General features: G+C 45.8%; 3 protein-coding genes across 6 annotated transcripts; 1 reads left to right on the top strand and 2 right to left on the bottom strand.

Moving 5' to 3' along the window:
• The first annotated feature begins 2,861 nt into the window (after positions 1–2,861).
• LOC132836249 (breast cancer metastasis-suppressor 1 homolog) lies at positions 2,862–23,845 on the top strand. The gene is made up of 12 exons (XM_060855604.1): positions 2,862–3,344; positions 8,432–8,586; positions 10,253–10,343; positions 10,821–10,948; positions 11,553–11,632; positions 12,197–12,293; positions 12,843–12,935; positions 17,767–17,831; positions 19,010–19,049; positions 19,211–19,276; positions 20,896–21,022; positions 23,072–23,845. The coding sequence occupies exons 2-12, from the start codon at positions 8,436–8,438 to the stop codon at positions 23,187–23,189; spliced, it is 1,056 nt and encodes a 351-aa protein (XP_060711587.1). The 5' UTR covers positions 2,862–3,344; positions 8,432–8,435; the 3' UTR covers positions 23,190–23,845.
• On the bottom strand, positions 23,754–212,792 carry ltbp3 (latent transforming growth factor beta binding protein 3). 3 transcript variants are annotated; one of them, XM_060855602.1, is made up of 27 exons: positions 212,376–212,792; positions 120,819–121,106; positions 118,096–118,328; positions 111,192–111,294; positions 96,500–96,583; positions 93,279–93,401; positions 89,441–89,602; positions 86,400–86,591; positions 84,371–84,387; positions 79,488–79,557; positions 78,710–78,793; positions 69,378–69,503; positions 66,486–66,617; positions 66,228–66,350; positions 63,900–64,019; positions 62,541–62,663; positions 54,597–54,719; positions 53,157–53,279; positions 47,072–47,200; positions 45,249–45,416; positions 41,327–41,413; positions 36,391–36,519; positions 35,485–35,625; positions 33,677–33,832; positions 30,743–30,853; positions 29,177–29,296; positions 23,754–26,617 (listed from the first exon to the last, which is right to left on the bottom strand). In XM_060855602.1, exons 1-27 carry the CDS (start codon positions 212,623–212,625, stop codon positions 26,466–26,468), a joined length of 3,669 nt encoding a protein of 1,222 aa, XP_060711585.1. In that variant the 5' UTR covers positions 212,626–212,792; the 3' UTR covers positions 23,754–26,465. The 3 variants fall into 3 exon arrangements, with proteins under 3 accessions (XP_060711585.1, XP_060711584.1, XP_060711586.1); XM_060855601.1 differs by having other exon boundaries at positions 78,710–78,796; XM_060855603.1 differs by having other exon boundaries at positions 78,710–78,796; positions 120,873–121,106; positions 212,376–212,791.
• A 35,259-nt stretch (positions 212,793–248,051) lies between these two features.
• Positions 248,052–280,657, bottom strand: frmd8 (FERM domain containing 8). 2 transcript variants are annotated; one of them, XM_060855720.1, is made up of 11 exons: positions 280,528–280,657; positions 269,893–269,974; positions 268,960–269,127; positions 265,555–265,656; positions 263,411–263,469; positions 262,395–262,561; positions 260,641–260,859; positions 255,486–255,609; positions 254,761–254,910; positions 253,543–253,732; positions 248,052–248,228 (listed from the first exon to the last, which is right to left on the bottom strand). In XM_060855720.1, the coding sequence occupies exons 2-11, from the start codon at positions 269,972–269,974 to the stop codon at positions 248,110–248,112; spliced, it is 1,380 nt and encodes a 459-aa protein (XP_060711703.1). In that variant the 5' UTR covers positions 280,528–280,657; the 3' UTR covers positions 248,052–248,109. The 2 variants fall into 2 exon arrangements, with proteins under 2 accessions (XP_060711703.1, XP_060711704.1); XM_060855721.1 differs by lacking the exon at positions 280,528–280,657 and adding an exon at positions 270,098–270,195.
• Positions 280,658–288,358: the final 7,701 nt, after the last annotated feature.

Genomic DNA, 288,358 nt, shown 5'->3' on the forward strand with positions numbered 1-288,358 from the left:
GTCTCCAGTTCATGATAGGCCTTAGACCTCACAGTCTCTCGCTGAAATATTATCTTACTGTTAACTAAGCCCCAAAACATAAAAATATCTGCAGCAGTAAGTGGCAGGTCGAAACCCAAACCAATTTTCTTGCAAATTGTCGCATACCTGACATTGAGATCATGTTCATCAGAACTCAGCTTTGATGGTTTGGCCATGTGGTCCACATGTAGAACTTCCACATATCAAAAGGTGATATTCTTCAGTCAACATGATTATGGGAACCCATCTCATAGGATGTTCCAAACTCAAAAAGCAAGGCTTTTCGAAAGCTAATCTCATAAATTGTAAATTGAATACGATTTCTTGGGGAAAATGAGTTTGCACATCTGAATGGAGATGTCTCTGTCATCAAGTAATCTAACATTTGTGGAGAATTGAGTCAAATCCTTACAAGAACAACCAAACACATGGCAAAGTTACACCCTCAACACATCTCTCTCACAGTGACTCCACTTATAATATTTATGGTTGAATGTGCAAATGAAGATTTGTTTTAACGTCACATATGAGATGGCATCAATCTAGATAGTTTACAATTGAACACCTATCTATCCCAATGATAGGATAATCTATCAATGTCATCTCAGCATATTTTCTTACACACTTTTTTCCCTTTATAAAATAAGATGGAAGTGGTGAAAAAATTTGCAAGCTGATCAGTCTGCTGGATTGGATCATGTAAGTGGCCGTCAGGTGCAGAAGGACAGAAACTGACGTGGAGGTAGGGACACCACACTCGCCAGAAGATCACCACACTATGACCAACATTTTCCTCTTTAGTAAACGCCCCTCTATATTTGAAACAACCCTAATAAGACCTCTAGTCTTCTCTGGTGAAATGAAATGGATGTCTTGGAAGTTATCAAGGATGCTGCTAAGTTACATTGTGAGAAGCATATGTTTCACAGGCTTTTAAGTTGAACAGGTCTTTTGGATTCAATGTAATTCTTGTCAGCAGTCTTGTATAACTGTCCTTATACACCCACATCAGAAGGCATTTTGTCTGGTCGTGTAGTCTTATCTTTCTGCATTCACAGCACGATAACCATTAGGTAATTGAGCGATTAGAAGATTACTTTTCCAGTGGAAACATTGAAACCTGTTAGTGTGCAGACACAAAATCAAGTTCAAGTTCCCATAGCAGCAAAATATTTAAGGCTGTGATAAAGCACTAGAAAAGTTAGTTTGAGATCAATTTAATTGAAACCTTGCTGGTGTTTAAAGATTCCATCTATTTTATCAGTCAAAGTGGTAAGTGTGATCTTTTTTGTATTTTAATCCTTTATTTTTTTGTATTGGATCAGTTTTCACTGTCCCCTGCAGGCAACTTGCCTTCCAATTCAAATTGGAACCCTGCATGTCCTGGGGGTGGGGGGGGGGGGTAACATTCATCCCAAAATCACAAAGTTATAATAAAAACCACAATATCGTTATTCACATTTCCATTTGCAGCAGCTTTCTATACACAAATTGCCTACTATTACAACAGTGACTACATTTCAAAATAAAACAAAGAATGGTGGATGCTGGAGATCTGAAACAAAACAAAAACTGAAATTAATAGAGAAACACAGCAGGTCTGGCAGGACCTGTGGACAGAAAACAGAGTTGAAGTTTCCAGTACTGTGGACTCTTAAGGTCAACTCTGGTCTCTCTCCATGGATTTTGGCAGAACCTGCTGAGTTTCCCCAGTAATATCATCAAGAAACAAAAGCAGAAATTGCTGGAAAGGCTCAGCAAGTCTGGCAGTATCTGTGGAGAGAAATCAGATTTTTCTCCAGCAATTTCTGCTTTTGTTTCTGATTTCCAGCATCACATTCTTTCAGTTTTTATTTAATATCTTTAAGGCTTTAATCAGATTGTCCCCAACCCAACATCGATAGAAAACAGGCCTAGTTTTATAATCTCTGCTCATAATTTTAACCTCTGAAGTCAAGGTATCATTAGGCCCAATATATCATTCCAGAGGTGTGGTTTCTTCATATAGATTCACCAAGTCAGGCACTGCCAGGGACCCGAATTCGAGTTGACCTTCGGGCGACTGATTTGTGTGAAGTCTGCACCTTCTACCCTGTCTACGTGAGTTTCCTCCCACCCCTGCAGGTTAGGCGGTGTTGGCCGTACTAAATTGCCCCATTGTGTCGGCCAGGCAGACTCGCCATGGGAAAGGCAGGGCTATAGGGACGTGGGGAGGGGATGTGTCTGGGTGGGAGGGCTGATAGGGACCGAATAGCCTGTTAACACAAAATGCTGGAGATCGCAGTGATCAGGCAGCGTCAGAGCGATGAAGTGTCATTTCGACACGTTCCTGATGAAGGGCTTGTGCTCGAAACGTCGAATTCTCTATTCCTGAGATGCTGCCTAACCTGCTGTGCTTTGACCAGCAACACATTTGCAGCTCATTTCGACACGTTACCTTGCTCTCCTTTTCTCTCTCTTCCTATGGGTACTGCCTGACCCGCTATGATCTCCAGCATTTTTTTGTTTGTTTTCAGTACAAATTCCAGCATCTCCAGTCCAGTTGGGATTCGGAGTCCTCTCCAGCAACCAGCCTCCCTGCCGATAGATGGCAGTGGCTTCTCGGCCGAGGAGCGCTGGGGGTGGGGCGGGCACCAAAAGCGTAACATCTTGAGCCGAGGCCCCGCCTTATCCTCTCGCCCCGCCCCGCACACGGACACCGCTGAATAAAGACGGATCAGGTCGGCCCGCCTCCTTACCCAGTCCGACTCTCCGATTGGCCGGAATGGCCCGCCTACTTTCCCGGTCCGACCCTCCGATTGGTCAGAATGACCGTCCATCAATCAAGACCGTCCGTCGATCGGTTGGTCGACGGGCCTCCTCGGTCGACGCGTTTCCTGTTCTAAAAGTTCCTGCAAAGCTCCCAGAGAGAAAGAAACACAGCCTGTCCCCATCTGCTCTCCCCACCAAAACAAACAAAAAGCCCCGGACGCAGAACTAGATGAAATAAACACTTTTAAAACGTGCAAGTGAACCCAGCCCACAAGCGACGCACTACCCTGTCCCTCCGAACGCCACTGGGCGACTGGCGGCCGGGCGCCCGCGAGCGCGAGCCAACAGCCTCCTGGAACCTTCCAGAGGCCGGTGACCGTTACTCTTAAAGCGAGGCTGTATTGGCCGTTTTATTTTCAAAATAAATTTAAAAAATAAAACACGTTTACGGGGCCAAACAATTGTCAAGAAGAAAAAAAAGAACACTACATTTTCTCTTCACCATTTTTACCCCTTTCCCTGGTTAGAAACTGGACCCATTGAGGAGCCTGGCGCGGAGCGGGCTTGGAGCGGTGAGTGTCTTCTTTCACTTTCAAATTAGGTTTGATGTTTTTCCTTCAAAAAACTATGTAGTTAAGTGCATTTGAAATCCCCCTCCCCCCGTTTTCGGTTTTCAGGTAACTCATGTCGCGTTTATTTTGATGAAAACCAAAAGAACTGCGGATGCTGCAAATCGAGTTTACCTTGTTTTTGGTGCATACGCATCCAGTCGTTTTCAAATTTATTTTGTATTTCTTTCAGTTCGCTTTTTTAAAATCCGGAATTGCCATCCTTGTGTTCTTTTTTGAAAAAAAATTGAATAATTGCACCCTAAACTTAAAGCATCAGCTTTTTCTTTGGAAATGTGTTAATTCTTATTTTGAAAGTTTTGTGTGTTTATGTGATGTTTGTTTGCATGTATTTAGAAGTTTACTTGGCGTTATTTTGTTTTTAAACTTTCAAAATGTTGACATTTGATTTTACACAAGTTTTACGTTTAGAAAAGTCGTATATTTTAAGATAACAATATTGAATTTACTATTTATAAATTGTGTACATTTACCCTTTTCTTAACAATTTTTCAAAGTCTTGTTTCAGATTATTAAGAATTACTATGTTTGCAGCATGGTATCAGGCCATTCAGCCCATCGGGGACATGCCCATGTTTATTCCCTAAAAAAAGCCTTCTCTGCACCTTCACCTTGCCTCTAAAACACATTCTTCTTTCTCCCTCATCCAGCTCCCCCTTTAAATTAATCCATTATGTTTGCCTCAATCTCATCTCACCGTAGCAAATTTCACGTTCTCACCCCCCTCTGGGAACAGAAATTTCTCTTTCCTTCCCCTGCTGAGTTTACCAGTTTTATATGTTGATGTGATGGATATTTTATTTTTCAAACTTTACTTGAGTTCAAAATTTCACTTGGTGTTATTTTGCTTTGTTTTTAAATTTTAAAAATGTTTACATTTGATTTTACACACACTTTACATTTAGAAAAGTCATGTACTTTGAGATGACCAAATTGAATTTCCTGTTTGTAAACTGTGTATATTTTCAAATTACCTTCCAATTTTTAAAAAATCTTGCTTCAGATTATTAAGAATTACTGGGTCTGCAGCACGGCACTAGGCTGTTCAGCCCATTGGGGCCATAGCCATGTTTAATCCATAAAATAACCACCTTCACTCCTCCTTTATCTCACCCCCAAAACACATTTTTCTATTCCTTTCTCCCTTATCCAACCCCCCCCCCCCCCCAAACTTTAAATTCATCCACGGGGGCGGTAAGGTGGCACAGTGGTTAGCATTGCTGCTTCACAGCACTCCCACAGTCCAAAGATGTGCAGGTCAGGTGAATTGGCCCTGGTAAATTGCCAATAGTGTTAGGTGCATTCGTCAGAAGGAAATGGGCCTAGGTGGGTTACTCTTCGGAGGGTTGGTGTGGACTGGTTGGGCCGAAGGTTTCCATAATGTAGGTAATCTAATCTAATCACTATATTTGCCTCAACCACATCTTGCGGTAGCAAATTTTACATTCTCATCACACTCTCGATGAAAAGGCTTCTCCTTCTCCTTGTTGAACTTACTAGTGACTATTTTGCCTTGATCAACCCTGATTCTGGTCTCACCTGCAACTGAAAACACATGGATGAAGCCTTTCCAAATCCTAAGCACCTCATTGAGGTTGTCCCTCAGGCTTGCTCCTCATTTCCTGATGGGCATAGTTCCTCCATTCTGGTATAATTGTAAAATATTTAATTTTCCAATCAACTTTGAAATATACATTATGTTCAGAATTTTTCCCTTTAAAACATATTGAAAAAGCAGATGTACATCCCTGAATCAGCTCCTGTCATTCTACAAAATTTCATAGGTGCACGAATAGGAATAGTTTGAAGGATATGGGCCAGGATCAGGCAAGTGGGATTGGTTTAGTTTGGGATTATGTTTGCCATGGACAGATTGGACCAAAGAGTCTGTTTCCGTGCTGTTTGACTCTAAGCATTTTTATAATGCAAGTTAGGCATTTAAAATTAATTTATCTTTTCCCATTTAAAATTCCAGTTTTTTTCTTTTAAAGTAGTTTGATTTTACATGCATTACAAGCGTTTTACTCTGCTCTTATGAAGGGCTTATGCTCGAAACGTCGAATTCTCTATTCCTGAGATGCTGCCTAACCTGCTGTGCTTTGACCAGCAACACATTTGCAGCTGTGATCTCCAGCATCTGCAGACCTCATTTTTTACTCGTTTTACTCTGCTCTTACAGGAAGCATTTGGCCCATTGTGCATCTACTGGGTCTCTAAGACTAATGCACCCAGTGCTGCTCCTTTACCTTCTGCTATAGCTTTGTTCATCCTTTTTGATTAATAATCATATTATCTCTTGAGAATAAACCTACCTCCACTACATGTTCAGGCAGTGTAGTCCAAATCTTTAACCACTTGCTGTGTGAAAAATGTCGTCTCCTGCTACTGTTTCATTTTTTGTTAGTTACCTCAAACTGTTCCTGATCCTTCCACTCATTGGGATCTTCAATTTAGGCTATTTAATTATAAATCCATTTAAATTCTCAGTTGAACTGGCATAAACTGCTTTCAATTTTACATCAGTTATTTTAATTCAGAATGTTTCCTTTCGTTAAACAAAATCATGTTACAGCTTTATAGCAAATATTGCTTTTAAACTGAGTCCTGACTTCTGACAATATGGAAGTTGTACAGGGATTTCAATATTCCGTAATGGTGCTTGGGTAAAGATTACAAGCTTAAGCTGTGAAGGACATCCTTCATATTGTATCTTCTGTTGGGACAGAAATTTGTAATTCACAATTCTTAATTCATAGCAGTGGAATTGTAACATTTGTAACAGGGGATAGGGTGGCATAATGGTAATGTCACTGAAGTAGTAAATTGGAAGGTCAGGGTTATGCTTTGCAGATATGGGTTCAGACCTTACTCAGGCAGTAATAATGATGACGAAACAATAAACAATTGTCATAAAAAGCTGCCTGATCCCCTGACGTTGTTTAGGGAGTGAAATCCACCATCCTTAACCAATTTGACCTTCTTGCAGCCTACACCAACAGCAATGTGGATAACTCCTAACACCTCTCTGAAATGGCCTAACTAACCATCTTTTAAAAGGTGAATAGGGAAGGATAACACATGCTGACCCTGCAAATGATGACTGCATCTCACTAAATAATAAAGTTATGCAGGTCTGACTATAGTTGTAAATTCTATACTTCCAAATGTGTGGATGTATTCCAATTCATTGCAAATTTAACATACCAGGACTGGAGGATACAGATCTGTCACTGCATGCACTGGCATACAGCACTGCTGGGTGCAGTATTTGGAAGCAGAGGACAAGTTACAGATGTGTTATTATATAACTGTATAATCATACTGGTTGGACTCAGACTGTCATTGTGAAGTTATTTTAACTGCTGCAAATGTGTTGCTGGTCAAAGCACAGCAGGTTAGGCAGCATCTCAGGAATAGAGAATTCGACGTTTCGAGCATAAGCCCTTCATCAGGAATAAGAGAGAGAGCCAAGCAGGCTCTCTCTCTTATTCCTGATGAAGGGCTTATGCTCGAAACGTCGAATTCTCTATTCCTGAGATGCTGCCTAACCTGCTGTGCTTTGACTAGCAACACATTTGCAGCTGTGATCTCCAGCATCTGCAGACCTCATTTTTTACTCGAAGTTATTTTAACTACCTATTTGGACATTTATGACATCTCTGGGGCAGATGGGACTTGAACCTGGACCTACTGGTCAAGGTCAGGAGTCACAGAACACCAGGTTATAGTCCAATAGGCTTATTTGAAATCACAAGCTTTTGGAGCACTACCCCTTTATCAGATGCACACTTCACCTGGTGAAGCGGCAGTGCTCCAAAAGCTTGAGATTTCAAATAAACCTGTTGGACTATAACTTGGCATCGTGTGATCTCTGACTTTGTCCACACTAATCCAACACCAGCACCTCCACAGTATTGGCCAGAGGTAGAGGCACTACCACTGTGCAACAAGATCCTTCTCTCATATTGTGTAAACCTAAGATTCAGTATTAGTGAGCATAGATTTGTTTTGTACAACTGTTGGTGCAAGTGCTTATGGATCCGTTCTGTGTGACTGGTGTAGAGTATTGATGGATGTTTGCTCTGTATAATGGGTATAGTGCTCAACGTTTGGGAGAAGATTCATCTTCTGGCAGCTGGGTGCAGATTCATCCTTGTATGATCTGGGGTCGTAATACTGGTGAATACAAGTCTGTCCCTGTGCAGCACTGGTTATGGTGGTTGGTGAAAATAGGCCTAGAGGGTGGAGATCATGGTGCTGGTGAATGCAGGTCTATTGCTGCATGACGGGGTATATGCTGCTGGTGAATACTAGTCTATCCCTGTGTTATGGGGTCACAGTATTGATGAGTGCAGCTCTGTTTCTGTACAATGGTAGGGTGCTGATGGTGCAGGTCCCTCACTGTATGAGGGGATCGCATTGCTTATGAGTGCAGGCCTGCCCTGTGTGATGGGGATCACATTCTGGTAGATACAGCTCTGTCTCATTACCATGAGGGTACGAACACAGTGCTGGTGAGTACAGGTCTATCCCTTTTTGTGTGTAGCTACATTTGACCTCTTCAGAAAACTCAGATCTTTGCAGAATTGAGAACTAAAATCCACTTAAGAATCTAATGATAATAACATTTTGAACCTCCATCTTATTGAGTACAGGTATAACAGATGTAGGCCTTTTGTATTGCAGGTGCACGTTTGTATTGTGTGACCTGGTGGGCACACATTTGTTCCAGTATGACTTTGGTGGTGGTGGGGTGGAGGAAAGTGCAGTGCTGATGGGCATGCACATGCCCAATATAACTGGGTTGGGAAGTCATGGTGCTGGTGTATACAAGTTGATCTCTATATTGTAAGTGGTTACAATGTAGGTGGGAACAGGTCTGTCATTGCATTATATTAGGTGCAGTATAGGTGGATACAGAGTGCCATTGTATATTGTTGGAGTATGTTTGTTTTCTATAGCTAATGCATGGATACAAATGTATTGATTTTATTTTGACCTTGCAATGATAATTGCACTTTATTTTGAAGGACAATGCCTGGGCAGCAGCCGCAGAAAGACAAAGAAAAGGAAGAGGAGAAGGCTGATGAGGAAATGGAGCAGGATTCTCCAGAGAATGAGGAGAGCTCGGATGAGGAGAGTGGCAGTACTTCTGCATCTGAGGAGGAGGGCGAAGACAGCTCAGGTTGGAAAAGGAGTCTGAATTCAGCCACTTTTTAAGTACCTTTATTTGAATGTGTGTGGGCGTACACATGTTCAAGATTTTGAATTTTACTACGTATTGTGGTTAGAGTCATAGAGATGTGCAGCATGGAAACAGACCCTTCAGTCCAACCCGTCCATGCCAACCAGACATCGCAACCCAATCTAGTCCCACCTGCCAGCACCCTGCCCATATCCCTCCAAACCCTTCTTATTCATATACCCATCCAAATGCCTCTTAAATGTTGCAATTGTACCAGCCTCCACCACATCCTCTGGCAGCTCATTCCATACACGTACCACCGCGTGAAAAAGTTGCCCCTTAGGTCTCTTTTATATCTTTCCCCTCTCACCCTAAACCTATGCCCTCTAGTTCTGGACTCCCCCACCCCAGGGAAAAGACTTTGTCTATTTACCCTATCCATGCCCCTTATAATTTTGTAAACCTCTAAAAGGTCACCTCTCTGCCTCTGACACTCCAGGGAAAACAGCCTCAGCCTGTTCAGCCTCTCCCTGTAGCTCAGATCCTCCAACCCTGGCAACATCCTTGTAAATCTTTTCTGAACCCTTTCAAGTTTCACAACATCTTTCTGATAGGAAGGAGACCAGAATTGCACGCAATATTCCAACAGTGGCCTAACCAATGTCCTGTATGGCCACAACATGACCTCCCAACTCCTGTGCTCAATACTCTGACCAATAAAGGAAAGCATACCAAACGCCTCCTTCAATATCCTATCTACCTGCAATTCCACTTTCAAGGAGCTATGAACCTGCACTGCAAGGTCTCTTTGTTCAGCAACAGTCCCTAGGACCTTACCATTATGTGTATAAATCCTGCTAAATAATGAACTATTATTGTTGAGGTTGCACAAATTCTGCATTCATACTATATGCTATTCTTTTAATTTACTCATTAATGAAAGGTTCAAATTCCAGATAATTTAATTCATTTAATGAAGCAGTTCAAAGTAAGAAGGGAATTGGATGGTCAGTAGTGGATATTTGAAGATAAAAGGGTAATTTGAATTGCAAGCTGTCACTAAAGGATATCAGAATGGACGCTGTAACCAGGCTGAAGAGACTTTTGGATGTGGTAGCATCTTTCCTACTGATAGAATTGTATGCCACCTTTTTTCTTTCACACTCCTCTCATAGTCAGAACATTGTGTTTGAGCTCCACTCCAGGGGATGAACAAATTTGTGTTGACATTCCAATGTTATACTGAGGGAATGCAGTTATTTCAGAAATTAGATGTTAAGCCAAGTCCCTGCTTTCCTGATATTAAAGTTCCATTGCTCCCTCAACCAAATCCATTCAAAACAGAATAACTGATGCTGCTGGCTCACAATTGGTGTAAATGTAACAGTAACTACATTAGTTCATTTTATGAAACATTTTGAGACTTTGAGAAGCTAGATACGTGAAGGAGAAAGGGATAGAGAGGTAGTGCCTGATATGGTATGATGAAGTGAGGCAGGAGAGACTCACATGGATAGCAAGCACTGACAAACCTTGATTCAGTTGTAAGGCACAAGTCTGTGCTGTAAATTCTGTGATTGCGGTAAGGTAATAAAATGAACAAATATGGGACTTTTAACTGGAGTTATTTGGATTGATCTGACCACATACATGTTCCTTTTTGCAGAAATGGACGATGAGGACTGTGAGCGGCGCCGCACAGCATGTCTGGATGAAATGTTGGATTTGGAGAAGCAGTTCACGGATCTGAAAGAACAGTATGCTGATAGCCTCTTTTGAATATATCTCTCCGGTATTCTTCTCTCCTGAAGGCGCTGCTTCCTACTAAGCATGGGCTTCACAATGCTGTCTTGCTCACCGCCCGCGGGACCATTCTTGACTTGAGGCAAGAGTGCAACTTGCGTGTGTAACAGTCACTGGATCACGATTTAAGATTGGAAAATCCCTTTAGATATCGGGTGTGGACAAAGTCAGACTGGGCTCTGATGCTGCCCACAGTTGAATAGCCACCCAGCACTATCTAAGTTCCCACGCAAAGACTGGCCATTTGGCTGAGGTACTGGAGGGTAGAACTCTCACCCACCAAGAGTCAGCATCTTTAGGAAAGGAGGGTGAAAACCAGCAGAGATACTTGCTACAGTTTGAAAATTTGGTTGGTAAAAGTTGGGCAGAGGATTTACTCTGAGAAGGTAAATAGAAAATGGAGGATAAAACTGGCAGCTTCTCTTTTGCAGACTGTACAAAGAGAGATTGAGTCAGGTTGAAGCCAAACTGGATGAGGTGATCGCAGGAAAAGCAACTGAGTACTTGGACCCCCTGGCTGTCCTGCAGAAGAACATGAAAATCAGAACGGAGGTGGCAGGTAATGTTTGCATCACTGACATAGCCAAGCTGTTGGACATGGCAGTCAGCAGCTGTGAAAAAGGGAGGGCATTTTAGAATTATGCTTAGTTGACAAATATTTATTTTAATATCTGTGGAGTCATGGTAGTGACAGATTGTGTAAGAGAGATTACAGAAGTATTCAGCACGGAACCATCTTGGAGCCAGAGTCTGTAACTGTACCGTAGCACTTGAAAACAATTGAATGATCACTGCAGAGAGACATGTATCCAACAATTGTGACAACAGGAAGTTTGTGTTTCTAATGTATAGATATGATGGGAAAGTTGTGTTTGGGAGAAGTGCAAAGGTGAAGAGTAGTGTAAGTATCACGCTGATTTCCACTGTGCCCTGAATTCAACCTATTCGCCAGTAACGCCCTGTAAATTGCAACTCCTTAAAGTGTGGACTGGAAGTTTTGCAGCATGTGGTGATGTTTATTTCAGGTGAAATGCTGCTGTTCAAGTTCGAGGAGGACTGGATGGTATGCAAGAGATTAGCTATGTCAGATACTGATTTGGTGTTATTGTACATGCTGAAATTATCGCTCATTGGTAAGTTTGTCCCAATTCTGCATCTGACAGGAGTATATAAAGATTTGTGTTTGGAAGTAATCAGAAACAGGTACGAGTGTGAACTGCAGGGAGCTCGACAACATCTGGAGGTAAGGACAGTCGGGAAAGTGGGACAACAAAACTGAATCCTCTAATATTTCATTCTAATTTTGCCTTGTGTTCATGAGAGCAGTTTGTCAAACTAATCCAAAATCTTGGGCACAGCTGAGAATTGCTTTGATAGTTTCTACTCTTCAATTGCCTTGCTATAAAACAGTTCCACAAGTGCTTACTACTATCTGGTACATAAGCACTTTGCATTTTTGATTTTTGTCATTCCTTTAACACCCAGGAAATTCTAACAAAGTGCTTTAGAGAAGCACAATGGGTCAGGACCATTGATTCAATGTACATGAACGTGAAGAAAGGACAGTTAAGCAAAGATTCAGTAATTTGTCAATGCCTGAAATCAACCCATTGCATCAGCTTGTCTTGACACCCACATATTTTCACATGTGATATGGGCCCTCCAAAACACATGCTTCATATAATATATTTGTTCATTTGAGGCATATGTTCAAATTTCTGTAAGCAGAAACATTTGGAGGTTGTTTGCAGACAGTTTGCCTCTTAAAGGCTAATTTCTCCCCATTCTGTTTTGGTTGTGGGTTCAGAGTGAGAAGCTGTTACTGTTCGATAACATGCGGAATGAGCTATTGGAGCGAATTCAGCGATTGGAGGAGGACAAGCAAAGTATAGACATAACCTCTGGTCAGTATTCCGCAGCTTATTACGTGAGTACCTCTAATACATGAATTTCCTAGTCTACATGAATTTCTACTGCTATCCTGAAGATGTTGGTAGTTGTTGGGATATGGTTTCCATGTCCACTGAGCACCCTCTGGTACCTCACACATGTGAGAAGACTGTGAAGCTGAACCCTAGGGACTGAATTCTGTGTAAGGTGGTAGAAACATTGTCACTTCAATCTTTGTCAGGTGAATTAGAGCTAATCTTGTGGAAGTAACTAAAATACTATCAGAAAGGGTGTTCTGAGTCACCAGTTCAGCTCCAAACTTTGGGGTAGAAATGCAAAGACGCAGACTTTTGACACATTAATGCAGCACTCTTAGAAACTGATATTAAGTTGAGGTTAAAATACAGAGCTAAAAGGGACACTTAATAGGTGGCAGAGCTGCAGGTTTCTACGACGAATGAGTGAAATGGGTTGAATGGCTGCTACCTTCGGCACTTACTGTTGAACATACTGAGCTGATTTAGATAATTGCATTCAATTTAATAATTTTCTTTCTTTGTCAGAATGGTGGAATGAGGAGGTCCGTGGGAAACGGAACAAGAAGAAATGTGACACCTTTAAACCAGAAAAAAAGAAGAAGGCAGCGACTGTGTCTGATATCCTTACGTTTTATTTTAATGCCTATTGTTTGGTTACAGCATGTTGCTACATAAGGATCATTTTATGATGTTTGATATATGTGCCAGAACCTTCCTGTCAATGAACATGGCTATAGGTTCAGGGTAGAGGTATGATTCCCTCTTGTGACCTATCCTCCCTGTGAATCTTGATACCATAAGATGTGTTGAGGCAAACACCATAGTGCCTTTAAAGGGAAACTAGATAAACAAGAGGAAGTAGTAATTAATGAGGTACAGAGAAGGCACAGCAGAATATGAAGGGTTTTTTTTGTGAAGCTTGAGCACCGGACTGTGGTCCAGTTGATTTGATTCTGTGTTGTACACTCCTATCTCATAGCATTGTTGTTATATTTTGGAAAATTCCTGTATGCTATCTTTCTTTCTTCTCCTCACCATTTCTCTCTCTTGACTTTTCAGTCCTCTTAGTTTACTTCTCTGCCAGGTATCTATCCAGCTCCATGTTGTTGTCCCTCTCCATTGTGTCCCTATAATCGATGCTGTTTTTTTCTCTATCCACTGCATAAAGTGGCTAATTCAAAACTTACTGTCCCCTCTAGCCACCTTCCTTACCATACAGTGAACTCTGCTGTGATTATATTGAACATATTAAGTATGAGTTTAATGCATGATACTAGTGTATTTTTACAGAGGCTCTACCCAGTCTCACCTAGAAAGTGTTACCATTTCATCTGGACAGTGAGGACAGATCAATTATTGGATAGCTTGGTATGAGAGGTACTCACGTGCCCAGGATTCAGAATTTAACCATGACTAAGACCATAGAGAAGTACGCTATTCAGCCCATTGAGTCTGCTTCACTATGCATTGAGGTTATGGCTGATCTGATATTCCTGAACTTCACTTTCCTGGGCCTTTACCCATAATCGTTGATTCCCTTACTAATTAAAAAAAATCCCTCTATCTCAGTCTTGAATATATTTAACAGCACAGTGTTGACAGCTTTGCATGGTAAAGAATTCCACAGATTCACTACCCTCTGAGAGATTCCTCCTCATCTCTGACTTAAATGTGCAACCCCTTATTCTGTAATTATATCCTCTGGAACTTGACTCTCCCTCAAGGGGTAATAACCTTCCTGCAACTACCTTGTTAAATCCTGTAAGAATCTTGTGCTGTATGTTTCAATAAGGTTGCCCCTCATTCTCCTAAATTCCAATGAATACAGGCTTAACCTACCAACCTCTCCTCATAAGACATTCCCTCTGGTATGTCTTATCAGTTATCAGTTTAGTGAACATTTTCTGGACTGCCTCCAGTGCCAGCGCATCTTTCTCTAGATAAGGGACCCAAAACTGTTCACAAAATTCCAGTTGTGGTCTGTATAGTTGTGTTAAATCCTCCCTAATTTTATATCCCTTACCCTTTGAAATAAAGTCCAGTATTTCACATGCCTTCCCCATTACTGCTGAGTTTGGATGCTAGCTTTTTATGATTCATGAACCAGGACCCAAATTCCTCTGTTCTGTTGCTTTCTGCAGTCTTTTTCCAGGAAAATAATAACCAGTTCCCTTGTTCTTTCTGCCAAAATACATAACCTCAAATTTTCCCACATTTTATTCTGTCTATGAAGTCTGTCCACTTGCTTAACCTTGTCTGCCCCGTTACAAACTCTTTCTGTCATCCTAATCACCTGCTGTCCCACCTATTTTTCCATGATCAGCCAACTTGTCACAGAATCATACGGCATGGAAACAGACCCTTCAGTCCAACCAGTCTGTGCCAAACATTATTCCAGACTAAACCAGTCCCATCTGCCTGCTCCTAGCCTGTATCTCTCGAACCCTTAGAATATTCATGTATTTATCTAAATGTCTTTTAAATGCTGTAATTGTGCCCACATCCTCACCTCTTCCTCCAGAAGTTCACCCACAAGTGAGCCACCCTCTGTGTAAAAAAGAAAATTGCCCCTTATGTTTTTAAAATCTCTCTCACCTTAAAAATGTGCTCCTGAGTGTTGATCCCCTCACCCTAGGAAAAGGCACCTATCATTAAGCCTATCTATACCATTCATGATTTTATCAACTTCCTACGCTTCAGTGAAAAAAGTTCCAGCCTATCTTTACACTCAGATCTTCCATACCCAGCAACATCCTGATAAAACTTTTCTGATCCCGCTCCAGCTTAAATTTCAATCCTAAAACAGGGTGATCAGAACTGGAGCTGAAAATGTGTTGCTGGTTAAAGCACAGCAGGTTAGGCAGCATCCAAGGAACAGGAAATTCGACGTTTCGGGCCAGAGCCCTTCATCAGGATGATGAAGGAGTCTGGCCCGAAACGTCGAATTTCCTGTTCCTTGGATGCTGCATAACCTGCTGTGCTTTAACCAGCAACACATTTTCAGCTCTAATCTCCAGCATCTGCAGACCTCACTTTTTACTGATCAGAACTGGACACTATTCCAGAAGAGGATGCACCATTGTCAAGTACAACCTCAACATGGCATCTCAATTCCTGTACTCAAAGGTCTGAATAATGAAGACAAATGTGCTAAATGCCTTTTTAACCATCCCATCTATATGTGAAGCAAACTTCAAAGAATTATGTGCCTGAACCCCTCGGTCCTTTTGCTCTACAACACTGCCCAAGGCCCTACCATTTCCTTTGGCACATGCATTTTCCTGATCTAAGTTGTTAATATATTTTATAAATAATTGTGACCTGAGCACTGATCCATGTGGCACTCCACTACTTAGATTTCCAACCACAAAATACCCTGCTTACCCCATCTCATGTCTATTAACTAGCCAGTCTTCTATTTATGCTAATATACTACCCCCAATGCTATGGGATCTTATCTTAAGTAGCCTATTAGCTGGTACTCTATGAAATTACTTTTAGATCCGCTATTTCCTCCTTTATCTCCTTAAAGAATTCTAGTAAATTTCTTGAGCATAATTTACCCTTCATAAAGCTATGCTGACAATTTTATTATATCGTGTATTTCTAAATTCGCTGCCATTTCATCCTTTATGTTTTCCCAGTGTCAGATGGTAAGCTGGCTGACCAGGAGTTACCTGTTTTTTTTTGTTTCACATTGTTAAACAAAAGTGTAACAGTTTTCCAATCCTCTGGGACTTTTCTAGAATTTAAGGATTCCTGGAAAATTACTTCCATTGCTATCTTTGTTGCTATTTCCTGTATGCAAGGCGCATCCAATCAGCTTCTGGGAACTTGGCAATCTTTAGCCCTGCTAGTTTTTTTTTTGTTTACTTGTGGGACATGACATTGCTGGCTGAACCAGCATTTATTGCCCATTCCTAGAAGCTTTTGAGAGGATAGTGGTGAACTGCCTTCTTGCACTGATGCAGTCCATTTGCTGTAGGTAGACTCTCATTTGCCACCACAGGGGGAAATTTCAGTACTTTGACCCAGTGACAGTGAATTCAGGATAAAAAGTCATCAACTTTTTATGCTGTTAGAATTGTTGTTCTCTTTGATGTTTATTCCAGTTGACACCTTCCATTCTTTTCACTCTGATTTGTTTCTCACTTCTGTTGCTCCAGTATCAAGGTGAAGGCTGTCGTTCTCCCTCCAAATTGCCTGATTCCCCCTTTCAAAACTCGATTAACTAGTTATTCATCAGAATGCTGATAGTAGAATGGCATAATAACTATTACTGTACATCTGATTCTTGTATAAGGTGAGTTTTAAGGTATTTCTGAGATGCAAGGTGCTGTAAAAATGTCCCTGTCGCTGATGAGTGATTTGGAAGGGAACTTGCAGGGGATAAGGTGCCTGTGTTCTGCTACCCTTGTCTTTCAGCTGGAAGTGGTTACGTATTTAGAAGATTCTGGAAGTGCTAGTTTCCCTCACACTCAAGCGATAGTTATTATATTTATTTCCTTCGATTAGTTTGTAATTTTGGAATGCTATTAGTATTTTTGTAAATACCGATGCAAAGTATTAATCAAATCCTCAGCCGTTTCCTGGTTTTGCATTATTATTTCTCTATGAACATTCTCTGCGAGGCCAATGTTCTTTGGCTTCCCGTTTTTTATATATCTAATGAAGCTCTTGCTGTGCATTGTGATACTAAATACTGATATTTATTTGCTTCAGATATTAGTTATGATGTCATTCTGGTATCAGAAGGCTGAAAATTCAAACTGCAGAACAGGACAATACTGAAGGAGCACTGCACTTTTGGATGTACTGCATTTCAGTTGAGGTGTTAAACTCTGTCTGATTTCTTGAGTGAATGTGACATTTAAGCGCTCTAGTGGCAGTAGTAATTGTTGTAGTGCAGTTAAAAAATGAAAATTTTCATTTTTTTAAACATTGAAGTACAAGACAACGCAAGTTAAGAGTCACATGTTTCCTAACAGATTTAAGTTGAAGCTAACAGACCACCAACTTTTTATGCTGTTAGAATTGTTGTTCTCTTTGATGTTTATTCCAGCTGACACCTTCCATTCTTTTCATTCTGATTTGTTCCTCACTTCTGTATCAAAGTGAATGCTATTAAGTCATCCTCCAAATTGATTGATTCCCCCCTTCCAAACCAGATTAATTAGATTATTTGCTAGAATGCCAATAGTAGAATGGCATAACAACTGTCACTGTACATCTGATTCTTGAATAAGAAGAAGCTTAAGATGTTTCTAACATGGAAAGCTGCTGTAAAAATTTCCACGGAGCTGGTGTTCTTGAGGGACAATTATGTCCCTTTAACAGGACAGCTATTCCCCTTTTTCTGAACGTAGTGAAGTATGGAATGGGAATTATAAGTAGCGTTGGCATTAAATGGTTAACATTCTCTAGTCTTAATTCCTTAACATCATTGCACGGCCATACATTGTCTACATGTTGCGAGACATTGATATCTTGGAGGACTGGACTGCCATTAAAAAGGTAAACTCTGCTGTGGATCACTGTACCTATATGTCAATTGTCTGCAATACTTTGGCACCCTCTCCACTCACTTCCCTTTCTCTGCAGTTGCTCCCATTTCCTTTTGCATGTTTCCTTTTCTGCTATGCTTTCAATTGCCTGGACTTTGTTATTTTACATTTCCTAGCTATCCCCAGCAGCTTTTTAATCTGTACGTTTTTCATTCCCTTCATGTTTCAAGTTTGCTGTACTCTCCCTGGCAACTTGCCTCATCCATTTTGTGCTTACCAAGTTTTGATGTCCTCACTTTCCCATCCCTCTCTAGTTCCTAGCCCTCTGTGCTCCTAAATCTTCGCATTCTCTGTTCCAGCCCAGGTCTTGAAGAGTTCTGCGTGATTTATGCGTTAAGTGGGCAGGACCAGGGTCTGTCTTTGTTTGGAGGGCGTGTGGTGTAGTTCAGCAGTGCGGGAGACTATACAGAATCACTGGGTGAGGTGGGTTTTACAAGACTGTTCCACTGATGGGGAGTCTCCCTTGCTATAACACCTGTTATGAATTTGATTCTGCCCTACCTGTGATGATCCAAATAGATTTCCAGCAATTGCTGCAAGATCATGAAATGTGCATATTCTTCACTGGTGTTGAGAGGAACTGGGACATTTTGGATTCCACTGTTGTCCCATTGCAGTTCCTGATCAGTTATCTCAGTGATGCTTTTTCCACATATACAGAGATGCTGAGTTTGCTATCCTGCTGCAGGATGTCGTGTAAAATCAACAATAAAGTTTACTGCGACTCGTTTGCCCTCTTCAAGTGGTATGGGATTCACATTTGCGAAGCACGTGACTAAGTGTGCTGACATTGCAATGCAGCAGAAATTGTAGTCCTAGTTTTGAAGTTGATAAGGTTTATTGGGAACTTTTACTGCCCCGATGAATTCCAGAAAAACCATGTCACCATTGTGTCTTTCTGTTCTCTCTTGCACCGAGCTAGACAACCTAATAAAGATACTTTTGTGCAATCAGTTTACTTGTGCGTTGCCAACTGCATTTTTATAGTTGGAGGTGTGTTTGACTGTGGGTGGGCCCATGTCTTGATGTTGCTGGTAGAAGCAGTTGAGGTTATGCATTGAGTAGCCTGCCAGTGTTGATGAGTGGAAAGATATGGCAGGTATATGATAAATCTTTATTTTCTTTTAGGCAAAAGCAGTTGTCTCCCAGCAAAAGAGAAAATCAGATGGTAAGTGAGGCAATTTCATTGGTCCTTGGCAAATATGTGCTGTAAGTCCTTCACAAAACTCAACATCAGAGACTGTGAAATTGGGAAAGTCCAAGCTTCTACAGGCTGCATAGAAGAAAGGTGACTATACATAAATCTCACTCTACTATTTCGTTCCCCAGGTACAGGTACTGAAGCAGCCCATGGTAAGAAGGCAAAGACCTCATCTCAAGTGCTAAATGACACAGGTGAGTAGAAATATTGGGCTTTTTCCTCAATCTTCACCTTGCACTTGCTTCTGTCTCCCTTTTCTTGTACTCAATGCTCTCCTTGCTCTTCAGACTACCTCTTTCCTCTCTTCTAGCATTATTTTTCTTTCCCCAGTCTCAAAGTACTCCTAAATAAGCATTCACATAGGGCAAAAGTCCCTTACGTCTGTATCTTTTTGAGTGGATTGATCCTGCCCTACTTAATTCCTCATTGCAAGGCCCAACCCTACCTTCTTTCTTGGTCCCACAACTCTTTTAGTCCAGTTAGCCCTGGCTGTGCCTATTTGTGTACAGTTCAGAATTGGATGTGACACTCCTGTGATGTTTTTGAGATGTGGTAAACATATTCCTTATTGCAAGTTGTAGTCATGTAGTCCAGAAAACATTTTGTTGCTTTCTTGATCCCATTGTTACCATCTCCTTCAGTGTTCTTGTGTCTTTTCCTGGGAACTTATTCCACAATTTTTTCCCCCCTAAAATAGAAATACTGTTGTGAAACCTGATTGGGCCCACCCTGTCTGACCTGTTTTCGTTTTCCCTGTCAAGCATCTCTCTTTTAAGATCGGCAATGTTGTGTGGAATTAAGGGCAGATTGTCTTCCTAATTTTCCATCATGCCAACCCTGTTGGTAATCCTGTTTAAAGTCTTTGAGAAGATTTGTAGCTCGGGTGCTCGTTATTGTGGTTCTGTTAGCTGAGCTGGGAGTTTTGTTGCAAACGTTTCGTTCCCTTTCTAGGTGACATCCTCAGTGCTTGGGAGCCTCCTGTGAAGCACTTCTGTGCTGATTCCTCCGACATTTATAGTGGTGTGTCTCTGCCGCTTCTGGTTGTCAGTTGCTGTTCGCTGCAGTGGCCGGTATATTGGGTCTAGGTCGATGAATTTGATCAACAAACACATCGACCTAGACCCAATATACCGGCTACTGCAGCGGACAGCAACTGACAACCGGAAGCGGCAGAGACACACCACTATAAATGCCGGAGGAATCAGCACAGAAGCGCTTCACAGGAAGCTCCCAAGCACTGAGGATGTCACCTAAAAAGGGGATGAAACGTTTGCAACAAAAACTCCCAGCTCAGCGAACAGAACCACAACATAATCCTGTGTCCATTTTGCAATGCTGGCATCATAGTGGACAACCTCCAAGTTAGCACAAACTTATTCTGTATTAGGGATCAGAGCTGAATGAGACTCAGTCTCTACTTAATGTCCGAAAAACAGAGGAGTCCTCTCTCCCTATCAATACTGCTCTCTGTGTGTCACAGTTAATACAAACTAGTTTTCAGAGTAGAGTTTGTGGTAATCTGTCAGTCATAATAAAAATCTTTCACAAAGATCTTTCACAGCTTAAGAGCATGCAGAAAGTGTGCCAAGGAATTTCTTGTCTGATTTCGAAATGCTGTCCTGTTAACAAATTGACAGATCCATAGCCAATGAACCAGACAGGCTGTAATGGTTACTAATGCATTGATATCTGGCTGTCATTCATTTTGCTTGGTAACTAAAATTAACCCTGTAGCAAAAATGAGAAAAGAGACTCTGAGGAAATACAGACAGAGAGGCAGAGAATAGAAGAATTTAGTCTGTTCTCTCCACAGCTCTACCTAAACAGGAAAAACATTTGTACTTGGCCAAGTGTGAAGATGGAAGATTATTCTATGAGGGAGACTGGTACAGCAAGGGGCAGAACATCATACTGGAGATAAAGGATGAAGCACCCTCACAGTAAGCACTTTTGCATTCTATATATGTTTGTTTTTCTCACCTTTCTTCTCATCCCTCACATTGAATATAAGGTTGCTTAATTCTACATGTGTGAAGGTGAACACTGTCAGCAAATGTATTCATGAGGAGAGGGAGCTGAGAGTGATCCTGTCCATACCCCTGACAGATTTCACCCATCACTAACCCAGAGCCCACTGAGGACAGGTGTAATGGAGATCAGCTAACTTGACACAAGTTTTGTTTCCACATTTGACACTGCAGTTCCCAGCTGCTTTGCTGAGACAGAAGAAGTCGTCTTCAGTAATCAAATATGTTATTTGGTGCTTTACGAATTTGCTTTTTGTCAGTATAAAACCAGTTTCGTCTCAGGGGATTGAATCTTAGTAGCAACACTTATGGCATTTTATCCACTGAATACACTTCTACATGCATTATTTACAGCACAGGTTGATGGGCCTTCAAGAGAACCAGATACTTGTGCTTTTGTTTCCTGGGTCTGAAAGTCCCAGCTTCGATAGCCCTGCAGTTGGATGCAACCCAACTGCAGGGCTATCATGTGAATTGTGGGTGAGGGAGAGGATAAGGGTGGACTGAGATCCACTCCATAGTGGCATTACCTGCTGACACTCCTTGTGCGCGTTGTGGTTCTGGAGGATTAATAACTGTTTTTGTAGAGCTGTAACCCACCATATGTGGCATTAACTAGAGGCCTTCCTGGCTGATATGAACCAAACCTGATAGGACAGTTCAGGTATTGGATTGGGTTGATGGAAGGTCTTCTGCCCCACTAGGGTTAGGGCATAGCCAACGCTTAGAGTCATAGAGATGTACAGCATGGAAACAGACCCTTCGGTCCAACCCATCCATGCCAACCAGACATCCCAACCCAATCCAGTCCCAAATGCCAGCACACGGCCCATATCCCTCCAAACCCTTCCTATTCATATACCTATCCAATGTTGCAATTGTACCAGCCTTCACCACATCTTCTGGCAGCTCATTCCATACACGCACCACCCTCTGCGTGTAAAAGTTGCCCCTGAGGTCTCTCTTATATCTTTCCCCTCTCACCCTAAACCTATGCACTCTAGTTCTGGACACTCCGACCCCAGGGAAAAGACTTTGTCTATTTATCCTATCCATGCCCCTCATAGTTTTGTAAACCTCTAAAAGGTCACCTCTCTGCCTCCGACGCTCCAGGGAAAACTGCCCCAGCCTGTTCAGCCTTTCCCTGTAGCTCAAATCCTCCAACCCTGGCAACATCCTTGTAAATCTTTTCTGAACTCTTTTCAAGTTTCACAATATCTTTCCGATAGGAAGGAGACCAGAATTGCACACAATATTCCAACAGTGGCCTAACCAATGTCCTGTACAGCCGCAACATGACCTCCCAACTGCTGTACTCAATACTCTGACCAATAAAGGAAAGCATACCAAACGCCTCCTTCACTATTCTATCTACCTGCGACTCCACTTTCAAGGTGCTATGAACCTGCACTCCAAGGTCTCTCTTTTTTTAAAGATTAGATTATCTATAGTGTGGAAACAGGCCCTTCGGCCCAACAAGTCCACACCGACCCTCCGAAGAGCAACCCACCCAGGTCCATTGTTCAGCAACACTCCCTAAGACCTTACCATTAAGTGTATAAGTCCTGCTAAGATTTGCTTTCCAAAATGCAGCACCTCACATTTATCTGAATTAAACTCCATCTGCCATTTCTCAGCCCATTGGCCCATCTGGTCCAGATCCTGTTGTAATCTGAGGTAACCCTCTTCGCTGTCCACTACACCTCCAATTTTGGTGTCACCTGCAAACTTACTAACTGTACCTCTTATGCCTGCATCCAAATCATTTATGTAAATGACAAAAAGTAGAGGACCCAGCACTGATCCTTGTGGCACTCCATTGGTCACAGGCCTCCAGTCTGAAAAACAACCCTCCACCACTTATGCTATATTTTGGGTATTGCATTCAGTCCTAAAGCCTGTTAACTGACCTGATCATCTTTGTTGAATCTTAATGACAAATGTAATTCTTTTCTCCATTAGTGCAACAATTACGGCTGTCAGCACAGGAGAGGTCTGGCTCCGCAGGTTAGATGGCAGCAAAACCAAATTGTATGTCAGCCAGCTTCAGAAAGGGAAATATTCTATCCACCAGGCATGACCTTTGACAGGAACCCTCTACCATCGAGGAAAAGCTTACACCTGCAAAAATCGATTATATAAAACGAAAAAGTACTTTTTGATAAGCAGCCTTCTACCTGGGGTATACGTGGAAGACTGGCACTAAGGAAACTCAGTGCACCTTCGTTATGGAGCTTGGCAAAATGATTGCCAAAGTTTAAAGACCATGAGCATCTAGAGGGAACAAAGTTTGGCAAAACAGCCAGCTTTGAGGAGGCTGGTTAAACAGAAGACCCACCCCCCAACATCCCATGCCTCCTTTCCAGATTGCTCACAAAATTCATGAGTGGTGAAACCAAGAGAAAATCTTAGCACTTTCTCTTATCTTTTCTTTTGGTGACCTACTCTGCACTAAGACTCAAATCTGTGCGTGGCATGAACTGCAGAGTAATTAAAATACTAGTTGGAGCCTGTATCCAAATGGTGCTTTATGAATTTGAGTTACATGGCAAAGCTCAACTGTGGATACTGCTTGCAATTGTACAGCACTTTTTAAAAACCGGACCGACTCTGAACTGGAGTCCTAAGCACTAAACCATGGAGATCGTGTAGAATAAAAAGTTTATTTCAAATCTGTTGAAGCTTTAAAAAATAAGACATCTATGAAAATAAATATTTGACACGAAGGCTGCTGTCAGTTCTTATTTCAGTTGAATTACCTCTCTTGAAGTGCACAGTCTCTTTTGCTATATATTCCCTCACTCTTCCAATGTTCCAGGCTAGGGATGGGGCAATCACCTAATATTCCTGTTTCCTGTCTCAGTCAGTGACTCCTGCTTAATATGTACAGATATCACTTGGGAATAGATGTGGCTATGGTGTCCTCACCATTGAATAGCCTGCAAAGATACACAGCAAATCACGTGAAGAATTGACTTGGGTGAGGCATGCACCTTTAAAACTGTCAGCAACTTCATAATGGGAGGTCAAAGAAAGGAAGTAATATTCCCTTGGTGCAGTGACAATCAGCACCACGGAGAGGGCATGGTGCAGATTAATTCTGCATCAAGAACTGCTGTAATTCTCAGCTGGTGTTCAGATCAGGATGTTCACAGCATGCGGAATCCAGTTGTCATAGATTGTAACCTGGGATCAGAGAAACTTCCTGTAGACTACTTGCACTGTTAATTCTGATGAGTTATCTAGACTTGACATTAACTTGCTTTCCATGGATGCTGCCTGACCTACTTTGATCTCCAGCATTTATTTGTTTTCAGTATGGATTCAAGTGACTGTAGTAATTTGTTCTTAAAACAGAAGCGACTTGGTACATTGGAATTGTGTACAGTTGGAGTAAGTGGAAAGGTCGATCCATATCTGTGTGGGAAAAGGGAATGGGGATGGTTTGGATTTATTCTGACTTTGACCAACATGGTTCATAATCATTGGCATTCTTTCAATTAGTTTAGATTACTTATAGTGTGGAAACAGGCCGTTCGGCCCAACAAGTCCACACTGACCCGCTGAAGCGCAACCCAGACCCATTCCCCTACATTTACCCCTTCACCTAACACTATGGGAAATTTAGCATGGCCAATTCACTTAACCTGCACATTTTTGGATTGTGGGAAGAAACCGGAGCATCCGGAGGAAACCTATTTAGGTGAGTTAGATAATAGTTTATGGTCCTGAAAGCTCAGACTCCTACTGGGATGCGGGGTTATAGCATCTGCAGATCTAAAAATACAAGGACTACGTGGGAAAGCTTTTCTCTTTTTATGGTAAAGATATATCTAAAAGGACGGTAGGAATTTCAAATCCATCCTTTCCAATGCAATAGATGTGTCAAAGTATTTTAAGAAAGGGAGCTTTCTCATTGAGTTTACTTTAATATCTTTTTCAGGCAGGGTATTAACAAGAGATAGATGAGTGAATAACTTTTCTTGCCTCCAGTATTTCTCTCTCCTTTGCACCTTTTTAATTACCTTCTTGATCTATGGATCCCCTTGAAACTCTTGGTTATTTTACTGTTGTGCCTTATCTTTGTCAAACAGTGCCGGCAACTGTCCAGAGAACTTTGGGGTAGACTCAATGGAGCATGCATGTGTGTGCACACAGCGCCTCCCTGTGTGATGTTACAATGCCGTATTCTTTGCCTTATCCTACTTTGTGTTCCTCTTAACTGTGCTTTAGACCATGCACTGGCACTGTAGGGAACAATTGAACTTGGCAGATGAAATCTTAAGTTGATGCTAAGTTTTGGGGTTAATTTTGTGTGAATCCCAATATACTTGGGAAGCTGAATGCCAAATGAAATAAAAAAAACTTGGCCTTGATTGAAGTGACTGGCCATTTTGCCAATTCTCTCAATTGTTCTAGGCACACATCATGTCTGATGGCTTTCTAAAGGATTCAGTTCACCCAGTGCCACTTCCTATAGCCCTGCAATTCTTTCCTTTTCAAATAATTATTCAGTTCTATCCTGAAGGCTTTAATTGAACCTTCACCACTGTGTATTCCAGTTCCTAATTGCACGTAAAGTTTTTTTTCTTATCACCTTTTGCCTGTCACATTAAATATGTACCCTCATGTTCCTGATCCTATCTCCAATGCAAACTGTTTTTCCCTTCAACTATGTCCAGACCTCTTACATCTACTAAACCTAAATTAATTTCTACTTTGCACGCCAAACTTTGTTGAGGAAGTGCCTTCTAGCTGCACATCAACTGGTTGGCTGGTAAGTTCATTTCTTTTTATTAATTATCTACATCACAGTTCAGTCTGAAGCGGTGGCTTCCAGGCAGATCCCACTCCAGCTCTACCATTCCAATAGCTGTTGGTACACTCAATATGGCAGTTGATGTAATTACATCTGCTGCCACATACTGAAGTTGCCAGGCTTGAATTCTCTTTCTGGTTGACGAGTGCCTGCATATTTAAATCTCCTCGAGATAATGATACATGTCACCACATTGAGTGTCCTGCAGTTCTTTGGTTTATCCTATAAACAATAGTGTCCATGTTTTCTATGTAGCCGCCATATTGAGTGTGTCAAATCCCACTTGTTTTTTTAGAAAACACAATCAATATAAAACACAAATTGGACAAATAAACTCCACGAACAGTGGGTATGAAATGGGATAACAGTAAAATTAGATGCCTTTCCCATTTTTTCAAAATATTAAATGGTGTTTCCAAAAATTAAAACAGATATTTTCAATGTTAATATTTGATAAGTATTTCCTTTTGAGGATTGGCAGGCCAAAATATGGACGACGAGGATAATCTTTTGTTGATGCGTTGCCCGCACTGCGGCCTAACTCATCTTCCGACGTATGCAGATGTTGTGGCGCCTCGTAGGCACGAAGCCCTGATAGCAAGCACACCGGTACGATCCGATGGTATTTACGCAACGTGCGTTCTTGCAGAGGAACCGCTTGCGATGTAGCTCACGACATTCGTTGATATCTAGCAGCCAAAGAGCAATTAAGTCAGTGACTAAGTGTCATGGACTACATTCTGTCAATGGTACTGTACAAACACTAAATAAATTCCCTCCAGCTGATAATCAATTAAAACCAAAGGCCAGTGGTCTTGTATACCCTGTTAGTGTAGGATTGGTGGAGTAGGAAGCCTTACTTTGACTGTCTAGGACTTGGTAAGTTATGGAGTATTCCAGTGTCATTTTCCATATCCAGAACTGCTTTGTTTACACGATTGAATGGTTACCGGGGTGATTTAGTGATGGGTAGAACAATGTGGTTTTAAATCCCACAAAATATTAGAAACGCTGGATGGGAAAATTAGACTCTGATCAGAATTTGAACAACTAGGACGTGTGGGGGTGCAGTTACGTGGTGGTGTGGGGGATTCATCTCAGAAAGACCCCTCTACTGCCTTGAAGGATTCCATGTGAAATGGTGTCCCAGGCTGTGTTAATCTAATCATACTTCGGGGCACTCTCGTCTGGAGTTGGCAATTTTTAAACATTATTGTGATGCACTCAAACATAAGCATTCGGAACAGGAGTAGGCCACTCGCCTCTTCAGGTCATTTAGTAGTATCAATGTTAATCTGATTTTAATCTCAATTTCACATTCCTACAACATCCAACCTTTCATCTCTTGATTACCAAGTGTCTGTATACCTCTGCCTTTAAAATATTCCAAGATTCTGCCTCTGCTGCATCTTGAGGAAGAGAGAGTCCCAAAGATTCTTATCTCTGTCTTTAAATGGGTGGCCCTCTGATTCTACATTCTACCATCCCTTTCCACATCAATTTTGCTCTCCTAAACTTGAAATAGTTGTAAGTTTGTCTAACCTTGTCTCACAAGATAACCTGCTCATTCCAGTTATTAGTCTAGTGGATTAAAGTTTGCAGGAACAGAGAGTAATAGATAACCTAACAATATTATTGTCTATTGGGAGGAGAATTAAGTACAAAAGTAGGGAGGTTATGCTTCAGTTTTACTGGGGCCTGATCTTGAGTATTATGACATAGTATTGGCCTCCTTATTTAAGAAAGAATGCAAATGTATTGGAAGCAATTCAGCGGTTTAGAAGACTAGTATCTGGAATGAAAACAGGAGTTACTGGAAAAGCTTAGTAAGTCTGGCAACATCTGTGCAGGGAAATACGTTAACATTTAGGGTCGTCAGAACTGGACCCGAAACGCTAACTCTGATTTCTCTTCACGGATGCTGCCAGACATGCTGAGTATTTCCAGCAACTTCTGCTTTTGTTTCCAATTTACAGCATCTGCCATTCTTTCGGTTTTTATTTATTTAGTATCTGGAATGGGTAGGTTGTCTTACGTGGAAAAGCTAGACAGGCTAGGCTCGTACCCTTGAGTTTAGAAGAGGAGGAGGTGATTTGATTGAAGCATGCAAGATGCTGAAGGGTTCTGATAAGGTGGATGTGGAGAGGATGTTTCACCTTGTGGGTTGCCTGATTTCTCCCATGATTTCTCCCATGATTTCTCCACACCAACCCCATTTTAAAGTAGAGATGGATGAGGAGAATTGTTTTTTCTGAAGATCGTGAATCTTCGAAACTTTCCTCCTTAAAAGAGCATGTAAGCAGAATCTATGAATATTTTTAAGACAGGTACGTAGATTATTGATAAAAGGGTGGGCAGAAATATGAAATCAAATCAGCCATGATCTTATTGAATAACCCATCAGCCTCAATGGGCCAAGTGACCTACTTCTCCCAATCCTGACATTTAGCAGGAGCTTTATTTTTTATCTCACATTGCTACCCCTTGTGCTGGGTTAGTTTAATAGAGCGGTGTATTATGCATTCAGGTATTTTAATAGTTTCACTTGATGCTTGAGTCTGAAAATCATGCTATATCCAGTGTAAGCTGAAAATGTGTTGCTGGAAAAGCGCAGCAGGTCAGGCAGCATCCAAGGAGCAGGAGAATTGACATTTCGGGCATGAGCCCTTCCTCAGGAATCCATTGTTGATCACGTCTGAGGGGATATTGCGGTCTTTGAAGAAGGAGGCCATCTGGGTTGTTCGGTATTGGAACTGGTCCTCCTGGGAGCAGATGCGGCGGAGACGAAGGAATTGGGAATATGGGATGGCATTTTTACAGGGGGCAGGGTGGGAGGAGGTGTAGGCTAGGTAGCTGTCAGAGTTGGTCGGTTTATAGTAAATGTCTGTGTTGATTCGGTCGCCCGAGATGGAAATGGAGAGGTCTCGGAAGGGGAGGCAGGAGTGTGAGACGGTCCATGTAAATTTGAGGTCGGAGTGGACGGTGTTGGTAAAGTGGATGAACTGTTCAACCTCCTCATGGGAGCAAGAGGCAGCGGCGATTCCTGAGGAAGGGCTCATGCCCGAAACGTCGATCCTCCTGCTCCTTGGATGCTGCCTGAGCTGCTGTGCTTTTCCAGCAACACATTTTCAGCTCTGATCTCCAGCATCTGCAGTCCTCACTTTCTCCTATATCCAGTGTAAACTTAGATAAAACTAGAAACGATCACCATTTTTACAAGTGTTGTTATGCATCCGTGTTATACAGACCTCTGCATTTCCCACTGCTGTCCAGCTGGAAGCCTTTATAGCATTCGCACCTGTTTCGTCCCCGGACACATCGTCCATGCCTGCAGGAACATTCCTCGGAGTCATCATCAGAACTGTTATCTGTAGAGGAAAATAAATCAGAGAAGCCCCACACAGCCATGGCTGTGGCTGAATGTCCTTTAGTGCCACAGATAATCAGTGGGAATCATATAAAATGACATTTTCCGAACTGCCGTTAGTTCTGAGGAAGGGTCACCCAACCCAAAATGTTAACTTTGATTTCTCTTCAGCAGTTCTACTAGCATCTTTGAACTTTTCCAGCAACTTCTGTTTTTGTTACTGGGAGTCATGGGGTTGGGGAGGGTGTTATTGAATGTTACAATGGAAGTTTCCCTTGGGAAGGAAGTTATCTGCATGCATCACTCTCCATCCCGGATCCTTAATGCTAAGGATGAGGACTGCTGGATAGAGAACGCCCCACTATGGGACTTTGCCAAGTGTGGAGGTGGAACTCCAAATGTGACCCAATGGCAAGTGAAGGCAAAGACATGCAGCAACAGGCCATTCAGGAAAGCAGTGTTCTGTCTAAGCTTTGCAGCCTAACAGTTACTCTGAGGGTTTCTGCACGTTGATCAGCGTGTTGGCATACGAGCTTCCAGTTTTGAAAGTTGCTGCCATATCTGGACCTTGGATATCCACACATTGGAATATTACAGGAAACCCCTTTGTGCTGACTGAAAGGACATAAAGGAACTTCCCAAGGTAGCTCAAGTCCCTGAGTGTACCTCAGGTTCCCCAATGTGAAATTCTATCCAAATGGAGTTGCGCTCAGACGGAAGCCCACTGGAAAATTAAGGACTGAAAGCTGTTTTAAGTCTCTGGGTGACTTTGGTATGTTCTGGACACAAATTGATTTTCACCCACTGAGTTCCTGCAGCATCATCCAGTCTGCTTCGCTACCACCCAGCACCTTCCCTAGGACTGGTCACGTCAGCCCGGGCCTGTCCACTTTTAAGAGCTCAGTAGCACATGAAGTCAGTGAGATATTGAAATCACTTCGACCCCATGAGAGTGATGGGGTGTTGGTACACTGGTAGAGCTAATTTGTTGGATGCTCTGCAGGGTTCACTGAAATTGGATCATTTAATTATGGGAGAAATGGAATGACTGAAGGATTGCAATGCATAGTCAGCCAGGTCTATAATAATTTTAGTGTATAACTTACTCCAGCCTTCAACTCCCTGAGATCTCTGCACTCTGATTCTGGCTACTTGAGCTTTCCTAACTTTCACCGCACTATTACTGGCCATGCCTTCAATTGCCTGGGTACTCATCCTTTAGAATACCCTCCCTAAACCTCTCTGCTTCTCTTTCCCCTCATTCTGTGATCCTTCTTAAAACCAACTCTGACCAAACTTTTGGTCAGCAGTTTTCATCCCTACACTTAGCTCGGATTCAAGTTCTGTTTGATCAAGTCCAGTGAGGCACTTTAAGAGGTTTTGCTATATTGATGGCGCTAGTTAAATGCGAGTTGTTTAATGCGATTGTAGAGGGGCAGAGACTCACCATCACTACTCTGTGAAACGTCCATCTGTTCATTCTGTCTCGGATCCACGCCTCGGCCTGGCCGCACATTCGGAACCCATCGTGTTATGTTGCACAGGTGAGAGAAGCTGGCTGCAAAGGACAAAAGCTGGTGTTAATGGAGTGAACAGCTCCCTTGAATAACCACTGAAAACCTTCCCCAATGTGTGTTGACTTCAGGTAGTTGGCAGGAGGTGGCTGATTAGTTCAGGGCCTGAATGAGTAGTGGGGACAGTTCCCAAAAACCAAGTCTGTGATTGGTCATCACAGGTTTATTTGGAAGCACTAGCTTTCAGAGCCCTGCTCCTTCATCAGGTGTTTGTGGAGCATAAGACACAGAATTTATCGCAAAGGATTACAATGTCATGCAACTGAAATGATACATTGAAAGTCTTTCATTTTTTGGAATGAGTTGCAGGTTTCAGATCATTAATATGTAAATCCCAGAACTTCTTTTAAGTCACCTTCTCAAGATAACTTCAGGTTTTATCACAAAAGATGGCGTCTCAGCTCAAAAATGCATTAAAGGTGTGAGGTTAGAGTGTCTATATCCCAGTCTTGAGTCAGACTGGTTCTACTTCCAAAGTGGAATTTACAAAATATTTCATGTATTGACTGCCTGAAAGTGTGCATTTTTTGAGCAAAATCAAATGTATCTGCAAATATAATTCTGCAAATACAAATCCACCCCATAGACTTGTGTTTGCACGTGCATGAAAGAGAGTGTGTTTGCATTTGTGAAAGCTTGGTAAAGTGTGTCTGTGTGTGTGAGATGGAGTATAAGCCTGTGAGAGGGTGGGTGGTTATGTATGTGTTGGGGGGAGGGTAGTTGTGTGTGTGTGTGTGTATGAGAGGATCTGCGTAAGTGTGTGAGTATATAAGAGCGTGTGTGTGAGACAGCATGTATAGTGTAGTGGGGTCACTTGTAGTGTGACATGAGCAAAAGGTTGAGGCCATCGTGGATACCAAACGTAGCTACCAGCCTCCGCTTAGCAACAACGCAAACTGGCCGAGCAAAGGCTGATAGTCAAGTTTGGTACCCATGAGGATAGCCTCAACTGGAACCTTAGGTTTATGTCATACCACAGGTGACCCCACTACACGATACACTCTTTTGTGCACACACACACACACTAACGTACTCATGCAGACCCTCTCTCATACAAATGCACTCTCTCAGACACATAACTCACACCCACGCACACTTTACAAAGCTTTCACACACGCAAACACACACTGTCTCAAGTGCACTCATATGCGCACACACACATTCAGTCACACTCTCTCCCGGATGAATTAGCATTGGCAGAATTATATTTGCAGATACATTCTATTTTGCTCAAAAATGCACAATCTGCAGGCAGTCAATCCATGAAATATTTTGTAAATTCCACTTTGAAAATAGAACTAGACTGACTTAAGATTGGGATACAGACAGACTCTGACCTCACAGTTTTAATGCATTGTTTGAGGGGAGGTGTCATCTTTTGTGATAAAACCTGAAGTTATTAGATTAGATTAGATTTACAGTGTGGAAACAGGCCCTTTGGCCCAACAAGTCCACACCGACCCGCCGAAGGGAAACCCACCCATACCCCTACATTTACCCCTTACCTAACATTATGGACAATTTAGCATGGCCAATTCACCTGACCCGCACATTTTTGGACTGTGGGAGGAAACCGGAGCACCCGGAGGAAACCCACGCTGACACGGGGAGAACGTGCAAACTCCACACAGTCAGTCGCCTGAGTCAGGAATTGAACCCGGGTCTCAGGCGCTGTGAGGCAGCAGTGCTAACCACTGTGCCACCGTGCCGCCCACTATCTTGAGAAGGTGACTTAAAAGAAGTTCTGGGATTTACATATTAATGAACTGAAACCTGCAACTCATTCCAAAAAATGTAAGACTTTCAATGTATCATTTCAGTTGCATGACATTGTAATCTTTTGCGATAAATTCTGCGTCTTATGGTCTTATGCTCCACAACCACCTGATGAAGGAGCAGGGCTCTGAAAGCTAGTGCTTCCAAATAAACCTGTTGGACTATATAACCTGGTGTTGCGTGATTTTTAAACTTTGTCTACCCTGGTCCAACATCGCTCCTCCGCATCATGGTGTGCGGGAAAGCCGATCCCCCTGTTAGATATCTATCTGATAAGGGTGGCGTGAAGAATCCCATACGGTGGCCCATCCCATAACTGTGTGCAAGTGTGGATAGGGGAGAACAGATACAAACCCCCTGTCTCATTGTTGAGTGAATGAAGCACTGGCAGAGACCTGCATTCCATCACTGCATGTAGAGGATGTACTGTCAGAGAGCCTCATCCAATCATTGCCTTAGGAGGAGATTTGAAAAGGAAGAGCCTGGTCCTAACACTGTGAGGGATTTTGCAGAGGAAAAGGCCAGTCTCATCACTATCTGTGCGAGGGATTGACACAGGAAAAGTCCACTCCCATCAATGTTGGTGTGACAGATGGGCAGAGGAAAAGTCCAGTTCCATCGCAGTCTAGGTGAGGGATGGGCAGAGGGAGAGGCCAGTCCAGTCGCTGTCGGGGCGAGGGATGGGCAGAGGGAGAGGCCAGTCCCGTCGCTGTCGGGGCGAGGGATGGGCAGAGGGAGAGGCCAGTTCCGTCGCTGTCGGGGCGAGGGATGGGCAGAGGGAGAGGCCAGTCCCGTCGCTGTCGGGGTGAGGGATGGGCAGAGGGAGAGGCCAGTCCCGTCGCTATCTGGGTGGCGGTGGGGGTTTGCAGACCCAGGATGCTGTTTTGACTGTTTTATCACAGTGTGCATGTTGATCTAGGAGGTATCTCAGACACAGAACCCTTCCCATCATTCCTGAAACTGACCCTTGAGCGAGGTCTAGGTGAGAGTCTGCTCCCATCAACAGGAAATGCGGTGTGCCCCCTTCTCACCTGACATTCTCATGGGGCACATGCGACAGTCCATGCCCCAGGCCTGCCCGTGCTGGCAGCAACACTCCGAGAAAGTGGTCTGGTACAGAGGTTGACTACATTTGTAATCCTTGCTGACATGCTTCCAGCAGAGGTCGCGGTCCGTGTCTGCCCTGTCTATAAGCGCGCGAGGCGATGAAGCAAAAAGGAAGAAGAGAGACCTGTTAATGTTTCTCTATTCAAACTCTTTCTCTCCCCACCCCCCCACCCCCTCCCCCCACCACCACTCCCCCATTCTGTCTTTACTGCATGAGGGCCCTCCTTTCCCTCCCAGCTGACACCTAGAATGCAAACACAGGAGAATAAGCATGTGGTTCCTGAGAAATATTGATTATGGGAGGGATGGAGGTAAGATGCTGTTGCAGAAAAGGAATTAATGATTTGACAGTCAAAAATCATTCAATTGTACAATTATTTTCTTGTTTTCCTCATTGAAAGAACATTTGGTAATTATACATTGGATGAGTGTGGGATTGGGATAATTGGCAACGGGATGTTTTATCTAGAGTTGATATGGAGGTGTCAGTGTTGCACGGGGGGTGGACAAAGTAAAAAATCACACAACACCAGGTTATAGTCCAACAGGTTTATGTGAATGTACAAACTTTAGGAGCGCTGCTCCTTTGTCAGCTAATGACATGACAAAGCAGCAGACTCCGAAAGCTTGTACTTTCAAATAAACCTGTTGGAGTATAACCTGGTGTTGTGTAATTTTTAACTTTAACTAGAGTTGACAAATGTGATCTCTTTGCCCCCTAACTACTCCAATTCAGCTACAACCTGTAAAGTGGATTGTGATAACTTAGCAGCATTATTTCTAGAATATTAATCGGGACACCTGACTAATGTTCTGGGAGAACTGGACTTCAAATCCCACCATGGCAGATGGTGGAATTTGAATTCAATACCAATCTGGAATTAAGAGTCTGAAACGGAGCTTGAAATCATTACGAATTGTCACAGAAAAACCTATCTGAAGCACGGTGGCTCAGTAGTTAGCACTGCTGCATCACAGCAGCTGGGACCCAGGTTTGATTCCAACCTTGGGTGACTGTGTGGAATTTGCACATCCTCCTTGTGTCTGTGTGGGGTTTCCTCCCTTAGTTCAAAGGTGTGCAGATGGGTTGGCCGTACTAAATTGCTCTATAGTGCCCAGGCATGTACAGGTTAGGGTGGATTGGCTGTGCTAAATTGCCCATAGCCTGGACATGTGGATTAGACATGGGAAATGCAGAGTTTTGGGGAGAGGGACGGTCAGTGCAGACTTGGTGGGCCAAATGGCATGATTCTACGATTCATGTCCTCTTTGGAAAGAAAAATGTTATCCTTCGTCTGGTCTGGCCTACATGTGACTCCTGACCCAAAGCAATATGGTTGACTTTTAACTGCCCTCTGAAATAGCCTGAGGGGAAGACACTCTGTTGTAACAATCACCACGTAGCCTGGAAAAGAAAAAACAGACGGACCACCTGCCAATGCCAAGGCATAGGAAACGCCCGTGCAATTTTGGAGGTCTACCTACAACACATGCGATGCAGCAGTTCAAGAAGGCAGCTCACCGATACCTGCTCAAGAGTGACTAGGGATGGGTGATACATGCTAGCCCAGCCAGCAATGCTCATGTCTCACAAAAAAGAAAAAAAAAAGTTATGTCCTCTGTATGAGCAAAGGTCAAAATAAGAGTTGGGGGTCATCTAATGAAAGCTCTAGGAAGACATCAGACCCCGAGTTGGCAACCCTACTGTTGGGTGGCTTCAGTCAGTACCTACCAATAAGGACCACAGGCTGCACACAACGCCTCTTCACCTTGTCAAAGGTCATTGGTGGAGGGCAGTGGCAGGTGAAGGACCCCTTGGTGTTGATGCATCTTCCGTTGGGGCAGCTCTGAACATCTTGGCACTCATCCACATCTGAGGGGGCACACAAAAGCCGTTCAGACAGGCAAGAAACAATTCCAATCCAACAGTCTAGGCATGACTCTCTCGCTGAGTGGGTAGTTTAGTGCCTTGCTTCTTCAACCAGAACCAGGCCAGAAATGGAAACCACACGACTAGTCATTTACTCTGGACATGTTAATTGGTTAATTGCATTCAGTTGACGTTTTCGAGATGTTTTGGAAAATAAATTCATTCATTAAGACCGAATTCCTGGATCTCTCTCTCATTCAGATGTAAAGTGCTCAGTGGTCTATTTGACTAATGTCCTAAGGATGAGACAATGTAAAGAAACCCCTGCTTCCTTCGAAAAGAGCACACATATTTGGGAATACTGTCTGTGCTACACCCTATTGTCTAACCCGTACAGGGTCTTCCCACTCCCATTTGTTTACACGATGATGGACTAATGGTTTAATCCAGTAACCCATGTATTGTTCTGGGTCACTTTCGAACCTAACTCTGGAAAATGGTGGAATTTGAATTCAATAATAGATCGGGAATTAAGTGTCTCGTGATGACCATGCAACTGGTGCCAATTGTTGGGGGAAAGAAGAAAGGAATTCCACTGTCTTTACCTGGTCAGGCCTACATGTGACCCTTGATGGACAGTTAGGGCTGGGCAATAAATTTGCCTATCCAGTGATGCCAACATTCCGTTAGTGAATTTAAAAACAGTTAATGAAAACAGGGTGCCATGGCAAGAAGTGATTACTGTGGGATTTCAGAATTCTTCCTCACCCAAACACTGAAACAGGGCCCCATCGTAGTAGAAGCCTTGCTTGCAGTAGCACTCGAAGCCAGGCTGGGTATTCATGCAGAATCCTTCCTTGCAGATCTCCTGGCCGAACAGCGTGCACTCGTCAATGTCTGGAGTTGGAAGCAATTGGAACATGATTAAGCTCTTGCTCTCTTAAGCCCGTCCCGATAGAGTACTCGAGGTGTCATAATGTTGAAGTGTGGAAAATGGGATTGGCGTAGAGAAGTCAGTGCAGACTCAATGGGCTGAAAGGTTAAAAAGACTAGATTTGTTTTCACTGGAAAGATGGCGCCTGACAGGAGACCTGATAGAAGTCTACAAAATTATGAGAGGTGTGTTTGGGGTGGATGGTCAGAGGCTTTTCCCCAGGGTAGATGTTTTAATTACAAGGGGGCACAGGTTCAAGGTGAGAAGGGGAAAGCTTATGCGAGATGAGTAAGGGAAGTTTTTCACAGAGAAAGTGGTAGGAGCCTGGAACACACTGTCAGTAGAGGTGGGGCAAGTAGGCACATTGGCAACAATGAAGAGGCATTTGGATGGTTACATGAATAGGGAGGAAATGCAAACAGACACACCAGATAGGGGCAGAAGGCTAAAATAGAATAGAATCCCTATAGTATGGAAACAGGCCATTTGGCCCAATAAGTCCACACCAACCCTCTGAAGAGTAACCCACCCCTTACCACTCAACATTTATCCCTGACTAATGTATCAAACCTACACATCCCTGAACACTATGGGCAATTTACCATAGCCAATTCACCTAACCTGCACATCATTGGATTGTGGGATGAAACCCACACAGACACGGGGAGAATGTGCAAACTCCCCATTGAACCAGGGTCCCTAGTGCTGTGAGGCAGCAATGCTAACCACTGAGCCACCGTGTTTTTTAGTTTAGTTAGGGCATGATGATCCACACAGGCTTGGAGAGCTGACGGGCCTGTTCCTGTGCCGTACTTCTATTTTGTTTTTTTGTAGTTGTGTTGTGTGTCTCTGGGACAGTTCCTGAGGGCAAGCATACACCAAGAGTGATAGGCCACAGGGTCAGAACAGCAGGGGGCTGACACAGAACTTCACCTTCGGTCCCAGTTTAGCAATCCCAGGTAAAGAAGCAAGTTGAAAACCCTGCCTCCCCCTCCCTACATACTGATCCCTATGAGAAAGGACTGTGAGCAATTCTCATCCCTTATATGTTGACATTGGAGGGCAGTCCACAGGAGGGTCACTAGGCTTAGTGAGGAGGGTTTGGGCTGTACTCATTGGAGTTTAGAGGAATGCAAGGTGTTACTGGAATGTACAAGATTTTTTAGGGGGCTTGACAGGGTACATGGGGACAGGATGAGAGTCGGAGGGCATAGTCTCAGAATAAGGGTGACCCATATTAGGCAGAAATGAGGAGGAATTTCTTCTGTCAGAGGGTAGTAAATCTTTGAAATTCCTAACCACGGAGAGCTATCAAGTCTGGGATGATTAAGCTGAGAACTGGGTTATGGGGAAAAGGCAGGAAAGTGGAGTTGAAAATAATTGGATCACCATGATCTCATTGAATGGCAGTGCAGACCTGAGGGGCTGAATGGCCTACTTTTGCTCCTATGTAGAGTCATAGAAGATTACAGCATGGAAACAGGCCCTTCAGCCCAACTTGTTCATGCCGCCCAGTTTTCACAATTAACCTAGTCCCATTTGCCTGTGTTTGGTCCATATCTCTTCATACCCATCCCATCCATGTACCTGTTGAAATTTTTTTTAAATGAAAACTTGTACTCACCTCCACTACCAGCCTGTTCCAGACACTCAACACCCTCTGTGTGAAAGAAATTGTTCCTTTGGACCCTTTTGTATCTCTCCCTTCTCACCTTAAACCCATGCCCTCTAGTTTTAGACCTTGGGGAAAAGATGTTGGGCTATCTACCTTATAAAGTCAGAGTTGTACAGCATGGAAACAGACTCTTTGGCCCAACTCGTGCATTCCAACTAGATATCCTAAGTTAATGTAGCCCCATTTGCCAGCGTTTGGTCCATATCCCTCTAAACCCTTCCTATTCATGTAGCCATCCAGATGGCGTGTTGTACCTGCCTCCAATACGTCTGCTGGCAGTTCATTCCATCCAGGTACCACCCTTTGCCTGAAAATCTATGCCTCTCATGATCCCTACAAGGTTGCCCCCTCAGTTTCCTACGCTCCGGGGAAAAAGTCCCAACTTCTCCTTATAACTCAAACCCTCCATTCCAGGTGGCATTCTAGTTAATCTTGTCTGCACTTTTTTCTAGTTTAATACTTTCTGTAGTAGGGTGTCCAGAACTGCATGCAGTCCTCCAAATGTGGCCTTACTCGTCCAATGGGTATTCATGAATGTCAAGTGAGGACTGGAACTGGATGTAAAATCCTTTGCAATCAAGCAGCCTGAAAATGTGTTGCTGGTTAAAGCGCAGCAGGTCAGGCAGCATCCAAGGAACAGGAAATTCGACGTTTCGGGCATAAGCCCTTCATCAGGAATCCTGATGAAGGGCTTATGCCCGAAACGTCGAATTTCCTGTTCCTTGGATGCTGCCTGACCTGCTGCGCTTTAACCAGCAACACATTTTCAGCTCTGATCTCCAGCATCTGCAGACCTCACTTTTTACTACAATCAAGCAGCCTACCCACATCAGAAGCATGCCCGAGAAGAGGTGGATAATGCCCAGGAAGTGGGCGCAGTATGGAATCAGTGTGGGATTGCAGGAAGGACAGGGCCAAAAACACTTAGATCAATTCAACTAGCAAACCAGATTAACATGCAGTTCAGATCCTCTTCAGTCGAGATTGGCTCTGATCTTACAAAATGGCAGAGTGTGCTCAAGAGGCAGAATGGCTTAACACTTAATTTGTAGATTCATGTACATATTCAACATGCTATGGTTGAAGGAAGATAGGAAGCCCAGTCTCTAAGTTTGCTGAAATTTAAGAAGACAATGTGTGTAGGGCTAAGTTCATGGTAGGTGTACTTCAGTGTGGGAAATCACAGTGTTTTCCACTTCAAACCCAAGAAAGGTAAGGGTGAAAAGGCAAAAGCTACGGACAGACAGAAAGATACGAGTATAGCACAACAACAAATCACACTTAAATAGCACCTTGTCCTTCATAGGAGCGAAAGCTGGACAGAATGGACAGAGCCCCACCCATGACTGAACGTTTGGCCATAGAAGCTTTGAGGAGATGTCTTCAAGGAGCAAAGGAGAGGTTTGGGGAGAGAATTCTGCAGAGTCTTGGTGGCCAAAGGTGTGACTGGAATGGTACAACACCAGAAATGGTGGCTCAGTAGTTAGCACTGCTGCCTCATGGTGCCATGGATCTGGGTTCGATTCCAGTCTCAGGTGACTGTGTGTGGAGTTTGCACATTCTCCCTATATCTGTATGGGTTTCCCCCTAGTGCTCTAGTTTCCTCCCACAGTCCAAAGACGCGCAGGTTTGGGTGGATTGGCCACGGGAAGTTGATCCAGAGTGTCCAGGGATGTGCAAGAGAGATGGATTGTCCATGGGAAATGCAGGGTTACAGGGATAGCGTGGGAAGGTGTCAGTTTGCGTAGGATACTCCTCTGGAGGGCAGGTGTGGTCTCGATGGGCTGAATGGCCTACTTCCACACTGCAGGGATTGGATAAAATCGGGAAATGTACAGGAGGCCTGAATTGGAGGGGGCTCAGGGATGTGGGAGGAAAGAGGTTACTGAGATAGGGAGTGGGAGGGGAAAGGGAGATTAGAGAGGGAGTTGAAACCAAGAAGGAGAATTTTTAAAACGGAGAGTTTATGGGGCCAGGAACCAATGTAGCTCAGTGAGCCTGGCGGGGTCAGGGACGGGTGAACAGGATTTGGCATGGGATAGGATGCAGGCAGTTCTGGATGGAATTCACAAAATTGTCAAAAAGCTAGAACTCTCTTCGCCCAAACAGAGCTGTTCAGGCCGGGGGGTTAAATGAATATTCCAGCCTGTTAAAGTGAGACTTGAATCCAGGCACTCTTGGACCTGAGATACTGCGGCACAACAGCCCCATGAAGAAATTGACCAACGCGCCACACTATTAGAGATTAAGTATTCACCAAAAACGGATATCCGAGCAATTTCATCAACAGATGCCAAAGAGAAAGACAACGGAACGAGGACATGCCGCAACCCAAAGGACTGGCCACACTACCATACATCAGGAGCATTTCCAAACTGACAGCCAGACTACTGCGACCACTAGGACTCATAACAGCACACAAACCAACAGCCACGCTCAGACAACAACTCACCAGGACAAAGGACCCGATACCCAACATGAGCAAAACCAATGTAGTGTACAAAATCCTATGCAAGGACTGCACGAAACATACATAGGACAAACAGGAAGACAGCTAACAACCGCATCCATGAACACCAACTAGCCATGAAACGACACGACCAGCTATCCTTAGTAGCCACACACTCAGATGAAAACAACATGAATTCGACTGGGACAACTCTACTATTATAGGGCAAGCCAAACAGAGAACAGCCAGGGAATTCCTAGAGGCATGGCACTCATCCACAGATTCTATCAACAAACACATCGACCTGGACCCAATGTACCGACCGCTGCAGCGGACAGCAATTGACAACCGGAAGCGGCAGAGACAAACCACTATAAATGTCAGAGGAAACAGCACAGAAGCGCTTCACAGAAGGCTCCCAAGCACTGAGGATGTCACCTAGAGAGGGGACGAAACGTTTGCAACAAAAACTCCCAGCTCGGCGAACAGAACCACAACAGATTGAAACTGTTGGAAGAAGGTTGAAAAGTAGAGTTAAGATAAGTGTGGTGGAAGTGAATGGCAGAACAGGCATAAGGAGGTGAATGGCTTCCTGTGCCTGAGGCAGCCTCTACAGGGAATCAAAGTGGAGGCTGACCGTACTCACCTCTGTATGATGGAAGCCCCACTCCAAACAGATTGTCGTCGGTCACCAGGAATCCCTCCCCGTCCGGACAGAGAGACTGAAATTCAGCTGAAAGGAGAGAAAATCGGGAATGAGTGGACAGATTATTAAAGAGCGCACAGACTGTAGTTTCTCTGAACCTGGAGAGGCAAGGCTCACAGAACATCAATCTGGAAAACATGGGCCTGAGCGAATATCCGTCAGCACAGGAAATAGGCAAATCTTTAAAGAGGCTTTTCAAAAGCGTAGGGGACTGTGCCTGTTATGGACCAGACGGTATCCTCTCAGAGTATTCTGAGAAGGTAGCCTAGAATCTACCTTTTTCTTAGTTTTGAAGGCAAATGTGAAGTCATAGAGATGTGCAACACAGAAACAGATCCTTCAGTCCAACTATTCCATGCCGGCCAGATATCCTAAATTAATCTAGTCCCATTTGTCAGCATTTGACCCTTCCTATTCAAGTACCCATCCAGATGCCTTTTAAATGTTGTAATTGTACCAGCCTCTATCACTTTCTCTGGCAGCTTGTTCCACACACGCGTGGAACATTTGCGTGAAAAAGTTGCCCCTTAAGTCCCTTTTAAATTTTGCCCTCTCTATGTAAACCTATACCCTCTAGTTTTGGATTCTCCTCCCCGGGGAAAACAGCTTGGCTATTCATCCTATCCATGCTCCCCATGATTTTATAATCCTCTATAAGTTCATCCCTCAACCTCCAACACACCAGGGAAAATTCAGCCTATTCAGCCTCTCTCCAACTCAAACCCTCCAACTTTGGCAACATGGTTGTAAATCTTTTCTGAACCCTTTCAAGTTTCACAACATCCTTCCTATAGCAGGGAGACCAGAATTGAACACAGTATTCCAAAAGTGACCTGACCAATATTCTGTACAGCCGCAACATGACCTCCCAACTCCAGTACTCAAGGCGCTGACCAATAAAGGAAAGCATACCAAATGCCGCCTTCACTATCCTATCTCCCTGCGAGTCCACTTTCAACCTGCACCTCAAGGTCTCTGTTCAGTAATACTCCCCAGGAGTATAAATACCACTATAAATACCGGAAGAAACATCAAAGCAGCGCTTCACAGGAGGCTCCAATAGCACTGATGATGTTCCCTAGCCAGGGAACGAAACGTTTGCAGCAAAAACTTCCAGCTCGGCAAACAGAACCACAACAACGGACACCCGAGCTACAAATCTTCAACCAGACTTTAAACTCCCCAGGACCTTACCATTAAGTATATAAGTCCTGCCCTGATTTGCCTTTCCAAAATGCAGCTCCTCGGCCCATTGGCTCATCTCATCAAAGTCTGATGTAACCGTCTTCACTGTCCACTACACTTCCAATTTTGGTGTCATCCGTAAACTTACTAACTATACCTCCAACGTTCACATCTAAATCATTTATATACAGAACAACCTTGATTATCAGAACGAGATGGGCGGGAAGTATTTTGTTCAGAAAACTGATTGTTCAGATATCGTTTTTACGGGACCTTGAGATCTTGTTCTGAGAACCCAAAATTCGGATAATAGATGTTCGGATAACCAAGTTTGTTCCGTAAATGATGAAAAGCGCCACGTTCCAAATGTGCTGCAACTGGTCAAACTACTCGACGTTAAGCAAAACATAATTTATTTAAATGCTGTAGTTAAAGTACAACCAAAGTGCCGAGCATAGCTGTACTGCATTTTTTGTTGTTTTTTGGTTTTTTTTGCTGTTATTTGGTGTTGCTTTGCACAGTGTTAGGGTTTGTTTTGTATTTGTAGGGTAAGTTAATAGTTAGGAGACAGTAGTATTGCAATTTGTGTTTTTCTTTTTATTATACTGATATTTGTTATTGATTGTATTTTTCAATAATTTTATATATTTGTAAAATTAAAAAAAATTTGCTAATATATATATTTACAAATAAAAAGTACAGCCTAAGAAAGAGGAGTTTAGAATAACGACTGTATTGGAAAACTTAACAGAATATTAGATATTACTAATTAACTGTTCCAGTATGCCAACATACAAATACACCCTTGACAATAAAGGGAAAATTCAGATACAGATTCTCATATTCAGTTCTCCAAACCAAGAGGAAAAATATGAGTAGATTCAGAGAGAGTAGCAGCCAAGAGACATTCACTGAAGCTTCCAACTCTATAGAGACCACAATAGCTTCTTATGGTACTGATAAAACTGAAACCCAGAAATCTAGATTTGTTGGAGCTGGCCACACCCATTCAGATTGTTAATCAAAACCCTCTAGTGGCCTTATTCTACTGGGATTATCTAGCCAGCTCAGTACCTCTTGTTCGATCTCTCTCTTAAAAGAAACCTGGATGAAGTAACCTCTTAAAGCTACAGCATTGTCACAAGCCAGAGATAAATCAAATTCAGCGAAAGTGTAAGATTCACATGGAGCTGAGGTCACCACCAGGTCAGCCATGGGATCTTACTGAAGGACTAAAATAATGCACTTGGAAATCAGAAATGGGCCATTTAAGGTTGAGATCAGGAAGTACTGTTTTCAGTCAAAGGGGTGGTTGAAATTGACAAGACTTGTCCACAAAAGGCCATCAGTTTGTACCACCCTACTGTGACACACCTCTGAGCCAAGAAGGACTTGAACTTGGATCTTCTGCCTCAGAGGTAGGGACACTACCACTGCCCCATGAAGGCACGTTCCCCATCCCACCCCCACAACAGATGGTGGGGATCAATCGAAAATGTCAAGATTGATAGACTTTTGTTGGGTAAGTATATTAAGAGATATGGAGTCTAGATGTGTAGATGAAGCTGAGATAAATGGATGAGGATATAGAAGGAATGGTTAGTAAGTTTGCGGACGACATCAAAATTAGTGGCATTGCAGACAGTGAAGAAGGTTTTCTAAGATTACAAAGGGACGTTGATCAAATGGGCTGAAAAATGGCAGGTGGAGTTCAATCTGGATAAATGTGAGGTATTGCATTTTGGTACAACAAACTGGGGCAGGACTTATACAGTTAATGAAAGGGCCTTGGGCAGTATTGTAGAACAGAGGGAACCTAGGGTTCTGTATATAACTTTTTGAAGTTTGCATCACATATAGACGGGGGGGGGACGTTAAGAAGTTGTTTAGCGCGTTTGCCCTCATTGCTCAGACGTTTGAGTATAGGTGCTGGGACATCATGCTGTGGTTATACAGAGTGTTGGTGAGGCCTCTTCTGGAGCACTGTGTCCAATTATAGTCTCCTCCCTTAAAATAGAGGCACATTGTGCTCATCTGAGGGGCAAACGGGGCCTCAGAATGATATCTCCTCTGAAAGACGGCAGTGCCAACAGTGCAGCCCTCCCTCAGCACTGGTCTCTTCTGAACCCTCTCCAGCTTAATAATATCCTTCCAGCTTCTTAAGATCAAGTCCCACTCCCAGATACCGGAGCACAAAACGCTGACTAAGTCATCAGGCGCTGGTGTTGAAGGAGGGCTGCACTGTTGGCAGTGCAGAGGAGATGACAATCTGCATCTCAGATGAGCACAAATGGTTCCTATTTTAAGAAAAACAGGGTAGCTCTCCTCCGTCAATAAGCAATGGTGCACAAACTCAGCTTGTTAGACTGTGTGTAAAATTGGTCGCCAAGTTTCCTGGCTGCCCTTCAAGAAGTCCGCGTCTGCTGTGGGATGCTCTGAAAAGTCAGAAGAAGTGCAATTCTTTCTTATGTCCTTATTAACCGAGTTGCAGAGGAAGGAGATTTGCCTAGTGCCCATGGCAGAGGTGGGATAGAGTGCCGATGAACAACTCCAACCCCATCTCCGGCTCTCTCTCTCCATCCAGCCAGAGCCTCACATGCAAAGAGTGGAAGAGCCTCACATTTGCTTATCCCGATGTTTGTTGGAACTAGATGAGAGAACACCCTGAATCTCTTACCTGTGCTGTGCACAGGGCAGGGATAGATCTCACAGTGGTCGCCCCAGCCTGCCCCTAGGGAGCAGCAGCACTCCTCCTTTGTGATGTTGGTTGCAAGGACGCTGTCGCAGAAGATCGTGTCGTCGAGGCTGAGGTAACACTCCTTCTTGTCTTCGGGCCTCTCGGGCTCTGTGGGTGGACACAGGAAACTCCAGATGTTAAAAAAAAAACACAATTAAGTACACCGCTAACTGACCTATTTTGTAACAATTCTGAACTACCTTCCCCCTTTCCGTAGGGCTAACTACTTCATAACATCCAATTTCAGCCAATTGTCCTGCAAAATCCCCCCAAACTGAAACTGTTTTCCTGAGGATGTTTACCCTAATCCCCCAAAAAATCCAGAATCTTCTACCTGAAGTTATAATGCTCTGAAAAATTTACTTAGCATGCTCATAGATTCCTGATGAAGGGCTTTTGCCTGAAACATTGATTTCCCTGCTCTTCGGTTGCTACACGACCTGCTGTGCTTTTCCAGCACCACTCTGACCTATGCTCACAGATCTCCCAGTGTAAATAAATTCCCATTAGTCTTCAAAACTATCTATCTCAAACATCACCATGGATACAAAAAATACTTACAAATTAATCATTAAACCCCTTAAGGCACAGAGAAAACTCATGTACCACTAGTTATAGAGTCATAGAGTACAACACGGAAACAGATCCTTCAATGCAACCCATCCGACTAGATATCCTGGATAAATCTAGTCCCATTTGCCAGCATTTGGACCATATTCCTTTAAACATTCCCTATTCATAATCCCATCCAGATATCTTTTAAATGTTGTAATTGTACCAGCCTCCACCACTTCCTCTGGTAGCTCATTCCATACACACACCACCCTCTGCATGAAAATGTTGCCCCTCAGGTCCTTTTAAATTTTTCTCCTCTCACCTTAAACCTACGCCCTCTAGTTTTGGACTCCCCCACCCCAAGGAAAAGACTTTGTCTATTCACCCTATCCACGCCCCCTCATGATTTTATAAACCTCTGTAAGGTCACGCCTCAGCCTCTGACGCTCCAGGGAAAACAGCCCCAGCCCATTCAGCCTCTCCCGATAGCTCAAACCCTCCAACCCTGGCAACATCCTTGTACATCTTTTCTGCACGTTTTCAAGTTTCACAACATCCTTCCAATTGCAGGGAGACCTGAACTGAACACAGTTAGTGTCCTAACCAATATCCTATACAGCTGCAACATGACCTCCCAACTCCTATACTCAATGCGCTGATCAATAAAGTGTACCAAGTGCCCTCTTCACTATCCTATCTACCTCCAACTCCGCATTCAAGGAACTATGAACCTGCACTCCAAGGTTTGTTTGTTCAGCAACACTCCTAGGGACCTTCCAAATTCAAAACGTTAAGATTAGATTCTCTACAGTGTGGAAACAGGCCCAACCAGAGCACACTTACCCTCGAGGAGTAACCCACCCAGACCCAGTTCCCTCTGACTAATGCACCTAACACTACAGGCAATTTAACACGGCCAATCCACCTGACATGCACATCTTTGGATTGTGGGAGGAAACCAGAGCACCTGGAGGAAACCCACGCAGACACGGGGAGAATGTGCAAACTCCAAACAGACAGCTGCCTGAGGCTGGAATTGAACCCAGGTCCCTGGTGCTGTGAGGCAGCAGTGCTAACCACTGAGCTACTGTGCTGTCCTCAATTGAAAAATAAATGACATTGAAATATATATGAGTCACACTTACATCACACTTACTAATGCCTTTTCTCCCTTGACACGTTCAGTTGCCACCATTGTCCATACCTACCTTCGCAAGTGTATGTGTCCAGCGACAGGATGAAGCCAGTGTCACAAACGCAGGAGAATGAGCCCTCTGTGTTCTGACAGGCGCCGTTCGGCATGCATAGCGAGCGGTTCAAGGCACACTCATCGATATCTGTGTACATCAGAGTAACACTGAACTCAGGAGAAACATCATTGCCCAGAGCACAGTGAGAATGGTGAAATCAGTAACACAGGGAGACATGCCCCTAATGATTGGAATAAGGTCTGTTGCTAAATTCACAGATAGATTGGAAAGCAGGTTGTGAAGACAAGGATTTTGAATATAAACATAGATTAATCGAGTGAGTGTGTGTAAAATCTGGCAGGTGGAGCATAATGTGGGCAGATGGGTAAGGCACGGGAGAGATGTTTCCAGTTTTGGAAAAACCCAAATAGTGAGTGTTACAGTTTGGGATACATCAGAGCGACACATTGAAGTGTGATCGGGGTATATCAGAGAGAATTACAGTGAGGGATGTGGGGTATATCAGACAGAGTTACAGTGAGGGATGTGGGGTATATCAGAGTGTGTTACAGTGAGGGGTATGGGATATATCAGTGTGTTACAGTGAGGGATGTGGGGTATATCAGAGAGAATTACAGTGAGGGATGTGGGGTATATCAGAGAGTGTTACAGTGAGGGGTGTGGGGTATATCAGAGAGTGTTACAGTGAGGGGTGTGGGGTATATCAGAGAGAATTACAGTGAGGGATGTGGGGTATATCAGAGAGAATTACAGTGAGGGATGTGGGGTATATCAGAGAGTGTTACAGTGAGGGGTTTGGGGTATATCACACTTACACTGAGGTGCGTGGGGTGTCTCAGACAGAATTACAGTGAGGGGTGTGGGATATCTCAGAGAGAATTACAGTGAGGGGTGTGGGGTACATCGAGAGAGTTACAGTGAGGGGTGTGGGGTATACCAGAGAGAGTTACAGTGAGGGGTGTGGGGTATATCACAATGTTACAGTGAGCGGTGTGGGGCATATTAGAGAGTGTTACAGTGAGGGGTGTGGGGTATATCAGAGAGTGTTACAGTGAGGGGTGTGGGGTATATCGGAGAGTGTTACAGTGAGGGGTGTGGGTATGTCAGAGAGTGTTACAGTGAAGGGTGTGGGATACATCAGAGAGTGTTACTGTGAGGGGTGTTAGGGTATTATCAGAGAGAGTTACAGTGAGGGGTGTGGGGCATATTAGAGAGTATTACAGTGAAGGGTGTGGGGTATATCAGAGAGTGTTACAGTGAGGGGTGTGGGTATATCAGAGAGAGCTGCAGTGAGCGATGTGGGGTACATCAGAGACTGTTACAGTGAGGCGTGTGGGGTGTATCAGGGATTGTTACAGTGAGGGATGTGAGGTATATCGGAGAGTGTTACAGTGAGGGGTGTGGGGTATATCAGAGTGTGTTACAGTGAGGGGTGTGGGGTGTATCAGAGAGAGTTAAAGTGAAGGATGCAGTGTGTATCAGTGTGTTTACAGTGAGGACTGCGGAGTATAGTCATCGGGTCATGCAGCACAGAAACAGGCCATTCAGCCCACTATATCTATGCTGACCAACAAACTCCAAACTGCACTAATCCCAATTAACTGCACTTGGCCTGCAGCCTGCAATGCCATGTCACTTTAAGTCCTCGTCCAGATGCTTATTAAATGCTGTGGCAGTACCTGCCTCCACCACCTTCTCAGGCACTGTTTTCCATAGTTCTACCACCCCCCCTGGGTGAGGGCAATACACATCCTTCTGATAGTGTGGTGACCAGAACTGCACACAGTATTCCATCTGTGGCCTAACCAATGTTCTATAAAGTTGTAACAAGACTGCTCCTATACTCTACACCCTACCTAATGAAGGCAAGCATCCTATGTGCCTTCTTCACCACCCTGTCTACCTTTGCAGACACCTTCAGGGATCTATGGACATATCCCTTTGGTCCTCAGTACTCCCCAGGAACCTAACATTCATTGTGTAAATCCTTCCTTGACTAGACTTCCCGAAAATTCATCACCTCATTGTCAGGATTAAATTCCATTTGGGAGAAAGTGAGGACTGCAGATGCTGGAGATCAGAGTCGAGCGTGTGGTGCTGGGAAAGCACAGCTGGCCAGGCAGCATCAGAGGAGCAGCAGGGTTGACGTTTCAGGCATCCCTGATGAAGGGTTTATGCCTGAAACGTCGATGCTGCCTGACCTGCTGTGCTTTTCCAGCACCTCACCCTCGACTTAAATTCCAGCTGCCATTGCTCTGCCCAAGTTACCAGCTGATCAATATCAGACTGTAGCCTGAGACCATTGTCCTCACTAGCAACCACACCACCAGTTTATATCAGGCACCGTCACACCATGAGGCATGGGGTATATTGGAGAATGTTACAGTGAGGGGTATGGAGAATGTTAATGTGCTACAGTGAGGGTCGAGGGGTAGACAGAACATAGAACGTTACAGCACAGAACAGGCCCTTCGGCCCTCGGTGCTGCGCCGACCTGTGAAGTTAACCTGATGCCCATCTAGCCTACACCGTTCCATTACTATCCATATGTATGTCCAATGCCCATTTAAATGCCCTTACTGTCGGTGAGGCTACTACTGTCACAGGCAGGCCGTTCCACGCCCCAACTACTCTCTGAGTAAAGAAACTACTCCTGATATCTGTCCTGAATCTATCACCCCTCAATTTAAAGCTACAAGCACTCGTGTTAACCTTCACTATCTGAGGAAAAAGACTCTCAGTGTCCACACTATCTAACCCTCTGATTATCTTATATGTCTCGATTAAGTCACCTCTCAACCTCCTTGTCTCCAATGAAAACAGCCTCAGTTCCCTCAGCCTTTCCTCGTAAGACCTACCTTCCATACCAGACAACATCCTGGTAAATCTCCTCTGAACCCATTCCAAAGCTTCCACATTGCTTCCTATAACGTGGTGACCAGAACTGCACGCAATACTCCAGGTATGGCCTTACCGGTGTCTTGTACAGCTGAAGCATGACCTCATGGCTCCGAAATTGAATCCCCCTACTAATAAACGGCAACACACCATATGCCTTCTTAACAACCCTGTCAACCTGGGTGGAAACTTTCAGGGATTTATGCACCTGGACACCGAGGTCTCTCTGTTCATCTGCACTGCCAAGAATTTTACATTAGCCCAGTACTCTGCATTCCTGTTACTTCTTCTGAAGTGAACTACCTTACACCTGTCCGCATTAAACTCCATTTGCCACTTCTCTGCCCAGCTCTGCATCTTATCTATGTCCCTCTGTAACTCACAACATCTTTCGGCACTATCCACAACTCTGCCTACCTTAGTGTCTTCCGCAAATTTACCAAACCACCCTTCTACGCCCACATCCAGATCATTTATAAAAATGACAAACAGCAGTGGCCCCAAAACAGATCCTTGCGGCATACCACTGGTAACTGAGCCCCAGGATGAACATTTCCCACCAACCACCACCTTCTATCTTCTTTCAGTAGCCGATTTCTGATCCAATTCGTTAAATCACCTTCAGTCCCAAAACTCTATATTTTGTGTGATAGTCTACTGTGTGAAACCTTATTAAATGCCTTACTGAAGTCCATATACACTACATCAACTGCTTTATCTTCATCCACATGTTTTGTCACCTTCTCAAAGAACTCACTAAGATTAGTTAGGCATGCCCTACCCTTCACAAAACCATGTTGACTATCTCTAAGCAAATTATTCCTTTCCAGATGATTATAAATCCTATCTCTTATAACCATTTCCAACACCTTACCTTCCAACCAAAGTAAGGCTCACTGGCCTATAATTACCAGGGTTGTCTCGACTCCCCTTCTTAAACAAGGGAACATTTGCTATCCTCCAGTCTTTTGGCACAGTCTGTTGACAATGATGACATAAAAATCAAGGCCAAAGGCTCTTCAATATCCTCCCTGGCTTCCCAGAGAATCCAAGGATAAATCCTATCTGGCCCAGGGGTTTTATCTATTTTCAGATCTCCCAGAACCTCCTCATTGTCAACCGCAATCCCACCTAAGCTAGTAGCCTATATCTCTGTATTCTCACTAATATCGCCCTTTTCCAATGTGAATACTGATTAAAAGTATTCATTAAGCACTTGCCCTAGGTCCTCAGATTCACACACAACTTTCCACTGCTATCTTTGATTGGCCCTAATCCTACACTCGTCATTCTTTTATTCCTGATATACCTATAAAAGGCCTTAGGGTTTCCCTTGATCCTATCCGCCAACAACTTCTCATGTCCACTCCTGGCTCTTCTTTGACCTCTCTTTAGATCTTTTCTGGCTAACTTATAACTTGCAAGCCTCCTAACTGAGCCTTCACACCTCATACTCACATAAGCCTTCTTCTTCCTCTTGACAAGGGCTTCAACTTCTTTAGTAAACCATGGCTCCCTCTCTCGACAACTACCTCCCTGCCTGATAGATATATACTTATCAAGGACCTGCAGTAGCTGTTCCTTGAATAAGCTCCATATATCAAGTGTGTCCATCCCCTGCAGTTTTCTTCCCCATTCTATGTATCCTAAATCTTGCATAATCACATCATAATTGCCTTTCCCCCAGTTATACCTCTTTCCCTGCAATCTATACCAATCCTTGCCCATTGCTATTGTAAACATAACCGAATTGTGGTCACTATCGCCAAAGTGCTCACCTACCTCCAAATCTAATACCCAGCCAGGTTCATTCCCCAGTACCAAATCCAATATGGCATCGCCCCTTGTTGGCCTGCCTACATATTGTGTCAGAAAACTCTCCTGCAAACATTGAACAAAAACTGATCCATCTAAACTACTTGAACTATAGTATTCCCAGCCAATGTTGGGGAAGTTAAAGTTCCCCATTAACAACTACCCTGTCACTCTCGCTCCTATTGAGAATCATCTTTGCTATCTTTTCCTCTACATCCCTGCGACAATTCGGAGGCCTTTGCAAACTCCCAACGAGGTGACCTCTCTTTTCCTGTTTTTAACCTCAGCCCAAACTACTTTAGTGGATGAGTCCTCAATGTTATCTCAGCTGCTGTAATACTACCCTTGATTAACAATGCCACACCCCCACCCTTTTACCCTCTTCTCTGTTCTTACTGAAACATCTAAATGCCGGAATCTGCAACAACCATTCCTGTTCCTCCTCCAGCCATGTCTCTGAAATGGCCACAACACTGAAATCCCATATCAGTGTGTAATGGTAAGGACAGCTTATCAGATTGTCTTACGAAGACAGCAAACATAACCAAAAACCCCTCCCACCCTGGTTATAACCTCTGCCAACCACTTCCATCAGGCAGGAGGTACAAAAGCTTAAACACACCTACAATCAGATTCAAGAACAGCTTCTTCCCTGCTATTATTAGACTTTTGAATGGATCTCTCAACTATAATGTTGACCGTACTCTCTGTACACCTTCTCTGCAGCCATAACATGATATTCCCCACTCCGTTCTATCACCCTAATGCACTTTATATGGTTCGAATCATAGAATTTCTACAGTGTGGAAGCAGCCCATTCAGCCCACTGAGTCCACACTGACCCTCTCAAGAGCATCCCACTGACCCTATCCCATGGCTAACCCACCTAGCCTGCACACTATGGGGCAATTTAGCATGGCCAATCCCTAAACTGCACATCTTTGGACTATGGGAAGAAACCAGAGCACCCGAAGGAAATCCACGCAGACACAGGGAGAATGTGCAAACTCCATTCAGACAGTCACCCGAGGGTGGAATCGAACGCAGGTCCCTGGCGCTGTGAGGCAGCGGTGCTAACCACTGAGCCACCGTGCTGCCCCTTAGACTTCTGAATGGCCTTTTCAAACTTTAAAGCTAATGTTGATCTCGCTCTTTGTGCACTGTCTCGGCAACTGTATTCCTCGCTCTGTTCTATCATCCTGATACAATTTGTATGGTATGATATGTTTGTATTGCATGCAAAACAAAACTTTTCACTGTACAAGTGACAATAATAAATTTTTACAAAAGAGGGATATGGAGGCAGAAGTTCCGGGAACCCTTGGTAGCTCCTTGCTCACGTTGAACTGCTCTAGCCCTCAACTATTACCTTTACACCTTGTGTCATCAAACAGTTGGAAACCCAGGTGACACTGGCACGTGTAGGATCCTGGCATGTTGATACACTCTCCATTGTTGCAGACCCCTGCTACCTCCAAGCACTCGTTGATATCTGGGTGAGAGGGCAAAACATGAGAAATGAAAACCAAAAGAACTGCGGCTGCTGCAAAGCAGAAACAAACACAGAGATTGCTGGAAGAGCTCAGCGGGTCTGGCAGCCTGTGTGAAGAGAAGTCAGGGTTACTGTTTCGGGTCCAGTGACCCTTCCGGTCAGCAGAGATAGAGAAGAAATTGTTTATTCCCTGATTCCTGGCAGTGGACAGGAGGACAGGAAAGTATAAGCTTTTATTTGCAGAGATATAAGTTACAAGCTTCTAGTTGTTTCTGGTTATAGAAGCAAAATTGAACCCCACAGTTAATGCTCACCATAGAATCATACAGCACAGAAACAGACCCTTCGGTCCAACTAGTCCATACTAACCTCATTCCCAAACTCAACTAGTCCCACTTGCTGACATTTGGTCCATATCCCTCCAAACAAACAAGGAACAGGAACATAACAGCACAGAAACAGGGCCTTTGGCCCTCCAAGCCTGCACTGACACATTTTGCCCCGCCATATTAAAACTAAAACCGTTCCTATTCATGTACTCATCCAAATGTCTTTTAAACAGTGTAACTGTAGCTACATCCACCACTTCATGTGGAAGTTCATTCCACATGTGAACCCCTATCCTTGTAAAAAAAAAATTGCCCTTCTATCTTTTTTCAAATCTTTCTCCTCTCACCTTAGAAGTATGCCCCCTACCTTTGAACTTCCCCACCCTAGGGAAAAGGCCGTTGCTATTCACCATATCTATGCCCCTCATGATTTTATAAACCTCCATAAAAAAGATGCTTACAATTAAATTGTGATGAGGATTGGGGGAGGCTAACATAGAGGAAATTAGAATAATTGAATTCCTACAATTCAATTATATAGGCCACTCAGCCCATTGGGTCAGCACCAACCCTTCCACCCAGACCCCAACCCTGTCCTTGCAATGGATACCTATGGCTAACCCACCTAGTCTGCACATCCCAGGACAATTTAGCATAGCCAATTCACATAACCTGCACATCTTTGGACTGTGGGAGGAAACTAGAGCACTCGAAGGAAACCCACACAGACATGGGGAGAGCGTGCAAACCTCTATACAGACATTGCCTGAGGGTAAAATTGAACCCTGGTGCTGTGAGGCAGCAGTGCTAACCACTGAGCCACAGTACAGCCCAAAGTCAGCACACAATTCATGTACAAATTAACAATCTAACTTGCCACGCCTCTCCTACAGTCCAGGTACACTCTGCCCATCCATTTAATTCTGTCTCGTAGCCAGTGTGCACTTCACCCAGAAATTAAACAAAAACAGAGGTGGAGGCAAGTTACCTTCGCAGGAAGTCTGATGGTTAGTCAGGCGATAGCCAGGGCGACAGCGACATTGGAAGGACCCCTCTGTGTTCAAGCAGCGGCCATTGGCGCAGAGCTGCCCATCACTGCACTCATTAATGTCTAAAACAAGGTGAACAAAACAAATCAGGACTGGGATGGAGAATGAAAACAAAGTGGGAACAATGCTGGACACAGAGAGTGTCTGTTACTGGAAGGGAAAGGCCTCAGAGTGAAGCCAAATACAGGCCCCACATTGAGATGTTTGAGAGATTTACAGATGGAAGACTGGTGGGGTACTGCAAAAATAATCCCTGGTGGACTCTACATGTTCATCTTCCATATTGCCTTTGACAATCTGATTTGTCCAGTCAAGGTGAAGATCAAAGCAACCCATGATAATTCTAGTGCCCTTTTTATACACCTCCATTATTCCACACTTACACTTTGTGAGGAAACTCTTTGGCCTATAAGTGGCTACCACCTGTGACTCATTGACTTTGCTCTTCCTTATTTGTATCCAAAATATAAGACCATAAGATATAGGAGCAGATGTAGGTTAATCAGCAATCGGGTCTTCTCCATTTGATGAGATCATACGTGCTCTGTTAATCCTTAATTCTACTTTCTTGCCTTTTTCCCCATCCTAATACTATCCCATTCCGTTCTGACTTCATGTCACAATCTCCTACACCCATGTCACTACTCACCGCTGTACCAGTAGCATCCTTCATTAACTAAACCACCCTATCTCCTTTACCTTTTTGCCTATTCCTATAGTGCATCAAATATCCTTGAACATATCCAAACATATAAATAGAAAGCAGGAATCAGCAGCAGTGCTTCACCTGGAGGTCCACTGAAGATGCTACCGAGAAAGGTGGCGAAACGTCTGGAAATGAACCTTCCAGCGCAGCAAGCAAATCTACATCCAAAATATCCTTGAATATTGAGTTTCCCAGAATTGGTAACCCTTAAACCTCTGTAATAGCTACTATCAGGTATTCTTAATTTATTTCTGTTTGTACCATCTATCTTGGAACAAATGTGCGTGCTTACAGACAAAAGGGCATCTTTCTGTTTCTGCGTACTTTGGCTGTAATATCCGTTGCATTCCCCTGTGCTGTAACTAACTCCTTTTCCTGTCTAATTCTACGGGCTTGAGATCTAGTCACAACACAGTCAATAAATAATCCAAATGCTACATCAGTTTTTTTTACCTCCACTTATTTTTATGGCACCTACTGAGACTGAACCAGCAAGACCAGTTCCACAAATAAACTCAATTCCTTTTATAAGGGTTTGTTTCACTGTTCCTGCTACAACCTCTCGAAAGAGTGTTTGCTATGTCACTCTTTAGTCCAACTCTGCACAATAGGATTGATTTGTAATCTCCAAATATACCTCTAATTACTACAGTATATCCTCCTTCATGATCTCCCCCGGGAAAGATAGAGAATAACCAGTCAGCATTCGTGACTGACCTGCTCCAGTGTTTCTCAATACCTTTATTGGTGCATTTCCTTGAGATAAAGCACATGCAAACACTTCTCCTCTTGAAATAAAATATTCTGAACCACTAGCGATCTGACTCTCATGAACTGAGGAAGGATTTTCTTCACTGTCCTGAGAAATTTCTCCTTTTTCAGAAGATTATAACTAAATATGTTCTCTTTGTAAAACAGCGGCACGGTGGCAGAGTGGTTAGCACTGCTGCCTCACAGCGCCTGAGACCCGGGTTCAATTCCCGACTCAGGCGACTGTCTGTGTGGAGTTTGCACATTCTCCCCGCGTCTGCGTGGGTTTCCTCCAGGTGCTCCGGTTTCCTCCCACAGTCCAAAGATGTGCGGGTCAGGTGAATTGGCCGTGCTAAATTGCCCGTAGTGTTGGGTAAGGGGTAAATGTAGGGTTATGGGTGGGTTGCGCTTCGGCGGGTCGGTGTGGACTTGTTGGGCCAAAGGGCTTGTTTCCACACTGTAAGTAATCTAATCAAAGCTGCAATTTCAAAACCCATTTCCTTTCCCTGTGTCCTCTTTTCTGACGATTCCTTGAACTTTGCTGCAAATGAAACTGGTTGTCCCATCGAGCACCTAGCAATTGGCTTTGGTATGTCTGGTCTCATTGCAATGGAAACATTGCATTTTTTTTTTGTTTCTAGCCTTTTTGCTTGATTGACTTAAGCCCGTTTCTTTATTTACTAAAACTAGCACCTGTTCCACCTGCATGTTTTCTATTTGTTCAGTCTCCTTGTGTAATCCCAAATGATTACCTCCCTGCCTGTTACTGTCTGGGTTGAATATTGAAGGTTTCTGCATCTTAGATACTTGATGCTCAACTAAATAATGTTTAAGGTTTGCAGGAATGCTATTTCTGAATTATTCGATAGTTATGATAAGTGCTTGCTTCGAGTGGAATGGGGATCAAGCGTTTCGCAAAACAGGCAGATGAGGAACGGGTGACAAATATTTTTTTAAAACAGTTAATTATTCACAAGGATTCTAGGAAGGAGAGACACCAAACCAAGGAAATTAAGGATGGCATCAGTTGAAAGGACAAAGATTAGGAGTAACTCAGAGGATTGGGCAAGTTTCAAAACCAACAAAAGATGCTGATAAAAATGACCTGTGAGGGCAAATGAAGGAGTAATGTCAAAATGGACACCCAGAACTCCTTCATTAATACACACAGGGAGAGAGAGGTTTCAGTGAGCAGAGGCCCTTTGGAGAATGAGGTGCAGTACATAGCAATACAGAACCTGAAGATGGCAGAGGAGTTGAATGAATATTTTTCATCACAGTGGAAGACACTAATAACATTCCAAAAATACTAAATAATCAGGGGGCCAAAGTGGTACAGGAAATAACTGCAATTTATTTGATTTGCATTGATCCTGCTAAGCTATACGGCTGGGCAACCATTCAGAGGTCCAATGTATGTCAAGACATTAGCACCCAGTTGCGGAAGTCGTTGCTACACATCGATGTCCACACAGTGGGAACAAAAATTGCAGTGAGCATAGATGAATATCACGAGAGAAAACGTATCGTGGAAACTAAAAGGGCTAGAGGCTGATAAGCCCTGGTTGGGTTGCATCCTAGGATATTAATGGAAATACCCACCAAAATAGTGAACCTGCTGGTAGTAATGCCCCCATTCAATGCTGGGCAAATCCCTTAGGATTTGAAAATGCTAATGTAATGCTTCTATTGAAAAATGGGAGCAAGACAGAAAACACAGATAATTATAGGCCAGTTTGATTCACACCTTTCATGGGAAATGTTAGTATATATTATAAAAGATCCAAGAGCATTTATAAATACATAAAATAATCAAGCCGGATTAGCACAGCTTCATGAAGGGGGAATCATGCCTGACAAATGCATTAGAATTCTTTGAGGAGGCAACAAGTAGGATAGATAAAGGAGAACCAATGGATGCAATATATTGGATTTCCAAAAGGTGCTTGATAAGGTATTGTATTTTAAACTCACAGCTTATGGTGTTGGGGCTATTGTATAAGCATGGAAGGATCAGCTAACAAATAGAAGACAAGATTTGGGATAAGTGGGAGCATTGTCAGGATGGCAATCTGTAATTAGTATGGTGCCACATGGCTACATTTATTTGCTTTCTATTTACATTTGTGACTTGGATAAGGGAAATTAATGCAGCAAGTTTGCAGATGATACAAAAAATAGGTGAGAAGACAGTTGATGAGTCAATGGAAGGATGTAGATGGGTTAAGGGAGTGGGCAGGATCTTGGGAAAATGTGAGGTTAAGCACTCTGGCAGCAAGGATAGAGGAGTGAAGTGTTATTTAAATGGAGCAGGACTGCAGAAAGCTATAGCACATAAGGAGTTGGAAGTTCATGTGAGCCAGTCAGAAAAAAACTAGCATCCAAGTTCAGCAGGTCATAGGACAGACAAATGAATATTGGGCTTTATTTTAAAGAAAACAGCATATAAATAGGGAAATTATATAGAAGGCGCTATTTAGACAGATCTAAAATACCGCGAAGTTTTGGTCCTATTAACTAAGGTGGTAGTAGATGGAAAATATTCAACCAGGAGCTCAGTGACCAGTGGTGTTCTGCAGTGATCTGTTCTGGGACTTCTACTCTTTATGATTTTTATAAATCACTTGGATGAGGAAGTGGAAAGGGTGGGTTAGTAAGTTTGCTAATAACACAAAGGTTGGTGGATAGTGTAGAGGGCTGTTGTAGTTGCAACAGAACATTGACAGGATGCAGAGCTGGGCTGAGAGGTGGTAGATGGAGTTCAACTTGGAAAAGTGTGAAGTGATTCATTTTGAAAGGTCAAATTTGAATACGGATTACAGGGTTAAAGGCAGGATTCTGAGCAGTGTGGAGGAACAGAAGGATCTTGGGGTCCACATGCATAGATCCCTCAAAGTGTCCACCCAAGTTGATAGGGTTGTTAAGACGGAGTATGGTATGTTGGCTTTCATTAGCAGGGGGATTGAGTTTAAGAGCCTCAAGGTTATACTGCAGCTCTATAAAGCCCTGGTTAGACCACACTTGGAATATTGTGTTCAGTTCTGGTCGTCTCATGATATGGAGGATGTGTAAGTATTAGAGAGGGTGCAGAGGAGATTTACCAGGATGCTGTCTGGATTGGAGGGGCATGTCTGATGAAGAAAAGTTGAGCGAGTTAGGGCTTTTCTCACTAGAGCAACGAAGGAGGAGAGGTGACTTGTTAGAGGTGTACAAGATGATGAGAGACATAGATAAAGTGGATAGCCAGAGACTCTTTCCAAGGGTATAAATGGCTATCACGAGGGGACACAATTTTAAGATGATTGGTGGAAGGTTTGGGGAGATGGAGAGGTAGGTTCTTTAAACTGAGAGAGGTGGGTACATGGTATGCACTACCAGCAGTGGTAGTACAGTCAGATAAATTCAGGACATTTAAGCCAATCTTGGATAGGCACATGGATGATAGTAAAATGAAGGATATGTAGGTTAGTTTGATCGTAGTGTAGGATAAAAGGTTGGCACAACATTGAGGGCCGAAGGGCCTGTACAGTGCTGTACTGTTCTATGACCAGTGCTTGGGTCCCAGCTATTCACAATGTGCATTAACAGACTAAACGAGGGACGCAAAACTTTGTCCTGACGTTTGCTGATGCAGTGACTGTAACAAGGTCAGCCAGGTGGAGTTCCCTGACTGGGGCCGTTAACCCGGTTCAATCAGGGAGCCCTGGCTGACAAAGATCAACAGAAGCGTTGGGCGGCGGGGGGGGAAAACAGACATTGCTGGAAAAGCTCAGCCACTTCTGGCAGCATTTGTGAGAAGAAATCAGCATTTACATTTCGGGTCTGGTGACCCTTCCTCAGAAGAGCGTCAGAGGTTCTGTGCACTCTGTGAGCTGGTTCTTAGGAAGCCAGATCAGCATCAATGACAATGCACCTGAGGGTGACAGGATACTAGTTTCTGTGGAGTTATTTCAGCTGACCACACCAAACCCCAGGAGACTGAGAGTAGTTAGTTTGCGTGTAACGAGTATTCAAGGCAATTGAGACAGTTTGAAGTTAGTGGGTAAATGCAGTATTACATGGGTAAGGGTGAAGTTAGCTGCTGAAAATGTGATGCTGAAAAGCGCAGCAGGTCAGGCAGCACCCAAGGAGCAGGAGAGTTGACGTTTCGGGCATAAGCCTTTCTTCAGGAATGAGGAAAGTGTGTCCAGCAGGCTAAGATAAAAGGTAGGGAGGAGGGACTTGGGGGAGGGGCGATGGAGATGCGATAGGTGGAAGGAGGTCAAGGTGAGGGTGATAGGCCGGAGTGGGGTGGGGGCGGAGAGGTCAGGAAGAAGATTGCAGGTTAGGAGGGCGGTGCTGAGTTCGAGGGATTTGACTGAGACAAGGTGGTGGGAGGGGAAATGAGGAAACTGGAGAAATCTGAGTTCATCCCTTGTGGTTGGAGGGTTCCCAGGCGGAAGATGAGGCGCTCTTCCTCCAACCGTCGTGTTGTTATGGTCTGGCGAAGGAGGAGTCCAAGGACCTGCATGACCTTGGTGGAGTGGGAGGGGGAGTTAAAGTGTTGAGCCACGGGGTGGTTGGGTTGGTTGGTCCGGGTGTCCCAGAGGTGTTCTCTGAAACGTTCCGCAAGTATAGAGGAGGCCACATCGGGTGCAGCGGATGCAATAGATGATGTGTGTGGAGGTGCAGGTGAATTTGTGGTGGATATGGAAGGATCCCTTGGGGCCTTGGAGAGAAGTAAGGGAGGAGGTGTGGGCGCAAGTTTTGCATTTCTTGCGGTTGCAGGGGAAGGTGCCGGGAGTGGAGGTTGGGTTGGTGGGGGGTGTGGACCTGACGAGGGAGTCACGGAGGGAGTGGTCTTTTCGGAACGCTGGTAGGGGAGGGGAGGGAAATATATCCCTGGTGGTGGGGTCCGTTTGGTTATTCAATTTTGTGGGAAAAGCACATTGGCAGAGGATTACTTTAATGGTGATAGATTGAGAAACGTCGATGTTCACAAGGATCTGTGTCCTTGCACGTCAATCACTGAAAGCAAACACATCAGTGCAACAAGCTGTTAGGAAGGTACATGGCATGTTAATCTTAATTACAAGAAAATTTGGATACAGAAGCAAGGAACTCTTACTACAGGGCTTTGGTGATAGCATATCTGGAGTATTATATGCAGTTTTGGTCTCCTTAGCTAAGAAAAGGTAGACTTGCCATTGAGGGAATGCAAGTTCATTGAACTGAATCCTGAGATGGTAGGTTTGTAATACTGAGAGAGATTGACCCCAACATTGGACAGTAAAAACGTCTTGGCCGAAAGCAACAAATGCTGGAGATCACAGCGGGTCAGACAACCGCACTCTCCATGGACAGAGAGCAAGCCAATGTTTCGAACCTAGATGACTCTATATCAGAGCTGACGTGAAGTCTGGAGAGGACAACATCTATGCAATAGCGCAGGGAGGTGGAGTGCTGGGGAAGAGAGGATGCTGATAGTTCAGATGAAGTGATCGGAATATGAGGATGGCAGAACAATGATGTGTCTAACTGCCAGACTGGAGACAACACGCAGGGAGGGGAGAGAGAACATGGTGACAGAGAATGTAACAAGCAAAACTAAAAGAAATGGAAGGAATAGGTTAAAAATCTGAAGGTGTTGAAGTCCATATTGAGCCCAGAAGGTTGTAAAGAGCCTAGTTTAAAGATGAGATGTTGCTCCTCACTCTGCGCTGTGATTCGCTGGAGCATCGCAGAGGTCAGCCATATAAGAACATGAGCAGGATGCTGTGTTAAAATGGCCGGCTACGGGGTGTTGTGCAAAGTGGTCACCCAGTCCGTATTTGGTTTCTTCAACGTAGGGTAGGCCACACTGGGTGCAGCGAATGCAGTACACAAGATTGGAGGGAATCCAGGTGAAATGCTGCTTCACCTGGAAAGACTGTTTAGGCCCTTGGAGGGTGAGCAGGGAGGCAGTGAAAGGGCACTCATGGTGTAGGCCCCTTATGCAATTCTTGACCACATAAGGCAGTGGAGGCCTACGGGAACATAGAGGGAGCATGGCGCTGAAGTAGAGGATATTATTGAATGCTGGAACTGACCTGATGGGCCAAATGGACTACTCCTACTCCTATTTTCTACATTTCCAGACACACAGGTGCCACAGTGAGAGAGTTAATCAGAAATGAACACTACTGAGACTTAATATATTGTGAGGCAAACGCAGCAGGTCGCAATGTGAGGCCTGTTACTCAGAAAGAAAAGATAAGCCTCACAGAGGGGAATAAAACAAAAAAGTAGCAATGTTTATATTAATGGTTCATTTCAATGCATAAGACAAGTCAGACCAGTGTGTCTCATTTACTTTACTGGCTTTTCCTACATGGAGACCAGTTTGGAGATATACTCAGGCCCCACAGTGAGGCCTATTAGTGACGACAGCTCCGAAAGTTATAATTACCTTGGCAGCTCTTTCCATCAGGTGCAGGTTTAAATCCTTTGCTACAGGTACAGCTGTATGATCCCTTTGTGTTGACACACTTTCCGTTTAAGCAGAAGGATCGGTCAAGGCACTCATCAACATCTGTCATCGAGGAGAGACCAAGAGGATCAGTGACCGCACTGAACAGAAATAAAGGCAGCCAAGAAAAAGAAATGGACTGCGACATTCTGCCTGATCCGGGACATGCAAATGGAGCTTTACTCTGTGTCTAACCCCGTGCTGTCCCTCTCCCTGGGAGTATTTGATGGGGACAGTGTAGAGGCAGCTTTACTCTGTATCTAACCCCATGCTGTCCCTGTCCTGGGCAGTGTTTGATGGGGGACAGTGTAGAGGGAGCTTTACTCTGTGTCTAACCCCGTGCTGTCCCTGTCCTGGGGAGTGTTTGATGGGGACAGTGTAGAGGCAGCTTTACTCTGTATCTAACCCTGTGCTGTCCCTGTCCTGAGAGTGTTTGATGGGGACAGTGTAGAGGGAGCTTTACTCTGTATCTAACCCCGTGCTGTCCCTGTCCTGGGGAGTGTTTGATGGCGACAGTGTAGAGGGTGCTTTACTCTGTATCTAACCCCGTGCTGTCCCTGTCCTGGGGAGTGTTTGATGGGGGACAGTGTAGAGAAAGCTTTACTTTGTATCTAACCCTGTGCTGTCCCTGTCCTGGGGAGTGTTTGATGGGGACAGTGTAGAGGGAGCTTTACTCTGTATCTAACCCCGTGCTGTCCCTGTCCTGGGGAGTGTTTGATAGGGGCAGTGTAGTGGGAGCTTTACTCTGTATCTAACCCCATGCTGTCCCTGTCCTGGGGAGTGTTTGATGGGGGACAGTGTAGAGGGAGCTTTACTCTGTATCTAACCCCGTGCTGTCCCTGTCCTGGGGAGTGTTTGATGGCGACAGTGTAGAGAGAGCTTTACTCTGTATCTAACCCCGAGCTGTCCCTGTCCTGGGGAGTGTTTGATGGGGACTGTGTAGAGGGAGCTTTACTCTGTACCTAACCCTGTGCTTTCCTCTCCTTGGAATGTTTGACCATGTAAAGGGAGCTTTACTTTCTGTTTAAAGGTGTAGAGGGAGATTTATTTTCTGTTTAAAAGTGTAAAGAGAGCTTTACGCTACACCTAGCCCATCTTGTGTGAGAATGGTTCAGTAGCCAGTGTGAAAGTGGGATTCCCTTAATCCTAAAACCATCCTGTGGTTCTGAACCGTCCCCACCCACTGAAAAGACACCCCCCCGTCACCTCACCCAAGTGAGTTTCCCTTGCCTCACGTTAATGAATCCACCTCCACCTCCATCTCTTCATTGATTGGTCACTGGAGGGGCCGGTACTCACCATAACACTCTCCAGCCTGACTCCGGTATCCCTCTGGACAGGGAACGCACTCATACGTTCCAGGTTTATTCTTGCATTTGCCCCGTGGACAGGTATTCGGGTTGTTGCATTCATTAATATCTAGGATAAAGATCAGACCATAAGATCATAAGACATAGGAGTGGATGTAAGGCCATTTGGCCCAACGAGTCCACTCCGCCATTCAATCATGGCTGATGGGCATTTCAACTCCACTTACCCGCATTCTCCCCGTAGCCCTTAATTCCTTGTGACATTAAGAATTCATCAATCTCTGCCTTGAAGACATTTAGCGTCCCGGCCTCCACTGCACACTGCGGCAATGAATTTCACAGGCCCACCACTCTCTGGCTGAAGAAATGTCTCCGCATTTCTGTTCTGAATTTACCCCCTCTAATTCTCAGGCTGTGCCCACGGGTCCTAGTCTCCTCGCCTAACGGAAACAATTTCCTAGCGTCCACCCTTTCTAAGCCATGTATTATCTCGTAAGTTTCTATTAGATCTCCCCATAATCTTCTAAACTCCAATGAATACAATCCTAGGAACCTCAGCCGTTCCTCGTATGTTAGACCTACCATTCCAGGGATCATCCGTGTGAATCTCCGCTGGACACGCTCCAGTGCCAGTATGTCCTTCCTGAGGTGTGGGGATCAAAACTGGACACAGTACTCCAAATGGGGCCTAACCAGAGCTTTATACCAGAGCTCAGAGAATGTAGAACAGTACAGCACAGGAACGGGCCCTCTGACCCACGGTGTTGTGCCGAACATGACACCAAATTAAATTAGTCCCTCTGCCGGACCTTGGTCCTTATCCCTCCATCCCTTGCATGTTTATCTAAATGTCCCTTAAACGTCTCTATCGTATCTGCCTCCACCACCATGTCCAGCATGCGTTCCAGACTCCTACCACTCTCTGTATAAAAAACTTGCCCCTCACACCCTCTTTAACCTTCCTCCCCCACATAAATGCATGCTCCCTAGTTTTAGACATTTCAACTCTGGGGGAGAACAATCCTGACCGTCAACATTATTGATGCATCTCATAATTTGATAGCCTTCTATCAAGTCTCCCCCCAGCCTCTGCCGCTCCAGAGAAAACAACCTGAGTTTTTCCAGCCTCTCCTTACAGCTCCTACCCTCTGATCCAGGCAACATCCTGGTAAACCTCTTCTGCACTCTCTCCAAAACCTCCATATCCTTCCTGGAATGTGGAGACCAGAATTGAACACAATACTCTAAGTGCAGCCTCACCAAAGTCTTTGACAATTTGGAATCAGTCAGACACAAGCAAAACACTGAAATTTTTGAAAGAACCTCAATCCCATATGGAACAGGCAAGTTAATTCCTCATCCGTTTACTCACAGTGCTTTCATGAAATCTGACACTGAGTAACACAAACCCTATAATGACTTGGTGTTGGACTGGGGTGAACAAAGTTAAAAATCACCCAACACCAGGTTATAATCCAACAGGTTTATTTGGAAGCACAAGCTTTTGAGGCGCTGTCTCTTCATGACTATAACCTGGTGTTATGTGATTGTTAACAAACTCTATAATAGCAGACATGACTGAATCATTCTCTTGAACATCACCCCCCTCCTCACTGTGGGTACTATGCACTTACACTGTCATTTATTCATTTCCGGATAGGTCATCCATCTCTAATTGACCTTGAACTAAGCAGATTGGTAGACAATTGCAGAGGGCAGTTCAGTCAACCACATCGCTGTGGGGTCTGGTGTAGGCCACGTTAGGTAAGTACGGCAGATTTCCCTCCTTCAGCACATCAGTGAACCCAGAAGGTTTTGTGATTGCCATCCCAGAGACTAGATTTTAATTCCAGAATTTAATTAATTGAGTGTAAATATTGACCGAAATCATTAGCCTGGGACTGTGGTCCTCAAGTCCAGTGACACTATCACTGTGCCAGAGTCTCCCTCAAAAGAAATCCATTCATGGATACATCATCCATTCCTGAAGTGAGTTTACTAATAACCACTGTGTTCGGCTCATGTACAGGCACTGGCGGGGTGTGTGTAATGTACTCTTTTTTGTACAGGCGCCTGACAGTAGGTGTGTGCAGTGAACTATACATGTACAGGCGCCTGACAGTGGGTGTGTGTGTGTGTAGTGTACTGTACATGTTCAGGCGCCTGACAGTGGGTGTGTGCAGTGTACTGTACATGTACAGGCACCTGACAGTGGGTGTGTGCAGTGCACTATACATGTACAGGTGCTGACAGTAGGTGTATGTTATGTATTGAAGGGAGTTGGAGGTGAGTTGGGTAAGGTTGCAGCTAGTGTTACCTTCGCAGGCTGTCTGATGGCTGACTGGGCGATACCCGGATTGGCAGTGACAGTAGAAAGAGCCTTCGGTGTTCAGACATCGTCCGTTGGTGCATAAGCGACTGTCCGCACACTCGTTGACATCTGAAACAGAGCGAGAGGAGTCAACAGGCTGATGGGAACACATGCTGGGTGAGAATGGTGCCGGGTGCACATCCTGGAGGTGGCCATGTGCTGCGGGGGCGCCGCTTAGCGATAATGCTTGCCGGAGTAACTCACCGACACAGATGCTGCCCTCCGGGAGTTCCTGTAACTGGTAACCTCGGTAACAGCGGCAGCTGTAGGTCCCAACGTAGTTGATGCACTCGCCTTTTCTGGCCCCACAGGGATTGTCCTCACACTCGTTCACATCTGGATGGGAAAGCACAGCAACTTTGCATTTACGCGGTGCCTTCAACTTTGCATTTATGTAGTGAGGTATCCAAGACCCCAGACACATCTTCCAGGTGAAGCAGCAATCCCTCTGCACTTCCCCCCCATCTAGTCTACCACATTTGGGAAGATGATAACAGGCAAGAACACCTACGTTCTGTCTCCAAAAATGACCCAGAGTTTCCAGTTACCTGCCACTTCAATACACCACCCTATTCCCTGGCCAACATCTCTGTCCCTGTCTAGTGAAGCTGGAAGAACAGCATACAGTCAAACAGACACAGAGTCATACAGCATGGAAACAGTCAAACAGCATACAGTCAAACAGTCACAGGATCATACAGATTGGAAACAGTCACAGGGTCGTACAGCATGGAAACAGTCAAACAGTCACAGGGTCATACAGCATGGAAACAGTCAAACAGCATACAGTCAAACAGTCACAGGATCATACAGCATGGAAACAGTCAAACAGCATACAGTCAAACAGTCACAGGATCATACAGATTGGAAACAGTCACAGAGTCATACAGCATGGAAACAGTCAAACAGCATACAGTCAAACAGTCACAGAGTCATACAGCATGGAAATAGTCAAACAGTCACAGGATCATATAGCATGGAAACAGTCAAACAACATACAGTCAAACAGTCACAGGATCATACAGCATGGATAGAGTCAAACAGTCACAGGATCAAACATCATGGAAACAGTCAAACAACATACAGTCAAACAGTCACAGGATCATACATCATGGAAACAGTCAAACAACATACAGTCAAACAGTCACAGGATCATACAGCATGGGAACAGTCAAACAGTCACAGGATCATACAGCATGGAAACAGTCAAACAGCATACAGTCAAACAGTCACAGGATCATATAGCATGGAAACAGTCAAACAGCATACAGTCAAACAGTCACAGAGTCATACAGCATGGAAACAGTCAAACAGTCACAGGATCATACAGCATGGAAACAGTCAAACAGCATACAGTCAAACAGTCACAGAGTCATACAGCATGGAAACAGTCAAACAGTCACAGGGTCATACAGCATGGAAACAGTCAAACAGTCACAGGGTCATACAGCATGGAAACAGTCAAACAGTCACAGGATCATACAGCATGGTAACAGTCAAACAGTCACAGGGTCATACAGCATGGAAACAGTCAAACAGCATACAGTCAAACAGTCACAGAGTCATACAGCATGGAAACAGTCAAACAACATACAGTCAAACAGTCACAGGATCATACAGCACGGAAACAGTCAAACAGCATACAGTCAAACAGTCACAGGGTCATACAGCATGGAAACAGTCCAACAGCATATAGTCAAACAGTCACAGGATCATACAGCATGGAAACAGTCAAACAGTCACAGGATCATACAGCATGGAAACAGTCAAACAGCATACAGTCAAACAGTCACAGGATCATACATCATGGAAACAGTCAAACAACATACAGTCAAACAGTCACAGGATCATACAGCATGGAATCAGTCAAACAGCATACAGTCAAACAGTCACAGGATCATACAGCATGGAAACAGTCAAACAACATACAGTCAAACAGTCACAGGATCATACAGCATGGAAACAGTCAAACAGTCACAGGATCATACAGCATGGAAACAGTCAAACAGCATACAGTCAAACAGTCACAGAGTCATACAGCATGGAAACAGTCAAACAGTCACAGGGTCATACAGCATGGAAACAGTCAAACAGTCACAGGGTCATACAGCATGGAAACAGTCAAACAGTCACAGGATCATACAGCATGGTAACAGTCAAACAGTCACAGGGTCATACAGCATGGAAACAGTCAAACAGCATACAGTCAAACAGTCACAGAGTCATACAGCATGGAAACAGTCAAACAACATACAGTCAAACAGTCACAGGATCATACAGCACGGAAACAGTCAAACAGCATACAGTCAAACAGTCACAGGGTCATACAGCATGGAAACAGTCCAACAGCATATAGTCAAACAGTCACAGGATCATACAGCATGGAAACAGTCAAACAGTCACAGGATCATACAGCATGGAAACAGTCAAACAGCATACAGTCAAACAGTCACAGGATCATACATCATGGAAACAGTCAAACAACATACAGTCAAACAGTCACAGGATCATACAGCATGGAATCAGTCAAACAGCATACAGTCAAACAGTCACAGGATCATACAGCATGGAAACAGTCAAACAACATACAGTCAAACAGTCACAGGATCATACAGCATGGAAACAGTCAAACAGTCACAGGGTCATACAGCATGGAAACAGTCAAACAGCATACAGTCAAACAGTCACAGGGTCATACAGCATGGAAACAGTCAAACAGCATACAGTCAAACAGTCACAGAGTCATATAGCATGGAAACTGACCCTCCGAAGCACAGGTAGAGACCTCATTCCCCGTGCCTCGACACCATCATGAACCCTCTGGGGAACCCCCGAGTTTACAATCTCAAAGCCGGCTGAGCGGAGGAGGAGGTGTGGGGGAGGGGTGAGTTCTCTCTGGGCCAATATTAGCCATTCAAACAATGTCGCTGAAGACAGACTGATCTCAACATTTGCCCTTTGAGCGGCAGATTGCCATGTGCACAGAAAATGGCTCTCTCCTTCACTGTGCCAGCTGGCTGCATTCCGAGAGAGCACTCAGCAGCTGAGCTTGTGAAAGCCTCCACACAAACACAGGTCAGTCGAGCAGCCTCTTACCCACACAGTGTTTGATATGGGTATGAAGCTGGTAGCCAGTGTGGCAGACGCAGGTGTACCCAGATGGGTCATAGACACACACTCCATGCCCGCAGATCCCCTGATCCACTTTACACGTGTCCATTTCTGAAAGGCAAGAGGAGAGAACGTGACAAAAATGAGACTAACACAAACAAAAATGTAATCAACTATCAGCAAAGCTCTGCAGTTTAACTGATTGCTTACGTGCTGGTGCCCTGTTCGATTTCTGCACTCTTTTGGGTTTAGATTAGATTCCCTACAGTATGGCAACAATCCCTTTGGGCCAACCAGTCCACACCAACCCTCCAAAGAGTGACCCACCCAGACCCATTCCCTTTATTGTACCCCTGACTAATGCACCTATCATAGGGGCAATTTAGCACGGCCAATTCACCCTAACCTGCACATCGGTGGATTGTGGGATGGAAACCCCACACAGACACGGGGATAACGTGCAAACTCCACACAGACAGTCACCTGAGGTGGGAATCGGACCCGGGTCCCTGGTACGGTGAGGCAGCAGGGCTAACCCACTGAACCATCCTGGGTTTAGGCAAATTCATTTGCAAACACACACCCCTGCCATTCCCATCACTCCACCAGCAGCCTCTGCAGTGACACTCCTTTGGATGCACGGCTCCTTCAGTCTCTGGAATTCCTTCTCTAAATCTCTGTGCCTCTCTCTACTCCTTGAAACCAATCCCTCCACCTGAGCATTTGGCTACCTAATGTGGAAATCAGGCGCAGCGGTAGGCCATTCGGCCCTTTAAGTCTGCTCCAATACCATCATCCAACTCAGTTCCTGTTCCTGCTTTCTCCCCCTCCCTTGAGCCCCAAGAACTAGATCCAACTCCTTCTTGGAAACATTCAATGTTTTTGGCCCCAATCCCTTTCTGTGACAGAGAATCCCACAGGCTCCCCCACTCTCTGGGGGAAGACATTTCTCCCTGTCTCAGTCCAAAATGGCTCACCCTGCCTCCTTGGCCTGTTCTGGTCTGGGCTCGCCCATCATCTTTGTTCATTCAGTCCCCGGACGAGGGTGTCACTGGGTAAGGGTAGCATTTAATGTCCATCCCTAATTGTCCTGAAGTCAGTTAAGAGTTAACCACGTTGCTGGGGGTCTGGTGTCACAGGTAGACCTGACCGGTTAAGGATGGCAGTTCCCCTCCCCCTAAAGGATCATTGGTGAACCCACATGGGTTCACATTAATCAACAATTAATTCACGGTCATCATTAGACTCTTAATTCCAGATTTATTTATTGATTTCACTGTCTGCAATAGTGGGATTTGAACCTAGGCCCCCAGAACATTACCTGGGGTTCTGGATTGACAGTCGAGAGTGTGTTGCTGGAAAAGCACAGCAGGTCAGGCAGCATGCGAGGAGCAGGAGAATAAACGTTTCGGGCCAGAGCTCTTCATCAGGAATACCGATGAAGGGCTCTGGCCCGAAACGTCAATTCTCCTGCTCCTCGGATGCTGCCTGACCTGCTGTGCTTTTCCAGCACCACTCTCTGGACTCTGATCTCCAGCACCTGCAGTCCTCACTTCCCGCTCTGGATTAACAGTCCAGCAATAATATCACAAGGACACAACATTGCTTGGGGTCAAATTTTGTCTGATTTACCCTCCAAATGAAATGCTTCACTGAATCAGAGACAAAATACAAATCCAACTTGCTGTTGTTGTGGGTGGCAGTCGTTATTATTTGGTTCTTGTCAGTCTGGAATTCTCACCTCCTGGTTTCTATTCCATTCAGTGGGACTGAAACTCCACCAACACGGGTCAGAGGTGACTCAGACACTAGAGGCAAGGGAAGGGTTTTCCAGAAATCCATTCAGACACCCCAGGGTGAATCTGGCTGTTCATTGAACAGAGCTGAAAATGTGTTGCTGGGAAAGCGCAGCAGGTCAGGCAGCATCCAAGGAGCAGGAGAATCGACGTTTCGGGCATGAGCCCTTCTTCAGGAATGAGGAGGATGTGCCAAGCAGGCTAAGATAAAAGGTAGGGAGGAGGGACTTGGGGGAGGGGCGTTGGAAATGCGATAGGTGGAAGGAGGTTAAGGTGAGGGTGATAGGCCGGAGTGGGGTGGGGGCGGAGAGGTCAGGAAGAAGATTGCAGGTTAGGAAGGTGGTGCTGAGTTCGAGGGATTTGACTGAGACAAGGTGAGGGGAGGGGAAATGAGGAAACTGGAGAAATCTAGGTTCATCCCTTGTGGTTGGAGGGTTCCTAGGCGGAAGATGAGGCGCTCTTCCTCCAGCCGTCGTGTTGCCATGGTCTGGCGATGGAGGACTCCAAGGACCTGCATGTCCTTGGTGGAGTGGGAGTGGGAATTGAAGTGTTGAGCCACGGGGCGGTTGGGTTGGTTGGTCCGGGTGTCCCAGAGGTGTTCTCCGAAACGTTCTGCTAGTAGGACTCATAGAGTGAGTCTCAGCCTGTGTACCTTTCTGGGCAATCTCATTGAGGTCAATGAGACGATGGAAGTTCTGCGATCCAGGGTGCTGGGTCCACTGCCTTGTTGTCGTTTGCAAAAATGATTTGGATGTGAATAGAGGAGGAATGGTTAGTGAGTTTGCAGATGGCACTAACATTGGTGCAATGGACAGTGAAGGAGGTTACCTCAGAGTAACAATGGGACCTTGATCAGATGGAGTTTAATTTAGATAAATGTGAGGCATTGCATTTTGGTAAAGGCACATCAGGGCAATACATTAATGGTAGGAGTATTTCTGAACAAAGAGCATGGGGTGCAGGTTCGTAGTTCTTTGAATGTAGAGTCGCAGTTGGACTGGACTGTGAAGAAGGTGTTTGGTATGCTTGCCTTCATTGGTCAGTGCATTGAGTGCAGGAGTTGGGAGGTCATGTTGTGGCTGCACAGGACATTGGTTAGGCTACTTTTGGAATACCACGTTCAATTCTGGTCTCCCTGCTATAGGAAGGATGTTGTTAAACTTGAAAAGGTGCAGAAAAGATTTACAAGAATGTTGCCCTGGTTGGACGGTTTGAGCTACAGGGAGAGGCTGAATAGGCTGGGGCTATTTTCCCTGGAGCATTAGAGGCTGAGGAGTGGCCTCATAGAAGTTTATAAAATCATGGGGGGCATGGATAGGTTCAAAGTCTTTTCCCCAGGATAGGGGAGTCCAAAACTAGAGGGCACAAGTTTAGGGTGAGAGAGGAATGATGTAAAAGGGACCTAAGGGGCAACTTTTTCACACAGAGGGGTGTGCATGTGTGGAATGAGCTGCCAGAGGAAGTGTTGGAGGCTGGTACAATGACAACACTTAAGAGGCATCTGGAATAGGAAGCGTTTAAAGGGAGATGGGCCAAATGCTGGCAAATGGGAGTAGATTAATTTAGGATATCTGGTCAGCATGCTCGAGATGGACCGAAGGGTTTGCTTCTGTGTTGTACATTTCTGACTCAAATATACGCACTCTTCGCTCTGACCACCAGATGGCAATGATGCACACAATACGAAGTGCAGCCACTCGATCACAATCCCCATTTGTAATCAGAGGTCTCTGTGATTCAGAGTTGAACATTGAACGTCCCTTTGTTGGAGCAAAACAAGTGAGGTCATAATCCCTTCATTCATGGGAAGGAGCTGGAGCACAAGCCCTGAACCAGTGAGAACAGATCCCGAAGCCACACTCACTGATTGTAACATGGCCCAGTAACTAAGCTACGTGACTCCTGTCTTGTCCATTAGATTCCGTGGGTCACCGTCCCATACTTGGCTCAGAATTCAAACCAGCCTTCGGCTTTCTTCACTGTAACAGAGCAGGGTCAGAGGTGACCTGCCAGAATAATGAGAGGTACAGATCGAGTTGATGGTAATTGCCTTTTCCCCGGAATGGGGGATTTCAAAACTTGCAGGGCACAGTTTTAAGGTGAGAGGAAAGAGATTTAAAAAAGACGCGAGGCGAAATTCTTTATACAGAGAGTGGCTCGTGTGTGGAATGTCCACCAGAGGAAGTGGTGGACGCGGATAGTTACAATGTTTAAAAGACATTTGGATAAGGACATGAATAGGAAAGGGTTTGGAGGGATATGGATCAGGAGCAGGCAGGTGGGACTAGTTTATTTTGGGATTACGGTTGGTATGGACTGGTTGGATCAAAGGGTTTGTTTCTGCCATCCTTACCTGGTCTGGCCTACACGTGACTCCAGACCCAATTGCATTGTGATTGACTCTTAGCTGCCCTCCAGGCCATAAGTACTAGCCTAGTCTGTGATGTTCACAGCCCATGAATTAATTTATACATGAAAAGACAGAGGGAGAATATAATGATTGGACCCAGAGGGATCTCAGTGACTATGAGATCCTAGATTGGGGTTGTTAATCTGGGTCTATCAGATATAAAATGAAATTTCGGGGGTTAAAAAAAAGAAAAAAAAAAGAAATGAAAGAAAAATAAACCAAGATAAGAAAAAAAAATGGATATTTCAGAGTCACTTCACTTCAGGACACTGACTTAGCTGACTGATCACACTGTGCTCAAATAAAAAAAGGGTGACTTGTTGACGGGATACTGACCCCTGTGCAGTTATTTCAGAGAATAAATGCTTTCTTTTTGCTACAATGGAACTTATCTGGATTCCACCTGAACTGGAAAATGTCAAAGAAAATCTCTACCTCTTCCACGGGTTTATGGTATATTATTTCAGAATTTGGATTGTAAAGTGAAAGAGAATGGATTTTGGTTTTCCAGTTCTGTGAAGGTCTAAGTTTGTTTTAAGAGTTGAAAAGTCATTAATTGAATTTACTTTGTTTCCAATTAGATTAGATTACTTACAGTGTGGAAACAGGCCCTTCGGCCCAACAAGTCCACACCGACCCGCCGAAGCGCAACCCACCCATACCCCTACATCTACCCCTTACCTAACACTACGGGCAATTTAGCATGGCCAATTCACCTGACCTGCACATCTTTGGACTGTGGGAGGAAACCGGAGCACCCGGAGGAAACCCACGCAGACACGGGGAGAACGTGCAAACTCCACACAGTCGCCTGAGTCGGGAATTGAACCCGGGTCTCAGGCGCTGTGAGGCAGCAGTGCTAACCACTGTGCCACCCTGCCACCCACAATGTTTCGCTAGAAGCGTTTGGGATGACACTGCAGCCTCACATCGCCAGGGACTCGGGTTCGAATCCACCCTCAGGCGACTGTCGGTGTGGAGTTTGCATGTTCTCCCTGTGCCTGTGTGGGGTTTCCTCTGGGTGCTCCGGTTTCACCCCACAGTCCAAAGATGTGCAGGTTAGGGTGGATTGGCTGTGCTAAATTGTCCCATAGTGCCCAGGGATGTGCAGGTTAGGGTGGATTGGACATGCTAAGTTGTCCCATAGTGTCCAGGGACGTGCAGGTTAGGATGGATTGGCCGTGCTAAATTGTCTCATAGTGCCTCGGGATGTGCAGGTTAGGATGGATTGGCCGTGCTAAATTGTCCCATAATGCCCAGGGATGTGCAGGTTAGGGTGGATTGGCCGTGTTAAATTGCCTCATAGTGCCCAGGGATATGCAGGTTAGGGTGGGTTGGCTTTGCTAAATTGATCCATAGTGCCCAGGGATGTGCAGGTTAGGATGGATTGGCCGTGCTAAATTGTCCCATAGTGTCCAGGGATTCGTAGGTTAGGGTGGGTTGGCTGTGCTAAATTGTCCCATAGTGCCCAGGGATGTGCAGGTTAGGGTGGGTTGGCCGTGCTAAATTGTCCCATAGTGCCCAGGGATGTGCAGGTTAGGGTGGGGTGGCCGTGCTAAATTGTCCCATAGTGCCCAGGGATGTGTAGGTTACGAGGATTAGCCATGGGAAATGCAGAGTGATAGGGGGATGTGGGGATTCTATGATTCCTGTGATGTCAGCTAAATGACTAGCAAGATACTGTTGTAGAAAAGTGGGCCCTAGAGGTTCAGGTACATAAGGCTTTGAAGTTTGCATCACAAATAGACGGTTAAAAAGCCGTTTAGCACGCTTGACTTCATTGCTCAGAGTATAGGAGTTGGGATTTTATGTTGAGGATGTACAGGACGTTGGTGAGGCCTCTTTTGGAGTACTGTGTCCAGTTCTGGTCACCCTTTCCTGGGAAGGATGTTAATAAGCTGGAGAGGGTTCAGAAGAGATTTCCCAGGATGTTGCCAGGAATGGAGGGTTTGGATTATAAGGGGAGGCTGGGACTTTTTTTACTGGAGCGTAGGAGGTTGAGGGGTGACCTTAAAGACGTTTATAAAATCATGAGAGGAATATATAAGGTGAATAGCAGGTGTCTTTTCCCTAGAGTGGAGAGGGGAGAGGAATCAAGACTAGGGAGCATATTTTTAAGGTGAGAGGAGAAAGATGTGAAAAAATCATGAGGGGCAATGTTCTTACAGAGTGTGTAATGAATTTCTAGAGGAAGTGGTGAATGTGGGTACAGCTCCAACATTTAGGTAAGTTCATGAATAGGAAAGGTTTAGAGCGATATGGGCCAGGAGCAGGCAGGTGGGATTGGTGTAGTTTGAGATTACGGTTGGCATGGACTGGTTGGGCCGAAGAGTCTGTGTCCATGCTATACGGCTCTATAATTCTATACCTGAGCAGATAATTGCTAAAATATTAGCTCATTTATCTTTTACGACAACCATACAGGGGAAGGATCCAGGTGCAGGGTCATACAGAGAGAAGAGGCCCATAGCAGCAGAGGAACTGGCCCTAGCTGATTCCAAGCATCTTCCAAACACATAACAGCTACCACCAAGAAGGACATAGGCAGCAAACGCATGAATACTTCACTCCCTGCAAATTCCCTGACAAGACACTCACCATCTTGACTTGGAGCTCCATCACCATTCCTCCACTATCATCAAATCAAAAATCTTGGAGCTCTTTTCATGCCGACATTATGGGTGTCCCTACCTCCTGCAGGATTGCAGTGGTTCAAGGGGGCAGCTCAAAATCGCCTTCTCTAGGGTTATCAGGGCTGGGTGATAAATATTGGCCTGGCCAGCAACGCCCCCTACCCCACAAACAAATAATGAGAGTGAGGAGAAAGCAGAAGGACGAGGTGGTGTCAGAGAGGAAAACGTGATACAAGGCTGTTGACAACACGAAGTTAAGGAACCCAAGTTCAGCAATAAGTGAGCTAGGTCAGCACTTAAGATCTTAAGGTCCTTAGAATGAGACATGAACAGAAGAAAATAACATTGGGTAAAAGCATGGGCATTTGACAAAAGGAGATTGGTAACAGCCATGCCAACCAGGCAAGACCCCCTCAAAATATTTTAAGAAGGTAGCCTAGACCCTAACTTTCTCTTGTTTTGAAGGCAAATGTAAAGTGTCACCATGACTGGTCAAACTATTCGATGTTAAGCAAAACACAATTTACTTAAACACTGTAGTTAAAATACAACCAAAGAAAGGGGAACTTAAAATAACAACTGTAGTCACTTCTTCTATAATGCGATGGGTACGTTCTCGTGCAACCCTGCATTATAGATAAATCACGCTTTAGAAACAGCGCTTAAAGTGTTGGTGATATAATCGCGTTACAGCCAATACATGTTTTATAAGTTCACACAGTAGAAAAACCACCCCCAACTCATCAACCGTGTTGGTTAAATGAGCGTCATAATGGAATGACCTGTATTGGGAAACTTAACAGAATAATAGATACAGTAACTAATACTAATTAACTGTTCCACTATAGTAACATCCCATTAACACACCCCTTGGCAAAAAAAGGAAAATTCAGACACAGAATCTCACATGTAGTTCTCCAATCCAGGTGGGAAAAACATCAAGAGAAGGTTCAGAGGGTGAGGCAGCCTGGAGAAATTCACTGAAGCTTCTCGCTCTGTTGACACCCAATAGCTTCTGCTTAAAGCTAAACCTAAAACCTAAAACAAACCGAGAGAGCTGGCCACATCCAGGCTACTCCTATTGTGCCAACTTTTAAAAAAAACCTAAAGGTCAGACAAGTTGTTTACGTTGTTATAGACATCTCAGTAACTCTGCCTTACAACCTCTCTTCAAAAAAACCAAGACAAAGTAACCTCTTGAAAGTCTGACCAAGAGATTTTAGCGTGGACTTCACTGAGGACTGAGTTACTGTTAGGACATTCTTGGGACAAAGGAGTTCACTCTTTCTTTCTTTCTTTGTGTTGTGATTGTTCCATTACTTTTTATCTCCGATAATGTAGCCTGTGATTTTCTTTTGAGTATTATGTTCTTTTGCTAACTGTACATTGGCAGTCTCCTGCAAATGTGATCCGTGACTGCCCTCCACAGGAAACAAGAAGGATAATTAAAACTTATCTCTCAGGCCAAATCTCTCTCTGACCTGTCCTGTGTTACCATCAGGAGGATCATACCCAACTGCTGCATTTTTCAGGTTTCAGCCTCTCAATTTAAATTTATTAAGAAACAAGATTGTACAGAAGGTAAGGCAAATGGTAAATCCTCTATATTTCTGTGCTTTATTATGGAATATAGGAAACTAGTGCAGGAGAAGGCTATTCATCCTCATGCCTGTTCCACCATTCCACTTCACCATGACCTGGTGGATCATCTATCTCAAAGCGACGTTCCTGCATTACCCCTCCACCAAACCGGAGATATTTTTAAGAGTGGAGAGTAACTGAACTTGAGGATAGGGGATTTTCAGACTGCAGCTTTGCGAGACTTAAGTGGGGAACGCGGTGTTAGGGAATAAACAGAGCGAACACAAAATGGAACTTGGTAGGGGTTACCTGGGGCAACTGAACTTTGGATGACCTTGGGGAATGGTATCAGGACACTAGCACTAACCAGGATATTTCCACAGAAAATATTGTAATAGTTGAAGTCACTGTAATTGTAGAATCCCTACAGTGTGGAAGCAGGCCACCTGGACACCTGCTCTCCAAAGAGAATCCCAACCAGACCCACACACCTACCCAATCCTTGCACTTCCCATGGCTAACTCACCTAGCCTGCATACACGGATCAAGCTAGCATGGCCAGTCCACCCTAAACCACACATCCTTGAACTGTGGGAGGAAACCAGAGCTCTCAGAGAAAACCCACGCAGATCTGGGAAGAGTGTGCAAACTCCACACGGATAATTGCCCAAGGGTGGGATCGAACCCGGATCCCTGGTGCTGGGAGGCCGCAATGCTAACCACTGAGCCACCATACTGCCCACATCACTGGCAACATTTTGATTTGTAATGACGAGGCCCCATCCTGAAGAAGATCCTTTTGCCTGCTCTGAGCTGTTGTACTATTTGAGAGGGATCCCAAGGCGAACATGCCCTACCCCAAACCGAACAAGATTTAGCAAGGAAAGGGTTACTTACCGATGACCTGGGAAGGGCCAAACTCCATGGGCTGAGGTGGGGCAGGTACCTTAATTGCAGGGGTCGTAGGTCGTGTTTCCAATTCTACTGGGAAGGTAGAAAGCAAAACAAAAGGTTGAACTGTGTGGTGCTGGAATAGAGTCACATCTCAACTATCACAGAGAGGCAAGAGAAGCAGTTTCATTCCCATTCTTTCATCTTCAAGCCAGCTTGGACTAATCAGAATAAATTCTCATCTCCCCTTTGGTTCTATCAGCTAGAACAGTGTAGAGGGAGCTTTACTCTGTGTCTAACCTCGTGTTGTCCCTGTCCTGGGATTGTTTGATGGGGGACAGTGTAGAGGGAGCTTTACTCTGTGTCTAACCCTGTGCTGTCCCTGTCCTGGGGAGTGTTTGATGGGGGACCGTGTAGAGGGAGCTTTACTTTGTATCTGACCCCGTGCTGTCCCTGTCCTGGGAGTGTTTGATGGGGAACAGTGTAGAGTGAGCTTCACTCTGTATCTAACCCTGTGCTGTCCCTGTCCTGGAAGTGTTTGATGTGGAACAGTATAGAGAGAGGTTTATTTTGTATTTAACCCCATGCTGTCCCTGTCCTGAAAGTATTCAATGGGATATTGTATTACACTGGCTGACATAGTTCACTCAGCATCGAGTGCAACTTGTACCTAAAACTGCCCAGGTTTCAGTAGCATTGAGTACTGCCTTTGCTCATGAGACCACCATCTGACCAACATCAAGGGGCCAGTCTATCCCCTCAGCAATAAACAGTCAATACTCACCCGGAAACCTTGATGCAAAGGGGATAAAACTGGCGGAGAATGCTTCCTCTCTCAGACTGAAAGTGGGTAACTGCTCGATAAAAAGAGAGAGAACTAATCTTTATAAAATCAGCACAAGTTAGTACCCAGCATGCATTAGTGGATCATGTGAGTTGCTGTCTTCTGATTGGCCTTATTTCCAGTCCATCCTTCCTGCAAACATTGTTTCTATGGATACAGTGAAACCCACTCAATGTGGAGGTTGATGAATAATCACAGTACCACAGTGTTGTCACGGTACAGAACAAGGCCATTCAGCTCAACATTTCTGCACTGGCTCACTGACCATTTTGTATGGATCTCCCTGAAAACCTGAGTCATGATTTCACAGTTGTAGAGTCATGGAGATGTACAACACAGAAACAGACCCTTTGGTCCAACTCACCCATGCCAACCAAATTCATCTCGTCCCATTTGCCAGTACTTAGTCCATATTCCTCTAAACCCTTCCTATTCTTATATCCAATCAGATGCCTTTTAAATGTTGTCATTGTACCAGCCTCCACCACTTCCTCTGGCAGCTCATTCCATTCACGCACCACCCTCTGCATAAAAACTTTGCCTCTTAGGTCCCTTTTAAATCGTTCCCCTCTCACCTTAAACCTATGCCCTCTAGTTTTGGACTCCTCTACCCTGGGGAAAAGACCTTGTGTATTTAATCAGTCCATCGTCCCTCATGATTTTATAAATCTCTATAAGATCACTCCTCAGCCTCCAATGCTCCAGGCAGACTGAGGGGAAACTTGATCGAAGTTAAATACATGCCCCTTAGTTTCAAACATTTCAACTCTGGGTAAAAGATTCTGACCATCAACCCTATCTATGTACCTCATAATTTTATAGACTTCTACCAAGCTTCTCCTCAGCCTCCACTCTCCAGAGAAAATGACCTTTTTCTAGCCTCTCCACTTTCTTTGTACACAATCCCAATGGACTAAAATGCCTTCCCATTCACTCCCATTATACACAATCCCAATGGACCCAAACCCCTTCCCATTCACTCCCATTGTACACAACCCCAATGGACCCAAACCCCTTCCCATTCACTCCCATTGTACACAATCCCAATGGACCCAAACCCCTTCCCATTCACTCCCATTGTACACAACCCCAATGGACCCAAACCCCTTCCCATTCACTCCCATTGTACACAATCCCAATGGACCCAAACCCCTTCCCGTTCCCTCCCATTGTACACAATCCCCAATGGACCCAAACCCCTTCCCATTCACTCCCATTGTACACAATCCCAATGGACCCAAACCCCTTCCCATTCACTCCCATTGTACACAATCCCAATGGACCCAAACCCCTTCCCATTCACTCCCATTATACACAACCCCAATGGACCCAAACTCCTCCTCATTCACTCTCATTATACACAATCCCAATGGTCCCAAACCCCTTCCCATTCACTCCCATTGTACACAATCCCAATGGACCCAAACCCCTTCCCATTCACTCCCATTGTACACAATCCCAATGGACCCAAACCCCTTCCCGTTCCCTCCCATTGTACACAATCCCCAATGGACCCAAACCCCTTCCCATTCACTCCCATTGTACACAATCCCAATGGACCCAAACCACTTCCCATTCACTCCCATTGTACACAATCCCAATGGACCCAAACCCCTTCCCGTTCCCTCCCATTGTACACAATCCCAATGGACCCAAACCCCTTCCCATTCACTCCCATTGTACACAATCCCAATGGACCCAAACCCCTTCCCATTCACTCCCATTGTATACAATCCCAATGGATCTAAACTCCTCCCCATTCACTCCCATTGTACACAATCCCAATGGACCCAAACCCCTTCCCATTCACTCCCATTGTACACAATCCCAATGGACCCAAACCCCTTCCCATTCACTCCCATTGTATACAATCCCAGTGGATCTAAACTCCTCCCCATTCACTCCCATTGTACACAATCCCAATGGACCCAAAACCCTTTCCCATTCATTCCCACTGTATGCAATCCCAATGGTCCCAAACCCCTTCCCATTCACTCCCACTGTACACAATCCCAATGGATCCAAAAGCCTTCCCATTCATTCCCATTGCACACAATCCCAATGGACCCAAACCCCTCCCCATTCACTCTCATTGTACACAATCCCATTGGACCCAAACCTTTTCCCATTCACTCCCATTGTACACAATCCCAATGGACCAAAGCCCTTTCCCATTCATTCCCATTGTACACAATTCCATTGGACCCAAACACCTTCCCATTCACTCCCATTGTACATAATTCTAATGGACCAAAACCCTTTCCCATTCACTCCCATTGTACACAATCCCAATGGACCCAAACCCCTTCTCATTCACTCCCATTGTACACAATTCCAATGGACCAAAGCCCTTCCCATTCATTCCCATTGTGCACAATTCCATTGGACCCAAACACCTTCCCATTCACTCCCATTGTACATAATTCTAATGGACCAAAACCCTTTCCCATTCACTCCAGTTGCTGCTAGGATTGGGGTTAGAGAGTCAGAGTCAGAGAGGTGTACAGCATGGAAACTGACCCTTCAGTCCAACTCGTCCATACCAGGTTGATGCTGAATCCGAATGGACTAAATTCCTTCCATTTTGGTTTGGCTTGGAATGATTTAAAGTGGGGATAATCTGTGCTTGCAGCTCCTGGGATCCCAGTCTCATGTTGATGGCTCTTATTGCTAACCAGCTCCCTGAAACACCTCAGGATGACAGTCACCTCTGACCTTTCCCCCCTCCTTGCTCCAGAACCTCTCCCCAGCACGCCTCACACCAAACCAGTGATGGAGAGGAGGAGGGTGTTCAAACCCTCGCTCTCCGTGGTGCTGAACGGTCCAGCATTACCCAGGATTTGGACTCTTCACATTCAATCTTTCCTTCCTAACCATTGCCAGCTACTTTCATGGATTCTTATCACTTTGCCAAGGAACCCCTGTTGCTGTATGAGCACCTGTTCACTGCACTGGCATCAGATCTGAGCTCACTCAATGTTCTGCTGACTGTATCCTCACTCACACCAAGCCTCATTCAAATATCACTCTTCCCTCCTCCACCAACTTCACCCAAGCCTCAAGTTTCAGATTCACATTCTTGTTTTCAATTTCCTCCTTGGCTACACCCCCTCCCTATCTCTGTCACCTCCTCCACCCCTACACCCCTCTCCGTATCTCTGTAACCCCCTCCAGCCCCTACACCCCTCTCCCTATCTCTGTCACCTCCTCCACCCCTACACCCCTCTCCGTATCTCTGTAACCCCCTCCAGCCCCTACACCCCTCTCCCTATCTCTGTCACCTCCACCAGCCCCTACACCCCTCTCCCTATCTCTGTCACCTCCACCAGCCCCTACACCCCTCTCCCTATCTCTGTAACCCCCTCCAGCCCCCTACACCCCGTCTCGATCTCTGTCACCTCCTCCAGTCCCTACACCCCCCGCCATCTCTGTAACCCCCTCCAGCCCCTACACCCCTCTCCCTATCTCTGTAACCTCCTCCACCCTACACCCCTCTCCCTATCTCTGTAACCCCCTCCAGCTCATACACACCTCCCCATCTCTGTAACCTCCCTCCAGCCCCTACACACCCTCCCTGTCTCTGTAACCCCCTCCAGCCCCCTACAACACGTCCTGATCTCTGTCACCTCCTCCAGTCCCTACACCCCCCGCCATCTCTGTAACCCCTCCAGCCCCTACACCCCTCTCCGTATCTCTGTAACCCCCTCCAGCCCCCTACACCCCTCTCCGTATCTCTGTAACCCCCTCCAGCCCCTACACCCTCTCCCTATCTCTGTAACCCCCTCCAGCCCCCTACAACCAGTCCCGATCTCTGTCACCTCCTCCAGTCCCTACACCCCCCGCCATCTCTGTAACCCCCTCCAGCCCCTACACCCCTCTCCGTATCTCTGTAACCCCCTCCAGCCCCCTACACCCCGTCCCGATCTCTGTCATCTCCTCCAGTCCCTACACCCCCCGCCATCTCTGTAACCCCCTCCAGCCCCCTACACCCCTCTCCGTATCTCTGTAACCCCCTCCAGCCCCCTACACCCGCTCCCGATCTCTGTCACCTCGTCCAGCCCCTACTACCCCACCCATCTCTGTCACCTTTTCCCACCCTTACAACCCTTGCTATCTTTGAATCCTTCTCTTGCTCCTATAGGCCTCTGAGATTTCTGTTCTCCTCCCAAATCTGGCCTCTTGCTACTGGTACCCCTCCATTTCCCAACTTTGGGAGCTGTGCCTTCAGGCGCCTGTGCCCTACGCCCTGGAATTACCACATAAATCCCTCGGCCCTGCCATCCTTTTCAGATGCTCCTTCAAACCAACCTTCTGGTCCAAGTCTTCACACTACTTTGTATGTCATGCTTATCAAAGGGGTTATATAAATTCAAGTTGTCGTTGTTGTTCAACCCTCAGACAATGAGAAGTGGGAGGACAGATAAAGAAGAAATGCAAGAGAGAGAAAGGAACAGGAAATGAGAGAAGGAAAGGCAAAGGGAATATGGGAATGGTAGAGGAAAGGATAGATGGAATGAGAAAGTGAGGGAAAAGAGGGACCTGAAGACTAGAGAGAGAATGAAAGATTGAGAGAGAAAAAGGATGAGAGAGAAAGAGATTTCTAAAGCGAGATCCAGGCCTCAGGCTGGTACAAGGCTGATGAAAAGTGACTTCTTGCTTCAGTTTCCATGGTGACCTGACTATCATGTTTGGAACCGAGGTTCATGTCATGTTCATGAATTTCTGAATCCAACTCTTGATCCTTCACTGATTTACTGTCCCGACTGCAAGCAAGTGAACACAGAGGCAAGTAACAGGGAATATTTCACAAACTTCCTACTCACCATCGCAACTGTGGAAGCTACAAGAGGAAGAAGAGAGACACTGTTACTACAGATTAAAGACTGGCACTGTTACTACAGTCAATAGACAGGCACAGTTACTACAGGCTAAAGACAGACACAGTTACTATAGACTAAAGCCAGATACAATTATTACAGGCTAAACACAGGCATAGTTACTACAGGCTAAAGGATAGATGCAATTACTACAGGTTAAAGACAGATGCAGTTACTGCAGTTAAGAGACAGGCATGGTTACTACAGGTTACATACAGGCAGAGTTACTACAGGCTAAAGCCAGGTGCAGTTACTACAGGCTAAATACAGGTGCAGTTACTACAGGCTAAAGACAGACTGCAGTTCCTGCAGTTAAAGACAGCCACAGTAACTACAGGCTAAAGACAGATGCAGTTACTACAGCTGAAGACAGATACATTCACTGCAGATTAGAGCCAGACACAGTTATTACAGACTAAAGAGAGACACAGTTACTACAGTTAAAAACAGGCACAGTTACGACAGGTTAAATACAGGCATTGTTACTACAGGCTAAAGACAAATAGTTACCACAGGTTAAAGAGAGACACAGTTACTACATGCTAAAGACAGACATGGTTACTGCAGAATAAAGACAGGCACAATTACACAGGCTAAAGACAGGTGCACCTACTACAGAATAAAGACAGGCACCGTTATTACAGGCCAACAACAGATGCAGTTACTACAGGCTAGATTCAGGCACAGTTACTACAGGTTGGATACAAGTAGAGTTACCTCAATCTAGGTTAAAGTACTACATTTTAATAATTACTACAGGCAAGAGACAGGCTCAGTTCTTATAGTGCTATCACTGGGCATGCGGAATCACAGATACATCAGCCTGTCCTACTGCTGGGTGTGTGAGGGTACCATAGATACAGTCGGTTGTCCCATCACGGTGTACATATGAAGCACAGACACTCCTAGCCTGTCTTGTCCTGGTGTGCTCCTGAGAGCAGCCAGTGAACAGGAGGTCACAGCCCTTTGTGGTGAGTAACTAACTTAGAGTGAGATGCAGTTACCTTTCAGGTACATACCATGCCCTTGGTGTATCCATTCTGGAAGAACACTCACTCAACACCGCAAACTTATCTCACATTGGAACTTAAGGTGAGGCACAGATAGGGGAACTTAGATCCCATCTCACGTTCCTGAATTAAATCTAACTTCACAACCTGCCTGGATTGATATCTGAGATGTCCACTATTGCTGCTACACTGAGCCGAGACACATGGAATCCTGGCAGTGTAGAAGCAGGCCATTCAGCCCATCAGGTCCACACCAACCCTCCAAAGAGTATCCCACCCCAGAACCAGATCCCTACACTCCTCCTATAACCCTGCATTTCCCATGGTTAGTCTGGACACCATGGGGTGACTTAGCATGGCCAATCCACCCTAATCTGCAACTCTTTGGACTGTGGGAGGAAACCCACACAGACATCAGGAGAAGGTGCAAACTCCACACAGACAGTCACCCGAGGCTGGAATTGAACCTGGGACCCTGGCGCTGTGAGGCAGCAGTGCTAACCACTGAGCCACCAGAGATGAAGCTCCAGAGATAGATTAGTCAGTGTAGTCATGGGGTCATACAATATGGAAACAGACTCTTCGGTCCAACCAGTCCGTGCTAACCATGATCCCAAACTAAACTAGTCCCACCTGCCTGCTCCTGGCCCACATCCCTCCAAACCCTTTCCCATTCATGCCTTATCCAAATGTCTTTTAAATGTTGTAACTGTCCCCATATCCACCACTTCCTCGCGAACCACCCTCTGCATAAAAGAATTGCCTCTTATGTCTTTTTTAAATCTCCCATTTCTCACCTTAAAAATGTGCCCCATCTTAAGATGTTCCCAACTTCCTAAGAGAAAGACAACTAACATTAACCCGATCTATACCCCTCATGGTTCTATAAGGTCGCCTATCGACCTCCTACGCTCTATTGCAGAGGAAAGCTCTCACCCAGCAATACAACCACAGCGCTTACGAACCCTCGATGTTATCCTTGGGATCTGCCTCAGGTGTGGCCGCGGGAGGCATAGTGACCGGCACTTGGACAATCCGGGCCTTGCCGTCAGGATCGATACGGAGCAGGATATTGCTGCCAGGCGGGATGCTGATCTTCTGGTGGGAGCTGGAGAAATGGTAACCCATTCCGGCCGGGCACGTCTCCTGGAATTCCGCTTAAACAGACAAGACGAGACAAGGGTAAGGATTCGCGAGGGTGGCAGATATCGAAACAGACGCTGGTCCAATCCAGGGCCTGTTCCGCGGAAAATGGCAGAAAGGACATTGGGATGTTTTGGGAGTGGTTGGAGCCGACGCCACTGCAAGGGAAACTTAAATAACCATTTGAAGGGTGAGGTACAGAGAGGAAGTGGAAATAGTTTCATGGTCATATCAAGTGACTCCTCACCTGTGAATTGTAGAAAGCTCCTTTAGCTCCCTTTGAGCTTTTGAATATTTCAATTTAAAGTAAATCAACAGCTCAGTTTTATGCCTTAAACAATATAAAGGCTAGATTCTTACGCAACGGTTGCTGCAAGCTGCTAAGTAAAACGTGATACAGTTATGAGCTAAAATATGGATACAAAGATTAAACGTACGTACGGATATTGGAATGAAAGCGAGATCAACTTGATATGACTGCAGCTCTGACTCTCTCTTCCCAAGGTGAATAGGTTGAAAATCCCACTAATCCCACACCCTTCCTGGGATCGGTAGTGGGGTTAGTTTGAGATTGATACAGGGCTATGGGGAGGCAGTGGGGTTAGTTTGTGGATTGGTACAGGGCTATGGGGAGAAAGTGGGGCAGTGAGGTTAGCTTGGGATTGATACAGAGCTATGGGGAGAGAGTGGGGCAGTGGGATTAGTTTGTGGATTGGTACAGGGCTATGGGGAGAGAGTGGGGCAGTGGGATTAGTTTGGGGATTGGTACAGGGCTATGGGGAGAGAGTGGGGCAGTGGGATTAGTTTGTGGATTGGTACAGGGCTATGGGGAGAGAGTGGGGCAGTGGGATTAGTTTGGGGATTGGTACAGGGCTATGGGGAGAGAGTGGGGCAGTGGGGTTAGTTTGAGGATTGGTACAGGGCTATGGGGAGAAAATGGGGCAGTGAGGTTAGTTTATGGATTGGTACAGGGCTATGGGGAGAGAGCGGGGCAGTGGGATTAGTTTTGGGATTGGTACAGGGCTATGGGGAGAGAGCGGGGCAGTGGGATTAGTTTTGGGATTGGTACAGGGCTATGGGGAGAGAGCGGGGCAGTGGGATTAGTTTATGGATTGGTACAGGGCGTTTAGAAAAGAGTGGGGCAGTGGGGTAAGTTTGTGGATTGATACAGTGCTTTGGGGAGAGAGTGGGGTAATGGGATTAGTTTGGGGATTGATACAGGGCTATGGGGAGAGAGTGGGGTAATGGGATTTGTTTGGGGATTGATACAGGGCTATGGGGAGAGAGTGGGGCAGTGGGGTTAGTTTGCAGATTGATACAAGGCTATGGGGGTGAACCACAGACAGTACTCCAGGTTGGGTTTCACCAGTGTTCTATACAACTTTCCTCCTGTCTCTACTCCCCTTGTGATAACAGCAAACAGACCATTTGCTCTCCAAACTGCTCGCTGCAGATGAGGTGTAATCATCCTGGAGGTGAGGTGTATTTTCTTCACAGGGTTAGGAATCTGAGGAATTCTCTGTCCAAGATGGTAGTTGCTGAATATATTCAATATTGAGATCACCAGGGAATCTAGTCACATGGGATAGGGAAATGAAGAGGCATTGAAGTTCAGCTTTACTTGTATACTTACTGAATGGAACAGGAGCAGACTGGATGGGCCGAATGTTCCACCCCTGCGCTTATTCCTTTATTTGACTTTGTTTATCCATTGGATGGGGTATCGCCAGCGTTTGTTGCTGACCCCCTAATTGCCCCTTAAATGGAGTGGCTCAGTGGGCCATTTTGGAGACCAGGCAACATCTAACCACATTACCATGTGGTCTGGAGTCACAAGACTAGGAAAGGGCTGCAGATTTCCTTCACTAAAGTACAGGCTGTACAGGACATTGGTGAGGCTACGTGTGCAATACGGCATTCAATTCTGGTGCCCGTGCTGTAGAAGAGACGATGTGAAACTTGAAAGGATTCCAAAAAGACTTACAAGGATGTTGCCAGGGTTGGAGGGTTTGAGTTATCAGGAGAGGACTGAATAGGCTGAGGCTATTTTCCCTGGAGCGTCAGAGGCTGAGGGGTGACCTTATAGAGGTTTATAAAATCATGAGGGACATGGATAGGGTGAATAGCCAAGGTTTTTTCCCTAGGGTGGGCGAGTCCAAAACTAGTGGGCATAGGTTTAAGGTGAGAGGGGAAAGATTTAAAAGGGACGCTTTTTTCATGCAGAGAATGGTGCATGTATGATATGAGCTGCTGGAAAAAGTGTTGGAGGCTGGTACAATGACAACATTTAAAAGGCATCTGGATGGGGACATGAATAGCAAGGGTTTAGAATGATATGGACCAAGTACTGGCAAATAGAACTAGATTAATTTTGGATCTCTGGTCAGCATGGGTGAATTGGACCGATGGAACCATGCGATACATCCCGAAGTGAACCAGATGGGTTTTAACAATGATTAACCTTATTAAATTGAAATCTCGCCATGACCCTTGGCGAGATTCAACCCCATGCTTCCTTAAACATTACTGAGCTTCTGGATTAACAGTCCAGTGAAATTAGCATTCTGTTACCATTTCCCACCAACAAGGTCAACACTTACCCCGAGCCTATCCACCAAGCTATTTGGACATTATCACATTGCTGTGTTTGGGAGCTCGTTGTACACAAATTGGCTGCTGTCTTCCCTACATGACAACACTGGCGCTATTTCTGAAAGGATGGAGCACTTTGGGAGGGCACACTGTGTGGTCAATGGCATTGTGTAAAGGTGAGACCCTGTTTATTCATTGGGACTGAGGTTAATTCTGTCAGACATTCGCCGTTTGCTGGGTCCAGGGGAATAGGCCTAGGCTTATCACTTACCAGCTCCAGGGTTAGGGCAGGGGTCACAGCTAGAACCCCAAGCCTTGCCCACCGTGCAGCAACAGAGCTGTTTGGTCAGCTCCCCTCGCAGAGGGTAGGTACAGCCCTCATCAGCATTGACCAGGAGGTAACATGGTCCCTTCTCAGCAGGCTTCTCCATCACTATATCAGAGAGTGAAAGAGGGTTTCCTGAGTCACACGCAGATTCAAAACCTGCAAATATATCCCATACCACCCGTCACACCATACAATATACCCAACATTACCCAACACTCTGATTAATATATCCCACATCCCCCGACACTCTAATATATCCCACATCCCCGACACTGTGATTAATATATCCCACACTCCCTACAGTGTAATATATCCCACATCCCCTGACACTCTGACTAATATATCCCACATCCCCCGACACTCTGGTTAATATATCCCACATTCCCGACACTGTGATTAGTATATCCCACACTCCCTACAGTGTAATATATCCCACATCCCCTGACACTCTCTAATATATCCCACATCCCCCGACACTCTGGTTAATATATCCCACATTCCCGACACTGTGATTAATATATCCCACACTCCCTACAGTGTAATATATCCCACATCCCCCGACACTCTATAATATAACCCACACTCCCTACAGTGTAATATATCCCACATTCCCTGACACCCTATAAAATATCCCACACTCCCTACAGTGTAATACATCCCACATCCCCCGACTCTCTATAATATATCCCACATCCCCGACACCCTATAATATATCCCACACACCCTACAGTGTAATATATCGCACACGCCTGACACTCTATAATATATCCTACACTCCCTACAGTGTTATATATCCCACATCCCCCGACACTCTACAATATATCCCACACTCCCGACACTCTGATTAATATATCCCATATCCCCAACATTCTGATTAATATATCCCACACTCCCAACACTCTATAATATATCCCACACTCCCTACAGTGTAATATATCCCACATTCCCTGACACTATAATATATCACACACTCTCTACAGTGTAATATATCCCACATCCCCGACACTCTATAATATATCACACACTCTCTACAGTGTAATATATCCCACATCCCCCGACACTCTATAATATATCCTACACTCCCTACAGTGTAATATATCCCACATTCCCTGACACTCTATAATATATCCTACACTCCCTACAGTGTAATATATCCCACATTCCCTGACACTCTATAATATATCCTACACTCCCTACAGTGTAATATATCCCACATCCCCCAACACTCTATAATATATCCTACACTCCCTACAGTGTAATATATCCCACATTCCCTGACACTCTATAATATATCCTACACTCCCTACAGTATAATACATCCCACATCCCCTGACACTCTATAATATATCCTACACTCCCTACAGTATAATACATCCCACATCCCCTGACACTCTATAATATATCCCACACTCCCTACAGTGTAATATATCCCACACGCCCGACACTCTATATCACACACACTCTGCAGTGTAATATATCCCACATCTCCCGACACTCTAATATATCCCACACTCCCTACAGTGTAATATATCCCACACGCCCGACACTCTATAATATATCACACACTCTCTACAGTGTAATATATCCCACATCCCCGACACTCTATAAGATAACCCACACTCCCTACAGTGTAATATATCCCACATGCCCGACACTCTATAAGATATCCCACACTCCCTACAGTGTAATATATCCCACATCCCCCGACACTCTATAATATATCCCACACTCCCGACACTCTGATTAATATATCCCACATCCGCCGACACTCTAATATATCCCACACTCCCTACAGTGTAATATATCCCACATGCCCGACACTCTATAAGATAACCCACACTCCCTACAGTGTAATATATCCCACATGCCCGACACTCTATAAGATAACCCACACTCCCTACAGTGTAATATATCCCACATGCCCGACACTCTATAATATATCCCACACTCCCTACAGTGTAATATATCCCACATTCCCCGACACTATAATATATCCCACACTCTCTACAGTGTAATATATCCCACATCCCCCGACACTCTACAATATATCCCACACTCCCTACAGTGTACTATATCGCACATCCCCCGAACTCTTATAATATATCCCACACTCCCAACACTCTATAATATATCCCACATCCCTTGACACTCTATAATATAACCCACACTCCCGACAATATAATAGCTCCCACATCCCCCGACACTCTATAATATATCCCACCCTCCCTACTGTGTAATATATCCCACATCCCCCGACACTCTATAATATATCGCACCCTCCCTACAGTGTAATATATCCCACATCCCCTGACACTCTAATATATCCCACACTCCCTACAATGTAATATATCCCACACGCCCGACACTCTATAATATATCCCACACTCCCTACAGTGTGATATATCCCACACGCCCGACAATGTATAATATATCCCACATTCCCTACAATGTAATATATCCCACATCCCCCGACACTCTATAATATATCCCACCCTCCCTACTGTGTAATATATCCCACATCCCCCGACACTCTATAATATATCGCACCCTCCCTACAGTGTAATATATCCCACATCCCCGACACTCTACAATATATCCCACACTCCCTACAATGTAATATATCCCACATCCCCCGATTCTATAATATAACCCACACTCCCTACAGTAAAATATATCCCACACGCCCGACACTCCGTAACAAATTGTATACCTCCTACACTCTGTAATATATCGCCCATCCCCAATACACTGTAATGTATCCCATACTCCCGACATTCTAATTTATCTCACACCCACCAACACTCCATAATATACTCACACCTCTCACTGTAACACACTCTGACCTACCCCACTCCCCTCACTGTGACACTCTCTGATATAGCGCACACCCCTCACTGTAACACTCTCTGATATACCCCACACCCGCCACTGTAACACTCTCTGATATAGCGCACACCCCTCACTACAAAGCTCTCTGATATACCGCACATCCCTCACTGTAACACACTCTGATATACCCCACACACTTCACTGTAACACTCTCTGATATACCCCACACCCTTCACTGCAACACCCTCTGATATATCCCACACCCCTCACTGTAACACTTTCTGATACACCCCACACTCCTCACTGTAACACTCTCTGGTATACTGCACACCCATCACTTAACACTGTCTGATATACACCACACCCCTCACTGTAACATTCTCTGATATACCCCACACCCCTCACTGTGACACTCTCTGATATACCCCACACCCCTCACTGTAACATTCTCTGATATAACCCGCAACCCTCACTGTGACACTCTCTGATATACCCCACAAACCTCACTGTAACACTCTCTGGTATATCCCGCACCCCTCACTGTAACACTCTCAGATATACCCCACACCCCTCACTGTAACACTCTCTGATATACTGCACACCTGTCAGAGTAACACTCTCTGATATACCCTACATCCCTCACTGTAACACTCTTTGTTATATCCCACACCCCTCACTGTGACACTCTCTGGTATACCCACACCCCTCACTGTAACACCCTCTGATATACTGCAGTTTATAATTCTACGCTTTCAAACAATCTGGTGCAGTAGCCCAGTGTGCTTTCTCTTCCATTGTCCCTGTGATGTGGCCAATGGTTATCTCCTACCCCACTGCAGTTCTGATCAGTAATCCTGGAACACACCAGCCCCTGAAGCAGAATCTGTCTGCTGTGATGTCCCTCACCTTGGGGGAAAGTGTATTCCCTCGCCCTGAGCCCTGGCCCTCTTACCGATACAGTGCGTCCGCGATGGACCCATCATGAAGCCAGGCTTACAAGCACAACGGAAGCTCCCCTGTGTGTTGAGACACTCTGCATTCTGGCAGACTCCCTGGATCAAGCACTCGTTGATATCTGGAAGGGAGGGGGAGAGACAGGCTTACAAAACAGAATGAGCAACAGAGGAAGATACGGGGAAGGGAAGTGGAGAAAACAGCGAGTGAGAGGGTTGGCACTGCTGCCTCTCAGTGCCAGAGACCAGGGTTCGATTCCATCCTCGAGTGACTGTCTATGTGGAGTTTGCATATTCACTCCGCATCTGTGTGGGGTTCTCACTGGGTGCTCCGATTTCCTCTCACAGTCCAGGGATGTGCAGGTTAGGGTGGATTGGCTGTGCTAAATTATCCCATAATGCCCGGAGATGTGCAGGTTAGGGTCGTTGGCCATGCTAAATTGTCCCATAATGCCCAGGGATGTGCAGGTTAGGGTGGATTGGCTATGCTAAACTTTCCCTTAGTGCCCAGGGATGTGCAGGTTAAGGTGGATTGGCCGTGCTAAATTGTCCCATAGTGCCCAGGAATGTGCAGGTTAGGATGGATTGGCCGTGCTAAATTGTCCCATAGTGTCCAGGGATGTGCAGGTTAGGGTGAGTTGGCCGTGCTAAATTGTCCCATAGTGTTCAGAGATGTGCAGGTTAGGGTGGATTGGCCGTGCTAAATTGTCCCATAGTGCCCAGGGATGTGCAGGTTCGGGTGGATTGGCCGTGCTAAATTGTCCCACAGAGTCCAGGGATGTGCAGGTTAGGTTGGATTGGCCGTGCTAAATTGTCCCATAGTGCCCAGGGATGTGCAGGTTAGGGTGGGTTGGCCGTGCTAAATTGTCCCATAGTGCCCAGGGATGTGCAGGTTAGGGTGGATTGGCCGTGCTAAATTGTCCCATAGTGTCCAGGGATGTGCAGGTTAGGGTGGGTTGGCCGTGCTAAATTGTCCCATAGTGCCCAGGGATGTGCAGGTTAGGGTGGGTTGGCCGTGCTAAATTGTCCCATAGTGCCCAGGGATGTGCAGGTTAGGGTGGGTTGGCCGTGCTAAATTGTCCCATAGTGCCCAGGGATGTGCAGACTCGGTGGGTTAGCCGCGGGAAAATTATCTCACGGGATGTGGGCAGCACTAGCCAAGGCAGAATTCGTTGCCCTTCGCTGTTGGCCCAGTGGGCAGGTAAACGGCAATCCTGTTGCTGCAGGGTCTGGAATCCCATGTAATCCAGAGCAGGATCAGGACTGCACATTTCCTTCCCTGAAGGGCACATGTGTGGTTTTTTTTTAACAGCAATCGACGATAATTTCATGGTCACCTCTCACGCTAACAGGGACAACTCCAGCGGAGTTGCTAATGGGGCGAAGACTCCACACTAGGTTAAATCTGATCATCCTAGACCGGTGGGGGTGGGAGGGCTTTCAGAAATGCCAAAGCCAGACACAAGGCTCCTCGAAGCAGAGGAGGCAGTTTACGTCAGGGGACAAAGTTTGGTGTCGAAATGATTTCACCGACACTGAACGCACTTTCAAATCCACATGGATTAACTGCATGTAAATTCCATTGGCCGATGTAGTGGGATTCAAACCCACATCAGCACAGACCTCTGGATTAATAGTCAACTGATAGTCCCTACATTCAGCTGTTGCGTTTCGAGTGCAGTGGCAGATGTACAGTAACTGGGATAGCAGCTGCTTATTGTCCAGTTCCCAATTTATTCATTTCTGTGGGATGTGAGTGTCCCTGTCTGGGCCCAGCATTTAGTACCTCTGACTCTAGTTGCCCCCTTGAGATAGTGGGGATGAGCTGCCATCTTGAACCACTGCTGTGGGTTGACCCACAATGTCGTTAGGGAGGGAGTTCCAGGATTTTGAACCTGCTGCGCTAAAGGAACAGCCGACATCTTTCCCAAGTTGGAATGGTGAGTGGCTCAGAGGGGAACTTGCAGAGGGTGATGCGCCCTTGTCCTTCTAGATGGAAGTGGTCATGGGTTTGAAGATCTTTGGTGAATTTCCGCAGTGCATCTTGTAGATGGGACACACTGCTGCTAATAAGCGTTGATGGTGGGGGGGAGTGTGGATGTGGTGTCAATCAAGTGGGGGGCTGCTTTGTCCCTCGATGGTTTGAGCTTCTTGAGGGTTGTTGGAGCAGCCCCCCCACCCCATCCAGGGCAAGTAGGGAGTATTCCCTTGCACTCCTGACTTGTGCCTTGTAGATAGGTCAGAAGGTGAGTTACTTGCCGCAGTATTCCTAACCTCTGACCTGCTCTTGTTGCCACTGTGTTTATGTGGCGGGTCTCGTTGAGTTTCTGGTCAATGATAGCTCCCCTGGATGTCCAAATTAGCCCCAAAAACTGAACCTACGTCTTTCTCAGATGTCTTCAAATAACGCAGAACATAGAACAATACAGCACAGAACAGGCCCTTCGGCCCTGTGAACTATTCTCAGCTCGCCCCCCTATACTATCCCAAAATCATCCATGTGCTTATCTAAGGATTGTTTAAATCTCCCTAATGTGGCTGAGTTAACTACATTGGCAGGTAGGGCATTCCATGCCCTTACCACTCTCTGAGTAAAGAACCTGCCTCTGACATCTATCTTAAATCTATCACCCCTCAATTTGTAGTTATGCTCCATCGTACACGCTGACGTCATCTTCCTAAGAAAAAGACTTTCACTGTCTACCCTATCTAATCCGCTGATCATCTTCTATGTCTCTATCAAATCCCCTCCTAGCCTTTAGATTAGATTACTTACAGTGTGGAAACAGGCCCTTCGGCCCAACAAGTCCACACCGATCCTCCAAAGCGCATACCACCCATACATTTACCCCTTTACCTAACACGACGGGCAATTTATCCTGGCCAATTCACCTGACCCGCACATCTTTTGTGACTGTGGGAGGAAACCGGAGCACCCAGAGGAAACCCACGCAGAGAACGAGCAAACTCCACACAGTCAGTTGCCTGAGTCGGGAATTGAACCCGGGTCTCCGGCGCTGTGAGGCAGCAGTGCTAACCACTGTGCCACCGTGCCACCTTCTTCTTTCCCATGAGAAAATTTCCAGCAGGAGAGGATTTCAGAGGGTTAATGTTTTGAGTCTGATAAAACTCTTCTAGTTCTCTCTCCTCGCCAACGCTGCCAGAGCTGGCGAGTTCCGCTGGCACTTTCTGTTCTGTTTTTAATGTGAAGTCTGCTTACCTTGGCAGTGTGTGCTGTTGAGTCTCTTGTAGCCTTGGGGGCATTCCACCCCACTGCTGATGCCAGTTTTTGGGTCAGCCAAGTCTAACAGGGGGAGAAAAATAAGGCAGGTTTAATTGTGCGCTAACAACTAGGAGCCTGAAGTTTGCCTCGCTCCCTGCAGCCAAATCTATCACGCAAACTTAGGAAATGGCATCAGTTCTGGTCACCCAGTTGCAGGAAGGAAATTATCAAGCCGGAGAGGGTTCGGAACAGATTTACCAGGATGTTGCCGGCTACGGAAGGTTTGAGTTATAAAGAAAGGCTGGAGTGTAGGATGTTGAAGGTGACCTTTATAGAGGTTTATAAAATTATGAGGGGGATAGATAGAGTGAATCACAGGTGTCTTTTCCCCAGGATGGGGGCATTCAAGACTAGGGGGCATATTTTTAAGGTGAGAGATTTAAAAGAGACACAAGGGGCAATCTTTTAACACGGGGGTGGTTCACGTGTGGAATGAACCTCCTGAAGAAGTGGAGGATTGTGGGGACAGTTACAACATTTGAAAGACGTTTGGGTGAGGACATGAACAGGAAAGAGTTTGGAGGGATATGGGTCAGGAGCAGGCAGGTCGGACTAGTTTAGCTTGGGATTGTGGTCAGCATGGACTGGTTGGACCGAAGGGTCTGCTTCCACGCTGAATGACCCTATCTCTAGGACGGCCACTCAGCCCCTCAAGCCTGTTCTACCATGCAATAAGTTCATGGCTGATCTGTTTGACTCTGTGTTTAAGTTTCAGACTTCCAGAGGACTGAGTATCTTGCTTTGATAGTCCCGCTCCGCAAATCCTTTTGGTGCTTTACTGTAAACGCAAAAAGCCCGTCACTTTCATAGATTCCCTTACAGTGTGGAAGCAGGCCATTCGGCCCATTGAGTCCGCATTGACCCTCTGAACAGCATCCCACACAAACCCATCCCCCTATCCTGTCCCTGTAACTCTGCATCCCTGGAAACTATGGGCAATTTAGCATGCCCAATCCAGATAATCTGCGCATCTCTGCTCTGTGGGAGGATACCCACTCAGGTATGAGGAGACTGGCTCTGGTAGACAGCTGCTCTGCCTCTGCCTTAAAACCTCTGCTTAAACAAAAAACAGAACAAACTAACTTGTTAAAACCATAATACTGTTACATGCTGGCTGTTCTATTTGACAAGGCTAGCCTCGATAGAAAGACCGTTGTAAAGACTGGGTCTTCTTACTTTGGTGGTTTTTAAACTTGTGGACTGAAATTAGGAAGAACTATTTTAAAACCAGCACCTTTAAAGGATTGCTGTACGTTTTGAAAAGCAAGTAACCTGACGTTGTGTAAACTGTTGATTGAACAAGCAATAGTCGAAGTTTTTGTCTGGACCTGAGGGATTTGTATGGATGTTGCTCTCATTGGCAACAAGGAATCAATTGGTCTATGGACTAGTGACCAGTATATTGATGAGGAAGACCTTTTGCCTGTCAACAACCGAGTGATTGGTTCTCAGGTAATTGAACAGCTTGGGGATGGGAACAAGATACAGGGAGAGACGATTTATTCACCACCAGCCCAGGAGATGTGTCTATACACCATAGTCAAAGTCCCAAGTTAAGCCTGAAAAATAAAACAGGTTATCTTTCCCTCAACAGGTATTACAAGCTGTGACTCTTAACTGATGCTTTTTTTCTTAATGTTTTGTTTCCTTTCTGGGCTACTGAAATTGCATGTGAATTTGCCCTTTGCCAAGATTAGTAAGTTTGCAGACAATACAAGGATCAGTGGAGTTGTGGATAGCATGGCAGGTTGTCAAAGGATACTAGGAGAAAGTGAGGACCGCAGATGCTGGAGATCAGAGTCGAAAAGTGTGGCGCTGGAAAAGCACAGCAGGTCAGGCAGCATCCAAGGTGCAGGAGAATCAACGTTTCGGCCACTGTTATGCCTGAAAGGTCAACTCTCCTGCTCCTCGGATGCTGCCTGACCTGCTGTGCTTTTCCAGCACCACACTTTTCAATGACAGCTGTCAAAGGATACTGTGGAATATAGATTAGTTGCAGATATGACAGAGAACTGGCAGGTGGAACTTAAACCGGGTAAGTGTGAGGTACTGCACTTTGGGAGATCAAATGTTAAGGGAAAGCATATAGTTAATGGCAGGACCCTGAACAGCAGCGATGTACAGAGGCTCTTGGGATACAAGTCCATCACTTCCTGAAAGTGGCCACGCAAGCAGAAAGAGGATTTAAGAAGGCGTATGGCTTGCTTGCTTTTATTGGGAAATTGAGTACGAGAGTCAGGATATCATGTTGCAGCTTTATCAGACTTTGGTTCAGCCACACTTATGGAGTATTGTGTTCAATTCTGGTCACCATATTACAGGATGAATGTGGAGGCTTTGGAGAGGGTGCAGAAGAGGTTTACCAGGATGCTGCTTGGATTAGAGTGTAGGAGCTGTAAGGAGAGGCTGGAAAAATTCAGGTTGTTTTCTCTGGAGGCTGAGAGGAGACTTGATGGAAGGCTATAAAATTATGAGATGCTTCGATAGGGGTGATGGTCAGAATCTTTTCCCCAGAGTTGAAATGCCTAGTTCCTAACTTCCTCTGAGGTTTTGCTTATGACAGTGTCCAGGTTGGACATGACGTTGCTGTTGCCAATGTAGGGTTGGGAAAATGGGGGAGAATTGGTGAGACTGATCCTCGCATCCCTTTCACTGCCTCACCTGTTTACAAAAGGTATCAAGCATTAACTGCTCAAAGGGTCTGGGCAGGTGAGGACCACGCGTGAGTGCAGACAGAACCAAGGTCTGACATTTCCCAGTGAGGTCAACAATAGCAAATTCTACCTCCGTTGGCAGGCAAACACGGGACTGCCTTTAGCACTGACAGAGGCCGTGCGTAGAACTGTGGGCCCAGCCTTACGGGTGACCAAAAAAGTAAAAACATCCGTTGGAGCCAATTAAACTGAAGGATGTTACTGCTGGAAATGGCAGGAGTCAATGGGCCGTGAAAATAGCCTTTGCAATGACTCCTGTCCAAACCTCTCAGTTCCCAAATTCAGGCTCCCACCCACTCACTCTGGCTCCGACAGAGTTATTCTGTTATTCCAACCCAAGATGCTCTCTCCCATTTGCTTCTTTGCCTTAGGCAGAAAGTTAATGCTGTTTTCATAGCTGGGACCAACAGACCCCAGGCTCAGACTGTGGCCTGTCACCAGTCCAACAATGGTACTGAGTTTAGGGCTCTCCCCTACGTTTCCGCTCCTCACCTCCACTCCCATTCCAGAAAATCGGACACAAATCCGAATTGACATTCCCGCTGCTAGGACTGAGGGAGCACCACGCTCCTGGAGGGTCTGTGCTGAGGGAGCATCACACTGTGGGAGGGTCAGTGCTGAGGGAGTGCCGCACTGTCGGAGTGTCAGTACTGAGGGAGTGCCGCACTGTCGGAGGATCAATGCTGAGGGAGCACCGCACTGTTGGAGGGTCAGTGCTGAGGGAGCACCACACTGTGGGAGGGTCAGTGCTGAGGAAGCACACTATCGGAGGCTCAGTGCTGAGGGAGCACCGCATTGTGGGAGGGTCAGCACTGAGGGAGTGTCACACTGTCAGAGGGCTAGCGCTGAGGGAGTGTGGCACTGTCAGAGGTTGGCGCTGAGAGAGCACTGCACTGTGGGAGGGTCAGCGCTAAGGGAGTGGTCACTGTCGGAGGGTCAGTGCTGATGTAGCGGACACTGTCGGAGGGTCAGCGCCGAGGGAGTGCCACACTGTGGGAGGTTCAGCACTGAGGGAGTGCCGCACTGTTAGAGGGACAATGCTGAGGGAGTATCACCCTGTTGGAGGGTCGGTGCTGAGGAAATAGGCACTATTGGAGCTGATACTGGGACATCACCACAAAGAAAATATCTCTTTGTGTGTCTTGCCCAGAATCTTGAGCCAGAGTCTCCTGGGCCCTGCACTGTGAGTTAATGGGAAAGGATTTTCCGATGTCCACCTCTCCTGAACTTCATGTTACGTTAGGCCTGGTGAAGGCCTTCCTCCGTTGGCCATGTTGGATTGGAACAATTGGCCTGACCTGGATGTGTTTTCTTATGTCCACTGCTGCATTGCCTCCGGGCCCTAATCACTTTTAACACTCATATCAAATTGCTATGGCAACCCAGTTACTGGTTAGCTTTGGAATTCACCCCATGGCGATATGCAACCTCCCCACCCTCACGTTTGCCAGCTCTGTGCATGTGCCAATTGGGAGAGGTCTGTGGGTCCACATTGAACAAACCTATTCACCCCTCTCAATGCTATTGCTGCTCTCCTACTCCCATTCCCCACCCTGATATCCTTTCATAGCTTTGAACTAAACTGGGCATTTTCCAACAACACCTGTAAATGGGATGTTGTTGGACCACACTCGGAACACTATTCACAGTCCTGACGGTCATCTCTTCCAATAAAATATATCTTCTCTTTCCTGTGTGTCTACGTGTGTTTTTGTGTGTGTGTGCGTGCCTGTGTCCCTGTGTGTCTACATATGTCTGTGATGTTTCTGTGTATGTCTGTATCTGTGCCTACGTCTGTGTATCTGTGTGTATGTCTGTGAACCTCTGTGTGTATGTGTATCTGAGTGTGCATGTGTGTATATCTTTGAGTCTGTGTGTGTGTGTGTGTGTGTGTCTGTGTCTGTGTGAGTATCTATGTGTATGTATGTTTGTGTGTTTCTGTATGTGTGTGCCTGTGTCCCTGTGTGTCTATATATGTCTATGTATCTGTGTGTATGTCTGTGAGCCTCTGTGTGCATGTGTATCTGTGAGTGTGCGTATGTGTATATCTTTGAGTCTGTGTGTCTGTGAGTCTATGTGTGCGTCTGTGTGTGTCTGTCCAAACCCAACTTTAACAAAAATAATGGAGTTAAATAAAAGGAGAGCTCAGGGAAACGAGATGTTAAAACTATTGTTACAGATTGAGGATAATAACTCCACCAACTTTGTATTTGGTGAGGCCTGCAGGAAAGGCCTATCCCCAGGAAGTAAAGGTTTTATCTCCTGCTGTTGGCTTTATAGAGTATACAGTCAAACTGCATGGAAACAGACCCTTCCATGGCCAGCCCCCTCCTCACTGAGGATCTGTCACCTGTTCACAGAGGGATGATTAAACATTGATGAGGAACCAGAGTTGACATCTCTCCCTCACTCTGGGACTCTGGTCAGCTCAAACATCTCATTCAGGAGGCCATGGCTGACCCTAAACTGAGATTGCTACACTCTGTCTTGAACGGCAAAACGGTTTCCCGATCCCACAAGCGGGGGAGACTTCAGGGTTTGGGTGGCAGGGAAACAGCACAGGGTGTGGGGGACACAGGAAGAGGGAAAGTCACATTTGGACTCAGTGCCCCCAGGCTGGAGAAATCAAATGGGGGTATTCTGCCCAAGGTAGACCCCCTGTATCTCTCTATCTTGGTTGCAGCGCTCCCTGCAACTAGGCTGTGCGGCCTAGTGAATCGAATGACCCTTTGGCCCACGCTGGATGGGAGGAAGCGGGGAGCCACTGGCAAGAAGAGTCCAGGTCGGGAAGCGAAAGGCAACGCTGACAGGGGGGAAAGGTTAACTTGATCCAGCCACACACGCCTGTCTCTCTTCAGTTCTCTCTTGAGCCCGCTCTGCCATCGATCTAGGCCACACCCAGTCAGGCTCAGCATCACTGGAAAACAAACTTAACAGCTTAAATATCTCTCTCTCTCTCCCTTTTCATTCTCTCTCTCCCTAATGACTTGGCTCTGTTCGGTTCGAATGCTGTGAAAAAACAATTTCTCCTTTCCTGACAACGACTCAAAGGGCCTTTTGTCTGGGCTGCAGGCAGCTGCTTTCCAACACTTTCCAACGTTGTTGTCTCTCTCTCTCTCTCGCCTCCTCCCACACCGAGCCCCCTCTGTCCCCCTTCCTGCCCCTGAGAGAGGCAAAGACCTCTCACTTGTTGGTGCTCCAAATGGCCTGGTTCCAACAGCGAGTGATCTCCAAGGGAGGGTAAATGCTGGGTTAAACGTTGAGTAGCGGGGGGGGGGGTATGAGGACAGTGCACAGCTCTTGCCCTTGCCTACCTCCCCCCCCCCCCAAATAGGGGTGCGGATTATGGCGGGCTGGGCTCAGGAATCCCGCACATCTCAGGAGCATCAATCTGGGCCCTGGACAGACTGGTGTCCCTCTCTGCACGCAATGCACTTCCACAGAAACGGTGGGGAGATTGCTACGCAGTCTTAATTTTTTTCCCTCCCTGTTGTCTCCGAGTTTGGCATGGATTCTGCAGACTTTGTACTGAAGGAATCTGTCGAATTTATTTAATTGTTGTTTTTGGCAAAGGGCCTTGATATTTCATGGCGAGCAAACCGTCCAGGAATTTTTAACCATCACACTCCCCGAGACACTCCATGCGGAGCAGTGTAACACTCTCTGATATACCCCACACCCCTCACTGTAACACTCTCTGATATACCCCATACCCCTCACTGTAACACTCTCAGACACCCCACACCCCTCACTGTCATAATCTCTGATATACCCCACACCCCTCACTGTAACACTCTCTGATATACCCCACACCCCTCACTGTAACACTCTCTGATATACCCCACACCCCTCACTGTAACACTCTCTGATATACCCCATACCCCTCACTGTAACACTCTGAGACACCCCACACCCCTCACTGTCATAATCTCTGATATACCCCACACCCCTCACTGTAACACTCTCTGATATACCCCACACCCCTCACTGTAACACTCTCTGATATACCCCATACCCCTCACTGTAACACTCTCTGATATACCCCACTCCCCTCACTGTAACACTCTGAGACACCCCACACCCCTCACTGTAACAATCTCTGATATACCCCATACCCCTCACTGTAACACTCTCTGATATACCCCACACCCCTCACTGTAACACTCTCTGATATACCCTATACCCCTCACTGTAACACTCTGAGACACCCCACACCCTCACTGTAACACTCTGAGACACCCCATACCCCTCACTGTAACACTCTCTGATATACCCCATACCCCTCACTGTAACACTCTGAGACACCCCACACCCTCACTGTAACACTCTGAGACACCCCATACCCCTCACTGTAACACTCTCTGATATACCCCATACCCCTCAATGTCACACTCTCTGATATACCCCACACCCCTCACTGTAACACTCTCTGATATACCCCACACCCCTCACTGTAACACTCTCTGATATACCCCACACCCCTCACAGTAACACTCTCTGATATACCCCACACCCCTCACTGTAACACTCTCTGATATACCCCACACCCCTCACTGTAACACTCTCTGATATACCCCACACCCCTCACAGTAACACTCTCTGATATACCCCACACCCCTCACTGTAACACTCTCTGATATACCCCACACCCCTCACTGTAACACTCTCTGATATACCCCACACCCCTCACTGTAACACTCTCTAATATACCCCAAGCCCTTCACTGTAGCATTCTCTGATATACCCACACCCCTCACTGTTACACTCTCTGATATACCCCACACCCCTCACTGTAACACTCTCTGATATACCCCACACTCCTCACTGTCACACTCTGAGACCCCCACACCCCTCACTGTAACACTCTCTAATATACCCCAAACCCCTCATTGTAACACTCTCTGATATACCCTATACCCCTCACTGTAACACTCTCTAATATACCCCACACTCCTCACTGTAACACACTCTGATATTCCTCACATCCCTCACTGAAACACTCTGATACACCCCGCACCCTTGAGTGTTATACTCTGATATACCCCACCCCCCACACACTGTAACACTTTCTGAAATACCCCGCACCCCTCACGGTAACACTCTCTAATATACCCCAAACCCTTCACTGTAGCATTTTCTGATATACGCCGTACACCTCACCATAACACACTCTGATATACCTTGCAGCCCTCACTGTAACACTCTCTGATGTACCCCTCACTGTTCCACTCTCTGATATACCCCATACCCCTCACTGTAACACTCTCTGATATACCCCACACCCCTCACTGTCACACTCTGAGACCCCCACACCCCTCACTGTCACACTGAGACCCCCACACCCCTCACTGTAACACTCTCTGATATACCCCATACCCCTCACTGTTACACTCTCTAATATACCCCAAACCCCTCACTGTAACACTCTCTGATATACCCACACACCCCTCACTGTAACACTCTCTGATATACCCCTCACCCCTCACTGCAACACGCTCTGATATACTGCACACCCCTCACTGCAACACTCTGACATACCCCACACCCCTCACTGCAATACTCTGATATACCCCACACCCCTCACTGTAACACTCTCTGACATACCCACATCCCTTACTGTAACACGCTCTGATATACCCCACACCCCTCACTGTAACATTCTCCAATATACCCCACACGCCTCGCTGTAACACTCTGAGACACCCCACACCCCTCACTGTCATAATCTCTGATATACCCCACACCCCTCACTGTAACATTCTCTGATATACCCCACACGCCTCGCTGTCACACTCTCTGATATACCCCACACCCCTTACCATAATACTCTCTCATATAACCTACACCCCTCACTGTAACACTCTCTGATATACCCCGCACCCCTCCCTGTAACACTCTCTGATATACCCCACACCCCTCACTATAACACTCTATGAGATATCCCACACTCCTCACTGTAACACTCTCAGATATACCCCACCCCCCATCACTATAACAATCTCAGATATACCCCACACTGTAACACTCTCTGATATACTCTGCACCCCTCACTTTAATACACCCTGATAAACCCCACACCACTCACCGTAACACTCTCAGATATACCCCACACTCCTCACTGTAACACTCTCAGATATACCCCACGCCCCTCACTGTAACACTCTCTGAAAGTGAACCTGAGTGTTCTATAAAAGAGGTGGCAATTGTGACAGGTGGGATAGGTTGACACCAGGGTGGGTCCTGATGCCTAGGGAGGGGACATGAAGATGACACGATGACCAGAAGTAATGATAAGTCAGCAGGGGCAGTTCACAGGGGGAACACGATAACCACAATAATGGAGCTACTGAGACACTGCGCATGTCATCAATTAATGGCATAGCTATTGTACATGAAGCCTGGTTGTCAAGTCCTCGTCACCCACAGCCTGTGTCCTTCCATCAATTTGATTGAACATCTTAACAACGGCAAGTAAAACTGGTGGAGGCCCCAGCTGGTTCGAGAAACCTGGCTGTGTTTTAGCTCATTGCTCGGACACAGTGTACATCAGGTATTCAGAGAAAGGAATGCCTTTTCACAGAGGAGCCACAGGAATGTGTTTGGCATCCGGGCTGACCCAAGGATGCCAGGAACCAGCACGTGGTGAAAGGCTAAGGCATTCCTGTGGGCGCCCGTGCACAGTTTCCCCTCAGGATCGTGATGTTGCATGTCACCATCGGCCAAGCCAGAATGGTCAAACACTGACATTTCACAGTCACCTCGCAATGAATGGATTTACCTCTCACTCTCTCTCTCTCTCTCTCTCCTCCTCTGTCATTCCCAAGCCCCATCCAATTCCTTCTCATTTCGCAGAATCCCCAAACTATCCATTTCTACTGTGCAGCCAACCTGGACAAAACTGCTGCACCCATCAAAATACGATCGGGGTGACCTCAGTGAAGACTTCCCCTCCCCTTACAGCAGCCAACTCACTCAAAGCACCGTGGTTAATGTTTTCGAGACCAACGTTCGGCAAACTCTCACATATTTGTAAGGGGTCCACAGCACAGGATAAGGCCCTTCAGCCCATCAAGTCTACCCCAGTCAAAGACAACCACCTCACTTTTCTAAACCTGGAACTCCCTCCCCAGTGGCATCGTGGGTCCACTCACAGCAGGTGGACTGCAGTGGTTCAAGGAGGCAGCTTACCCCCACCTTCTCAAGGGGACAACCACGGACGGGCAATAAATGCTGACCCAGCCAGCGACACCCAAATCCCACAAACGGTTAAATCTTTTAAAAATTTCCCAGCGCTTGGCTCATAGCCTTGGCTTCACAAATGATCACCTAAATCTCTCTTCAATGTATATGAATAGAAAGCGTTTAGAGGGATAAGGGCCAAGTGCTGGCAAATGGGACTAGATTAATTTAGGATATCTGGTCGGCATGGACGAGTTGAACCGAAGGGTTTGTTTCCATGCTGTACATCTCTATGGCTCCATGTGATGAGGAGTCTCCCTCACCCTCACAGGTAATGAGTTCCAGATTCCCACCCTCTGGGTGAAACCGTTTTTCCCTGCTTCCCCTCTCAACCTCCCGCCTCTTCCCTTGGCACCGCCCCCCCCCCCCCAACCCTCCCCCCAATCATCGATCCCTCTCCCAAGGGGAAAGGTTTCTTCCTGATTACTCTCTCAGTGCCCCTCATCACTTTATATCTCTCAATCATGCTCCAAGTAAAACAACTCCAGTCCATCCAATCTCTAGAACTCTCCAGCTCGGGTCACGTCCTGGTAAATCTCCCTCTCATTGCAGTCCCACCCTCTTTTTTTGGATACGAGAACTGCACACAATGCAACGGAGTAAATACCTTGCTTAAACGAGAGGAAAGAAATATTTCCATACTATCACATTGTATCTCTGATATAATGCCATCTGCAGCTTCAATAGCACCGCCCTGCTGACCAGTAAGTCATTACTCCTTCACTCATGCTCTAAGTCAAAACCCTAGCAGTTAAAATTTATAAGATTACAAAGGGATCTGGATCAAATGAGTCAATGGACTGAAAAATGGAAGATGGAGTTCAACCTGGATAAATGCAATTTGGTATAACAAACAGGGGCAGAGCTTATACAATTAATGGAACGGCAATAGACAATAGACAATAGGGCCTTGGGTAGTGTTGTAGAACAGAGGGACCTAGGGATGCAGGTACATAATTCTTTGAAGTTTTCGTCATAGAAAGACAAGTGGTTAAAAAGGCTTCTGGTACACTTGCCTTCATTGTTCAGACCAGGAGTTGGGGCGTAAATTGAGGTTGTACATGACATAGGTGAGGTCTCTTCTAGAGTATTGTGTCCAGTTCTGGCCGCCCAGTTATAGGAATGATCTTATTAAGCTGGAGAGGTTTCAGGAGAGATTTAGCAGGATATTGCTGGGTATTCAAGCTTTCAGTTATAAAGAAATGCTGGATAGACTGGCATTTCTCTCACCGGAGAGTAGGAGGTTGACAAGCAAGCTGATAGAAGTTTATAAAATAATGAGAGGTGTGGATTGAGTTGACGGTAGGATGGGGGATTCCTTAGGATGGGGGAATTTCAAGACTAGGGAGCATATTTTCAAGGTGAGGGGAGAAACATTTAAAAAAGACATGAGGGGCAAATTTCCTGAAGAAGTGGTAGATGCGGTTACAATGTTTAAAAGACATTTGGATTAAGGACATGAATAGGAAAGGGTTTGGAGGGATATGGGCCAGGAGCAGGCAGGCGGGACTAGATTAATTTAGGGTGTCTGGTCAGTATGGACGAATTGGACCGAAAGGTCTGCTTCCATGCTATACATCTCTACAGCTCTCACAATGTAAATGGGATTGTTGCATGTTTATCAGGAGCCCTGAGAAATGGTACCTTCAAGCAGTTTATTAAACAGGAAAGCTGCACTAACACCAGTCAGATGGGACAGCTCCTGCTGCCTTCTGACGTGGATGCCGGACAATCCCATATCAAAGAAGAGAAAGGGAGTTCTCCAGGGTGTCCTGCAACCAAGATGGATCTGTCTGACCCAAGATCAGGCAAGTAGGAACATCTGTCCATGAGTTCCACTTGTGGGTTCTGGCTGTGCACCGTGGTGCTTCCTACAATATGACAGCGGTAGCACTTTCAAGACTCCTTCTCTCAAAAGCGCTTTGGGATGTCCTTGCGTTCCAAATGGCGCTACATAAATGCAAATCTTGCCTTCCTTTATGAATTGGCCGGGGGATTCACAACTTAGACAACCTTTGTATTCCTTCACCTGCATACCTGACCTGACACGCGGAAAGTTCTCCAAATCGAATCGGTGGTTTTAGTTCAGCACAAGTTCCACCTCCCCTCACCACCAAGGATCTCAGTGAGACAGGCCAGTTCTGTGACAGGAATGAAGGGCTCCTGCCTGAAACGTCGATTTTCCTGTCCCCCCCAGATGCTGCCTGACCTGCTGCGCTTTTCCAGCACCGCTCTGAACTTGTCTCTGATCTCTAGCATCTGCAGTCCTCACTTTCGCTCAGTTCTGTGACAGCCAAGGGGCACGTGTGGCTGGAGTTACTGCTCGCGTTTAATTGTCTGAAACCAGGACTCCCTGCCAGTCAAGCTTGGGTAACAGAAGCCAAGATGTAAGGAGCCATGGCTTTTTGGGGATTACCCAAGGTAACGATGGCATTACCAACAATTCCAGAGAGGGGTAGGCACTGCTAAGTCACACTAGTATGCCCTAGGTGCTTTACAGAAGACAAACATTTCTGACATTGAGTCACATAACAAGGAAGAGAGAATTGGAGTTGGAGTTGGAATTAGCCTTTATTGTTTCGTGCACTCAAATGAGTGCAGTGAAAAGTTTGCAATGTCGCCTCTAGTACCATCTTGGATACAGGGTACCTAGGTACAGGTAGTTCTTCTATAATGTTGTTCCCCTCTTGTTATAGAAAATCGCGCAACTGAAGTAATGGGGCCTAAATGCCAGGCTGTTACAAGCGCAATTTTCCAATGTAACTGTCGTATTCCCGGCTTCTTGTGGAGTGGAGTTTATACAGAATCTGCCTCTCTGCCATTAAACTCCATGAAACTTCCAGAAGTTGGGCAGGAATGGCTAAAGGGATGGGATGCTCTGAAGGGCCAGGAGATTTGACGGGACTCGGGTTTCAGAGAGATTGAGGCTCTCAGAAACTCCCCCTGCCCTTCAAACGGAGACTGGGTGAACGTGGATCAGGCAGAACTTGGGGATGGAGTGGAGTGGGGAGAGATGAAGGGGCTGGACACGGCTGCATTTGCACCTTCTTTCGCTCCCTATCTCTCTCTCTCTCTCTTCTCGCTCCTCAGTCCCTATGCCTCCCAACTCTGTGCATGATCCCAATAAGCATTCCAGCAAATACGTTCCAATGTTCGCTTCCCCTACTTTAGTTGCAGACAGAAGCAATAAAAAACAAATGCACACACACAGACGGCAACCTGTTGCAATGGATAAGCCAGCAGAATAAATCTCATCTGGCTGGTAATACAGGGGATGGAATCGCACAACAGCGAAAAGGAGTTCACCTTATAATAAAAATGGTGAGCTAACATAACAGGTTAAAAATCACATGATACCAAGATATAGTCAAACAGGTTTATTTGGAAGCACTAGCTTTCAGACCGCTGCTCCTTCATCAGGTGGTTGTGATGAAGGAGCGAAGCTCCGAAAGCTAATGCTTCCAAGTAAACCTCCTGGACTATAACCTGGTGTTGTGTGATTTTTAACTTTGGCCACCCCAGTCCAACACCAGCATCTCCAAATCATAGCATAACCAGGAGATTTAGAATATCCTCAGTAAAAAAATGGGTGAGCAATTCACAAATCGCATTTACGAAATGCATGTTACAGGAGAACTACCTGTATAGATACTTTAAGCATTTGTTATAGAATTGAAAGAGTGACAGAAGTAGCTTAGCACAGGAATGCAAAGTCTTAAAAAATTCTCAAATTAAAGGCCTTTTCACTTGAGTCTGTGTCCACCATGTTTCAGGGGCTGAGGGGGGGCTTGGTGGGAGGCCTATGCTTGGAAGTGTCCAGCCTCAGACCCTGGGCAGCTGAATGCATCGGAATAAGTGATGGAAACCGGGGAAAGCTGAAGGAATTAACACTGGAACACACACGCAGTCAGATGCAAAATCTCAGGAGCAAATGTAGGCGCTGCACCAAGCAAACCGGTTACCTCGGGAGCAGTGGATAGACTGTCCAACCCCAAAAGGCTGAACTGGTTACAGCTTAATAACAGTGGTCCCAGTGCAGAGAGGGGATAGTCCACGCTGATGTCATAACCACTCCCTTCCCCCCCAAACAGCCACACACTCACACACACATGTACGCGCACACACACACATGCATGCATACACATATAAGGTTGTGGGGTGAATTTGTACTTGCAGAATTACATTTTACTTTGCTCAAAAACTGCACAAATCCATGTATGATTCTGTAAATCCGTTTTTTAGATTAGAATCATCCTGACCATTGTGGCACAGACAGCCTCACACAGGGAAGCTCACACCTTCAATACATTACGTGGGCCGACATGACACCAATTGTTAAAGTTCACTTGAGAATGTAACTTTTACAAAAGTTTTACGATTTACATAGGAAATAATTGAAACCACACAATCATTCTAAAAGATGAGAGACTTAACAAACAATCCTGCTCTTTTTAAATATGTCATTTCAGTTACTGTAAACCTTTGCTATAAATTCTGTGTCTTATGATCTTACTCTCCACAACCACCTGATGAAGGAGCAGTGGTCCAAAAGTTAGTGTTTCCAAATAAAGCTGTTGGACTATAACCTGGTGTTGTGAGATTTTTTTAACTCTGTACAGCCCAGTCCAACCCCGGCATCTCCAACTCATGATCTGATGGGACAGCAATGTACTCACGGTGCTGGTGACGACACTTGTTGCAGTTACTGAACCCCCAAGATGCTCCAACACTTCCACAACAATCTTCCTCTTTGGTCAGACCCGGCAGTGGCTTACTGCACTGTGTGAATAAAGAACAAAAACACAGAGACGGATTGTTAAAGCACACCGCTCCCCAGTGAGCAGGCACCTCGGGGCGGAGCTTTCCATTTATAAATTATAAAAACTACGAGGCGAAGGGTATTCTGATGGAAACAATAGTCAAAGGGTGTGTAAAGTGACACTCTCACCGCTCCCCCGACACACAGCCACTCTCCCTCCCTGCACCCACTATAGAACATAGAACATAGAAAAATACAGCGCAGTACAGGCCCTTCGGCCCTCGATGTTGCGCCGATCCAAGCCCACCTAACCTACACTAGCCCACTATCCTCCATATGCCTATCCAATGCCCGTTTAAATGCCCATAAAGAGGGAGAGTCCACCACTGCTACTGGCAGGGCATTCCATGAACTCACAACTCCCTGAGTGAAGAATCTACCCCGAACATCTGTCCTATACCTACCACCCCTTAATTTAAAGCTATGCCCCCTTGTAATATCTGACTCCATACGTGGAAAAAGGTTCTCATGGTCAACCCTATCTAAACCCCTATCATCTCGTACACCTCTATCAAGTCACCCCTAAACCTTCTTTTCTCCAATGAAAACAGCCCCAAGTGCCTCAGCCTTTCCTCATACGATCTTCCTACCATACCGGGCAACATCCTGGTAAACCTCCTCTGCACCCGTTCCAGTGTCTCCACATCCTTCCTATAGTATGGCAACCAAAACTGCACACAATACTCCAGATGCGGCCGCACCAGAGTCTTATACAATCTCTTCACCAACCCCAACCCTTACCCCACACCCACCCCATATTGCCCTGTAGGGCCCAGGGATGTGCAGACTGGGTAGACCAGCCGTGGGAAATGCAGGGTCCCAAGGAAGGGGGTGGGATCTGGTTGGAATGCTCTTCAGAGGGTCGGTGCGGAATGGATGGGCCAAATAGCCCACTTCCACAACATAGGGGGTTCTATGGACAGTTCAGTTGCAGAGCCAGGTCTCCCAACCTAGACCTGCGCCGTGTTCAGCATCCAAACCACCACTCCCCCACCCCACTCCGCCCCGCACCCGGTAACCCATTCCTGGATGTATCGCTACCTGGTAAGGCAACTGTACCATTCAAGATCGGAGACGGTTACAGAGAGCGGTGAACTCGGCCTGGACAATCACAAAGGCCAACCTCCCATCTATAGATTCCATCTACCAGGCCCGCTGTCAGGGAAAGGCTGCCAGCATTCTCAAAGATCCATCCCACCCTGGCAATGTTTTTCTACCATTGGGGAGAAGGTACAGAAGCCTGAACACACGCACCAGCTGGTTTTGAAATAGTTTCTACCCTACTGTTGTTCAAATACTGAATGGACTCACAAACTCTTAACATTCATCTATACTTGTGTTTTTTTTTGTTTTTGCTACTGTTTACCTGTTACTTACTATCTATGCTACTTAACTCTGAGATCTGCCTGTATTGCTCACAAGACAAAACTTTTCACTGTGCCTCGGTACACATGACAATCAATTTAATTCAATTCAACTTGCATGAGGAGTCAGGCACCATTTGCCTGAGTGACGCTAAGCTGGCGAGGGGCAAAATCCATCCAGCCTGGTCATTTGTTTTTTTGGCCGCAGGGCATACCAACTTCACCAAGGTCCCACCCCACCCCAGACCAGGAGAGGGTCTTGCAAGTGCACACGTTTGCTCACAAAATGCGGGCGCCGCTCGAATTCAGTTGCATGCCCCTAATTGTACACGGGAAGGTGGTGGCCAGCTGCAGCTCGGAGCAGGAAGAGTGGTGGTTGGGAGGGGAGCAAGGAGCGCAGGGCGGGGGTGTAGGGAGTGCCATTCAGGGGAGGGAGTCACAGAATTCAGACCCAGTGACAGCAAAGGGAAGGCCTTTACATACTCAAGTCAGGATGGTGTATGGCTCCGAGGGGAGGTGGTGTTCCTGTATATCCGTTGTCCTTTGCCCCAAGAGGGGATTTTGCAGACCGAAGGTGAGCTATGGGATCCTGCCCCCTTTGAGTTGGGGTGGTATTTGTTACAAGTCCAGACCCATAGTGTTCAAGTTAAGATGTGAATTACGTTAAACTGAGGTGAAATGGAGTGAGTTGAATCTGAAGTTGTTCGATGAAATAAGAGGGAAATGTTGCAACAAATGAATGTTTTATACTGAGGATTGGCACCCAGAGCATAAAATAAAGAAGGGCTTGTTCGTTTAAATTCTGAGTTGACTCCCAGTCACACATGGGAAGGCGATCTGGGGAAAAGGTTTGAGTGCTCCTTTTTGGAGTACAGCACAGAACAGACCTTTCAATCCACACCACCGAGAGATCCTAAATTAATCCAGTCCCATTTGCCAGTATTTGGCCTACATCCCTCTATTCATGTACCCATCCAGATGCCTTCTTAAACGTTGTAATTGCACCAGTCTCCACCATTTCATTCCAAACACACACCACTCTCTGCGTGAAAAAGTTGCCCCTCAGGTCCCTTTTAAATCATTCCCCTCTCACCTTAAACCTATACCCTCTGATTTTGGACTCCCTTACCCTGGGGAAATGACCTTGACAATTCACCCTGTGCCCCCTCTAAAGGTCACCCCTCAGCCTCTGACACTCCTGGGAAAGTAGCCCAACTCTATTCAGTCTCTCCCTGTAGCTCAAACCCCCCGACATCCTTGTATATCTTTTCTGAACCAAGATTTCCTTTATTTTTACTCTCCATTCTCTTTGAAATAACAGTCATCATTCCATTTGCCTTCTTTAATAACTACTGAACTTGCATGCTAACATTTCTTTTTGATTATTTATGCATGAGAGTCCCAAATTGTGGCTTTCTGCAGTCTTTCTCTGTTTTATGAAAATCCAGCTCTCCAGCTGTTCTTGCCAAAGTGCACAACCTCATATTTTTCCACACTGTATTCCATCTGCCCACTCGCTTCACTGGTCTAAATCCCACTGCAGGCTCTTTGTGTTATCCTCAGACCTTGTCCTCCCTCCTATTTTGTAATCTCAGCAAGAGCACATTCACTTTTCTCATCTGCATTCCCTCTTCCACCATCGTTTCAATGAATTAAAAATATCAGGAATCTGACACATACCTCAGATGATCAATTGGAAACTGGACAAGCACACAAAGCAGTAAGGAACAGAGAGATAAGTTTGTTTTTCATGGGAGCCAGGGACAGCTAGCCATTTGGATACAAGATTGGCTTGAAGGTAAGAGAGAGAGAGGGTGGTGGGGGAGGATTGCTTTTTGGACTGGGGGGCCTGTGACCAGTAGTGTGCTGCAAAGATCGGTGATGGGTCCACTGCTTTTCGTCATTAATGTAAATCGTTTGGATGTGAATATAGGAAGTATGGTTAGTAAGTTTGCAGATGACACCAACATTGGAGGTGTAGTCTACAGCGAAGAAGGTTATCTCTGAATACAACAGGATCTTGGTCAGATGAGCCGAGGAGTGGCAGGTGGGGTTTAATTTACATAAATGTGAGGTGCTGCATTTTGGAAAGGCAAATCAGAGCAGGATTTATACACTTAATGGTAAAGTCCTGGGGAGTGTTGCTGAACAAAAAAGATCTTGTGGAGTGAAGGGTCATACTTCCTTGAAGGTGGAGTCACAGGTAAACAGGATAGCACAGAAGGTGAAAATGTGTTGCTGGAAAAGCGCAGCAGGTCAGGCAGCATCCAAAGAGCAGGAGAATCGACGTTTCGGGCATGAGCCCTTCTTCAAGAATGCTTATGCCCGAAACATCGATTCTCCTGCTCCTTGGATGCTGCCTGACCTGCTGTGCTTTTCCAGCAACACATTTTCAGCTCTGATCTCCAGCATCTGCAGTCCTCACTTTCTCCTAGCACAGAAGGTGTTTGGTATACTTGCCTTTATTGGTCAGTGCACTGACTATAGGAGTTGGGAGATCATATTGTGGCTGTACAGGACATTGGATAGGCCATTTTTGGAATACTGCATTCAGTTCTTGTCTTCCTGCTGTCAGAAAGATGTTGTTAAACTTGAAAGGGTGCAGAAAAATATTTACAAGGATGCTGCCAGGGTTAGAGAGTTTGAGGTATGGGAAAAGGTTAAGACCATAAGACATAGGAGTGGAAGTAAGGCCATTCGGCCCATCGAGTCCACTCCGCCATTCAATCATGGCTGATGGGCATTTCAACTCCACTTACTTTGGGGCGGCACGGTGGTACAGTGGTTAGCACTGCTGCCTCACAGCGCCAGAGACCTGGGTTCAATTCCCGACTCAGGCGACTGACTGTGTGGAGTTTGCACGTTCTCCCTGTGTCTGCGTGGGTTTCCTCTGGGTGCTCCGGTTTCCTCCCACAGTCCAAAAATGTGCGGGTCAGGTGAATTGGCCAATCTAAATTGCCCGTAGTGTTAGGTAAGGGGTAAATGTAGGGGAATGGGTGGGTTTCGCTTCGGCGGGTCGGTGTGGACTTGTTGGGCCGAAGGGCCTGTTTCCACACTGTAAGTAATCTAATCTCATACCCACATTCTCCCCTTAGCCCTTAGTTCCTTGTGACATCAAGAATTTATCAATATCTGCCTTGAAGACATTTAGCGTCCTGGCCTCCACTGCACTCTGCGGCAATGAATTCCACAGGCCCACCACTCTCTGGCTGAAGAAATGTCTCCGCATTTCTGTTCTGAATTTACCCCTTCTAATTCTAAGGCTGTATCCACGGGTCCTAGTCTCCTCGCCTGGGACTATTTTCCCTGGAGTGTCGGAGGCTGAGAGGTAACCTTTTGGAGGTTTATAAAATCATGAGAGACATGGATTGGGTGAATAGCTAAGGTCTTTTTCCCAGAGTAGGGGTGGACAAGACTGGAGGGCATTGGATTAAGGCTAGAGAAAAGGGACCTGAGGGGCAACTTTTTCACGCAGAGGGTAGCGTGTGTATGAAATGAGCTGCCAGAGAAACTGGTGGAGGCCGGTACGATTAAAACATTTAAAAGGCATCTGGATAGGTACATGAAAAGGAAAGATTTAGAGGGATATGGGCCAAATGCTGGCAAGTGTGACCAGATTAATTTAGGATATCTGGTCGGCATGGACGAGTTGGACTGAAGGGTCTCATTCCATGCTGTAAAACTCTATGAACCTACAGGTTGGCTGAGTGAGATGTGGTTTGTATAGAGTGCACTGAGCAGATGGGCTGAATGGCCTGCAGTTTCGAGGATCGGAAACCGATGCTGGGTGAGGAGGTTCTAATGAATCCCAACATTCAGTGTGACTCAGGCCGGCACAGGAAGGAGCTGAGCCAGATACCCAGGAAGGGCACCAGCATTGGTGGGAACACACTCCGGAAGCAATGAACCCTATTCCAGAGAGGAAGGGATGAGAGATGGTCTCAGATCATGACCGTAACCCACCAGCACATTGAAAATACTCACACGGTGCAACCGGAGGAGCCATTTCGGCAAAACGAAATGGAAATTTAGAACATTCCAACAGCAAGTGTCCTCACTGTTGAGGAGCTGGGTGGTAACAGATGTATGGTTTTGAATGACACGCCTAGCATTTAACTGAGGCAGTCCCTGACATGCCTCAGTGGTGTGCGCGCACTCACCTCTGACTCAGCGAATTGTGGGTTCGAATCACACGCAATTCCCTCACAGGCGTCACTGGCTAGGCCACCATTTGTTGCCCATCCCCAGTTGCCCAGAGGACAGCTGAGGGTCAACCACGTCGCTTTGTGGGTCTGGGAGCAATGGAGGAACTGTGGGGGAGGGGTGGGGAGCAAGTTGATCTCGAGGCTGAGATTCTGTGAGATTGGGAATGTGCTCCCTGGAAAAGTGGGCATGGGCTGATCCCGCCAAGGGTTTTGGAAGGGTTGGAGTTCACCAAGGGTGTGTGTTTGTGAGTGTAGGGTTTTGGAAGGATTGGAGTTCACCAAGGGTGTGTGTGTGTGTGTGTGTGTGTGTGTGTGTGTGTGTGTGTGTGTGTGTGTGTGTGTGTGTGTGTGTGTGTAGGGTTTTGGAAGGGTTGGAGTTCACCAAGGGTGTGTGTTTGTGTGTGTGTGTGTGCGTGCGCACGTGCGCGTTGTGTTTGTATTTGTGTGTGTTTGTGTGTCTGTGTGCGTTTGTGTGTGTGAAAGTGTTTGTGTCTGTGTGTGTGTGTATGGGAACTCTGTGGACAGTGGGTAGTCTGTTAACTGGAAGTCATAGTCCTAATATTTCTGTGTTGGTTATGTCAAGCTAAAAACAGCAAAGAAATAAATTATCTCAACATAGGAACGCCAGATTTAGGCCATTCTGCCCCAATAAGTCTGGTTGTGGCCTCAATTACACTTTGTCATAACCTAGGGCCCCTGATGTAACCTCCCTCCTGTCACCACCAGCAGCTGATGGTGCGGCCATCTGCAGGTCACTGGCTCAACTGAGTGTTTAAAAACCTGTTAATTAGCTTAGCAACATCCAGGACAAAGCAACCCTATTGGATGGCGCCAACATCCACCCCCTCCACCACTGATTCTCAGTTGCAGCAGTGTGTGCCCTCTGCAAGATGCGCTCATCAAGGCTCCTTTAACAGCAAACTCTGGCCACTCCCATCTAGAAGGGCAGCAGACAAACGGGAACACCAGCCCCCTGAAAGTTCCCTTCCGAGCCACTCACCATCCTGACTTGGAAACATATCGGCCGTTCCTTCACTGTTGCAGGGTCGGAAACCCTGGAACTCCCTCCCTACAGCCAAACCCATTTACAACTAACACACCCAGGGCTATGGCAGTACGTGGGCCTGAGAGCCATCCATTGGTGACCACTGACCGCGCCGATTCCCATGAGAAGGAAAGGAGTGCCACTCACCATCTTCGGCAAGGTTTCCTGAAAGCAGCGGCCCAGTTTCTTCTGTGAGGTGGGGAGGGTCCTGGGCGGGTAATGGTTGACCTTCTGCACGGGTTGGTGGTGGACCAGGATTGGCTGGTGCAGTAGGTTCTTCTGCTCCCCCAGGTAGCTGCCCAGGCTGGAGACCCCGTGGATCTGCACCGTGGCTTCCGCAGGATGCCTGACGTGCAGATTTATGACAGGCTGAGGCTGTGCTGGAAGAGCGAGAGACACCATCATCAGTTATTGCCTTGGGGGGAGACGGGGAAATTAAAATAGTGACGTTTCGCTCTGGTCACATTGGTGAGGCCACCCAAGCTTGGGGCACTTTGCGTCTTCTTATTGAAGGAGGACTGTCTGGGTAAGGAATCCGTACGCTGTAGGTAGAGGCTGTTCAGCCCATTGAGTCTGCACGAGCCCTCCATCGGATATCTCACCTCAATAATTAGACGTTAACCATGGCTCATCTGCCTGCACTTCCCTGGACGGGACAGGGTAACTTTTAGCACGGTCATTGCACCTAACCTGCACATTTTTGACCCGTGAGAGGGAACTGGAGCACCCAGAGGGCACAGACATGAGGACAATGTGTAAACTCTGCACAGATAGTAGCCTGAGGGTGGAATTGAACCCAAGTCCCTGATGTGGTGATGCAGCACAGTGCTAACCAGTGAGCCACGGTTCTCTTGAATTTCCAACTGAATTTATTAGCCTGTATTATATTGTCAGCGCTCCAGTAATCAATTAACGAATCAGTTAGGGAGGTGATGGCCCTAGTATTGTCACTAGACTGTTAATCCAGAGACCGAGGTAATTAGCTGGGTTCAAATCCTGCCATGACAGATGGTGAAGTTTGAGTTCAATTTTAAAAATCTGGATTTAAATGTCTACTGATGACCATGAAACAGATCTGGCAGCATCTGTGAAGAGAAATCAGAGTTAATGTTTCAGGTTCTGGTGACCCTTCCTCAGAACTGGAGAAGGGTCACCAGACCCAATCATTCACTCTGATTTCCCTTCACAGATGCTGCCAAGCCTGCTGAGCTTTTCCAGAAATGTCTGTTTTACAGTATCTGCAGTTTAGATTAGATTACTTACTGTGTGGAAACAGGCCCTTTGGCCCAACAAGTCCACACCGATCCGCAACCCACCCATACATTTTCCCCGTTCACCTAATACTACGGGCAATTTAGCATGGCCAATTCACCTAAGCTGCACATCTTTGGACTGTGGGAGGAAACCGGAGCACACCCACGCAGACACGGGGAGAATGTGCAAACCCCACACAGTCAGTCGCCTGAGGCGGGAATTGAACCCGGGTCTCTGGCGCTGTGAGACAGCAGTGCTAACCACTGAGCCACCGTGCTGCCCACTTTTGGATTTTAACCAATGAAACCATTGCTGATTATTGGAAAAGCCCATCTGGGTCACTAATGTCCTTTAGGGAAGGAAACTGCCACCTTTACCTTGTCTGGCCTACATGTGATTCCAGACCCACAGCGATGTGGCTGACTTTTAACTGTGTATTGGGCAACTAGGGACAGGGCTATAAATGCTGGCCTAGCCAGTGATGTCCACATCCTGTGAGTGAATAAATGTATAAAAATGGTCACATAAGATGGATAAAAAAAAAATTTAAGAGCTACTTTGGATGGTATAGTGGCTCAGTGGTTAGCACTGCTGCCTCCTAGCGCCAGGGACCTGGGTTTGATTCCAGCATCAAACGACTGTCTGTGTGGAGTTTGTACATTCTCCCCGTGGGTTTCCTCCGGGTGCTCTGGTTTCCTCCCACAGTCCAAAAATGTTTAGGTTAGGGTGAGTTGGCCATGGGAAATTGCCCCGTTGTGTCCAGGGATGTACAGGCCAGGTAGGTTAGCCACAGGAAATGCAGTGGTACAGGAAAAGGGTGGGGGTGCTGGGTCTGGTTGGGATGTCCTTTGGAGGACTGGTGCAGAGTTGATGGACCGTATGGCCTCTTTATGCACTGTAGGGATTCTATGATAGCTGTCCAATGGCTCCTTCACCTGTATGCATGAATTTCTAGACAAGGAAAGGACAGAGGTCCGCCCACTCTGCTTTCTATCTACCTTGCCATCACATGGTACAACAATAATGGAGCTGTTGACAATGAATGAGTCAAGAGACAATGAGAGTGAGGAGAGCTCCAGCGGTGCATGGCTTTGAGAACTAAGCTACAATCCCCTTCTGAAGTTACAGGTTTGGGTGGGATGCTCTTCAGAGGGTTGGTACAGACACAATGGGCTGAATGACCTCTTTCTGCACTGTTGGGATTGTACCCGTATGGGTTTCTGCTGGGTGCTCCAGTTTCCTCCCACAGTCCAAAGATGTGCAGCTTAGGGTGGATTGGCCGTGCTAAATTGCCCCATTGTGTCCAAGGATGGACAGGCCATGTGAGTTAGCCATGGGAAATGGAGGATCACAGGGAAGGGATTGGTGGCTGGTTGTGGGTGAGATGTTCTTCGATGGGCCGAATGGCCTCTTTCCGCACTGTCGGGATTCTATGAGAGATTCGCTCGATCATTTCACTGACAGAGTTGGGATCTCGCTCCGTGTGCTGACCTGAGGAAACCTTTGAGTACAATGTTTTTGCAACATCGCTTCACGTGGGTCGACCCACTGAAGCCTGACCTGACGGAATACTGCGGACCCTTTCCGCAGGTGAGGAGAGAAAGAGAGTCCGATACCTTCCGGTCTGTGCTGAGGTCCTCCGGAACTCACGATTCCGTAGCTGTACTTACCCGGGGAATGGTCCCCGGGACCCTGCGAGTCCGGGGTGAGCTGGAGGGTGAAGACCGAATGTTTGTAGGCTTCGGAGACCTTGTCCGGGAGCTGCTCGCCTGCCTGCGGCTGGTGAGGCTGCCCCTGCCCGCTGACCGCAATCTGGCAGAACTTGCCGGTGAAGTTGGACGGGCAGTGGCATCGATTCCTGGAGCTGCATTGCCCTCCGTTCATGCAGGGGAGCGGGCACACCACTGGAAATTCAACAGAAGAAAGAACAATTAGCCCTGCGATAACAAAATCTGATCCTTCTGTTCCTTAATGGCAGACCTCCGTTCTCTGCAGTAAAAGTGAAGAGCTACTTGGAGAAAGTCTAAGAATTAGCTTTTGGGGATGATAGCTAGACTGAGAGGGGGCTCCTTTCTCCAGACTAGGGAAGGCCACAGCCTGAAAGATTTTGTTGTATTTCAAACGGGCACGGTCAGATAGACCAAGGAAGATGTGGGCCAGACCCAAACTTGAATAACATAGTGCAGTGCTATAATCACTGGATTAACAATTCAGGCCAATGTTATGGGTATGTGGGTTCAAATTCTAACCGGAGCACCCGGAGGAAACCCACGCAGACATGGGGAGAATATGCAAACTCCACACAGTCAGTCACCTGAGTTGGGAATTGAACCCAGGTGTCTGGCGCTGTGAGGCAGCAGTGCTAACCACTGTGCCACTGTGCCGCCCACATGTTGTAAGAGAGCACCCATCTGGTTCATACCCCTGTCGTGAAGGTGTTCTGCTGTGACTACGTGGGACTCGAGACGCACAGTAATGAAGTTGACTCTTAACCAACTCAGCAATAACAGTAACACAGTTACATCAGTTGTACACAATAGCCCCTGAGAAAAAGGTTGAGGAGATAGAGATACATAATCAGGTCAAGACCAGGACAAAGGAAATTTTGTCCTGTTAGGAACTCTCTAACGTTGCAGAATAAGCAACTTTCACAATGATGAAAATACAATCACAGTACAGATACACAGAGGGGAATCTACACTCTGAGTGGAGTTAGATGTTAGACAGCGAGTGACCCTTACCCTGCTGAATAAACACTGAGTCTGTACATTACACAGCGAGTAACCCTTGCCCTGTTGAATAAATACTGACTCTGGACATTTAAACAGTGACTGACCTTTATCCTTCTCAATAAACACTGACACTGTACGTTTATACAGCGAGTGACCCTGACCCTGCTGAATAAACACTGACTCTGTACAGTTACACAGTGAGTGACCCTTAACCTGCTGAATAAACACTGACTGTGAACAGTTACACAGCAAATGACCCTTACCGTGCTGAATAAACACTGACTGCGTACGGTTACACAGTGAGTGACCCTTACTCTGCTCGATAAACACTGACTCTGTACGGTTACACAGCGAGTGACCCTTACCCTGCTCAATAAACACTGACTCTGTACAGTTACACAGTGAGTGACCCTTAACCTGCTGAATAAACTCTGACTGCGTACAGTTACACAGTGAGTGACCCTAACCCTGCTGAATAAACACTGACTCTGTACGGTTACACAGTGAGTGACCCTTACCCTGCTGAATAAACACTGACTCTGTACAGTTACACAGTGAGTGACCCTTACCCTGCTGTATAAACACTGACTCTGTACAGTTACACAGTGAGTGACCTTTAACCTGCTGAATAAACACTTACTGTGTACAGTTACACAGCAAATGACCCTTACCCTGCTGAATAAACACTGACTGTGTACAGTTACACAGCGAGTGACCCTTACCCTGCTGAATAAACACTGACTCTGTACAGTTACACAGTGAGTGACCCTTAACCTGCTGAATAAACACTGACTCTGTACAGTTACACAGTGACTGACCCTTACCCTGCTGAATAAACACTGACTCTGTATGTTTATACAGTAAGTGACCCTTACCCTGCTGAATAAACACTGACAGTGTACAGTTACACAGTGAGTGACCCTTACCCTGCTGAATAAACACTGACTCTGTACAGTTACACAGTGAGTGACCCTTAACCTGCTGAATAAACACTGACTCTGTACAGTTACACAGTGACTGACCCTTAACCTGCTGAATAAACACTGACTGCGTACGGTTACACAGTGAGTGACCCTTACCCTGCTCGATAAACACTGACTCTGTACAGTTACACAGCGAGTGACCCTTACCCTGCTGAATAAACACTGACTCTGTACAGTTACACAGTGAGTGACCCTTAACCTGCTGAATAAACACTGACTCTGTACAGTTACACAGTGAGTGACCCTTACCCTGCTGTATAAACACTGACTCTGTACAGTTACACAGTGAGTGACCTTTAACCTGCTGAATAAACACTTACTGTGTACAGTTACACAGTGAGTGACCCTTAACCTGCTGAATAAACACTGACTGTGTACAGTTACACAGTGAGTGACCCTTACCCTGCTGAATAAACACTGACTCTGTATGTTTATACAGTAAGTGACCCTTACCCTGCTGTATAAACACTGACTCTGTACAGTTACACAGTGAGTGACCCTTAACCTGCTGAATAAACACTGACAGTGCACGGTTACACAGTGAGCGACCCTTACCCTGCTGAATAAACACTGACTCTGTACAGTTACACAGTGAGTGACCCTTACCCTGCTGAATAAACACTGACTCTGTACGGTTACACAGTGAGTGACCCTAACCCTGCTGAATAAACACTGACTCTGTATGTGACTTTGTGTCACAAGTAGACAGGGTGGTTAAGAAGGTGTTTGGCACGCTCGCCTTCATTCCTCAGACCATGACATACACATATTTGGGCGTCATGTTGTGATTGTACAGGACAATGTTGAGGCCACTTGTGGAATATGGCATACTGCTCTGATTGGCCTGCTATAGGAAGGATATTATTAAATTGGAATGGGGGCAAAATTGATTGATAAGGATGTTACCAGGACTGGAGGGGTTGAGTTATAAGGAGAGGCTGGATAGGCTGGGACCTTTTTCACCAGAGCATAGGAGGTTGAGGAATAACCTTACAGAGGTTGAGAAAATCATAAGTAGCATGGATAAGATGAATAGCAAAGGTCTTTTCTCGAGAGTAGGGGTGTTCAATATTAGAGGATGTAAGTTTGAGGTGAGAGGACAAAGATTTAAAAGAGACCTGAGTGTGTGGAATGAGCTGTCAGAGGAAGTGGTAGATGCAGATACAGTTACAACGTTTAAAAGACATTTGGACAGGAACACAAATAGGAAGGGTTCAGAGGAATATGGGTCAAATGCTGGCAAATGGGACTCGTTCAGTTAGAGAAACCTTGTCAGCATTGACGAGATGGGCCGTCAGGTCTGTTTCCATGCTGTATAACTCTATAAGAAATACTCCATATCTAACCATGTGCTTACCTGACCAGGGAATATTTGATGGCAACAGTGTAGAGGGAGCTTTACTCTGTATCTAACCCCGTGCTGTCCCTGTCCTGGGAGTGTTTGATAGGGGACAGTGTAGAGGGAGCTTTACTCTGTATCTAACCCCGTGCTGTCCCTGTCCTGGGAGTGTTTGATAGGGGACAATGTAGAGGGAGCTTTACTCTGTATCTAACCCCATGCTGTCCCTGTCCTGGGAGTGTTTGATAGGGGACAGTGTAGAGGGAGCTTTACTCTGTATCTAACCCCATGCTGTCCCTGTTCTGGGGAGTGTTTGATGGGGGACAGTGTAGAGGGAGCTTTACTCTTTTTCTAACCCCGTGCTGTCCCTATCCTGGGAGTGTTTGATGGAGGACAGTGTAGAGGTTGCTTTACTCTTTATCTAACCACATGCTGTCCCTGTCCTGGGAGTGTTTGATGGGGGACAGTGTAGAGGGAGCTTTACTCTGTATCTCACCCCATGCTGTCCCTGTCCTGGGAGTGTTTGATGGGGGACAGTGCAGAGGCAGCTTTACTCTGTATATAACCCCGTGCTGTCCCTGTCCTGGGGAGTGTTTGATGGAGGACAGTGTAGAGGAAGTTTTACTCTGTGTGTCTAACCTCATGCTGCCCAGAGAGTGTTTGATACCTTGCCCACGAAACGGGAAGCATTTTAGACTGAGCACTGACCTCCTTCGTGACAAATCGTACAGAGTCAGGTAGCAGTCCTGCTCCCCAGTACAAGCTGCTGCTAGCTTTGAGCAGCTGTGGCCGCTTGTGGTCTGGATCCAGAATGTTTGCGGTAATTGGAAAACATTTGTAACAAGAGCTCCTCCAGTCAGAGATGTAATCCAAGGAAGGATTCCAATGAACCAGATCATTCTTTGTCCAGCGTCTTCAATCTGTCTTGCTGATCCGGATCCAACCCTGAAGCCTCTGATCCTGATCCAAGAACAAGCTGATCTGCACTTTTTCAAGTATTTGAGTCTGAGAATGTGGGAGGGTACGTTTTTCATTTTCCATTCCTTTATTCTCCAGATGGGGGTGTCACTGTGAAGGTCAGTGTTTGTAGCACGTTGTATTGAGAGCTTATACCTCTCCCCGCTTATTATGAGCTGTTGCAGTCAATGTTCCATCAGTGCTGTCAATCTATGGCGGTTCCAGATTTCACCTTCCCTCCCACCCCCCCCCACCCCCACTCCCCAATGATGACTGAATGCCAACATCACAGGATGGTTTGGGTGCGGAAGGAGGTCAGTGCATCAGTACCAGCCCCTCAAATGAGCAACGCACCCCAGCGCCAATTTCCTGTATTCTCACCCATCTTTTCATTTTCAAAATGGCTGCCAACACCATCTTGAATGCCTCCCAGATGTTCACCACGACCCCTGTCTCCATGGGAACAGTTTCTCCGCTGCCTACCCTGTCCCTACCTCTTGTAGAATCTCCTATATAGCAGGCCATTCAGCCCATCACCGGGGCTCTGAAGAGCATCCCACTCAGACCCACACTATCCCACTAACCGTGCATTCCCCATGGTTAACTCACCAAACCCGCACATCCCTGGACACTACGGGGCAATTTAGCATGGCCAATCCACCTGAACCTACACACCTTTGGACTATGGGAGGAAACCAGAGCACCCGGAGAAAATCCACGCAGACACAGGAAGAATGTGCAAACTCGACACAGACAACCGCCCAAGGGTGGTATCAAGCCTAGGTCCCTGGCGCTGTGAGGCAGCAGTGCTGACCACTGAACCACCGTGACACCCAAAGTAGCTCTTAAGTATATTTTTTTAAATCCATCCTTAGCCTCACTTTTAAAACAAGAAGCATCAAAGGTTTCCCAGTTGTACTAGGCATTTGGATCAAAGTCTAAGGGGTCATGTAGGATCCTATACCTATTCCTGGGGCAGCTGTCACCCTCAGGCAACCTGCTCTAGGGGTTAGAGGTTGCGGGTTTAGAATGTGCTGTTGAAGGTGCCTCGGCAAGTTGCTGCAGTGCACCATGGGAATTGTGGGCAGTCCATCATCAGTCAGCCATTTCAAGAGCAACCTCTTTCACCTTCGCTCTGAATTAATATCCATTCTATTAAGGATCACTTGTTTCTTTTTGTCAAATCCATTCACAGGATGTGGGTGTCATTGACCAGTCCAGCATATATTACTCATCCTTAGTTACCCAGAGGGCAGTTAAGAGCCAACCACATTACTATAGGTCTGGAGTCACAGGTAGGCCAGACCAAGTATAGGGTTCCCTTCCATAAAGGAAGTTAGTGAACCAGATAATGGGCTTTTTCTGACAATTGCCAATGGTTTCATGGTCACCATTAGAACCTTCATTCCAGATTTTCATTGAATTCAAATCCACCATCTGTCATGGCGGGATTTGAACCCAGGCCCCAAACACATTTACCTCGGTCTCTGGATTTACCCAAAATGAAGACCTGTGGTTGCTGGAAACCTGAGGCAAAAACAGAAAGTGCTGGAGAAACTCAGCAGGTCTGGCAGCAGCTATGGAGAGAGAAAGCTGAGTTAGTGTTTCAAGTCCAGTGACCCTTCTTCAGAAATGTTCCAGATGTCAAATGTTGACCGCTTTCTCTCCACGGATACTGCTAGACCTGCTGAGTTTCTCCAACAAATTTCTGTTTTCCGTCTCTGAATTAATAGTCTGGTTGTAATACCACGAGACTACTGTTTCCCCTTGTAGGTAGGTAGCTAAGTCTTTAAAGTGAAGGTGTTGTCCGATTAGGATGAATCACACAACACAGAAACACACCCTTCGGTCCAACCAGTCCATACCGACCATGATCCCAAACTAAACTGGTCCCACCTGCCTGCTCCTGGCCCGCATCCCGCCAAACATTTCTTATTCATGAACTTATCTCAATGTTTTTTAAATGTTGTAACTGTACCTGCACCCACCACCTCCTCTGGAAGTTCATTTCTAGACATGAACCACTCTCTGAGTGAAAATTGCACCCCATGTCTTTTTAACGTCTTTCTCCTCTCGCCTTAAAAATGTGCCCCTTAGTCTTCCAACCCCCCCTGCTGTAAGGAAATAACACCTGCCATTCATCTTATCTATATCTCTCAGGATTTTATAAACCTCTAACAGGTCACCCCTCAACCTCCTACGCTCCAGTGAAAAAAGTCCCAGCCTATCCAGCCTCTCCTCATAACTCAAACCCTTCATTTCTGGCAACATCCTGGTAAACCTCTTCAGAACCCTCTCCAACTTAATAATATCCTTCCTATAACAGGGCGACTAAATTCCAGAAGAGGCCTCACCAATGTCCTGTGCGTCCTCACCATGATGTCCCAGCTCCTACACTCAAAAGCTCTGAGCAATGAAGGTAAGCGTGCTGAACACCTTCTTAATCATCCTGTCTGTAGAGATGCAAACTTCAAAGAATTATGTACCTGAACCTCTAGGTTCTACAACACTACCCAAGGCCCTGTTTTTAACTGTATAAGTCTTGTGTTTGTTTCTGTGTTGAAAAATGCAAGTGTGAATGAAGGGACATGTTGTGTACTAATGAGAAGGCAGCAGAGTTTGGGATCAGGCCAAGTTAATGTAAGGTGAGAGTCATAGGATACCAGAATAGTTCAATTTAAAAGGAACAAAGACATGAATGGGTGTTCCAACAACAGAGGAGCTGAGGTAGGGTTAGAGTGAGGTGGAAATAGGCTGGAGAAGGAACTGGGGGGTTGTTAGTTGAAAACAGCCCTTAATTGGCGTCTGTTTTCATTTTGAGAAACCTCAAGGCTGGCGGTCCCAGAAATCCAGTTGGTTCGTAGGCCTAAAAAGGCAGCATTTGCAGCAAGTCAGCCATGTTGTCGCAGGCTAACGAGGCCTCCAAGAAAAAGCGATAAGGGGAAATTAGACAAATCATTACATCCTGAAAAGTGCTCTTTCAGAGACTGCACTCCGGAAGGTTCCTTGGAGACCAGGGTCTAATTAGACCTCTGCGGCAGAAAATCTCTGACCGAAACAAAGCCATTTTCCTGTTACAGAAGTTAGCTATAAAAAAAAATGAGGCCTACCGAGATTCCTTTCAGTCACCCACAAAAGCGCTCACTGATCCAGGCAATGTCAAAGATCAGGCTTTCGGGAAAAACACAGGCCAAGTTTTTTTTTAATATACTATTAAGCACTTTCACTGTGAGGAAGTACTTAATTGACAGGAAGCAAGGGTAACTGAAAGACACACAGAGTACTTAAAGCTCTTTGTAGCACAAATTAAAATCCATAATTTTCTGGCATTGGGACGAGGAGCAAATCTGTGCCTCAGAAAGAGTGCCTTTGAAATGAAGAACTCACGTCCCAAAATAACAAAAGGGTAAATCAAACCCATTGACATCTCATAGCTACAAAGCAGAATGGTGAGGGAGGGGATCAATTAGGCCTGGATTCACTTGCTTAGAAGGATGAGATCTGATTATAATGCACCAATTTCTAATGGGGCTGGACAATTCGACGCAAGGAGGATGCTTCCCCTGAGTCATAGATTAGATTCCCTACAGTATGGAAACAGGCACCTTGGCACAACAAGTCCACACCGATCCTCCAAAGAGTAACCCACCCAGACCCATTCCCCCCACCCCATATACACCCCTGACTAATGCACCTAAAACTATGGGACAATTTTGCACAACCAATCCACCCTAACCTGCACATCCCTGGGCACTATGGGACAATTTAGCATGGCCAATCCACCCTAACCTGCACATCCCTGGGCACTATGGGACAATTTAGCACGGCCAACCCACCCTAACCTGCACATTCCTCAGCACTATGGGACAATTTAGCACGGCCAATCCACCCTAACCTGCACATCCCTGGACACTATGGGACAATTTGCCAAGGCCAATCCACCCTAACCTGCACATCCCTGGGCACTATGGGACAATTTAGCACGGCCAACCCACCCTAACCTGCACATCCCTGGGCACTATGGGACAATTTTGCACAACCAATCCACCCTAACCTGCACATCCCTGGGCACTATGGGACAATTTAGCACAGCCAATCCACCCTAACGTGCACATCCCTGGGCACTATGGGACAATTTAGCATGGCCAATCCACCCTAACCTGCACATCCCTGGGCACTATGGGACAATTTAGCACGGCCAATCCACCCTAACCTGCACATCCCTGGGCACTATGGGACAATTTAGCACAGCCAATCCACCCTAACCTGCACATCCCTGGACACTATGGGACAATTTAGCACGGCCAATCCACCCTAACCTGCACATCCCTCAGCACTATGGGACAATTTAGCACGGCCAATCCACCCTAACCTGCACATCCCTGGGCACTATGGGACAATTTAGCACGGCCAATCCACCCTAACCTGCACATCCCTCAGCACTATGGGACAATTTAGCACGGCCAATCCACCCTAACCTGCATGTCTTTGGATTGTGGGAGGAAACTGGAACACCCGGAGGAAACCCACGCAGATACAGGGAGAAACTCCACACAGATAGTTGCCCAAGGGTGGAAACAAACCCAGGCCCCTGGTGCTATGAGGCAGCAGTGCTAACCACTGAGCCACTGTGCCACCATGAATTATTTTATTTATAGATCAGGGGAGATACAGCAAGAAATGTTTTGTTGCCACAATCTGGCACCATTTTGAAATACGTAAAGATTAAAAAGGAAGTACTGAAATAGAATTCATCTTCACTGGGCCGAGACCCAAACACAGCTCCAGGGCTCCTGCAAGGTGGCTCTCAAGGAGTCATGGATTCAAAAAACACAGAAACAGACCCTTCGGTCCAACCAGTCCATGCTGACTATAATCCTCGACTAAACCAGTCCCGCCTGCCTGCTCCTGGCCCATTTCCCTCCAAACCCTTTCCTATTCATGGACTTATCCAAATGTCTTTTAAACGTTGAAGTCTATCCGCATCCAGTAGTTCCTCAGGAAATTCATTCCGCACACCCTCTCTGTGAAAAAAGTTAAGCATTATTTCATAGAATAAGCAGAAAAATAAAGGAATAAGGTAAGCATCAAAAGGGACAACTTTTTCATCCAGAGGGTGGTGTGTGTATGGAATGAGCTGCCAGAGGAAATGGTGGAGGCTGGTACAACGATAACATTTAAAAGGCACCTGGATGAGTACATGGTTAGGAAGAGTTTAGAGGGATATGGGCCAAACTGCAAGCAAATAGGACTAGTTCCATTTAGGAATCTTGGTCAGCATGAATGAGTTGGGCCAAAGGGCCTGTTTCCATGCTGTATGACTCTAAGGGCTTCCCACAGCCAGACTGTGCAACCACTCACTGAAAGCGGACATCCCCAATAACACATCTCCAACTCTCCTCTTCTGAGCTGAATACAGATATAGAGAGGCGATGCTTCAGTTACATAAGAAGACAACATCCAGAGTACAGTAATGGTCTCCATGTTGAATGGAGAATGTATATGTTGGAGACATTCAAAAAAGGTTGGCCAAACTACTACCCAGAACGGATGGTTGGGTAGCCTTCTGAGGAAGCATTGGACAGGCCTGGCTTGTCATGGCATGACATTAGTGAACCAGAGTGGTTTTCCCCAACAATCAAATCATCAATGGATTCTTAATTCTAGAGTTTTTTTGCTAAATTCAATTCAAATTCCACTATCTGCTGTGGTGGGATTTGAACCCGGGTGCCCGGGCATTATCTGGGTCTCTGCGTTAATCGGCCAGCAATAATACCAGGAGAAAGTGAGGACTGCAGATGGTGGAGATCAGAGCTGAGAATGTGTTGCTGGAAAAGCGCAGCAGGTCAGGCAGCATCCAAGGAGCAGGAGAATCTATGACTCAGGGGAAGCATCCTCCTTGCGTCAAATTGTCCAGTCCCATCATGCCCGAAACATCGATTCTCCTGCTCCTTGGATGCTGCCTGACCTGCTGCACTTTTCTAGCAACACATTTTCAGCAATAATACCACTAAGCCACTGCCTTCTCATATAACAAACATCAGAGGTTCAGCCATTGAGCTATGTCTTAATTCCAGAAAGTTCCAATAACGTTGTCACAAATGGACCCATTTGTGGATTGCCTTCTTAAGAGACACCATGTGCCTAGGTTGACCTAGTTTTAATCCTGAATGAGCAAGGTGCTATCTGGACAGTCGATCCAAATTTCCAAATTTAATGTAGACTGTGTCCAACTGAGATTTTGTCGGCCATTTTATTTTCTAATACGCTGAGGCCCTCCTTCCTTTTGCACTCTGTTCCCAGACCGAGAGAAGCGCCCATACCTTCTTTACCTTTTATTTTGAAAGTAGCAGGCCGCTACTTCCACGTTATTTTGTCACTAGATCAAAAGATTAGTGTTTCCGATTCCTGGAAACAGGACCCAACCACATTCCAGATGGCCAACCATGAAAGAGATTATATTTTGGGAGAGCCGGGAGCTCTGCTAGATACATATGTGGTCGAAAAGTGGCAACAAAATGATTTAACAACATTTCTGACGCAGCTGTAAATTTCTAAACCTTCTGTGTTGAGGCCATCTGGATTCAATAAATACAATAACTGGAGCCAAATAAAATAAACAAGGTTGTGAAACATTATTTGGTATTTTGTAGGATCCTTGACAGTGACTGAAAGGGCCATTGATGGCTCTGATGACCATCATTCGGGTGGTATCTTGGGGATTTGGCATGATGCACACGCACAGAGAATTAAAATTTCATGTCGGTCATACCAGCTGATGAAGGGTACGCCGAGATGCACCCTCCGCGTTGGCCACACGGCCTGGCATGAGGTTTCCCTCCAACTGGAGGGTTTTGTCAGATGTGGCAATGCTGATGTCATCTCCCATAACATAAGAAACCTGGCATAAACCGCATGGTATTGAAGGGTCCAACAGACATTTATTACAGTAACTACAGTGCGCAAAGCTCCCATCCCTCAGGTACATAGGTGCCAGGCTCATATAAGCTTCATGTTTACAGCAGACAAACATCCTTCCAGTGCAGTGTCATGCTTCAAGTGATCCAGAGGTATGTGTGAGTGTGAGAGAGAAGGTGTGTGGGTGTGAGAGTGAGCGTGTATGTGTCAGTGCGAGCTTGTGTGTGTCAGTGTGAGTGTGTGTTTGAGACTGTGTTTGGGTGAGAGTATGTGCGTTTCTGGGTGAGTGTGTGTGGATGTGTGAGAGAGTGGGTGCAAGTTTGTGAGTGTATGAGTATGTGAACGTGTGTGTGTGTAAATGTGTGTGTTTCTGGGTGAGCGTGTGTCAATGTATGACAGAGAGTGTGTGTGTAGAAGTTTGTGTGAATGTATGAGTGTGCAAATATGTGTGTTTGTATGTGATCATTTGCATGTGTGTGTTTCTGGGTGAGTGTATGTGAGTGTGAATGATTGAGAGAGAGACTGTGTGTGCAAGTTTGTGTGAGTGTGTGAATGTATGTGATAATATGTGTGTTTCTGGGTGAGTGTATGAATTGTGAGAGAGACTGTGGAAGTTTGTGATAATAGTTGTGTGTGTGTGTGTGTGTGTGTGTGTGAATGTGTGTGTGTGTGTGTGTGAATGTGTGTGTGTGTGTGTGTGTGAATGTGCTTCTGGGTGAGTATAATCTGTGTGTGTGTGAATGTGTGAGAGAAGTTGTGTGTCCGAGTTTGTGCGAGTGTCTGATTTTTTTTAGATTAGATTACTTACAGTGTGGAAACAGGCCCTTCGGCCCAACAAGTCCACACCGACCCGTCGAAGCGCAACCCACCCGTACCCCTACATTTACCCCTACCTAACACTACGGGCAATTTAGCATGGCCAATTCACCTGACCCGCACATCTTTGGACTGTGGGAGGAAACCGGAGCGCCCGGAGGAAACCCACGCAGACACGGGGAGAACGTGCAAACTCCACACAGTCGCCTGAGTCGGGAATTGAACCCGGGTCTCAGGCGCTGTGAGGCAGCAGTGCTAACCACTGTGCCGCCCACTATTTTGTGAATCTATGTGTATGTGTGTGTGTGTTTGCGTGAATCTGAGTATGAAGGGTGCGCATATATGTGTGCAAGTGTGTGTGTGTGTGTGTGTGTGTGTGTGTGTGTGTATTAGTGTGAGGGTCTTGTGTGTGTAAGTGAACGTGAGAGTGTGCAAATGTGTGTGTGAGAGACATCACCCTCATGCAAAATCTCAACCACAACCCCCTTTTGAATTCAAACAGTCTTCCACTCCAGGAGAGGACAAAGTTAAAATCACTCAACACAAGGTTATAGTCCAACGGGTTTTTTTGGAAGCACTAGCTTTCGGAGTGCTGCTCCTCCATCTGATGACGGAGCAGCCCCCAAAAGCTAGTGCTTCCAAATAAACCTGTTGGACTATAACCTGGCGTTGTGGGATTTTTAACTTTGTTCAGCCCAGTCCAACACCAGCTCCTCCACCTCATGACATTCCTGGAGAGCTCAGGGGAAGGCGCTTCAGACAAACATTACCCCTTTTCATAGAAGTGATAATAAAACAAGCTCCCCACGGGTGGGCCTCAGTGAACCATTGTGAAGATGAACTGGGGTCATCCACGCTGGAGTCAGGGAGCAATTCTCAACCAACAACCATCGAAAAGAGATGCCCACGTTGTTGCAATTTGTTGGACGTTTGCTGTGTGCTGATTGGCTGCCTGTTTGCTACATCACAAGAGCAAATACTTCATTGGCTGCGACACTTTGGGTGCTAGCGAGGTGGCGAAAGGAACTGGGGAATTGGGACTTCACCTCGCTTTGCCCAGGGGGTGTGTGTGTGTGTGTGTGTGTGTGCGCGCGCGCGCGTGCGTGCGTGGTGGTGCCGATGGGGTTCCTGAGCATCCCTACCCCGGTATGATCCGGAAGATGGAGGAGCATGAATAGCTACGAGACTGGTTAACTGGGGCTCATTTGGCACCAGGAAGCGAAAGGAAACAGGAAATGGAAGAGATTATCAAGTCAGCTCGGGACCATTTTGATTCTAGTCCAACCAGTTCAGAGCAAAGATTACATTGGCAACTCTGTTGCAATTGGAGCCACTATCAAAGGCCCTCAGTTTTATCACGGAACACAGCACCTTCCGGAACGTTCCACCAACTCCTTTCTGCGCTGTTTACCTTTGACAGAATGTGAGTGACCCTCTGGGTTCAGAATGGATTCCACATATTCACACAGCAGAACCACATCAGGTTCCTGAGGGATGTCAGCTCAGCGAGTGAAGACCTACAGCAAGCAAAAGCTTTGGCCTCAATGTTTGCCGCAAATGTTTCCAGGGAGATACCGATCAGGAGCGGGCTTCAGGATTGAGCTTAAAGTTTGAGGATCCCACTGATGCAGTGAAGAACCAAATCATTGGATTAAAACTCTGAGCAGAGCCTTGGGATTGTAATTTGTACATTACATAGCGATGTGCTGGCTTTTAAAAGTAATATCATGTTGCATTTAGCCTTTCATTTGCCTCGCGTAACCTCCGTTCCAAACAGTTTGCATTCCACACTGCAAGGAGAGATCACAAATGTTTCTTAAAACATAATTCCAGCTCATTTAATGGTGGCGATGTAGAAGAAGCTTTATTCCATATCTAACCCCATCGCTGCTCCTGTCCTGGGAGTGTTTGATGGGGGGACAGTGTGGAAAGAGCTTTACTCTGTATCTAACCCCGTGCTGTCCCTGTCCTGGGGAGTGTTTGATGGGGACAGTGTAGAGGGAGCTTTACTCTATATCTAACCCAGTGCTGTCCCTGACCTGGAAGTGTTTGATGGGAACAGTGCAAAGGGAGCTTTACTCTGTATCTAACCCAGTGCTGTCTCTGACCTGGAAGTGTTTGATGGGGGACAGTGCAGAGTAAGCTTTACTCTGGAACATTTTCTTTCACAATTCAGTCACAAATCTCACCATAGTCCATACCACCTAGATCCTTAAAGGTTCTGATGCAAGTCTATAGGCTGTACACCTATATACAAGATGGCACAGTGGCTCAGTGGTTAGCACTGCTGCCTCACAGAGCTAGGGACCTGTGTTCGATCTGACCCTCGTGTGGAGCTTGCATGTTCTCCCCGTGTCTGCATGGGGTTCCTCTGGGTGCTCCGGTCTCCTCCCACAGTCCGAACATGTGAAGGTTAGGGTGGATTGGCCGTGCTAAATTGTCCCATAGTGCCCAGGGATGTGCAGGTTAGGGTGGATTGGCCGTGCTAAATTTCCCCGTAGTGTCCATTGATGTGCAGGTTAGGTGGATCAGCCATGGGGAAATGTAGGGTTATAGAGGGCTGGGTCAGGGTGGGGTGCTTTTCGAAGGGTCAATGATGGACTAAATGGTCTCTCTCTCTCTCTCTCTCTCACTGTAATTGGAACGATATCTCAAACTGGCCCTGACCCGAAAACATCGTCCTGGTCTCAGGAGCAGAAAGAATGAACTGTAGATGAAGCTTGGGACATATCACTCTGGCTGAAGTGAGAGCAGAGGCCTATGCCTTAAAGCATTGATCTATAGAAATGGCTTGCACAGGCATTGTCTGCACTTTGGTACTGAGATGACCGTAGCTGTGACGGTTCCTGTGCACCCAGCGCCATTTATCACGTCCTCCCCCCCAACTCCCCCACCATCACAGTTGCAGATGCTTAAGGAGCTAAGACCACACAACAATGGAGTCATGTGGGAATGCTGCAGGGACGGAAATGTCACCCTTCAGGTGAGGTCAAAGGTCAGCCGGTCACCTGCACGGAGAACAGGTCATTTTCCTGAGCAATCCTTCCTTGGTCAGTGCCCTACTATAAAGGTGGACCACCCGTGCATCTGAAAACTGTTCCCAGAACCACTCGTGTAGAATCACAGAAAGAGGCCATTCGGCCCGTGCCAGCTCATTCGAAGAGAGTAGGAGGGTAGTAGAGACCGGAAGCCTCATCTGTGCAAGCACTTGAAATGTTCTCTTATTTAAGACTGGAACATGGGATTGGTATCGATAGGCTAGCACAGAATCGATGGACCAAAGGGGTGTTTTCTGCACCAATGTGATTGTACTTTGTATGAGATTCCAGCTTATTCCAAATCTCCGTCAGCTCTGCAATTCTATTCAAGTCCAAAGATGAGTCATCTGGGATTCGAAATGTTAACTCTGCTTTCTCTCCACAGATGCTGCCAGACCTGCTGAGTTTTTCCTTTTAGCCCTCTCTGCTTTAAGAACTACAGCTCTAGTTTCTTCACGTTATCCCAGAACTGCAATCTTGTACCGTCACTGAATCCCCGACAGTGTGGAAACAGGCCATTCAGCCCAACAGGTCCACATCAACTCTCTGAGCAGCACCCATCCTTCTCTGTAACCCTGCACTTCCCATGGCTAACCCACACATCCCTGGACACTATATCACGGCCAATCCACCCTAACCTGCACACCTCTGGATTGCGTGAAGAATTCGGAGCACCCGGAGGAAACCTATGCAGACACGGGGAGAATGTGCAAACTCCACACAGACAGTCGAACCCGGGTCTCTGGTGCTGTGAGGCTGCAGTGCTAACCACTGAGCCACCGTGCCACCCCTATGAATGTTTGCATGTTATGCCCCTCTCTATGTACTTCTGTCAAACTCTGTACACAGTAGGTACTTGGAATGCGGGTGACACCTACTCAAGGTAAAAATCAGCATATGGTTTCTTTTTTAGTCATGAGGACACTGTTGTGTGAAACTTCAGAAAGATTTAATAGGCAGTGTTGTGACACACCTTCCTTAGGCATTGAGTGGGACTTAAACCGGAGTTTCTAACTTTGACATACGGACACTACCACCCCCCCCCCCCCCCTCCCAAGGCCATGTGGTCTCAAGCCTTACTCCCTGAGTTACCCGTCTGCTTTCTGCTCTGTGACTGCCTGTACACCCACCCGTGATCCAGCAGTCTCCCAGTGCGCAACAATGGATTGTCCACGAAGACTCTGATCAATGACCCAACAGGTTCCATAGAAGAATATAAGAACTAGGAGCAGGAGTAGGCCCTCTGGCCCTCTGAGCCTGTCCCACCATTCAATACGTTCATGACTCATCTTTTCATGGACCCAGCTCCACATACCCGCTCTCACTGTATCCCTTAATAGAACATAGGAACTAGGAGCAGGACATAGGAACTAGGAGCAGGGAATGGAAACAAAGGGAAACAAAGTACAAGGATAACGTTGGACATTACTTCTTTTCAAATTGATTCAAACACTGTCCCTCCTATTTCGTCTTTCTGAAGTGACACCAAGGTTAAGAGTTAGAATACAAGGGCAGCGATGTACTGCTGAGACTGTATAAGGCTCTGGTCAGAATGCATCTGGAATATTCTGAGCAGTTTTCGGCCCGGTGTCTAAGGAAGGAATGTTGTGGGAGGTCCAGGAAAAGATTGTGAGAATGATCCTGGGGTGAAGGCCTTGTCAAGTGAGGACTCTGAATCTGCATTTGGGTCTGTACGGAGTTTAGAAAGATGGGTGGGGGGAGGGGGTTATGGATCTGTTTGAAACTTACCGAATACTGAGAACTCTGGATAGAGTGGACGTGGGGAAGATGTTTCCACCAGTAGGAGAGTCTAGGACCCGAGGGCATAGCCTCAGAGTGAAGGAACTGAGATGAGGAGGAATTTCTTCAGCCGGCGTGGGGTGAATGTGTGGAACTCATTGCCACAGAGGGCTGTGGAGGCCAAGTCATTTAAGACAGAGATAGGTGGGTGCTTGATGGGTTCAAGGGTTACAGGTGAAGGCAGGAAATTGGGGTTGAGAAACACATCAACCATGATAGAGTGGTGGAGCAAACCTGGATGGGCCGCATGACCTAATTTTGCTCCTGTGGAATTTCTAGTTTGTTTGACCCCTCCAAGTGTTCAAACAGCCCAATTCTGCAGCCCCCTTTATACCTAGGTCCTGACCCAGCCCTGCCTAACTTTATTCTCCTCCGTTAAGAGGGCTCTCCCTACACATTTCTATCTTAACCAGGCCCGTCAAACTCGTTAATATTTCATTGAGCCAAACTCTCATTCCAACGAGAAGTTTTCAAACTCTCTTCACAACATAAGTCCCAGGAATGAGTTGTGAACTTTCTCTGAACCGCATCAAAAGCAACTGTACTCATTTCACATGTAAGGAGATCAAAGCTGTACACACTCTTTCAGATGTGGTCTCACCACGGCCCTGAACAGCTGCAGTGAAACCTTCCTACCTGTATATTCCATTCCCTTTGCAATAAACACCAACATTCCCATTCCATTCGCCTTCCTGGTCACTTATAGAGTCATTCAGCACGGAAACAGATCCTTCGATCCAAACATAATCCCAAACTAAACTCGACCCACCTGCCTGCTCCTGGCCCATGTACCTCCAAACCCTTTCCTATTCATGTCCTTATCCAAATGTCTTTGAAATGTCATAACTGTACCCGCATCCACCACTTCCTCTGCAGTTTGGGGGTGGCATGTTGGTTCAGTGGTTAGCACCGCTGCCTCACAGCGCCAGGGACCCGGGTTCCATTCCTGCCTCAGGCAATAGTCTGTGTGGAGTTTGCACATTATCCCCGTGTCTCCCACAATCCAAAGATGCCCAGGTTAGGTGAATTGGCTGTGCTAAATTGCCCACAGTGTTAGGTGGCTTACAGGGATAAATGTAGGCATCTGGGTGGGTTACTCTTCAGAGGGTCAGTGTGGACATGTTGGGCCAAAGGGCCTGTTTCCATACTGTAGGGAATCTAATCTAATCAGTTTCATTCCACACACGAACCAGTCCCTGTGCAAAAAAAAATTGCCCCTCACGTCTTTTTAAAATCTTTCTCCTCTCAACTTAAAAAATATGCCTTCTAGTCTTGAAATCCCCACTCTAGGGAAAAGACATCTGACATTCATCTTATCTGATTGTATAAACCTCTATAAGGTCACCCATGAACCTTCTACTCCTTCCCCCCAGGTAACGCTCTTCTACAACAACTTCCGTCAGGCAGAAGGCACTGATGTTTGAGCACTGGCACTAACAGGTTCAAATACAGCTTCTTCCTAATTGTTAGTGGATTAATGAATGGACTGTCTAACTTCAAATAACACTGATCTGTCTTTGCACACCTCCCATGCAGTATAGCCTGTCTGCCTCGCTCTGTCTAAGCACCCTATCATCTGTATGTCCTTGTTTGCTATGATCTGCTTGCAAAACAAAACTTTTCACTGTACTTAGGTACATGTGATTATAATTAATATAAGCAAATCAAATCAGTGAATTAGGTTCCAGCCTATCCAGCCTCTCCTTATAACTCAAACTCTCCATTCCTGGCAACATCCTGGTAAATCTCATCTGAACCCTCTCTAGTTTAATACTATCCTTCCTATAACAGGGAGACCAGAACTGGACACAATACTCTAGAAAAGACTTCAACATGTCCTGTACAACCTCAACAAGACGTCCCAACTCCTGTACTCAAAGGTCTGAGTATGCCAAACGCCTTCTTAACCACCCTATCGACATGTGACGGAAACTTCAAAAACCTTATGTATCTGAATCCCTGGGTCTCTCTGTTCTACAACACAGCCCAAGGCCTTACTTTTAATTGTATAAGTCTTCAATAGAATCCCTACAGAGTGGAAATAGGCCATTCGGCTCAACAAACGCACACCAACCTTCCGAACAGCATCCCACCCTATCCCTGTAATCCTGCATTCCCCCTGGCTAATGCACCTAGCCTACACATCCCTGGACGCTATAACATGGCCAATCCAGCTTAACCCACACACCTCTGGACTGTGGGAGGAAACATGGGGAGAATGTGCAAACACCACACAGCCGGTCGCCTGAGGGTGGGATCGAACCGAGGTCCCTGGCACTGTGAGGTAGTGGTGCTAACCACTGAACCACCATGCACCACCCTCTTTGTCATTGCTCGTTTTACCGAAATGCAAGTGTGGGTTAAGATGTCGTGTGCGGGACTCCCAGATCTTTCTGCATCGCCAGGAGAACTGCAACACCGCTCCATTTAAACAGTCACATTTCAACACGGCATAGTCACTAAGAAATCCACCAGGGGAACTCTCTTTACTCAGGGAGTAGCGAGAATGCAGAATTCTTTCACGGGTTATGGGCATTGCTGGCAAGATCAGCATTTGGCACCCACTGCTAACTGCCCTTGAACTGAGGGACTTACTTGCTAATTAAGAATCAATTAAGCGTCGCTGTGGGTCTGGAGAGACACGTGTACATCAGACCAAGTAAAGATGGCAGATTTCCCTGCCTAAAGGCTAGCAATGATCCAGAGAAATATTTACGACAATTGACAACAGTTGCTATGCAACACACCTCTCCTCAAACAAAAGGAGTGGAACGGAATCTTTAAAACTTTTTCAGGCAGGCACAGACGACTGAGGGGAACAAAGATTGTTGGGGAGATATGTAAGAATGTAGGGTTGAGGTTGAGGTCGTGATTTTATTGAATTCCAGGCTGGAAGGGCTTATTTTTGTTCAGCTAACTTTAAAAAAAAACAAAATTCCGGATTTATTCACTGAATTCAAATTTCACCGTCTGCCGTGACAGGAATTGAACTCAGTTCCTCGGAGCTCAGTCTCCTGCCAACGCCACTACATCACCAGCTCCCCATGAGGTGCAGAAGGAAATGTAGCTGTACTGATCGAATTAAATTGGAAACGATGAGAGGACAACTCAATGGAGCATAAACATAGGTTTCTATAAGATTCATATTTATGCTGCATGTTTTACATTGTTCTTCGATGTAATAATCTCTATTTCAGCTCTCCAGTTTCAGAGCTGCATTCAGAGCTGGAAGTTGACCAATTCCCATTTTGTTTCGATGAAAAAAGATAGTCAAATTTTGGCTTCAAGGTTTTAAATCTGGGGATTCGAACCATTATTTTCCACACAGCCTCCGAACCTCCTTGTAGCGTTTAACTATTGCTTGGATGGGCACAGTCTTATGGCAGGTTTAGGGCATGGTATGAGCCCAGGTGGTGAATGGAGGGTGTTGCACGTTGGACGGCAGTGAACATCACAACCAAAATGCTCCCTTTTACCCGTCAGCTCAGGGCTGGATAAGCTGGGGTCAGCTTCCCTGCAGTGTCAGAGGCTGAGGGGTGACCTTATACAGGTTTATACAATCATGGATAGGGTGAATAGCCATGGTCTTTTCCCCAGTGTAGGGGAGTCCAAAACTAGAGGGCATAGGTTTAAGGTAAGAGAGGAAAGTTTTAAAAAGGGACCTGAGTGGCAACATTTTCAGGCAGAGGGTAGTGCGTGTATGAAATGGTCTGCCAGAGTATGGAGTGGAGGTGGGTACAATTACAACATTTTAAAGGCATCAGGATGGGTGTAAGAATATGTAGGGTTTAGAGGGATATGAGCAAATGGGACGAGATTATTTGAGGATATCAGGTTAGCATGGATAAGTTGGACCAAAGGTTTGTTTCCATGCTGTATGACTCTATGAAGGCAGCTAACCCAGTGACAACATCAGAACTCCAAAGATGTGACAGATGATGCACTTTGGTCACTAGAACATTGAAAGGCGACACAGATTTAGGACTACAGTGCTATCACAGAATCATCGAAACCATATGGCATGGAAACAGGCCATTCGGCCCATTGAGTCCACACCAAACATTGAAGGGCGTCCCACCCGATAGCCCTGCATTGCCCACAGCCAATCCACCTAACCTGCACATCTTTGGACTGTGGGAGGAAAGCAGAGCACCCGGAGGAAACCCCATGCAGACATGGGGAGAATGTGCAGACTCCACACAGACAGATGCCCAAGTCTGGAATGAATTCTGGTCCCTGGCACTGTGAGGTAGCAGTGCTAACCACTGAGCCAGTGTGCTAATGCAGGAGCAGAGGGAGCTGGATGAACAGATACGTACACAGATCACCGAGGATGGTAGGATAGGTGGAGAGAGCAGCTAATAATGCACACAGCTTTATTAATAGGTGTATGGTGAGCAGGAAGGTGATGATGAATTTGTAAAAGACACTTGTTAGAACTCAGCTTTTCTTTTAATTTATTCACAAGTGAGAGCATCACTGCCAGTATTCATTACCCAGAGGACAGTAAAGAGTTGACCACATTGCTATCGTTCTGGGGTCATATGTAGGCCAGACCAGCTAAGGATGGCAGACTCGAGAGTGTGGTGCTGGAAAAGCACAGCAGGTCAGGCAGCATCTGAGGAGCAGGGCATAAGCCCTTAATCAGGAATGAGGTTTGTGGGTGGGGGCTGAGCGATAAATGGGAGGGGGGGTTGGGAGAACATAACTGGGAAAGCGATAGGTGGATGAAGGTGAGGGAGAAGGTGATAGATCAGAGGGGGGAGTGATGGACGGGTCTGGAGGGCGGTGCCGAGTTAGAGGCTTGGGACTTGGATAATGTGGTGAAGAGGGGAAATGAGGAAGTTGTTGAAATCCACATTGATCCTGTGTGGTTGCAGGGTCCCAAGGCGGAAGATGAGCCGTTCCTCCTCCAGGCGTCGGGTGGTAACGATTTGGCGGTGGAGGAGGCCCAGGACCTGCATGTCCTTGACAGAGTGGGAGGGGGAGTTGAAGTGTTGAGCCACGGGCCTGTGGGGTTGGTGGGTGCAGGTGTCCCAGAGTTGTTCTTTTTCCCAAGAGTGGCAGATTTCCTTCCCTAAAGAACATCAGTCATGGGTTTGCCCCTGACAATCCATTCCTGGTCGTCATTAGACAATGAATTCCAGATTTGTTTCGCTTGTAGAATTCAAGTTCCACCATCTGCCATAGCAGGGTTCAAATCCAGGTCCTCCAGAATGTGACCTATCGCTGGATTAATGGTCCTACAATAATACCACTGGGCCATTGCCTCGGCTGCAGGGCTGCATACAGTTGTGGGCACGATGTGAACACGTTGGACAGAGAGTACAGAAGCGATTCACAAGAACAGTTCCAGGGATGAGAGACTTCAGAGATTGAAGGGAGAGAAGAAGGCCGAGAGGGAGATTGGTTCGAGGTTTTCAACATCCTGAGTGAGCTGGGGAACAAAGAAATGTGCTTATAACAGAAAACAAAACAAGAGGGCATAGATTTGAAGTGTTGTGAAACAAGGATGATGTGAGAGAAAAAAAAACATTTTCACCCAGCAAGTATTTATAGAGTCATTGAATCCTCCAGCACAGAGACAGCCCCTTCAGCCCAAACTGGTTCATGCTGACCAAAATCTCCGTCCACGCTAACCCCATTTCCCTGCACTTGGCCCATAACCTTCTAAATCATTTCTATCAATGTATTTGTCCCATCGCCTTTTCAATGTTGTTAGTGTACCCGCCTCCACCACTTCCGCTGGCAGCTCATTCCATATGCGTACCACCTGAGTTGCCCCTCGGGTTCTCTTTTATTCTTTCCCCTCTCACCTTAAACTGATGCCCTCCAGTCCTCGATTCCCCGACCCTGGAAAAAAGACTGAGTGCATTCGCCCTATCAGTGCCTGTTATGATCTTATACACCTCCACAAGATCCCTCCCCTCAGTCTCCTACGCTCTAAAGAAAAAAGTCCTAGCTTGTCCAACTTCTCCCTATAACTATAGTGGGCGGCACGGTGGCACAGTGGTTAGCACTGCGGCCTCACAAGCGCCGGAGACCCAGGTTCAATTCCCGACTCAGGCGACTAACTGTGTGGAGTTTGCACATTCTCCCCGCGTCTGCGTGGGTTTCCTCCCACAGTCCGAAGATGTGCGGGTCAGGTGAATTGGCCATGCTAAATTGCACGTAGTGTTAGGTAAGGGGTAAATGTAGGGGTATGGGTGGGTTACGCTTTGGCGGGTCGGTGTGGACTTGTTGGGCCGAAGGGCCTGTTTCCACACTGTAGGTAATCTAATCTAATCTAACTCACACCCTTGAGTCCTGGCAACATCCTTGTAGGGTGGAGATTTGGTGGAGGCACGTTCAATTAAAGCATTCGAGAGGGGGCCAATGGTAGATTATTTGGACGGAAATGGGGTTGGGGGGAGGGGGAGGCAGGAGATTGACACGAGGGGATAGAACAGACACAAGCTCAATGGCACAGTAACTTACTAAGGAGAGTAAATTCAAATGAAGCAGAAATCTGACTGATTCCTGAAAATGGGTTAAATTTGTCCTCTGGTCCCCACCCGTTCTCCACCCCGTCCTCCCACAATGTATTTTCCTGCCAGACCCCAGGTACAATAACAGCCTGTGTATTAATCAGCTGCCCCGTGCCACTAACAGCAATGCCGTGTCGCAGTAGGTTCCAGGTAATTGGCACTGGCCTCCCCACTAGCAGCTCAGGACAAAAGCGGGTTCTGTGAGTCTTGGCAGTAAACCGCGGAGCAGGGGCAGGACTGAGGAGTCTTGTCGTTTTGTGACTGCAGGGTCAGTTCATTAACTCGAAATAATAAAAACGGAACATGAGCGTTTGGGAGCCAGAGGCAAGCAACATCTTCCAGATGTTACAAATAGGTCCCACAAGGTAGCAAACAATACCATAAATAAGGAGATCATAAAGGTTTTGCCAGCAATATTTTGGCCCTTGATCGAGGTTAACCCCTTCCCTGCTGAACGGACATCAACTGTAACATATCAAAACTTAGTGAATGGGCACAGGCAGAATGAGTAATCCTCACCCTGTTGACTGTGCAGTGACTAGGTCAGGTTACACAGAGAGAAACTGTGACCCTGAGTAAACTGTGACTCAGTACAGTTCCTGTGAGTCAGCCTCACTCCACTGAGTACGAGTCATGCACAGCATGAACTGGAATGTACTGCCTCAGGAGCTGGTGCAGGCAGGTTTAGAGGCACTTGGAAGGAATTTAGTGGTTATTTGAGAAAGACGGGCATGGGGAGAATCAGGAGAATGGGCGGCATGCTCAATTGGAGAGCTGGAGCATACACAGTGGTTTAGATTAAATTAGATTACTTACAGTGTGGAAACAGGCCCTTCAGCCCAACAAGACCACACCGACCCTCTGAAGAGCAACCCACCCAAACCCATTACCCTACATCTAACGCTACGAGCAATTTAGCATGGCCAATTCACGTAACCTGCGCATTTTTTTGTTGGACTGTGGGAGGAAACCAGAGCACCCGGAGGAAATCCACGCAGACACGGGGAGAATGTGCAAACTCCACACAGACAGTTGCCTGAGGTGGGAATTGAACCTGGGTCTCGGTTCTGTGAACGAATCCTTTAAGTTGCCGAATGTACAAGTACAACTTGCAGTTAGACTTTCCTTACCTAGCTGAGTAAGAAACAACTACATTGATACAGTAACTGCTTAGTTAAGTTCATACAGCACGGAAACAGACCCTTCGTCCAACCAGTCCGTGCCAAACATAATCCCAAACTAGTCCCACCTGCCTGCTCCTGGCCCATATCCCTCCAAACCCTTTCCTATTCATGAACTTATCCAAACGTTGTAAGTGTACCCATATCCACCATTTCCTCAGGAAGTTCATCCCACACATGGACCAGCCTCTGGGTAAAAGGTTTGCTCATCGTATCTTTTTAAAATCTCAATCCTCTCTCCTTATAAATGTGTCCTCTCGCCTTGAAGTCTCCAATCCAAGGGAAAAGACAACAACCATTAACTCTATCTGTACCCCTCATGATTTAATAAACTTCTATAAGGTCGCCTCTCAACCTCCTACGTTCCAGTGAGAGAAGTCCCAGCCTTTCTTTATAACTCAAACCTTCCACACCCGGCAACATCCCGGTAAATCTCTTCCGAACCCTCTCCAGCTTAATAGTATCCTTCCTACAACTGGATGACCAGAACTCGACACAGTACTCCAGAAGAGGCTTAAAGAAATGTACAGCATGGAAACAGACCCTTCGGTCCAACATGTCCATGCTGACCAGATATCCTAAATGAATCTGATTCCATTTGCCAGCACTTGGCCCATATCCCTTCCTATTCATGTACCCACCCAGATACCTTTTAAATGTTGCACCAGCCTCCACCACTTCCTCTGGCAGCTCATTCCATACATACACCACCCTCTGCATGAAAATGTTGACCCTTAGACTCTTTTATATCTTACTCCTCTCATCCCAAACCTATGCCCTCCAGTTTTGGACGCCACTACCTTGGGAAAAAGACCTTGTCTATTTACCCTACCCATGCCCTTCATGATTTTAGAAATCTGTATAAGCTCATCCCCTCAGCTTCCGATGCTCTAGGGAAAACAGGCCCAGCCTATTCAGCCTCTCCTTGTAGTTCAAACCCTCCAACCCCAGCAACATCCACGTAAATCTTTTCTGTACCTTTTCAAGTCTCACAACATCTTTCCTATAGCAGGGAGACCAGAATTGAATGCAATATTCCAAAGGTGGCCTAACCAATGTCCTGCACAGCTGCAACATGACATCCCAACTCCTATACTCAATGCACTGATCAATAAAAGCAAGCGTACCAAATGTCTTCTTTACTGCCCTGTCTATTGGAGACTCCACCTTCAAGGAGCTAGGAATCTACGGTCTCTCTGTTCAGCAACACTCCCAGGACCTTACCATTAAGTGTATAAGTCCTGCCTTGATTTGCCTTTCCAAAATACAGCACCTCGCATTTATCTAAATTAAACTCCACCAGCCATTCCTCTGTCCATTGGCCCATCTGATCAATGTCCCATGGTACTCTGAGGTAACCACCTTAAGTGTGCACCAATTATGGTGTCATCTGCAAAGTTACATTCACAAGCAAATCATTCGTATAAGTGATGAAAAGCAGTGTATCCTTGCGGTACATTGTTGGTCATGAGCCTCCTGTCCAAAACATACCCTTCTGCCACCACCCTCTGTATCCTACCGTCAAACCAAATAGTACTTGGTGAATAAGCAACAATTAAAATTCTACATTAGCAGTAACCATACCCTTACAGTGAGTGACCCTTACTTGGCTGAGTCGACCAGGAACTCTACAGGTTAAGACTGTGAGTAACCCTCAGCCAACTGCGCTTTATACTGCTACACAGGGAGTGACTGACCCTCCCTCTGAATAACCAGGGATTGTTAGCAAGCAATCCTTATCCCCTTCTGTTCAAGAGAAATAACGTGCCGGAGTTCAAATCAACAACATTGGAGGCGAAATGAAACGGGCACTCACATGTAGAGCCCTCAAACTGAGAGCAAGAACAGACTGAAACAGTATACTTTTGACCATTTCGCAACTATCACTGATCCGGAAACTAAGCTGGAGGGGAATGCTGTCAAAACTGGCAGACGTTACTCAAACAGGAGGAGTCATTAATTCTTTCGGAGAGCAAAGAAAGCTGCAACAGGATATTGATAAGAGTGGCAGATGGAGTTCAGTGTCAGTGAGTCTGAGGTGATGCATTTTTATATCATGACCGCAGTCATTATATTTCAAACAGAGAGGGAGTCATGGGGCTGTGAACAGCGTCTGTCTCACAGGAGAATAAAGGTTGATCAAGTGGGAACGAGAAACGCCAACAGTACTGTTGATTTATCTCAGAGGGTGTGGAGTTTAATCCACAGTCTTGTCCTTCCCTGGTTAAAGACGTTTCTCCTGAAGTCCTCAGTTTTATTTACATTTTTATAGCCCCTGGTTCTGGTCTACCCCACTACGACCCCATCAAAAGCTTTTCGTGATCTTGAAGGCCTTTATCAAGTCAATCCACAGTCTTCCCTTTTCTAAAAGCAGGACTGTAACTGAGAGCAGAAACATGGTTCTGAGCAACAGTCACTGGACCCAAAACGTTAACTTTGCTTTCTCTCTCTCTCTCTCCCCCAAAACCCTGCTGAGTTTCTCTAGTGATTTCCATTTTCGTTATGGAATTATTGAGAAGGCCATTCGGCCTATTGAGTATATCCCGCCATTCAACATGCTTGTGGCCGACCTCCATATCTGGTGTTGGAGGGGGTCCAGAGGAGGTTTACAAGGCACGGTGGCTCAGTGGTTAGTGCTGCTGTCTCACAGCACCAGGGACCTGGGTTCGATCCCACCCTAGGGTAACTGTCTGTGTGCAGTTTCCATGTTCTCCCCATGTCTGCGTGGGTTTCCTCCCACAGTCCAAAGATATGCAGGTTAGGGTGGATTGGCCATGGGAAATTGCCCGGTAGCGTCCAGGATGTGTAGGTTAGGAGGCTTAGCCATGGGATATGCAATATTACAGGGATAGGGTAAGGGGTTAAGTCTAGACAGGATGTCCTTTGGAGGGTTGGTGTGGACTCGATGGGCCGAATGGCCTGCTGACACACTGCAGGTATGCTATGACTCAGTGATCCCAGGGCCGAAGGTCTTGTCACATGAGGAATGGTTGAGGTTTCTACTCACTGGAATTAAGAAGGAATTGGGGGGGGATCTGATTGAAACTTACAGAATACTGAGAAGCCTGGCTGGGGTGGACGTGAAGAAGATGTTTTCACAAGTAGGAGAGACTAGGATCCGAGGGCACAGCCTCAGGCTGAAGAGGTGACAGAGCTGAGGAGGAATTTCTTCAGCCAGAAGGTGGTGAATCGGTGGAACACCTTTCTGCAGACAGCTGTGGAGGCCAAATCATTGGGTGTCTTTAAGACAGAGATAGGTTGGATCTTGATTACAGGAAGAAGACAAGAGAATGGGATTGAGAAACAGATCAGCCATAATTGAATGGTAGAACAAACTAGAAGGGTCAAATGGCCTAATTCTGCTCCTATATCTCACAGGGGAACTATTACTGATATCATTTCCTTCAGGACTCTCTCTCTCGCTCTTTTTTTTATCTCTTTCCTTTAATTGCAGCAGGTTTTTCATTTCCAGAAAGAATTGTGAGTCCAGATGTTGGGATTTCGCAACTCGTTAAATTAAGGGCGAATTACCCTGCCGAACAGCCACTAATTAGGAAGTGGGGTTGGCTGGGGGGCAGAGCTGAGCAGAGCTTTGGAGTCCCACACTGTGTGAGTTATTTACGCTGGCAGTAAAAGGCTGCCCTGCCCGAAACAAGATGGGTCTGAACTCTCCGTGTACGCTGTAAATCCCACGGCCGCTGGGATTACCAACTCCAGTGAAAAGGGGACCCTCCCGCTGCTAACCTCTCCCAACCTTTTAACATGGAAGGTAAAACCAGACATTGGCTGGGGGGGGGGGGGAAGTCGTGCTGATTGATTTTAAAGCAAGCCAGTATGGGCCAGTTGGACCAAAGGGTCTGTGATGGAATGTAATGGAGTAGCACTCCTACAGCCCGCAGAAACGAAGGACTCTGATTCCACTGTGCTTCCCAACCGGACTCTGTCTCTCCTCACACACCCTGCTCTGGCCTTGGCTCAAACTGAAGGTACCGGCCCTACCCTCAGCAGGTCAATGCCAAACCATGACTGACAGCAGTTATGGGGAGGTGATGGGGGCCTAAGGGCACTATCACTGGACTATTAATCCAAATAACATCTCAGGGACCTGAGTTTGAAACACCCCACCCCCAAGGCAAATGGTGGAATTTGAATCCAGTAAATATCTGGAATTAAGAATCTAATGATGGGCATGAATCCATTGTTGGAAAAACCCATCTGGTTCACTAACGGCCCTTTAGGGAAGGAAACTGCCATCCTAACCTGGTCAAACTGCCATCCTAACCTGGTCAAACTGCCATCCTAACCTGGTCTGCCCTGCATATGACTCCAGACCCACAGCAATGGGGTTGACTCTTATCCACCTCCTTGGGCAGTAAAAGCCGTTCTGGCCAGCGACACCCTCATCCTGTAAATGAACGAGAAATCCTTCCTGGCTGCTGTTGCCCAAGACACCAGGACAACCATATGTTAATGGCACACTGTTATCTCACACTGGGCACAAATTGCAATCCATGCCGACCATGATCCCCAAACTAAATTGATCCCAGCTGTCTGCTCCTGGAAATTATCCCTCTGAACCTTTCTTCAGCCAGAGAGTGGTGGGCCTGTGGAATTCATTACCACGGAGTGCAGTAGAGACTGGGACGTTAAATGTCTTCAAGGCTGAGATCGATAAATTCTTAATTTTGCAAGGAATTAAAGGCTACGGGGAAAGTGCGGGTAGGTGGTGTTGAAATGCCCATCAGCCATGATTGAATGACAGAATGGACTTGATGGGCCGAATGGCCTTACTTCCACTCCTATGTCTTATGTCTATTCATGTAGTTATCCAAGTGCCTTTTAAATGTTGTAACTGTACCCGCATTCACCACTTCCTCTGGAAGTTCAATCCACACACAAACCACCCTCTGTGTAAAAGGATTTGCCCCTTGTGTCTTTTTTAAAACTGTCTCCTTAAAAAAAGTGCCCCCATCCCCCAACCAAGAGGAAAGATACCTACCATGAACTCTATCTATACTCCTCATTATTTTATAAGCCACTGCACGGGCAACTCTCAACCCCCTGCGCTCCAGTGATAAAAGTCCCAGCCCTTCCATACCTGACAACATCCTGGTAAGTCTCTTTTGAACCCAGGGAGGAGTTTGCAGGGAACACTGGAGTCTGCAGAACATAGGGGTGTCCACAACACGTGGACTGAGGTGGGATTTGATTTAGATTAGATTACTTACAGTGTGGAAACAGGCCCTTCGGCCCAACAAGTCCACACCGACCCGCCACCCACCCATACCCCTACATTTACCCTTTTACCGAACACTACAATTTAGCATGGCCAATTCACCTGACCTGCAAATCTTTGGACTGTGGGAGGAAACCGGAGCACCCGGAGGAAACCCACGCAGACACGGGGAGAACGTGCAAACTCCACACAGTCAGTCGCCTGAGTCGGGAATTGAACCCGTGTCTCTGGCGCTGTGAGGCAGCAGTGCTAACCCACATGGATGGAGAGGCTACAGTGTTGGGTCATAGACCTGCTGTGCTCTGATCACTGGGGAGGTGCACACCGTAGCTAGAAGTGAGACCTCTGTTTCATGGAAAGCCGGGGTGCTGAGGTCAATTGTGATGCCCATTTCTGATATCTCCACCCCCGAGCCCCAGCCCTACGTGAGACCAGTAATAGATGCCTATCCCTATTGAACACAATTCCTTAAAGTTTGCTTTACTTGTGGAGAGGGTAGTTAAGAAGGCATCTTGCACGCTAGCTCAGTCCTTTGAGTATAGGAGTTGGGACATCATGTTGAGGTTGTACAGGACATTAGTGAGTACTGTGTCCAATTCTGGTCATCCTGTTACAGGAAGGATATCATTAAACTGGAGAGGGTTCAGAAGAGATTTACCAGGATGTTGCTGGGTGTGGAAGGTTTGAGTTATAAAGAAAAGCTTGGACTTTTATCACTGGAGCATAGGAAGTTGAGAGGTGACCTTGTAGAGGGTTATAAAATCATGAGGAGTATAGATAGAGTTAAAGATAGTTGTCTTTTACCTGGGATGGGGGATTTCAGGACAAGAGGGCACATTTTTCAGGGGAGAGGAGAAAGATTTAAAAAAGACATGAGGGGTGAATGTTTTACGCGGAGGGTGGTTCACATGTGGAATGAACGTCCTGAGGAAGTGGTGGATGTGGGTCCAATTATAACGTTTAAAAGACATTAGGGTAGGTAGATGAATGGGAAAGGTTTGGAGGGGTGTGGGCCAGGAGCAGGCAGGCGGGACAAAGTTAGTTTGGGATTGCGGTTGGCATGGACTGGTTGGACCAAAGGGTCTGTTTCCATGTTGTACGACTCTGTAAAACTTGAAACATTGACATCCCCCCCCCACCTGTCTCTCTCCTTCTCTCTCCCCACAGATGCTGCCAGGCCTGCTGAGTTTCTCCAGCATTCTCTGCGATGATCATGACCACGCTCTCGTTACAAAGGTGTCCTTCCGCCACTGCGCTATCTACGGGCGGTGCCTTGAACAGCATCAGGATCACGGGGGAGATAGTCCACTGGGGAAGGCTGCACTTCGAACTCTGCGCAGCCACAAGGCAGGAAACGTCTAACCTCAGAGTCTCGACAGACAGAGCCGCACCCTTCCACGGGGAGCTCCAGTTTCAGTCTATCACGCCTGTCTCATCTGCGATGACAAACTGCCTGCTAAGGGCAAAGGCTGCCTCACCAGTGGGCGAGGCCACTACACGCAGACCTGAGCCGGGTGCTGAAATTCTTTTGTAAAGCTGGGATGCTTGAATTCCTGAACAAATGATCAATGAATAATCGGTGACACGCCAAACGCCCATCACTCCTGGAGTTCAGACTGGCTATGGTTTTGCGAAGGAAGTCTCGCCCTGTTTAAGAGGGGAGCCACACGAGCTCGCAAGATTGCTATGAAGCGGAGGGAGGCCGCTTGGCCCCTCGTGCCTGTACTAGCTCTCTGTGTGTTTTGACTTTGTGCTAATATCTGGCTTTTTCTCTATTGCCCTGCCCATTGTTTCAACTTTAAATAAACATCCAATGCCTCAAATGAATACGCCCAAGCCACACATCCAGGCAATTCATTCCAAGCCCTGTACTAAAGGATTTTCCTCCCCTCACTTTTCATTAGCCTCTCCTACCAAACGCTTTAAATTGTGCCCCTCTGGTCCCCGACCCGCCTATGAAAATGCAGTTCCTCCCACCCACTCTGTGCAGGGTCTTTGTGAACCCTGTACCAGATCTCCCCTCAGCTTTTGCCTCTTTAGAGAAAACAGTCCCAGCTTCCCCAATCTATCCTCGTCAGTAGAGATTCTCGTCTCTGAAACTATTCTCGTAAGTCTCTCCTGTACTCTCTCCGATGCATTCACGTGAGTCCTGAAGTGTGGCTCCCCCCAGAAGCGTACACAATAGTTTTACACAGCAAACAAGATGGTGGCAGAGCAGGACACTGCAGCCTGAGCTTGTCAGCTCCACCCACTCTCCTTCTTCATTTTTTCTTCTCTTTGTCTTCCTCCTAGTGTTTTTTTTCTCCTTCTTCTCCTTCCTCTTTTCTTCCCGTTGACTCCCAGCCTTTGACGATGACTCCCAGCTTCCAGCGACATCCAATGAAGAGTGACAATCCCCGGCCTCCAGCGAGCAACAATCCCCGGCCTCAGGTGACAGACAATCCCCGACCTCAGGTGAGGCACAATCCCCGGCCTCAGGTGAGCAACAATCCCCGGCCTCAGGTGACAGACAATCCCGGCCTCAGGTGAGGGACAATCCCCGGCCTCAGGTGACAGACAATCCCTGGCCTCAGGTGAGAGACAATCCCCGTCTCAGGTGAGGGACAATCACTGGCCTCAGGTGAGGGACAATCACCGGCCTCAGGTGAGGCACAATCCCCGGCCTCAGGTGAGGCACAATCCCCGTCCTCAGGTGAGAGATAATTCCCATCCTCAGGTGAGAGATAATTCCCGGCCTCAGGAAAGGGACAATTCCCGGCCTCAGGTGGGAGACAATCCCCGGCCTCAGGTGAGAGACAATCCCCGTCCTCAGGTGAGGCACAATCCCCGTCCTCAGGTGAGCGACAATCCCCAGCCTCGGGTGAGCGACAATCCCCAGCCTCGGGTGAGCGACAATCCCCGGCCTCAGGTGAGCGACAATCCCCAGCCTCGGGTGAGCGACAATCCCCAGCCTCGGGTGAGCGACAATCCCCGGCCTCAGGTGAGCGACAATCCCTGGCCTCAGGTGAGGCACAATCCCCGTCCTCAGGTGAGGCACAATCCCCGGCCTCAGGTGAGCGACAATCCCTGGCCTCAGATGAGGGACAATCCCCAGCCTCGGGTGAGCGACAATCCCCGTCCTCAGGTGAGGGACAATCCCCAGCCTCAGGTGAGCGACAATCCCCGGCCTCAGGTGAGAGACATTCCCGGGCCTCAGGCGAGAGACATTCCCGGGCCTCAGGCGAGAGACATTCCCGGGCCTCAGGTGAGAGACATTCCCCGGCCTCAGGTGAGAGACATTCCCGGGCCTCAGGCGAGCGACAATCCCCAGCCTCAGGTGAGCAACAATCCCCGGCCTCAGGTGAGCGACAATCCCCGGCCTCAGGTGAGCGACAATCCCGGGCTTCAAGTGAGCAACAATGCCCGGCCTCTGATGACGACTCCCAGCCTGGAGCAGTGGCCTCCCACAGCAACCTCCTGGTGTGGCGTGTCGCCGATGCAGTAAGGAGCCAGGGCCCAGTGTGGATTGGAAGCAAGGTGCCAGCGTGGTCTGCTGTACTGAACTCTTTTCTGCAATCCTAGATATTTTATTTCTGTACCAAATCTTGTAATAAAAGAAGCTGTGCCAAGGCACTTTTGCATCTAAGTTGTTGCTGTAATTGGAGACGTATAAACTTTTTGCCTTACTAATTGAGTACTGTATATGTGACAATAAAGGCTATTCAATTCTATTTGATTCTATTTTGTACTCTAGCTGAGATCTGACCAGTGTCCTATGTAGGTTCATCTTGACCTCCCTGAACTCCATGTCCCTATTAATAAAGCCAAGAATGTTGTGTGCCTTACTAACTCCTCTCTCTCTCTGCCTGTACTGTCAGCTTTAATATAGTCAGGAACAGTCTCTATCTCTCGGACAGAAAGCCTGGGGTGAAGACCCATCAGTTCCAGAGAGGTGTCATAAAATGTTCTAACAGGTTAATTTAAAATATCCCCCATGAGTCTATCTACTCTATTAGAATGGAACCCTTTGTTTGACACCCTTTGAGGGAGCCGCACATTCAACACCTGAAAGACACATATTCTTAGCCTCAAAACCCCTGCTGGAGAGGGAGATCAGTCGATGGAGTATTTGTGATCCAAGATGGCAGTGCAGTAGAACACTTCAGTCAGAGCTTGTCTGCTACGCCCGTTCCTTTTCTCTCTCTCCTCTTTTTTTCCTCTTTCTTTCTCTTCTTCTCTCCCGGACTCCCAACAACTCCCGGACTCCGACGACTCCTGGCCTCAGCACAAACACAATGAGGGGTCCTCTCGGTCTGGTAGACTGGCCTCCCAGTCTGGCATAGAAGGCCCTCCCCCCTGGCCTGGCGTGGTGATTTCTAGGCCTGGCATGGCCTCAGCATGGACTCCCGGTCTTGAGGTGATTCCGAGAGCAATCCCCCAGGCCTCATGTGAAGCCTGACACGGTCTGCAGCCAAGGTCTGTGCAGCCTGGACTGGAAGGCCATTGCCCTGAACGTTCATTTCTGCAATGCTGGACTTTTTATTTCTCTGTTTGCTAAGATCTTGTAACTACAGAGACTGTACCTGAGTAGCTTTGTACCTCAGACAGTGCTGTAGGTGACGACGCGTAAGCTTTGAGGACATGGGACACTAAAGCTGATTCAATTCAATTCAAACAGCCAGGGAATTCCTAGAGGCATGGCACTCATCCACAAATTCTATCAACAAACACATCGACCTAGACCCAATATACTGGCCACTGCAGCGGACAGCAACTGACAACTGGAAGCGGCAGAGGCACACCACTATAAATGCCGGAGGATTCAGCACAGAAGCGCTTCACGGGAGGCTCCCAAGCACTGAGGATGTCACCTAGAAAGGGGACGAAACGTTTGCAACAAAAACTCCCAGCTCGGCGAACAGAACCACAACAACGAGCGCCCGAGCTACAAATCTTCTCCCAAACTTTGACCAGATAAATGTGTTGACCCAGAGAATGGTGAAAATGGGTACCTCATGCAAGAGGCACAGAATATAGATGCCATTAAGGAGAAACAAGACAACAAGTGGGAAAGAAATCGGAAGATAGGCTGTTGAAGTGATTTTGAAAGGGCCATGTGCAACTCAAGACCAGCACTGACTGGACTGAGCCAAATTTCTATGTAAAGGTGTGACAGGAGGTGGGGCATTATCAGGCATTTAGTGACTCGGTGTCTGCAGCACATTTTGATACTAACCAGAAATCAGGTTATACTAAATTTCAAGACTAAGGGGCACATTTGTTAGGCGAGAGGAGAGCGATTTAAACATTTTTACACTGTGGGCAACATTTTACACTGAGGGTGGTTCACCTGGAGAAAAGTGGTGGATGAAAGACATTTGGAAAAGGACATGAACAGGAAAGGGTTTGGAGGGATACGGGCCAGGAGCAGGCAGGTGGGACTTGTTTAGTTTGGGATTATATGCTGGTTAGGCCGAAGGGTCTGTTTCTGTGCTGTTTGACTCTATGACTATGATATTGTGTACTGTGACATGGTTCCTTCACGATATCAGAGTAAAAGGCACTCGAAGGTATAAGGGACCATGGTATGATTGAATTTTACATTCAGTTTCAAAATGGGCAGATTGGGTCTAGAACTAATATTTAAAGCTAAATATTTTTGTTTAGGTATGGGGTGGCCATTTATATAACATTTCGGTGTCTTTATCAAGTAAAAGTACTCGTGACAATAAATTCCTATTCCATTCCATTCTAAAAGCATGTAGGCAGCTGGAAGTAAGAGTTTAATGTGAGATGTGCCTTCAGTTCATTGAGGGACCTTCTCCCTCATTCCACCCACTGTGCTCGGTCTTTCTCACAGACAGTCGCCCCAATCCACTGACCAGACTGGTAATATTTAAGATACACCTTCCCAACACCCCCCCCCCCCCCCCCCCCACCTCTCCACCCCCCCCCTCCCCCACACCCTCTGCAGCCAAACCACGTTTCCTTTAGAACTGGGGAGGGAGGGTGTGTGCAGAGGGTGGGGGGTGGGGTTGTCTCGTGAAACCCAACTCCCAGCAGACATGCCTCACCAAGAATGCCGTCACTAACACCAAAAACAGGCCGTGCCCCAGCTTCGGACTGGAGGCGCTGGACAGATGCAAATATTTGCTGATTGCTAAGACACTCGATACTGTCAACTGATATTGCAAGAGAGCATGAATGAGATTCCATCCTCCAGCCAAAACAACTTCATTCTCCGCCCCACAAACACTCCTGCCCCAGCTTTCCTGAACTCTCACTGAGATACTGCTTCAACAGTGGATGGCCTTTCGTTATACTCAGACATGTTCACTTTACACACAGACATGTCCACCTTATACACAGACATGTTCACTTTATACACAGACATGTCCACCTTATACACAGACATGTTCACTTTATACACAGACGTGTCCACTTTATACACAGACATGCCCATCTTATACACAGACATGTCCACCTTATACACAGACATGTCCACATTATACACAGACGTGTTCACTTTATACACAGACATGTCCACGGTATACACAGATGTGCCCACTTTATACATAGACTGACCATTTTATATATAGACATATACAAAGGCTTTGACAAGGACATGTGTAGAAGAGGATTAAGCTGATGTACAAGGTTTATAGACTCGTGGAGTCTTACAGCACGGAGACACACCCAACCAGTCCATGTAAACATAATCCCAAACTAAACTCGTCCCACCTGCCTGCTCCTGGCCCATATCCCTCCAAAAACCCTTTCCTATTCATGTCCTTATCTGAACATCTTTTAAACGTTGTAACTGTACCCCATCCATCACTTCCTCTGGAAACTCATTCCACACACAAACCACCCTCTGTGTGAAGAAGTTGTCCCCTTTTTAAAATCTTTCTCCTCTCACCTTAAAAATATGCTCCCGGTCTTGAAATCCCCCACCAGAGGGAAAATACACCTGCCATTCACCTTATCTATGCCCCTTATGATTTTATAAACCTCTATAAGGTCACCCCTCAACTTCCTACGTTCTAGTGAGAAAAAGTCCAGCCTCTCCTCATGCCTTCCATTCCTGGCAACAACCTGGTAAATCTCTTTGGAACCCTCTCCAGCTTAATAATGTCTTGCTGAGCGCAAAGTACAGAAGCTAGGAAACTGCGCTGGTCTTTATACAACACTGTGCCAGCTCTCAGCACTGCATCCCTTACAGTGTAAGGATACCGAGGCTTTGGACAGGGACTTGGGTGGAAGTAGAGGAACTTTACTAGAATGGACTGCCTGTTGTTTCACCCATTCCTCAGTTCCAAGGTTGGGTCACGCGTGCGTAACTTCTCCAGTGGTTTACAGTTGCCTTCTGCAGGATGGAGTTGGGGGGCCAGGTCAGTGTGTCTCCCACTCTTACACCCTGCACATCATGCAGCCTAGAAAGATTGGCAGCTTCTGGTGGGTGTCAAACATCAGAGGTCAAAGGGTGAGGTCATTTAGGATATGCTATTCTGTAGTCAGCTTCATTCCAAATTGCATATTGCAAGCCTCCAACGTAATTGACCACTCGCTCACCTGATTATCCCTTAATTAAGGGATAACCATCATGTGTTCCCTAGTTCCAATTACTCCCTGCCCAAACTTTCTAGGTAACAACAGCTATGACTGTGTCACATGGCCTTGGTGTGAACAATGAAAGTCCTCAGTCATGTGAGAGAACTGGGCTTGTCCCCCTCAGAGGGGCCAAATAGCCTCCTTCGCTATTGTATGAGTCCATCTTGAACTAACTGGCCCTCGTCCACAGATGTCAACCTAGATGATGAGTCACCGATAAAGCCTAAGGTTATTTGAGGGCAGTTATTCTGGGATTTGCGTTATGAATCACTTGAAACCTACATCTCCATTCTAACTGATTAAAGATTTAACATCACGCATTCACATGAGTTGTATGACCCTTTGACCTTTTACTTATAAATTCTGTGTCTGATGTCTCCTCTCTCACCAGCACCTGAACAAGGAGCGGGAGGCTCTGAAAGTTTGTGATTTCAAATAAACCTGTTGCACTTTAACCTGGTGTCGCGTAATATTTGACCCTGCCCTACCCAGTCCAACATTGGCACTGTCACATCATAGATAATGAGTGGGGTGCACGGTGGCTCAGTGGTTAGCACTTGTGCCTCACAACGCCAGGGACCTGAGTTCAATTCCACCCACAGGTGACTGTCTGAGTGCAGTTTGCAAAATCTCCTCTTGGGGTTTCCTCCAGGTGCACTGGCTTTTCTCCCACAGTCCAAAGATATGCAGGTTAGGCTGACTGGCTATGCTAAATCGCCTCATAGTATGTCCAGGGATGTGTAGGTTAGGTGGATTAGCCATAGGAACTGCAGGGTTACAGGAATTGGATAGGGGCCTAGGTCTGGGTGGCATGATCTCTGAAGGCATGGTGCCTCCTGAATGGCCTCTCTCCGCACTGAGGGATTCTACAAGAGTTGGGCCAGCTACATAGTGGGGATGGGCAGCTCTAAGACTCTTCCTTGCCCCCAAAACCCCTTCTCCCAGGGTACTGAGGCCAACACGTCAACAACTACTGGACTGAAACCAACCAAATCCAGCGCAGACTGGAGACAGCACCTGGGAAATTTGGGTCTTTCAGAGATATCATTGTCAGTACAAATTAAGCGACAGGATTGAAGATTTCAACAAAGTTGTCAAATATTAATTCAATGCAACCCTCATACCGAAATTGTTGTAAGGAAGTGCAGGGAAAGGGATTAGCAATGAATTGGCTACTCTCAAAAACAGTCTTGTCAAATTACTGCATTGGAAGTCATGGACATTAAGGGAATCCGATCCAGAGAATGTACATTCCTCAGAGGCTTATTGTGACATTATGAATGAAACACCACACCTGACATGAGTAACACAATGCAAAGTCCCTGCATTGTGCAAGGTACAGAACCTCCCACCAGTGTTCAGGAATCACCAATGGGAGCCACTGTCTACAGGCAAGGGAGATGGGAAAGGAAGGCAGCTTTGTAGAGGGCTGCCGTGAAAATATTTCTGTTTGCAATGCATCAATTTTAAAATTTAGGATTTGAAATCCACACATGTAGGAGTTAGGATGCCATGTTGCAGCTGTACAGGACCTGCCTTGCTGTGTTCCCCCAGCCTCCTGTCCGTCCCTCCTGATGCTGCCTGCCTTGCTGTGTTCTTCCAGCATCCTGCCTGTCTCCCCTGATGCTGCCTGCCTTGCTGTGTTCCCCCAGCCTCCTGCCTGTCCCTCCTGATGCTGCCTGGCTTGCTGTGTTCCCCCAGCCTCCTGCCTGTCCCTCCTGATGCTGCCTGGCTTGCTGTGTTCCCCCAGCCTCCTGCCTGTCCCTCCTGATGCTGCCTGCCTTGCTGTGTTCCCCCAGCCTCCTGCCTGTCCCTCCTGATGCTGCCTGCCTTGCTGTGTTCTACCAGCCTGTTGCCTGTCTACTTTGGATTCCAGCATCTGCAGTTTTTTTTGTCTCAGGATATTTATTAGACCTTTGGAATGTTGCGTTCAAATCTGGTCTCTCTATTATAGGAGAGATGTTGTGAAACTTGAAAGGGTGCAGAAAAGATGTTGCCAGGTTTGGACGGATTGAACGAGAGGGGGAGGCTGTTTTTGCTGGAGAGTTGGAGGCTGAGGGGTGACCTTGTAAAATCATGAGGGGCAAGTATAGGGTGAATAGACAAGGTTTTTTCCCTGGGATAGAGGAGTCCAAAACTAGAGGGGCATAGGTTTAAGGTGAGAGGAGAAAGATTTAAAAAGGACCTAAGGTGCAATGTTTTCACGCAGAGGGTGGTGCATGTCTGGAATGAGCTGCCAGAGGAAGTGGTGGAGGCTGGTACAATTAGAGCACTTAAAAGGCATCTTGATAGGTATATGAATAGGAAGGGTTTAGAGGGATATGGGCCAAGTGCTGGCAAATAGATTTTTTTAGAATATCTGGTCAGCATGGACATGTTGGACTGAAGTGTCTGTTTCTATGCTATATGACTCTATGACTCTATGACATGACTTCACCCGTCTTTTCCTCGGTTATATGGCCCAGCATCACAACTCTCCAAGGTACGTCCATCAGAGATCTTTCGAGTCTTGCCTCCTCACCATCAATAATTTCAATCAATCCACCAGAGACACACTGTGCCTTGAGCCACCTGAGCCCCACGCCCTAGCATTCCCTCCCCAAACCTCTCCAATCTCTATCTCCGTTCAGATGTTCCTTAGAACCTACTGATTCAAACAAGTTTCTGTTGTCTGTCCTAAGCCCTGAACTGGGAGTGTTTGATGGGGGACAGTGTAGAGGGAGCTTTACTCTGTATCTAACCCCGCGCTGTTCCTGTCCTGGGATTGTTTGATGGGGGACAATGTAGAGAGAGCTTTACTCTATCCAACCCCATACTGTCCCTGTCCTGGGGAGTGTTTGATGGGGGACAATGCATAGGGAGCTTTACTCTGTATCTAATCCCCTGCTGTCCCTATCCTAGAAGTGTTTGATGGGAGACAGTGTAGAGAGAGGTTTACTCTGTATCTAACCCCGTGCTGTCCCTGTCCTGGGAGTGTTTGATGGGAGACAGTGCAGAGGGAGCTTTACTCTGTATCTAACCCCATGCTGTCCCTGTCCTGGGAGTGTTTGATGGGGGGACAGTGAAGAGGGAGCTTTACTCTGTCTCTAACCCCGTGCTGTCCCTGTCCTGGGAACATTTGATGGGGGGACAATGTAGAGATAGCTTTATTCTGTATCTAACCCTGTGCTGTCCCTGTCCTGGGAGTGTTTGATGGGGACAGTGTAGAGAAAGTTTTGCTTTGTACTTCACCTCATGCCATCCCTGTCCATCAGACAAAGCCCCTTGAGGGTGAGGGGGCGCTATATTCTAGAGATTGTAGGCCTATTCTAGTCAGTCTCGCTTAAACTATACAAACTGATTGAATCACAGAACGGGCTCGAGGGGGCAGACTGGCCCACGCCATTTTCTACGCCCCTGAGACAAACAGTCCACTGTAGCAGAAGTCACTGGATGTAACATTCGCGTGAGTACATTCTCCAGGCAATAGCTAACCACAAATTGCTCAAATAGTTGAGGTTGCAGTGCCCATTGAGACTGGCAAGCTGTCTTTGCCAACATGTTCACACTTGTAGCTCTCCCGCAGTGTTCTGCAGGAAGTGCATGCTGGGGTAGAATGCTGGAGCCTGTGGCCAGGGGTCAGGATAGGGTCAGCGGGGCTGGGGATATGCGTTGGCCTGTGGAAGAGAATCATTTTAATCAGACCCCATGCTCCACTCTCCACTCCCCCACGGACACATCCCCTTGATGTCTCCGCGGGCTGCAGCAGATTGCAGGGAACAGTTTTCCACACAAAAGTGCTGATTAAGTGGTTGCTTGCAACTTCCGATGCTCAGGGAGTGTTACAGCAGCTTGTGGAATGCATGATCAATGTAGAAATCACCAAAAATCCTCAGACAAACTCACAGCCACTTCCATTTAGAAGGACAAGGGCAGCAGATATATGGGAACACCATCCCTTGCAAAGTCCCCCTCCGAGCCACTCATCATTCCTGACTTGGGAAATATATCAGCTATTCCTTCAGTGTCGCTGGGTCAAAATCCTGGAACCTCCTCCCTTATGAATTTGTGGTTCTACGTGGACTGTAATGAGGCAACTCACCACCACCTTCTCAAGGGCTAACCAGGGACAGGCAATAGATACACAATGCCTACATCCCATGAAAACACTGGAGGCTGAGGGGTGACCTTATAGAGGTTTATAAAATCACGAGAGTCATAGATAAGGTGACTATCTTTTCCCGAGTTCAAAAACCAGAGGTCATAGGTTCAAGGTGAGAGGAGAAAGAGACCTAAGGGGCAACTTTTTCACTCAGAGGGTGGTGCGTGTATGAAATGAGCTGCCAGAGGAAGTGGTGGAGGCTGGTACAATGACAATATTTAAAAGGCAGCTGGATGGGGACATGAATAGGAAGGGTTTGGAGGGATGTGGGCCGAATGCTGGCAAATGGGACTGGTTTAGGTTGGGATATCTGGTCAGCAAGGACGAATTGGACTGAACGGTCTGTTTCCGTGTCGTATGACTCAGTGACTCTCTGAATGATTAAAAATAATCAAGCGCGATGCCAATTGTGAGTCCTCTAACCTATTTATCAAAAAATATTATTTTTAAATATAGCTTGGTGGCAGAGTGAGTCAGTTCGTGTTGACTCTGAATCAAAAGTCTTTTTGGGAGGTAGGGTGGGTCCTAATCTTATTCTAAGACTTGACACTTTCCATTCCTTGGGAAAGGAGTGCTGCACTGAGGAAGATAGGAAAACAAGAGAGTCATCAATGGTGTGCTGTGGCTGCTGTTTATTCTCAATCAATGTTGAAGTGAAATGGAAGTTGGAAGGACAGCCTTGTTATCACTAATAGCCCCCATTTGTAGCTCCTCATTCTCCTAAACTGACTGTTATCCACTCCTTTGTCTGTCCAACTGTTCTCTCTCTTTGGGGTAGTGCTTAACCCCTCCACCATCCTAATTTCTACTTTTTCCGAGCTACCATCAGCGCTGAGGACCTGAAACATTTAACTCTGATTTCTCTCCACAGACGCTGCCAGACCTGTTGAGCTTTGCTGGCAATTTCTGTTTTTGTCCAAAATGGAATGGATTACCCGGTCAGTTGCCCCAAATACAGCTGCAGCTCCAACAACACTCAAGGAGCTCGACACCTTCCAGGGACAAGGCTCGATTGGCACCACATCCGCAAGCATTCACTCCCTCCACACCCAACGCTCAGTAGCAGCAGTGTGTACCATCTGCAAGATGCACTGCAGAAATTCACCAAGGCTCCTTAGATGGTACCTTCTGAACCCACTTCCATCTAGACGGAGAAGGTCAGCGGATACATGGGAACACCGCCCCCCCCTGCGAGTTCACCTCCAGGCCACTCCCCTCATCCCGACTTGGGAAATATATCAACTGTTCCTCCAGTGTCGCTGGGTCAGATTCCTCCCTTACACATGAACAAGGAACAAGAGATAGCCATTCAGTCCACTGAGACTGCTCTGCTGTTCAACAAGACCATGGCTGAAACAGAGACAGCAAGTGCTGGAGAAACTCAGCAGGTCTGGCAGCATCTTTAGAGAGACAGAGAATCTCCAGAATTAGAGTTAGTCCGTTAGAATCTCTTTCCTACAGATGTTTGCTGAGCTTCTCCAGCACTTTTGGTTTTTATTTCAGATCTCCAGTTCTTGGTTTCTGATTTTAACTTTGATTCTGTTCTCCTGCACGTCCCCAGTAACCTTTCACCCCCCACCTCGGTGATGGCAGCACTGCCACCTTTTTCAGAGGCCACCGAGCATGAGCAACAAATCCCCTGAGCACATAAAGAAAGAAAACATTGCATCGTTCCTGGTGTGACCCTGCTGTGCACAAGTTCACATTCCCTAGGGGTCGGAATGGTGAGCGCCTGCAAAGGCGGGGGTGAGATCGTGCTGGGCGCTACAGAAATGCAAGTGCTTTGGTGTGTTTTAAAATATCGGTTGCTTTGTTAGTAGTTCTTTTAAATTCTTCCCTGCTTGAGTTAGATAAATAAATTACTACTTGTTGATTGTCGAGTGAATGAAAGAATTTCAGTGCATTTAACCACCTCCGTTTTATAACAGGTTATGCGGTGAGGTGCTCCTTTCGAGTATTTATGTTTTTAGCTCTTGGCGGGGTGAGGGTCATCTGGGATTTGAACCCAGGACCTCTCGCAATAGGTACTATGTTTCCATTTTACCGTTTGAACTGTCGACAAAATATTTGCTCACGCTGACGTATGAGCAATGCAAATTAAAAAAGAATAGAATTTTGCTGCAAAATGGACAGGGGCATGACGTTTACTGGCAGCCGCTAAGTCCCCTTCGGCGAGTGAACTGCACTGGACAAGCCTTCCCCCTCCTACTGACCACACCCCAAAGGCAGCCTGAAGGTGACAGGGTGCATTAACAAGGCACACTGCATGGCACTGTTCCCGGAGCCTCAGATTCCCCTGTGAGCAACGCGCAGGGGGTCTGTCACACATCTTCTTCTGGACGGTGCCTTTCCAAAGGAAACCTGGAGGAGAGGCAATGATTTTTGTCGAGGTTCGGCCCGAGCAGCTCCGAGACTTCTACGGACTGCTCCTCGGAGAGCGTCAACTCTTTTCTCCTTGAAACCTCCCAGAGTGAGGAGGTGACCCCGACCTAGAAGGGTCCAAGACCACGGGGGCTGAGGGACGCACTAAAGCTTAGAGCAGCTACTGCCAAGAGGTAGTGGGGAAAGACCACTGTCTGAGGTCTTTCTGCTGAAATGGGGGTCTACTCAGTTATCGGAACCTTCCGGTGCCTCAAATATATAATTTTGCACAAGGAAGGGGTGCCTTTGGCTTGTTTGGTTGGATTGTTTGTTCCTTCATATGCAGAACCAAATTGCTTTAGAAATTATGTATGCATATAAAGATATTTTTATTAATAAAGCATATTTTTGAAATTTAAAAAAATGTATGGGAGACCCTAGAGTGGGCCAAGGATGCAATATCAGGTGTCAGCTGGAGTTTAGTGGCCTTACGATGCCCTCCTTGGGTGAATATCCCTTTCGTTACCCATCCCCCTCTACTTCAATCCATTCCCAAATGCCTGCTTCACAACATGTCAAAGGATGGAGTGAGATTGTTTTAAAAACATTCCAAATAAGAAAGCATGTGTCTGCGTGGGTTTCCTCCGGGTGCTCCGGTTTCCTCCCACTGTCCAAAGATGTGTAGGTCAGGTGAATGCTAAATTGTCCATAGTGCTAGGTGCATTAGTCAGAGGGAAATGGGTCTGGGCGGGTTACTCTTCGAAGGGTCGGTGTGGACTGGTTGGGCCGAATGGCCTATTCCTGCACTGTAGGGAATCTAATCTCATCTAAACAAATGGAATATTGTTCTTCATTGTGAAAGGGATGGAGTTTAAAATCAGGGAGGTTATTGTGCAGCTGTATAGGGTGCTGGTGAGGCCATACTTGGAGTACTGTGTACAGGTTTGGTCTCCTTACTTGAGAAAGGATGGACTGGTCCTGGAGGGGGTGCAGAGGAGTTCACCAGGTTGGTTCTGGAAGGTTGACTTATGAGGAGAGATTGAGTCGACTGGGATTATACTCATTGGAATTCAGAAGAATGAGGGAGGGGAATCTTATAGAAACAAATAAAATGATGAACGGAGTGGATACGATACAAGCAGGGAGGTTGTTTCTACTGACACTAAAACCAGGGGGAATAGCCTGAAAGTAAGGGAAAGCAGAGGAGCTGAGGAGGAACGTCTTCATTCAAAATGTTGGGAATCTGTGGAATTCCCTGCCCAGTGAAGATTAACTTGTGGAATGCTTTTACGGCAAAGGTAGATGTTTGAACAGTGAAGGGAATTTAGGGTTATGGTGAGCAGGAGGGGAGGTGGAGCTGAGTCCATAATGAAGGGCTTATGCTCGAAACGTCGAATTCCCTATTCCTGAGATGCTGCCTAACCTGCTGTGCTTTAACCAGCAACACATTTTGAGCTGAGTCCATGAAAAGATGAGCCATGATCTTATTGAATGGCGAAGCAGGCTCGAGGGGCCGAGTGGCCTACTCCTGCTCCTACGTTCAAAGGCTTTTATTCCGGAGTGTATAAAAAGCTGCTTCGTTTTTCTGAATTCAGCCCTCGTTGGCCGTCCCTAATTGCCCCCTTGAACAGAGCGGCCATTTTCAGGAATGGTTAAGAATCGGCCACATTGCTGCAGGTCTGGAGTCACGTGTACACCAGGTTTGGGGATACATTTCCTGCCTTTATTACTGTTAAGTGTCTTTTTACGATCATTGATGACAGTTGTCACGGTCGATTAGCTTTCAATTCCACAGCTGACAGACGGGATTTGAGCTTGTGTGCCCTGGAACAGCCTACGCCTCCAAGTAATATTAACCCTGGGTTACATTAGGCTTGCAGTAAAATCCAATTCGCCTCCAGGCCACAGAACTGAACGTTAACAGGGCAAGCCCAATAAATCAGCAGGTTGTGGGTCTGAATTGCTCGGCATTCCTCCCAAACCCAGGGCAGTAATTTTAAAAATCATCACAACATGAAGTCATACAGACTAATCAGACACAAGATAAGACCCTCTGCTGCCAGCAATCATAGTCACTACGGCTAAAAATATCCCCATGTGATCATGAAACCTCTCTCTCTATCTCTCTGTCAACATTGTTGGGATAGTTCATTGTCATAAAATCCCTATGGTGTGGGGCAGGCCCATTGAGTCCACCCTGACCCTCTGCAGGACACTCCACACAGATCCACACTATCCTTGTAACCCAGCATTTCCCATGTCTAATCCACATGCACATTCCTGGACACTACGGGTAATTTAGCATGGTCAATCTACCCTAACCTGCACATCTCTTGGCACTATGGGACAATTTAGCACGGCCAATCCACCTCAACCTGCACATCTTTGGGCACTATGGGACAATTTAGCAAGGCCAATCCACCCTAACCTGCACATCTCTGGGCACTATGGACAATTTAGCATGGCCAATCCACCCTAACCTGCACATCCTGGACACTATGAGACAACTTAGCACAGCCAATCCACCCTAACCTGCACATCCCTGGACACTATGGGACAATTTAGCACGGCCAATCCACCCTAACCTGCACATCCCTGGGCACAATGGGACAATTTAGCATGGCCAATCCACCCTAACCTGCACATCCCTGGGCACTATGGAACAATTTAGCACGGCCAATCCACCCTAACCTGCACATCCCTGGGCACTATGGGACAATTTAGCACGGCCAATCCACCCTAACCTGCACATCCCTGGACACTATGGGACAATTTAGCACGTCCAATCCACCCTAACCTGCACATCCCTGGACACTATGGGACAATTTAGCACGGCCAATCCACCCTAACCTGCACATCCCTGGGCACTATGGGACAATTTAGCACGGCCAATCCACCCTAACCTGCACATCCCTGGGCACTATGGGACAATTTAGCACAGCCAGTCCACCCTAACCTGCACATCCCTGGGCACTATGGGACAATTTACCATGGCCAATCCAACCTAACCTGCACATCCCTGGGCACTATGGGACAATTTAGCATGGCCAATCCAACCTAACCTGCACTATGGGAAGAAACTGTGCACTTGGAGGAAGCCCCACACAGACACGGGGAGATTGGGCAAACTTCACACATACATTCACCCGAGCGTGGAATCGAACCCAAGTCCCTGGTGCTCTGAGGCAGCAGCGTTAACCACTAATCCACTGTGCTACTCCTAGATGTTGTCTGAAAGCTTCTGCTAAGCCAGGAACATGGTTACTGATGGACTGGGTGATGGTAATGGCTGGTGTCCCCCCAACATGATTCCGTAAGTGAGCAACACAATCATATTCCCTTGTTTCCCTGTGTGCAATGGGGGAAGCAGGTGGGGAAGGCCAAATGGACTCTTTCTGCGCCTTAATCACACGCTTCTCCATCCTGTTGCCTCTCACTCTTCTTCCTACTCTCCCTGCCAATCTGCGCTCTATCCCTTTCCGATCACCCACTGCTTCTTTCTCTCATAGTCATAGTGTCACTCAGAACAGCATGGAAACAGACCTTTCAGTCCAACCAGTCCGTGCCAACCATAATCCCAAACTAAACTACTCCCACCTGCCTGCTCCTGGCCCATATCCCTCCAAACCCTTTCCCATTCATGTCCTTATCCAAATGTCTTATAAACGTTGTAACTCTACCCACATTCAGCACTTCCTCTGGAAGTTCATTCCTCACTTGAATCACTCTGTGTAAAAATGTTGCCCCTCGTGTCTTTTATAATCTCTCTCCTCTCCCCTTAAAAATGGGCCCCCTGATCTTGACATCCCCCATCCTAGGGAAATGACAACTCCCACCGGCTCCATCTATAACCCTCATTACTTTATAAACCTTTATCAGGCTGCCTACATGCGCTCCATTTTCCGAACTTTATTCTACTCCTCTGAATTTTTTTGCCCCGAGATACTAGATACATGAGTTTTAGCAGGAGGGTTCATGTATGGGGAATACCTCATGGCCTCTCTCAATCCTTAATTTCAAGTTTAGCTTCAGAAAATTGGGTCCAAGGTATTAGCGGCGTGGCTACGTTGCACACAGAGTCATTATGGAACTCCAAAATGTCAGTAAAGTCATAAAAGATTCAAAGACCTGCACACCCACAGGCAAATTACATAGGCAGAGCCACAACCAACCAGATACACCCACAGACAGATACATGCAAATGGTCTCTCACACAGACACAGACAGACACAGACACTCAAGACACAGATACACACACAGACGCACACGCACACACACAAACACATAGACATACACACGTGCACACACAGGTAGACAGACACACACACACATCGACACGCACACACACAAACACACAGACACATACACACGCGCACACACAGACACACATGTGTGTGCGTGCACACACACACAGACAGACACAAGCACACACATACACAGACAGACAGACACACACACACACACACACACACACACACACATGCTAAGGAACACAGCAGGAAGCTGGTGGAATGGCAGTAATCTTATCAAGTTCACAATTGAGATGCTGACATTAATGGTTTGCCAGATATAGGATAAATCACAGCATGGCAGCTTTATATTCAACGAATAAACCTTCAGAGTAAAACCCTGTCTCGTGTTTAGAAGAATGAGGAGGCGAGGGGGATCTCAGAGAAACATGTAAAATCCTGATTGGACTGGATGGGCTAGATGCGGGAAGAATGTTCCTGATGTTGGGGATGTCCAGAACGAGGGGGGTCACAGCCGAGGAATAAGGGATAATCCTTCCAACTGAAATGAGGAAGAATTTCTTCACTCAGGGAGCTGTGAGCCTGTGGAATTCTCTCCCAGAGGAAGCTGTGGGGGCTGGTTTATTAGATATATTCAAGAGGGAGCTGGATGTGGCCCGTGCGGCCAAAGGGATCAAGGGGTGTGGAGAGAAAGCAGGAGTGGGATACTGAGATTGCATGATCAGCCATGATCATATTGAATGGTGGGGCAGGCTCAAACGGCCAACTCCTGCACCTATTTTCTACATTTAAAAGCCCATCTGGGTAACTGATGTCCTGTAGTGAAGGAAATCTGCCATCCTCACCTGGTCTGGTCTACATGTGACTCCCATAGCAATATGGCTGACCCTTAACTGCCCTCTGAAACAACTTGAGCAAGCCACACAGGGGCAATTATGGACAATGAAGAAAGGACATTTGTATGTACGCATGCAAGTCTACTTAGACACACGGCATTTGCACATCAATACTGAGTGAGAACATACACAATTGGAAGGTACTGAGCCATCAGTGTGTGCTAGCTGAATGATGTCAGGTCTCAACTTTCACTCAACAGTCAACACTTGATTGTGCAAGTTCGCTCACTCTTAACCCCACCTCGGGCATGTTTCCAAACGCATTTCCCAGCCTCAGGAGGACACCAGATGGGATCTCTCCTGCAGCTGTGCCGAATGGGAGTGGGATTCACAGTAACCAGAGACGTCACTGAGTCAGAACCTCAGTCAATCCATTAACCCACTCCTGGCCAAAACAACCATGAATTCGCATTAAAACACCAGGCAATTGAGGGGCGCTTGTTGCTATCATCAATTTTCCTCTCTCCATGTACCGCCCAGACCCTGACACACTCCCTCCCCCAACACCCCTGTAGAACACAGAACCAGGAGGAGGCCACTACAGATCCCTCATTCCTACTGTTGAATTATTTCATTCACACGATAAGGGCAGTGCTGGCTGGGCCAGCTTTTATTGCCCATCTCTAATTGCCCAGAGGGCAGTTTAAGAGTCAGCTATATTGCTGGGATCTGGAGTTACATGTACGCCAAACCAGGTGAGGATGGCCTAAAGGACATTAGCGAACCAGATTAGTTCTTCTGACAATGGATTTGTGGTCATCATTAGACTCTTAATTCCAGACTTTTACAGAATTCAAATTGCACCATCTGCCACAACAGGATTCAAATTCATGTCCCCAGAACATGTCTCTGGGTAGACAGTTCAGTATATTTTTATTCTACCTTGGCTCTGTTTAAGGCTCTTGATTAAAATGAATATCTAACCATCTTCGCTTTGAAGTTTTCAAACTCCTCAATCTCAAAAGCCTTTGTTAGGGGGATGGAATGTTCCAAACGTACAATAAGTCTTCACCTGACAAATCACGTCTTGATATCACTTCTTGGGTTGGGATATCTGGTTGGCATGGAAGGGTTGGACCAAAGGGTCTGTTTCCTAGCTGTACATCTCTATGACTCTAATTTTAAGATTATTACTCTCCCCATGGATTCCCATCCCCAGCAGAGCAAACATTTTCCCTCTAATCAGTGGCATCGAGTTAATTCTCTGGGAATACAGCTGATGGGATTTAAATTCAATTCATTAGATTCGGAATAGAAAGTAATCTCAGCAACAGTGACTGAGAAAATGATTACTTCTGTATTTGTTTGTGGAATGCAGGTGTTGCTGGAAAAGGTGGTGATGAGCTGTGTTCTTGAACCAATGTAATCCGTGTGGTGTATGGATTCCCACTATCCTGTTAGGAAACAAGGGGGTGAGGATTTTGACACTGCAGGAGCAACCAATGCATTAGCAAAATACCTGGGGGAGCTTTTGAGATTGGCTCAGTGGTTAGTACTGCTGCCTCACTGGGACTCGGGTTCGATTCCACCCTCGGGCAACTGTCTATGTGGAGTGTGCACGTTCTCCCTGTGTCTGTGTGAGTTCCCTCCAGGTGCTCCGGTCCTCCCCCACAGTCCAAAGATGTGCAGGTTAGGGTAGATTGACTGTGCTGAATTGCCCCCCTAGTGTAAAGGGATGTGCAGGCTTGGTGCATTAGGAATGGGAGTGTTTATAGGGTATGGGGGTGGGTCTGGGCAGGATGCTGATAGAAGAGTTGGCGTGGACTCAATGGGCTGAATGCCTCCTTTCACTGTCTAGGGATTTTAAGTTGGGATGGTGAGTGACTCAGAGGAGAGATTTCACCTGTCCCAACATACCTGCTGCTCTTGTCTATCTAGGTATGCAGATCACGTGTTTTGATTGTACCATCTGATTTACTAAATTCCTTGAAAGAAGGCAACCTATTATTCTTAGCCCACAGTGGTTGACTCTTTCTGAAATGGCCACTCAGTTCAAGGGGCAGTTAAGAACGCGCAACAAATGCTGGTGTTGCCAACGGCGCCCGCATACATCGAAAGAACGATGAAGGGAAAAAAGTCCTTTGATGATTCTCACATCTCAATGTATATCACACCTTAATCTCCGAGACTTGTGGGAACGTGGTCCGTATCTCAATGGGACCTGTCTACAATTTAACCCCATCAGTCCCAGTACCATTACAGTGAGGCTGAATGATCCTTCGCGTCTCAGACAGTGGCCATAGCACGGAGCCTTTGCTGAGGAGCGAACTGGGCACAGACATCCAACAGGAGGCAGCGGACTTCAATCACCAAGGGAATCTCAGATTCCCCACACAGATTACAGGCAATTCTAAATGTCTGTATCGTCATTTCATCTAGGGACAGTGAGATCAGAGAGTACCAGGGATCGTTCCTGGGGATCTGCAAGACCAGAAAGTACCAGGGATCAATCCTGGGATTCAGTGAGATCGGAATGTATGAGGGATTGATCCTGGGGATCTGTCAGATGAGAGTGTACCAGGGATCATTTTTGGGGATCTGTGAGATAAAGGTGTACCAGGGATCAATCCTGAGGATCAGTCAGATGGGAGTGTACCAGGGATCGATCCTGAGGATCATTCAGATGGGAATATACCAGGGATCAATCCTGGGGATCGGTCAGATGGGAGTGTACCAGGGATCGATCCTGAGGATCAGTCAGATGGGAATATACCAGGGATCAATCCTGGGGATCAGTCACATGAGAGTGTACCAGGGATCGATCCTGGGGATCTGTAAGATCGCAGAGTACCAGGCATCGATCCTGGGGATCAGTCACATGGGAATATACCAGGGATCGATTCTGGGGATCAGTCAGCTGGGAGTGTACCAGGAATCGATCCTGAGGATCAGTGAGATAGGAGTGTACCAGGGTTCGATCCTGGGGATCAGTGAGATAGAGGTGTACTAGGGATCGACCCTGAGGATCAGTCAGATGGGAGTGTACCAGGGATCGATCCTGGGGATCTGTGAGATAGGGGTGTGCCAGGGATCAATCCTGAGGATCAGTGAGATAGGGGTGTACCAGGGATCGATCGTGGGGATCAGAGAGATAGGGGTGTACCAGGAATCGATCCTGAGGATCAGTGAGATAGGGGTGTACCAGGGATCGATCGTGGGGATCAGTGAGATAGGGGTGCACCAGGGATCGATCCTGAGGATCAGTGAGATAGGGGTGTACCAGGGATCGATCGTGGGGATCAGTGAGATAGGGGTGCACCAGGGATCGATCCTGAGGATCAGTGAGATAGGGGTGTACCAGGGATCGATTGTGGGGATCAGTGAGATAGGGGTGTACCAGGGATCGATCCAGGGGATCAGTGAGATAGGGGTGTACCAGGGATCGATCCTGGGTTTCAGTGAGATCGCAGTGTACCAGGGATTGATCCTGGGGATCAGTGAGATCAGAGTGTACCAGAAATTGATCCTGGGATCACTCAGATTGGAGTATACTGGGGTTGATCCTGAGAATCAGTGAGATCAGAGTGTACCACAGGATCAGTGAGATAGGGGTGTACCAGGGATCCAAACTGGGGATCAGCGAGATCGGTGTGTGATGAACTACCATTTTGTCCTTATTCGTTCATGGAAGCTGGTGACAAGTCCAGCAGTTACTGACTACCTCCCACTGCCCTTTGAGGAGGCGCTGAGCTGACCCCTTGGCACACCCACAGTGACGTTAGGCAAGGAGTTCCAGGATCTTGACCCAGTGACAATGGAAGACCAACAGTATGTTTCCAAGTTTGGATGGTGCATGGTTTGGAGTGGAACCTGGGGATACCTCTGTTGCCCAGAGTTGCAACTGACACAATGGTCCAAAACCTTACACTGTATCATTCCCTGATATTTAATCATAGCTCAAAGAAACAAGAGGCCACAGATTTCTGCCAAGCACTCATCAGGACTGACACATGAGAAAAACCAGGAAGGAAACAGTCATTCATAAGCGAGCAAGAAAAGATGGTGGGGAAAGGTTGGAGTTAGAGGCATGGCACTCATCCACAGATTCAATCAATAAGCACATTGACCTGGACCCAATATACCGGCCACCGCAGCCGACAGCTGGAACTGACAACCGGAAGCGGCAGAGACAAACCACTATAAATGTTGGAGGAAACATCAAAGAAGCGCTTCACAGGAGGCTCCCAAGCACTGAGGATGTCACCTAGACAGGGGACGAAACGTCTGCAACACAAATTCCCAGCTCGGCGAACAGAACCACAACAACGAGCATCCGAGCTACAAATCTTCTCACAGACTTTGAACTGGTTACATATGTAGCAACTCTCATTGATTAGGGCACAGGAATGGAGTTGGGATTGGCTGATTCCACAGCGCTTTCTTCATTGAAGTGTTACAGCCAATCGGCCCGTGTTCATGCTCTTCAAGTGGACTTTGTTATTTCGTGACAACCTCCTGTCTCTTCCCCATGCCCTTGCCCGATATTTCCATCCAAAAAGACCATTCTCTTGTATATCTTAATTCCACTTGCCTCTACCACATCTCGATAAATATTCCTTTTGCTTAGAGTCCAGTTATGTGAGTCAATTGTACATATCGGCAGGGCACGGTGGTTCAGTGGTTAGCGCTACTGTCTCACAGCGCCAGGAACCAGGGTTCGATTCGACGTTTGGGTGACTACCGGTCTGGAGTTTGCAAGTTCTCCTCGTATCTGCATGGGGCTTCCTCCGGGTGCTCCTGTTTCCTCCCACACTCCAAAGATGTGGAGGTTAGGGTGGATTGGCCATATTAAATTGTCTCATAGTGTCCAAAGATGTGCAAGTTAGGGTGGATTGGCCATATTAAATTGTCCCATAGTGTCCAAAGATGTGCAAGTTAGGGTGGATTGGCCATATTAAATTGTCCCATAGTGTCCAAAGATGTGGAGGTTAGGGTGGATTGGCCATATTAAATTGTCCCATAGTGTCCAGGGATGTGCAGGTTAGGATGGATTGGCCATGCTAAATTGTCCCATAGTGCCCAGGGATGTGCAGGTTAGGGTGGATTGGCCATATTAAATTGTCCCATAGTGGCCAGGGATGTGCAGGTTAGGGTGGATTGGCTGTGCTAAATTGTCCCATAGTATCCAGGGATGTGCAGGTAAGGGTGGATTGGCCATATTAAATTTTCCCATAGTGTCCAGGGATGTGCAGGTTAGGATGGATTGGCAGTGCTAAATTGTCCCATAGTGCCCAGGGATGTGCAGGTTAGGGTGGATTGGCCATACTAAATTGTCCCATAGTGCCCAGGGATGTGCAAGTTAGGGTAGATTGGCCGTGCTAAATTGTCCCATAGTGTCCAGGGATGTGCAGGTTAGGGTGGATTGGCCATGCTAAATTGTCCCATAGTGCCCAGAGATGTGCAGGTTAGGGTGGATTGGCCATGGCAAATTGTCTTGTAGAGTCCAGGGATGTGTAGGTTAAGTGGATTAGGCATGGAAAATGCAGGGTTATGGGGATAGGGTAGGGGCTTGGGTCTGGGTGAGATGCTCTTTGGAGGTTGGTGCAGACTCAATGGGCCGAATGGCCTCTTTCTGCACTGCAGGGATTCTGTGATAGTTGTCCAATAGCCTCCTTCATCCGTACATATGAATTGTTGGAGGCAAAAAGGAGCAGAGAGTCACTCACTGTGCTTTCTACTGTACTGGCTGTCACACAGTGAACTGAGAAAGATTTAAAAAGGGCAATTTTTTCACAGGGGGTGGTGTGTGTGCAGAATGTGCTGCCAGAATAAATGGTGGATGCGGGTACGATTACAACATTTCAAAGACATGTGGATAGGTATATAAGCAGGAAATGTTTAGAGGGATTTGGCCAAATACAGGCAAATGGAACTAGTTTAGTTTGGGAAACTTTATCAGCATGGAGGTCATGAGTCATTGACGTGTACACAATGGAAACTGACCCTTTGGTCCAACTCATCCATGCCGACCAGATATCCTAAATTGATCCTGTCCCATTTGCCGGCATTTGGCCCCTATCCCTCTAAACCCTTTCTATCCATGTCCTCATCCAGGTGCCTTTAAATGCTGTCATTGTACCAACTTCCATCACTTCCTCTGGTTGCTTGTTCCATACACGCCCCACCCTCTGTGTGAAAAAGTTGCCCCTTAGTCACTTTTCATAGAAACTCTACATTGTAGGAGCAGGCCATTCGGCCTACTGAGACCCTCCGAAGAACATCCCACCCAGACCCACACCATCACATCCCTGTAACTCCAGATTTCCCACGTCTAATCCACCTAGCCTACACATTCCTGGACACCATGGGCAACCTAGCATGGCCAATGCACCTAACCTACACATCTTTGGACTGTGGGAGGAAACCCCATGCTGACATGAGGAGAATATGCAACCTCCACACAGACAGTTGCCTGCCCATGGTACTGACAGGTGACAGTGCTAACCACTGAGCCACCGTCTTTCCCCCTCTCATACGTTGGTCCAAAGTGTCTGTTTCCATGCAGTGTAACTCTATGTCTCTCCAAGAATGGAATTGTCAGTGACCAAAAAGTCACAAGAGGAGGGGCGTGGGGGAATCTGCAGAGGTGTGCGACTTTGGGAACCACAGGTTACAATGTTATGGGCTCCTCCTGAGTCTGCTACACTGCTCCACCACCTGTGATGAATTAGATTAGATTAGATTACTTACAATGTGGAAACAGGCCCTTCGGCCCAACAAGTCCACACCGACCCACCGAAGCGCAACCCACCCATACCCCTACATTTACCCCTTACCTAACACTTACGGGCAATTTAGCATGGCCAATTCACCTGACCCGCACATCTTTGGACTGTGGGAGGAAACCAGAGCACCCGGAGGAAACCCGCGCAGACACGGGGAGAACGTGCAAACTCCACACAGTCAGTCACCTGAGTCAGGAATTGAACCCGGGTCTCAGGCGCTGTGAGGCAGCAGTGCTAACCACTGTGCCACCGTGCCGCCCACAAATGAATTGAATATCATCTTCTGCAAGGAATCAATTGATGGTGTGGAGTCGCAATGGCTATTTTGCAACAACACCCTTTGTGGTCGAAATAAGAGGCAGCCCTTCCAGAGAGGAATGAAAAGTATGGGAATAAACTAATTCAATGGAGGTTATTTGTGTTGTGGATTGTGAGACTTTGCAATAGTACTAACAGGGTTATTCAAAGGCTGCACTTTAAGCTGCCTCCAAAACACACACTTCCACACTCTCACGTATATACACACACACACACGTGTACACACACACACAGATATACACACTCACACACATTCACACATACACACACATACGCGTGCGCGCACACACAAAACACATAAATACACATTCATACACAGCCACAGCTAGGCACACACACTCACACATGCACACACACACGCATACACACACTCATTCGTACACACTCACAATCACATACACACAGGCACACATGTGTGTGCGCATACACAACACATGCACACACACACACACACACACACACACACACAGCCACAGATCAACACATATACGCACAGTCACAAATAGATACACACACACTCACAAGTACACACCCACACACCTACATACACTCAAATACATGCACACTCACAGGTGCACACACACATACACTTTTACACATACACACACTCACACGTCCACTCACACACATGCATACACACACACACTCTCTCTCACACACAGACACAGGTACACAAGTTCAGCCAGTACTTAGAAAAAGCACTGCACGAGATGGCAAGGACACCCAGATTCCAGAGAAACACTTGGCCCTCTGCTTCCTAAGTGTGGCATCCTGCTGTGATCCCGGAGTTAGCTGTGCCGCCCCCACCCCCCCACTCTTGTTGAGCTGATGGGCAAGGCTTCTGATTGGCACAAGCCCCTCTGCCCACATCCGTCCCCACCCCTATCAGCTTTCAGCGCCAAAACAAAACAGACCCAGCACTGTACTCCACACTAGCCTTGACCCCAGTCAGGTTTCGGATCTCAACACTTGTAAGGGCACTGTGCATTCCACTAAATAAATGTTAGTAAATAAAAAAAAGCATTCATTGCGTGCCGAGCTTAAATATAGACTGCACTTTCTTCAGTACTGTCATGGGCCGTGTTGGACACTGTTCCTTCAATGCCGAGGTCTGGGACTAAAGCCAACTAGGACAACTCTCCTCTGTCTCCTCGTTGTTTGATAACGGATCCCCCAACCTTTCTATCACTTCCATTCAATGTTTTCAATATGAACCACACAGATCAACAACTATATCCCACCTGACACGTGTCACAGACAGTTTGGAAGCAGGCCATTCGGCCCATTGAGTCCACACTGACCCTCTGAAAACATCCCAACCAGGCCCAACACCCTACTCTATCCCTGCATTTCCCACAGTTAATCTACCTAGCCTGCACACCAACGGACACTAAGGGTAATCTAGCATGGCTGATCCACCCTAATCTGCACACCCTTTGGACTGTGGGAGGAAACCCATGCAGACACGGGGAGAATGTGAAAACTCCACACAGACAGTCGCCCGAGGGTGGAATCGAACCCTGACCCTGGTGCTGCGAGGCAGCAGTGCCAACCACTGAGCCATCGTACCACCAAACAACATCCCACTGATACAGCATCCACCCCAAAATGATCTGCAGGGATATCAGGATAATGCAGGACTCATTTAGCTGGCAGAGCTGAATGAATTGGAGGCCAGGCTTAACGGGCCAAATGGCCTCCTGCTTCATGCTTTCCAATACTCCAAGTAAAAGAGACCTTGGAATGCAGGTTCATAGCTCCTTGAAAGTAGAGTCACAGGTAGACAGGATAGTGAAGAAGGCTGAAAAATGTGTTGCTGGAAAAGCGCAGCAGGTCAGGCAGCATCCAAGGAGCAGGGGAATCGACATTTCGGGCATAAGCCCTTCTTCAGGAATGAGGAAGGTGTGCCAAGCAGGCTAAGATAAAAGGTAGGGAGGAGGGACTCGGGGGAGGGGCGTTGGGAATGCGATAGGTGGAAGGAGGTTAAGGTGAGGGTGATAGGCCAGAGAGGGGTTGGGGGCGGAGAGGTCGGGAAGAAGATTGCAGGTCAAGAAGGCGGTGCTGAGTCCGAGGTTGGGACTGAGATAAGGTGGGGGGAGGGGAAATTCCTTTATTGGTCAGAGCATGGAGTATTAGGAGTTAGGGGTCATGTTTCATCTGAACAGGACATTGGTGAGGCTACTTTTGGAATATTGCATGCACTTCTGGTCTCCTTCCTATCAGAAGGATGTTGTGAAACTTGAAAAAGTTCAGAAAAGATTTACAAGCATGTTGCCAGGGTTGGAGGGTTTGAGCTACAGGGAGAGGCTGAACAGGCTGAGGCTGTTTTCACTGGAGCATTAGAGGCTGAGGGCTGACCTTATAGAGGTTTATAAAATCATGAGGGGCATGGATAGAATAAATAGACAAAGTCTCTTCCCTGGGGATGGGGAGTCCAGAACTAGAGGGCATAAGTTTCAAGGGAGAGGGGAAAGATAAAACGGATCTAAAGGGAAACTTTTTCACACAGAAGGTGGTGCGTGTATGGAATGAGCTGCCAGAGGATATGGTGGAGGCTGGTACAATGACAACATTTAAAAGGCATCTGGATGGGTATATGAATAGGAAGGGTTTACAGGAATATGGGCCAAGTGCTGGCAAATGGGACTGCATTAGGTTAACATATCTGGTCGGCATGGACGAGTTGTACCGAAGGGTCTGTTTCCGTGCTGTACATCTCTATGACTCTATAATAATGACAGCATAAACCAAAAATGCTAGAAATTGCTCAGCAGGTCAGGTACTATCTGTGGAGACAGTAACAGAGCTAAAATTAGCAATTGTTGATCTGCCAAGTAGAACATACCTAACCAGCGCATGGTGTGGCAGTTCAGTGGTTAGCACTGCTGCCTCACAGTGCCAGGGACCCAGGTTTGATTCCAGCCTTGGGTGACTGTCTGTGTGGAGTTTGCACATTCTCCCCGTGTCTGCGTGGGTTTCCTCCGGGTGCTCTGGTTTCCTCCCACAGTCCAAAGATGCACAGGTTCAGGTGGCTTGGCCATGGGAAATTGCCCATAGTGCCCAGGGATGTACATGGGAGTTAGCCATGGGAAATGCAGGGTTACAGGGGTGAGTCTGGGTAGGATGCTCTTCAGAGGGTTGGTGTGGACTCAATGGGCCAAATGGTCTGCTTCCACGCGATATTCTATGTGCATTATCCATAATAACCCACCACTTTGGCATAAGTCATTTGACTTTTCCCAAGCATTTACAAGGAGTTGGTGGCATAGTGTTAAGGTTAGTAATCTGGTGATCTAGGCGAATACTCTGGGATCAGGTATGGAACCCTGCTGTGGTGTCTGAGTCAATTAATATATCTTAACAGTGAGGACCACCGTGCAATTGTCTGTTGCCATAAAAATCCATCTGATGCATTGGAGGGAAAGAAATGGGGCCTATAGGTAACTCCAGGCCCACAACAATGGGGCTGAATGCTTAACAGCCTTCTGAAAATGGTCCCTCAAGTAGGGAACGGGTCGTAAGACATAGGAGCAAAAAGTAGGCCATTTGGCCTATCGAGTCTACTCCGTCATTTGATCATGACTGATAAGTTTCTCAACTGCCGTCTCCCTGCAACCTCTGATCCCCTTGACAACCGAGAACCTATCTGTTTCTGTGTTTAATATACTCCAAAGCCTTTTATGGCAATGAATTTCATAGATTCACCATTTTCTGGCTGAAAAGGCTTCTCCTCATTTCTGTTCTAAAGGGTCTTCCCTTTGCTCTAAGACTGTGCCCTCGGGCCCTAGTCCACTCCTAATTCCCAATGTCCACTCTGTCCAGGCCATTCAATATTCTGTAAATTTCAATTAGATCCCCCCCTCATCCTTCTAAACTCCATCGAGTGTAGACCCAGAGTCTGCAAACATTCCTCACTTTCATTCCTGGGATCATTCGCACGAAATTTTTCTGGACTCGCTCCCGAGCCAATAAATCCTTCCTGAGGTGTGGGACCAAAATTGCTCACAGTACTCTGAGTGTGGTCTCACCAGAGCCTTTTAAAACCTCAGAAGTACATCCCTGCCTTTACATTCTAGTCCTCTCGAAATAAATGCCAACTTTGTATTTGATTAGAAACAGGCCATTTAGCCCAATCAGTCCACAACAGCCTCCTGAAGAGTAACCCACCCCACTACATTTACCCCAATTAATGGACCTAACACCGGGGGACAATTTAGCACGGCCAATTCACCGGATCTGCACATCTTTGAACTGTGGGAGGAAACCAGAGCGCTTGGATGAAACCCACACAGTCACAGGGAGAATGCGCAAACTCCATACAGACAGTGGCCCAAGGTGGGAATCGAACCCGGGTTACTGGCACTGTGAGGCTGTGGTGCTAACCATTGTGCCGCCCTTGACTATCAACCCGACCTGCAAGTTTACCTGAAGAGAAACCTGGACTAGGGCTCCCAAGTTCCCTTGCACTTCAGATTTCTGAACTTCCTCCCCAGTTAGAAAACAGTCGAAGTGCTGACCTTGCCGGTAACACCTACATCCCGTGAAAGAACAATAAACCTTTAATCCATCTCACAATGACTGATTGCTGAATGCTAACCAACACTTCTAAATTTGCAACCACGTAATTACCAGCTTTCACAGATGTTGAGTGCAACACACACCATCAGCACCAATCTTGACTCCTCAAATATGTCAACGCCTGTACAACCTTTTTAAAAATTCGCCTATGGCACTTGGGTGTAACCAGCAAGGCTAGAATTTAGTGCCCATCCCTAATTGCCCTTGAGAAGAGCCACCTTATTGACAAGTGGTAATCGGTGTTGTGAAGATACACCCACTGTACTATTAGGGAGGGAGTTCGAGGAATACTGGAACAACAGGGAGTCAAAACTTCCAAGTCAAGGTGGTGTTTGAGCTGGGAGGGAACCTACAGGTCCCCCATGTGCCCCACTAGTCAATCCCCCATTATCCTGGGGGGTTACCATTGACCAGAAACTGAACTGGACTAGCCACTGTGGCGACAACAGTAAGTCAGAAGCTGGGAATCCAGCAGTGAGTAACTCATCTCCTGACTCCCCAAAGCCTGTCCACCACCTATAAGGACCAGGGGGCATGGAATATCCCTCACTTGCCCTGGATGAGTGCAACAACACTCAAAATCATTCACGATAAAGCAGTTCCTGCTTGATTGGCACCACGTCCACAAGCATCCACTCCCTCCACCACCGACACTCAGTGGCAGCAATGTGTACTATTTTACAAGATGCACTGTGGAAATTCATCAAAGATCCTTAGAATGCACCTACCAGACCCACAACCACTTTCATCTAGAAGGAGAGTGGCAGCAGATACATGGGAACACCACCCCCTGTAAGTTCCCCTCCGAGCCACTCGCCTCCTGACTCGGAAATATATCGTCCATTCTTTCACTGTCGCAGGGTCAAAATCTTGGAATTCCCTCCCTAAGGACATCGTAGGTCAACCCACAGCAGATAGACTGCAGCAGTTCAAAAAGGCACCACCTTCTCAAGGGGCAACTAGGGACAAGCAATAAGCGCTGGGCCCAGCCAGCGATGCCCATAAGCGAATAAAGAAAATACAAACAGATAAACAAGATCTTGGAGAGGTATGGCTTGAAGTTCAACTCATCCAGGCAAGTGGAGACCACTCCATCGTACTCCTGACTTGTGCCAGGGGCGGAGATGAACTTCTGAGAGTCTGTGTGAACTTTCTGAATTGGATTGAATTGAATCGAATTGATTGTCACGTGTACCGAGGCACAGTGAAAAGCTTTGTCTTGCGAGCAGTACAGGCAGATCACAGAGTGAAATAGCATAGATAGTAAATAATAGGTCAACAGTTGCAAAAACAAAACCTCAGGTACAGGCAAATGCTAAGAGTTTGTGAGTCCATTCAGTATTCTAACAACAGTAGGCTAGAAACTATTACGAAACCAGCTGGTGCGTGTGTTCATGCTTTTGTACCTTATCCCCGATGGTAGAGGTTGTAGAAAAATATTGCCGGGTGGGATGGACCTTTGAAAATGCTGGCAGCCTTTCCTTGACAGCGGGGCCTGGTAGATGGATTCTATAGAGAGGACGTTGACCCTTGTGATTGTCCGGGCCGAGTTCCCCACTCTCTGGAACCGTCTCCGATCTTGAATGGTACAGTTGCCATACCAGGTAGTGATACATCCAGAAAGAATGTTCTCGATGGCGCACCTATAAAGGTTGGCAAGGGTATTCGCCGTCATGCCAAAGTTCCTCAGCTCCCTGAGAAAGGAGAGACATTGTTGGGCCTCTGTAATCAGTGCATCCACATGAAGAGAGCAAGAAAGCTTGTTGTGGATGACCACTCCCAAGAGCCTGACACTCTCCACTCATTCCACCTCTGTGTAGGGGGTCATGAGTAACAAGTCAATGAGAAAGTCAATAATGAGTCCCTTGGTTTTGCCGGCATTGAGAGTTGGGTTGTTCTCCGTGCACCATTTTTCCAGGTCTTCCACCTCCCATCTGTAGTCTGTTTTGTCACCATCTGAGATTCGACCGACTATGGTGGTGTCATCAGCAAACTTGTAAATGGCATCAGTCTGGTATTTGGCGACACAGTCATGGGTATACAGTGAGTACAGTAAGGGGGTTGAGTATGTAACCCTGGGGGGCTCCAGTGTTGAGTGTTAATGACAATGAAATATTGTCCCCAATCTTCACTGATTGTGGCCTGTGGGTCAGGAATCTGAGGATCCAGTTGCAGAGAGTGGGGCTTAGTCCGAGATCACTAAGTTTAGTAATCAGTCTCGAGGGGAAAATAGTGTTGAAGGTTGAACTGTAGTCAAGGAGTAGGATTCTTACATAGCTGTCCTCAGTGTCAAGATGTACTAGGGAGGAGTGAAGGGCAGGTGATATGGCATCTGATGTGGATCTGTTGGTCAGTGCTGTTTGGTTTAGGAACCAGGCCTCATAGCATTCCCTTAAAGCAAATCTGTATAATTTAAAGAAAACATGCAAACTATGGTCTGGAGTGAGCAACTCAGCTCCAAAGGCCTGATCTACCATTCAAAATGAGCATAGCTGATCTCACCTTAGCCTCAACGGCACATACCTGCCCTCTCTCCCTAACCCTACACTGTGGGAAGCAGGGTATTCAGTCCATTGAGTAAACACCAACCCTCCAAAGAGCATCCCAAACTGCTCTATCCCATAACCCTATGGTTAATCCACCTATCCTGCACATCCCTGGACACTGTGCGCAATTTAGCATGGCCAATCCACCCTAACCTGCATATCCCTGGGCACTATGGGGCAATTTAGCCCGGCCAATCCACCCTAACCTGCACATCATTGGAGGAAACCCACATGGACAACATGCAAACTCTACACAGACAGTCTCCTAAAGGTGGAATCGAACCTGGATCCTTGGTGCTGTGAGGCAGTGGTGCTAACCACTGAGCTACCATGCTGCCTAAATCCCTCACTAATTGAAAATCTATCTCCTCTTCAAATTCAGTCAGCGTTCCCATGACCACCTCACTCTGGAGGGGTGTGTGTAACTTTCACAGTTTCATCCCCCTTTGAGAGAAGTCATTCCTCCTCAGATTTGTTTTAAATCTGCTGGTCCCTTATCCCGAAACGATGACCTCTCATTCTCGATTTCCCCCACACGAGGCAACATCCTTTCTACCTCTACTTTGCCAATCCCTCTTTAGCATCTTAGATACATCCACTAGATCTCCTCTCGTTCTTCTGAATAGAGTCATACAGCACGGAAACAGACCCTTCGATCCAACCAGTCCATGCTGACCGTAATCCCAAACTAAACTAGTCCCACCTGCCTGCTCCTGGCTCTTATCCCTCCAAACCTTTCTTATTTGGGTGGCACAGTGGCTCAGTGGTTAGCACTGCTTCCTTATAGCACCAGGGTCCCAGGTTTGATTCCAGCCTCAGGTGACTGTCTCCGTGGAGTGTGCATGTTCTCCCCGTGTCTGTGCGGGTTTGCTCCGGTTTCCTCCCATAGTCCAAAGATGTGTAAGTTAGGGTGGATTGGCCGTGCTAAATTGTCCCATTGTGTTCGGGGATGTGTAGATTAGGTGCGTTAGTCAGGGGTAAATATAGGGAATGGGTTGGGTGGGTTACTTTTTGGAGAGTCAGTATGGACTTGTTGGACTGAAGGGCCTGCTTCCACATTATGGGGATTCTATGATTCTTGCACTTATCCAAATGTCCTCTGAACATTGTCACTGCACCTGCATCCACTACTTATTCAGCAAGTTCTGTCCACACATGAACCATCCCTCATGTCTTTTTTAAATCTCTCACCTCTCACCTTAAAAATGTGCAACTTAGTCTTGAACTCCCACATCCAAGGGAAAAGGCAACGAACATTAACTCTATCCGTACCCCTCATGATTTTATAAACTTCTGTAAGGTCACCTCTCAACCTTCTACACTCTAGTGAGAGAAGTCCCAGCCTTTATTTATAACTCAATCCTTCCATTCCTGGCAAATCTCTTCTAAACCCTCTCCAGTTTAACCATACCCTTCCAACAACTCAAACGAGTATAGGTCTCAGCTAATTGATTTGTACTTACAAACCCCTCACCTCTGGCAACTAGCTGGTGAACCTCCTCTGAACTGCTCTCCAGTGAGAGAGAGAACTTACACCCCAGCAGTCCATTCTTGAAGTGTTAGTACAAGCTTCGCCTAAGGACTCCACAAACCAGCACACGATGGCAGTCTGTCTAAATATTCTCACTGTATCCTGGGACCTGTATTTACACTCGCAAATTAAACACTGTTCCTACACGGACTGGAGCTATTTCTGATTCTGTGAGCACAGCACTCTTCAGGATTTAATTTCCTGTTTTTTTTTACATGGATATATAAACGTTCTGTTTACTCCTGCTGTGTACTTTCCCTCGCTGTTTGTATGTCGTTTGGGTCAAGTAAATTGCACACACTAAAGGCTTCCTGTCTTCGTAGGGTTTTTACGGCTCACCCACGCAAACAGCTCCTTGGAAAACAGATAAACATCGGAGTTCTTTGGTTACGCCAGGGATTTTCCAAAAGATGCTTGACCGTGCTCCGGGCAGTTCAGCAGGAACAATCGACTCCAAAGTGCGGGACCGGAGGTGCTCGTTTTCTGAAAGGTTACGGCCACTTTCTGATGAGCCGCAAGTAGGGCGACATGGTGGCTCAGTGGTTAGCACCACTGCCTCCCGGTGCCAGACACCTGGTTTCGATTCCACCCTCAGGTGACCTTCTGCCCATGTCTGTGCGGATTCCCTCCAGGTGGCCCTGTTTCCTCCCACATTCCAAAGATGTGCACTTAGGGTGGATTGGCCATGCTATAGTGTCCAGGGATGTGTGGGTTTATCATGAGAAATGCTGGATTACAGGGCTTGGGCTCGGGTGGTATGCACTTTGGGGGGGTTGGTGTTCACTCAATGGGCTGAAGGGCCTTTGCTCACACTCTAGGGGTTATATAAAGAGACTTTCACTCAAAAGTGTGAAATCTTCTGCCTAACAGCTGTGTGTTATCAGGAACAGCTGAGATGGTTAGAGTAGGCCAACAACCCATTGAGTCTCGATCTGATAACTCCATTTTCCCCCATAACTGATTCATTGAGCTAAGATGAGTTTATTCAGCCCATCCCACTTGCGCAGCTCCCACTTGGGGCTTTGAAGTGCACCTGTTTTCAAATCCCTGTCAAAACCATATTATACTCCCTGCCACATTTGCTACCCAGTAGATTCAGGAATGATGTCAAAGATTGGAGAGACCACATTTGGAGCACTGCTTGCAGTTCTGGTCGTCCGACTACAGAAAGAGTGCAGAAAAGATTTACTAGCATGTCACCTGGTACTGTCAGGATTCAATTATAAAGAGAGGCTGGGACTCTTTGCCCTGGAGCATAGGGGACTGAGGGGGTGACCTTATAGAGATCCATGAAATCATGAGAGAGGCACAGATAAGGTAGACAACAGACAGCTTTTCCCAATGGTAGGGGAGTCCAAAACTAAACAGCGCAGGTTTCAGTTGAGAGGGGAGAGCTACAAAAGGGTCCAGAGGGGCAATTTCTTTCACACAGAGGGTGGTGAGTGTCAGGCTGCTAGAGGTAGTGATGGAGGTGAGAACAATTTTGTTCTTTAAGAAGCATTTGGACAGGTACATGGATGGGATAAGTATGGAGGGATATGGACCAAAGGCAGGCAATTGAGATTAGTTTAAATTGTAAAAACTGGGTGTCGTGAGCAAGTCGAACTGAAGGACCTGTTTCCGTGCTGTAAACCTCTGTGATTGGAGAGATATATATCAAAATAACTTGCAGACTGCATCTTTCACTACAATAGGACACTAAAGAGATTCACCCTCAGCCTCCAGGGAGAATAGCCCCAGCCTATTCAGCCTCTCCCTACAGCTCAAACCTTTCAAGCCTGGCAACATCCTTGCAAATCTTTTCTGCACCCTTTCAAGTTTCACAACATCCTTCCGATCACAGGGAGGCCAGTATTGAACTCAGCATTTCAACATCTGTGGGAAGAAAGCAGATTGCACGGTCTTTCCATTGAAAGATTTTACTGCTTGAAAGATCATGACAGGAGGAAGGCTCAATGTCACAGTTTAAGCGAGTAACATTCCAAACAAGGAACACTGACATCGAGTCAAGCATGAGTGAGCAAGTGAAAAGCGAAAGAACTGCGGATGCTGTCAATCAGAAACGAAAACGGAAATTTCTGGAAAAGCTCAGCAGGTCTGGCAGCATCTGTGGAGAGACATCAGAGATAACATTTCAGGTCAAGTGAATCTTCCTCAGAACTGGAAATTGTAAATTAATCAGACTCAAATGCCCATGACATAAAGTTCACCGCACTCCCTCTATCCCATGCACATGTGTCCGACAAGAAGAGGGTTTATGCGGCTACAGGTAGGACTATCACGAGCTCTGGCCCACAGTATAAAGCTGTCCACAATCCTGCATAAAACACTATTTTTAAGGCGTACCATTATAGAGTCATAGAGTCATACAGCATGGAAACAGACCCTTCAATCCAACCAGTCCATGCCGAACATAACCCCAAACTAAACTAGTCCTTCCTGCATGCACCTGGCCCATATCCCTCCAAACTTTTCCTATTCATGTACTTATTCAAATGTCTTTTAAACATTGTAGTTGTACCCACATCCATTGCTTCCTCTGGAAGTTCATTCCACACGTGAACCACTCTCTGTGTAAAGAATGTGCCTCTCATGTCTTTTTTAAATCTTTCTCCACTCACCTTAAAAATGTGCCCCCCAGTCTTGAAATCTCCCATCCTCGTGAAACGATATCTGCCATTAACTCTATCTATACCCCTCATTATTTTATAAACTTCAATAAGGTCACCTCTCAACCTCCTATGCTCCAGTGAAAAAGATCCCAGCCTACCCTCATAACTCAAACCTTCAACACAACCCAGCAACATCCTGGTAAATTTCTTCTGAACCCTCTCTGCTTAGTAATATCCTTCCTATAACAGGGAGACCAGAACTGGACACAGCACTCCAGAAGAGGCCTCACCAATGTCCTGTACAACCCCAACATGACTTCCCAAGTCCAGAGATTGGACTAGGCATATAAACACTGTGGATGTGAAACAGGTCAAAGGTTGGAGATTCCACAGGGAGTAACTCACCTCCTCACCCACCTCAGCCCGTTCAGAGCTTGACACTGTCCAGGACAAAAGTCGGAGAAGTGTCACACTAACCACCACCTTCAACACTCACGGCACACCCACAGGAGTAGCTGCGAGGATCATCCAGAAGAAACACTGCAGCAATTCAGCAAGGCTCCTTCCAAAACCCTGACCATTGCTGTTTAGAGTGACAGGGGCAGCAGATCCACAAAAACACTGCCCCCTGCAGGTTCTTCTCTGAACCACTCATCAGCCTCATTTGGAACTTTATTGGTTTTCCTTCGCTGTATTTGAGACAAACTCCTGCAACTCCCTCCTGACAACATCATAGGTGTCCTACACCTGCAGAGCTTCAGGAAAGCAGCCCACCACAAACTTATTAAGGGAAATTAGAAATGAGCAGTAAATCTCGGCCCATACAGCCACAACCACATCCTATTGATTCCTCTACACCCAACTAGTGATTTATTTGATGGTGACAGTATTAAAAGAGCTGTACATTCAGATTAAAAGAGTAGAGGGAGCTATACACTGTATCTAATCCTGTGCTTCCCATGTCCTGGGAGTGTTTGATGGGGACAGTGTAGAGAATGCTTTACTTTTACATTAATTCCTGTTTAAAAGAGTAGATAGAGCTTAACTCTGTTTCCAATATGAAATGAACTGTCAGAGGCAGTGGTACAGGCAGGTACATTTACAACATTTAAAAGACATTTGTACAGTTACATGAATAAGAAAGAGTTAGAGAGATATGGGCCAAACTCAAGCAAATGGGGTTAGCTTAGTTTGGGAAAGCTGATCAACATGGACTAGTCGGGCCGAAGGGTGTGTTTCCGTGCTCTATAATGAATCTATAACGCTTCCGGGTGTTTGGTTCTCGGAGAGAGACATTTCTTCTCTACATCATCTTGCCAAATAAACAATCGCAGGGAGTGAGATATCTTTATGAGTGAGAGCTTTATGCAAAAAGAAATGTTACCCATGTCCTTTTCAACTTCAGTCTCAAATTGGTCAAGTTAAACACTTCGCAACTGAATGAACTGCAATTCTGAATTTCCCTCTTTTTTTTCAAAGTCTTACACTCCACAAGCATCATCTACTGTTTTTGAACCCTTGTTACTTCTCTCCTATTTCACCCAACACTGGAAATAATCTGAGTTACTTCCCTGAGTTTTGTACTTGGCTTCCTTAAATTTGTATTCGAGAAACCATGAACTATTGGCCTGGTGTAGGTAAGTCTCTGAGATCCCCGGATGTTTTACCAGCAAAAATCTGCATTTATTTAATGCCTCTAATGCAAAAAAAAACTAATGACACTTAGGAGACCATGGTGGCTCACTGGTTAGCACTGCTGCCTCCCAGCGCCAGGGATCTGGTTTCGATCCATCCTTGGGCAACTGTCTGTGGGGAGTTTGCATGTTCTCCCCATGTCTGTGTGGGTTTCCTCCGGGTGCTCCGTTCTCCTCCCACATGTGCAGATTAGGGTGGATTGGCTAAATGGCCACACAGTGTTCAGGGGATGTGCGGGCTAGGTGGGTTAGCCATCGGAAACACAGGGCAACAGGGAGTAGGTGGGATTGTCTTTGGAGAGTTGGTGTGGCTCCATTGGGCTAAATGGCCTGCTTCTACACTGTCGGGATTCTGTGATTCTTCAAAAGTGACACTGACTACAATGAAAACACAAGAACAGCTATCCCCAAATCTAAACTGTTCAGAGAAGTCAGCGACTTTAAGTAGAACAGAGTTGAGGAGAACCCAGAGAGTGGTGGTGCATGGAATGCTCTGCCCCAGAGGGCTGTGGAGGCCAAGTCTCTGGATACTTTCAACAAAGAGATGGATAGAGCTCTTAAAGATATTGGATTCATGGGTTATGGGAATGAGGCAGGAACAGGATACTGATTGTGGATGATCAGCCATGCTCATAATGAATGGTGGTGCTGGCTCGAGGGGCCGAACGGCCTACTCCTGCACCTATTGTCTATTGAAAGGTTGGAGCGATTTAATGAGGGAAGTCGCAAGATTACTGCCAAGGTACGGCTACCAATGGCGAAGTGATAGAAAGTCAGGGCATACTCGAGGCCGGAGGTGCAGGAATGCAGGGATCTTGAAAGGTCAGAGGTGTCGGAGTAGGAAATATTTGAAATGAAGTTTGAGAAACACAGCACTTTCTCTTTGTCCATTCTCATTCTGTCAGTGAGTTACAATAGGACAGACCACCGCGGGAAAGCTTTTAACTCAACCTCCTTCTTATCGCATTTGATTTAAAATCTATATCCACAAGACAGTGGCTAACTACATCTCAATAGTAATGGTGCCCCCCAAGGACAAGATATATAGTTAAAAGAAGGTGGAGATTATAGAACAAAGAGATCCAGGAGTATTAGTTCACAGCTCCTTGAGAGTGAAGCCACAGCTAGACAGGGTGGTGAAGAAGGCTTTCAACATGTCAGCTTTCATCACTCAGAGCACTGAGTTGGGACGCCTTGTTGCAGCTATACAAGACATTGGTGAGGCCACATCTGAAATACTGCCTGTAGTTCTGATTGCCCTACTAGAAAGGATATTGTGGTGCTGGAAAAACACAGCGGGTCAGGCAGCATCCAAGAAGCAGGAATATTCACGTTTCGGGCATATGCCCTGATGAAGGACTTATGCCCGAAATGTCAATTCTCCTGCTCCTCGGATGCTGCCTGGCCTGTTGTACTTTTCCAGCACCACACTCTCGACTCTGATCTCCAGTATCTGCAGTCCTCACTTTCTCCTAGAAAGGATGCTGTTAAACATCATAAAATAGTGCAGAAAGGATTTACTAGGATGCTACCTGCACTAGAAGATTTGAGTTGTCAGGAGAGGTTGGTACTTTTTTCCCGAGAGTGTAGGAGACTGTAGGGGTGATCTTATAGAGTTCTATAAAACCATGAGAGGGATAGAGAAGGTAGCTTTTCCCTATGGTAGGAGAATCTAAAACTAGAGGACACAGGCTTTAGGTGAAAGGGGAGAGACACAAAAGGGAGGCAATTATTTTCACACAGAGGGTGGTGAGTGTCTGGAACTGGGCTGCCAGAGGGTAGTGGTGGAGACGAGTACAATTTTGTCATTTAAGGATCACTTGGACATAGGTGGAATAGGTATGGACTGATGTGGACCAAACACAGGGCAAATAGGACTAGATTATTGGGAAAATTGGGCTGCACGGACAAGTTGGGCCAAAGGGTCTGTTTTCATGTTGTAAACCTCTATGACTGTGCCGGTATTACTGCGGCACGGTGGCACAGTGGTTAGCACTGCTGCCTCACAGCACCTGAGACCCGGGTTCAATTCCTGACTCAGGCGACTGACTGTGTGGAGTTTGCACGTTCTCCCCGTGTCTGCGTGGGTTTCCTCCGGGTGCTCCGGTTTCCTCCCACAGTCCAAAGATGTGCGGGTCAGGTGAATTGGCCATGCTAAATTGCCCGTAGTGTTAGGTAAGGGGTAAATGTAGGGGTATGGGTGGGTTTCGCTTCGGCGGGTCGGTGTGGACTTGTTGTGCCGAAGGGCCTGTTTCCACACTGTAAGTCTAATCTAATCAGACTATAGAGAAAATAAATGAGAACCATAGAAATTATCCAGCAGCAAAGGAAGCCATTCAGTCTATCTTATCCATGCTGACCCAGCAACAGGCTGATGCCCTTTCTAATCCCTGCCTGATGGAAGAGGTTGGGAAGAGGGCATTACTGGAGTGGGAGGGGTCTTTAATGATGTGTCCACAGCAATGAGAAATGTAAATGGACGGGAGGTTGACTTCCATGATGGTCCAGGTTGTGCACACAACCATCCGTAGTTCCTTCCGGTCCTGGGCAGAGCAGTTGCTGTATCAGGCCATTATGTACCTGGACAGTATGCTTTCAGTATGCACCTGTAAGGGGTCTGTACACAATCTGTGCTCTGCCCATTATGGACAACTCATGGAACATGTCACTTGATTTGATCAAGTGACAAGCTGTCTCATGTCACTGTTATGCAGTAGCTATTACAGTGATATTTACATTAACAAGCTACTGTCATTATTTCAACACTCACTCATCACACAACTGAGGCACGTTGCATGTAAACTTCACAGCCAGTGCTATGTCAATTGTATGTCTCAATGATTGCTCTGATCAAATCAAAGATATTAAGCTACATAGGACTCAGAAGAGATTTACCAGGATGTTGTTGGGTATAGAAGGTTTGAAAGGGGAGAGACACAAAAGGGGGGCAATTATTTTCACACAGAGGAAAAGCTGAGATTTTATTTTACTGAAGCTTATAGATGTTTATAAAACAATGAGGTGTATAGATAGAGTTAATGTTAGGTGCCTTTTCCCTAGAGTGGTGAATTTCAAGATTATTTTTAAGGTGAAAGGAGAGAGATTAATAAAGACATGAGGGACAAATTTTTTCCAGAGAGGGTGGTTCGCGTGTGGAATGGACTTTCTGAGGAAGTGGAGGATGTAGGTATAGTTACAACGTTTAAAAAACATTTGGATAAGTAAATGGATAGGAAAGGCTTGGAGGGATTTGGGCCAGGAGCAGGGAGGTGGGACTAGTTTAGTTTGGGATTATGATCGACATGGACTGGTTGAACGATCTGTTTCCGTGCTGTAGGACTCTATAACATTAATACACAGTTGCTGTGTCAATGTAGTTGTTCCTTACTCAGCTGACTCTATGTATTTCAATCAGGGTCAAGAAGCCTATAAATAGCTGCATACATGAGGAATGTATTCTTCTGTTTTGATTTATTATTGTCACATACGCAGAGATACAGTGAGAAGTATTGTTTTGTATACCATCCAGGCAAATCATACCTTATGTAAGTACATGAGGGTAATATAACAGAATGTTATAGTGTTGCAATGACAGAGAAGGTGCAGAGAAAGGTCAACTTTAATACAAGTGAGGTCAGTTCATACGTCTTATTCTCATCAATCATTCTTGTTCTCCCCCACTTAACAAGTCTCAATGGATCAAGCCCTTTCCCATTCACTCCCATTCAACACAATCCCAATGGACCCAACCCCTTCCCTTTCACTCCCATCGTACACAATCCCAATGGATCAAACACTTTCCTATTCACCCCATTGTACATAATCCCAATGGATCAAGCCCTTTCCCATTCACTCCCATTCAACACAATCCCAATGGACCCAACCCCTTCCCATTCACTCCCATTGTACACAATCCCAAAGGATCAAACTCTTTCCCATTCACTCCAATTGTATGCAATCCCAATGGACCAAACCCTTTCCCATTCACTCTCATTGTAAAAATCCAAAATGGACCCAAATCCCTTCCCATTCACTCCCATTGTACACAACCACAATGGATCCAAATCCCTTCCCATTCACTCCCACTGTACACAACCACAATGGACCCAAATCCCTTCTCATTCACTCCCACTGTACACAACCATAATGGACCCAAATCCCTTCTCATTCACTCCCACTGTACACAACCATAATGGACCCAAATCCCTTCTCATTCACTCCCACTGTACACAACCATAATGGACCCAAATCCCTTCCCATTCACTCCCATTGTACACAACCACAATGGACCCAAATCCCTTCCCATTCACTCCCACTGTACACAACCACAATGGACCCAAATCCCTTCCCATTCACTCCCACTGTACACAACCACAATGGATCCAAATCCTTTCCCATTCACTCCCATTGTACACAACCACAATGGACCAAACACTTCCCTGTTCACTCCCATTGTACAGAATCCCAATGGCCCAAACACTTTCGCATTCACTCTCATTGCACATAATCCCAATGGACCAACCCATTCCCATTCACTCCCACTGGCCACAATCCAATGGACCAAACATCTTCCCATTCACTCCCCTTGTAGACAAATCCCATGGAACAAACACCTTCCCATTTGCTCCTATTGCACATAATCCCAACAGACCAAACACCTTCCCATTCGCCCCCATTGTACACAATCACAATATACTTAACATCTTCTTGCTGCTGTCTACAATATAGCATCCCCATTGAATCAAACTCCCTTTAAATTTAGTCCCCTGTCTAGAATCTGTCAACAAATCCATCTCTGATTCACAGCCATCCCTCACAATCCCCCATCCAAGTTAAAAATGTTCACCATGTATGCTGGTGCTGTGCCAGTAAATCAGTTAATGGCTTGCCAGGTTTCACTCAGGGCATTTGTGTAAGATCAGTTTCTGTTTGCTGTGAGTCATTCGGTGAATAATTCCTTGGGCTGTAGGACAGAGACCTGAAAGTTGGCAGCTCACATCTACAAGTTAGAGAGATCCAAGACAAGCAGTGCCTGTGTTGGAAAATTTACTTAAGGGTTCAACTGTGTTTTGTACCATCTGCCCATTCAAACCAGTATCTAACGCAAGCAGTCAATCAAACAACTCTCAGTTCAGCGTCCAACCCACCACACACCTAGCCAGTAAATGTCCAACTCCCTCAACACAAAACTGACTCTCATTCATTGGATATGGGCATCACAGGCCAGGCTAGCAGTTACTGCCCATCCCAAATTGACCTTGAGAGGCTGATGGTGAGCTGCCTTCTTGAAGTCTGTTTGGTGTAGGCCCACCCACAATGCTTTGAGAAGGTAAGTTCCAAGAACTTGGCCCCATGAGAGTGACGGAATGGTGATATAATTCCAGGTCAGGATGGAGTGTGGCATGGAGGGGAATTTTCAGGAGGCAATGTTCCCATGAATCAGTTGTCCTTATCCTAGGTGGTAGATGTCATGGGTACTGCTTAAGGGTCTTTGGTGAATTTTTGCAGTGCATCTTGGTGCTGGTGCACACTGCCGTCGCTGTGTGTTGGTGGTGCATGGAGTGAATATTGGAAGTGGTGGAAGGCGAGCCAATCTAGCAAGCTGCTTTGTCCTAGATGGCCATAGAGTCATAGGGTTGTACAGCATGGGAAAAGACCCTTCAGTCCAACTTGTCCATACTGACAGATATCCTAAATTAATCTAGTCCCATTTGCCAACATTTGATGCATATCCCTCTAAACCCTTTCTATTTATATGTTCATTCAGATGTCTTTTAAATATTGTAATTGTAACAGCCTCCACCACTTCCTCTGGCAGCTCATTCTACATATGCACTACCCTCTGCTTGAAAATGTTGTCCTTTAGATCTCTTTTATATCTTTTCCCTCTCATCTTAAATCTATATCCTCTAGTATTGGACTCCCCTGACCTGAGAAAAAGACCTTGGTTATTTACTCTATTCGTGCCCCTCATTATTATATAAACTTCTATAAGGTCAGCCCTCAACCTCCAACACTCCAGGGAAAACAGCCCTAGCCTATTCAGCTTCTCCCTACAGCTTAAACCCTCCAACTCTGGCAAATCTTTTCTGTACCCTTTCAAGTTTCACAATATCTTTTCTATAGCAGAGAAAGCCGAACTGAACATGGTATTCCAAAAGTGGCTTGACAACTATCCTGTACGTTCTTAACATGATATCCCAACTCCTATACTCAATGCACTGACCAATAAAGGTGTACCAAACACTTTCTTCACTACCCTGACTACTTGTGAGTCCTTCAAGGAATTATGAACCTGCACCCCAATGTTTCTTTGTTTGGCAACATTCCCTCGGACCAACTCGGAAGTGTTGACCTTCTTGAGTGTTATTGGAGCTACACCCATCCAAGCAAGAATGTTCCATCTCATTCCTGACTTGTGCCTTGTGCCTTATGGGTAAACTTTGAGGAGCCAGGAGGTGAACAAGGAATTCCCAGTTTCTGACTTCATCTTGTAGTCGTGGTCACTATCCCTTCCTTCATTTTCAGCAGCATCCACTTCTTGGTGAACTTGCATTTCAATAGCACCTTTCATAACCTAAGACAATGTGCTCCCAATGAAACATTTCCGTGGTGCAGTCGCTTGTTCTAATCTAGGAAACGCAGCAGTCCATTTGGGCTGATTAGAGTAGATTTCTACAAAATACTATCTAGAATCCAACCCAATCCTCACTCACCCTGTCCTGCATCTGGTCCACCTCGCCTATGAACAGAGTCCAAAAGTACGCAGGTTAGGGCAGATTGGCCATACTAAATTGCCATAGTGTCTAGGGATGTGCAGACTCGATGGGTTAGCTATAGAAAATATAGGGTTACAGGGTTAGGAAAGGGGTGGGAAGCTCTTCGAAGGGTTGGTGTGGGCTCTATGGGCTAGATGGCCTGTTTCCACGTGGTATGGATTCTAATCAGATGGACGGAGAGCAGGAGTAGATCATTCAGACCCTTGATTTGCTAATTAACAAGATCATGGCCTGTCTCATTGCAACCTGAAACCCACATTCTCACCTACTCTGATAATCTTTTACCGCCGTGTTTAACAAGAGTTTATCCACCCCTGTCCTAAAAAGATTCAAAGATTTTGTTCCCACCACCTTTCAGGAAGAGAGATCCAAAGTCATGGAAATCTGGTTCAAAGCACAGATTTGTAAAGCAAATCAAGGCAGATCTTAATGGTAAGGTCCTGGGGAGTGTTGTCAAACAGACCTTGGAGTACAGATTTATAGTTACTTGAAAGTGGAGTCACAGGTAGGCAGGGTAGTAAAGAAGGTGTTTGGTACGCTTTATTGGTCAGTGTATTGAGTATAGCAATTGGGATGTCATGTAGCAGCTGTACAGAACATCGGTTGGCCCACTTTTGCAATACTGCATTCAATTCTGATCTCCCCGCATGGGAATGATGCTATTAAATAGTCATAAGGATGTTGCCAGGGTTGCAGGGTTTGAGCTATAGGGAGAGGCTGAATAGGCTAGGGGGTTTTCCCTGGAGCACCAGAGGCTGAGGGGTGACCTTACAGAGGTCTATAAATCATGACCAGCAAGGATATGGTGAATAGCCAAGGTCTTTTTCCCAGGTTAGGGGAGTCCAAAACCAGAGGGCATTGGTTTAAGATCAGAGGGGAAAGATGTAAAAGAGACCTAAGGGGCAACCTTTTCACGCAGAGGGTGATGCGTGTATGGAATGAGCTGCCAGAGGAAGTAGTGGAGGCTGGTACAATTACAGCATTTAAAAGACATGCCGGATGGATATATGAATAGGGAGATTTTAGAGTGATATGGGCCAAATGCTGGCAATTGGAACTAGATTAATTTAGGATATCTGATCGGTAAGGACGAGTTGAACTGAAGGGTCATTTTGCTTGCTGTAAATCTGTCTCACTGAATAAGAAAAATACCTTTATGTGCGATACCTTGTTTCATGATCCGAAGTTCTAGATTCTCCCCTGAAAGGAAACATCCTGTCCATCTCCATCCTGTCAAGATCCCCCAGAATGTCGTATCTCAGTCGATTACGGCCAAGCAATCTTTGAACACAACATGGTTCAGATATAGAGTAAAGCACATTTACACTGAACTCTCAGGACAGGGATATCACAGGGTTAGATACCGAGTAAAGCTCCCTGTACTCTTTCTCCGTCAAACACTCACAGGACAGGGACAGCACAGTGTGAGATACAAAGCAAAGACTCTTCCACCCTGTTCCTCCATCAAACGCTCCCAGGACAGGAGCAGCATGGGGGTTAGATGCAGAGTGAACAGCTTCGACTCTGTCCCCATCAAATACAGTCCTGATGTAGAACTCTTATAACCAGCATAGGAAATGAGCAGAACATCTTTGCTCATATAGAGGTTAAAAAAAAGAAAACCACTTTTATAAACCCTGTATTTCGGGTAGATTGTGCAGAATGTAACTAAGACGAAATGTTGCTGTAGTGAGGGGAGAGTGCCTGTTTAAATAGCATTTAATTCTAAAAGAAAACAAATTAACAACTTAAAAATGCATGTCTCGCCTCACTTAAGAAATAATCAGCCACATAAAATGTTTATGAAGATGTGAAGCTGTGACTAACACTTTCACTCAATGCCCAGGAGATGTTGCTTTTGGCCCTGATCTGCTGTATCATGTGACACTTATTTATTTATGCAGTTCTTCAGCAGTTTCACTGTCTGTTCTCTTCCCTGATTCAACTGAGCAGCTTACATCGAAAGATGAACAGACAACGCAGCTTTGTTCAAGATGTGCCTTCTTAATTCCATCTCAGTCACCCAGTAGCCCAACAACTTTAACGAATACTGTTGTCTCTTTTCAGCTTCTTCAGGTTACTAGCAGATATTCTTGAACAGTGGGGTCGTGCTCACAGATCACTTGCCTAGTGTTCAGCCCACAGTTTAAATAACCTGATGACTGGGACTTATTAAAACGTGAATCCACTTTCACAGTATGATCCGGACGTACACTTTTTACAGCTTGTTAAATCAAATCTCATTACTCATTGGGAAACAGTGAGCGATTTGGCCGTCACAATGTACACTGCTGTGTCCATTCCTCATCACATCTGCAGACCCCTGCAGTCATGACCCACTGCACTGTCTCCTGAGCTGTTAACTCATTCCTCGCCAGTGACTTCAAAACACTGGAATTCCTCACAATTTACAGAATTCCAGACGGAAGGAATGAAAGAACTGCAAATGCTGTTAATCAGAAGTTGCTGGAAAAGCTCAGCTGGCGTGTCAGCAACTGTGAAGAGATAGCAGAGTTCACGGTTCGGGTCTGGCGACCCCTTCCTCAGAACTGTTCTGAGGAAGGAGTCACCCGCCCCGAAAGGTGAACTCTGATTTCGTTCCTTGAACACGACCAGACCTGCTGAGCTTTTCCAGCAATTTCTGCTTTGGTTACAGAATTCTGGAACCTTATTAGCATCACCTAACCATTACACAGAGTCATAGAAATGTACACCATGAAAACAAACCCTTCGGTACAACTTGTCTATGCCAACCAGATATCCTAAAGTAATCTAGTCCCACTTGCCAGCACTTGGCCCATATCCCTCTAAACCCTTTTTGTTCAAGTGCCATCCAGATGCCTTTTAAATTCTGTAATTGTACAAGACTTCACCGGCAGCTCATTTTATATATGCACCAGCCTCTGCATGAAAATGTTGCCCCATAGGTTGCTTTTATATCATTCCCCTCCCATCTTAAACCTCCACTTTTGGATTCCCAGGGAAAAAATCTTGACTATTCACCCTATCCATGCCCCACATGATTTTACAAACCTCTAACGTCATCCTTTAGTTTCTGACATTCCAGGGAAAATAGCCCAGCCTATTCAGCCTCTCCCGATAGCTCAAACCCTCCAACCCTGACAACATCCTCACAAATGGGGTGGCACGGAGGCCTAGTGGCTAGCACTGCTGCCTCACAGCACCAGGGTGCCAGGTTCAATTCCAGCCTCGGGTGACTGTCTGTGTGGAGTTTGCATGTTCTCCACGTGTCTGTGTGGGTTTCCTCCCACAGTCCAAAGATGTGCAGGTCAGGTGAATTATCCATCGTGTTAGGTGCTTTAGTCAGAGGGAATAGGTCTGGGTGGGTTACTCTTTGGAGAGTTGGTGTGGACTGGTTGGGCCGAAGGGCCTGTCCCCACACTGGGGAATCATAATAATAAATCTTTCCTGCATCCTTTCAAGTTTAACAACATAATTCCTATGAAATTTAATGCAGCTTTCCAAAAGTGGCCTGACCAATGTCCTGTACAACCACAAAATGACATCCCAACTCCTATTCTCAATGCACCGACCAATAAAGGCAAGATGTGGAGGTGCCGATGTTGGACTGAGGTGGACAAAGTTAAAAATCACACAATACCTAGGTGCAGTGCTCCGAAAGCTAATACTTCCAAATAAACCTGTTGTGCGATTTTTAACAATAAAGGCAAGTGTACCAAATGCCATCTTTACTACTGTGACTCCACCTTCAGGAAACTATGAACCTGCACCCCCTCTATCACAAGGAATTAGGGCACACATAATCTGATGTTCACTTTCCCTTTGAAGACCTCTCCACATAAACAGTGGAGAAACTTAAATAACTTGTTTTCTTACAAAAAGAAAACCCAGACATTTGCTGCTTATTTGAGAAATTCCCAAACACATCACTCAGGGAAAGAAAACAGATTACCGGATTAACAGGCTGCCCACTCTCTGGCAGTAGCGTGGGAGCAGGCTGTGGAATGATACATGACAAAGGCAGGGAACCCAGAGCGAGAAATGGAACACGCACGCACAACAAAACAGCGTAATTACCTCGTTTACCTGACGTGGGACAATGAGACTGAAATGTTATATTCTGAGACTTTAAGAAAGTCCCAAAGCCTTGAAGCAACTTTGCCATAATCAACAGGTTTTGTTCAGTCACATTTCATTACTGTGGACTAATGGCCAACTATTAAACCCTTGCTGAGTCAAATTTCAAGGTTCCTCTCCCACTCTTTGAACTTACACATTAGGAGCTGAAGTAGATCATTTCAGCAGCTGCAGCCTGCTCTCCCCTTCGGTAGGACCATGGTCAATCCGCTGGTGTCTTGAATTCCATATTCCTATCTATCCTCAAGAACCTTTGAACCTCCTGCCTAATAAGAATTTATCTACCTCCATCTTTATATTCAGTCAAAGGCCCTGTCTCCACTGCGAGTCTCGAAGTCACTCAACCTTCAGAGAAAAGAAACTCCCTTATTCTGTCCAAAAAAAGAGTGATCCCTAATTTTAAAACTATACCCCTTCCTGCTGAACTCACTGGCATTGTTGGCACGGTGGTTAGCACCACTGCCTCACAGTGCCAGGGACCGGGTTCAATTCCACCCTCGGGTGTGGTATTTGCATATTCTCCCTGCTTCTGTGTGGTTTTCCTCCCACAGTCCAAAGTTGTGCAGATTGGCCATGCTAAATGACGTACAGGGTCTGGGGATGTGTAAGCTAGATGGATTAGTCAGTGGAAATGCAAGATTTTGGAATAGTTTGGCGGAACTGGGTCAGTGTGGACTCAATGGGCTGAATAGCCTCTTTCTGCACTGTAGGGACTCTATATAAGAATCTTCTACCTAAGAGGAAACACCCTTTCTGCATTCTCCTTGTCAAGACCATTACATTTTGAGCTGCAATCAAATCACCCTTCATTCCACTGCAATAACCCTAATCCTAATTCTGACCCTAAACAAGCCCAGTTTGTCCAATCTTTTCCTCATCAGGCATCCACTCATTCCCAGGTATCAATCGAATAAACCTCCTCTGAACCATCTCCAACGTACTCACGTAAATAAGGAGACCAGATTTGAACAGACTGCACGAAATCTTACAGCTTTCTCCAGGTTTGAGTCCCTGATTCTTACTGGGAGACAGATCCAACAGAAAATGTCCACTTCTTGTAGCTCACCCGAGCAGTTTCTCTCCAATGTGTAAGCCCAGCGTGAATTCCATCATCCTCTTGACTGGGCATATAGTCTACGCTGACAGTACCAACACTACCAGAGGAGTACAATTCCATGAAATCTAGGGTCCCGACCACCTTCTTTGGGAGATGTTGAAAATCCTAAAGTGTTGTTTCTGATAAAGACTGGTGACTGCTTTGTAGGCCACTCTCACCAATATTTCAGCCTCGGCCAAAATTCACTGAATAAGTGACCAACAGGCAGCGCACCACAAAGGAACATGAACAGGAATGAAAACAAGACCCAGTCAAAGAAGCAGAGTTGATGTAAGTGCTATCTTAAAAGGAGATGGGAGAGGTGGACAGGCATTTAGGAAGGGAATAACTTGAGGCTGTACAGGATGTCGGTGATTCCTCTTCTGGTCACCCAGTTACAGGAAGAATATTGTTAAGATAGAGAGGGTTCAGAAGAGTACTTGATTAGATTAGTTTCCCTACAGTGTGGAAACAGGCCCTTCGGCCCAAACAGTCTACACCAACCCTCCAAAGAGTAACCCACCCAGACCCATTTCCCTCTGATTAACACTACGGGGCAATTTAGCAAGGCCAATCCACCCTAACCTGCACATCTTTGGTCTGTGGGAGGAAACCCACACAGACACAGGGAGAATGTGCAAACTCCACACAGACAGTCACCCTGAGGCTGGAGTTGAACCTGGGACCCTGGTGCTGGGAGGCAGCAGTACTAACCACTGAGCCACCGTGCCAGCCCAGGATGTTGCCAGGTATGGAGGGTTTGAGTTATAAAGAAAGGCTGGATAGGCTGGGACTTCTTTCACTGGAGCGTAGGAGGTTGAGGGCTTATGCTGAACCTCTGAAGGGCACTGCATTGGCACGTGAGAGTAAGTTTAAGACTATGAACTTTCGTTGTCTGGAGTTGGACTCAAAACAACAGACCCTGTAAACTGTGGACAGAGAAGGAGAGTCAGCCGGCATTCAGCATTCAATACACAATGAGACCTGTTGGGAAATGAGGGGCACTGATCAGTTTCTACAGTATACCTCCCTCAGTAGATTGGACTGTTGAAATTCACAGTCCAGGCTTACACTTGGGTGAATCCCTGTTTTGAATGGGGCAGGAGAAGGAGAGGAAAAGCACCCTGAATGAGTGAGTACATTCAAGAGGGATGGGTTGGAAACTGGGATGCAGGAATACAAAATATTGGTAGAAAATTGAAGCATATTGTTCAGAAGATAAACTGCACATGTAAAAGCTTGAGGCGATGGGTGACTCAGTGGTTAGCACTGCTGTTTCACACTGTCAGGGACTGGATTCAATTTCTGTCTGTGTGGAGTTCGCACATTCTCCCCGTGTCTGCGTGAGGTTACCTCCGGGTGCTCTGGCTTCCTCCCACATTGCAAAGATTTGCAGATTAGAGTGGATTCGCCATGTCCGATTGTCTCTTGGGATGTACAAGCTAGGTGGATTAGTCATGAGAAATGTGGGGGTAGGGTTGGTGTGTCTGGGTGGGATGCTTGTTGGAGGGTCGGTGTAGACTTGATGGGCTGACCGGCCTGCTTCCACTCCATAAGGGTTGTTTGATCCGAGGCAAAGATGCCATACACTAAATAAGATTAGATTACTTACAGTGTGGAAACAGGCCCTTCGGCCCAACAAGTCCACACCGACCCACTGAAGCGCAACCCACCCATACCCCTACATTTACCCCTTTACCTAGCACTAGGGGCAATTTAGCATGGCCCATTCACCTGACGTGAACATCTTTGGACTGTGGGAGGAAACCAGAGCACGCAGAGGAAACCCACGCAGACACAAGGAGAATGTGCAAACTCCACACAGTCAGTCACCTGAGGCAGGAATTGAACCCGGATCTCTGGCGCTGTGAGGCAGCAGTGCTAACCACTGTGCCACTGTGCCACCCACAATGATATATTTAGGTGCTACTGATGAGGTCCGATTTGTGAGAAAAAGTTCATATATTATTAAAAATTTTGTGTACACACACAATTTCCTGGCTAACACCCCTGAATTTTAGACACATATTTACAGTGGAGATGCCATATGTAAACTATTGTCTGTAACAACGTGGTTGCAGACATTGCCAATAGGGAGTGCTGTGAGCAAACATCTGTTTGTCTTTCTCTCTCTCTCTCAACTGACTTGGTCAAACATGTACAAGAGAAAGACCTCACTTCCTCAAATTAAGTTCATGACAAGACTTTCAGCTGAGCCCCAGATCCAACCACCCTCAATCTAAATGGATGTAATACTGCAGGTGCAGCAGACTGTCAGAGGCTCCCCTGTTTTTGAGGGCATTAGAAATAACAAAGCAAACATTTCTGGCCATCACTTCATTTAGAATCATGGAATTCCTGCAGCGTGGGGCAGGCCATTCAGCCCATGAAGTTCACACCAACCATCCAGCCAGCCCAGACCTTCCCCCTACCCTACATTTCCCATGGCTAATCTGCTGAGCCTTCACATCCCTGGATACTATGGGGCAATTGAGCATGGCCAATCCAGCCTAACCTGCACATTGTTGGACTGTGGAGCACTTGGAGGGAACGCACACACGTGCGGGGAAACATGTAAACTCCACACAGTCGCCTGAGGGTGGGATCAAACCTGAATCCCTGGCGCTGTGAGGCAGCAATGCTAACCACTGAGCCGCCACACCACCCCCACTTGTCACTCAAACATCGCAGCCAGAAATAGACGGACTGGTCATTCTCTAGCCTCTGGAGGCAACGACAACAAATGACAGCCACAATGCCTACATAATTATAGTCAAAAGCCTTTGAACTGTGATTCATTCTCAGGAGCACTTTAAAATGTTTATTTGTACAAGCTCTTTTTTTCCTCCTTTGCTTTTTGAATTACAGCTACTATGTTGTTGAAAGCAGAGATTACCAGACCTCTTTCCCTCCGTCTGCCTGTTGGTCTGTACCCACATTCCTGTCAAGTGCTCCGTGCCACACTAATACAGCTAATTATTCTGCAAATACAACTGACCCCCAGGAGCCAAGGCACAGCATAGCAAGGTTCCACAGCCACCCAGTGCTGCGTATAATTCTATTTGAAGCGAAATGATCCAAGGAATCATGATTTAAAATCATAATTACATGACGTCAATTTTATTTTCAATTTACACAACCCCCCTGTTGAACACTGCCTGCTAATCTGGGGAAAGACTGTCAGAGTTGGGAACTTAACATTTTCCATTTCAGACCGTATCAAACAATCAGGTTAGATACAGAGTAAAGCTCTCTCTACACTGTCCCCCATCAAACATTCCCTGGGACAGGGACAGCATGGGGTTAGATACAGAGTAAAGTTCCCTCTACTGTGTCCCCATTAAACACTCCCTGGGACAGGGACAGCACGGGGTTAGATACAGAGTAAAGTTCTCTCTACACTGTCCCCATTAAACACTCCCTGGGACAGGGACAGCACCAGGTTAGATACAGAGTAAAGTTCTCTCTACACTGTCCCCATTAAACACTCCCTGGGACAGGGACAGCACGGGGTTAGATACAGAGTAAAGTTCTCTCTACACTGTCCCCATTAAACACTCCCAGGACAGGGACAGCACGGGGTGAGATACAGAGTAAAGCTCCCTCTACACTGTCAATTTCAAACATTTGCAGGCAAGTTACAGCACAGTACTGGATACTGAGTAAAACTCCCTCAACACTGCCCCCAACAAACATTCCCAGGACAGGGACAGCAATGGATTTGATACAGAGTAAACCTGTCTCTACACTATCCCCATCACGCATCCCCAGGAGAGAGACAACATGGCGTTAGATGCACAGTAAAGCTCTCTCTACACTATCCCCATCAAACACTCTCAGGACAGGGACAGCACAGAGTTAAATACAGAGTAAAGCTCCCTTTACAATGTCCCCATTGCACACTCCCAGGATACCAGGATGGGAGGGGAGGTTAGGCACAGAGTAAGATGTATAATGATTGCTTGTCTTGCTGGTTATCCTACTTTTACAAGGATTTGAAGACAGCACAGAAAAAGCAGACGTGATTTAGTCGGATCGATTCAGGGATGTGATGCGTTCATTAACTGTTTTATTAAAAGTATAAAGAAACTGAAGCTGAAGAATGTAGGTTAGGGAGGAGAATATTAGAAAGTGTTCACAATTTTGAGTCGAGTCAATAGAGATAAGTTGGGAAAAAGCAAGTGGAACCACTTGGCAGCAGGCTTTATGGTCACCAATAAGGCAGAGAGAAAGCTTGGGAGAATGTTGTTTTCTTTAGGTAAAATATGCGTCGGGACATGGGTTGCTTGACCATAAACTGCGGATGCAGCAAAACTCATAAGAGGTCTTACATTGGAAGTGGATAAATATTTGAAAAGCAAACATTTCAAAGGGTATGTGGAATGAGCAAGGAGATAGGAACATGTGGCTAGCTCTTTCTAGGAGTTAGTGTAGGATGAAGTGAACTAAAAGGTCCACTGTGCTGTAAAATTCTCCCGTTCTCTGATACGAAACAGCGCCACGTCAAAGGACTGTGGGACAAGTTGAGTTCTATTTTACCAAACATACCTTTTGGTGTTTGGTTAATATTTTAGAAATTCCCTCGCAACCCAGGGTAAGTCGGACGTCTGGGCCAACACTGGACATATGAAACCGCAGGGCTGGAGACTGGGCCTCTCGCCAGGCAGAGCAGCGTGGGTTCAAATCTCAGACCCAGAGGAACGGGGCACAATCCAAGCCCAGCAAAGTGACCTGAGGGGCAACGGGTTCATGCAGAGGGTGGTGTGTTTGTGGAATGAACTGCCAGAGGAAGTGGTGGAGGCTGGTACAACCTAGTTGCTTTGCCAGAGGACTGGCAAATAAAGATACCTTGGTGTCCACTTCAGAGTTCATGAGAAGTGGAATTGCAGGTAGATACAATGGTGAAGGAGGCATTTGGTATACATGCCTTTATTGGTCAGTGCATTGAGTATAGGGATTAGGAGATCATATTGCGGCTGTACAGACATTGGTTAGGCCACTTTTGGAATACTGCATTCAATTCTGTTCTCCCTGCTATCGTCAAAGATGTTGTTAGTATTCAAAGGCTTCAGAAAAGATTTACAAAGACGTTACTAGAGTTGGAGGATTTGACTACAGGGAGAGGCTGCATAGGCTGGGGCTATTTTCCCTGGAGCATCAGAAGCTGAGGTCACCTTTATAAAATGATGAGGGGGCAAGGATAGGGTAAATAGCCAAGGTTTCTTCCCCAGGGCAGGGGAATACAAAACTAGAGAGCATAAGTTTCAGGTGAGAGGGGAAAGATTTAAAAGGGACCTAAGGGGCAACTTTTCCATGCAGAGAGTGGTGCCTATATGGAATGTGCTACCAGTGAAAGTGGTGGAGACGGGCACAATTGCAACATTTACAAGGCATCTGGTTGGATATTTCAATAGGAAGGGTTTACAGGGATATGGGTCAAATGCTGGTCAATGAGACTGGATTAATTTCGGATATCTGGTTGGCATGGACGAGTTGGATCTGAAGGGTCTGTTTCCATGCTGTACATCTCAGTGTGGGTGGAGAAGAATTCTGCACGGCCTTTAGCAATGAGATCTTTCACATGTTCCTGAGTGGGAGGGAGGGCGGTGTCCTTAAAAGACCACAAATTCCTGCAGCAGGCCCCACCTTCACCCACATCTCACCACTAGTCTACCATGAGCCAATGTTTAGCCCTCAAGTAACACCCACTGAACTAAAACAAATCACCCGGTTGCCATTTTGTTGGATCTTGCTGTGCATCCTACATTCTGACAGCAATGTTATTTCGATAAGTACCTCATTGGCTGTGGGGTACGTATGAGCGCTCCAGGGGCAAATCATAGAGTCCAGTGTGGAAGCAGGCCATCCAACCCATCTCAACCCTCCAAAGAGCATCACACTCAGAGCCACCCGCGTATCCCATCACCCTGTATTTCCCATGGCTAATCCATTAGCCTACACATCCGAGGACAATTTAGCACAGCCAACCTGACCTAATTTGCCCATCTTTGGACTGTGGGAGGAAACCCACACAGTCACAGGGAGAACGTACAAACTTCACACAGACAATCGTCTGAGTCTGGAATTGAACCCTGGTCCCTGACGCCGTGAGCAGCAGTGCTAACAATTGAGCCATTGTGCTGCCCGAAGTACATCTCTCCCTTCTCACTGTCTTATGTACTGATTTACTTTATGTACTTACTTATATTATGTACTTGTGACACGACGATTATACCGAAGTTTCTCACACTCGAATACAAATGTAAGGAGATGGCCTAGTGGTATTATCACTGGACTGTTAATCCAGAAACCCACGTAATGTTCTAGGGAACTGCGTTTGAATCCCATCATGGCAGATAGTGGAATTTGAATTCAAGAAAAATCTAGAATTAAGAGTCTAATGATGACCATGAGTCAATAGTTGGAAAAGCCCATCTGGTTTACTAATGTCCTTCAGGGAAGGAATCTACTATCCTTACCAGATCTGACCTTCATGTGACTCCAGACCTACAGCAATGTGGTTGACCCTGAGCAATTAGGGATGGGCAATAAACGCTGGCCTCCCCAACGATGCACTCATCCCATGAATGAATGTAACAACAGGGTACGCTAAGCAGGTATCCCAGCATCAGGAGTATGCCACAATCCATGATGAAAGAAGGGGGAAAAGAATCAGATTTTTAAACTGATGTGCAAATGAAAAGTGACAAAAAAAGAACTTTTTCGCTGGGCAAGTAGTCTGGGTCTGGAATGAATTACTTGGAGGTAAGTTCAATTGAGGCATTCAAGGGGGCATTGGATGATTATTTACATATAACTGGTGGGTAGGGATATGAGGAAAAGACGAGAGATTGGCACTAGAGGATTGAACCAGTGCAGGCATGATGCACTGAATGGCACTATAACAAAGGTGGCACAACGCCAGGGACCCAAGTTCGATCCCACCCTCGGGCAACTGTCTGTGTGGCGTTTGCACATTCTCCCTGTGTCTGCGTGGGTTTCCTCTGGATGTGCTGATTTCCTCCAACAATCCAAAGATGTGCAGGTTAGGGTGGATTGGCCGTGGGAAATTGTCCCATAGCGTTCAGGGATGTGTAGGTTAGGTGCATTAGCCAGGGGTAAGTGTGGAGTAGTAGGGTAGGGGAATGGGTCTGGGTGGGTTACTCTTCGCTGGGTCAGTGTGGACCTGTTGAGCCGATGGGCCTGTTTCCACACTGTAGGGATTCTATGAATTTCATTCATCTATGAATTCTGTGATTCTTTGATCACCCTTGGCCGAGGACATGGGGGGAGTGCTCCTCCACTCTTAGTGAAAGTCTAATCCTCAAGGTTGGGGGGAGAGCGAATGGACACGAAAATAGGGAGGTCACATTGACCCCAGCCAGCACAGACTTTGGACTCATGATGTGGGCCTGACTGAATTAACTGACCAGCCAAAGTAGCTGCCCATCAGCTTCCAATCGTAAGTGTGCACCTTCACAGTATGAGGACATCACTAGATTAGCCATCCCACAGGGCGGTTAAGAGTCAACCGCATTGCTGTGGAGTCTGGAGTCACATGTAGTCCAGACAGGATCAAGGATGGCAGGGAAGGGCAAAATTTCTACACGGAGGGTGGTTCGTGTGTGGAATGAACTTCCTGAGGAAGTGACGGACGCGGGTAAAGTCACAACATTTAAAAGACACTTGGATCAGTACATGAATAAAAAAGGTTTGGCGGGATTTGGGCCAGGAGCAGGCAGGTGGGACTAGTTTAGTTTGGGATTACTTTTGGCATGGACTGGTTGGACCGAAGGTCTGTTTCCTTGCTCTATAAAGAACATCCGCATACCAGAGTTTTTGACCAACTGTCAACATCATTAGACTCTTCATTCCAGGACTGTATCAAAATTTGGACTTGAACTCTAACCCCAGGACACTAAACGAATCTCTGGGTTAACAGTGCGGCGATAATGCCACTAAGCCAACTCTCCCCAGTGCCAACAACCTTCAACATCCAGGTTAGACATGGACCGGAAACTGGCATTTTATCTGGGGAGTGGGGGGCAAGAGGTGAATGGTGCTGCCCACACGCACAAGACACTGGGAGCATTAGCCTAGGTATGAGTTTCAAAGATCACAGCACGCCCGAGCTGCTAACAGCAATCTGATTCATTGACACAGGCAAAAAGGAAAAGCTGCACAAAACCCCACCCTTTTCCCACGACCTGTTCAGGCACGTCCTCGGATGATATCAGAAAAGGACATGGCTATGAAGTCTGGAGTTAAGGAAATTGGTGTCACTGCTGCATTCCCCTCAGGTACATTCTGATTTGTGTTTTCCGTGAGCTGAAATTGTATCGGCATCGGAAACTGGCAATGATTTTCCAGCCTCCAGAACACTTTTCAAAATCCAAATCCTTTCACAGAGCAGTTTAAGTACAGGAGAGCTCCAGTCACTATCACTGACACGGCAACAGACAGGGCATACTACAAGTCCACAGCTGTGACAGTGAGAGTGTGAAGAGATTAAACTTTCTCCTGCTGCGTAGAGAGTTGCAGAGTTCTTAAAGTCAGGACTTCCCCAAAGCAGAGGGTTGGGGACCCTGAGTGGAGTCATGAGTTGAGATTTCCACAAGGCGCAGGGGCAGATGCAGGCCATTCAGCCCATCGAATCCGCTCCACCATTCAATACGATTGTAGCTGATCTGATCCTCCACTGGTCTCTGAGCCAGCAGTGGTTGAGTCTTTAATCGGTCTCCCATTTGTCATAGAGGACTCGTGGCAATGGTCAAGCCTCAAGGTGGAGGGTGGGGGAGAGGGGTAAGCAAGGTTTGACAGTTTTGGAGCTGCCTTAATTTCCATCAGGACAAACAGATAACGGTGAAAAGCACTCCTCACCACTCCCCCAATCCATTGTACTACCAAGTGTGAAGTCCTGAGATGATCAGACTATTCCACCACAACATGCATCACAGCCAAACTAGATCTTTCTCCTCACTCTTGGTGGGGTGGGGGGGGGAGGAGTGTTTTAGATTGCGATACAGAGCATGGAATCCTTGCTTGGTGATCTCCGCAACACCCAACTGTGTCACCCAAACTGTGCCCACTCCTGGCATCCAAAGGCTTCATTTGGAAGTATCTATAGAGGCCAGGGGCACATGAGATCATCAACAAACCAAAGCAGAAATAAACTGAGGGGGCAGGGGCAGAGTAGAGTAGACATAAGGAGTAGGGGATGCGGCTGAATGGCCTCTTGCAGTCCAGTCAAATTGCCTCAAAAACTGAACTGCCAAGGGATGGAACAATGGTCCCTCTCGCCTACGGGCTGGACAAAAATAAGGCCGGCATGGTAACTCAGTGGGTTAGCACTGCTGCCTCACAGCGCCAGGGACTCAGGCTCAATTCCAGCCTCGAGCGACTGTCTGTGTGGAGTTTGCACATTCTCCCTGTGTCTGTGTGGGGTTTCCTCCCATAATACAAAAACACACAGGTTAGGGTGGATTGGCCATGTTAAATTGCCGTGTAGCGCCCAGGGATGTGCAGGTTAGGGTGGATTGACCATGCTAAATTGTCCTACAGTGCCCAGGGATGTGCAGGTTAGGGTGGATTGGCCGTGCTAAATTGTCCCATAGTGTCCGGGGATGTGCAGGTTAGGGTGGATTGACCATGCCAAATTGTCCCACAGTGCCCAGGGATGTGCAGGTTAGGGTGGATTGGCCGTGCTAAATTGTCCCATAGTGTCCAGGGATGTGCAGGTTAGGGTAGATTGGCCATGCTAAATTGTCCCACAGTATCCAGGGATGTGCAGATTAGAGTGGATTGGCCGTGCTATATTGTCCCATAGTGTCCAGGGATGAGCAGGTTAGGTGGCTTAGTCATGGGGAATTGTGGGGTTACAGGGATAATGTGGGTCAGGGTGGGTTGCTCTTCAGAGGGTCAGTGCAGACTTGATGGGCTGAATATCCGCACTGTACTGGTATATTTTTTTTAATTTCAAAAATACACTTTTTTCATTTTTAAAAAAGTCTTGGTACACATACAAATGGTTCTGTCCAGTAGCAATCACGGAAACAAACACTGGAGCTTGACTCTATCCAAACAAGCCATCTCTTACACACGCAAGAGCAGAGATGCGCGCTTCTGAGGCACTCGGAAGGTCCGAGAAGTGAGGGAGGACCCCCATTTAACTTCAGCAAGAAAACAGTAACCGCAAGGAGGTGGACGGGATAGGGGGTAGTGATTCGCTGTGAAACTGTCATTCCTGCTAATCCTCTCCAGTCTTCCCATCCCTACTGTCTATCTTCGGGCAACTCTGCTCCTGGACTGGGGAGATATCAGGGAAAATCTTGGAAGGCAGCAGTGGGGTGGGAGAGACAGGGGCAGGAGAGAGAGAGAGAGAGGGAGATGTCAGTTAATGCTGTCACTTACCCACTCGGAAGCCAGACCCCGTCAGGGTATCAGCAACATGTCCATTCTCACTGATCAGGGTGGTAGTGTTACCCAGTTGGCAGCTGTCTTGGCACTGACCCTTCAGGCAAGTCCGCTGGCAGATGGTCGGTGTGAAGACCACCTTGAACCGTTCTTGCCATTGGTCGTTAGCTCGGACAGAGACCCACGCCAGACAAGCCAGTCCTAGACCCACCAACAAACCGAGAGTCTTTGAATCCATGGAACGCATATCAACATCCCCGGGTCCAGGAGAGAGAGGGAGGAGGCGGTTTCTCTCTCTCTCTCCTTCTCTCGCTGCTGTCTTCACAAAAACTCCCCAACAACACACTGCACTCTCAGAATGCTTGGTTTGACTAGAACTATGGGACTGGCTCCAAATATTACATTGGAAAGAAAGGGGGTGTGTCTTGGATTACACTCTGTTCCAAAAGAGACAGAAAAAAAATATGCATTGCAGAACAAAAACAAAAAAAATCCAAAGACGGTTTCAAATTGCAAAAAAAAATTTCTTTATGTGTGTGCACTTTTTTGCAAAAAGAGCCGACCCCTATACGTGATCTGGCAGTGGGCCAGGACAATTTTTTTAAAAAACAAGTTGAAGGTTTTTGCTGCTTTACTGAAGCTGGGATTTTGCAAACGCACTCCAGGGGTCAGCTGTATATTGTCAGTCCTTCTTCCTGGAGCCCGGTGGATTTAGCACTGGATTTCCAGGTCAGGTTCTAAGCAGTTCTCTCCACTACGCCACCCACACTGACACCGTTCCCTCTGACTGCCCAGAAGTTTCCTCCTCCACTTCTCTCGGAGCGATCCCAACAAACTTCAGTTTCCCCCAAACAGTTTTTTTCGTTAAAAAAACAAAGGGATGTAATAGCAGCTCCCCTGGTTTCCTCAGCAATTTCTAGTTTTCAGATGCAGAAATAGAAAACAATCCGTTGCTTTGATTTTGAATAGCATTTATTTGGACAGATGATAGCTCCGGTTCTGCCAACTTATCGCTTTATAAATTGAATGAAAAAGTATCTATAGAAATAGTCATCTCAGTGGAGACAACGCCACAGCCGTCAGTGGCAAGAGTGTGCAATTTCAGCGTGACCAGTTTACATAGGTACGTTTCAGTTTAAATACGCTCACAATGGGGAGTTGACAGGAGGTATGCTCAGGTCTTTAATATGTTAGGATAGAATACTAAAATGCAAAAATTAAAATACAGATTATTTCTCTGGGGAAACAACCACAGAAACTCAACAGTGTGGACTCAGGCCAATCGGCCCGTCGGGTCCACACCAAAAGCATCCCACCCAATCCCTGTAACCCTGCATTCCCCATGGCTAATCCACCTCCCCTGCACATCCCTGGACATTATGGGACAATTTAGCACGGCCAATCCACCCTAACCTGCACATCCCTGGGCACTATGAGACAATTTAGCACGGCCAATCCACCCTAACCTGCACATCCCTGGGCACTATGGGACAATTTAGCACGGCCAATCCACCCTAACCTGCACATCCCTGGGCACTATGGGACAATTTAGCACGGCCAATCCACCCTAACCTGCACATCCCTGAGCACTATGGGACAATTTAGCACGGCCAATCCACCCTGACCTGCACACCTTTGGACTGTGGGAGGAAACCAGAGCACCCGGAGGAACCCCACAATTGTGGTGACTTTGCAGTTTGAAGGGGCACAGTGCTTTACTTCTCTATTTATGAAATTGAAAAAAGCTATTGTCATACCTACTGGTTTATTTCAAAAAGTCTAATTAGCCTTATCATTCCCTACAAACTGCAGACAAAAAAAAGGACAGAATCTCTTTTAGACATTTATCCCAGTTAGCACAGTGATTTGAACCTGGATCTACTAGAACAGTATCCAGGTCACTGCACTACTAGCCCAGTGGCAATACCACTAGGCCATCACCTCCCCATCAACTATCAATGGTATAATGGATTATGGGAACTGTATGGGTAAAAGGCATTAAAATATTCGATCAGCTATGATCATATTAAATGCCAGGGCAGGTTTGAATCGCAGAATTAACATGGCACTGAGGGAGGCTAGTCAACCCATCATGCCTGCACTGCATGTCTAGCTGGAAGGTGACTCCTGTTCTTATATTCCTATGTTCCTAAAATGGTTCGCGCAAATTCTCTCAGGAGCTTCCCAAAGCAGGGATTATTCACGCAAGTCTACGGACATCCATTGAGATGGGAGTGGGAGATGGAAGGACCATACAGCAGACCTCTGGGGGAAAGGGTGCACAGCTAGGCTTAATCAATTCCAACTGGGCGATAACATTATCTGGACATACCAACATTACATGCAGCATAGCGGCTCCATGGTCAGCACTGCTGCCTCACAGCACCAGGGACCCAGGTGTAAGCCTGGTGTTAGGACAGCAATCTCTTCCTCAACGTCAGCAAAACAAAGGAGCTGGTCATCGACTGCAGAAAGTGTAGTGGAGGGCATGCCCTGGTCTGTAACAACGGTGCTGAGCCAGAGATGGTGTCAAATTCCTGGAAGTGATGATGACGACCAAATTGTCCTGGTTCATCCATGTCGACACTACGGTCAAGAAAGCACAACAACGTTTCTACTTCCTGAGGAGGCCAAGGAAATTTTGCCTGCCCACAATGACACTTGCCAATTTTAGATGCCAATGGTAGATGCACCATTAGAAAGCATCCTATCCTGATGTATCACAGCTTAGTATTGTAACAGCTCTGACCAAGACCGCAAGAAATTACAGAGAATTGTGAAACGCATCACACAGACCATCACACAAACCAGCCCCATACCCATTGATTCCGTCTATACTTCCCGCCGTCTTGAGAAGGCAGCCAACATCATCAAAGACCCCTCCCATCCCGACACATACTCTCCCAAACTTTTCCATCAGGCCGAAGATGCGAAACTTTGAAAACAAGCGGCAAAAAATTCAAGACAGTTTCTTCCCCACTGTTATCAGGCTTATGTACGGACCTCTCGTATATTAAAGTTGATCTTTCTCTTCACCTTCTTGGGTGGCATGGTGGCCCAGTGGTTAGCACTGCTACCTCACAGTGCCAGGGTTCAATTCTAGCCTGAGGTAACTGACTCTGTGGAGTCTGCATCTTGTCTGCTTGAGTTTTCTCCCAGTACTCTGGTTTCCTCCAATAGTACACAGATTGTGCAGACTAGGGTAGATTATCCATTGTGTCCAGGGATTGGATTAGATTATCTACATTGTGGAAACAGGCCATCCAGCCCAATAAGTCCACACTGACCCTCCGAACAGTAACCCACCCAGACCCATTTCTCTCTGACTAATGCACCTAACACTATGGGCAATTTTAGCATGGCCAATTCATCTGAGCTGCGCATCTTTGGATTGTGGGAGGAAACTGGAGCACCCGGAGGAAACCCACGCAGACACGGGGTGAATCCACACTGGTAATCACCCGAGGCTGGAATCAAACTCAGGCCCCTGGTACTGAGGCAGCAGTGCTAACCACTGAGCCACCATGCCACCCCACAGGGGATATGTAGGCAAGGTGGATCAGCCATTGGAAATGCAGGGTTACTGGGATATGATGGCTCTGGGTGGTATGCTGTTTGGATGGTTGGTGTGGACTTGATGCACAGCTTTCACACTGTAGGGATTCTTCTTAGTAGCTGTAACACTGTGTTCTGTTACTCTGAGGGATTTACATAAGGTATGATTTGCCTGTATAAGCACCCAAAACAATACTTTTCACTGTATCTCAGAACATGTGACAATAATAAATCAGATCAAGTTTTGAGGTTTGGGCTAATAATCTAGGCACAAATCCTGCCATTGCTTCTCAATGGTGTCCACACCCAGCAATGTGGAATTTAAAAAAAAATCCCTGCCCCTCCTTCACTCTCTATACCTTTACACACCCCTCCTGAGATTGCAGGATCATTTCCTCTCCCCAGTCTAACTTCCCACCACCAACCCCTGGTGTGGGTTACCAAAAATGTGGATAAAGTATCTACAGGATGAGACCAAATAGGCAAATGAGTCTTTCACATCCCAAGTCGTCTTGCAAATTGGATGCACATTGAAACCATCCAGGATTACGGATTGATACAGCACAGGATGAGACCATTCAGCCCATGGCGTTGATGTTGGCCCTTTGGCGAGTTGTCCCAAATAATTCCAGTCTCCTCCTCTTTCCCCCTCCCCAGACCTTGTAAAATGGTATCCCCTTATGAGTAAATGCCCAATTCTCTCTGGAAAGTTAACATTGAACTTTCTGTTTATTCACTGGAGCGTTGGAGGTTGAGGAAGGGTCACATGACTCATTAAGTCTGATTTAGAATAGAATCCCCAAAGAGTGGAAACAGACCATTCAGCCCAACGAGCCCACATCGACCACTTGAACAGCGTCCCACCCAGACCCATCCACATCCTCGTACCCTATCCCTGTAACCCTGCATTTCCCATGGCTGACACACCTAACCTACACTAAGGGCAATTTCCCATGGCAAATCCACCTAACCCACATGTCTTTGGACTGTAGGAGGAAACCAGAGCACCCAGCAGAAACGGGGAGAATGTGCAAACTCTACACAGTTGCCCAAGGGTGGAATCGCACTGGCACAGTGTTCCCTGGCACTGTGAGGTAGCACTGAGCCACTGTGCCGCCACAGATACTGTCAGACCTGCTGAGCTTTTCCAGCTATTTCTGTTTTTCTATGAGGTTTAGAGGTCTATAAAATCGTGAGGGGTACAGATAGGATTAATGGTAGGTGTCTTTTCCCTTGGGTGGGGGATTTCAAGACTTAGGGGGCATACTTTTAAAGTGAGAGGAGACAGATTTAATAAAAGACATGAAGGGCAATTGCTTTGCACAGAGGGTGGTTCGCATGTGGAATGAACTTCCTGAAGAAGTTGTAGGTGCAGGTATAGTTACAACATTTAAAATACATTTGAATAGGTACATGAATAGGAAAGGTGTGGGGGGATATGGGCCAGGAGTAGGCAGGTGGGACTAGCTTTATTTGGGATTACAGACTGGTTGTTTCTGTTCTATACGACTCTATTACTCTATAACAACTCACTTGCATTAAAATAAAACTTTCGCCCCGGGGTCCCTGCAGTAATACTTTGCGCCTCTTTGAATTTGACATGAAAATGGTGTCTCGACTCCATGAGTCAGTCAGATGTTAAGCGTTGACTCTGGAGGATGTAGCTGTACCCATCTCTATGGAGAGGCCTCACTGAAGCTACACTATGTGCAGTATAACTTTGTAGACGGTCGATAAAGTTTGGTTTTACAAGGAGGAAGGTCTCGATACAGTTCCATAGTTACAGGTCAAGCAAGGAGCAAGCAGGTGGTATATAAATCTCAGACGCATCAGCACAATGGGGGGTGGTTTCTGTCTCTGTGTTACACTCTGCACCCCGTTGGGCCCAGTGCATCATTACTCTGTTCTGAAGCCTCTTTTTCTTGGCTCACAGCTTGCACAGAAATTCCCAAAATGCATACTCTTTCCGTGCTGAGAACAGATGAGGAAAACATCTGAAAAATAAGAGATCTGTGACGGAGACCCAGGCCTGTAATGACAATTTGCATTCATTTGTATCCTTACGGTGATAAAACATCCTGAGGTCCTTTGCAGGAGGCACAAGTCAGGAGTGTGAGGGAACAATCCTTACTTGCCCCTGGATGGGTACAGCTGCAACAACACTCAAGAAGCTCGACACCATCCAGGACAGAGCAACCCCCCGTTCAATTGGCACCACATCCACTAACATGCACTCTCTCCACCACTGACGCTCAGTAGCAGAAGTGTGTACTGTCTTCAAGATGCACTGTAGTGATTCACCAAGGCTACTTAGACAGCACCTTTCAAATTAGTGACCAAAACCATCTAGAAGGACAAGGGCAGCAGATGTATGGGAACACCATCTCCTGGAAGTTCCTCTCCGGGCCACTCATCATCCTTGACTTGGAAATATATCGCCGTTCCTTCAGTGTCACTGGGTCAAAATCCTGGAAGTCTCTCTCAAGTGCATTGTAGGGGGACATACAGGGCAAGATGTTCAGGAAGGCAGCTCACCACTACCTTTTGAATGGATAATTAGGGACAGGCAATTAATACCAGGCAATGGCCAGCGATGCCCATAATATGGATAAATTTAAAAAAGAGATCAGGCAAAGTTTTAATGCTGAGCCAGAGAAGCAGCTTTGAGTCCACATGAATTGGTCAAAGAGGTAGCTACTTTGCATCATTGTAAAGGAGAGGGACACAAGGTGGATTAAGAAGAAAAGTCTTGAACTTACAGCCTAAGTGGAAAAATATGGCTGCCATTGGTGGGAAGAATGCCTGTCAGGCAAGATGGCAGTGGTGTAGGGCACCTGACTATAGCCTGTCCCCTCTGACCAATTTTCTTTCTTCTTTTCTTGTTTTTCTTCTTCCTTTTTCTTAGTTCTTTTGTTTCTTTCCTTTCTTTACTTACCTTCTGGAGGGAACTGGGTCATGGAATCAATGACGGCGGTAGCTGGGGAACTCTGACGGTTGGCTATGAGGCAACTGCTCTTGGTTTGTTGATGGCCGGAGTGGTACAAGAACAGAACTCTGCAGCAAGGCAGCTAACGTGGCGACAGAGCACAGCAACGGCTGGGGCCCAGCGCAAACCTGGACGGCAACCAGGAGCTAAAGATGGCGGCAGTGGCGGTCGGTCACGAAGAATGGCGGCAGCAATAAAGCGGCAGCCGTGGTTGAGGCCTAGCGAGTGGCAATGAAGCCTGGCGTGCCTGATGGAGATCAGCAGCGGCAAAGGCTGCTGGCCTGCCCGGAGGGGTGTTAGCCCAGAGCGGGTGGACGTGCCCAGTGCTGGGGAAAGCAAGCCCTCTTGGGGAAAGCCCAGTTTGGAATGTGTGCAGGCCCATGGCTTAAGAAAGGACTGAAATGTTTGACATTTTAAACTTCATTTCTCTATGCTTATACTAAGAAAACCGTAATGCTGAACCTTGTAAAACTTATTTCTTTATTTTTCGCCTTCTGTCACTAAGATTTTGTACCCAGGTACTTTGTATCCAAGATGGCGCCTTGTCATAGAGTTGCTCAGCACAGAAACAGCCTTCGGTCCAACTCATCCATGCCAACCAGATATCCTAAATTAATCTAGCCCCATTTGCCAGCACTTGGCCCATATCCCTCTAAACCCTTTCTATTCATATACCCATCCAGATGCCTTTTAAATATTATAATTGTATTAGTCTTCATGTGGAGACATTGTGTACTTTTCGCTGTATTCTTGTACTTAGGTCCACACGACAGTGAAACCTCAATCTAAATCTACAATCTAAATGACCAGGGTGGAGACATGGGGATGGAATGAGGTGAGGTCAGAATCAGAAGATAATCGGTTCTCACTTACAGTGGAGAAAGTTATAGACCTGGAGGGGAGGGTCTTGCTCTCCGGCATAAGGGAGGCCATGACGGACATGGACACAAGAATAGGAACTTTAATTTGAGATTCTCCTGGATTGGGAGGGTGGTCAGCTAGCAGCATTTTCCAACTCTGAGGCAGGGGCTTGACTTCAGAGACTGGGTGAGTGCGCCACATTCAGAAATACACTGCTTCAGATGGGGCATTGAGTCAAAACTCTGTCCCCCCTCTCTGGTGGAGGTCAAAGGCCAGCATTCAAAGAGAGGCCATGCAGTGACATACAAACATGGACAACGCACTGGCTCAGTGGTTAGCACTGTTGCCTGACAGTGCCAGAGACCTGGGTTCAATTCCACCCTCAGGCGACTGTCTGGGTAGAGTTTACGCCTTCTCCCCGTGTCTGCATGGGATTCCTCCCACAGTCCAAAGATGTGCAGGTTTGGGCTGTTCAGCCATGATAAGTTGCCCCATAGTGTCCAGGTATGTGCAGGCTAGGTGGGTTCGGCATGGGCAATGGAGGGCTACGGGACAGGGTAGGTCTGGGTGGGATGCTCTTCCGAGGGTTTTTGTGGAATTGATGGGCCGAATGGCCTCTTTCCCCCCTGTAGGGATTCTATTAATGTACAGATCAGGAACAGGAGACTCCTGCTCCACCATTCAATATGATCACAGCTGATCTGATTGGAGCATCTATGTTTCTGCGTACCTCCTTTTCCTCATTTGTTAGTCAAAAATCTATCCAGATCAGCCTTAAAAAGGGTGAATGGCCTCACCTCTACCACTCTCAAAGACTCGTGACGAATATATAAGAAAAAGTCTCCTCATCTCCATCTTCAATGGGAGACCTGACATTTTAAACTGTGTCTCCCAATCCTAGAGTCTTCCCCAAAGACCACAGCCTCTCAGCCTCGACCCTGACAAGTCCCCTCAGGATCCCACGTAAAAAGATCGCCCCTCTTTCTTTCAAACTCCACTGAGTGCAGAATCGACCTTCAATCATAAGACGAGCCTAACGTCCCAGGAAACAAATTGTTCTTCTGAGGTCCTGGGGGCCAACTATTCTCTGACAACCAACACGTGCAAAATCGAAAGGCTCAAATGGACTCAAGTGGCTCATTCATTCCATTTGGGGAGGGGGAGGTGGGGGGAGCGATTTCGCAATTGCACCCACATAACAAATCCTACACTTCAAAACAAAATACTTTTGCATTTGCAGCATTCTGCAAATTAGCCGAGAGACACTACAAGGCACTGAGAAAATATATCGGCCTTGCCAGGAACACACACCTCCCATGGTGCATGGAAAAACAAGAGATCCTCAGCGTGAAATTGGAAATTGTCAGTGAATAGCTTATCACAGAGCTGCTCATGGATATATTTGCTTTTTATTCATTCATGGGGTGTTTAATCCAGCATTTACTGCTCAATCCCAATTGCCCAGAGGGCAGTTGAGAATTAATGACATCACTGGAGTCACATGTACACCAGACCAGGTCATTTGATTCAATTCCCTACAGTGTGGAAACAGGGCCTTCGGCCCAACAAGTTCACACTGACCCTCTGAAGAGTAACCCACCCGGTCCCATTTCCCTCTAACTAATGCACCTAACACTACAGACAATTTAGAATGGCCAATTCCCCTGACCTGCACATCTTTGGACTGTGGGAGGAAACCGGAGCACCCGGAGGAAACCCATGCAGACACGGGGAGAATGTGCAAACTCCACACAGACAGTCGCCCAAGGCTGGAATCAAACCTGGGACCCTGGTGCTGTGAGGCAGCAGTGCTAACCACTGAGCCACCGTGTCATCCAAAGATGGCACTTTCCTTCACTAAAGGTCAACGCCAAACCAAATGGGCTTTTCCAACAATCAGCAACCGCACATGGTCACCAGTACACCCTTCATTCCAGATTATTTTAAAAATTGAACTTAAATTCCACCATCGGCTGAATTGGCATCTGAACCTGTGTCTTCAGGACACTACCTGGGTCTCTGGATTAACAGCCCAGTGATAATACCACTCGGTCACTGCCTCCTCCTGTCCAGAGGTCACAATGGTAGCCATGTTTGCTCCAAAACAACAGTGACTACTCATTTCAAGAAACTACGAGATGGCAATGAAACATTTAGAGGATCTGCTGAGGCCATCACTCCAGGAAATGTGAGCTTTTCTTTGGAGCGCAACAATGCCTGGTCCTGAGACAAGAATGCGTCTGTTGTCATCGCAAGATATTTTGCATTGATGAACCATCTTAGAACATTCTTAAATAAACAAATCACTCCAGGCACTTGGTAGGAGCGATTACCAATTTTGACACCTAAGGAGATGTGCAGGTGAGGGTTGGTTGGCTGTGCTAAATTGTTCCATAGTATCCAGGGATGTGCAGGTTAGGGTGGATTGGCCGTGCTAAATTGCCCCATAGTGTTCAGGGATGTGTAGGTCAGGGTGGATTGACCATGGGAAATTGTCTCGTAGTGTCCAAAGATGTGCAGGTGAGGGTGGATTCACCGTGCTAGTTTGTTCCAGAGTGTCCAGGGATGTGCAGGTTAGGGTGGATTGGCCATGCTAAATTGCCCCATGGTGTCCAGGGATGTGTAGGTTAGGGTGGATTGGCCATGCTAAATTGCCCCATGGTGTCCAGGGGTGTTCAGGTTAGGGTGGATTGGCTGTGCTAAATTGCCTCATAGTGCCCAGGGATGTGCAGGTGAGGGTGGATTGGCCATGCTAAATTGCCCCATAGTGTCCAGGGCTGTGCAAATTAGATGCATTAGTCAGGAGTAAATATAGAATAATAGAGTAGGGGAATGGATCTGGGTGGGTTACTCTTCAGAGTGTTCCATGGATTCTATGTAACATGGTCAGCCAGGTGGACCTTATAGAACATGAGTTCCCTGATTGGAATTGATTAATCTGGTCCAATCAGGGAGCCCTGGCTGACAGATATAAACAGGAGAATCTGATATTTCTGTTCACTCTAAGAGCTACCTCCGAGGGAGCTGGATCAATGTCAAGCACTCTCCACCTGTAAATAAAGGGTGACAGGCGACCAGCCTCTGCAGAATTATTTCTGCGGGAAGGGTGACCAAAGGTTAGTCAAAGACCTAGGCTGGAATAAGCAGAGGTATGTTGTAATGTCTCTAGTCAAGTAACCCAGAACCTCAGGTTAATCTAATGGGATACATGGGTTCAAATCCTACCATGGCAGATGGTGAAACTTGCATTCAATGAAAAAAAATTGCAATTTAAAGCTGGTCTAACTGTCAATTGTTATTCAAAAACCTATCTTTAGGGAAGGTAGAAGGAAATCTGATGAAGTGTCATATAGACTCGAAGTATTAGCTTGCTCTCGCTCTACAGATGCGGCCTGACCGGGTTTCGAGCATTCTGTGTTTTCAGGAAATCTCCCATCATTCCCTGGTCTGGCCTACACGTGACTCCAAGCCACTCCAACATGGTTGACCCTTAAATGCCCTCTGGACAATTAGGGATAGGTAATAAGTGCTGGCCCAGGCTGCATTCCCATGAATAAACAATGAAAACCCACATCCCTAATAAATTCAACCAACAGTTTTCACTTTCATTGTCTCTGCAGCGGTTACAGGATTTGGCCCCGTTCCTGTTACTTGTCTGCTCTTGCCTGAGCTCAGACCATGTTAGATTGGGTGTCTGGCATAGCCCAGAAGAACTGAAGCCTCAGTGGAGCCAACAATATAAATTCCAAGGCTGAGGTACTTGGCTCTGCTGTGAATCCCTTACTACTGTTACTGATTTTCTTTCTCTGTCTGTTGCTGAGCGCCAAAAGCCAGGACTAAACTCTCTGAGACTTGTCTCAGAGTGAGGTGACGGGGTTCTATACACAGCAACCTGTGAGCCCCCTAATCCTGCCTCTGTTCACGGGAGGAGAGGCACCGCCTCAAAAAGAGGGACAAAAACACGTGACTCCGGACTCACTAATTCTGTCATTGCTATTTCCCCTGTCTGGAACCTGACTCCCAGCATAACTCCTTCCCATCCCTGTTGGACTGCTTGCTTGCTGATGCCAGGGATGTTGAGTAAAGCCCTCTCTCCACTCTGATGCATTGCTGGAGGCTGTGAGGTACAGGGAGTGGTTGGGGCTATTCTCCTAGGAGAGTCGCAGGCTGGGTGGTGACCTTGCAGAGGTTCATAGAATCACGAGGGGCATGGATAGGGTGAGTAGCCTAGCTCACCTCCCCAGGATGGGGGGATTCAAAACTAGAAGGCATAGGTTTAAGGTGAGAGAGGAAAGATTTAAAAGGGACAACTTTTACATGCAGAAGGTGATGCCTGTATGGAATGAGCTGCCAGAGGAAGTGGTGGAGGCTGGTACAATGACAACAATTTAAAGGCATCTGGATTGGTACATGAACAGGAAGGGTTTAGGGCCAAATGCTGGCAAATGGGACTTGATTAGGATATCTGGTCGGCATGGATGAATTGGACCAAGGGGTCTGTTTCTGTGCTGTACACCTCTATGACTCTAATATGGCTTGCATGTCTCCCAAGAATTCAGAACCAAGTTGTGACACATTTTCTATAAAGTCCTTTGAAGCCATGAGCCAGTGGTATACTTTGATCGATATCTGACTGCGCTGAATGGGGAGCACAGCCAACAAGCTAGAAATTCAGTGAATTGGGGGATATCCACCGAACCACTCAATTAACACTGTCAATTTAGTTCATTTACTGCGCAACCAAACAGACTGGTCTCTTTAACCAGTCATAGTCCCACCAAATGACTAGAAGTGGTTGATCCAAAGCTAACAATTACTTCACTCACATGACCAATGCTGGATACATTGCCGTTTTGCTGAGCGTTTTAACAATGTTACTTCTAGTCTTTTGGCAGTACAGATTCTGAGCATTGTTGTGGTAAATGAATTTCAGTGCCTGAGTGATGTCAGCTATGAAAGGCTCTATATTGCAAAGCCTGATGGATTGCATCAAACAGCATATTCCTTGAGCTGCCCACAACAAGTAAGGTACTGTATGTACCCAAACTACATTGTATTTGCAAAACTCACAACACATCGTCGATCATTAAATGTGATTCCAAAATTGTACAGCATTTATAGAGCTGAAAATGTGTTGCTGGAAAAGCGCAGCAGGTCAGGCAGCATCCAAGGAACAGGAAATTCGACGTTTCGGGCATAAGCCCTTCATCAGGAATGATGATGAAGGGCTTATGCCCGAAACGTCGAATTTCCTGTTCCTTGGATGCTGCCTGACCTGCTGCGCTTTTCCAGCAACACATTTTCAGCTCTGATCTCCAGCATCTGCAGACCTCACTTTCTCCTGCATTTATAGAGTCATACAACATAGAAACAGACCCTTCGGTCCAACCAGTCCATGCCAACCATAATCCCGAACTAAACTAGTCCCACCTGCTTGCTTCTGGCCCCTATTTCTCCAAACCTTTCCTTTTCATGTATCTATCCAAATGTTTTTTAAACATTGTAATTGTACCCACATCCACCACTTTCTCAGGAAGTGTAAGGACTTTGCATTTATATAGCACATTTTGTATTACAAAGCCCTTTACAGCCAGTGAAGCGCATTTTGAAGTTTAGGATCATTGTTGTTCTCCATAGTGGAGAAATATGAAGGGTCATCTTAATGTTTGCAATAAGTTGTACTGTTGTTAAAGATAGACATTTCATCATACACACAACAGGTCAGTTTGCAAGAATATCAGTTTATGGGGAAAAATAAAATGACATTTTTCAAAAGGAGAGCGCTGATTGGTTGGAAAAAGGATTCTGATTGATAGAGGTGTCGCACTAGTTAATGATGAGTGACAGTTAACTGACAGGCTCTCTTCTTTGGACACAAGTAGAGCAAGATTGAATAAAATCTTTAAAATTATGAAGATGTTTTAACTAAGACCTTAGGTTCCACTTGTGGACCATAAAGCAACAAAAGACTGAAGATTATCTGACATAAGATATCATTGCCCTGGAACATTAACTCTTTTCCTTGTTCTACTGATCTTTTCTGTTTTCAAATGCACTAGGGAGGACAGGGATGGAAGGATATACTGAGAAGACTAGATGAGGAAGAATGGGATGAAAACAATGACAGTGGTATTGGTTTTTTTATTCATTCACGTGATGAGAGTGTAGCTGGCTATAGCAGCATTTATTCCCCATCCCTAATTACCCAGAGTGCAGTCAGGCGTCATCCACATTGCTGTGGGTCTGGAGTGACATGTAAGCCAGATCAGGTAAGGATGGCAGTTTCCTTCCCTAAAGGGCATCAGGGAACCAGACAGGTTTTCCTGACAATTCTCACCATAAGACTCTTAATTCCAGACTTTTATTGAATTCTGCCATGTCAGGATTTGAACCCGGGTCCCCAGGACATTGCCATGGGCTATGGATTAACAGTCCAACAATAATACCACTAGGCCATAGCCTCCCTATTGAAGCAAGAGATCAGTCATTATCTACAATGGTGGGTAGGATTGAGGGGCTGATTGGTCTACATCTGCTCCCTATGTTCTTAAATGCTACCAGAGATCATTTAGGCCAAATAGCATATTTCTGTGCCGTAGACATGATGCAATATAAGCAACAGAGCTTCATTTAGTAGCTAGCTGTGGCATAAGATGACACTCGGTCATTAGCCTCCTGGAAAAATGGCAGTGGCTTAGGGAGAACACCAAAACAAATTTCAAAGACTCAAAAGTATTCCGACAGCTCACCTGTTTCCTCACAGTGCCCCCTCCCCCCCCATACCTCTCCCACCTCCCATGAAACTTAACCACTATTGAGTTGACTCACCTACAATGATTTACCTCCACCAGCGGTTTGCAGAGGTCTCCTGCTAAGCATTCCTTCTGCTCAGTCAACCCAGTCACAGGCGCATAACTTGAATGTTTTGCAAACACAACAGGACTTTCTTCAGAGGCGGTGACCTATGAGGTTAAGACCAGAGTGAGAAAGAGTCAAAACCATTTCACGATTTCTCATTGAATCACGCCAACAGAAGTTTGAGAGAAAAAAGGTAGTATGCAGGTTAAAGGTAGTATGCCAGGTTAAAGGAGTAAATTCACTCCTGTCTGGTACTGTAAGGTTCATTTGCATCTCAGTATCAATTCCTATCCACTTAAAAACTAGATTCCCTCCAAGATGGAAACAGGTCTTTTGGCCCAAAAGTCCACACCGACCCTCCAAAGAGTAACCCACCCAGACTCATTCCCCTACATTTACCCCTGACTAATGCATCTAACACTTTGGGCAATTTAGCATGGCCAATTCACCTGACCTGCATATCTTTGGACTGTGGGAGGAAACCAGAGCACCCGGAGGAAACCCACTCAGACACAGGGAGAATGTGCAAACTCCACATTGACAGTCACCCAAGGCTGGAATCAAACCTGAGTTCCTGGTGCTGTGAGGCAACAGTGCTAACCACTGAGCCACCGTGCCACGCCAACAGCACACAGCAGATAAAACACAATGATTCATAGAGTTGTACAGCAAGGAAATGGACCCTTCAGTCCAACTTGTCCACGCCGACCAGATTCCCTAAATTAATCCAGTCCCATTTGCCAGCACTTGGCCCAAATCACTCTAAACCCTTCCTATTCGTGCACCCATTCAGATGCCTATCAATTGTAATTGTACCAGCCTCCACTTGTCTGGCAGCTCATTCCATATGCACACCAACCCACATGAATGAGTTGCTCCATAGGTCCCTTTTAAATCTTTCCTCTCTCACTTTAACCCTATGCCCTCGAGTTTTGGACTCCCCTACCCTGGGGGAAAAACCCTTGACTATCCGAGCCCCATCATGACATTATAATTCATGTTGCTCTCATATTTTACTGCCAGTGCGTTTCTTATTTGACAGGAAATGTGGTGGTTTGGAACTAATTGACAAAAGCCACAAGAACATGGGTTCAAACCTCATGTGACAGATGGTAAAATCTGAATTAAATAAATCATCTGGAATTAAAAATCTAGCCTAATTTAACCACTGGCAATTTTTGTAAAAAAAAAACTGGTGACCTTTAAGGAAGGTTACCTTGTCTGGCCTACACGTGACTCCAGACCCACAGTGAAATGTCTGCCTTCTGAGCAATTAGAGATGGGCAATAAATACTGACCTGGACAATGATGCCCACATCCCATGACTTATTTAAATAAATGCTCCTGTACATGTACAGTAGGTAAGTGAGTGTGACTCACACCTGTCTAGTACTGTGAACAGGCTGAGCATGTTTGTGTCAGTTCTTGAATACGTACAATATAAGTCAGATAAATGAGAACGACGGTGAAGTGATGTTATTGAAAGGGTCTGTTGCACTTGCACTGGTCTTGACCGTTGTAGGTCAATTTCTATGACACAATATTGTCTTGCGATGTCAATGGATGCTGAGTGGCTTCTGATACATTAGACACTGCTCTACGGTGTTCCTAAGTATGGGGATTCACCCAGCGCACAATCTGAAATCCTAGAAATCTGCCTGTCCTTCACTCTTTGAACCAGTTCAAGGTGAGAGGGGAAAGATTTAAAAAGAGGGGTAACTTTTTAACGCAGAGGGTGGTGCGTGTATGGTACGAGCTGCCAGAGGAAGTGGTGGAGGTGGTACAATTACATTTAAAAGGCATGTGGATGGGTACATGAATAAGAAGAGTTTAGAGGGATGTGGGTCAAATACTGGCAAACTGGACTGGGTCAGATTGGGATGTCTGGTTGGCGCGGAGAAGATGGACTGAAGTGTCCGTATCTGTGCTGAATGACCCGATGACTATGGGGCGATTTAGTGATTAGAGCTTTAGATTTGGCCTCAGGAGGATGAGGGAGACATCGAAGTCTTGATTGGTGGCATCACTGAATTGGAGCTTTTAGGCACCATGTAGCTCCTTTCTTGGACCTTGTAAAGAATATCCTCAAGGAGATGGTCATCTTCTAACCTGCCAGTGGAATACAGCAATGTGACAATGACCAGATAATGTGTCCCAGGGATGTGGGTTGAGGGTTAAATCTTGGCCCCGGGTTTTGGGATACCCAAACTAAGGACCATGGGTCCTTCCCAAGGGCAGACAAGGACAGTGCTTCAATATCTCAATGGGGAGATGGCACCCCCTGCGGTGCAGCCATGCAGAGTGTCAATCTGAATCAGAAGCCTCTGGGGTAGGAGGCCGAAACCAGTTCAGGTAACACATTACTGGAGAAAGGGGAGAGAAAGTCGAGGGGGGGATTTGGTGTTCAAAATCACAGGAGACTTTCATTGGGAGCAAAAAGCAGAAACTTTATCTGGTGGCAGAGCGGGAAAATGTTTTCAGCAGCAAATTGCAAAGTCCTGGCATGGTGGTCAAAATAGTCTTTCAGGATGGAATATACAAAATACAGAAACATCTACAAGGCTTATGGGAAAAGAACAGGGGTGTGGTGGTGAAAGACCAGTTTGCCAGACTGTTTCCTGGGATTCCTGATGAATCGACATTTGTTCGAAACGTTGATTTTCCTGCCCCTCAGGTGCTGCCTGACCAGTTGTGCTTTTCCAGCAGCACTCTAACCATGATTCTTGGGATGGCAGGACTGGAATATGAAGAGAGACTGGATCAGTTATGACTGTACTCACTGGGAACAAAGTGGGATGGATGGATGGTTAGCACGGCTGCCTCACAGTGCCAAGGACCCAAGTTCAACTCCAGCCTCAGGTGAGTGTCTGAGTGCCTTTGGACATTCTCCCCATGTCTGTGAGGGTTTCCTTCCACAGTCCAGGTCAGAGTGGCTTGGCCGTGCTGAATTACCCCATAGTGTCCAGGGATTTGCAGGCTCGATGGGTGAACCATTGGAAATGCAGGGTTGTAGGGATGGGGTGGATCTGGGTGTGATGCTTTTCGGAGGGACACTGAGAACTCAGTGGGCCAAATGGCCTGCATCCACACTGTGAGGATTCTATGATCTCATAGGAATCTATAAAATTCCAACAGGACGAGAGAAGGTAAACAGGGCAAGGATGTTTCCAATCACCAGGAACGGGGGTTGGGGGTGGGGGGGGGGGATGTTGCAGTCCAATGATTACAGAGTAGGCCATTTAGCACTGAGACGAGGAGGAATGTCTTCACCCAGAGAGTGGGGAGCTTATGGAATTCTCTGCCACAGGAAAAGCGGGTGAGGCCAAAACATTGAATGTTTTTAAGGAGTTAGATATAGTTCTGAAAGTATTCAAAGGGTATGGGGGCAAAAGCACCGTCAGGGGACTGAGTTGGATGACCAACCTTGATCCTATTGAATGTCGGAGCAGACTCGAAAGGGCCGAATGGCCTAATCCTGTTTGTATTTTCTCTGTTTTGATGAATGGAACTAATAGAATAGTTCATCCAAAAGGACCAGTAGAGCGACTATAATCTTCTTTCATGCACTATGATTCTGTGATTTCACTTACAGTCCACGAATAGAGGGGATGCCAAGACAGTTAACAAAAATAGGCCCCAAGAACATGGACGGTCCATGGCTCTGGGAGATTTTTGCAGCCCAGAGTGTTGTGTGCAAACATCCCGCTGGGGGCCCGATGGCTGACCTCCGTACTGCCAGAACACTGCTAAACACACTCCCTGAATGTGAGAAATGAAATGCTTTTTGGTTCATTTCTTTCCCCTCCCTCTATAACTTGGCAAGCTGCTCCAAATCTCAGAGGACAGTCTTCTACCAGTCTTTGGCAGGGACAGCAGGCAATTATTGCGAGTCCATCTCTTGCTTATTTTGAGGCTAACCCGTTGCCAGGGAGACCAGTTGGAAAATCAAGAGACCAAGGGGCAAGCATCCTCCTGTCATTCAAAGATAGAGAGCAGGAGCTGCTGACCAGACTGCGTGTAGTTTAAATTTGTGCCTATTTCAAATGTGAAACCTCTCCACAAGTATCTGCAACTGGACTTCCTCAAATGCAGGATAGTGACTTCTGGGTGATAGTGTCTCGCCTGTACAAGTGCCTGCACTTTTAATTCAGTCTCCATTAATATCACCGAGTCAGAAATCCAACGTCTAGCTTTCAAACCAGATAAGAGCCTCCAACCTTATGCTGGCAGCCAACTGCAGGGAAGGACATGAGGTCACAGGAGCAACACATCTTTTGATGTTTAAACCGGCAATCCAACTTGGCAAGGGACAGGATCAGGTTGGAAAACATTTACAGTGCAGTTTGAAGTACCAATCCAAACAGCTTTCTCCAACTGCTTCCTCTCCAAATGGGGATTCTCAGGGTCTGGGACTGAATGATAACATTTAATTTTGTAAAATTAAGATGAGGACTGGTGACTGTTTTTGTTACCAAACTTGACCCATGACCTGGGGGCAGGTGCAGAAATGGGTTAGACACAGAGTAAACTTGCCTGTACACTATCCCCTTCAAACCCTCCCATGAGAGAGCCAGCACAGAATTAGATATAAAGTAAAGCTAACTCTACACTGTCTCACTCAAACACTCCCAGGGTGGATATGGAGTAAAGCCCCCTCTCCACTGTCCCAATCAAATGCTCACAGGGCAGGTACACTAAAAAGTTAGATACAGAGTTAAGCTCCCATCAAACTGTCCCATCAATCACTCTTAGAACAGGTACTGAGCGGGGTTAGATGTAGGGTAAAGTCAACACTGCCCCAACAAAGACTCCCACGACAGGAACAGCATGGGATTAGATACAGAGTAAAGTTCTCTCTCCACTGTTCCAGTCAAACAGTTCCAGGGCAGATTAGATAAATAAAGCTACCTCTACGCTGTCCTTGTAAAGCACTGGGACAGGGACAGCTTGAGGTTAGATACAGAGTAAAGTTACTTCGACTCTTACAAACTGAAAGTAAAGCTTCCTCTAGACTGTCCCAATCAAACACTCTGAGGACAGGTACAACACAGGGTTAGATACAGAGTAAAGCACTCCCAGGACAGGGACTGTAGAGGAAAAGGTTTCCCCACAGTAAAAAAATTCCAAAATTAGAAAGCGTGCCTTACCTCATGCAAACCCAGGGCCTCAATGTATGAAACTGCCAAGTACTTCTCATTAGTGATGGTTCGATGTGTTCTAGAAACTGGGTCATTTCATACAAAATGTTTTGCAACAGCTGAAAGACGAAACCTTTATCTCTCATTGAGGGATGGTTTTGAACAACGATGGTTCAACCATTGAACAGCCCTGTCCACCACCTTAATACTGGAATAACTAATTGTTCAAATGAATATAATTCCCTTTGCCCAAAGCTTGTGGTAAGCTCTTTGGCAAGTATTTGTTTTGTGTTGCTCTTCAGTACTATTTGTGGGAGAAATGTTCGTCAAGTCGTAGGACCAACCTCTCCTGTAAGGATTCTGCAGAGATCTTTTATCTTAATTTGGGAGATCAGGTGGACTCTTTAACTGATTCTCCTCAGCTTTTTTCCCTTGTAAACAATTACATTTTCTTATGTGAGTACAGGTATCCCCCCGCTCTTCAAATGTTCACATTACGCAATTTTGCTTTTACGAAAGACCTACATTAGTACCTGTTTTTGCGAATCCGAAGAGGATTTTTCACTTTTATGAGAAACTGCTCTACTTTCCCCCATATAAATTATGCACCTTTGCTTTACACAATTTCCGTCTTATGAAAGGTTTCCTGGGAACGCTCTACTTTCGAATAGCAGGGGCTACCTGTACTCACAAAACTGGGAGCTTAGACTTTCTGAGCTTTTAATAATCTACAGATTCAAAAAAAATTCCCTGGTCTGGAAGCTGCACCATCTAAATATTTCTACGGCAGTAACTGACCAGCTGTAAGAAAATCTCCTTTCTAGGACAGATACGTCTCTTACCTCTGACCCATTAGGTCCCACCCAAACCACACTAAAAACATTCATCGTCTGGGTTTTCTAAACTAATATTAATCCTTAATTATTCTGAAGTGATAACAAACTAATGGCCTTCCGTGTTTAGTCTACCTGTTGTAAACCACCCACAATATAAGCAACTCTCCATTAGCACCTCAGGGGTTTGCAGTCATCTGATCTCTAACTCTCACTGGACCAAGTCACTGCCTAATTCAGTTTAAACTTCACAAACTAACCAACACCCATTGCTCTTATTTTGAAATCCAGTCCCTAAATATTATTTTTCTCTCCAAGCTGTTACTGCAACCTTCATGCTTAGTCTCAAGATAGTTTCCAGGTTGCGTTGCATCAGCCTTTGGAATTTCACCAGATGTCTGACGACATGATCTCCTGCAACGCCAAATTGAGCTCTACCCAGAAACCAAGTAGTAGGAAGTCTATTCTCAGCTGCAGCCTTGAGTTGATGACACTGCTAGTCTATGCTGTCCGAGTGTGAGCCATAGAAATGTACAGCATAGAAACAGACCCTTTGGTCCAAATCGTCCATACTGACCAGATATCTTAAATTAATCAAGCCCCACTTGCCAGCATTTGGCCCATTTCCCTCTAAATCCTTCCTATTCATGTGCCCATCCAGATGCCTTTTAAATGTTGTACTTGTACCAGCCTCCACCACTTCCTCTGGTAGTTCATTCCGTATATGCACCACTCTCTGTGTGAAACAGGTGCCCCTTCGGTCCCTTTTACATCTTTCCCTCCTCATCTTACACTTATGCCTGCCAGTTTTACACTCCTCTATTCTAGGAAAAAGACGTTGGCTATTCACTGTATTCAATCCCTTCATGATTTTATAAGCTTCTATAAGGTCACCCCTCAGCCTCCAACACTCCAGGGAAAATAGCTGCAGTTTATTCAGCTTCTCTCTATAGCTCCAACCTGAGCAGCATCCTTGTAAATCTTTTCTGAACCATTTCAAGTTTCACAACATGCTTTCTACAGCAGATAGACCAGAATTGTTACAGTATTCCAAAAATGGCCTAACCAATATCCTGTATGGCCCCAACATGGCCTCCTAACTCCTATACTCAATGCACTGGCCAATAAAGGCAAGTGTCCCAAACACCTTCATCACTACCCTGTCTACCTGTGATACCACTTTCAAGAGACAATGAACCTGCACTCCAAGGTTTCTTTGTCAGAAGGTAGAAAAGCCGCTGATGCAGTCAGGCAAGATTGGTTAACTCTAGGAGAGGTAGGAGCAGCAAGCAGGTAGAGCAGGAGTCTCCTGTGGCGATCCCCATCTCAAGCAAGAGGACAGCTAAGACACTGACCTATGGCTGTATGGAGAACTAAGACAATCTTTGCAATAATTTGCTCTGCAAGACATTTCAGATGTGTTCTTCACAGACTGAGTTGCGATCATTAGAGAAGCATTTCCTTCAGCATTATTTTCCCAATCCCACCACCCCGTTATTGGCACTAAAGTTGATTTTCCTGTCTTTCGTCTCTCTGAGCTTTTTCACCGTGTCGTGGAGGGCACAGGCAGAAGCATTGGTTACAAAGCTTCAGACAAGTGAAGGCTTTGACAGACCAGCTGGACACTTCCCACCTGTCAATCTTCATTGTTATATTAGTAGACTTTTTTTCCCCTTGAAGGTTTTTCCTTGTTGAGTCACAGTCCATAGTTGGGAGCATTCTCTTGGTGACTATGCCGCAGGAGATCCCAAAGTTGTGGAAAAGCATGACAAAAATAAAATCCTGCTTTATGACATATTCTCTTTCTTTATGTGGGAAAGCACAAAAAGTTGGTTTGCAGGTGCAGCAGGTAATTTAAAAAAACAAATGGAATATTGTCCTTCATTGCTGGATGGATAGAATTTAAAAATCGGTAGGTTATGCTACAACTATATAAGGTACTGGTGAGGCCACCCCTGGAGTACTGTGTATACTTCTAGTCTCCTTACTTGAGAAAGGTCGCACTGGCACTGAAGGAGGTGCAGGGAAGGTTCACTAGGTTGATTCCAGAGTTGAGAGGGTTGGCTTATCAGGACAGATTGAGTAGATTGGTACTGTACTCATTGGAATTCAGAAGGGGCAGTAAATTGATTAGATTACTTACAGTGTGGAAACAGGCCCTTCGGCCCAACAAGTCCACACCGACCCGCCAAAGCGCAACCCACCCATACCCCTACATTTACCCCTTACCTAACACTACGTACAATTTAGCATGGCCAATTCACCTGACCCGCACATCTTTAGACTGTGGGAGGAAACCGGAGCACCCGGAGGAAACCCACGCAGACACGGGGAGAACGTGCAAACTCCACACAGTCAGTCGCCTGAGTCGGGAATTGAACGCAGGTCTCAGGTGCTGTGAGACAGCAGCACTAACCCACTGTGCCACCGTGCCGCCCACAATTGCACAGCAACTTACAAAAACATATAAAATTATGAAGGGAATAGATAAGATGGAAGCAGATAGATTGCTTCCACTGACAGGTGAAACTAAAACTAAGGGGCATAGCCTCAAAATAAGGGGGAGCATAATTTAGGACTGAGTTGAGGAGGAATTTCTTCACCCAAAGGGTTGTGAATCTGTGGAATTCCCTGCCCAGTGAAGTAGTTGAGGCTACTTCATTAAATGTTTTTAAGGCACAACTAATTAGATTTTTGCTTAGTAAAGGAATTAAGGGTTATGATAAGTGGGCAGCTGAGTCCACAATAAGATCAGCTATGATCGTACTGAATGGCTCGTGGGGCCAGACAGCATACTTCTCCTACTTCTTATGTTCTCATGATGTGTACCCGGTACGGAGCATCCTTCCACAAAGAGCTCTGGTTGCTTCTGTGTACACGAATGCTTCAGCCAAACTGATAAAAGATTACAGACACTAGTTTGCACATTCTACTTGATTTTTAATGCAGACCAGAGCCTCCCACAGGACAGTCTGAGACACAACAATAGAGCAACAGGGAAGCCTTGGCAATTAGTTGCATGGATGCATTCCTTAGATATCTAGGCTCAGTTATGAAAAATAAGCTGACTGGCAAAATCTGTGGCAAATCTGAGACTTGGAAGAATGAAGTAAGGGAACGGATCATTTCAGTTCAATGAAGTTGATTCCAGGTGGCAGTAGGCATCATTGCATTATTCGCCTTCTTGTTTATCAAACAAGTCTATTTCTGATGCGAGACATTACCTCACTGCACAGAGTGCAATGACCAGTCACCTCCCATTGAGTAGAAGTAGACCAAAAAAGATCAAATTTAAGGCTGTATTTGCTGACATCAAAGACCACGCATATTAGCAGTGGTCTCTTATAAATATAATTACAAATAACAATATACTTTTTTTTAAACAGTACATCAGGTTAAAGAAATGAAGTGGAAAACCAAGTATAACGTGCATTTTAAATTTTAGAAATTGGTTTAATATCATGTGCATACCTATTGCAGTGGTCAGTGTGCATTAGTCACAAATACCAGTCAAACATACAACTTTAACAAAGTAGGATATTATGACAATAGTGTTTTAGGTAAAGACAAAGGCACCATTGTCCCAGAGGAGTATAGGGTTACTCCCTCAACACTTTTTTATTTCAAAAATACACTTTATTCATAAATGCTTTGATGATCTATACAACTGGACATGCCGTACGTATGTAAACATTCCATTTCTTTGCATACCGAAACAGACTAATCATTCCTATTTACAGGTCGGTATGATTACATTTTGAGCTGAAGTGCCAGCAGAGCCCAAAATGACTATGTGGGCTCCCTGTTCTTCTTAGGCAGGTAGATGTTACACGGTGGTCTTTCCCCACTGTGCCTTGGCGACAGCTGCCCCGAGCTTCAGCGCGTCCCTCAACACGTAGTCCTGGACCTTGGAATGTGCCAGTCTGCAACACTCAGTCGGGGTCAACTCCTTCAGCTGGAAGATCAACAGGTTTTGGACCACCCAGAGAGCGTCCTTCACCGAGCTGATGATCCTCCAGGCGCAGTTGATGTTCGTCTTGGTGTGTGTCCCGAGGAACAGGCCATAGAGCACGGAGTCCCGCTTCACGGTGCTGCTTGGGACGAACCTCGACTAACACCGCTGCATTCCTCTCCAGACTTCCTCTGCATAGGCACATTCCAGAAGGAGGTGTGTGACAGTCACGGTCCTCCCCCCCCCCACCACCACCACCACCACCACCACCACCAGCAGCCGCTCAACACAACTGGCAGTGAGTTTACTGAGGCTCACCATGCCTCAGGTGAGGAGCAAGGTTGAGAGCATGGGAACCTTTGCTACAAACCCATGCTGGTCATGGTAGCCTCATTCCTGATGAAGGGCCTTTGCCTGAAACGTCTATTGTCCTGCTCCTCGGATGCTGCCGGACCTGCTGTGCTTTTCCACCACCACACTCTTGACTCAAATTTCCAGCATCTGCAGTACGCACTTTCACCTATAAACCCACACTGTTGGCATCACTCTGCATTGCAAACTAGTGGTCCTGAGTTAACCAATCCCCTGTAAGTGTATTTTACAGTGAATATTTAAATAAAATGTGAAACAAATTACAATTTTTCTTCAAATATTTGTTTATCATAAAATTATGTGTACGTGCGTGCACCTGTATGCAGTGCATTGATTTCAGCTAACAGATCCTAAATTTAACTAATTTTTCTCTGGTCTACAGTGCAGCCTCTATGTTACAATTTTTGATTAGTCACTCTATTTTTCTTATCAACCTGTTCAGAGATGTAATTACACACCTCTGGAGCAAGTGGGACTTGAACCTTGACCTCTTACTTCAGAGCATAGAACATAGAACATAGAAAAATACAGCGCAGGACAGGTCCTTTGGCCCTCAATGTTGCGCCGATCCAAGCCCACCTAACCTACACTAGCCCACTATCCTCCATATGCCTATCCAATGCCCGTTTAAATGCCCATAAAGAGGGAGAGTCCACCACTGTTACTGGCAGGGCATTCCATGAACTCACGACTCGCTGAGTAAAGAATCTACCCCTAACATCTGTCCTATACCTACCACCCCTTAATTTAAAGCTATGCCCCCTTGTAATATCTGACTCCATACGTGGAAAAAGGTTCTCATGGTCAACCCTATCTAAACCCCTAATCATCTTGTACCCCTCTATCAAGTCACCCCTAAACCTTCTTTTCTCCAATGAAACAGCCCCAAGTGCCTCAGCCTTTTCTCATACGATCTTCCTACCATACCAGGCAACATCCTGGTAAACCTCCTCTGCACCCGTTCCAGTGCCTCCACATCCTTCCTATAGTATGGTGACCAAAACTGCACACAATACTCCAGATGCGGCCGCACCAGAGTCTTATACAACTGCAACATGACCTAAGGACTCCGGAACTCAATTCCTCTACCAATAAAAGCCAGTATGCCATATGCCTTCTTCACAGCACTATTTACCTGGGTGGCAACTTTCAGAGATCTGTGTACATGGACACCAAGATCCCTTTGCCCATCCACACTACAAAGTATCCGACCATTAGCCCAGTACCCCATCTTCTTGTTACTCTTACCAAAGTGAATCACTTCACACCTCCCTACGTTGAACTCCATTTGCCACCTTTCTGCCCAGCTCTGCAGCTTATCTATATCTCATTGTAACCTGCCACATCCTTCCTACCAGAGACACTACCACTGCATCACAGAGGGGGTCCCCCTGTTTTGGAACATAATAGCAGGAGACACTTATCCCGAAGTCCAAACTCAAAGTCATAAGTGCAAGATACAGTCATCAGTAATAGGAACCCAGGAGGAACCAATTCTGCTGACAGTGGTGACAAAGAGGAGTGCAACATGGCAAGGAGTTGTCAAAATGAGTAGCATACATCGATTTAAGTGTAAATGGGCTAGGTACAATGGAAGATGGAATAGGATTTTTCTGTAAAGTTAGACACAAGCATGACAGGCTATACCTGTGGAACATAAACACCAGCATGGACATATTGAGCTCAGTGGCCAGTCAGATATTGCCGAATTACAAAACTTTTCATTTCGATGTTCAAGCAGTGCTGTCGCCATACCCACCGGACAAAAACACAATTTATGGGACCGAATGCAAATTGGTTGCTATTTCATCCAACATTAACAACAATGACAACACTTCAGAAGGTACTTAATTGGGTGTAAAGTGCTTTCAGTTCATGAAAAGCATTGGAAAATCCTATTTTTCCAGAACCCCGTTTTTCTATTCAGTAGGGAGTGGTACAGGAGATGGATGAGGGACTATGAGCAGGCATATCATGTCAGTAACTTAAGCAAGCCATAGGAGGTGAGTTACAGGTCACTCAGTGAGTCCAAGTTGTGTGGTAATGCACAGAATTGTGTATGAGCTGTAATCTGGAATTTGGATAGTTATGGTAAAGGCAGCATTATTCACACCATCATGTGGCTGACGAGGAATCTCTCCTGCTTTCTATTCAGTCGCTCCAGCACTTTCTGACTTTGATTGACTGCTGTCACTTTTGCTGAGATATGGTGAAAAGTGTTGTTTTGTGTGCCTTGCAGGCAGATTATAACATACAAAGTGCATCAGGGTCGCAGAACAGAGTGCAGAAAAGAGTATCATAGCCACAGAGAAGGTGCAGAGACAGATCGACATTTAAATTGACCTCTCAAATGTTAAAGTGCGATTAAAGCAGGGAAGAAGCTGTTTTTGAATTTGTTCATACTTGTTTTCAAACTTTTATATTTTCTGCCCGATGGAAGAGGGTGGAAGAGGGTACAAGGGGGGTGGGAGGAGTCTTTGTTTATGCTAGTTGTTTTCCCAAGGCAGCAGGCAGTATAGATGGAGTCAATGAATGGAAGATTGGATCGCATGATGGACTGGGCTGTGGTCACAACTTTAGGTAGTTTCTTGAATCTTGAGCACAGCAGCTGCCATGCCATGCTGTGATGCATTCAGATAGCATGTTTTCTGTGGTGCATCTATAAAATTGGTAACGGTGTTTGTTGACATACCAAATTTCCTGAGTACCATGAGGAAGTAGCGACGCTGTTGTGCTTTCTTAACCATAATGTCGACGTGGGTGGATCAGGACTGGTGATCATCACTCTCAGGAACTTGATGTTGTCAACCATCTCCACCTCAACTCCGTTGATGCATACAGGGTCATGCCCTCCATTCCACTTCCTGAAGTCAATAACAGCTCCTTTGTTTTGCTGATGCTGCTAAGTACGGAATCTCTTTCCTGTATTCTGTCTCGTCGTTGTTTGAGATCTGACCTACAATGATGGTGTCATCAACAAACTTGTAAATGGAGTTGGAGTGGAATTTGGCCACACAGCCATGAGTGTATAAGTAGTATAGTAGGGGGATGAGTACACAGCCTTGTGGAGTACCAGCGTTGAGGATTATGGTTGAGGAGATGTTGTCACCTATTCTTACTGACTGCAATCTATGGGCCAGGAAGTCAGGGATCCAGTTACTTAGCGGGGAGCAGAGATCCAAGCCTAGGAATTTGGAGATGAGTTTGTCTGGAATTATGGTCGTGAAGGCAGAACTGCAACCAATAAAGAGGGTCCTGATGTACATAATCTTGTTATCCAGATGTTCTATGGACGAATGTAGGGCCAGGGAGATGGTGCCTGCTGTAGACTGGTTGGGCCGGTAAGCGAATTGCAAAGGATCACGGCATTTTGTTAGTTTGGAGTTAATAGGAGCCATGACCAGCCTATCATAATTATGGAGCACTTCATAATTATGGAGGTCAGACGCACCAGACAGTTGTCACTGAGGCACACTGCATGATTTTCTTTTTGATGGTGGTCTTCTTGAAAAAGGTGCGGATTTCAGATTGTAGTAAGGAGGTAAAAGATGTCAGCAAATATGCCCACCAGTTGACCCATACAGAATCCAAGCCAGGGATTCCATCTGGACTAGTTCCTTTGTGGGTTCACTCTCAAGGAGGCTGATCTAATGTCTGCAGGGGTGACAGTGGATACAGGTGCATCCAAAGCTGTTGGGATAGGTGACATTGTTTCACTGACCTTCTGTTCAAAATGAGAATGTAACATATTGAGCTTGTCAGGTAGGGATGTACTGTTGCCCATGTTTCCGTTCAACTTTGCTTTGGAGCCCATTATGTTGTGTAAACTTTGTCACAAATAGCAACTGCACATCTGGTTGGTGTGGGTCACCTAGTTTGGTATATGCTTTTGGCATTTCTGATGGACGTACCTGGATTTCCTGCACAGGTTAGGGTAGCCCCACTTGTATGCCTCAGACCTGGATAGCAGTTAAGAATAGATCTCCTGGTTCATTCATGGTTGCCAGTTGGGGAACATTCAGATTAAGTTCTTCAACATGCAGTCTTCTACGCACTCATTGATGAAGTCTGTGATGTTTGAGTTATACTCATTTAGGTTGGCTGCTGAGTTCTTTGAATCAGTCCACTGATTCTAAGTAGTCCTGTAGAAGCCCTTCCATTGCTTCAGACCAACATTGCATTTATTGCTGTTCTGGCCCGCATGTTTCAATTTCTGGGAGGAGGAGAACAATGTTGTGATCTAATTTTCAAAAATGCAGACAGGGGATGGAGTAGTAGCCATCTTTGGTGGTTACATAGCAACTGTCAAGGGTGTTCAGACCTTTAGTGGGACAGAAGATCCGTTAATGGTATTTTAGCAGCACATTCTTGAGGTGGCCTGGTTGAAGTCATTGGCTACAATGAACAACACCTTGGAGTACTCTGTTGAGAGTGTGCTGCTGGAAAAGCACAAAAGGTCATGCAGGACCCAAGAAGCAGGAGAATCAACATTTTGGGCATAAGCTCTTCATTATGAAAGATGGGCTAATGCCCGAAACGTCGATTCTTGTACGCCTCGGATGCTGCCTGACCTGCTGTGCTTTTCCAGCACCACACTCTCGACTCTGATCTCCAGCATGTGCAGTCCTCACTTGCTCCTTGGAGTACTCTGCCTCAACACTGTTTGTAGTGTTGTATACTTCAAAGTGCACTCTTCACTTCCATGTGGGGGGAGATGCAGATCTCAGTCAAGGTAGCAGAGGCGAACTCACGCAACAGCCTATAGGGAGAGTGCTTTACTGCAAGATATTCTAGGACCAGGGAGCAGTAACTCACCAGAGTTGCCACATCCGAGCACCAAGAGCTGTTGATTAGGAAGCAGTCCCTACTACCCCATGTCTTGCTTGAGGACACTGAGTGGTGCATTCGGTGAACTAAGAAACCCTCAGTGTTTTCTCTCCAGCTCCTACTGCATGCAATTGGTAGGCTTCATCGGACTAAAGCTGATATTTAAGTTCACATTCCCGACTACACCTGCCTTGACATTTAGAAGGGATTGCACTTTCATTTTCCTTCAAGACTATAAACTGGAAAATGAAAGTGGGACTGATTTATCACTAAAAGTAGCAACAGGAGTTTTTGTGGCTATTTTCCCTGGATCTCTGTACGGTCACCCCCTCAGCCTCCAGAGTTTATAAATTCGTGAGGGGCATGGATAGGGTGAAAAGCCAAGGTCTTTTTCCCAATATTTCTTCCTCATTAACACTCAACCTGGAACCCCCCTCCCAGGGGTGAACACTCAGCCCCCTACTGTACTCACTGTATAGCCATGACTGCATCACCCAATACCAGACTAAGGAGAAAGTGAGGTCTGCAGATGCTGGAGATCAGAGCTGAAAATGCGCAGCAGGTCAGGCAGCATCCAAGGAACAGGAGATTCGACGTTTCGGGCATAAGCCCTTCTTCAGGAAGAAGGGTTTATGCCCGAAACGTCGAATCTCCTGTTCCTTGGATGCTGCCTGACCTGCTGCGCTTTTCCAGCAACACATTTTCAGCTCAATACCAGACTAATGCCATTTACAAGTTGGCTTATGACATCACCATAGTCGGTCAAATCTCAGGTGGCAATGAAACAAGACTACTGACGGTAGGTGGAAGACCTGGAAAAATGGTGCACGGAGAACAACCTAGCTCACAATGCTGGCAAAACCAAGGAATTCCTTATTGACTTTTGGCAGGATGTTACTCATGCGTCCCCAACACACTAACAGCACAGAGGTGGAACGAGTGGTGTGTGTCAAGCTCCTGGGAATGGTGATCAACAACAAGCATTCTTGGACTCTTCATGTGGACACATTGGATACAAAGGCCTAACGTCTCTTCTTCCTCATGCAGCTGAGGAAATCTGGCATAACACTTTTTCTAGGTGCGCCATCAACAGCATTCCGAATACTTGGTATGGCAACTGCACCATTCAAGATCAGAGATGGTTACAAGAAGTGCTGAACTCAGCCCGGACAATCACAAAGGCCAACCACCCATCTACAGAATCCATCCAACAGGCCCACTGTCAAGGAAAGGGCACCAGCATGCTCAAAGATCCATCCCACCCTGACAACGTTCTTCTACAACCTCTACTATGGGGGAAGAAGGTACAGAAGTCTGAACACGCACCAGCCGGTTTCGTAGATTTCTATACTCCTGTTGTTCGAATATTGAATGGACTCAAACTCTTAACATTGACCTGTACCTGTGTTTTTGTTTTTGCCACTGTTTACCTATTATGTACTTATCTATGCTACTTAACTGTGTGATCTGCCTGTATTATGCACAAAACAAAGCTTTTCACTGTGCCTCAGTACACGTGACAATAAATGTAATTCAATTCAGGGTAGGGATGGCCAAAACTAGACAGCAATGATTTAAAGTGAGAGGGGAAAGATTTGAAAGTGACCTAAGGGCCAACTTTTTCATGCAAAACATGGTCCATGTTTGGAATGAGCTGCCTTAAAAAGTAGTGGAGGCTGGTACAATTACAACATTTAGAAGGCATCTGAATGGGTACATGAATAAGAAGGGTTCAGAGGGATATGCACCAAATACCAGCAAATGGAACTAAAGTAGTTTAGGATATCTGGGCAGCATGGAGTTGGACCAAAAGATCTGTTTCCGTGATGTAGAACTCTAACTTTTAAAAAATTCAATTGGGATTGTGTGTGTAGACTTTAGATGTATAAGGTTGTTATTTCGATAGAGTAGAAATGGATATTTTGGGATCATTTTCTTTAACTTAAAAATAAAACTCCTGGTACCACTTTAGTGAGCGCATTTGGATGGGTCCAATTGTAGCGTGCAACAGATCTGTAAATGCATTTGCTATTCGTTGAAGAATAAGTTTGTCATTTTCCTGTTAATGAAGATATTCCTAAACAACCTGATTAAAAGAGGTTATTACACACCTCTGGATTTATGGGTTAGACTGGAATCTTGGCGTCCTGGCTCTGAGGTAGGGACACTACTACTGCATCACAATAGTCCTTCAAAACTCAATTTTTTTTAATATATTAACCTATTCAGCTGTGTTATGACACACATATACAGCATGTGGGACGTGATACCTGGTCTCCTGGCTCAAAAGGTAAAAACACTATCACTTTGCTGATGAATTACAATTGCCCTGAGTATTGGTCCATCAGGCAAATTGATTGTGGGCCTCAAGTATCAGTATGCCCTGTCCCAATTGAGTTGTGACACTACTAAGTCCCGGTGTGGACTTCGAAGCTGGGACTTCTGGCTCTGAGGCAGGGACACTACCCACTGCACTATAAAGTCTCAACAAGCCATAGGGTAATGCCAATGACAGGCTGAAGGGGGTAAGATGAACATCCAAATATGTACACCCCAACATATCACAGCCTGGCATTAACCCTCACTGCTGCTTTAAATAGATTGAGACATTGATCTGGTTGGTGCATACTTGACTCACTTCTAGACAGGGGCCCTGTTGTTTTGTCACCCCCTCCAACAGATGGAACAAACTGAAACTATTCTGCCAAGGCCGCTACTGTTATTCCTGCCAAAAGATCTGTTGTCATTTGCATGCAATGCATGTCAGAATTGCGTTCTCAATACATTTTGGATTTTACAGTATAGCTACAGACAACAATCAACCAAGGATGCATAGGCCAACCCCTCATTCTTTCATCTTTCCAACTTCCCACCGGATCAGATCTCTGAAGTACTTCTGACCTGAGAAAATGACCAAAACGTAGACATTCACGTGTGGTCAGTTAAAGGATTAATCCCTTTTCATTTGTCTTATGATCTACATGCGACATTTTTTTATTCAATCCACATTTCGAAAGCCTCCAATTTTCTTCCACAGCTCTTCGCTTATTGTGCAGGTTTCTGAGGCAGACAGGAAAGTGGATAGAGCACAGCTCCTTACAGATTGCCAAGTCTGATGAACTCCCCAAAAAAAAAGACTCAACATCCATCTGCCAAGTCAATTCAGGGGCTGCTGGTGAGCCAATATTCCAATCTTACTGAAAGGCTTGTATCGTCATCAAGGATTTTGATCAGTTCGCTTATCTCATCTTTTCAGCAATCAGTAGAAACAGACAAGTTTAGCCTGGTATGTGCTCTGAAGTCGAAGTGTCGCAGGCCAATACAAACAGTCTCTTCCCATTTATTGCCTACATTGTCAGTGCGGATGTGTTGTAGCCTGGACGCACTGTACCTGCTCTATTATTTTAGGCAGCGCCTCTGTTTTGGTTTCATTCAAGTCAAACAGAGATGGAAGGAATGTCGTGGGTTCCCAGGCATTGCTCACATATTCCATAGCTGAGGTTATTGTCTGGAACAAGTCCCAATAATTGGGCTCCCAAGTTAACAATAACATAAGGGGGCCTGGGCTTTTTTTTTTCCAGGGAAGACGTCTGTCTGAATCAGTTGTAGATCGCTAAAGGTCAATTGAAGCAACAGGGCCAACTGAAAAAACATTTAATTTTCCTTTTAAAAAGCTTTTTCTCTTTGGTTGTGTACAGTTCTCAGCTTAGTCCTGAAAATGTTGCTAGGTTGATATACTACTGCAACAGATGGATCTCGTGTTGAATTCATTAAAAAAATACCCACCATATCCAATATATTCCAGTTCCACAATGCTATTGGGGGAAAAAAAAATTGCACATCTGCAAGGAGGGACAAAAGACTCCAGCAACCCAATACCCTCGAGAGTATTTCCAATTACCACTTGTCCATCTGAAGAGTAGCAAAGAGGTCTAACTCAGACCAATCTACTAGCACAGCTGGCTGTGTTTACATGGAGTGCTACAGACAGAACACACCAGACATCGGCACTTGCCTTTGCATAGTCTGGAGCAGAGGAACATGCACCCACCTGCCAACGGTCAGGTGTTGTGGTAATATCACTGGCCTATTATTTCAGCGGTCACTAGTTCAAATCTCACAAGGCAAATAGTGAAATTTGAATTCAATACAATAAAAATCTGGAATAAATAAAATATGGCCATATAACCATTGTTTAAAAAAACAGACTAGTTCACTAATTTTTTTTAGGAAGCAAAATCTGTCATCCTTACCTTCTTTGAGGTTCCAGACTTAAGAATTATTGGCAAAAGAACTAATGGGAAATTATGAAAATATATTTTCCATTCCTCCTTTCCAAAGGGTTAATCACAAACAGATCCCAGAGGTGCTTCAGCATGTACTTGACAAGGAGTATCTGCATGGTTATGGGTGTGTGCGCACATGTGTGTCTGCGTGTGTGCACGAATGCATGTCTGCATATAAAGCAGAGGTGTGGACAGATCTTTCAAACAGCTTGCACAACAAATTACCTCCTTCAGTGCAAGACTGAAAAGTGCTTCTGTTTAAGACAACTTTCAGAGGGATAAAAAAAAAGAAGTGCGATCTGAAAGAACTGTTTATAATAAGGGAAAACTTTAATTCACATTAGTAGAAAGACATTGGTATGAATTAAAAACAGTGCACTAATAATTAGTAAGAGCAACTGACTAAACAGAATCAAGTGTTTCTTCATAAAAAGCAGATTCAACCACTGATAATAAAGTGAAAAATCTCCTAAATTCTCAATCACTCTGGAATCAGTTACTTTATGTAGTGCAATTAGAAAAAGAAACAGATGCTGCACATGCACCCAGCAGTTTCCTTTGGATTCACTTCAGTGCAGTCATTCCACTGTCAGAATTTATTTCAGGGAGGAAGAAAGAAGATTACATATTCACTGAATGTTCACCACATCAGCACAGTTCAGAACATGGTTGAGATTAAAATTATTGAAGGCACTGTTTTGGGAATGTGACATCAAAATCAGTATCTTTAAAACGACCCTCAGTTCCAGTTAAACCTTTGGGTTTTGCAATGACAATACCAATGATGTACCTCACAAGAGTCTTGATGCCCTTGCTTTAATAGAAGGAGGATTATTATACAAACCCATCAAAAGTTCAGATCACCATTTCAAGGCCTCAACATTTTTATTTTTGGTGGTGGCGGTGGCGCAGTTAGGAAATACTGGAGTTTCCTATTGTGAAGAGAACAGAAAGGGATCTGAACTCAGATTGGGAAATACCACTACTCTCTTTAAAAAATATATTAGATTGCAACTCAGAACACTAAGATGCAGACCTCTACAGGGTTCTGATCAAGTGGGAGTGAGGCAGGTTACCATTGCCACAAAAAAAACTGATCAGGAATGTAAAGAAGAATTGAAGCTCAGCAACTAGACGGCATCTTTGAACGAGCAAATACTAGCATTGAATGCATGTTTCTGTTTGCACTGGGGAGTAGCCTCTTGCTGCTCCATCTCATCAGCCATCACTGAGCACTCCAAGGCAGATGTTGTATTTAGTACAGATTAAAAAGAACCACACAGAGCACACATGTGAAAAGCAGAAGATACTGGAATACAATAGGTCTACCAGCACTTCCCACCCAAAAATATTTTTAAAAACCTCTCCTTTTCCAGAGACTGACAAATTGTACTGTGTCAGCAGGCCCTCTACCCTGCCTCAACAATGTGCTCAATTCCAAGAATTCCAAAAGGTATTTTACCAGTGCATCAATCTCAGAGTTATGCAGTCAGACAGACGATTAGATCAGTGCCAGACTGGGTGCAGTTTGCGGACATAGGGCCCAAATGAGTTGAGGCTTTCACTAATTCATTTTTGCACGAGGCACCCAACCCAGCGAAGGAACATTTGCCCCAGAGTGGGCTTGATTTCTCCAAGAAATGAAAGGACCAGGGTTGAAGGACAGTATTTATCCCCCTGCACCATATAATTGCTACATTTCTACAATCAAGTTCATATATTTCTTAAATAAACAAAATACATATGTGCATTATTTTTCTCCCTATAGTTCCTCTAAGACTCCTAGTTCACCACAGGGTGATTGGGACGCTCTGAATACTGCAACATCTGGATACATGGACCCTCTTGAAGGTGTCACTTAATACATTGAATGACAGTTGTGCGCTGTGCAATAATTCAGCCCCTAAATCCACCAATTTTTTTTTTGGCTGCTGGCAAATGTCTCATTTCCCCACCCCCAAGTACCACTGGTCCACTTTGGGAACGTAAGCCCACCTCCCCCCCCACCCGAATCATTCACTCCCTCCCCTCCCATGGAAATCTTTGTGTCTCCGCAGGCTGGGTCAGCCCTGTTCCAGAGTCTCTGTGACCTCCACGGCAGTATAAGAGACTGGACCCTGGGATATCTGACGTGTAAAGAATGATGCCGCCCTCTTTGGCTTCACCCGCTTGATCTCTTGACCTGACAGTGAGGAAAGCAGAAAGAGAAAATTGTCTTTATACGTCTCCTTTTGCAAACTCAGAACATAGTAAAGTACTCCACAATCAATTAATACTTTTTGAGGCATCCCTATAGCAATGCAGGAAGCATTTACACTCAATTTGCATAGCTCCACACAAAAAAAAAGAGATTGTGGCCTGATATTCTGTTCCGTTTCATGTAGGATAATTATTGACCAGAGATCTCCAAGATGAAATCCCCTGCTTTCCTTTGAATTAGTGATAAAATTGGTGAAACAAACAAGGGCATGACTTATCCAATTAAAGGCAGGGCTTTGCTAGTGTTGTAGAACAGAGAAACCTGGGGCTTCAGGTGCATAATTCTTTGAAGTTTGTGTCAAACGTAGTCAGGGCGGTTAAGGAGTTTAGCACACTTGCTTTCATTGTTGAGACCTTTGCGTACAGGAGTTAGGATGTCATGTCGAGGTTGCACATGACATTGGTGAGGCCTCTGCCGGAGTACTTGTGCCCAGTTCTGGATGCCCTGTGATAAGATGGATATTAAGCTGGAGAGGGCTCAGAAAAGATTTACCAAAATATTGCTGGGAATGGAATGTTTGAGTTATCAGGAGAGGCTGGGACATTTTTCACTGAAACATGGGAGTTTGAGGGGTGACCTTGTCGAGGTTTATAAAATCATGAGGGGTACAGACAAGGTGGCTGGTAAGTGCAGTTTCCCAAGGGTGGGTGATTTCAAGACTAGGGGACATATTTTTAAGGTGAGGGGAGAAAGATTTTAAAAAGACACGAAGGGCAATGTTTGAAAACAGTGGTTCTTGAAAGGAATGAACTTCCAAAGGAAGTGGTGGATACAGCTACAGTTACAATGCTTAAAAGACATTTGGATAGTTACATGAATAAGAAATGTTTGGACGCATATAGGCCAAGTGCAGGTAGGCGGGACTAGTTTAGTTTGGGATTATGGCCACATGGGCTGCTTAGACAGACGGGTCTGTTTCGGTGCTGTATGACAATGCCTCCAGTGGCATTAGGATCTCCTGAAGGGGCAGACGAAGGACCAGAGGTCGACGTATTAGCTGAAAGATAGCACCTCTAGCAGAACAATGCTTCCGTATTATGGCACAGGGACTGTCAGCTTGGAATGGGCCTTGCGACCACGATTTCTAACTCAGAGGTGAGACTGTTGCAAATGCTGACATTCACGATATTAAGTACCCAGCATTTGATGAGTGAGTCACCACTGTTTGTGCATTTGGGTGAAATTTCTTTTGGTGGTGGTGGTGGGGGGGGGGGGGGGGGGGAGGGCCTGGGATGGATGAGAGGAGAGAGAGGTGGGAAAAGAGACAGAGGAAGAGACTTTAACGTCAAGGAACTGTGAGCTACAAATGCAATCATTTGAACACTGGAAGACCAACTAAGATGCTGAAATAATAGAGTGCACATTTCTTGAAAAGAGAACAACTTTTGGAATACAGCTTACAGAGGCTCTCTAACAGCAGAAATCTGGAAATGCACCAACATCAGATAGATTCTCATAAATGAGTAAGACCCTTTCCAAACTTGTTTTCCCCAATGCCTAACACAGACTATTCACAGGACACAGTACGTCACTGTGCTAACATACAGCACAATGGGTACAGTACAAGCATTCAAAAATGGCCATATTTATTGGAGTGAGGGTGCAAATTGGTGGCGGTGTGGGTGGGGGAATGATTTAGGAATGATTAATTTGTCTGAAGATTACCTTAAGTAAAAGCCACTGTCCATTTACATCACCCTTACTGTTCTCAACTAGTTAGGTGATAAATGGTCACAATTCTCAGTGCTGAAAGGCAATTCAGCCCATTTAGTCTGTTCTGCCTATCTGAATTCACGGTTCCTTCAAAACCATTCTCCTGCCTTTGCCTTCTAATCATACACATTCTTCTTTGCCAAATAACTGTCTGATTCCTATTCAAGTGAATTTGCCTCCACCACACTGAGATAGTCCATTCCAAACCCAAACCACTCACTGCACAAAAAAAAATCACCTTTGCTTTTGCTTCTTTTACGGATTAAATTGGTGTTCCCTCATTCTTGATCAGAGTCAGAGAGACGTACAGCACAGAAACAGACCCTTCAGTCCAACATGTCCATGCCGACCAAGTATCCTAAATCAGTTTAGTCCCATTTGCCAGCACTTGGCCCATATCCCTCTAAACCCTTCCTATTCATGTGCCCATCCAGGTGCCTTTTAAAATGTTATTACACCAAACTCCCCACTTCCATGAATCTGTTACTATCTTTGCAGATCCTCCGTGACTTTGAAAATTCCTTTCAGCCTTCTTTGCTCCAAGGAAAAGTCTGAACTTCTCCAACTATCTTCATAATGAATGCTCCTGATCACTGGAACCACTCACAAAGCACTGAAAAGCCTGGTACTGCAATCCTATTGGGCAGCAACTGGACACCTCTTGCAATTCTATAAATCTCAGCATCCTTTCTTTTCAGATCACCTGAAAGCATTTTCACCGGTCGCTTATTTCATAATCGTAGCTGTTTGGATTGACAATGGAGGTAAGATTGGGACAAAGTCTCTTATTTTAAAATCAATGCAGCTTTGGTCATTGTTCTACTTGAAACACTCTTCCTCCCAAATCTCCAGATACCCCAGTCGACACACACTTCCTTCCTCACGGCTCATCTCCGCACAGCCAACTGGCAAAGGATAACCTTGGAAACAATTTTGATTAGATTACTTACAGTGTGGAAACAGGCCTTTCGGCCCAACAAGTCCACACCGACCCACCGGAGTGCAACCCACCCATACCCCTACATTTACCCCTTACCTAACACAATGGGCAATTTAGCATGGCCAATTCACCTGACCTGCACATCTTTGGACTGTGGGAGGAAACCGGAGCACCCGGAGGAAACCCACGCAGACACGGGGAGAACGTGCAAACTCCACACAGTCAGTCGCCTGAGTCGGGAACTGAACCCGGGTCTCAGGCGCTGTGAGGCAGCAGTGCTAACCACTGTGCCACCGCGCCACCCATTTTACTCCGTCTCTACTTTTGCTTATAAAGCGCAGTTGCAAATAGCATGTCTTTTTTTTTCTCTAAATTGGACAAATGTAAATGAATAGGTAAGTAATGGCTCGTGTAATGGACTGTAACAAAAAAATCAAATCCCAATGTGAAACGTACAAAGTTTCAATGAAAACCTGAATACAAGAGGGGTTTTGTATTCCAGCCCCTGAATTACCCACAGGGCACAGAAGGCCTGAGTGTACAGTGGTCAAAACATATCTCCGTTACAGGGTTACCCTGGGAGTGACGCCACCGTTGAAGAAACCAGGCAGCTAGATCCTCTTGGGCATTCATAATTCTTCAGTTCGGGGGAAAAATAAGTTCCTACCCAGACCACACCACCACAATATGTACTGGCAGAGATGTCTCCCTTTATGCCAGAGTTAATCTGTGCTAAATTCTGAAACCGTACCCTCTGCACTTTCCACCCAGTGAGTAAACTTACGAACAACTATAAGATACAGGAACAGAATTAGGCCATTCAGCCCACTGATTCTGCTCCGCCATTCGAACGTGGCTAATAGATTTCTCAACCCCATTACCGTTGATCCCCGTACCAATCAAGAACCTATCTCTGTCTCAAAGGCACTTCATGACTCGGCCTCCATAACCTTCTGTGACAATAAGTTCCACAGATCCACCACCCTCTGGCTGAAGAAATTCCTCCTCATCTCAGTTCGAAAGGATCATCCTTTCACTCTAAAGGCTGTGCCCTCTGGTCCTAGTCTTTCCTACTAGTAGTAACATCTTCTCCATTTCCACTCTATCCAGACCTCTCAGTATTTTATAAATTTCAATCAGATCCCCCCCTTCTCATCCTTTTAATCTCTAGAGTCCAAGCTGAGTTCATTCTTGCAAACCTCACGTGTACCGACCACCCCACCCCCACTCGCCCCAGATTCTCTCAACAGAATCCTGAACTAGGACTCCCTTTTGTGTTTCAGTTTTCTGAAGCCTTTCCCCATTTAGAAAAGTCTCCAGCTCTCCTCTTCCTACCAAAGTGCATATCCTCTCACTTTCCCACATTGTATTGCATCTGCCATTGCTTTGCCCACTCTCCCAGCCAGTCCAAATCCTTCTGCAGCACCCCTGCTTTCTCAACAGTAACCGTCCTATCTATCTTTGTGACATCTGCAAACTTTAGCAACAATGCCCCCAGGTTTCTTCATCCAGATTATTAAATGTGTAACAAGAACAGTTGTCCCAACACTGACCCTCACCCGATTAGTCAATGGCTGCCATCGGTCAAAGACCCCTTTGTCCCCACTCTCTGCTATTGCCAGTCAGCCAAACCTCTATCCATGCCAGTGTCTTGCCCCGAACACCATGGACTCTAACTTTATGTAGCAGCAGTTGTTCAGTCCGGCTGCCCCGGGGGGAACGCGGATGGGGATTGGGGAAAACGGGGATGCGGGGTTGGGGGAAGCAGAGCTGGACTGGGTTGGGGGTGTGGGCCGGGAGCGGACAGTGTGCAGCAGTGTGCTTTTGCCTAGCCTCCTGAACGGGCAATGAAGGGCTTATGCCTGAAATGTCGAATTTCCTGTTCCTTGGATGCTGCCTGATCTGCTGCGCTTTTCCAGCAACACATTTTCAGCTCTGATCTCCAGCATCTGCAGACCTCACTTTCTCCTCCTGAACGGGAGCAGACTTCACAGAAAACTCGAAGCCCCAGAGGAAATTAACTAACCGAATAATCAGTTATCCAAACGAAATAGTGCCCGCCCATCTCGTTCGGATAATCAAGGTTCCTCTGTAAATTGAAGCACTGGAGTTATGTTTTCAGCTGTGAGGACTTAATGAGGGGAGTAGATTCTTAGATCTACTCACTCATTTAGGTTTCTATTGTTTCCTGTATGCTTTGTCAAAATATATTTGAGGGGTAATTTATTTTTTTGGATTGCTGTTAATAAATCTGTGGTTTTCAATGCAATTACCCTATTTGTACTGTCAGGATTGTAGAACCATTGCGCAGTACAGCAGCACCCTCTGATGGTAGGGAATAGAATGGCACCCACAGCATCCATAAAAGCTTCCCAAAACCTTCCAGAAACAGAGAATCTGCAGGCCATCCAGGGTAGGCCAATATTTGCCAAAAGTCAAAAGGTAGGGTTGACTCTGCTGAGGGTCACGGTCCCTTGACCAATCAACAAGCGAGCTTAGCTCACAATTCTCATCCAACGGTTCGGCAATTATTCAGTGTCCACAGCAGATGCTACCCAAAAGGTCAGCAAGGAGGCCACCTACCCTCTTCTACATAGTCTATGGTAGAGAGCTGCTGGATCCGATTGCACACCACGCTGTTCTGCCTCTTCAGTTTGCCGCGTTTCTCCTTTGGTCTCGGTGGCTTTGCAGCAACGACGTCCTGCACCGGTGGCACCTCGAAGGTGTTGTTGAAGTCAATGCAGTAGTCTATCATTCCACTCATCAGCTCCGCCTGGAGAGACGCACACTAGCATTAGTCCCGAGGCATCACTTCACTGCATCCCCAACCAGTTTTCCCATCCCCTGATTATACAAGGAGTGGAGACGGACTATTCAACTGCAGGAGGAATCGCTGCTCATCCACATTTGGCTCAACAGTCACAAGATCTCAGTCCACAAGTAGCAATCCAGAACAGAAATCTTTAGCTAATTTCTCCGAACTAGTTTTTTTTAACCTAGGGACAATGTGGTTGGGTAGAGCAGTGTGAGCACACTAACCAAACATTTTCCTGGTCGATCTTGTATAATAAAACACCTTTCACCTAACTTAGATATCCTGTTCGACCTCAGGTAACTGGGTACAGCTTCTTTCTGTTCACCTCCACTTTACACTGAAGTTACGAAAGTTACTGGTTCCACACTCTTCAAATATAATTACCAGCTTGATCATTTAACCAGACAAGATATTCTTTTGCAATGAAACAATGCATCTGTTATCTTTGCCCCCTCACTTCCAACAATTAAATCAACTTCAATCTTTTTAAAGTCAAGAAAACATACTAAAGGATGAAAAACTGAACCAGAACACGAAAAACTCAAAGCAGTTCGAGAGCAAAGAGAGGGAGAATAATGCCAGGACCAAAAACCAAACAGACGTTAAGCCTGGTGAGAAAGGTGTGTGCACGCGCAGTTAGAAAGCTACATAAATAGGTAAACTGTAAGTTACTATTACAATGATCTGGTTATAGAATCCAGCTGGTACAGGGAATATAATTATTTCAATTCTGTCTCAAGCACACTGGACAATATGGCCAATATATGTTATCCATATAGCACAGCATCAGAAAGTCATTCCATCCATCTGGTTTTGTATTCACGTTCCACTCAAATCTTTCCCATACTTCTACATCTCACTATCAGCACATGATTCTAATCCTTTGTCACCTCAGCTTCTCCTTTAATGCATTGTTACTCTTTGCCTCAACTGCTCCTAGGGGGACAGTGAATTCCACAATGAGAAGGCTGTCGCTTCCTCAGTACCTGTTTGGAATAGACCTTCAAAAGCTTGTTCACAACAGCTCCTCCTTCCTCTCCATCAAATTCCAGCCACAAGATGTCATCAGACTCCTCGTCCTCCGAGGACGTGTACTCCCACGACAGTTCATGAAAACACAGGGTCAAAAGCACGCACTGCAAGTGGAAGCAGAGAGTTATTCTCTCAATGACAATCAATCCAAGCACCTTGTTGTTTGTGTTTTACACTAGGCATGCCATCCCCCCACTGAAGGCAATGGACTTGAGAAATTTTAAAGCAAGTGAGGCCTGGAGTTTGATTCAACATATATGACATAGCATCACACAATACAATTCATCCAGATTTTCTATTAGGGTCTAAATGGACAATAATTCCAAAATAATATGCTTTCTCAAGACAGGTGGGCAGCTTAAGCTCCCTCTTCACTGTCCCCATCAAAACCCTCGGGGCAGGTACAGCACCATCTGGCTAGTGCAAAGCTTGCTTGACACTTTTCCAAAAACATGGCTCAGGTCCAACCTCATAACAGTGCCATCAGCGTTACGAGACACGGCTGGAATTTCTCACACTGCCTTTACCCTGGTCGGCAGTGTGCAGTTGCCTAATTATTATAAGCAACGGGAAACTCCAGGCGGATTCGATCATATGACAAAGACAAGTAGATCATTTTAGAGAGAACATCAGACCAGCAGGCAGACAATTAAGGCCGCTCAAAGTACAAAAATATTACCTTCTCCTTACTGTCCATGACAGACACACCGTCCAAACTGATTGCGATGGTTACTATTTTGCGCCCATTCCGATGCAGAAAGCTCTGCACTGGTTTATCAATCTCCCCAGTGAACATCGCAGAGCTGAAACCACAAGAGACAAAAGGGTGAAGCAGGATAACAGAATTGAAAGCCTACAACACGCAGGAATTACATTTGCAAGTTGGGAATCCTTTCTCTTAAAAGTGAATGGGTGACCACTAAAACTTAAGAGGGAACTATAAACATAGAGGTTGTTTCTACTTGCATGCTGAGGAACCTAAATTATCTAAACAACACGGGCAGGGAATATTTTGTTTGGACAACTGAATATCCGATACACAGCTTAGCCAAGCATCAGGACCTTACAATCTGGTTTGGATAATCTGAAATTTGGTTAATCGAATGCCAGATAATCGAGATTCCTCTGTAGTCTAAAATCAATGGGGCCAAATAAGATATTCACTAATAAATCCAATAGGGAATATAGGAGAAGCTTTTTTTAAAAAAATCCCCAGAATAGAACTCACCACCAAACAGCTGAATCAAAGGCACAAATACATTTAAGGGAGAATGCCAGATAAAAACAGAAAGTAGCAGGTTATGTGGATAAGGTTGCCGATGGGAACATAAATACCAGTGTACCAGAACAGTTGAATTAAATGGTTGATTACTGTTTTATGATCCTAGCATATCGAAGCTTGATAGATCACAGGATCAAGTTAACTGTCTGCAGTTGGTTAACATTGTGGTTAATCACAAATATTTACCCAATGCTACGTATGGCCTTTTACAACTGAAGTTTCTAATGCAAAAGACATAAACAAAGCCATACTTACCACAAACATCTAAACAAAATTTCCATCTGTCTTACAGCAGAATCAGCTAAAGACTTTATCTCAGAGAAAAATTACTCCTATTTCAGCATTTATGAATGAATTTTACTTAACTTACATTCCCACTTTCTTCTTGCTGAACAATGGAGATAACGTGACAGTTAGTTTCCAGCTGGCATGAACCTTTCACAATTCTGATGACCTGAACTCTCAGTTCTAACATCAAAAACACTCTCAGTTTGGAAGGTTCACAGATTAGAAATCATTTCAGCTGAGGCGACTGATTACTCAAAACTGCCTTGACTCCCCCTGCTAGCAGAAGCTATTATTCTGCCTTCTGAACGAAACTTCTGAAACAAACAGCATTTTTGGTTCTGAAGTCAAAACTAGATGGTGTTTATTCTGTCGGTCATCAACTCAGCAGCATCAACATTTTACTTTGTAACTTAAGGCTATAACTGCAATCACACGTTTTCTCATAACTCATGCACTTAGGTCACGATCCAAATGATTTTGACGTGTTTAAAAGAATCTGATCATTTCAAATCCAAAATTGAAAATATATATTATACACCTTTAATCACAGCTGTAAATGTTACTTCAACTCAATAGGTGCTCAGAACCCTTTGGGATTCTGAAACAAGAGGAAAACAGGGGAAAATAAAACACAAGCAGATAATCACTTAAGGATTAAGAAAATGCAATTCTGGCAAGAATGTTATCGACTTGGGATAGGTCGGAATCCAAAGGTGGGTAAATTACCAAGCATCTTCTCTTACAGATACGTGGTATGAAAGGTTCAAAGCTACAGCACTCACAATGAGGTTGGATGCTCCTTAGTAGCTAACCTGCAGAACTGAGTCCCTCCTCACAGCATATCAAGCTATCAGATGTTGCCAAAGCAGAGACTCATCACTGAGCCACCATGTAACCCTTACGGTTAGCACTGCTGCCTCTCAGTGCCAGGGACTTGGGTTCAATTCCACCCTCGACAATTGTCAATACGTTTTCCCTGTTGTTTGCATAGGTTTGCTCCACGGTCCAAAAGATGTGCAAATTCAGGTGGATTGGCCATAGGAAATTGTCCAGCGTCGAGGGATGTGTCGGTTAGGTGGGTTAGCCATGGGAAATGCAGGGTGACATAGGAATAGTATAATGGGCTGGATTTGGGTGGGATGCTTTTTGGAGGGTTGGTGTTGACTCTCTGGGCTGAATGGCCTGTTTCTACACTGTAGGAATTCTATGATTACTGCCTCTTATCCAGTTTTCCAGTAAATGCAAAAGAAAATGCTTTTGGGAAGCCAGGAAACGCTGGAGAGTACCATTTGTAGGTCAAGGAGTTGGGCCATTCTGTCCTTTGAGCCTATCCCACTAACCAATAAAATCTACACCTGAATTCCATCTACCCAACCTGATGCTATATCCCTCAACATCCTCAGCTAAAAGACATGCATCAATCTCAAATTTCAAGTTGTGTAAGCAGCTGTTGCATTGAGATACACATGCTTCAAAGTCTTTCCTGAATACACACCTTGAAGTAGTTCTTCTCTTCTCTCCAGCTGGAATTCCAATTTGCTCTTTTTTAAACTTGTTTATTTCTATTGCTTCTCATTTCCCTCCTGGCGTCAGATGAAATGTTTAGCACAACTTAATTTCAGGCATACCTCATCCCTCATTGACTATCTCCATCTACCATTCCCTTTGCCTTTTGTGACGTGATACCTTAGATCTTTAATCTCTCTCACTCTCTAACCTTTCTTTTGTTCGGTTTGTCTCACCATCTTTTTCAATAGTTAAAAAAAAACATTTCCTCCTCTTCAGTTCTGAGAAGTTGCCATATTTGATACAGACCATTAATTCTGCTTCCTTCCCCATGCGATGAAACCCAGAGTTTCTTTAACACTATCTTTCATTCTCAAATCTGCTGATTTTACTTTTGTCTATGTCCTGGCAAATATAGTTTCTATTGTATCAAGGTTTCTTCTAAACTTCTGAAAATCCAGCCCTCATCTATCTATGCTCCAGAAAATACAAACTTAATTTGGGTCTCGTTGACTTTTTTAAAAACAAAATACAGCATTTATAACCATTCCCAAGTGAATTAATGATTATGGTCAGGACTGGAGAGCCAGATTGCTTAGTGATCCGTCAAGACCAGAACTGTTATCTGAATGATTATGCCACATTCCTCAAATCATACACAAAACAGCAATCTTATGAGAGGGGGTTTAGATTAGATTAGATTAGATTACTTAATGTGGAAACAGGCCCTTCGGCCCAACAAGTCCACACCGACCTGCCGAAGCGCAACCCACCCATACCCCTACATTTACCCCTCACCTAACACTACGGGCAATTTAGCAAGGCCAATTCACCTGACCTGCACATCTTTGGACTGTGGGAGGAAACTGGAGCACCCAGAGGAAACCCACGCAGACACAGGGAGAATGTGCAAACTCCACAGGGAATCAAAAAGGTTTCAGGAGCTCTTAAACGTTCTAGTTGAAACTATGCATGTAGGCTGAAGGTTTTGCGACTAGCGGTCTCTCATTTTTCCACAACACAGTACTTCAGACCTTCAGTCAAAAGACAGTTTCAGGAAAAGAAAAGTGAGGTGCGATGAGGCCAGGGTGTCATGGTGGAACAGTCGCTGAAGGTTGAAATGCAGGTGTAGCAGGCAGTGGGGAAAGCAAGGCATGCTGTCCTTCACAACGAGTGGATGTTAGTATAGGACTACTGATGTCTTGCTACCTTGGTGAGGCCACACCTTGAGTATTGCAAGCAATTTGGTGTCTTGTCTGAGGAAGGACATTTTTGCTTCTGAAGGGGTCCAGTGAAGGTTCACTAGACTCATTCCTGGGTTGGCAGGACTGACATATGAAGAAAGACTATATTAACTGGGCTTGCTTTCACTGGAATTTAGAAGAATAAGGGGCCATCGCACAGAAACAAAATCCTGATGTAACTGGATAGGCTAGATGTGGGAAGAATGCTCCCGATGTTGGAGAAATCCAGAACTAGTGGTTACAATCTAAGAACAAGGGGTAAGCCATTCCGGACTGAGATGAAGAAGCATTTCTTAACGTAGAGTTGTGAATCTGTGGAATTTTCCATCACAGAAAGCTGTTAGGGCCAGTTCGTTGGATATGTTCAAGAGGGAGCTGGACATGGCCATTGCAGCTAAAGAGATCAAGGGGTATAGAATGAAAATGGGACTGTGATATTGAAATGGCGTGGTTAGCCATTGAATGGTAGTACAGGCTTGAAGGTCCGAATGGCCTACTCCTGCACCTATGTTTCTAAGGCACTGCACAATACAGAGACACCTTTTTAAAAAAGGCAAGAGAATTTAAAAGGAGACAAAACTAGAAGCATTAGGAAGAAAGTTTAACTATTCAAGATGAGAATGCCAGAAAATTTACTCAACTTCCCTCAGGAGAGCCTTTTCTCAGGGCGAAGTGGGTAGATAGGTATGGCTTGGAGTTGAATACCATGTGGAACTAGTCAGGGTACCAAAAGTAGGAACTTGTCAGTTTGAACAGGCCTTTGGCTATCGTTGACTTTTAAAAGAAAATACAGCATTTGTAACCACTCCCAAGTGAATTAATGATTATGGTCAGGACTGGGGAGCCAGATTGCTTGAACTAGTCATCTTTCAAGAACAGAACTTATCTGAATGATTATGCCACATTCCTTGATCATACACAAAACAGGAATCTTATGCTTTTATCACCATGTTACATAACTTAGTGCACTCAATGCACTGCACTAAATGATGGCAACATCAGTAACTAAGGCCATAATTTATCAAATTAAAAAATGCTTCCCGCTTTCTTCAACTGAAGGTACTGCAGTACAGCTAAAGATGTCTACAATTACCGAGGGCAGCACGGTGGCTCAGTGGTTTGCACTGCTGCCGCTCAGTACCAGGGACCTGGTCCAATTCCACGCAGGTAACTGTGTGTGGAGTTTGCATACTCTCCCTGTGTTTATGTGGAATTCCTCCGGTTGTTCTGGTCTCCTCTCACAGTCCAAAGATGTGCAGGTTAGGTGGATCGGCTACGCCAAATTGCACACTGTGTCTAAGAATATGCAGGCTAAGTGGATTAGCCATGGGAAATGCAAGGCTACAGGGATAGGGTGGGTCTAGGTGGGATACTCTTTGGAGGGTCAGTGTGGACTTGATCGGCCAAATGGCCTGCTTCCACAATGTACAGATGCTATGGTTCTACCAGGAGTGGGTCAACTTTCCACAAGGTGAATGGTGAAAGCGGGAGGCCAACCCAATCCCTCATCTTACCCATAGTAGCGTAGCAGATGACACTTTTCCAGATATGATCGGTAGTGTAGCTTTAGTGTCTCTGGCTCTTCACGCGCTGCATCGTCCACTAGCTGCCTGAAGGACTCCAGGAGTTCCTCTTCGTAGCCGTGCTGCTTGGCTCCTCGGGACCGGAATGCTGCCAGGAACCCACCGTGCTTCTTGCACAGATGAGTGGGAAGACACGTATCAATTTTCTCCCTGAGAAACATAGCACAATAATAGGTTAACCCGAGCTGGCACAGGAGTTCAAGTTAGCAATGTAGCAGCACGTAATGAAGAAGATGATTCACAGACAAAATGTAAATACACTGCCACATATTGTAAAAAGCTGTAGACAGCAATAATTTTCTGATCTGAGCCCCTACAGCAATTGAGGTCACAACGGTCAGTAAAGACTCCTGCTCCAGATACAACCCACTAGCTCACCCATCTCCCTACTGCACCTACCCCATAAGCATCCAATCTAGCTGTAGCACCGGCCAGCAGCCAGAAACTTAGCAGACCAGACTGAACCTCAGTAATTCACTCACAGAAGTCCATTTCTGAGTTTTAGTCCTGCTTTGTGTGGGGTTTGCTCCTTCCAGTCAGTGCTGCAACAGGATGGGGCTGTTTGTTGCTCAAGTGGTTCACCATCGACTGCTCAGTGCAGGGCTTCCAGGCATAAACAACTGTAATGGAGGGAAGACCGACATCAACCAGGAAATCAGTAGTGCAAGTGCACGTTTTCCTGAGAGGATCACGATCACTTGATTTTTGTTTTAAAAGCAAGGGGAGGGTTGGCTTGAAATGTTAGAACTTTCCCCCATCAGGCCACTGAAGAAGCCAACTGCATCTAGAGAAGCCATTTCAGCCAGTGAAACATGACCCGTGACACTGTGTGCCATACAACAGGGCCAGAGAATTAAACTGACCCACTTGAAGCAGTTCAGCTGAATGGTGCGGTGACACCATTATTAAAATAAGGCTCATGATAATAAAGATGGCCCAGTTCAGAGCCTGATCAAAACAACAAAACTTGAGATCAGAGAGGCTTTTGAAATGATGAGTGTCCTTGATAAAGAAGATAGGGAAGAAATACCACTGTTCAGTGAGTTGGTAACTCAAAGACACAAAAGATCATACCTAATGATAGAGGGGGAAGGTCATATTTTCAAGCAGGGCTGTTAGGATGTGGAATTTTCAGCAGCTTTAGAAAGGGAGGATTTAATATGAAAAGTTTAAAAAGAAATAAGGCAAAACAATCAATCTTCGAGATTACTATATATGAAACTTGTACAGACTGAGGGCAGCTCAAAGCACTTTACAGCCAGCTAAGTACTTTTTACCAAACTCTATCCACTGCTCTAAGGGAAAAACAACCAAATTACACACAAAGTCCCACAAACAGTAATAAGCTACCAAATGACATTTTTTAAAAAGGTGAATAGCTCATATAAGTATGAGGGAACAAAGTGGCAAAGTCTAAAATTCATCACTGAACTCCATCATGATGCAAGCATGCACAGGAGTTGGGACATCTTTGGTGCAATAAATTTTCTTCAGCAATTGATTTTTTGTTACTCAATAACTTAAAAGGAAACTGGCAATCAAAATGACTTTGCGTCTTTATATTTTAAGAGTCAGTCACTATGTATAGACTTTAACCTCACTCCTGTCTACTTTCTCTTCCAATACTTGCACTCCCAGTCAGCCAGGACCTGTTTATACTTTGCCACGCATCAATGTAGCCTCACCTGATGAGAGCCAGGTTGTGCTGGTCCTGATTGAAGGGACCAAGCTCAATTCGACAAGTGAGGGCGCCCAGCTTGAGACAATCCTCCATGTCGTAAGGGTACCGGCCCTCCAGAATATTAAACTTGGCCTCTTCATACAACAATCGGAGGATGCCTTCATCCTCGATCTGAAATTTCGACAAACATTGACTACTCAGCAAAACAAGGAAATAATTTTGAAAAGCAAGACATTATGAAAACTTGTGTACTGCTAAGTAATCACATTAGCAATCAGTATGGGAATAGCATGGATCACTAGAAGGCAGACTCTAAAGCCATATTACACAAGGATTAAAACAAACAATGCTAGCTTCAGAATCTACTGCTGGTGGCCCTTTTCCTTTGGGCACATTTCATTTTTAGTCTCTAACATTTTTCATTTCTGGTGTTTTAAAAGATTCCAATTTCAGGAAATATACTATATTTCTCAGTCAAACTACAGGAGCTAGTGGTCTTAAACTGTGGTACACACATATAGACCTGCTTCAGTCCACAATGCAACAGGTTCTAACTAAATTGTAGACCAAAACAGGCCTATGTGGAAAGCACACATACTAAGGCAACCAGCAAAAAGGGTGGTTGCTGGGGGATAAAAACCAAGACTAAAATTCTGTACATCCAAGTGTCTCAAGCAGAGTCAGTGGACTCAAAATGTTATAACGGACAAAACTGCTTGAAAAACTCAGATGATCTAGCAACATCTGTGGAGAGAAATCGGAGAAAACATTTCAGGACCAGTGACCCTTCCTCAGAACATTTTGGTTTTTATTGACTTGTAATGTTAAGTCTTTCTCTCCACAGATGTTACCAGACCTGCTGAGTTCCTCCGGCATTCCCTGTTTGATGATTGTGTTATACAGTACACATGCATATACATAAAGCACTTGGAGCTCCTGAATGAACATTATAGTTTAAGTAGCATTTCAAATCATGACTGAGACTATGAAATCACAGCAACGAGTTGTGACAGAACTCACTTGTAACTCCTTGCCTTTGGGAAAGAACACATTCTTTCGAAACTGCAAAGATGGTTCATCTGCCAGACGTAGAAATATCATTAAGAGAGTAATTGAACTACCAAAAGGAAACAAACTAAATTTTCAATTCACTTGGTTGCATTTTCCATAAAAACAAACAATTAGGAGTAGCTGTCATTTGGTCCCTTGAGCCTGCTCGGCCAGTCAATAAACCACTCACGGCTGATCTGACTACAGCCTTGACTCCAAGTTCCCCCCAAGACTAATACACTTGGCCTCCCTCTTTGGTTAAGACCAAGCTTTGCCATAAAAATATTCAATAGCCCTGCATTCATAACTCTCCGAGGAAGAGCTACACAAACTCTCAACCTTCAGACAAAAGAACATGCAGCATTTCTGTCGTAAATGGGAGCCCCCTCACTTTCACACACGAGGAGACACGTAGCCTAATAAAACAGGAGATGGGGCGGGGGAGCTCACAGTGGAGGCGATCCATACACCTCGTCATGGAGCAGGATGGGTGGGTGGTTGGGGGAAGGCACGAACTGTAGCAGATAGCTCCTTGTCTGAGCATGAAGGTGCTAATATGAAAAGGTGTTAACCCGGATGAGACCACTTAACACTGCTTAGGCCACAAGTCAAACTGCTAAGTTTCTGCATCTTGGGGGTGGGGAAGAAAAAAAAAATCTGTTCTTCTGCACCAGTTATTCACACAATGTGCTCAATAAAATCACCACCTGCTGCTTTGATGTTGCTTTATTCACTTTAACTGAGTTTTGCCTTCCATGAGTGTCTAATCTGTGCTGCAACAAGTCCCAATAGCCTAGGATTATACAAGGTGAGGTGGAGGATATGGAGGAAACTAAATCACTGTTTAGTGAACACTTGGACTACAGTCACAAACTGAATGGAAACACCTCTCAAGGATTAGCAAGCACACTATGAAAACAGACTCAAAAGGTCAATGGACTCCAGGGAGAGACGGATTGAGGAATTGGCGAATAATGACGGTTGACACATCTCAGATGGGTATTCCATAATATTTCTGTATTTTTGACTGGACTAAAAAGGGGAAGGACGGTTTTATAAACTAAGGATATTGAAAAGGATTGCTGCACTTTTCAACAGCGAGTTACTCGACCCTCTTTGTCAGTGATGCATACATTACTATTTGTTATGTGCGCGCGTGCGCATGGCGGGGGGGGGTTAGTTACAGAAGAGCTGGAATATGGAACGTGTACAAAAGGGAGATTCGGTCAGCAATAATTAGCTGATTGCTCTGTAGTCTGGTAACCAGATGACAATAATCTTTTGCCTGTCAACAGCTGAGATTGGTTCCCCGCAAGCTCAGAACTTGTGGGTGCGAATGTGTGGTCAGAAACCATCAGACCTCCTGAAAGGAACGAGCTGTCAATCTCTCTACAGCTAAAAACAAACTCCCTTTCAAGTCTGAAGAAAGCCAGCTTTTTTCTCTTAATCAGTCGAGGGGAGTTGTAGCTTTTAACCAATAAGTCAGAGACTTTATAAGTGTGAATTAGACACTTTTTGCCTCCTACGAATAAGTGAAAGTGTGTGGAGAAAGAACATCGAGGAGCATCAAGACATGACATGCAAAAAAGGATAGTCTCAGCGAACCCTGTAGATAGGGACCATTGAACTGCCCTTAAAGTCTTCCCCCCTGTCCATAACAGTCATGCCTTTTTGTGTGAATGATGAAACTCACGTGAGCACAGCTCTTTAAAAATAGGTTAAATATCACAGATGTTGATTTTATTTTTAGTTATTTTTTGGCAATGGAAAAGCAAATTCACGATTCATGATTTTGCAGAAACAGAGGATGAACTGTATTGACAGTGTATGAATTTTTTTGGTGGTGGCGAGGGAAGTTTTATAAGGTGGTTAGCGTTTTAAATAGTAGAGTTAACCTTGACAGTTCACAATTGTTTAGTACAGAAACCTGGTCTGTGCTTTCAGTCAACCTGAGTCGGAAAGACAAGTAAATTGGAATATTTAAGTATTTTTATAATTTCTTTAACCTTCATAATGACTTCTAGAATTGTGGAGCTTTATTTCCAGCGTGCCACCCATTGAGACAAAATCTGTTCCTTAAAATCCTCAAAGTTATCAACCAATGCAACACTCACCATGAACAATTTCATCAACAGAACATTTGGTAAATCGATAAAGCAGATCTGGCCACTGCCGGCTGACCTTGTAGGGATGATGCTTGGGTTTTAGTTGCAGCTCTGTGAATAAGCAAAACATGCCAGATAGGTGAATGTTATGTGAAAGACATCGACCAGAGAACTTCTAACACACTGTTTTGTTTCCCCTCTACTCCTCCCTTGGGCTAAGATTGTGCAGAATTGCTTACAAATGGATTGATGCATCAGAACATTTCAACCAGATTACTGGCCAACAACGTGATCATCACAATAATGGGAAACAAGATCTCCTGTTACAGAGGAGGGCTGGGACAATGTCTTTTTGGCGTCCGTCTCACGATGATTTCTAAAGAAAGGGGCACAATATGGCCATTGTGCACAGTACAATCTATGGTATTTAAATGCCTGTGGGTGTATTATTTTATGTAAGACTTGTTCATAATGAAGAAATTTATTGCAAAACATATTTACACAGATCAGGCCTTACAGGAGCCTTCCCATCATGTTTTTCTCCCCCTCACCCTTGAATAATACCTCCATTTACATATCACATTTCATATGACTCAGTGACTCAGACAATGAACTTTTAAAAATAGGACTGCAGTCACTGTTACACATGGCAGAAATTCTGTGCCAGCAACCACAAGAACAACAATTCAATGTCTGCCTAGCTGTTGAGTTTCTTTGGTGGTGTTGAGTGAGGGAGCAACATTGGCTGAAGTACTGTTTAATATCGAACATGAAGAGACTTGTTTTAATGTTTCATCCCAAGGCTGAATCATGGACTTTGGTCATTATATTTGGCTAACCACCTGGAAGCGGTTAAATATATAATAAGAGATAATAGATTCATAAATTTCTGAGATGGGAAGTACAGGCTCTCTATCCAGACCAAGCAGGTACTATGCTACTAAAACTGTAGCAATTTTGCTTAATAAAAGGGACTGCAATGATCCCCCTTCAACTATGAAGGGTCACTTGTGTTCTGCATCACTTGCAAGGTTTGGGATTCAGGAAGGGATGATTAGTTCAAAGTGTAAACAATGACAAGGCAACAGCAGGCACACAAGAATGTATATATGGAATCCTCAAATATGCTTCCACGTTGCTCTCTGAGAGATCCTCAATATTAGATGGAGGCCAATGCAGGAATGTGAACACTACACTGCTTCATCCAAACTGAGAGCTCAGTCCACCAGCAACCATTTCCCTCTGACTCTTAAGGAACTACACAATCATTTGTGCATGGTGACCAAGTGCAACCTCTTGCAGACACTTCCTACAGCCACTGAGCAAATGAACTGCTCCCTGTAAGAGCGAGAATGTCTACATGCATCACACTGGAACTGCAGTTTGTCAATTATGGACTTTCAGCCTTAACCTTTATTCTGATGTCCAATTTTTTCTTCAGGGAAGGAAACCATGGTGGTGGTGGTGGAAGAGGAAAAATGAAAAGGGACTGCAACTAGATGATTTACATCGTAGGAGGCAGCACAACAAAATAAAGCAGGGATTCAAAAGAGAAAATGCTTTAAAAGAAAACCGATTTCTGGTACCCAATATTAAGCAGAGTGTATACACACACACACACACACACACTAAAGCTCCCTCTACTGCTACAGCAATCCCAACCTCAGAAATGGCATCATCTCCATCCACACAATTTTCCTTCAGGTTGTAAGTTTGCTTGATGAGCTGGCAGGTTTGTTTTCAGACATTTCATCACCATACCAGGTAACATCATCACTGAGCCTCCAGTGAAGCACTGGTATTCTCCCCTGCTTTCTATTTGTGTGTATTGGTCTCTTAAGGTGGGTGATATCATTTCTGGTTCTTTTTTGCAGGAGGTTGATAAATGGGGTACAAGTTCATATGTTTATTGATGGAGTCCTGGTTTGAATGCCAGGCCTCTAGGAATTCCCGTGAATGTCTCTGTTAGCCTGTCCTATGATGGATGTATTGTCCCAGTCAACGTGGTGTCCTACTTCGTCTGTAAGGATACTGGTGATAGTGGGTCATGTCCTTTGATGGCTAGTTGGTGTTTGTGTATCCACTATCACTAGTATGCCTACATACAGATGAAGAAGGACACCACTTCGACTGAGACAATACATCCATCCTAGGACAGACTAAACAAGGCCACACACGGGAAGTCCTAGAGGCCTGGCATTCAAACCAGAACTCCATCAATAAAGACATTAATTTGGACCCCATTATCAACCTCTGAGAAAAAGACCAGAAATGATATCATCCACCTTAAGAGACCAAGACACACAAATAAAAAGCAGGACAGAACACCAGTGCTTCAGAGGCTCACTGATGTTACCTAGCATGGTGACAAAATATCTGAAAACAAACCTGCCAGCTCAGCGAGCAAACTTACAACCCGAACCTCAACTTGAGATACAAATCTTCTCCAAAGTCGCAAACAATTTTCCTTTTCCTTACACAGTGGTGCTTGAGTGAGACTATCAACGTAGTTGAAAACTAGAGGGGTTGCTTTGTGAATTGCTCACTAGGACTCGGATTTGAAATACTTGCATCCATCTGGCACCATTGAAGTAAAATGGGGTAGGTGAAACAATAGGAGCACCACTAAAAAAGTTATACCAAGTCATACAAAGATACGTTAGAGCAGGCAATCAAACGTTTGATCAAAGAGCTATATTTTAAAGGAACATCTTAAGGAGGGAGAGAGAGGGTGAGAAATTCAGGGAGGGAATTCTAAGGCACAGTGCCCAGGCAGAAGAGTTGTGACCGACAGACCCAGGTGATGGTATTGAGGCTGAGACAGGCAGGTTTGTCAACAGAAACCGTGGGCGGCACGGTGGCACAGTGGTTAGCACTGCTGCCTCACAGTGCCTGAGACCCGGGTTCAATTCCCGACTCAGGCGACTGACTGTGTGGAGTTTGCATGTTCTCCCCGTGTCTGCGTGGGTTTCCTCCGGGTGCTCCGGTTTCCTCCCACAGTCCAAACATGTGCGGGTCAGGTGAATTGGCCATGCTAAATTGCCCGTAGTGTTAGGTAAGGGGTAAATGTAGGGGTATGGGTGGGTTGCGCTTTGGCGGGTCGGTGTGGGCTTGTTGGGCCGAAGGGCCTGTTTCCACACTGTAAGTAATCTAATCTAATATCTGGTCAGAAGTCTGTTGCAGGATCAAAGAATGCTTAAAACCTAGTCCATCTTGCAGACTTGAAGTCAGGTTGTCAAGTTGTCCAACCTACCAGAAGGTTGGAGATTACACTAAAGCAATTTCCCTAATTATCTTGTCAAAATGCACTCCCAGCAGCTTTTACAGCAAATACACTTATTAACCCACAAATAGAGACACTCCCTACCACACCCTCCCCAATCTACAGGGTCATTAAAGACTGCAGATACTCACCTAAGAAAGGCGAAATGAGCCACAATGAGAAAATCTCTTGTGCCTGATCAGGCAACTGCAGTGATTCCCGAACAGTTCTGGCAAGCTCCCCCGCTGTAAGGGCTGTCAGACTCTCCACAGAAACCTGAATAACAGTGTCATTCACCAGGTAAACCAGTACTTCTGGGTCTTGGGAAGAAAAGGGGTCAGAAAAAAAATAAATTAACTGAAGAACACATGCATTTAGGCAAATTTATCACACTGAAAGAAATAGAAGGGAGAATCTCGACTGAGAATCTTAAACATATCCTCAAGGCATATCTTCTGGATTTTTGTTTTAAAAGCTTGTAGCCAATAAAACTATGGTTAGGGATCGGAGTACACTGTATTGACCTCTACACATTACAGTCCTGTTTATTCTCTTACCTATGATATGCAAAATTAATCAAATTTTGATTTGCAACTGATTTTCTTTTAGGTGACAATGCAGTCAAGACAGCAACTAGATTGCTTGCTCTCCTCAGGTCTCCTGACAGCACTGACTTTTGTCAGGCTTGGTACTGGTGCCTCAGTGTCAGGCAATGTGTCAGTGAAATGGCAACATAACCAAATTCAGCCTAGATTCTCAGTCATTGGATAACAGAAGGGAGCCCAAACACTGGTAGATATTCCTGTCTAAATACAAACAGGAGTAACAGTAGGCCACTTGGCATTTTGAGCTCCACCATTCAATAAAGGTCAACACTGATCTGATTCCCTTGCTGCTATTGCTTGGTCTTAGTTGGAAGCAGCTGGCTCAGTGCAGACTGGAGGGTAAAGCTTTTCAGCACATTATATACATCAGGTACAGTTTAACATAATTGATTATTTTTGATGAAAGACCTTTCCATAAGCTCTAGTACAGCACACAACTCAGCAGAAACTGGCTTAAAGAGAACATTACAACACACTTACGTCTAGTCACAGATGAGGATACACTCCCCCGCTGGGAACCTTCAGGCACTTCAAGCACATTTCTCGGCTCACTTGGATCCATCTGGAAAAGAAAGAAATCCATTATCAGAAACATGCTTGCATTAAACGGAGGGTTTCAATCCCTCTCTGGCTACTGTAGGAAGATGTTTTGGATTCCTGACTCTCAGAGCAAATTTAAACTAACCTACTTCACTATGCCGATAAAAGTTACTATGCTGCTAACAACTAGTTCCTTTCAATTATGGTTCCCAGCAGACTTACTGCTCCATGTCCCTTTGAAGCATGTTTAGTTATAAAGAACCTGATCAATTGGGTTGCAATGCTTTATTTGCATTCCAAAGAGTAAAGTAAACTTCAACAGCACTAGTGTCCCTCCCTTCTTCCTGCATAGACATGAACGAGCTCCTTTGCCAACTCCTCTCTGTCATGATCAAAGCACAGGCTTGACATGCAATGTTGTAACGCTCCCAAGATATACAAGTTGCCTTAGGAGAGTGGGTGGGACAGGTTGGTCTTGTTTCCTAGGAGTGAGCAGTAGGCCATTCAAGCCTGCTCTGCCATTCAATACGATCATTGGTGATCCTCTTATCTCAACACCATAATCTCACTTTCCGCTGGACTTTAAAAGAGCATGTGGTGGTTAGACTTTATTGAAATGCACAATGGTATGAATGGTCTTGACAAGGTAGATATGGAACTCGCGTTTCTCCTTGCAGTTGAATCCAGAACTATGGGTCACTGATTTAAAATTAGAGGCTGCCCTTTCAGGATAAAGATGAAAACTTTTTATTTTCCCTCTATTTCACAGCTGTACAATCCTCCAACTGCCTCAGAAGGTAGTGGATGCAGTGTTGTTGAATTTTTTTTTAAGGCAGTGGTAGATAAATTCTTGTTTGGCAAGGGAATCAAAGATCATCAGTTGGAGAAGGGAATGCAAAATTCTGAAGAAACAGGTCTTATTGGATGGAGGAAATGGCCTACTACCGTCCTGATGTTGAATGTCGGAGTGAGGCAGAAAGGCTGCAACAATGCATCGGAATAGGTTGGGTGGGCAGGCAGAGAGTTCTTACAGTGCAACACTTTGAAAAGACTAAATCCTAACTCTCCTGGGGCAATCAAGACAACTCTTCTGCTTGCTCCATTCAATTCAGGCAAATGTAAGATGATCATGCAAGAACGGTTAGAAAGTGACTACGAGCTTCAACAAACATCCCTCACAGTTGGCTCTGTTTGGCAAAGAAATAGAGAGATCATCTCAGAATTCATCTTATCGGTGACACTGGTGCAGAATGATTCAGACATAATAGTTGCAACAGATTAAAGTAGTAACACAGCATGTAATGAATTTATGAACTAGTTCAAAGTCTTTTCTCTCATCTAAATAGCATTCTCATTGCAGACAGTATTGGACCTTTGGAAAGAAAAGGGGATCACAAATTGTAGAGATGTAGAAGGCAGTAGAATGTAAAAGATCAGACTTGAGCTCCAACCGACCACGTCACTCTCCAAATCCATGAATAAGCAAAACTTCGAGATGCTCATGTAATCCCAGTCACATTGGGTTCATCAGCAATTTCCAAATCTCTCACTGTTAAACAAATGGCCTACTGTGATGATTAAAAGTAGTGTATAATCCCCTGGTGGTGGTTTTCATAATTCACTCATGGGTTGTGGTATTGCTGGCTAAGCCAGCATTAATCTCCCATCCAAGTACAAATAAGAGACTTGCTCAGCCATTTCAGAGTGGTCATGGGATGCAAGCCATAAAAGGATGTTAGTGAACCAAGTGGTTTCATACAAACATTCACTAGCTAGATGATGACTATAATGAATATGCATTCCTATTTAAAATTTAGATTTTTCTTTTATTTTTATTAATTCAATGGTGTGGGCATTACTGGTTAGGTCAGTGCTCATCGACTATTTCCAACTGTCTTTGAGACTGTGCTGGTTAACTACCTCCTTAAACTGCTGCAGTCCTTGGGATGTAGGCACTGTACATCTAGAGTGCTGTGAAAAAATGGAGTTCCAGTATTTTGAACATTGAGAAGTGAAGGAATGACAACATAGTCCCAATTCAGGATGGTGCATGGTTTGGAGGAAAATTTGCAGATGGTTCCAATGTCTCTACTGCCCTTGCACTTCTAGGTGTTTGAGATTGCAGGTTTGGAAGGTGCTGTCAAAGCAGCAGACGTGAGATAGATCTTGCAGATGGTGCTCACTGCTGTCACAAAGTCAGTGAAGCAACTGAATGCTCAAAGTGGTTGATGGGGTGCCAATCATGTGGACTGTTTTTTCCTTAGTGCAGCTCCAAAAGCACCCAGTATTCCAGTGTACTCCTGACTTGTGCCTTGTAGATGGTGAACAAGTTTTGGAAAGTAAGAGATGAGTTACTCACTCCAGAATTCCCAGCCTCTAACCTGCCACGGTATTTGCAGTTGGTCAAGTTCAATTTCTGGTCAATGCTAACTCCCAGGATGTTGACAGCAGAGGGGATTCTGCAATCTAGCATTACCAGTATTATTAGTAATACCACTAAATATTAAAAGGAAATGATTAGATTCTCTCTTTCTAGAAAAGGTCATTGCCTGATACTGATCTTGTGTGAATGTTACATGCCATCTATCAGCCCAAGCTTGGACCTCATCCAGTTGACTGACACAGATGTGGGCTGCTCAGACTGAGGAAAACTAACTGAATTTAAACTCCTCAGTTGCCATGAGAGGTTCTGCCCTGTCTGGATCATTAATCCAGGACTCAAGGTTACTAGCCCAGCAACCAGGTATTCCTTTGACTCCCCCCTACAAGTTCATAGGCAATCTCCTTAAGAGCACACTCTCTTTAAAAGCAAGTTGAGAGATCATTTTCAGGGACCGACAAGTGCACCACCTGTATGAGAACCTGAAGGTTGTGGCATAACGAATGGAAAATAAGGAAGACGAGCAAAAGAAGCGAACACCAGATATCACATATCATTTCCCAAAGCTGGGGTACTACTAACAACATCCGATCCAAGCCAGAGGATAAGTAAAAATCTGATTAATCTTTGGGTTCTGCGGCAGTACAGGAGAAAGAACAATGCCATAGTGCTTTATATCTGCCAGTCTCCCGCTTCCTGTGTCCTCAATGTAGGTTAAGCAACAAGTTAAGAAAGGGTGGACCCGACACCAGCACATCTAACTAACTGCCAGCATTCTAGGGTCTGATGCTGAGCCAAGTGGAGCTATTATGTTTGCATCACCAGGCCATTACTTATCACAGCAGAATCACAGACTCATGCAAACTAAGCACCAAACAGATGAAGTTGCACCAATCACCGACATTAGGAGCCCTGTTGTGTCTAGCAGAATGGAGATGCGGTTGCTTAAGTGCTTCTAATTGCCAGTATATTGAGCTCACATTATATTTCAGGAGAGTAAAAATAAGGAATTCACTTCAATTTAAAAATAAATGCATCAACATTTCCCATGTGATATAAAGGAGCTTGCTGCACAAACAGTTAACTGTTCACTTGAGTTTTCTTTGTCACACCTCATTAAAAGCCATAAAATGTATTGCAGACCGTCAGATCAACATTTTTCCGGGTAGGGGTGATTCAGAATGAGTTAGCCATTGTCAATAAAACCACATAAACCCTCACAACCAGAGAGAATTGGTAGATTCATAAACTTCTGAGAAATGGTAGATACGCAACACCTAAAGAATTGGGACACATTTGAAAAGCGAAAAGAAAAGCTGCAAATGTTAGTTACGCATGCCAACTAATATCTGAAGTAGCAAAACACTGGCCAATATTTAAGTGGGAGCTTAATCTGTTTTAACTACAAGTACTTTTTTTTTTGTCTGATACCATTCTACACTTCCAGCTTTGTTGCAAAAGCAACAGCAAGTTTTTATGTGAAAAGATGTGCCATCCTTCAAATAAGATGGTGGAGCATTATCTTATTTACCCTTACCACAAGGCTCAGCACTAGTCTCAACCCTGTTCAACACAAATCTTTTAATAATACAGCTCGCTAAAAAAAAAGAACTGCAGATCTGAAACAAACAGAAATTGCTGGAGAAACTGAGGAGGTCTGGAAGCTACCATGGGAAGAAAGCAAAATTAACATTGAGTCTGATAACTCTTCATCAGATGATGTTCTTTTTGTAACACACCTCGCTAGTTCATTTATGGTGATGACAACATCTGAACTACCCGTCTGAAATGTAGAAGGAAACAGACCCTTTGAGAAAGTGAGGACTGCAGATGCTGGAGACCAGAGTTGGAAAGTACAGTGCTGGAAAAGCACAGCAGGCCAGACAGCATCTGAGGAGCAGAATAGACGTTTCGGGCATTAGCCCTTCTTCAGAAATGAAGCTAGTGTGCCAAGCGGGCTGAGATAAAAGGTGGGGCCCAAACCACTAAATCCTTCCTATTCATATACCCATCCAGATGCCTTTCAAATATTGTAATTGTACCAGCTTCTACCACTACCTCTGGCAGCTTATTCCATACAAGCATCATCTTCTGTGTGAACAAGTTGCTCCTCAAGCACTGTGCCCAGTACTAGTCTCCTCATTTAAGGAAGGCAGTAAATGAAGCACTTCAGAGGGGACAGTCAAGCTCCATCCTTGTACAATCCAGACTAGATCCTAACCAAAGACTTTACAGTGCAGATAGACTACTACAGCACACTATTGCACAAAGAATACCTCCAAAATCATATCTAGTCTGTTCCACCTTAAAATAATGCCAGCGCCAAAAACGAATTACATGTCTACATGGATGGTCAGAACTAAAACAATAGTCCAATCCAACATGCTTGGAAGTAACTCTAGTTAGGGCCTTGCTCATCTGAAGAAAACAGAAAAGATCAAAACCTGAAACAATCTGAGAATCAAAGTTGATGGAACTGCTAATATATTCAACCTCATTATTTGAGCTATTGTACTCCACAGCAGAGTATTATGCACCTATCTGGAAAAAGTCATCTTGTTGAAATGCAACTGAAACACAACAATGAACATTAAAACCCTTTGTTCCACACCCTTCAACTGGCCTCCTGCCCCTCACACGCGCACATATCCACAAGCTGGTTGAAAACATCCAGGTTGCACCTCACTTACTCACTCCATGAGCACCTGTTCAATAGACCTACTGCCACCCATGTCCCCAGATAAACCAAACCTCCTAAGGAGGCAGCCATCAGATCAACGAATTGAAAGCATGGGACGTCACTGATAAGTTCCTTGTCAAAAACTCCAGGTTTTGAATGGCATTCTTTGAATTACCACATGACAAGAGTAGCCCTTACTATACAGGTTCAGAACAGGCCACAGATGCGACACAGCCCACCTCCAAAGCAGTGCCTCAGTATAAACTTATGGATGCTGTACAGTAATGCTGCACATTACCAAATTGCATTTCCATCTGCATACTAAATGGTGGGCTAACCATAAACTCTAAATGATTTTATGATTTCATAAACTCTAAATGAGACAAACACAGATTTACAGATTTGCTTTTCCTAAAATTAAAAAAACAACTTAAAATGGATCAATTCAGATGGATCTCAAAGCTACCATCCCATAATCAGAAGACAATTTGGATTTCTTATGATTTATGCTACTACCTCAAAACAACACTATCATGAGTGAACCTATGCAGGTTGCTTCAGTTTTTTGAAAATTCATTCACAGGATGAGGGCGTCGCGGCCCATCATTAATTGCCCAGAGGGCAGTTAAGAGTCACCCACATTACAATGGGTCTGGAGTCACATGTAGGCCAGACTGGGAAGGATAGCAGATTTCCCTCCCTAAAGGACATTAGTGAACCAGATGGGTTTTTGCCCCTAATAATCGACAATGGATTCCTGGTCACCATTATTCTCAATTCCTTTTTTTTGAAATTCATATTCTGCCATCCGCCATGGGACTTTTAAACCCAGTTTACAAAACATTACCTGCACCCCCCACCTTTTCCTCCGCTACATCGATGACTGTATCGGTGCTGCCTTGTGCTCCCATGTGCTCCAGTTCATCCACATTACCAACACCTTCCACCATGACCTCAAAGTCACTTGGACCGTCTCAGACTCCTCTCTCCCCTTCCTAGACCTTTCCATTTCTATCTCGGGCGACCGAATCAACACGGACATCTACTATAAACCGACCGACTCCCACAGCTACCTAGACTAAACCTCCTCCCACCCTGCCCCCTGTAAAAACGCCATCCCATATTCCCAATTCCTTCGTCTCCGCCGCATCTGCTCCCAGGAGGACCAGTTCCAATACAGTACAGCCCAGATGGCCTCCTTCTTCAAGCACCGCAGATTCCCCCCAGACGTGATCGACGATGCCTTCTACCGCATCTCCTCCACTTCCCGCTCCTCCGCCCTTGAGCCCCGCCCCTCCAACCACCACCAGGACAGAACCCCACTGGTTCTCACCTACCACCCCACCAACCTCCGTATACAGCATTTCATCTGCCGTCATTGCCACCACCTCCAAACGGACCCCACCACCAGGGATATATTTCCCTTCCCTCCCCTATCAGCGTTCCGAAAAGACCACTCCCTTCATGACTCCCTCGTCAGGTCCACACCCCCCACCAACCCAACCTCCACTCCCGGCACCTTCCCCTGCAATCGCAAGAAATGCAAAACTTGCGCCCACACCTCCTCCCTTACTTCTCTCCAAGGCCCCAAGGGATCCTTCCATATCCGCCACAAATTCACCTGCACCTCCACACACATTGCATCCACTGCACCCGATGTGGCCTCCTCTATATTGGGGAGAGGGACCATCTACTTGTGGAACGTTTCAGAGAACACCTCTGGGACACCCGGACCAACCAACCCAACCACCCCGTGGCTCAACACTTCAACTCCCCCTCCCACTCCATCAAGGACATGCAGGTCCTTGGACTCCTCCATCGCCAGACCATAACAACACGATGGTTGGAGGAAGAGCGCCTCATCTTCCGCCTAGGAACCCTCCAACCACAAGGGATGAACTCAGATTTCTCCAGTTTCCTCATTTCCCCTCCCCCCACCTTGTCTCAGTCAAATCTCTTGAACTCCGCACCGCCTTCCTAACCTGCAATCTTCTTCCTGACCTCTCCGCCCCCACCCAATTCCAGCCTATCACCCACACCTTGACCTCCTTCCACCTATCACATCTCCATCGCCCCTCCCCCAAGTCCCTCCTCCCTACCTTTTATCTTAGCCTGCTTGGCACTCTCCTCATTCCTGAAGAAGGGCTTATGCCCGAAACGTCGACTCTCCTGCTCCTTGGATGCTGCCTGACCTGCTGCGCTTTTCCAGCAACACATTTTCAGCACTGGTTTATCCATCTAGTAATAAATATCACTAGCTCATCGTCCTACAAACTAGGGGAGACAACGTGCTCTATGTTTGTTAGCTCATTCAGCCACAAACCAACGAATCATCACATTTCATAAGTTAACCTATACTGCGTAAAGTATTTCAAAGACAAAAGGCACAGTATAACTGCAAGTTACTGTTTAAAAGATAATTTGACAGCATATTAAGTCATTCAACATGGTAGCCTAATTTGTCCCATTACTTGTGTGCAAAGGGCAGGGTAATGATTTTTTTTCTTTCTCAAATATTTATTTACTTTTAAAAGCTGAGCATTTCTGCACCCACAGCTGTTTGTGGAAAGACATGCCATATCCAAGCAACCCCTTGTATAAAAGAAAAATCTCGAATTCACTGCTTTTATTTGGCTGTCTTCATTCCTGCCTCAGGAACCAGGCTGAATTGTTTTTACATGAGCAGCAAAGAGATACAGCAGATCTGACAAAATCAGCAGCAAACACAGCATCTGACTCACGCCCTTCTTCAGAGATAAACAAATGCAATAAACAGAAAAGGGGAAGAGAGGGGAAGATGGAAATGCAGAGGAAGTGATATTGCTGAATGATTTCACTCAACAAATAACCTGAGGCATTAAGTAAACACAAAAATTGCTGAGGTAGGAGGGGGGAGATTAGGGAAAAGGCAAGAAAGTGGCAACAGAAATTGCAGAGATTAGGTTTCAATTCAAAACAGGCAATATAGTAGAAATGTTAAATAAACATTTTTTTAAAAAATGCTTACATTTCTAATTGGATATCTATGGTCAAATAAAAAATTAAAAAATCTTTTCCTGCTTTATTTTTTGGCCATCTTCACTGCTGCCACAGGAACCAGTCAAAACAGTTTGGCCATAAAGATCAGGGAAAGGCCAAGATCAGCACAAAGAACAAAAGTACTACAAGCATGGGAAATCTGAAACAAATAAAAAGTGGAAAATTGGTCTCACCTCAAAAATATGCTTACCTTCAAAAGCAAAAGACACACAAAGAACAGGAGACAACCTGGTAACCCAACCGGAATCCATTTTGGAAAATAAATAACTACCAAAAGACTACAATTGTGAAACAAAAACAGAAATTGCTGGAAAAGCTCAGCAGGTCCAGCAGCATCCGTGAAGAGAAATCAGGCTTAACGTTTCAGGTCTAGCAACCCTTCCTTGGAACCCATTCAGAAACATTAACTCCGATTTCTCTTCACAAATGCTGTCAGACCTGCTGAGCTTTTCCAGCAATTTCTGTTTTTATGTTTATAGAGCACCCATAGTTCTTTCTGTTTTTATGCAGCAAATCTGAAGCTGGAATCACAGATCAGCACTCCCCTACTATCAAAAGAGGAAAACAAACTTTGTCATGCTGTATAAATTGGTGTCCTTTCTCCAATCCCCTCACCTTTCTGTTCCTCGTTCTGCAACTTCTTGTCTCTCTCTGACAAGCTTTAGGTTCAACACTTGCAAGCAAATGAGAAACCCCATGATTCTAGATACATTTATCAGGTTGCATACAGCATTTTTTTAAAAAATGGCAGGAGCAAATTACTGCAGATACTGGCATTTTGGTACATAACATTCAGACTAGTTATTAAGCACCTACCTCCACAAGTCCCACTTTTCAGCACTTGGCCTTGTGGGTGCTATGTAAAAACAATGACTGCAGATGCTGGAAACCAGATTCTGGATTAGACAATAGGTGCAGGAGTAGGCCATTCTGCCCTTCGAGCCTGCAGCGCCATTCAATATGATCATGGCTGATCATCCTAATCAGTATCCTGTTCCTGCCTTATCTCCATAATCCTTGATTCCACTATCCTTGAGAGCTCTATCTAATTCTTTCTTAAATGAATCCAGAGACTGGGCCTCCACTGCCCTCTGGGGCAGAGCATTCCACACATCCACCACTCTCTGGGTGAAGAAGTTTCTCCTCATCTGTGTCCTAAATGGTCTACCCCGTATTTTTAAGCTGCGTCCTCTGGTTCGGCACACACCCATCAGCGGAAACATTTTTCCTGCCTCCCGAGTGTCCAATCCTTTAATAATGTTATATGTCTGAATCATATCCCCTCTCAGTCTTCTAAACTTAAGGGTATTAGTGGTGCTGGAAGAGCACAGCAGTTCAGGCAGCTTCCGAGGAGCAGTAAAATCGACGTTTCAGGCAAAAGCCCTTCATCAGGAATAAAGGCAGAGAGCCTGAAGCGTGGAGATATAAGCTAGAGGAGGGAGGGTTTGGGGAGAAAGTAGCATGGAGTACAATAGGTGAGTGGGGGAGGGGATGAAGGTGATAGGTCAGGGAGGAGGGTGGAGTGGATAGGTGGAAAAGAAGATAGGCAGGTAGGACAAGTCATGGGGACAGTGCTGAGCTGGAAGTTTGGAACTAGGGTGAGGTGGGGAAAGGAGAAATGAGGAAACTATTGAAGTCCTCATTGATGCCCTGGGGTTGAAGTGTTCCAAGGCGGAAGACGAGGCGTTCTTCCTCCAGATGTCTGGTAGTGAGGGAGCGGCGGTGAAGGAGGCCCAGGACCTTCATGTCCTCAGCAGAGTGGGAGGGGGCTATGTCAGTTGAAGGGATTACCTAAATACAGCTTAGAGTTTGCAATGGTGTCTGCCCTTGTCATCCTTTCTGGCACTGAATTGGAAGACACACACCACAACTGTGGACGATAAACGTCTGCCTCAAAACCAACTGCACTTTCCCTTATATTTACACTCCCTGTAAGCAGAAAAGTTTCTTCATGTCCATACCCCCAATACCATAATGTGGAGATGCTGGTGTTGGACTGGGTGGTCAAAGTTTTTTTTAAAAAAAATCACACAACATTAGGTTATAGTCCAACAGGTTTATTTAGAAGTACACACTTTGAGAGCGCTGCTCCATCAGGTATCTGGTGGAATAGGATCATAGGACACAGAATATAGAGCACTATGATCTTTTGCTATAAATTTTGTGCCTTATGATCCTATTCCAGTAGCTACCTGACAGAGGAGCAGAGCTAGGAAAGCTGGTCCTCCCAAATAAACCTGTTGGGCTATAACCTGTGGTGTCATGTGAGTTTTAACTCAATATCATGAACCTCAAGGCCCAGGCCATACTGGGGGGAGGAAGAAGGAAAAAAAAGAAGAGGCCAAGAGGTTGGGTTGGTCCTCCTAAGGGTCACTTTATAACCTTACCTCACACTCACAGGTTCAAATCCAACCCGGGCCTGAGAGCTACCAAAGTGCACCATTTTTTTTAAAAAAACAAAAGTAGATATACTTACGAGCGCAGACCTGGGCCGCTCGGACCCAAGGCCCCTCTTTACACGTTACACCCGACTCCCGTCTCAGTCGAGAGCAAACACCGACCAACTCTCCGGTAGACCAGCCTCTGCGCCTGCGCACAAACCGCGAGCACCTTCCCCCGACCTCCCCACGCAACGTTCGCCGGGAGTTGTAGTCTTCTGGGCGGCGTTTGCTCCTTACGGCGCATGCGCCCTCAGGCAACTCCATTGACAGGCGTCACGCCCTGCCCCAAGTCTCCTGCCGAATTCGCGCCTTTTTTTCCCCCCCTCAGTAACTGCCATCTGCAAAGAAAGTGCGCAAGAGGTGTCCTGGATGGAGGGACAAAGGGATTGGCTTTGCTATTCCTCACCATCGCCATCCTTATACACACTTGGTAGGGTAGACCATGGGATGTATACAAAATATGTTAGAGACAAAAAAAAACTGCTGATGCTGGAATCCAAAGTAGACAGGCAGGAGTTTGGAAAAACACAGCAAGCCAGGCAGCAGAAACTAGACCATTCAGTCCATTGAATTTAATGAGATCATAGTTGACCTGACCACCCTTAACTCCGCTTTCCTCTCCCGCCTTGATTCCCATCAGGATGAAAAATCTCAGCCTTGCATATACTCAATCACCCAACTTTAATAGTCCCTGCAGCAACCACATCCGCTGATTATCCTCTGAGAAAATTGAAATTTCTGCTAATCTCCAACTTCATCGGGGTGAACCCTCCAGCTGGGGAAGGGTCATTCCGCCTGAAACGTTAACTTTAATTTCTCTGCACAGATGCTGCCAGTCCTGCTGAGCTTTTCCAGCAAGTTGTATTTTTGTTTCCTCAATCTGAGATTTTGCCCTTTTCGTCACAAGGGAAACAACCTCTCTGCATTTATTCTGTCCAGTCCTCTAAAAATCTTGTCTGTTTCAATATTCTAAACTCCACAGTGTAGGTTTGCTCACTGAGCTGTAGGTTTGATATCCAGACGTTCATTGCCTGGCTAGGTAACGTCATCAGTGGCGACCTCCAAGTGAAGCAAAGCTGTTGTCTCCTGCTTTCTATTTATATGTTTGTCTTGGATGGGGTTCCTGGGGTTTGGGGGCATGTCATTTCCTGTTCATTTTCTGAGGGGTTGATAGATGATATCTAGATCTATGTGTTTGTTTATGGCATTGTGGTTGGAGTGCCAGGCCTCCAGGAACTCTCTGGCATGTCTTTGCTTAGCCTGTCCCAGGATAGATGTGTTGTCCCTGTCGATCTGCTATACTTCCCAGTCTGGCCTACATGTGACTCCAGACCCATTGTAATGTGAGTGACTCTTAACTGCCCTCTGGGCAATTAGTGATGGGCAGCGACACCCTCATCCTGTGAATGAATTTTTTAAAAAACTGAAGCAACCTGCATAGGTTCACGAATGATAGTGTGGATTTGATACATTTTTAAAATTAGAATCAGTCTAAATATTATGGCACAGACAGCAGCACACAGGGGGCTAACACCTTCAACACATTATCTGGACTGACACCAATCATTAAAGTTCACCTGAGAATGTAACTTATAAAAAATGTTTTGTGATTTACTAATGAAAGAAGTGAAACTAACATGGTCATTCTAACAGATGAGGGACTTCACAATCAAGGTATTTTTCAATGTATAATTTCAGTTACATCACATTGTAAACTTTTGCTATAAAGTCTGTGTCTTACAATTGTGTACTCCACAACCACCTGATGAAGGAGCGGCGCTCCGAAAGCTAGTGCTTCCAATTAAACCTGTTGGATTATAACCTGGTGTCATGTGACTTTTAACTTTATTTTGAGCTAGCAACATTCTGACTAGGGGTGGCTCAGTGTTCAGCAGTGCTGCCTTGCAGCACCAGGGTCCCAGTTTCAAATCCAGCCTCTGGTGACTGTGTGGAGTTTGCACGTTCTCACTGTGTTTGCGTGGTTTCCTCCTACAGTCACAAAGATTTGTGCAGGTTAGGTGAATTGGCCATGTTAAATTGTCCCTAGTGTTAGGTGCAGTAGTCTGGGTGGGTTACTCTTTGGAGGGCCTGTTTCCACACTGTAGGGAATCTAAAAATAAACTAGATCAGGAGCATCACCATGTGACTTGCCTTGAGCTGCTCTCAGATCAGTCATGTCCTTTGAGGAAAGACTGTCTCCTTTTTTTCCCTCTCATCTCTCTCTCTCTTTCCATAAATTTTGGAAATGTGCTGTGTTTCAAAGCAAGGGATCTGCTGGACAATCAGAGATCCACCAGTGAATGCCTACCCTATCTCATAATCGAAATAGTTTCTAGTGGAGGTTTAGGGATTTCTGAGACCTTTGAAGAAAGACTGACTGGAGATAATGTCCATATTAGAAAGTGCAGGAGATACTCAGCTATTTCAGTTTTTATTGCGGATTTCTAGCATCCACAGTGTTTGCCTTTATATTGGGATATTAATGTTGCTGCATGGGAAAGCCGGCTGCTAATTATACACACTTGTTTGTGGGGTGTGAGTCTGCCCTGAGGGGTGCACTAAATTGCATTCAACATATGCTAAAGTGTTATCACCAAAACCATTTACAACAGAGCACAACCTCAGAACCAGAACTCTCAAGCAAAAAAAAACGCTGCTGTCTGCTGTCATGCCTATGTGTGCTGGGATCACTTTCACAGCTGATCGCAAATTTTAAACAACCACAGGTCTCACTACCTCCTGTATACAAAACCAGAAGTGATTTGATGGTTGATTAAATATGCTGCATTCCGATTGGAAATCCCCGTGGAAAATTATTTTAGTATACTGAAATGGAGGGAACACCGAAAACAGCAGGAATACATTTCAGCTTGCACTGTCCTTACATTGTCATAACTGAATATATCTCTGAACATAGGCTGCTTTGTTTCAATCCTAAAGACATTCTTCTATTGTTGCATTGTGAGGTAAGCCTGCTGTATGTGATGTAGTTATATCTGTTAGTAGTCAGAACAAAATTTATTATTTACTTACACTGAAACAACTGCGACATTTCAGAAATTTCTATAAGGTCTGCTCAAAGTGTAGCCTCTGTTGCAGTGCAAACAATTAAAAGACATAAGCAAACACAGCAGTACAGAAAGTTCCCACGCGGTGGCTCAGCAGTTAGCACTGCTGCCCCAGGGACCCAGGTTCAATTCTGGTCTTGGGCAACTGTCTGTGTGGAGTTTGCATATTGTCTGCGTGGGTTTCCTCTGGGTACTGTGGTTTCCCCCACAGTCCAAACATGAGCAGGTGAGGGTGAATTGGCCATCTAAATTGCCCCGTTGTGTTAGGTGCATTGGTCAAAGGGAAATGGGTCTGGATGGGTTACTCTTCGGAGGGTCGGTGTGCACTTGTTGAGCCAAAGGGCCTGTTTCTACACTGTAGGGAATCTAATCTAAAAACAAAATTGATAACAGCCAGATAGTATTTTTATATGTTAATTAAGGGACACTGAGGATAAATTCCTGTCCTTTGTTGTTGTACTATTTGAGGTCTTTCATGTTCACCATCTACAAGAAACACGTCAGGAATTTGATGAAATACTCCACTCTTGCCTGCATACATGTGACTCGAACAACACTTGTAACTCAAGTTCTGGATCAGTGGTGCTGGAAGAGCAGTTCAGGCAGCATCCAACGAGCAGCAAAATCGACGTTTCAGGCAAAAGCCCTTCATCAGGAACTCAAGACCAACCAGAGCAAAGCAGTTGATTTGATTTCACTACATCCACAAACATTCACCCCCACTCCACCACCAACACACAGGAGCAGCAGTGTGAACAGTCTACAAGATGCATTGCAGCAGCACTTAAGCAGAAATACTTCATTAAACCCTATGTTGAAGCTATAACATTTGAGTTGAGGGGAGGTTCTGGAAAGGCAGCAAGAGTTGGAGAAACTCAGTATGTCTGGCAGCACCTACAAGGAGAGAAGCAAAGTTAACATTTTGAGCCCCTGAGTTTCAAAGAAGAATCATTTGGACACAAAATGTTAACTCCGTTTCTCTCTCCAAAGGCGCTGCCAGATACGCTGAGCACTTCCTATTTTTATTTCAGATCTCCAGCATTTGTGATATTTTGCTTTTAATTCCCTTGTTTTCCTTCAGCCTTTGCCAAAAGAGGGACAAAGACTGAGTCATTTCCCTTTTTTTTTCCTGTTGTGTAATGTAGTGGAAAGTGGAGATAACTTTACTCTCTTTCACCAGAAACTATTAAAGCTGACATGGCTTGCAACTAAAATGGAAACTTCTTCAGGTTCAAGCTACCTCAATCACTGGGTTTGCAAATACGAATCCATCTTAGCACTGCTAGGGAGTATTGGAACCATCTTGAACCTGTCTGTGATCATATATGTCGACATTTACACTTCTGTTTAACAAAAGTGCTACTAATTTCAAAAATATCTTGATTGAATTGACTAAATTGATTGCATTGGAACTACCCAGACACAATGGTGCTAAACCATTCTGTTATTCTACGTCAAGGTTCCTCACAATGTTTTGCCACAATATTCATGGAGCTGTGAACACAAAACTATACCTGGAACACTCACATACAGGCTTCCCCAGTTCGGTCTGATGACAAGGTCGGAGTGTCCCCATTTTTGGGCCAGAGAGTCTGGGTTCAAGTCCCATCTGCTTCAAAGGTTGGCCAAATAGGTTGATTGAAAATAATTTATTAAAGCTTCATTTGTGGGCGGCACGGTGGCACAGTGGTTAGCACTGCTGTCTCACAGCGCCTGAGACCCGGGTTCAATTCCCGACTCAGGCAACTGACTGTGTGGAGTTTGCACGTTCTCCCCGTGTCTGCATGGGTTTCTTCCGGGTGCTCCGGTTTCCTCCCACAGTCCAAAGATGTGCGGGTCAGGTGAATTGGCCATGCTAAATTGCCTGTAGTGTTAGGTAAGGGGTAAATGTAGGGGTATGGATGGGTTGCGCTTCGGCAGGTCGGTGTGGACTTGTTGGGCCGAAGGGCCTGTTTCCACACTGTAAGTAATCTAATCTAATCATTGTCATTTCAAGACTGCAGCATCCAGGTCAAATCTCAGTTTTCTCCAGGAATCCCAGTATGTTGGCCTTCACTTTTCTGAGTTCAATAAGGAATGAACAATTCAGGACCATGGTGCAGGAAGACTGGGTTCTTAGGTGGTGCTCGGTCAAACTGTATCCGTGCTGGTGAAAGGAAAGAAAACTTGCATTTGTGTAGCACCTTTGCCACCCATCAAACTATTTCATGGCCAAAGAACTGCTTTGGAGGTGTAGTTACTGTCAAAATATGGGACAACAAAGCCTTTTCATGTTGTGCTGTCGACATCATTTTGGATGGGAACAGCCTCAATTGAAGGTGCTTTGTGATGCTTTCACAGGTTTGCTGGATAGAAAGATATATTTGTGTAAGTCAGCATCACTACAAAGGCAAAACTCACGTTACTGGAGCGGTGAACAGGGTCAACACAGCAATGTTACACACATTGCTCCCAGGAATAGGCAAAATGAACAAGAGCAAGTGATTGAAGAGACACTCTAAGGACATGCTTACCACAAATATTTCTGACATTGAACAGTCAGGAATATTGTGACAAAACATTGTGAGGAACCTTGACGTAGAATCACAGAATGGTTTAGCACAGAGAAATCCCACTCAGCCCCATTGTGTCTTTGCTGACTCTTTGAAAGATTAATCTCACACCACTGTGCTCTTAACCATAGCCCTACACTTCAGAGGAGAATGGAGTTGAGGATTATCAAGTCAGCCATGATGTCATTGAATGGCTGAGTAGACTTAATATGCGGAATAACCTACATCATTCCCGGTGAAAGGATTATGACTGAAACGTTGACTCTCCTGCTCCTCGGATGCTGCCTGACCTGCTATGCTTTTCCAGACCCACACTTTTTTTGATTAGATTAGATTAGATTACTGTACTATTAGATTACTTACAGTGTGGAAACAGGGCCTTCAGCCCAACAAGTCCACACCGACCCGCAACCCACCCATACCCCTACATTTACCCCTTATCTAACACTACGGGCAATTTAGCATGGCCAATTCACCTGACCCGCACATCTTTGGACCGTGGGAGGAAACCGGAGCACCCAGAGGAAACCCACGCAGACACGGGGAGAACGAGCAAACTCCACACAGTCAGTCGCCTGAGTCGGGAATTGAACCCGGGTCTCAGGCGCTGTGAGGCAGCAGTGCTAACCACTGTGCCACCGTGCCGCCCACTTTTCAACCACATCTTCTCTTATGTTTTGCAGTCTCTGCAGGTGGTCACTGAATATTTTTAAGGCTAAATTCTTACTTTTAGGAGAAAGTGAGGACTGCAGATGCTGGAGATCAGAGCTGAAAATGTGTTGCTGGAAAAGCGCAGCAGGTCAGGCAGCATCCAAGGAACAGGAGAATCGACGTTTCGGGCATGAGCCCACACTCTCCTCATTCCTGAAGAAGGGCTCATGCCCGAAACGTCGATTCTCCTGCTCCTTGGATGGTGCCTGACCTGCTGCGCTTTTCCAGCAACACATTTTCAGCTAAATTCTTACTTTGCAAGGGAATCAGAGAAACTTGGGGAAGGACGGGAGTGTGGAATTTGAATGACAAACAAATCAGCCTTGACTTTATTAAGTGATGCAGCAGGCTTGAGGGGGGATGATTGGCTTACTTCTGCTTCTAATCTGCATGTTTGTGTCTCCATATGAGGAGTGTGGTAATTTTCAAACTGCCATTCTTCATTAGGCTGTGGTGTGTTTGGTTCTAGCATAACTGTTCCCCTGGGGATTTTCTGGAATTGATTGTTTATTCTCACAGGGCCTCTCCTTAATTTACTGTGACAAGTCCAGGCTGGCCTGACTAAAGTAAAAGCTGACTCACTTTGTCAGAACAACTGGATAATCTCACCTCCTCCTCTTCCCCAACCCAACTAATTTTCACCCCTTAAGGGCCTGCCAGTTACCAAGAACCACACCAGTGCTCCAAGGCACAGGGCAAAGTAACTCAGATGTTGGAACTTAATGAAATGTTCTATATTGAGGTGAGATACTGCATTAGATTACTTACAGTGTGGAAACAGGCCCTTCGGCCCAACAAGTCCTCACCGACCCGCCGAAGCGCAACCCACCCATACCCGTACATATACCCCTTATCTAACACTACAGACTACAGGCAATTTAGCATGGCCAATTCACCTGACCCGCACATCTTTGGACTGTGGGAGGAAACCGGAGCACAACCACACAGACAGGGGGAGAATGTGCAAACTCCACACAGCCAGTCGCCTGAGGCAGGAATTGAACCCAGGTCCCTGGCGCTGTGAGGCAGCAGTGCTAACCACTGTGCAACCATGCTGCCCAAGTACGGATGCCAGGTTATAAATCATTGACCTGAATGTCCTCCAAAGTACCTTTTTGGTTACTGCAGAGACAGAAGACGATGTTGCAGATATCAAAGATACACAGAGAGAGGGACCAAAATAATCAAAGTGATGAGGACTTTGAATTATAAAGTGTGATTGTGAAAATTGGCCACACTATCACTTGGAAAGAGATGGTTCTGAGGTGATATATGGGTTTGCTATTAAGGGAACTCTAAAGGATTTGGATGTTACAGACCAGAACTTTGTTCAAAAGTGAAGAATCAGGCAAAGCAGATGCCTTCAGGTGGGTAGATCTGCAGAAACACTGACCTTGATACGAACACTCCCACGATAGGAAGAAGAGGTTTGTTGGGATTGACAGTGGGTGGAGCATGTTAAAGAGTTAACTTTGGGCACTACATTGCCAACCTATCTTATATGTGGGGAGAGGGATGAAACTCAATTTGTGTGT

This window comes from Hemiscyllium ocellatum, chromosome 46 (assembly GCF_020745735.1).
Source record: "Hemiscyllium ocellatum isolate sHemOce1 chromosome 46, sHemOce1.pat.X.cur, whole genome shotgun sequence".
NCBI lineage: Eukaryota > Metazoa > Chordata > Chondrichthyes > Orectolobiformes > Hemiscylliidae > Hemiscyllium > Hemiscyllium ocellatum.

Excerpts from the sequence above, each read along its gene's own strand:
- ltbp3 (XM_060855601.1), bottom strand. The coding sequence starts at position 212,625 with ATGCGTTCCATGGATTCAAAGACTCTCGGTTTGTTGGTGGGTCTAGGA. Across the intron at positions 54,720-62,540 it reads TGATGGAAAGAGCTGCCAAG|ACATTAATGAGTGCAGTGAT; the intron begins GTAATTATAACT and ends ACCTTGTTTTAG. Across the intron at positions 45,417-47,071 it reads GGACACATACACTTGCGAAG|AGCCCGAGAGGCCCGAAGAC; the intron begins GTAGGTATGGAC and ends GTCCACCCACAG.
- frmd8 (XM_060855720.1), bottom strand. The coding sequence starts at position 269,974 with ATGGATCCAAGTGAGCCGAGAAATGTGCTTGAAGTGCCTGAAGGTTCC. Across the intron at positions 263,470-265,554 it reads TGTTGATGAAATTGTTCATG|ATGAACCATCTTTGCAGTTT; the intron begins GTGAGTGTTGCA and ends TACGTCTGGCAG. Across the intron at positions 255,610-260,640 it reads CATCTGCTACGCTACTATGG|CTCTGCGATGTTCACTGGGG; the intron begins GTAAGATGAGGG and ends TTGTGGTTTCAG.
- LOC132836249 (XM_060855604.1), top strand. The coding sequence starts at position 8,436 with ATGCCTGGGCAGCAGCCGCAGAAAGACAAAGAAAAGGAAGAGGAGAAG. Across the intron at positions 8,587-10,252 it reads GGAGGGCGAAGACAGCTCAG|AAATGGACGATGAGGACTGT; the intron begins GTTGGAAAAGGA and ends TCCTTTTTGCAG. Across the intron at positions 10,949-11,552 it reads AATCAGAACGGAGGTGGCAG|GAGTATATAAAGATTTGTGT; the intron begins GTAATGTTTGCA and ends TGCATCTGACAG.